General features: G+C 45.4%; 2 protein-coding genes across 2 annotated transcripts; both read left to right on the plus strand.

The window, feature by feature from the left end:
* The first annotated feature begins 35,770 nt into the window (after window positions 1–35,770).
* Window positions 35,771–203,075, plus strand: CACNG2 (calcium voltage-gated channel auxiliary subunit gamma 2). Its single transcript, XM_088456876.1, has 4 exons — window positions 35,771–36,046; window positions 188,241–188,324; window positions 200,997–201,137; window positions 202,437–203,075. Exons 1-4 carry the CDS (start codon window positions 35,836–35,838, stop codon window positions 202,964–202,966), a joined length of 966 nt encoding a protein of 321 aa, XP_088313002.1. The 5' UTR covers window positions 35,771–35,835; the 3' UTR covers window positions 202,967–203,075.
* A 57,241-nt stretch (window positions 203,076–260,316) lies between these two features.
* EIF3D (eukaryotic translation initiation factor 3 subunit D) lies at window positions 260,317–273,342 on the plus strand. Its single transcript, XM_088456905.1, has 16 exons — window positions 260,317–260,479; window positions 264,283–264,415; window positions 264,625–264,670; window positions 266,087–266,223; window positions 266,458–266,543; window positions 266,672–266,744; window positions 266,817–266,938; window positions 268,307–268,439; window positions 268,556–268,703; window positions 268,874–269,004; window positions 269,773–269,858; window positions 270,476–270,605; window positions 270,702–270,844; window positions 270,964–271,156; window positions 272,314–272,407; window positions 273,232–273,342. Exons 2-16 carry the CDS (start codon window positions 264,293–264,295, stop codon window positions 273,243–273,245), a joined length of 1,659 nt encoding a protein of 552 aa, XP_088313031.1. The 5' UTR covers window positions 260,317–260,479; window positions 264,283–264,292; the 3' UTR covers window positions 273,246–273,342.
* Window positions 273,343–288,358: the final 15,016 nt, after the last annotated feature.

Raw genomic sequence — 288,358 nt, forward strand, 5'->3', positions numbered from 1 at the left:
TGCTATAGGTGTAACCAGGAGGGCCATATAAGTAAGTTCTGTAAGGCTAAAAAATGGGAAACACCAAACCAGGGAACACCGACATATCCACAGAAGGGGCACCCACAGCAGTCAGGACAATTCCAGCCATCACCTGCTCACGTCACAGCAGTGAATGTTTTGCTGGAAGAAGATAGTCAGCTCTAGGGGTCAGGTCACACCTGTAGTCTACAGTCAGGCAGGTTAACTGGGGATGTTAGAGAAGAACCTGTAATGTTAATTGATGTAGCTGGTACTAAACATTCTTTTCTTGTAGACACAGGGGCGACCAGATCAGTGATAAAATCTCCATCTAATTTACAGGTGACCAGCAAAACAGTACCAGCAATGGGTACAACCATTATCCTTTAACCAAATCTGCAGAGGTTACTATCGGTCCATTGCATACCAGGCACGCCTTTCTCCTGGCAGCAGTGGCCCCTACTAACCTACTGGGAAGGGATTTGTTATGTAAAATGGGATGTGTCATTTATTGTACCCCTAATGGTATACCCAGAGAGAGTTGCACACGAGGTGAGGGATATGCTGGACACTCCTCAAAGGTTAATGTTTCACTTTACTGCTTCAGATAAAAATCCATCTCAAGTAGAACAAATGTTATCTCAGATACCAGGCTCCCTCTGGACCAAAGATGGACAGGACACTGGATTGATGGCAAACGTAGCTCCCATAATGGTAAATTTAAAAAGTGGTAGGCAAGCTCCAAAAATTCCCCAGTACTCGTTAAAACAGGAGGTAGAGATAGGGGTTTATCCCATAATTGAACAATTATTACAACAGGGAATTTTAGTCCGTACAGCGAGTGTAGCCAACAGTCCCATCTTTCCTGTGAAACAGAGTGGTGGGAGGGGTTATAGGCTGGTACAGGATCTTAGAGGGGTTAATAAGGTAGTAGAGAGCCAATTTCCCATAGTGCCGAATCCAGCTGTCATTCTCATGCAGATCCCACCAAATGAAACCCATTTTACTGTCATTGACCTCTGTTCTGCTTTCTTCTCTGTCCCTCTCCATCCTGACTGTCAGTACCTATTTGCCTTTACATATAGGGGGGTACAAAACACATGGACACGACTGCCCCAAGGCTTCATAGACAGCCCCAGTATCTTCTCCCAGGTCTTACACGACCGTTTACAATCTTTTCAACCTGCCAATGGATCTGTTCTAATACAATATGTGGATGATTTATTGTTGTGTTCTGATTCGTTTATGTCATGTTTAAATGATACTAAACTTTTATTGCTTCATTTCTCACAAACAGGATACAAGGTTGCTAAGGACAAACTACAGCTATGCCAGTCCAGGGTTAAATACCATGCGACATTGTGTAACACAGGGGTTACGATATCTGACCACTGACAGAACCCAAGCCATACAGACCATGACTCTGCCGTGGAACCAACAGCAAATCCATACCTTCTTGGGAATGTGTGGATACTGCAGAATGTGGATCCCAGGTTTTTCTATTTTGGCCTTGCCATTACAGGACTTAGGACCTCATTCAGAGTCGGTCGAAGCGGCCGCACGGTCATATGGGAAAAGGGGCTGGATATTGAAATGATTCCCTCGCAAGTTGCGTCCCTAAGTTCGGATCGGTAGCTGGCCGACCAAGGGGATGAAGCGGCCGGAATTCAAAAAAATACGCCCCCTTCTCGTACGCATTGCACGTCATGTCCGGGCATATAAGGATTAATCGAGACCATTGGAAACCATCAAAACTGGTCGTAGAGCTTAAGGTTGACCATACCCTCTCTTAAGCTCTACGATCATATCAGTGTAAAAACCTCCCATGTCACATGTGCCATGACGCTACTTTGTTAATTATGCACTCCCATAAACCTTATGCACTCCCATAAAATGCCGTTTGCATAATTAGGCACGCCTGCGTTCAGATCTCCACTCCCCCGTTTTCAAGCACCTTCCCCTGTTACCACCCACAAATGCCTCATTCTGTCACTCAAACTACCGACCTGGCTGTGTTCAAGGAGAGAGAAATTTCTGATCGTAGCGGCTAGTTTGCGCACGCGCATTGCGAACTTTACACATGCGCAGTATAGCGAACATCGGTGGTGTACGACCGTGCGGCCGCTTCGACCGACTCTGCATGAGGTCCTTAGTCTCTTCCTCAAAGCCCGATCATGTTGTACACACAGAGGAAACAGAGCAGGCTTTCCTTAACCTTAAGGATAGTCTGACAAGAGCACCTGCATTGGGAATACCTGATTATGAAAAACCTTTTGATTTGTACTGTACGGAAGCTAATGGTTGTGCAGCAGCTGTCCTCACACAAAACCATGGTGATGCCAGTAGGCCCGTAGCATACTACAGTGCACAATTGGACACTGTGGCAAGATCACTCCCAATGTGTTTAAGAAGTGTAGCAGCAACTGCTCTATTGGTCAGTAAGAGTGAGGATGTAGTATTAGGCCATGATATGATTGTCTATACTCCCCATGCTGTATCTGCCTTGCTTAATTGTGCCCAAACCAGACATGTCTCCTCAGCTAGGTTTACAAAATGGGAACTAGCCCTAATAGCACCTGCAAACATCACCATTAAGCGGTGCAGTACGTTAAACCCAGCAACGTATTTACCATATGTGCCACAGGATGCACAAAGGGTGGAGAGAGGTGAGTCGCTGGCGGAAGGTGAGTTCTACAGGTATATTGATGCACATGATTGTATGGAATATCTGAATCAGACCTTTACTGCAAGACCTGACATACGGGATACACCTTTAGAAAATGTAGATGTGACATTTTACACGGATGGGAGTTGTCTTAGACAGACTGACACTGGAGAGTTATGTACAGGTTATGCTGTGGTAAATGACAAAAACATCATAGAAGCCGAACCTCTTGGTCCACCTCACTCGGCCCAAGTGGTGGAGCTGGTGGCACTAAGAAGAGTGTGTGAATTAGCAGAAGGCAAATCTGCTAATATCTACACTGACTCTAGGTATGCCTTTGGGGTAGTACATGATTTTGGTGCTCTATGGCATCTGAGAAATTTTATGACAGCAGCAGGCACAGCAGTCGCACATTCCAGACATATAAAAGGACCACTGACAGCGATCCAATTGTCTAAGGCAGTGGCCGTAATTAAGTGTAAAGTCCATACATGTGAGGATGATCCGGTGTCACTGGGCAATAACAGGGCAGATGAAGCTGCCAAATGGGCAGCAGGGCAGATGAAGCTGCCAAATGGGCAGCAGGGTTAAAAGTGAAATGATGTTTCAAACGATTGATATGAAGAAATTGAGATGCAAAATTTGTGTTCCATTCAGGAAAACGCAGTCTGGAGGTCCAAGGGATGTGGGGAAGAGTCCTCTAGACTCTGGAGAGATGGATGAGGTAAGCCAGTAGCTCCCAAGGTGTACTACCAAAGCCTGGCTGAGGCAGCGCACGGTCTGAATCACTTGGGAAAGCAAGGTATGTGCAAATTGGTGAAAGCATACTGGTACACACCAGGTTTTTCTTCCCAAGCGGAAAAGAGAGCAATGTCCTGTTTGACCTGCTTGATGAAAAACATTGGGAAAACAATCCCTACCGAGCCATCTCACATTCCTCCAATCAATGGACCTATTCAGATAATACAAATTGATTTCATGATTTCATCCAATTACCACCCTGCAGGAATCTCAAGTATGTATTAGTGTGCACTGATGTGTTTTCTAATTGGGTTGAGGCATACCCAGCTGCCACTAATACTGCTGCGTTTACTGCTAAGAAAATAGTTCAGGAGTTTGTATGCAGATACGGTATCCCTAGAATTATTGAAAGTGATAGGGGTACTCATTTCACAGGTGATGTCTTCCAAAACATGTGTAAGTTGATGGGTATTAATAGTAGACTTCACACCCTCTACCGACCGCAAGCCAGTGCCAAGGTGGAGAGGATGAACGGTACTATTAAAACTAAATTAAGTAAGATCATGTCAGAAACTGGACTGGGTTGGCCAGAAGCACTACCACTTGTCCTTCAAAGTATCAGGACAACTCCTAGACCCCCTCTCAATCTTTCCCCCTTCAAAATACTGTTTGGTAGACAACCTCATTTGATTATAAATCCGCAGGAAGATTTGAAAAGTAACAACGAGGTTACTGTAAGGTATCTTATAACAATGAGTAAACAGTTAAAGCAGCAACAGCAGAAACTGAAATTGTTGTCACATGATATGCCTGAAACAAACTGTCATGATGTTGAACCTGGAGAATTTGTTATGATCAGAAATTTCTTGCGTTCAGGTTGTTTGCCAGATCAGTGGGAAAGCCCGTATCAGGTGTTGCTGGCAAGTATAACTTCCTTGAAAGTGGCAGAGAGAGATACATGGGTCCATTCTACTCACTGTAAGAAGGTCAACCAACTGGTGGAGATACAAGGTGGAATCGAGGCAGATAATGTAGACCTGTCAATTGCGAGTCTGTTTCGGGAGGGCTAAAGGTTACAGTGAGATACCTGAGCTAAAAGAAATTTGTAGATCATTGTTTTCAGCAATGGAGCGGCCTGCTGTGGTTTTCTTTGTGTTTTCTCCCAGAGTTCTCATTATCCTGGGTTGTTTTGGGATCTCTGGTCTCTGTGATGGAGGACAGATGACGGAGAGGGGAGCTGATGGTGATGTTGATGGAGTGGAGTTGGGAGGAGTGATAAACCAATCGGGGGAGTATCTGACCAAACCCAGTACAGTAATTGTTAAGAGATCTGTTATTCTGGAAACTCGGAGACAGTGTGAAGGTCTATCATCTGAGGATTATTGTATGTGTGAGTTTTGTGGGTCCGTAGTCAATAAGAGATGCATCCAACAGTGCCAGCCTAAGTATAACCAGTATTTGGGTGGGTATCCTTTAGAGGATTATCATACCATGGTGGGCAAAGTTTTAAACCAAACTGACTGTTGGGTGTGCTCTCATGTGCCTCAAGAACAGCATAATGTAGGGTTAGTGCCATTCCTATTGAATGTCTCTGAGGTCTTAGAATTGCAAAGAGGGGATGCACTGGATGGAACATTTCTTAAGTCCAAACCACCTCATTTTAAACTCCACCAGTACCAAGTAGATAAATCACTTTTATGTTTGAACATCACCAACTTCAATAAACCAGGAAGTTGGGAGGTGACGGGTAATAACCAGACAATGACCTTCTCACTGAGAGCTGATAGTGAACCTATAAATCTTGAACTTTTACGCACAATTAGACTAGGTGGAAGACACTTCCGGTATAATTATACACTAATTGCCTGATTCAGACCCACTCGCAAGCGGCTGTCCGCTCACAAGTGGGTCGATGGTGTGCACTGCGCATGCGCACGACGGCGGGAGCTCCGTCGTGCGCATGCGCCAGACGCGACGAGTGAAGGACTTTCCTTCGCTCGTTGTGTCTGATCAAAGGGGGCGTGCTGTCGATGTTGATTGACAGCATGCCCCCTTTGGTGGGCGTGCTGGGGGCGTGCCTCCCTGACGGGGGCGTTCCCAAGGGAACGCCTACCGTCAGAAGGCGGCCCACTGACATCACTAGTGATGTCAGTGGGAGTGATTTTGGCTCTGATAGAGCCAAAATCACTCCGGGCCTTGCGGTTGAGAAACTCAACCGCAGGCTCTGACTCGCAGTGGCGATGGTCACGATGGTCAAGACCATCGCGCCCATCAACCTGCATGCTCGTATAGGCTGTGGGTGGTGACCCACAGCTATACGAGCGTCCAGGAGGACACTCCATAATTATGGAGGACGGCCCTCATTCAGAGCGTGCGCTCTGCTCAGAGCGTATGGCTCTGAATGAGGGCCTAAGTTCTACCAAAGAAATGGTTGGTAGGGTACCAGAAGGGTATTGTGCCAAGGTATTACAACAAGAAACTTGTATGAGTCAAATGGGAGAACCTGAAATAGGATCACTTGCTAGGGAATTGTGTGTTACGATAATGAAGTTTACTATTCCTTATGTTCTCCCCGATGATGTATATTTTATATGTGGTAGAAAAGCGTATAAGTGTCTCTCTCCGAGTTCTAAAGGTTTGTGTTACCAGAGAAGAGTAGTTCCAGAAGTTATGACCCTTACACATGGTGAAATGCTTGGTATTCATAAAAACACACCATCACCATATCTTCACACACTGGGCCTGATTCAGACCCGCTCGCAAGCGGGTCGATGTTGCCCAAGTGCGCAAGCCGTCATTATGGGTCTCGCACCAAAGGGGGTGTGCTGTCGATGGTGATTGACAGCACGTCCCCTTTGGTGGGTGTGCCGGGGGCGTGGCTGCCCAGACGGAGGTGTTCCCTTGGGAACACCTACCGTCTGGGGCCGGCCCCACTGACATCACTAGTGATGTCAGTGGGAGTGCTTTTGGCACTGATAGAGCCAAAAGCACTCCAGGGCTTGCAGCAGCGAGACCCTACTGTAAGGGTCTCATCGCAATCCCGATGGTCATGATGGTCTTGACCATCGCGACCATCATTTTGGCCGCTCGCTATAGCTGTGGGTGGTCACCCACAGCTATGCGAGCGGCCAGGAGGCTGCTCCAAACAGCAAGAGGGATGGCCCTGATTCAGAGCGAGCGCTCTGTCAGAGCATCCGCCTCTGAATCAGGGCCACAGTACGAACACCGTGACAAGAGAAACATGATACCTGGTGATGTACATAAAGCCACACAATTGATTAGTGAAACAACTGGCTATCAAGTGTTAGTCACATTGAATCCCACCAGGATCGCTCGTGGTACACTAAATTTAAGATATATCCAAGATCTTGCTAAATTAATAGATAATATCACCAAGATGTATGTTGACACATTTAGGTACACAGGTAAGGAGTTACAGGCCTACAAGAAATAACTGGTGCAACACAGATTAGTATTAAATTATTTAACAGCTGCACTGGAGGGTACTGTGTGACCTTAGCCACCCAATTTGGTGTAAAGTTTTGCACATACATCACAAACGATACTAGTGACCCCAAGAAAGTGATAGACCGGAAGATGGATGAAATTCTGCAGTTAAAATGGGAATTTCGGAAGAACCATAATGCTTCAGTGGCTGAAGTAGAGGAGAAGGTAGAGGAATGGGTTTCTTGGTTGAACCCAGTGAAATGGTTCTCTGGTCAAGGAGAGTGGGTCCAGGAAATGGTTGCTAACATAGGTAAACTCCTGATCCTTTTATTGGTTGTCATCTTAGTAATTGGCTTATGTGTCAGGTGTGTTCCTACTGTGTTGAAATATGGAAAATGTAACGTAAATCGAAGGAATGAAATTATGATGGTGGTTAATAGTAACAATATGAATACTGAGGTAAATGTAGGACTGCATTATAACCCTGAACTAGAATGTACCATCAGATGATGTATAGATTTAGACATGCATGAAATGTATTATGGATTGTTATTTTAAACATCCTAAATATTGTAAGTCCCTATCCCCTCCAAGACTTCCTTTATAGGTTAGATGCATCCCCACATCTTTCCCATGATCTCCCAAGACCCGCGGTGTGCATATAAGGGTACTTTTATGTCCCTCCTAGAGACACATTAATGATGGTTTAAGAACCACCTTGTGCCATCCCATAATATAACATTAAATAATATGTGATAGTGTAAGTCTAAATTAATTGTAAAATCAGAGTGTGATAGCGTGTTGTTTGCTATCAAAGGGTGGACTGTTGAAGCCGGATAATTGGCTGAGACAGAATCTGTTAAAATTAAATTCTTCACAATGCCATTTTGCGAATGGCAACAAGACGCCATTTTGCGAATGGCCGCCTAACGCCATTTCAGCGAATCTCACAATATCAGTACATACGGTGATGCTATTATTTAGCGTCGTACGATTCCCACGCAATAGAACAATGTTAAAAGTCCTCATTATATAAATACATACGTTTACTAAAACATATAATATGAACAACCCTGCAAAACACGTACCACGGTGTACTTCACAAATATGTAGACGCACAACGCTAATTAGCATCTTTTCTTAATATCCTTATACTTACACATTGCACACTTACATAGAAAGGTTCTCCAGCATTAAGGTTAATATTCAAGGTTTTATTCATTATTAATTATGTAATAAAGCGACTGTATTTAAGATCTCAAGTTTAGTACATGATAAACAGATCGTGTGTGGTGCTATTCTAAACCACTGTTTATTTGCAAACTTCCGATTCCATCAGCGAGGAAATCACAACATGCATCTGCAAATTATGGATCATAAAGAGTTAGGCATTGAAATGTACTCTGTAATGTAGCCAGTTTAGACTTGTTCTTCAGCGGGAATACGGACACAAAGAACTGTTGGAGGCTGAACTATTACAATACAAATTGACCTATGAACTGTATCGTAACAGAAGAACCAGGAAGAAGAACCAATGGGATTATGCCAACTTGTTCTATTGTATTGCCTATCTCTGCAAGGGTTTAAATGCAAGCACCCTGGATCTGGTAGTTAGCCATCTTTTCTTTGCTGTTGACGGAGGTTTCATAGTTGATGCCGGGAATCTGGATTCAGAGCGCATGCGTATGTATTTGACTGTACTAGTATTTGTATAATTTGTTTGCGCTAATTGTATTTAGATCACATCGTGTAACTATCTGCTTTTGGGTGAATAATATCTTATTGTGCTTTGGAACCACAATCAAAGTCTGGAAAGCAATTATTTCTTGTGCGACCTATAATGCTAAATAGCGACATTTAGGGTGTATAGATCATTAGGAATTCAAAACAGAGATGGGAGTTCTTGCTGCGTAAACTATGTGGTTGATGCCTCTAACTGGATAGCAACTGAAATGCTAGTGTTTTATGTTTGCATAATTACCTAGTAAGTTTGAGCCAGATCCCGAGACCGGATCTGGCGATGTATCTTTAAGCCCCCTGGGTCCGCACTGTGCTACCCCATTGCCCAAAATACTTACAAGTGTCACAAATCAAATTAATCAGAACAGCCTGCTGATGTATCCTAGACACATGCGCACAGTCTGTGTATGTTCTAAGTTGCATCGCATTGCAACTTTGACACATTTGCGGCAAAAAAGACTCCCATCGCTAGCAGAGTCCCACAGGGCCTGACACGCTGAGAGGATCTTTTAGGCACAACTGCAGCACAGATATATAAGGACACATTTGTAAGACAGGATATTGTAGCACCAAAAAGGAATATAGCAATTTCAACACAATAGCTAGCAATACAGTAGTGAGTTGGCAATGGGCAATAACACTATTTAATAGTTAAACGGGCTTCTTTATCTTTGCTGCTGCAGCACCTCTTTGGATATAACTAGGAAAAGGACAATTTCTCGGTTGTCTCAACATACTATACTTTAAACACACATTAACCTTTACAAAGCACAGATATAAAGTAATAGAAACATGGATTATTACTCAGCATATTTAGCAAAAACCTCAAAACTGTTCAGTATTTTATTCTAAAGTGCACACAAAGTTCTGTCATGGTATTACTCTGTTGCTGGATGATCACTGACTTTAACATGCATGTATTTGTAATCCACAATTGATAATAGCAATAAGCTAATATCTAATGCTGTTCTTTTCTGATTCCAGAGAGCAAGAGCTTTGGCTTTCCAATGATAAGGCACAAACACAGGGCCTGATTCATAGGTGGATGCAGTTTAGATTTGGTCACAATTAGTCGATTTTTTGTAGTCTGCGCATGCACTTGAGCTGCAGTGCACATGTGTAGCAATGGTCATGCGATGCCGGTCTTTAGATGCAGCAGGGATTTTGGGGATTTTAGATGCAGCAGGGATTTTGGGGAGGTGAGTATAAAATGCAGGCATGTCATCAGTATTTTATGGGCATGTTGAAGCCACCCACTGCATCTTTCAATGCAGATTCACTGGCTTCCGCAGTTTACTTGTGGTGGACATTCTGAGCAACTATAGTGTTGCTCATATGCCCGATGGTCCAAGCAATAATCATGATGTGCATCCAATTCTGCTTCTTCAGACGCATGCAGCAGATCAGAGAAGCCACTGGTGGGCATCTCATTACAGAAGATGGCACCTGCAGAATTTGTATATATTCTCTGATCTGCTGTGACTGAAGACACAGCACCAACCAAGACCACAGTTCCACGCAATAAATCCCAATTATCTGTAGCACTACACAGTAGAAATAACGCAATCCTAAAGTGCTCTTTAACTCAGCTCAGAATTAATACAAAATAGCTGCCACTCTTTACACTGACAAACTCAGGCACAGTTTCTCTAGCAGTTCAAAGAAGATGAAGATCATACTGTTTACTCAAACTCAGTATCTTGCACTAGTCAGGATTGCATATTACTTGAAATTGGGATGGGTATGATGCGTCCGGCGGTTCGAATCCCAACGCTGGAACACCGGCAGTGAAGATCCCGACAGGTACGTATTTTCTCTATATACTAACCTAACCCCCCCACTAACCCTAACCCTCCCTTAGGGGTGCCTAACCCTAACCTCCCCCCAAGTGCCTAACCCTAACCCCCCTGTAAGTGCCTAAACCTAACCCCCCCTTGCCTGCAGCCTAAACCTAAATCTCCTGGGGGAGTGCCTAACCCTAACTTCCCCCCGAGGGTGCCTAACCCTAACCCCCCCTTCCCCTAGCCTAACTGTAACTCTCCCGGGGGGGTGCCTAACCCTAAGTCCCCCCCACAGGAGCCCCCGCAGGGGAAACTTGACAAAGGAGCAATTCATTATAGATCCAGCGCAGGGACAGCTGCTCCAAAAAGCAGCTGTCCCCATAGTTAGTATCGCAGCTACAGAAGTAGCTGTGTTATTTACCTCCTCCCCGTCATCCCAGCTACACATGTGCACAGCTGCCGGGAAGGTAGTGAGAAGGCGGCGGAGGGATCCGCTTGAATCCCTCTTTGCATCCCCAGAACTCCTTCCTATAGGAAGGAGCGGGGATTCGAGAACAAGTGCTATCTGAAGATGGTGCTTGTTCTCACAAGCAAACTCCGAAAACGTTCAGTTTTTGGAGTTTGCTGAATATCAGGTGGTTCATTTGGGACCCCTGATGATGAATGGTCCGGCAAATAATAAATGCGTAATCTAGTGTTTCTACATGGTTCCCAGGCCATTTAGTGTTGATGAATAGGCCCCTATGGATAGGCTACACGTGATTAATGGCGTAACTGTGGCGCCATTTTAAAATGAACAATGGGCGCTAGGTGCCATTTTTAAATGTGTTACCATCTCTTGGTTCTGGCTGTACTAAAATATATTTATATTGTCTGTGTTAACCCCTCGGTGCACGGCACCAGAGGGGGGGTGGCGGATGGTAAGGACCCCTTGAGTGCTCAATGGTGGGGATGCCCCAGCTACTCCTGGCACTCCAGGGCAGCAGGAACAATTGTCCCAGACTGGAGGGCTAAGCTCCGCATGCACGAGGGACTGGGCTAGTCAGCTCCCTGCATGGTGCTGGTTAGTCCCCGGTGCATGGCACAGGGGGGGCACTGTGTGCCGATGATGGGGGCCGGAAGCCTAGCTCCCGGCGCCCCAGCTCCACAGTGCAGCAAAGCCCGCAGTTAACCCTCAGTGCCCTGCAATAGTTGCACACAGGGGGTTGGGAGCTCCTACCCCAGAGAGGCCACACACTGGAAGACTGGAGAAGCTGGCTCCCAGTGCAGCGTGGCAGCGGGGATGTCCAGGGTAGATGGTACACAGGGGGACTGGGCTAGCCAGCTCCCTGTGCAGCACTAGATGGTGCACTGACGCTAGGGACTGGGGGCCTAGCTCCCGGTGCTCCACCCAGCAGCATGGCCATGTGGCTGCACGCTGGGGGACAGGGAGAGACAGCTCCCCGGACCCCCAGCACTGTGAGCAGGCACCAAGGGAGAGCCCCAGCAGTCCCAGAGTGCAGGGCTAGTGGAGCTGGTGGAGAGTCCCCAGTGGGCTGCTGGATCCCCCAGCCCCTTCCAGAGAAATAAAATGTTCTCCTATGCAGCCTCGTGCCTGGAAGTGGTATGACGAGGTGCATAGGAAGCTGGCTAATGTAGCCAGCTAATTGTGTTCACGGAGCTCCAAAAGAGTTTCCCTTCTGTGGCCAGGAAACCCTGCCCAGTGACTTTGCTTGTCCACCTCTCGAGCTCAGAATCAGGCAGAGATGGCTGGCTTGGTCCCTTAGCAGATTTCTGGAAGTCCATTTTGGAGGGAACACTTTTCTCTTGCAGACAGGACGGAGCCGAGGGTGTGCCAAGCTCTGTGGGTGGGCTCGGACACAGAGGAGTGACCACTCTCCACTGTCCATAGGGGACAATGTTAAACATGCATGTGGCCAGCACATGCACAGGACATGCACTTAAGGTGGTTGGTTGGAAACCACAGGGCTGACTTACCTCCTGTGGTAATGTGTATTGGAGTGGCATAAAAGAAGGCTGCAAGCCTGGTAAAATTGTGCATCTTTGTATATCCTTTGTGGAGAAGAACTGCTGTAACATCTTTTGTATGCTGATATTCCTCTTCAACCTGAAGGACGAGTCTTTTTAAGACTTTGAGCAATAAACACTTTGCCTGACTACTACTGCATTTGAATCCTGCGACCAGCAGAATTGCGTCAAACGCTATTCTGTTTTCCTACTATTCTGGGTTGAGCCAAGCATCTCCAAAGCTCAAGCCCTCTGCCAGCTACCGTGCAAAGCCTGGTCCATTGCGAGGGATCAGGCAGGAACAGCCGACACCAATCAGGAAGTGTGGCCGCAGCTAGTCGACGCATACTCAGCAGCAGCGGTTCCAGGTGCTGATGGTAGAGTTTGGTGGTGGCAGCGTCATTACACGCTCATGGCACAGTGGGCGGAGTCCGTGACAGGCGGTCATATGACGGTAAGCGGGAATTCCTGATACCCCAAGTTCCAGTGGGGAACAAAACCCCAATATGTGATCGGGAGTCGGGCTGAGGCCATCCGTTCACAGCCCCTATATCCCATTGACCTCTTATCTCACATTATTTGCTGATGGTGACATTTCAAGCGCTCCATCCCTATTGGGACCTTTTGGATCTTGCATGGCAGCCTCATGTCTGTAAAACCTTCAGAACTTAGAAAATTGCAATATCACTGTGTGTGAAGACAGGGGAGAAGGGGGTGGGGACAGCCAGCTCCTACCTGAGAGGTATACTTCCTAATGCAGGAAATTCAACTTTGAGTGGAGATCTTAATTTCAGGACACCTTCCCATCCTGAGACAGTACTATTATCCAAGCTCAAATCCCCACCCCCCGGCACAATTTCAAAAGGCTGTTATGAAAAAAAGCCTACTATCTGACAATGTCAGGCTCCCTGATTAGGCCAGGGAGGGTGAAACAGGAGCGCAGGACATGGAACATATCAGTGTGGTGCTTTATTGAGAAGAATAGACAGGGCCTGATTCAGCACAGGATGGAATTGCAAAGCTGCAGTTTAGCAATTCCATCTTTGCAAATATGGTAATCCATTACTTATCCAAGATGCGTCCAAGGGCACAACATCGGATAATCTGCGATAACATCGCCCGGCTAAGTGATCCATGGGGTCACGCAAACTGGGCGCCACAGATACAACAAAGAGTCTAGGATATCTCCATCAGCCGACAGAGATCCTGGCCTCTTCCCTCCCCCCCAACAGCAGCTACTGGACTGCATGCGAACACGCAGTACCCGTACTGCACATGCACAGATTCCCAACCATCAGGAATCTGCAGTCAGCACTGCTGAATAAGGCCCAGAGACCTCCATCTATATGAACACTGAAGGAGTCAGGTCTGGCGACAGGTGTTTACAAAGGGGACACTTCTCCCGGGTCATGAGATTCCGAGGGGCCCCAGTTACTCAGGAATCTTGGGAGCCCAGTTCATGTATCCAACTTGCCTCTGCCGCTGCTGTAAGGCGCTGGGGAATAAAGCTGAGAGACACAGGTGCTTGGGAATGACAATGAGAGACACAGGGGCTGGGGAATAATTCTGAGAGACACAGGGGCTGGTGAATGCAGTTGAGAGATACAGTGGCTGGGGAATTAATTTGAGAAATATAGGGGCTGGGGAATGAATCTGAGAGACAAAGGGGCTGTGGAATGAATTTGAGAGACATGGGCTGGGGAATGAATCTGAGAGACACAGGGTGGGGAATGAAGCTAAGAGACACAGTGAAGCAGATGAAGCTGAGAGACACAGGGCGGGATGATTAGGCTAATAGATGGGTGGTGGAATAATGATACTGGGAGACATGGGAGATGAGTGGATGGCTGGAGATGGAGAGACACAAGGGAATGAGGCTGGAGACAGGGTTGGTGCTGGAGCGACACAGGCTGGAGAAACGAGGGTTAAGGCTGGTGCAAAACAGTCGAGGATAAGTCTGAGAGATGCAGTTGGGGATGAGGCTAGAGAGGCACAGGGGATGAGCCAATGGCCAACCTGCATGTACCTACTCAAAGGGGATAGGGGGCCCCATAAACATGAGTGTGCCGGGCCCCAAGTTTTCTGCTGTTGGCCCTGGAAGGAGTCCCCATTTTCAGACTGGAATATGGGCTGGACCCAATGGCGTAGTGGGCAATTCCAGGAACTTGGAAGACAACTATGTGACTTGGGCTCAGGGTCCCCTAAACGTCTAGGCCAATAGCATCTGCACTCACTATAGCTATGTCCATGCTGTACACATTTATACACTGCAAATCTAAATTTCTGAGCACAATTTAAATCTGCCCCATCTGTAGTGCAGCATGGTTTGCCAAGGTGTAAAGTTACTCCTTTACTTGCTGTGCTCCCAACTCGGAACCAGTCCCAATGTGTTTACATGTGGAGTAGGGCTTTTTTTTTACACTAAGGTGCGGCATGTATGCATATGTGTTTTGTGTAATTAGGAGCTAGAGGTGAGGCTGCAGGCGCAACAAGAGGGCTGTGCAAGCATATGTTTGATTTGTGTGTTCTATCGGACCATGGGAATGTAGTTATGAGATCGGCGGCTGCGCTGCTGCCGGACTCAATACTGACAGGGAAATACCAACGCCTATATCTTAATCCAGACCCCGGAACACCAGCCCGAATGAGGTAAGTCCGAGATTCCCTTAGCATTAGCAGCGGGGGTGAGGGTTAGGTTTAGGGAGCGTAGCAGGGTTAGGGTTAGGTTTTGGGGGGGGAGGTTAGGGTTAGGCACCCCTAGGGGGAAGGGTTAGGGTTAGGCACCACTGGGGGTGGGTTAGGGTTAGGCACTAAGGGGGGAGGGTTAGGTTTAGGCACGAATGGGGGGGTTAGGTTTAGGCACTAACGGAGAGGGTTAGGGTGCAAGGTGGGGAGGGTTAGGGTTAGGCTACAAGGAGGGAGGGTTAGGGTTAGGCTACTAGGAGGGAGTGTTAGGGGGGAAGGGGGGAGGGTAAGTATACTTACATCGGGATGCCGCTGTTGGTATTCTGACAGGAGGCATCCCGACAGCCAACATTACATACCCATTCTGGACCATGCACCTGTGCACAAAAGACAACTCTGTGTGTGCAAATACCATATATCCTAACATACAAATGACCTACAAGCCAAGCACATTAAACAGTGTGCAAAACTTTGTTATTTTCTTGTTTAAATAGATATGCACCACAAAATGAAATCAGTATGTAATGTCGAAATCCCAACAGGGAAAGATAAAGGTAAATAACCTAACCCTCCTCTCTCCCCGGCCTAACCCTCCTTTAGGGGTGCCTAACCCTAACCTCTCCCCTTAGTGCCTAACCTCCCCCCTAGTGCCTAACCCTAACCCCCCCTTCCCCTAGCATAACCCTAACCTTCCCCAGGGGGGTGCCTAACCCTAAGTCCCTAAACCTAACCCCCCGATCCCTGGGCTTACTTACCCATCAGAGGACAATCGGGATGGCGTGGGTCGGTCTTCTGGCATTTGGATTAAGATAGGCATCGGCATTTCGACGCCTATCTTAAGTCCCTTGTCGGGCAGGACAAGTCGGGATTAAGACCGGTGGCATAGCATCCACCGGTCTAGTAACTACATCCCCCACAAAATGCCTATATGTTCTTCCCAGTACATTTCAAGGTACACACCTGTGGGTATATTTTCTAAAGTGCGGGTAGATTCTAGCTATAATGTTCTAGAAGGTGCTAGACTAATGTTAAGTAGAATCTGATTGGTTGCTATGGACATCTCGACTTCTAAAAACCCGCACTTTAGTAAATATACCCCATGCTCTCCGCCATCAGGCGACACTTGTGCACACCTAAAGTGAGCCTAGATGGCAGCATTTACTGTACAGGACACTATCATGCTGTAATGTGAGTATTTACTTTACTTACTATAATCCATTCTGTTACAAAGGTCACCTGGCATTAACTGGGTCACTTTTGCTAGTATGTGATCAGAATTAAATATGGACATAGCAGTATCAGAAATATTTAGGTTTTGTGGCTTTTATTTTTAGCTGTTCATTGTTTGTATTTATGATGCTGTCCCACCCACATGCCTTGTATTCAAAGGGTTTTATGATGAAATCTGTAGATGCTGAGATGATAAAATACAACTAACTATTAAGACCATCTTGCAAGCATTAGAAATATATGCATGCATAAAGCAAGAGCACCAGCCTGAATCCTCAAGTATGATCAGAATTGTGACACTTTTGTTGGGATAAACAAAGCACCCAGATTCAGTTACAGAGTTATGGCACCATGATATAAAACATTCCTTTACTGCATTTTTATCTCTTTATCAGCATACCTGAAAGTCACCTGGCAAGCACTGTAGGAACACAATCTGGACACTAGACAGTAAAGAAATGATTTGTACACACATACTCCTACCTGGATGAAACATTGCATCCCTTAACATTAAAATGATACTGTAACTCCAAACGATAAGCATAGTTGATGTAATTGCTACATCAGGGGCCATGATTCACCACAGATCGCAGCTGCGATTACGCACGCAGTCTCACTGCAATGATATGCTAAACCATTGCCATCGCTATGCTGTCGCAGCACTACATAGGGACGCCCACCTTACCTTACACACATCCGTGATTTTTAGCAAGAATGCAAAACCATCCATAACATAGAGTACCATCGGAGCCTCATGCACACTTGCACAAGCTCTTATCTTACTCAGAAATTGCTAACCTCATCGCACGCAGTGAGAGCCCAAGCTGCATATGGCTTCGCAGTGGATAATTCATGCACGCCCCTGCAATGGCGTTCAAATGCGCTGGCACGTCTGCGTTTTGCCAACCACCCCCCATCACCACCCCAAACGGTACTTCCTGTCAATCACTCTGCAATGGATCTACGTAGTCATTGCGATTGCAGTCTCAATCACAGTGGCTAGTTCGCACACGTGCACTGCAATGCATACACTAGTGCAGAATGCAACAATCGGCCAATTGCGTGCATAATCGCAGTTACGATCCTTGCTGAATCAGGCCCCAAGTACAGTATCTGGTAGGTTGGTCACAATTTTTAAATAAGTTTAATAATTTTTTTTGCGGTGTGAAAGAATTAATTGGAGGCGGTGGGAATGCAAAAATTATAACAATTTTTCACATTCCACTGTAATGCTCTCAAGTATGTGTGACCTGGAAAACATGGCATAAAAGGGCCTATTCATCAATACATAATTATCTCTAGTGATAATGATGTTTTAAACTCCCTACGAGTTTAAAATATCTTTTGTAGGCAAAAGTATCTCTTCCGAAAAGCTGCTCTTTTTGTATAATAAGAAATCACATGTACATAAGTATTCATAGCCTTTGCCATGAAGCTCAAAATTGAGCTCAGGTGCATCCTGTTTCCACTGATCATCCTTGAGATGTTGCTGCAGCTTAATTGGAGTCCACCTGTTGGTAAATTCAGTTTATTGGACATGATTTTGAAAGGCATACACCTGTCTATATAAGGTTCCACACTTGACAGTGCATGTCAGAGCACAAACCAAGCATGAAGTCCAAGGAATTGTCTGTAGACCTCCGAGACAGGATTGTCTCGAGGCACAAATCTGGGGAAGGGTACAGAAAAATACCTACTTTGAAGGTCCCAATGAACACAGTGGCCTCCATAATCCATAAATGGAAGAAGTTCGGACCACCAGGACTCTTCCTAGAGTTGGCCAGCCATCTAAACTGAGCGATCGGGGGAGAAGGGCCCTAGTCAGAGAGGTGACCAAGAGCCCGATGGTCACTCTGTCAGAGCTGCAGCATTCCTCTGTGGAGAGAGGAGAACCTTCCAGAAGGACAACCATCTCTGCAGCAATCCATCAATCAGGCCTGTATATTAGAGTGGCCAGACGGAAGCCACTCCTTAGTAAAAAGCACATGGCAGCCCACTTGGAGTTTGCCAAAATGCACCTGAAGGACTCTCTGGTCTGTTGAGACAAAGATTGAACTCTTTGGCGTGAATGCCAGGCATTATGTTTGGAGCAAACCAGGCACCGCTCATCACCAAGCCAATACCATTCCTACAGTGAAGCATGGTGGTGGCAGCATGATGCTGTGGAGATGTTTTTCAGCGGCAGGAACTGTGAGACTAGTCAGGATAGAGAGAAAGATGAATGCAGCAATGTACAGAGACATCTTGGATGAAAACCTGCTCCAGAGCGCTCTTGACCTCAGACTGGGGTGACGGTTCATCTTTCAGCAGGACAACAACCCTAAGCACCCAGCCAAAATACAGTGGCGTATGTATAATGGGTGCAGTGTGTGCGGGGCACACAGGCCCCCGGATCCAGGGGGGCCCCGCACCGCACACACTGCGCCCATATTATTTTAAACTTACCTGTCCGTGGTCCCGCGTCAGGTGTCAGCGCTGCTCAGAATACCGGAAAATTACCACAGCGGGCATTTTTCTGGTCTTCTGTGCATGCACAGTAGACTCTGGACACACTCTAGTGCCCGGAGTCTACAGCACATGCACAGAATGCCAGAAAATGGCCGCCGCGACCATTTTTCCGGCGTCCTGCGCATGCACAGTAGACTCCGAGCACACTCTAGTGCCCTTAGTCTACTAAGGCTCTGGTGGCTGGCTAGCTGCGTCAGTCGGCTGCTGGCCACCGGGGAGAGAGGAGGGGGCCCCACACGGGAAGCGCACACGGGCCCCCTCCTCTCTTAAGATGCCCCTGCCAAGATATCAAAGGAGTGGCTTCAGGACAACTCTGTGAATGTCCTTGAGTGGCCCAGCCAGAGCCCAGACTTGAATCCTATTTATCATCTCTGGAGAGATCTGAAAATGGCTGTGCACCGACGCTTCCCATCCAACCTGATGGAGCTTGAGAAGTGCTTCAAAGAGGAATGGGTGAAACTGCCCAAAGATAGGTGTGCCAAGCTTGTGGCATCATATTCAAAAAGACTTGAGGCTGTAATTGCTGCCAAAGGTGCATCAACAAAGTATTGAGCAAAGTTTGTGAATGCTTATGAACATATGATTTCTTAGCTTTTTTATTTAATTAAATTTGCAAAAAAAACTTTTTACACGTTGTAATTATGGGGTATTGTGTGTAGAATTTTGAGGACAAAAATTAATTTTTTCCATATTGGAATAAGGCTGTAACATAACAAAATGTGGAAAAAGTGAAGCGTTTTGAATACTTTCCGGATGCACTGTATATTGGTGCATCTGTTTGTGTGTACGGCGGCCCACCGACCTCCCGTACACATGATGCAGGGACCCGCTGAAACAATGACATTTCAACTGGCCTTGTAAATTTAAATGCCCTCCCAATTGTGATGTCAGCCCAGACATAGCGAGCGGCAGATTGGTCAGTGTGTATTGACTTATCGGCCCTTATATTATCCCTCGATCGGCCGACAAGTTGCCCAGGTGTGCACCCAGCCTAAGGCTAACCCTAATCCTTGTGTCAACATTTTCACTGTCGACAAGTCATATGTGCATGTCAACATTTTCCAGATGTTGATATGTTATATGTCAACATTATGTAGACATAGTGATCATCAACAAAGTGACTGCATACCAAAAAGCTGCATGCATGAGTTTGACAGTGAAAACTAAGATGTGACGGAATTGCATTCCTCATTCAATTCTAATTTATTGCATTCCTCATTCACTTCTAATTTATTGCACTCCTCATTTAATTCTAATTTATGCCAGTCTTTCTCAGAAAATCCTTATTTTTTATTATTACCAGTGGCGGCTCCAGAGATGGGGGCTGCAGCACAGTCCAAAATTCAAATAGGGGAGCCACAACAACTGCCACCCCAAACGCTGCCAAACATTGCCAGCCAGGACTTACTGACAGTTGGTGTGGCTCCTCTATCTGAAACTTGGATTGCATTGCAGCCCCACCTCTGTGCTGCCACAAATTATCTATATAGCACCACCATATTATGCATCTCTGCATACAGAATATTTGTCATTGACATCAGTCCCTGCCCTCTTGTGAAAATTAAATTCAGCGCAATGTGCCGGCATGATGTTCAGTTGAACACAACACCATACTGTTTATTACAGTAGCTAAGCATTATTAAATGCCCTATCTTTATAGGGTGAGAGGGAACATTTGTGATATTACCAGCCATCAGGGGCTGGCTGACAACTTTTAGCCTGGGGGGCAAATGCATGCAGGCGGCCCTGGCAGAGGAGTAGCGTGTAGCCAGGGTGCCCGAAAGAACGTGCGTGCTACGGCGCCCCCCTCCCTCAGGAGAGGACACCCTTATGCAGGCCTCGAGTAGTGCCCCCAGTAGTGATCCCCCCTATGCAGTGCCCCTTGTGCCCCCAGTAGTAGGCCCCTTATATAGTGCCCCCAGTAGTGGTAACCCTTATGCAGTGCCCCTTAAATAGTGGCCCCAGTTGTAGTCTTCCCCCTATGCAGTACCCCCACTATTGTCCTTTATATAGAGCCCCCAGCAGTGGTCCCTCGATGCAGTGCCCCCAGTGGTAATCCCCTCCCCCCTATGTAGTGCCCCTAGTAGTAGTCCCCTCCCCCCTATGCAATGCCCCTAGTAGTAGTCCCCTTGTAGTGCCCCTAGTAGTAGTCCCCCCCAGTAGTAGTACCCCCCTTGTAGTGCCCCCAGTAGTAGTAGTCCCCCGCTTGTAGTGCCCCCAGTTGTAGTAGTAGTCCCCCCCTTGTAGTGCCCCCCGTAGTAGTAGTCCCCCCCCTTGTAGTGCCCCCAGTAGTAGTAGTCCCCCCCCTTGTAGTGCCCCCAGTAGTAGTAGTCCCCCCCTTGTAGCACCCCCAGTAGTAGTAGCTCCCCCCTTTGTAGTGCCCCCAGTAGTGGTCTCCTCCTTATAGTGCCAGACCCCCCGCAGTAGACACACATAATATAAAAAAAAAAAAAACACTTACCTGACACCCGCTCGTGCTCCTGGTCCCACCGCCGAGATCAGCTCCTCCGTCCGCCGCTTTGCATTATGGGAGTGACGCGTCATGGGAGTGACGCGTCACTCCCATGACCCACTGCGGGAGCCAGAAGATGTCCGGCTCTGGCAGTGGGAGCAGCAGCCGATGAGAGTCTGTCAGACTCTCATTGACTGCTGATCACAACAAACACACAGCTGTCGGAGCCAGCGGCTGTGTGTTTGTCACTTGTGTAGCGCTGACCGAACTCCGTCCGCTCAGCGCTACACACGCGGTGCAGTCTGTGTCACAGTGACACAGACTGCCCGTGGCCTGTGGCCCGCATGACGCTGCGGCCCGGGGGGCACATGGCACCCTGCCCCCCGGCCCTGCCCGCCACTGCCGGCCATTCTGAAAGCATTTTGTGGCCATCACACAGAATTGCCCTAATACACGCACACTAGGGTCCATTTGGGTGAGCAGCTAATCAACTTACCGGGATCCGGTCACATTGTCGACATTGGTCAACATTATAATGTCGCCATTCTCATAATGTCATCATGTTCACAATGTCAACATCTAAAATGCCACCATGTGAAATGTCGACATTCTCAGAATGCTGACGGTTAGGGATAGGCACCGCCTTGAGTGTTAGGCTGCGGGGGGAAGGTTGGATGTAGTAGTAAGGTTTAGGGTTAGAGATAGGGACAGAGGGCCTCATTCAGAGGCGGTCGGAGGATGCAAGCGGTCGCTCAGAAACTGGGCGGCCACTTGCATCCTGACCGCCCGCCTCTGTTGCGGTCGTTAAGCTGTGGGTTAACAGAGACCATCGTGACCATCGGGGCTTACGACGAGACCCTAGGGTAGGTTCTCACTTGTCGTAAGCCCCGGAGAGCTTCTGGCTCTGTCTGAGCCGGAAGCTCTCCACTGACATCACTAGTGATGTCAGTGGGGCCGCCCCCAAACGGTAGGCGTTCCCATGGGAAAGCCTCCATTTAGGCTGCCAACCCCCCGGCCCGCCTTCCAAACGGGGCGAGCTGTTAATCAACATCGACAGCTCGCCCCCTTTGGATCGAGACCCGCTATGACCGGCGCCATCGTGCGCATGCTCTGTGGGGGGCCATCGACCCAGTCTGAGCGCATCAGCGCTAACGACCAGGTCTGAATGACCCCCAGAATACTTACTGGAATGCCACTCCTAAGTCGCCTGCCCTGGAACTAACTGCATGTCACATTGCAGCTGGGACCTGGAGGAAGACGTTGGAGCTGCTGCAGCTGTTGGAGCAAGGAGAGTGACCACTGGGCTGACAGGGATGTGAGGTTGACATTCTATCATGTCGACGTGTCATCCATGTAGACATGATGAATGTCAACATGCTAAGCATTTCCACATCATCTCGACCTTGTGCATGTCAATATGACCTAACATACCACACCCCAACATACCAGTATTTTGCTTTTATGCCTAGGAGGAAGCCGAAGCATCCAAAACAAACCATCACAAGCACAGGAATAACTCATGACCCCAGTTCTGAGAGGCAGCAATGTTAACCACTGTGCTACCCATAATAGGGCTATGGTTTCATGTTCATAGAATCACAAAATTCTAAAAAGCATGTGTGATCTTGAGCCTGTGGGTTATAAACAAGCTTAGAAGCTTAGTAATTATTTGTGCCTGTTTATCTACCTGGAGCATACACTGATACACACCCCATATTCTGCTTTTTGAAGAGCATCTCTGCAGAGTTTTGAGCAACAGCTGGTGGCATTGCAGGCTGTCCCATGAATACATATGCTGGCAAAAGCACAAACATAACTTCCAATTCTTACACATTATGGGCCTGATGCAGATCAGCAGGCAAATGCCATCGCAGCTGCGATATATCTCACGTAGGGGTGTGCACCGGCCACTTTTCGTGTTTTGTGTTTTGGTTTTGGATCTGGATCTTTCTTCGTGTTGTGGATCTGGATTGGTTTTGCCAAAACCACCCTTCCGTGTTTTGGGTTCTGGGTTTTGTGTTTTGGATCTGTATTTATTTGAAAAAAAGCATAAAAACAGCTAAAATCACAGAATTTGTGGGTTTTTCTGCTCCTATGCTATTATTAACCTCAATAACCTTAATTTCCACTCATTTCCAGTCTATTCTGAACACCTCACACCTCACACCTCACAATAGTATTTTTATGTCCAAAAGGTTGCACCGAGGTAGCTGGATGACTATGCTAAGAGATACGAGTGGGCGGCACAAACACGTGGTCCATCTAGGAGTGGCACTGCAGTGGCAGACAGGATGGCAGTTTGAAAAACTAGGCCCCAAACTATACATAATGCAAAGAAAAAAAAGAGGTGCAAGATGGAATTGTCCTTGGGCCCTCCCACCCACCCTTATGTTGTATAAACAGGACATGCACACTTTAACAAACCAAACATTTCAGCGCCAGGGTCTGCCACACGACTGTGGCTGAAATGATTGGTTCGTTTGGGCCCCCACAAAACAAGCTGGCAATTAATCTGTCCCTGCACAAACTGGCTCTACGGAGGCAAGATGTCGTCCTCATCCTCCTCATCCACCGATTCCTCACCCTCTTCAGTGTTGTGTACATCCTCATCCTCACAGAGTATTAATTCGTCCCCGCTGGAATCCACAACCACAGGTCCCTCTGTACGTTCTGGAGGCTGGTCTCCCTGGAAGAGTTGATAATTCATTTTATGAACATCATCTTCTCCACATTTTGTGGAAGCAACCTCCTATACCTTTCGCTGACAAGGTTCCCGGCTGCACTAAACAATCTTTCGGAGTACACACTGGAGTGGGGGCAACTCAGGTAAAATAGAGCCAGTTTGTACAGGGACCTCCAAATTGCTTCTTTTTCCTGCCAGTACAGGTACGGACTGTCTGACATACCTACTTGGATGCTGTCACCGATGTAATCCTTTAACAGACAGACGCACGCTTGTCGCTGCTGCTTTGAGGATGCAAGTGCGGCTACAGCCCACACAATTCACAAAGACAGAAAAAAAAAGAAGAATATTTTTATTGTTTGTGGAGCACACTTTGAGGGTTACACCACCCTTTAACAGACAGATGCACGCTTGTCGCTGCTGCTTTAAGGATGCAGGTGTGGCTACAGCCCACACATTTCACAAAGACAGAAAAAAAAAGAACAATATTTTTATTGTTTGTGTAGCACACTTTGAGGGTGTCACCACCCTTTAACAGACAGACGCACGCTTGTCGCTGCTGCTTTAAGGATGCAGGTGCGGCTACAGCCCACACATTTCACAAAGACAGAAAAAAAAAGAACAATATTTTTATTGTTTGTGTAGCACACTTTGAGGGTGTCACCACCCTTTAACAGACAGACGCACGCTTGTCGCTGCTGCTTTAAGGATGCAGGTGCGGCTACAGCCCACACATTTCACAAAGACAGAAAAAAAAAGAATATTTTTATTGTTTGTGGAGCGCACTTTGAGGGTTACACCACCCTTTAAAAGACAGACGCACGCTTGTCGCTGCTGCTTTGAGGATGCAGGTGGAATCTAGACGGGATTTGGAACCGGGGACACACTACCTCCATCAATTGTCTAAATCCCACTGCACTAATCCCACGGCGGATACCGGACGCACGTCTAACACCAACATAGCAGTCAAGGCCTCAGTTATACGTTTTGCTTCAGGATGACTGCTGTCGTACTTCATCCTCATCGCTAGGGACTGTTGGAGGGTCAATTGTTTAGTAAAAGTAGTGATGTTCCTACTTCCTCTCTGGGATGATGAACAACTCCCAGCAGCATCAACAGCACTAGGAGGAAGTGGTTCTTGATCTTTCCCTATTTTATTTTTATCGGAGAAAGTTTGGTCCTCCATTTATGTTATATTGATATATACGTGCGGCTAAAGCGCACACAAACACAGAAAATATTTTTTTATTTTTGCTGGAGAGTAGTGCACTTTGTGGGTTACACCACCCTTTAAGAAATGAGCCAGCCAGCTCTTTACTTATGGGACACAGGCGCACACTTGGCGCTGCTCCTTTGTTGATGCACGTGCAGCCACAGTGCACACAAGTCACAAACACAGAAAATATTTTTTTTTTTGGTTTGGACTGGAGTGTACTTTGGGGGTTACAGCACCCGTTAACGGTCAAGCCAGCCGGCCCTTTACTTATGACACAGGCGCACGCTTGGCACTACTTTGTTGATGCACGTGCGGCTACTGCGCACACAATTCACAAACACAGAAAATATTTTTTTGTTTGGTTTGGACTGGAGTGTACTTTGGGGGTTACAGCACCCTTTAACGGTCAAGCCAGCTGGCCCTTTACTTATGACACAGGCGCACGCTTGGCACTACTTTGTTGATGCACGTGCAGCTACTGCGCACACAATTTACAAACACACAAAAAATATTGTTTTTTTAGCACTTGGGGGGAGCAACCCTGATGGACAGAGCACCCCCTGGACAACACTACAGCACCCCTTTAGGACTGGGACACTGCACAGGACTTTGGAGTGGACACAGCCCCTATGGAGAACTGACTGCACAACACAGTCCAGCCAGCCCCTATGGACTTTGAAGTAGTGGACACAGCCCCTATTAACAACAGCAGCACAGCACAACACAGCCAGCCCCTATGGACTTTGAAGTAGTGGACAACAGCAGCGCAGCACAGCACAGCACAACACTACTCTGCACTACACTACACTACACTACACAGCCCAGCCAGCCCTAACTCCCATCCTCCCTCTTCACTGTCCACAGCCAAGTGAGAAAATGGCGCCGACGCGGGTACCTTATATAGGATCCAAAACCCGCGAGACTCGGAAGGCGGGATGATGACGTTTTGCCTCGATTTCAGATCCGAGTCAGGCGGGAAAAGTCGAGCCTGACTCGGATCTGCCTCGGATCGGGGGGGCTCGGGGGGGTTCGGATTTCAGAAATCCGAACCCGCTCACCCCTAATATGCACTAAATAGTGTCTGTTGTTAATGAAAGTCCAACCAAGTATTTCCCCAGTCCAGTATTCAACAAATGAAGTGAGGTCTGTTTGACAGTGCTAGCACGTGTTGGCTCAATCAGAGTACCCCAAGCACGGATATGAAGTGGACTGGTAAAGATGAATCCAGTGTCCAAATATAACCGGGGTCCAATTAGCTATGTAAGCACTATGCACAATGGAGGTCCCTTGGGCACAGGTCCAATGCTGGGCTGGCGTGGCGGTTCTCGCCTGGTATGGCGCTGCAGCAATGTGGAGAAAATGTTCCTTCGGATCAGGAAGAGCGTTATAAAGTGTTACAGCCAATCCCTCGCACTTCACACTCCGCTGACAGGTCTTAGGTTCAGCACCCGATCTCAAGTATTGTGTTAATCCTAGAGTATTCTCTGCCAATAGGTTATGGGGCCAGAGCGTTGTCACAGAGTACCCTGCTAATACTACTCCCAGTGTCCCTGTTTATATTAGAAGCCATCTTGGGGTAAATTACAGATGTAGCCACACTCATCGTTGCTGCGATGCATGCACACGGGCACACGAATTGTGGCACAGCACTCACCAGGCTGCGACTCGATGCAGCTGGTATTTACCCCATTGAAGTATATGGCATGCATGTGATGGCACACTAGTCGTGCCATCGGGAAGCAGTTGGGGAGCCGACGGACGAATTCCCGACCGCCGGATTCCCGATGTCTAATCCCGGTAAGTGTCTAATGACAGGCGTCGCAATCCCTATGCCTGTCATTAGACCTACGCTGGGAGCCCGACACCCAACTTACCGATCGAAGGTAAGCCGGACGCGGACGGCTGCGGGGGGGGTTAGGTTAGGGGGCTCCCGGGGGGGGACATAGGGTTAGGCACCCCCCCGGGAGGTTAGGGTTAAGCTAGGGGAAGGGGGGGTTAGAGTTAGGCACCCCCGGGGAGACTTAGGGTTAGGCTGCAGGGAAAGGGGGGTTAGGTTTAGGCACTTAGGGGGTGTTAGGCACTTGGGGGGGTTAGGCACCCCTAAGGGAGGGTTAGGAGGGGGGGTTAGGTTAGTTTATACCATACTTGCCGACATTCAGCTCCCTCCTTCCGGGAGGGAGCTGAATGCCTGCATTCTGTGGGGGGCGTGGCTGGGCTATGATGCCTTTTTGGGGCGGGGCCGGGGGCGTGACCGCCCTCTTTACAATGCCGGAAAAAAGGCATTGTGAAGCAGGGGGCGGAGCCACGATGACGCGATTCAACGCGAATCGCGTCATCGGGCCCCCGGCAGCGGGGGTTTTTACTAGTTGTCTGGGGGGGTAGGCGGCAGCCGGGAGGCTTGCCTGCCTTTCCGGGGGGTCGGGAGCGGCACCCGATATTCGTGAGGCTCCCGACCAAATCGGGAGGGTAGGCAAGCCTGGTTTATACTTACCTTAGTGCAGTCGGGATCTACACTCGTGTCGGGCTCCCGCTGTCTGGATTTGAATCGCCGGCAAATCATACTGATTCCGCGCCATCCATGTGTGGCTACGTCTGTACTAAGCATCGGTTTTAAAACTGACGGCTGTAGACTGCAAGTTTGCATCTTAAAAATGTGTATGTACCATACATGCCTAGCCTCCCGCTTTTAGCGGGAGCCTCCCGATTTTTACCTCAGGCTCCCGCTGTCCCGCAAACATTGCCACTACTCCCGGTTTTTCTACCGACCCCATTAAAATTAGCACTGCGCATGCGCAACGGGCGGAGCCTACAAATGGAGACATCAGTCACAACGTGTGACGTGAAGGCCAGCCACCGCGGGGTTATGGGTAGCGGTGGCTGTCTATTTACACAGTACCTCTCTGACTGAGGCTTCAGCAGGAGACGCGACAGTGGTGGCCCCTTCTACCCCCATGCAAGGTGGCGCTGGTCCTTTTAGGGTCCTTTTGGTCCTCTTCAGGGGCTGGCCCTTCTTCTGCCTGCGGCTGTCTCTCCAGTCTCCTCAAGCGGGGCCTTCCTCTTTATGGGTGTCAGCAGCAGCATGAAGTCCTCTGCGACGGTGGCTCCTTCACTCTGGTCCTGGCAGCAGGCTCCTTAGCAGTCTTCTTGTCCGCAGGCACTACTCTGGGCAGCCGGCAGCTGATGGGGTCTTCCTCCAGGTCCTTCTGCTCTCCCAGCAGTTCCCGGCAGCAGCAGCAGGTCAGTCCTACTCCCTATATCTACTAATGTAAATGTGTGTGTAGTGAGATCTGGTAATGTGTGTGTGTGTATGTAGTGATATCTCGTAAAGTGTGTGTGTATATGTAGTGAGATCTGGTAATGTGTGTGTGTGTAGTGAGATCTGGTAATGTGTGTGTGTGTGTGTGTGTGTGTGTGTGTGTGTATGTAGTGAGATCTGGTAATGTGTGTGTGTGTGTATGTGTAGTGAGATCTGGTAGTGTGTGTGTATGTAGTGAGATCTGGTAATGTGTGTGTGTGTAATGAGATCTGGTAGTGTGTGTGTGTGTGTGTGTGTGTGTGTGTGTGTGTGTAGTGAGATCTGGTCAATGTGTGTGTGTGTATGTAGTGAGATCTGGTAATGTGTGTGTGTATGTAGTGAGATCTGGTAATGTGTGTGTGTGTGTGTGTGGTGAGATCTGGTCAATGTGTGTGTGTGTATGTAGTGAGATCTGGTAATGTGTGTGTGTATGTAGTGAGATCTGGTAATGTGTGTGTGTGTGTGTGTGTGTGTGTGTGTGTGTGTGTGTGTGTGTGTGTGTGTGTGTGTGTGTGTGTGTGTGTGTGTGTGTGTGTGTGTAGTGAGATATGGTAATGTGTGTGTGTGTGTGGTGAGATCTGGTAATGTGTGTGTGACATATATAAATGTCAGTGGGGGAGCTAGGGTATCAGATTATTGCATTGTATACACCCATAGCTGGAGTTATACACGCCCTTTGGGTGGAGCAGACCACGCCCCTAAAACTGCGTAGCGCGTCGCTTTCTACAATCTCCCTCAAAGTGGTTTCCAAAAGTAGGCGAGTATGGTATGTACTATTCTTCGGTTTTCAGTGTCATTTGAAAACTGACAGCAATGACAGTAGGTTTTGTCGTCAGTTTTGACATTTCCAATGAAAACAGACGATCCAAAAAACCAACCAAAAATAGACAACAAATAGTCCAACACTTTCTGGTGGTTTGCTATAGAGCAGTGGTGCCAAACTCGGGCCCTTCAGCTGCAGTGGAACTACACATCCCAGCATGCACTGCCAGAGTTTTGCTATTAGGGCATGCTAAAACTGTGACAGGGCATGCTGGAATATGTAGTCCCACAGCAGCTGGAGGGCCCGAGTTTGACACCACTGCTATAGAGTAAAACATATTTTAACCTCACAAACCCTTCTATAACCCCGCCCCCACCAGAACAAGCTTTGCCGCATGGTGTAATTTGGTCGTTGGAAATAGTAGGTGAGAGGCGATTTGTTAGAGAAGTTTAGTGAGTGTTTAGCTGTATACACATATAAAGATTTTCTGTCCAAACATCCAACTAGTTGATTGGTTGGAATGAAAATCTAGTAACGTATGGGAGTAACAGATGATCAGCAATTTGCTCCTAAATGCCAGAAAACAGATGAAAATGGTCGTCAGACAAGTTTGTTAAATGTTTCATCTAAACAATTTGTTCAAACAACAGTTTTTGTCCATTTTCCGGCGTTTGGGAGCAAATTGCTGATCGTCAGTTACACTCATACGTTACCAGATTTTCATTCCAACCAATCAACTAGTTGGATGGTTGGACAGAAAATCTTTGTGTGTACCCAGCTTTACTGTGATTTCTGGAAGTAGTCTTGTCATTTTCTGTGTAATCTTCTGAGTTTAAAGTTTGTCTTATTTTTGTCTGGTGCCATTTTCTGTCCGTCTTGTCAGTGTTTATTTGTGTGTGCCTGTGGTGTGTTTGTGATGGGTGTAGCCTTATGGAATACGGAGCTTTCTTAAAAAGACCATTCACAGTTTGGGGTATATCTATTCACAAGCCATTTAGGAGACCTCCTATAAGGAGGGCACCAATTTGGACTCCAGCTTGCATGAACAATCCCCATGCTGGTAAAATGTATCAGATTTTATGTTTGGTCATGATTAATATGTCATTGTGAATGCTTGGTGTGGATATGTTAATCCAGTGGTTCTCAAACTCGGTCCTCAGGACCCCACACTGTGCACGTTTTCCAGGTCACTCAGCAGGAGCACTGGTTGAATCATTACTCACTGACACATTTTAAAAGATCCACAGGTGGAGCTAGTTATTTCACTTGTGATTCTGTGAGGAGACCTGGAAAACATGCGCTGTTTGGGGTCCTGAGGACCGAGTTTCAGAACCTGTGCGTTAATCTATATGATTCCTGCTATTTTATAGTACTGGGGCCCTCATTCAGACCCACTCGCGCCTATGTGCTCGCAAGCGGGTCGATGGTGGGGCACTGTGCACGCGCCGCATGTGGACGGCGCGTGCGCAAGACCCAGAGCGAGAGAGAAATTCTCTCACTCCGGGGCTCGCTACAAACGGGGTGGCTGTTGATGTTGATCGACAGCTCGCCTCATTTTGTAGGCAGGGAGGGGGTGGCTGGCCAAACGGAGGCGTTCCTGAAGGAACGCCTGCCATTTGTGGGAGGTACCACTGACATCACCAGTGATGTCAGTAGGGAGCTTCCTGCTCTGTTAGAGCAGGAAGCTACCTAGGGCTTGCTGTAGACGAGACCCTACCGCAAGGGTCTCGTCGCAAGCTCCGACCATCGTGACCATCACCTGGTCACCTGTGTTTTTATATACACTTTATGTAATATTACAATTATTACTTTTTGACTTTATCAATAGTCTTTATGGGCCTGAGGGTCTCATTCAAACCCGCTCGCGAGCGCTGTACGCTGGCAAGCGGGTCGATGGTGCCCAAGTGCTCCCTCCATCGTGCGCATGCGCGAGACCCGGCTAGCGACGGGGAAGCCGTCGCTCGGGGTCTCGCACCAAAGGGGGCATGCCGTCGATGGTTATTGACAGCACGCCCCCTTTGGTGGGCGTGCCGGGGGCGTGGCTGCCCATACGGAGGCGTTCCCATGGGAACGCCTTCCATCTGGGTCTGGCCACACTGACATCACTAGTGATGTCAGTGGGAGTGATTTTGGCTCTGATAGAGCCAAAATCACTCCAGGGCTTGCGGCAACGAGACCCTACCGCAAGTGTCTCGTCGGAAGCCCGATGGTCGCGATGGTCTTGACCATCGCGACCATCATCATGGACGCTCGCATAAGCTGTGGGTGGTAACCCACAGCTATTGCGAGCGTCCAAGAGGCTGCTCCAATTTTAGGTAGGCCAGCCCTGATTCAGAGCGAGTGCTCTGGTCAGAGCGTCCGGCTCTGAATCAGGCCCTGAGTCAGCAAGGAATGCTATTCTGCTTATACGCACTCAACTGCATTGCTAATATCTGCGGTGCTATTTAAATGTGTGCATTCACATTGCGTACATAAGGACGCCCACTTCCTCTTACTCACATCCGTATACTAGGGCAACATAGTGAAACAACATCGGACCCATACGCACAGTTAAGGAAGCCCAGACCTCACTCAGGATTTGCAAACTTCTGCGCATGATATGAGTCCTCAGGAGGCCTCAGGTAACGCAGTTGCTAATTTATGCATGCCTATGCAACGGCGCTGGAATGCACTGGCACGCCTGCGTTCGCCCGTCCACCGCGTGTCACCACCCACTAATGGCACTTCCCATCAATCACTCTGCCCTGGGTCTGCGTAGCCTCTGCAGACACAGTTAGCATCGCAATTGCTAGTTGGCGTACACTTACTGTGATGCATACGGATCACAAGTGCGAAAATATGCTAATGACTCACCCACTGTCCAGTGCTTAGAGACGCCCACTGAAAGCATCTGATATCCATCGCTCACACACAAAACTGAAATCATCGAAAACATTGAATGCAGATTCGGCGGCCATCAGCCTTCTGAGTAAGTCTAAGGTTCCGCAGACATTCAAAGACACAGGGGCTAATTTATGCACGCCCTGAATACAGTGTTTAAAGGCAGGGCTGAAACTAGGATTTTTGTCACCAGGGGCAAGATAGTAATTTGGCACCCCCCCCCCTGGTAATTCCCCCTGCAGAAGTGCCCCTATAGTAATGTCCCCTGAGGTAATGCCCCTGTAGTAGTGCCCATATAGCCATGGCCCTGTAGTAGTGCCCATATGATAATGCCCCCATAGTAATGCCCCATAGCAATGCCCCCATAGTAATGCCCATATGTTAATACCCCATAGTAATGCCCCTGTAGAGCCCATGCTCCCATATTAATGCCCTTGTGGTAATGCCATGCCTCCATTATAATGCCCCTGTGGTAATGCCCATGCCCCCATAATAATGCCCCTGTGGTAATGCCTCTGTAGTTCCCATGCCACAATAGTAATGCCCCTGTAGTGCTCATGTCCCTGTAGTGCCCATGCCCCCATAGTAATGCCCCTGTGGTAATGCCCATGCCCCCTTAGTAATGCCCCTGTGGTAATGCCCATGCCCCCATAGTAATGCCCCTGTGGTAATGCCCATGCCCCCATAGTAATGCCCCTGTGGTAATGCCCATGCCCCTGTAGTGCAGCTTATTAAAAAAAAATACTTACCTTGAACCCTGCTCCTGCATCCAGCGTCGCGTCCAGTCCGCCAGCTGCTCCTCGGAACTATGGGGGAGACGTCATGACGTAACCTTCCCCAAATGCTGACTACCTGTCACTCACTGTGTGACTGAATCCTCTGTTAGGATAATCGCAAAACAATTGCTGGGCATTCGCAGTGCGCAATGGCTAGCAAGTGCTCAAACTGCGGAAATATTGCCACTGCATGGGGATCTGAATCAGACCCTAGAACTCTAGGATGACCCCCTTAATTAGTTCTTTCTTTTATTCTTCGTAACATAAGATAAATGGAAGACACAGCATCCTGTATCCTTAAGTATGTCTTAATTACTTATTTATTCCATTTGTCACATTTGTACATTTTAATGTTTAATTACATGGCCTATAAATGTGTTTTGTCCTCTACTCAAAATAATAGCCCATGCTCCCTTTGCCAGATTCGAGGATGTGCAATATTAGGACGTTTTGCAGGAAAATAAGCAACGTGGATACCTCTAAATCAGTGGTTCTCAAACTCGGTCCTCAGGACCCCACACAGTTCATGTTTTCCAGGTCACCCAGCAGGAGCACAGGTGTATTCATTACTCACTGACACATTTTAAAAGATTCACAGGTGGAACTTATTATTCAACTCACATTCTGTGAGGAGACCTGGAAAACATGTACTGTTTGGGGTCCTGAGGACCGAGTTTGAGAACCAGTGCTCGAAATAAACCAGGATGCACAGTGTCCATAAATATGTTGTCTCCATATATTTACCTTTTTCCAGCATTTGGGGCAGAATTAGGCTGATTGCTGTGACCATACTACGATCAGCATAGAACCCACCGATCCACCCTGTTCTTCCAATAGGAAAGGAGAAATGCTGCTGCCCTGCAATAAGTTTTAGTTTGATGTACTTTAAAGAACTGAACAGCCAGACATCGGTGCTAGAGAATCCAGCTTTATGCAGGTAAAGTCCCTATGTACTGTGTGTTACTCCATCATTACATGTGTACCTCACATAATTTCCTCTACCTATGCTGATTCCCTTGATCCCTGAGTGAGGAAATTTACTTTTCATATAGTATTATTTTCTACAACAGCCTGTACATACATTAGTATAGTAGTAAGAAATAAAGTCAGTTATCTTGCTTGCTCCACCAACTAAGGGTTAATATTCCCATCCTTTCCTCACCCCTTCCACCTCTCCCCAAGCATTCAGCATGCTGGAACTGGGTTGTTAGCATACTAGGATGATTATCCCAATTAACTTGGAAATAATTAAGCGACAGGCTTGCGAGATACCGTAATATCTTTAACTACCAATGTAGGACAGCGATGAGAAAGTGCTCTTTTGAGATTGCAACTGAGAACGTTCCCTTGCATAACCCCACTGGTTCTAACAGGGGGTGCTGCTGCAGAAGCTACCAGCCAGCAGCACAGAGTTAAACAGATTTAAGCTACTCTGAGTATGTATATGAGTCAACCTGCACATCTCTCTAGAGTCTTTGGGGTTAAATGGTCTCTGCTTAAAGAGGCAACCTAAATGCAACCCATTGAGCTATATAGGGTTTTATTTCACAGCTGATTCTCATTAACTAAAACTGAGCAGAGAGAAAAGAAAGGGGCGGGATATCACTGCTCCCCTCCCCCTGTGTGTTAGAGACAGTTATGAAAGAATATTTTAAAGGTATGAGTTCACCGGATCATAGAATAAAAAAGCAGACGATGGGGGATATAGATGACAGCCTCGAGGGATAAAAATGCCTGACTGAAGTTTTTTCCTCCTGATTGTATTTATGAATGCAGTTTGGATGAATAGGTAAATGAATGAAGAAATAAAATCAGGGAAAGACAACCTGTGCAAAGATTGTAACTTGAGGTGCAGTTGCTCATAGGGAAGAGTTTGGGATACATTTTGGCTGAAGAACTTAGAAAGGGGGGTGAATAAGAGAAGGGGGGCTGCAGAAATTGACACCCGCTCCTAGAAGCTGAGCAGGGGTGGTGACTTAGGACAGCAGAGAGAGGAGGGACATGAAGGTCTACACCAGCTGGCTGTTCCAGTACAGGAGGTCCTACATGAAAGTGCTCTCCAGCAGCACTGGTGCCTAGGAGCTGTCCATTTCAGCACCACGTCCTCAGCTCAGCAGAGGCAAAGGCAATAGACAGTCTCCAGCTGTAGCATCACTTCCATGCAGCAGCCCACCCTACACAGCAAGCCTGCCTCCCTCCCAGGACATCTAAGTGGGGGCCTCAGAGTGATCTTCAGCTGTAGAACCATGGATTGCAAAACCCGCAGTCCGTCTCAAGCCAAACCTTACAGCATCCAGAGGAGACTTATGGTGTAATCAACAGCAGGGGAGGAATCCCACACTTTACCAGAGACACACACACGCCAGACACCAGAGGGAAGGAAGAATAGAAATATCTTTCAAGAGCAAGAGAAAAAAAAACAAGAAGAAAAAAAATATTTTTTTCGCTTTACATGGCGCAGGCTGCAGATGAAAATAAGGAAAGCAGACCCTGCATTCCTAACCCTATAATCTCCCCCTGCCTTGGTCCAGATGCTGAAGGTTGGTGATGAAAATACTGCATTTTTATTCCTGCAGAAAAGAGCTACACAATTAGCCATCACTTATGGAAACTGAAGATCAGAATTTTAGGAAAAGGGATTAGAGAGATTATACCATATCGGTGTGTTAGCACTGCTGGTTCCCTGTGTGCTTGTGTCTGTCTGCACTATTTATTTTCTTTTTTTTTTTTTTTTTCCTTTTTTTTTTTTTTTGCAAACCTGCATTTGGACATGATCTGATAGACAACGAGCTATCCATCAACAAGCCTTCCAGCTTTACTTTTGGTATATTTCTCTGTGGATACCTCATCTTTTTTGGGCAACATCCAGCATTATTGCTAGCTAAAAATCCCTCACCTTCCCTCATCTTTATCTCCTGTCACCCCCAAAACCAGAAGACTGTTGGATGTCTATAGAATGAAGAATTATGGGTCTGTTTGATAGAGGTGTTCAGATGCTCTTAACCACTGTGGGAGCATTTGCTGCATTCAGTTTAATGACAATTGCTGTGGGCACAGACTACTGGTTATACTCTAGAGGGGTCTGCAAGAGCAAATCTATAAGTGAAAACGAAACCAGCAAAAAGAATGAAGAAGTCATGACCCATTCTGGATTGTGGAGAACATGTTGCCTTGAAGGTATTTTGGTGACTGGATAAGACCCTTTTCCTATCTTACATTTTCACCCTCCTCTTCTGCTATCCTGCTCCCCTCCCTCTCTCCTGACTCAGAAAACTACATATTCCTCCATCTTAGCATTTCATTTTTTTAAACAAGGGGCGGCTAGACTGAGCTAATAAACTGGAGGGGGGAGGGAGGAGGGTGATTGGGGAGAGACTGATCCACTTCAGGCGTTCATTGTGATGATGTGAATGATAGGTTTTGTTAAGATGGAAGCAGTGGGGCACAGAGTGTAGTAAAAGGTGTGTAGAATACACTATTCTGGGTCCATTGTGTGTATTTCTGATCTGCACAAGATGTGAGAGGAGAGAGGCAGCATGCTTGGCTTTCCAGCAGGGTAATCAATGGCAGGCTCTGGAACCATACCTGTGCTGGCTAAACCTACATATGCAAAATGGATGTCAAATATTGCTGATCAAGATATTAGTAACAATAGGTTAACTGGAGGAAAGGCCTAAAATACACCTGTATATCATTGAAAGCCTCCTAATTGCAATGCTTCAGGCAGTGTATATAGCTGCAAATGGTGAATATTTTTTAGTGACATACTGTAAAGTGTGTGTTTTGTGGGTTTCATGGCACAGGTAGGGTTAATAAGTGGCTATGGTCTAAAGTATGGTGGAAATTTATATCTGTCTGCTGTTAACTAATTAGTTCATTTAAGTGACGTTATATTGTTGGTGTGGACCCATTGTGGTAATTATGTTAAAAGTTTTAAGCCTTCAAGAGGCCTTTGACTATTCCTATCCTTGCCTGACACTGTCCCCCTCTTTTACTGAATGTGTTGCTGGTGGCTGGGTCATCAATGGTAGACTGCAACTCAGTGCAGCCCCTCAGCTGCCCCTCCTTCAGACATGGGCCATGCCAGAAAGCCCTGCAATCCATGGCTGTGTGTGTGAAAGGGTTAAACGCATCCCTGTTGAAGGGGACGAGGATTGTGTGCCAGGCGGAGCGAGGTAACAGTATGATTAGTACAGTGGTATACAGACCACCCACCCCCTCCCCCACAACTCCCCTCTTCAATCACTGCAGGTCAGCAATCCAGCCTTACAACACACAGTATGCACATACATACACACACATATATATTCACACACAGACACTCTCTTTATCTCTCTCTCTGCCTGAAGCACGGCAGATGTGTGTGTACACTGTATCTATGTGTGTGAGAGAGGGAGAGACCGGATGTATTTATTCAACATATGGTAAATTCAGTATTGTACTACAATATCCAAAACTCAATAATCTTTATTCCCAAAACAATACATAAGATTTGAGCAGAATAAAAGCAATTGTATAAGTAGCCCCTGTAGATACTGTAGGTTCAGGCTATTTGTGTGTGATATTATATGTACAATTGTGCCTTTGTGTGTGTTTATTTGCTATTGCTGACTTTTTGGGGAACAGATTGCAACCACACATGTCCATGAGCATATACCGAGATACACACACTATATAGAGTATGCCAAGCACACACACATACACATACAAACACCACACACCATATGCAGGGTCCAGACCTTGCCTAGTTACATACGCAAAATTTAGTCACATATGTTCACAAATGCTTTGAAAACAACATAATGGTTATACCTCCCACACACATACTAATTTTCACACTGCACACATTTAAATATGGTCAGATAGATTTGACCAAATCTAAATAGCACTCAATAAGTCTGCTCATGCACAATTGCCAAGGGATTGGACATGATTTCACAACTGGCATATTATAGCAGAAACCCTCTATTATCTCATCAGATTTGTACAAAATAGAGTTAATCATACTGATGTGCTTATCTATACCCTATTAGACAAGATACACTTTTGATTCCTGTTGTAACTTACACAACATAGATGTGAGTTACATATATGCAGATAGTTGTGCAAATGTTCATAATACTTCCACACCACAACAACAGTTTTAAGAAAACCACTATCTGCACAAAAACATGCAACACATAAGTTGCACTGCATTACAAATATACCAAAATAGCAATGAAGTATGATGCTTTTGGTACTGGCATGAGGCACCATCACAGCACACAAATACATAATAAACACTAATATACAAAACATGCATTACACAACACTTGTGCAAGAAGATACAGATCTAACATTACACAAGCAGACCAACTGAAAGAAAAATTACATCCCTGAGCCACAACAACCTAATTCACTGCTCACTCAATATGTACATATAGTGCACATACAAGTAGTGCAGACTCAAGCTATACATGCATGAATGGTGCCTGCATAGGTCAAATAAACTCACCTACTTAGAATAAGATCTGCCTTTCACACATCACAGATTCATGCTTATCATCCAGTGCAAATGAAAAATAAAACACTACTACACTTGCAGCTTATTTTCTTGAAGTTAAACAAATAAACACATGGACGTTTACACATACAATATACACATATGTCAGTTCTCATTTACTTTATTGCCATATTGAAAGAACCACACAGTAGTATCTCAAAACAAAAACATACTGGAATGTACATAGAGGGATTATTATGCAAATATCTCATAATTACCAGCATGCACGTAAAAAAAAGTATATAATGGTTTACACTTTCAATCTATGTACAAGCAATATTTTGTCACAAAAAGGCAAACGAAAGTTAAATAAATTGTAATAATCCAGGCAATAATACATATAGGCTATGATTATGCATATATGTATGTAGTGTGTGTGTATATATATATATATATATATATATATGTATAATATATGTGTAATGTATGTAATGTTGCTCTTAGATATAGCATTAAGTTTATTTTATCACACACATATTCTTAGTGTAATGTCACCTACACAAGGCAGACACACACACACAGACTCCAGCCTAGGCTGTCAGCCTGTGGGACATTTTGGCCCTTCCTCCTCTGGAGCTAGGCTGTGATGGGACATGCTCTGAATTGCTAAGTGTCTCCATTGAGCGATGAGAACAGTTTGACGCATTAAACACGCATAGCGCATCCGCTGAGCCTCTCCTCAGCCAAGCCTGCCTCTTAACATAATCTGCAGAGGAACATTGCACTGAATAGAATATGCTGTCCCTCCCCAGCCAGAGGAAAATCAATAGCTATGAATTCACCCTGATAGATCTTAGCCCCCCTCCCTTTCCCTCACTCCACCGCCGCTACCATCCACAACACCTCATTCCCACCTCCCCTCCTTCCAGGAAACCTTTTCAATTGATGCTCGTATTTATTATGTGTCCCCAAAGTGGCTAGTGGTTACAATTAAACATTTATAAGATGCTTGTAGGAATGGTGTTTAGGCAGCCGGCCGTCCTTTTCATTAACCTTTCTATTGCCAGTGGTTGTGAGCACCTCTGGCATTGAAGGAGTTACACCTTTTTAGAAGGGTGGCAGAGCAGAGGAGACAGATGAAATGGTGGGGTATTGTTATAAGGTTACAGTTGTGAATTACATGAGCTAAGGGGATGCATATATGGATTTTGGGCAGCACATGGTTAATAGAGTGCAGGTGTCTAGATTTTAGGAGGAGATGGGTAGTGGAGGGGAGAGGAACCATGCGCAAAATTCAGTTTAACTGGCTGGTTAATAGGGGATTGTCTAATTTTCAAAGACTGCACAGGGTGTGTGGAAGAGAGAGGGAGGAAAGAGGAGGGTGAGGGAAAGAGGGGGGAGAAGTGGGAAGGAGGAAGGGTGGGTGTGAGACAGGGGGAGGAAAAGAAGAAGGAAGAGAGAAGTAGACCTTTAGAGAGTTGGAGGACCAAGAAAGAGGGAAGGAAGAGAGAGCAGTTCTGTATCCTTATAGTGAGACATGATCCTGGCTCACAAACTTTACTGTCAGGAAAGATCACTGGCCAAAGACCTTCATATTCTAATAAAGTCACTGCAATCAGCCTCTTGTACTGTGCTGTAGCCAGTGGATCTGCACTTACCCTACTCTTCTGTACTTGTGGGCAGTCAAGTGTGCTATTACCATTGACTGCAGATATTTGTTCTTTAGAAGACTGTCAGCCCTGTGACCTCACGTATGCCCTTTACCTATGACTAGCCCATTGGTTTGTAAGTCAAATCACCCAATATTTTATAAGAAGTGGTAATAGTTTTTCCTGGAGAATAATATATACTTGATTACAATGTCTGTGTTCATAATAAATAGACAACATTAGGTTAATCAGATCAGCAAATGATAAAAAAATATATGACAGATTATTTACAGCAATTTCGCTCTGAGAGTTACATAGTATTTAAAATTGGAAATGAGGTTTCTAATTCAATGTGGGTTGCAGCAGAAATATAGTGGCACAGACTGAATGAAAATAAGATGTGGTAATGAGATGCTCTGATCACTGACAAAGCATTAGCAATTATTTACAGATGAAGATTGGGATGTAAGGGGGTGAAGTTTCACTCAGGGCTTTGAAGGTCAGAGACATAGCGTTGCATCTTAGTCTTGAAGAGATAAAATGCCAGTGTGGGTATTTGCATCATTTCGGTAGCTGTTGTATAAATTAGCCTGCCAGTGTTTTAGATTAATTGCAATGGGGATAATCAATTGTAGGAGCAATCAAGGAAGGATATGATGAGTGAATGAAAACGTTGATTTTGCTTTGTATGAACAACAGGCAGATTGCCTCGTTCGAGGCATTAGGACTCTGAATAGTAAAAGTGAGCATTAAATATGGAAAGGTCACCTTTAGGCATCCGGCTGTACATGATGATAGCATAATGAGGTCTTATCATTAGATTTTCATTGTTTGAGGGTTTTATAGACATACACATGTCATAAAATAACCATCTTCAAAAGATGGGAAAGCACAATAGGCAATATCAGCCTTAATGTGTTCTGCATCAAGAGGATCTGTAGTGGCACTGCAAGTCCCTGGTACCAAGGACCCAGGCCCTGTCCTTAGAACAGAGCCAGGAGTCAGTTTATTATATCTGCCAGCTTTAACTGTTGTGTGACTCCTACACAGGCATACCATTGATTAACAGAAATGGCCTCTTTTATTTGTGTAAATATATATATATATATATTTATATATATATATTATAGTAGTTATGGTGAATGTGGCAAGCTTACTCTTCTTGGGTTCAGGCTTGACTCCGAGGGCTTTTGAAAAATTCTATGCATGGAGTTCAGACTAATGATGTTTAACCAGATCAGATCATTTAGCAGACATATTAATCCTCCTCGATGTATCTTCTGATGGATAGAAAATAATCAGAGTTGTTGTAGATAGTGCTGAAACTAGGAAGAACCATAACAGACAACTGCCTATTCAAACAATGGTGTAGGGTAGTTTTCGGAAAATACTAAAGGGATTGATCCAACAACATCAATTCATATGTATGAGTAAAAAGCCATTTGGTGATCCCTGTCCTTAAGAAATGTCTTGTGTTTTCCCACCTTGTTTTGCCTGTGTTGTGTGTAGTATAGACTGTAATAGATGAAGGGTGCAAAAACTAACGATTATGCATCCTGCATGCTGATGTTGCATTAGCCGAAACCTCTCAGCCATAGTTTTCATTGAATCGGTAGTCATCTTGTGCAGAAGAAATGGAAAAAAGAAAAACAAAAAGAAGAAAACCAATATCGTTTGTAAGGCGCTATTAGAATCAGTCTAGATATGTTTTAGTGAAAATAAATAAATAATTAAATTTTTTATACAAATTGATATATTATTCACACTCTAAAATTGCTGCCGTATACCAGAGTAGTCTCTCTGGGAGAAAATATGCATAAACAAAAAGTGAAGCGATAACGGCGCATGTGTGGCATCTATAAATTATATATATATATAGGAGAGTCATGTGGATATCTTCATAAATGCACAATTTATTATACACAATAAAACAACACTAATATATATATATATATATATATATATATATGTGATATAAATGCACAATAAAGAATAAAAATTGCTAATTAGCATATATGCAATATAGCATGATTGTTCTTTTTCAGAGGTACATCTCCCACAAATTGGTTTTAAGAATGTGATGATAACATGTAAAGTTCCATATAATTACCGGTTTTACCACTCTTGTAAATATAGATGAGATACGGGATGTGTCCAAGGTGGGTTACTAATATCCTGCAGCCTGTGCAGTCCCTTTTTCCTTAGTCTCCAAAAACACAGTTCATAACAGTGGGTTCCAGATGACTGGGTATTCAGCCCATGTGATCTCTGTGTCCCGCACTCCCAGATAGCACAAGATGTGCAAGTGTGGCTTCAGCGTGTATTCCGGTTTGAATAAGGATATTCCAAAAGTGAAGTTTAGTAGATTCCGTGTGGGGAGACCTCTCTGTTCTCAGCCTGACGCATTTCTCTGTACCAGACAGCTTTATCAAAGGCAATGAATTCATTGCCTTTGATAAAGCTGTCTGGTACAGAGAAACGCGTCAGTCTGAGAATAGAGAGGTCTCCCCACACGGAATCTACTAAACTTCACTTTTGGAATATCCTTATTCAAACCGGAATACACGCTGAAGCCACACTTGCACATCTTGTGCTATCTGGGAGCGCGGGACACAGAGATCACACGGGCTGAATACCCAGTCATCTGGAACCCACTGTTATGAACTGTGTTTTTGGAGACTAAGGAAAAAGGGACTGCACAGGCTGCAGGATATTAGTAACCCACCTTGGACACATCCCGTATCTCATCTATATTTACAAGAGTGGTAAAACCGGTAATTATATGGAACTTTACATGTTATCATCACATTCTTAAAACCAATTTGTGGGAGATGTACCTCTGAGAAAGAACAATCATGCTAATTGCATATATGCTAATTAGCAATTTTTATTCTTTATTGTGCATTTATATTACATATATATATATATATATATATATATATATATATAATATATATATTTTAGTGTTGTTTTATTGTGTATAATAAATTGTGCATTTATGAAGATATCCACACGACTCTCCTATATATATAATTTATAGATACCACACATGCGCCGTTATCGCTTCACTTTTTGTTTATGCATAAAAACAAAAATAAATATGCCAAGCTTTAAGAAATGTATGTTTACGTTAAAGTGCTATCTGAAGACTAGGCCTGCCTAAGCCTCACTACATGTCTGATATGTCAATGAAGTCATCCATTTCTTGTTAGGTTTTGCACCTTTTGCTTAATACTGGCCCCACACATTATGGTCCTGCCACTTGGACCGAGAACTGAACAACATGATCAGGATCTAGTGGGGCCATTTATGTTAGGACTGAAATGAACAATATCCGGCAGTGAAGCCAAGCACTAGAATGTCTTCCAGCATCACTGAGGATGACTCACTCACAGGTCAATAGAATAGTGGTAATGTAATGACTGAATTTCCATCAGATTATTATCAGTCATGGGAGCAGTTTTGGGAACACACATGATCTAATACTGAAAGAATTACCGATATCACTGCAGATGTTACACAGTGTGAAGCCAGGATTAGTGATGTCACTCATTTCTATTGAATTGATTAAATTAGTGCATTTTCGTGGCTTTTGGCTCCACCCATAATTATGGCTTCCCTGCCTATGTGTAGGTAACTGGTACTTTTTATATCATTAACTAGGAGTCCCAGTACCAATGCATCTACTGTACTAGTACTTATGTGCAATTCTTTTGGTTAAAAAAAAGTATGGGAATTTGCTTCAAATAAATATCTTGTGAGAAAAAGTCACATTATGTTCCACAAATTGTAAGAATAGAAGATGCACGTACAAATTAATTGGTTAGTATTTACATGCAAACAAGTAGAGAATAAGCTCATTATTACACACGCATTCATCGCTATGAACGTGAGATATCTAATCCATACTATGGCAGAATGGGGTTGGGAATGTTATGTCAGCATTTTGACAAATTTAACATTTCACCTGTCGGCATTCCCAGAATAACGACACGTTGCCTGTTGTCATTTTAACAATGTCACCATTATAACTGTCAACACTGTGGTGTCAACATTAGGAATGTCGGTATTGTCATTGTTGACCTTTAGACTACATCCCATAAGTCTTCCACATGGGCTCTATGGATATAGGGCCCTGATAATTAACATTCCAACTCGACGCGACAATGATAAATTGCTCCGGTGCGGAGACAGCTTATCCAAAGATCATCTGTCTCCCCGAGTCTTTTCACTGCTCTTTTCGGAGCAGTGAAACTAGGACCTGTAAGGCGCACAAAAGCCCTGGCGTCTGGCGGAAAGGCAAAAGGATCCCTCTTCACAACCCGGCGCTCCTTCCCATAGGGAAGAAGTGGGTTGAGGGAGCAAATGCCATCCTAAGATGGCGAATGCTCCCGCAGCCAAGCTCCAAAAATTCTGTCCCCATACTAGTGTATGGGGACAGCGGGCCATTCCGGGAGAGAATGATAAGCAGAAGATATCTGCGATATCTCCTGCATTACCTTTTTGATGAATGGCTGAAAACTTAATTTCTACAAAAGCAGGTGAAAATAAGCTTTTGTGATGATGAATAGACCCCATATCAATATAAATTAAAACATTACTTTAGAAGTCATTGGTGTTATAAAGATATAAAGATATAATGCACATAATGGGCAGAGGTAGCCTCACAGCCTGTGCTAATGGCAGCAGAATTGGATAGGTGGTCTTTTTTCTTTTCCCTGTCTGTTTTGTTTTTCTCTTACAAATGAAAATGAATTAATTGAATGTGAGTATTTAAATTGTATGGGGACAATTCAATTCACGCGATGCTGAACAGCCCCGGGCAGGATTTCCCGGAGCCATTCAATTGACCGAGCTGTTTAGTCCAACTAGAGGATTTCTGCTCGTACCCTCCTGAGGTGCAAGCAGAAATCCAACTTAAGTGATGACGGTGATGTTGTTTTCCGGCTTAGTGCGGCATTAATAGCTTCGCGACCGGCACTTTAGTCGGAAAATACCGACTAAACACCCAGTTTAAGATGCGGTAACTGGCATTCTCAGACTCAAGTGGTTCTAGTCGGACTTGTAACAGCGCGGTCAATTGAATAACTCAGGAAACTCCTTCCTGGGGAAATTCAGCATCATGCTGAATTGAATTGCCTACTAGGAGTTTATGGGGCCTATTCATCATCACTTAATTTTCACAAAAGCTGTTGAAAATACACATTTTCACCTGCAATTGTGAAATTTAAGTTATCGGGCCATTCATCAAGAAGGTAAAGCAGGAGTTATCACAGATATCTCCTACTTACCTTCCTCTCGCGGAATGGCCCGCTGTCCTATAATATTTTTGGAGCTTGACCGCAGGAGCATTCTCCATCTTCAGATGGTGAAGGCTCCTGCTCTGGCATCACAACCTGCTTCTTCCCTATGGGAAGAAGGTTCGGGTTGCGAAGAGGGATGCTTTCGGATCTCTCACCCATGTCCGTCTCCTTCCACCGGACGGCAGGGCTCTTGGGCGCATGCATGACCTGTAGTTCACGCATGCACACTCCCGTCACTGCTCCGAGAGCAGCAGGGAAAGGATTCACTGCTCTGAAAAGGAGCAGTGAAGCCACTCGCAGGGGCAGCTGATATCGCATCAGCTGTCACCGCGCCGGAGCAATGATGAATTGCTCCAGTAGCAGCTGCGAGCTATAATGTTAATTATCAGGGTCCGTTTGGACCCCGATAATTAATATGATGAATATGCCCCTATCTGAGATGGGGATTCTGTAGTGTCTCCACATTCTGCTTTGTTTCAGGACTATCCAACTGTAGAACGTAAAAGTGTGGTTTGTGTATGTGATATAGCTTAGAGTGGTGAGCATTGTGCATCCCTGGCCAGCAAGCTGGTTTACATTTAGATTAGAAAGTTGGTCTTCTAGATGAGTGTGCTGTTCAGTTATCCTTGGAAATGTACTGTATTTGTCATCAGTTAATAAAAGAAAAAGTCTAGTAAAAGTATCTTCTTTAACTCACTAAGGAGCAGATCTACCAATTCTGTGTGCGCTTTTCGGATACAAAGCTTCACAAATGCCTGTATAAGGTAATTAATATAATTAATATTATAACTTTGCAAAAGCGCTTTTTCATATGAAGTCTGGAGTAACAACACAATTTGAAGGAACACCTCCATAGCCCATACTAGTGATTTCTATATTTATTACAGGAAACATTAGTCAGTGCCAACATGTTTTACTTAAGGCCATCAGTAGTCAGAAAATATTGCCACATTATTCTGGCATAGTCACTAGCGATTGCAAAGAACTGCCCCATCTCATGCGAGTGTCATGTGCGTGTCATGCATGTGTAAGTCAGCTTCCATGCACAATCATAGCGTGATGACTGAGATGGCATGCCTGTTTTTTGTGGATCTTTTCCACCTAGCATGGGGTAGTAGGTGCATGTCCAGATTCTAATGGTGATGGCTGTGAGTAGGCGGGATAGGCATTCACATGCAGTGGTATGGATTTTCTACATACTCTAGCAGATTGTCACATTAGCATAAGGAAGTATACTAAGTTGGATACCGCAACTGAAAGGAAAAGTGGCCTCAGATGCGCCTGACTCACAATCAGACCTATAGTTTTCAATTAAAAGCACAGGTTTACTAAGCCTTGGAGAGAGATAAAGTGGATAGAGATAAAGTACCAACCAATCAGCTCCTAACTATCACATCCTGTAAAGTGACAGTTAGGAGCTGATTGGTTGGTAGTTTATCTCCGTCCACTTTATCTCTCTCCAAGGATTAGTACATAGATCCCACAATCCTATATTTTCTTCACTTATCAAGGCTATAACTTTGAGCTGTTCTGTGTAATTTAGGGGGAGATTTATCAAACCTTGGAGAGAGGTAAAACTCTAAGGGGTCTATTTGCTAAGCCTTGGAGATAGAGGAAGTGGATGGAGATACAGGGGGAGATGTATTAAGCATTGGGTATAGATAAAGTGGAGAGAGATAAAGTACCAACCAATCAGCTCCCAACTGTCACATGACAGGCTGTGTTTGAAAAAATAACAGGAGATGATTGGTTGGTACTTTATCTCCGTCCACTTTATCTCTTTCCAAGGCTTAGTACATCTACACCATAGTACCAACCAATCAGCTCCTAACTGTAATTTTTCAAACACTGCCTGTAAAGTGACAGTTAAGAGCTGATTGGTTGGTACTTTATCGCCATCCACTTTATCTCTCTCCAAGGCTTAGTACATAGAAACATAGAATTTGACAGCAGATAAGAACCATTTGGCCCATCTAGTCTTCCCCTTTTCAGTTAGATTATTAGGGTTAGGGTTGTTAGGGTGTAAAGGTTGTTTCAGTATTAGTGTTAGGGGTTAGTGTTAGGGTATTCGAGTTAGGGGTTATGGTATTATGGTGCATATACACGGTCAGATTTTTCTTCAGATCTGAATGATAACGATTTAAAAAATCGTTCAATCGTTCATATCTGAAGAAAAATCTGACATATCTGTCACATCTGTCAGATGAACGATTTGAACGATGCGCATTCCCGATAGTAAGATAACGATATCTGACATCTGATGTGTTTGCAGTCAGACTTGACGATTCCATTCATTTTAATGCAGTCAAAAAACGTTCAATCGTTCAAATCTTTGGTAAAATCGCTCAAATCGTTCAATCGTTCATCTGACAGATCTGACAAATCTGACCGTGTGTATGCTCCATAAGGGTTAGGGTTGGGTTAAGGGATTGGGCATACTTGCCAACTCTCCCTGATTGTCAGTAACAGTCTCCCTGACTCCCTGAAATAGTAGCAATCTCCCTGACTCCCTGAAATAGTAGCAATCTCCCTGACTCCCTGAAATAGTAGCAATCTCCCTGATATAGTAGCAATCTCCCTGACTCCCTGAAATAGTAGCAATCTCCCTGACTCCTTGAAGAGTCTAGCAATCTCCCTGATTACACCTTATCCCCATTATGTAGCCGTTATATACTTGGAAAAAAGGAAATCAGAGATATATACATTCAAATGGTATAATCAGTGCCATTTCCCTGCACAATGATCATGGCTACATACATTTTCAAATCGTGTGGCCACTTATTTGGAATCACTTATAAAACACAATACACGAGTAAGGGGCCTATTCATCATAACTAAAAAATTGTGGAGGGACCAGGGAGCGATGGAGGGAGTTGAGGAGGACCTGCTCACGCTGAAAGCAGGGTAGTATAACCCGATATGTACGCCACCATGAGAGTGGCGTATAGTAGTAACACCATCAAATTCCGAAAATACATAATTTTCGGAATTTGATGAATAGCTTAATTTCTACATGTGGAATAGAATGCCTACGGACTTAATCAGGAGATATCACTGATATCTCCTGATTAAGTGTGTTAATGAATACTAAAAGAACGGTAATTAAGGAAAATGTCCTTAAAACCGTTATTTTAGTGTTGATGAATAGGCCCCTAAGTCCTGAAATGTATCAGTGTGTTTTCATCAACAAGTAGATCTTACTAACTGCTTTGGGGCTTATTTACATTTGGATGTAAATCAATTTTGACATGCCTCTCAGATGTAAGAGTACACGTCTACTTTACTGCCGTGCTCATAGGTGGTGCTCTCATAATCTCCCTGAAATGCTTTTTCAAAAGTAGGCAAGGATGGGATTGGGTTAGAGGCTTGCTGAGGGGGGCCCATCTCATTGGGTAGTATATAGGGGCCCTTACAAACTTTTGTTATGTGATACCTAGTTAAACCCCTGCTTTTCAGCCCTGTTAGTATCCCACTACCTGTTTTAGCCTATGAGCTTAAGACTTCATATACAGTACATTGGTTTTCATTTTAACTATTTAACGAGCTGCCTTAGAACCTAATAAATGTGCTTTGACGGTGATAGTCCAACAACACAATGTAAGTGAGTGGACCTGTACACACATTTTCTGACAAGTATACACTTCACTTTGTATCAGTTGTGACATTGCCTGCAGCATCCACCATTAGCACACTGTAATTCTATAGGCACGCTCCTGAAATACATAGGACCTGATTCAGAGTTGTACGCTAATCCTGTCCCGGCTGCATCTTTTATCGCAGATACTATGAATTAATATGCATTTGGTGCAGCCGCTGGGATATGTATTGAGGCAAATAAAAAAGTCGCAGCATCTGCATTCTAAGATGCAGCATCGGTCACAGATCAGATGATCATCTGCGTTCTGAGTAACCCTATGGCTGCTCAGAATGGCACCAGTGAAACTGCGTACAAAGACGCATTTACTAGATCCAACACGCCTCTAAAATGGTTGGGACATCGGGACAACTACGTCGTGCGACTTACATGCACTCGCTGTAATAAACTGCGTAAATATCGCCATAGTGTGCGTCACTGAATCAGGCCTATAGTACACTATGCTGTAGTGAGACAGGTTAATTACAGCAATGTTAAAGAGATGAGCAAACGTTTTTAGTGCCTGTGTGTACCACCAACCCAAGAGTTGAAGCAGCAGTTAGTCAACTGAGGCAGGGCCCCATTTATCAACAATTCTAAATACCAGCAGTATATTCCGTTTAGTATCGCAGTGATACTAACAAATATATAACTGGTATTCATCATTACTTAACCCTCTAGCCAGGTCTGGCGAGGTCCAGCGACGATCTCCCTCCTCAGCAGCGGCTTCTCTTCTGTTGCTGGCACCCTATTGCTGCCATCGTCGGGTTTCTGTGTCATGCGCATATGTCTGGAAGGCTTTGCTGAAGCCAGAAAGGCTGCTGCCAGGGCCCCATTGCTGGCAATGAGGACTACATCGCTCTCGCCATCTAAAGATGGTGAGACCGATGCAGTGACAAATAGCGGTAATCTTACAATACCAATGTATGCTAATTATTGAAAGGATGACATAACCCCTCTAGCGAGTGTTAAAGGGGTTATGCATCGTTCATAAATGGGGCCCTGAGTTTTTAACACAAGGGGATGGTAATTTCTTTATAGCTGTCTCCAATTTTCTACTTGCACTTGCAGACCAGGATCTATTGAATTTTATGCAGTTATCTTAACTAAATTGGTCATAGCAATGGAGATAACATTGTACAGCATTTTTCCTCGTGTCCCAGGGGGACAATTATTCCTCCCTCCAGATGCCCAATCCATGGATCACAGCTCCTCTTTCATTATCACCTCCAATATGACTTAAAGGAATAGGCATTATTAATATGCATCACATTTAAAGTTAATTGCCAGGTGGGAAGACTGTAATCATTTGGGCACCCACTTATTTATACCTTCAGCGACAGTAAAGATGGCACTTTCAAAAGACCATACTTTGAGCAAAATTCTATATGTTACATGGAGCAGTTTGAATATAAATGTGTACAGTATAATGCCCCAATAAAGAAAACTATTACTACATACTGTACACGATGGAAGCTCCTTAGAATAGAACACACTATGCAGATAACTTTATATGTTCCTGGCTGGTGAGGATAGTCGGTGAATACGAATATAACCAATAGTTCTGTAGCAGGAATTTCTCAGAGAACACATCACAGGAATAGGAGAAGCCGGAGTCTCTGGCATTTTTCTCAACTGATCCTGTGGTCTAATGTACTAGACTTCAGCTTGGTTTCTCACATCTGTCAATGCATCATGGTGAGGCTACTAGTCATGTACACTTCTGAAATGCAACATTAGAGGTTTATCCCAAATGTTTAGGGACAGTCCCAGATTTTGAAGATTTTTCCTTGGAAATCTTTGTTTCTAAACATATTTCAAACTGCCAGAGCCTAAAATGTGGACCCATACTGTTTTTTTGTACAACTAGAGCATTCAAGATGCATGCCCAATTCCCGGTTCTTGGATATACCCATGGGAAATGAACCTTTTCCTAGCTTTGCAGGTTTGAAGATAAATCTACTTAATAAAGATTGCAAGTTCAAACTCCAACCTACCCCCCACTTCATTCATTAAGCTATTAAGTTTTTCACCTAAAGTAGTGCTAGGTTTAAATGTATTATGAAAGGTGAGGGACCATCAGTACTGTCATTATTACAGTACTTGTATGTTTGAATGTTCTTGCATTGGTCAAAGTGCACCTAGAAATATGTTTTTCTGCAGAAGTGTAACAGAAAATGCATCACATTATATAATTCAGAGGGGGCGGATAATCAAATCCTTCTGCAGGGAAACAAAAGCTTTGCGAAAAACTCTCTCCCATAAATGTACCCCATCCAATGGAATCTTGCTTTTACATCTTAGTGTCCACGTAAGACTGTATATGTACCTAATCTCTTGCTCTTCATATAGTATGAGTAAATCTCAGCACCCCCCGCAGGCACACCCATCCCCACCAGCAGTTTCATGCTATTACCCATAAAACCGCATTCGTACACAGTTGTGTGGCAGCACAATAGAGCATTTGTGCTGCAGGTGTGCATTCTTGTACATTGATAAAAAGCCTTATGGGCTTATTTATTTCAAATTAGCATTCATTATCGCTGCAATTTGTAACTATTTTTCTGAGCTATTTACCATGGAGAATTTGCTGGGACATGGGCTCCAAAAACAGCCTGTCCTTGTGAAGGCTAATGCCATAACTTTAGTTCCGGGTTCGGATCTGGCTTGCCTAAAGCGCATGTGCGGCCGAAGAAGGACTATTCAGGTCCCTCTCCGAAAAAAAGAAATATGTTACTGTAGCCAATAGGCTACAATTGCTAATAGGTGTTAGCTATTGTGCCAAAAACCAAAAAGCCAAGCTTTTGGAAGATTGTAAATGGGCATTAATGTAGTCCCCATAGACAGCTAGTTTCTGAAGGATTGACTGCAATTTTTAATTTGATAAGTTATAAATCTACCCCTTAGTATCTGTTCTTGTTCTGTATTTACAAAATAGAAAAACTTGTCTGTTGCAATCAACTTTTAATGCAAGGTAATTGTGTTGTAAAAATCTCCAGTACAGAACCCTTTAATAAAGGGGTATATATACCTATTACCAGGGCCGTTTCTAGGGGCGGGCGACCAGTGCAATCGCACGGGGCGCTCCGCCCTGACCCATAGGCGAAACTAAGGGGTGGTCCAGCGGTGCATCGGACCACCCATTAGCCAGTCTGCAGCACGTCCGGTAAGTAAGAGCCGGGAGGTCTAACACACTACTTATTAGAACCTCCCGAGCCACGCCTACCCCGGCCTCGCGCAACGTGATAACGTCACAGTGCGCGCTCAGTCTCGGCTCTGCGCAGAAGAGAGGACTGGCCTGGGACTGGGAGCTAGCAGGCGCGGCATTGCAGAAGGAGACGCCGTTGCAAAGAAACAAGCAGCAGCAGGAAGGAGGTAAGTGTGCGCTGCGCTGGGCTGGTGGCTGTGGATACATGATAAGAGAAACAGGAGGGGGTCTGGCTGATTGACAAATGGGGGGAGCGTCTGGCTTATTGACAAATGGAGGGGGAGGGTCTGGCTGATTGAAAAACGGGGAGGGTCTGGCTGAATGACGGGGGGGTCTGGCTGATTGACAAACAGGGAGGGGGTCTGGCTGATTGACAAACGGGGGGGAGGGTCTGGCTGATTGACAAATGGGGGGAGAGTCTGGCTGATTGACAAATGAGGGGAAGGTCTGGCTGAATGACACGGTGGGGGTCTGGCTGATTGATTGACACACTGGGGAGGCTGAGGGACACGAAGAGTTGAAGCTGAAAGACACGGGCAGGAGGCTGTAAAGGCAGGAGGCTGGAGTGACGGGGCAGGAGGCAGGAAGCTGGAGAGATGGGGCATGAGGCTGTAAAGAAAGGAGGTTGGAGAGACACAAGGGGCTGGTGGGGATACACGTGGCAGGAGTCTGGTTGAACCTCTGTTATATTATGATGACATTGGTTATATTTCTACACAAACATGCATCTTCTGGACCATGTGATCTACTACATGAATAGTGAATACCAACTAAAGAGACACCATATGCCCAGGGAGGATCAGTTTTTTCAGAGGTTCCACGTTGCAGAGAAACCACCATACAGGTAAGGTGTATTTGGAACGGAATGTAGTAATTCAACTCCAAACACACGGACATGTTTTACAGCAAATTGCATTTTTTTCCTCCCATGCTCATGATTATGGGAGAAGGTGGGGGAAAAATATATATATTTTTTAAGTTAGCAATGCTTGGACAAAGTACCGAACCTCTCATACACCTTTGACAACGAATAATCAGGCACTTGGAGGCATTTAAAGAGCACGGTACGGCCAATACTAACATGACAGTTTTCAAGTGTATTTGTCTAATATATTTAAAAAATTGGTTCAATTATGTGGGACAGGTACCTCCCAGTAAGTACCCCTCAGTTTCCCTTCCCTCTCCCTCCCTGTAACATCTACTCATTGTTCCTGCCTTCACCCTCCTTGTAACTCCACCTCGGTTTCCCTACCCTCAAAAGTGACAAATTGGGGACATGTCACAGGGACACGCCCTCTCCTGGTTTGCCATTCCCCCTTTCCAGGAGCGCGCGCGACTTCGCCGCGCACAGTAATGCCCTTTCCACACCTCAGTGACCTGCACTTAAAATATGATTGCATTATTAGTGATGTCACTGATTACATGGCTCAGAGAAGTAAATATTATAATGGGAGGGGGGGGGGGGCGCATTTTGAATTCTCGCACTGGGAGCCAGATTGGCTAGAAACTGCCCTGCCTATTACCAATCATGACATTGGGCCTATTACTTAGTTATGTAATTATGGATCCCAGTTTGGGTGAAGCCTTACAAATGCTTCTGTATCAGCCTCTGGATTCCTAGGAAAATAAGAGTCATTTTATGATAGTATATCACAGGCAAATGCAGGTGGGGTTTCCAGTTGCCTGGAAAACCCCTCTCCCCAGCCCACACAATGACCACAATAGAAATAGTAATATAATATATTTTACTAGTGCTGCATGTTTTTCTCAGTATCACAAATGAAATAATTAGCACCACCTGTGGATCTTTTAACATGAGTCAGTTAGTAATAAATACACCTGTGCTTCACCTAGGAAATCTGGAAAACATGCACTGTTAGGGGTGCACTGCTGTAGACCATCAGTAGGGTTAATTATTAATACTGTGTAATAATACACTATCCAGTGCATAAGGACAACGATATGAACATGTATGTCCAGGGCAGTGTTAGGTTCTTCTGCTGCTACTCCAGACTCCTGCTATTGCTCCAATGCTCTGGAATGGTGCCTACATCTGAGATAAAAAAACATTCAGACAGAATGGCCCTACTGCCGCATATAATGGTTTACTGTGATCGCTGGTCCTATATATGCTGAATCTATGATACATAATACACTTTGTATGATGCATATTAAAGCTTGTTAAGTGCTAATTGTGCCCTCTTCATGGACTGGCCACAGTCGCTTTGAAATCAAGCATTTGGAAGAAAAACCTCCCGAAATCCTGTGTTTGCCACTGGTATATGATATAACTCACAAATGTAAAACTTTAGTCTTAATGATGAGCCTTACACAGTCCTTACATTAGCCTATATGTCAGCCTACAGTCAGGGCCAGATTTAGTGCCACATGGGTCTGGGTATGAAAATGTTTAAGTGCTATAGTGAAGCGCGGAGTAGGTATGACCAGTCCTGTTAGGGTGTGGGCAGGACCAGGTCCAAGTCAGCCACAATTTTTCCCTAAATAAAAAAGTAGAAAAATATAATACGTTTGTGAGGAAAATAGAAATACAATGTTAATACTTATGATATATATTGTCAATTGTGTGCCCAGTTGGCCTGCTTGTCATCATGATGCTGTCATTATGATGGGCTTATTTTTATGTGGAGGCCTGGAGCTGTACACAAACTGTGCTGCTTCCTGTAGAAAACAATTAAAAACTTGAAGCTGTCCATCATGTTTTGCATGATAGGGAGCTATGGGGTCCACTAATATCGCCATACTTCTGGGTCTACTAATGTCTTATTCTCCAGTGATAATACCAGTTATGTGTAAAGGTTAGCTCACATGTACTGTATACTGTATATCTACTTCTCTGGGAATCAGCAAGAGGAAAAGCTCTAAAAAGAGATAATGTTATCTAAAAGCAGAGCTAGCAACATTTGAATAAATTTCCAAGTGGCACATGGTTGGGGTTACCACATCGCACCTGCCAACATGACCCATTTTAATCGGGAAACAGTGCTCTGGGCCTGTTTTTCACACTGGCCCAGATTTATCAACGAGTGACTAATCTTAAATAGTGCTCAAACCAATCAGCTCCTAACTGTCATTTTTCAAACACATGACAGTTAGGAGCTGATTGGTTGGAACATCATTTTAAATTAGTAACGACTAACGAGTGATAACAAGAATATCACTCGTTGATAAATCTGGGCCAAATTTCCTAATCTGATTTAACTAGAGGCCGGGATGTACTAAAGGAAAAATGTGTTAAAAACCCTGTTTTCTGTGTTTTTACCGCATTTTCATATGTACTAAGCCCCGGCCGCCCAATTGTTGATGCATAGAGTAAGCCAGGTTTTTCTGGCGTTACCCTATAGAAGCCTATGGGCTTCTTGCCGCATCATGATCCCTGCCGCTTCACCGCCCCACAGTCTCCCAGCCCCTCTCCCTGCCAGCCCCACTCATCTCAGCCTCCTCCTGATTCCCCGCCTCCTTCTCCTCCTATTCTTTTTCCGGGTGCAGGGAGGAGGAGGAACCCGGGACTTCCTGCAGAGGTCTCCAGCAGGAAGCTCCCGGGCTAGGAGGGGGAGGAGAATCGCGGAGACCCTCTCACCCGGCGGGGGTATCTTTGCAAAGGGCAGCTCTTATCGCAAGAGCTGTCCTTTGCGATACTAATCGCATATGTTAGTACTTATGCGATTAGTATTTTTGCGATGACTGTCGGAATGTACACCGCAAGGTTAGTACCTACTGGCCTTAAAGAATTGAATGAACATCTATTACTTAATAAGTTAATGCAAGTGGCAACTAAGGGGTCTATTTACCTAGATCCTGTGGTAACAATCATTATGTATCGCTGCATAATGCAGAAATCTACAACTGCAACTGACACTGCCCGGGCTCTACACTGGGGGTCTCAGTGAAAACCCTGTTTCCCAACATATGTTTTCTCCTAATTACAAAAGGCAGCCTAACTTCTTCTGGTGAACTGTTACAGTGATATGCTCATGTATATCTAATGACCATGCATGCACATAGTTATTGACCCAGAGGGGAACCAGAGAAGCTGAGAGGTTCGCCTCTTTGCTGGTCGCCATTGCCATCATGGTGTTAGCTGGCAGCACAACGCTATGCTTATCTCCACTTTTTAAATTGACTCAATCCGTAGTCCCTGTGTAGTTCTATCTGGACAGCAGCAAACGGTGGAAAGAGTGGTACCACAGGAGAAACTTGATTTTCCCGCAGTTCACCTCATGATAAAGATAAACTCTTTCTGCAGCAAAACACAGGAGAAATGTTTTGTCTCATCTTCATAAAGAGAATGAGAAAGCTGTGAGGAGGGCCGTCTGTCCTGGTGCACTTTCCAGGCAGCCTACAGCATGTGTAATTCATAAGCGTCCAAATTTACTATCTGATCTAGTAAACATTTGAGTTGCACACTAAACAATTCATTCATTGACTGCTGCCCAGCCCTTAACATCATCTTAACTTGATATGGACAGTAACATAACATTTTATTGTATGTACAAACCAATATACTCGTACAATAAACCCCTACTATATATTATACTGTAGCCTATACTTAACTTGATATGGACCGTAACATAACATTTTATTGTATGTACAAACCAATATACTCGTACAATAAACCCCTACTATATATTATACTGTAGCCTATATCTGTCAAAAAGGAAGAAAAAACTAAGAGGTCCTGTACATGTAATTTACAGGACAGAGGTAATGGTACAGAGTAGTTGGTTAATAGTCAAAATTTGATACAAAAACCGTGTTCCAGGGACACAGCAGACAACTATGTAATGGGAGAATGGGAGAAGATGTAGGACACTAGTTGTACAGTTATTGACTTATAGGAAATGTTATATTGAATGATCTTTATGAAGCAGCAGTTAAATTTATAAGCAATTGTTATGTGGAATTATAGGAAGTGATTAGAGGACAAAATATGACATAACTGAAACAGTTATATGATACATGGATCTATAAGATAGGACTATAAAGACAGGCAGAAATGAGATGGCTGAATTAGAGGGAAGTTATATGAAGCAAATGTTAGAGTTATTGGGCTATATTATTATGCCTGCTTACTGATCCTGTCTTACTTTGCCTGCTGATTTCAAATTCTGCATATTCACAATACGTGTCCATTCCTTGATGTCTCTTACTCACCTCATCTCTTTCTTCAACTATTTTCTTCTGCCTGTCCACCCCACCCCCTCTGCTTAGGCTTCAGTGCTCGCTCATCCTCCTCCTGTTCCCCGCCTCTCCCTGCCCTTGGTTTCAGACCTGAGATGAATTGAGCTGGGGACCAAGGGATGGATACTTTATTAAAAAAACAAATGCTCCCTGCTGTAACATATTAACAGAGTCTTTTACTAAACTCACCCCCTGTGTCCTTCACAGGCTCTTGATGTCTTACTTTTCCAAACCACCTGTCACACTCCCACTGACATAATGAAGACGGGCACTTGGGGGGTTGGGTTACCCTAGTTACACTAACCAAGGGTCTATACATTGATTCCTGCTAAATTCAGCTCATGTTATCTTAGTATGTAACCGTGAACTCAAAGCAATGGAGCCACAGCACATGTACAAATACAGGCTGTACCTATACTATATCCATAAGCATTAAGCTGCTTATTGCCAACATAAGTATAAATATCAATGAGCTGATGTATACCCGTTACTTTCTTCACACACCTAAATCTGGAAGAATAGGTCCACATATAACACCAAATCCTCATGCACCTATGTCCTTAACTATGTCTTTGTAATATTCTTCGTGCCTGGTGTGTAGACTCGTCCATTCTTCTCTAATGTGTCTTCCTGGATCCTCAAGATAAATCAATTGTATTCAACCCAGTGCTCTGCCTAACCATATTACGTCCTAAGACAGTAAAATAGTTCCCTTTGCTATCTATAGACAAATGAACAAAAAACTTTTAATCATTATTATTATTATTAGGCCATCATCATGATAGAAATACGCATTTAGATTTATTTGCAAAAATAAAATTTTTAGTTCTTAATTGGAATTCCCTAAATTTGGCCACTAGAAGCAAATATTTCCCAGTATGAATATAGACCGTGTAATCGGGGCCTCACAACCCTCCTGACCTTTTGGATTTTACGTAGGAGGTGTCATAGAACCTTACATAGGTAGACTGTGCCCTGTTCGTAGCCGTGTATCTGTCTTTGATGAGTGGTGACAAAAATAGTCTCCTTTGTGGCAATCCACACTGTTATTGATATTCTGGCCACCAAGGTCGAAATGGTAAGCTGGTTTATCTATTAACATGCTTGCTGCTTTAAAAATATGGGCATACTCGCATGTATTTCCCTCAGCGGTGTCAGGTCACAGGCTATTGCATTTAGCCCCATGTATTTTATTATAATAGCCATAACCAGTGGCGACTCCAGGGGTGGGGCTGCAGCGCAGTCCAAAATTCAAATAGGGGAGCCACACCAACTGCCAGTGAGTCCCAGCCATCTATGTATGGCAGCGTTTGAAATGGCAGTTGGTGTGACTCCCCTATTTGAATTTTGGACTTCCCTGCAGCCCCACCTCTGGAGCCGCCACTGGCCATAACTATAGTTTTGTGTGTGATCAAGCAGGATCTTTATCCTCCACGCTCAAATATGGGGCAGACTAATATCCAGATATAGGCCCTGATTCAAAAGTGCCCATAAGGTCGATGCCACACGCAAGCAGCCAATGTTTTCAGTCTGCGCATCCATCCTAATCGCACTGCGAATTGGTCCCGATGGTTACAGCTCTAAGACGCAGATCAAAATTGCACACAGAGAGATGCATTTTCTGAATAGATGGACGTTTCAGGGAAATAACAGGAGAGTAACTAGCCAGACGCATACGTGTTGTGGTTGGTTACACTGACACCGGCAGCGAAGATTGCACCTAACATTGGGCAGGTGCAATCTTCGATGTTGCGACCAATGGAGCAACGATGGTGTGTCTTAGTATGTGCGGCGATGGAATACCAACACTGCCAGTCACGGCAACTGCGTCCACCTCCTAATCAGGCCCATAGCGGCAGAGTATGATAATGTTATGAAAGCCCAATCTACATTATGGGTGAAAATCAGCTGCACTTTTACCTGGTGGGCATAATCCTGCATTGACATATAAATGGGGCTGCTCTCCTCCTGATGATTTATCAGGTGGCTGCGACTCCACCGTCAGTTACTCAACGTGTCTGCCGCGGTGTAACACGTGCATTGTTGTTGCTGTGGCAACGCGTTTCAAGCAAAGCTCTTTCTCAAGCCCATCACCTACTGTATAAGCAATTGTACAATACTAGCAATGTGTGGAGAATGAATTAGGAAGAACAGCTTTCACTGCACCCTTAACTCTTTAGGGGAGTATAATAAAAAATAGGAGGCATATAATAAATATAATTGAACAGAATTGAACATACATATAATATGAAATCAAAAAATATGCGTATATACCAATATAATTAAATAAAAATAATACTAAAGTGGAAATTATTTGAAATATTACATGCAATGCCAAAAGAGGTGTTTACTCACAATAAAAACAATCCAGTAAATAGCTTCTTATCTGACATATTATACCAACCGTTATGAATCCTAAAGCTGCATACACACACAACGATTTTGTTACCAATGATTTTATGAACGATTTTCTGTTAGATTTTCTGTTAGATTTTCTGTCAGATTTTTTAAAGTGTAATGAACGATTTTTTGAACTACAAACGACTTTTGTAACTTCCCTTAATGAAAATCGTTCAGTTGGTCAGTCAGAATAAACTACAAACGGGAACGCGCATGAACGATAATCGTTCATCATTATAACTCAGAAACTGAACAATTAAATAATAACGACGTTGTTATAGTTAAATCGTTACGTGTGTATGCACCTTAACTGGAGCCTCATTATGGACATTATATCCACTGTGGAACTGACCATGAGCAGTGGACTGTGGAGATGCAGCAGCAAATGAGAGATCTAGAGGGAGAGAGCAGTCCTGTTTTTTTACGCACTGTGGGGTGGATCTACTAAGCCTTGGAAAGAGATAAAGTGGAAACAAAGTACCAACCAATCAGCTCCTGTTATTTTTCAAACACAGCCTGTAACATGAAAGTTAGGAGCTGATTAATTGTTACTTTACCTCTCTCCACTTCTTTCTCCAAGGCTTAGTATATATCCCCTTATTTATGCTATACCATTGTCTACTTGTGATAACATTATCATGTGTCTAGATTTTAATGGGTTTTTAACCTGTAGCTAAAATCTTCGATTTATCACCATCAGGACACCAACAGTTGTTAGAATTTGCACACTGCCATAGGGCTCTATTTACTACAATCCGCATTTGTAATGCAGATTGTAGTGTGATATTACCGACTGAATTTGCATTGCGAATTCAGGCAATATCACAGGGATTTACTACAAATCCCTTGCAGGGACAGAGCTTGCGAGAAAGCTCTGTCCTGCGAATCCCCTCCGCACTCTAGTCACGATATTTTCGCAAAGAAATACAGTGACTAGTGGCTGTGCATGCGCCGACCGGCCACCGCTGCTACCCCCCCTGGTGCTAAACACTGCCCCTGACACTAAGTCCCGCCCCCGCTATCGCAGACCCCCCCCCGCGATCCCCGCTCCCTTAATAGCACTTACCTGCAGTCATCGGTGCTCCGATGATGACTTCCATGCTTCCGGTCAGCTGATATCCCATACTGCACTGGGACCCGATCACCTAATGACTGGGCTGCAGTGCAGCATGGGAGACCAGCTGACCGGAGCCCCGACCACCGGTCCCTGGAGTCAGGTAAGTGAATTTTTTTTTTTTACTATTTTTTTTTTTTTGTTGCAGTGTATCAGCGTGTGGTCTGTTTAGACCACACAGCTGATCACTGGGACCGGCTCCGGGCTCTGCTCTGCCTTGTAGAGCAGAGTAGGAGCCCGGTAGCCGGGGGAGACCCTGGATAACGCCACCTCCAGGTGGCGTTATTATCACAGGGCATTCCCCGGTCTTTTTTTACAATTTATTTTTGTAACTTTGTTCAGATCACATTTCCCATTACAATTATGGGAAATGCGATCTGCTTACTAAAAATAAGTGATACTTAGGGGTTGGAGTAGAATTTTACGAATTCTACTCCAATTGCCCTATATTAACTGTAGGTGAAACTAAAATAATGTGAAAAGGGTGTGAAAACACCCTTTCTCACTTTACTTTAACAAAAATAATGTTAACAAATAGAGGGCCTGATTCAGAGCCGGACGCTGTGACAGAGCGCTCACTCTGACTCAGGGCCGTCCTTCTTGTTTTTCAGATCGGCCTCCTGGCCGCTCGCATAGCTGTGGGTTACCACCCACAGCTATAGCGAGTGGCCAGGAAGATGGTCGCGATGGTCAAGACCATCGTGACCATTGAGCTTGCGACGAGACCCTTGTGGTAGGGTCTCGTTGCCGTAAGCCCTAGAGTGCTTTCGGCTCTACCAGAGCCGAAAGCACTCCCACTGACATCACTTGTGGTGTCAGTGGGGCCGGCCCCAGACGGTAGGCGTTCCCATGGTACGCCTCCGTCTGGACAGCCACTGCCCCGGCCCGCCCACCAAAGGGGGAGTGCTGTCACTCAACATCGAAAGCACGCCCCTTTTGGTACGAGACCCGGAGCGACAGTTTGCCCGTCACTATCCGGGTCTCGCGCATGTGCACGACGGAACTGGCTCCATCGTGCACATGCGCACTGGGCCAACATCGACCCGCTTGCGAGCGCATAGAGCTCGCGAGCGGGTCTGAATCAGGCCCTGAGCCCATAAGGCTCTATTTACTACAATCCGCATATTGAATGCAAATTGTAGTGTAATATTAACGACTGAATTCGCATTGCGAATTCAAGCAATATCACAGGGATTTACTAGAAATCCCTTGCAGGGACAGAGCTTGCGATAAAGCTCTGTCCCTGCGTATCCCCTTTGGAGCCTTATCACGGTATTATCGCAAAAAATACAGTGACTAAGTGCCCGCGCATGCGCCGACCGGTCGCCGCTGCTGCCCCCCCCGGTGCTAAGCTCCGCCTCTGATGCTAAGCCCTGCCCCCCCATGATTGCAGACCCCCCCTGCGACCCCCCTCTCCCTTAATTAAACTTATCTGCATGCTCCGGGCCTCCGGTGATGTTCTCCATTCCTCTGGTCAGGTGATCTCCCATACTGCACTGGGACCCGATCACCTGATGACCGGGCAGCAGTGCACTATGGGAGACCAGCTGACCGGAGGGGAGTCATCACCGGAGGCCCGATCACCGGTCCCTGGAGTCAGGTAAGTACATTTTTTTTTACTAATTTTTTTTCTTTTTTTTACAGTAATCAGCTTGCGGTCTGTTTAGACCACACAGCTGATTACTGGGACCGACTCCCGGCTCTGCTCTCCCCGTTAGAGCGGAGCAGGAGTCCGGTAACTGGGGGAGACCCTGGATAACGCCACCTCCAGGTGGCGTTATTATCACAGGGCTTCCCCCGACATTTTTTTACATTTTCTTTTTAGTAACTCTAGTCGGATCACATTTCCCATTACAGTTATTGGAAATGCGATCTGCTTTACTAAAAATAAGTGATACTTAGGGGTTGGAGTAGAATTTTACGAATTCTACTCCAATTGCCCTGTAATAACTATAGGTGATACTAAAATAATGTGAAAAGGGTGTGAAAACACCCTTTTTCACTTTATTTTAGTCAAAATAATGTTAATAAATAGAGCCCATAGTCTCAAAACAAATATTTAATACATACAATAGAGCTTGGGAGATCCAAGACCTGGAAACCACACCGTAGGAGAAGTCAACGTCCATTGACAACCCATTCTCTTTGTGAGCGCTCGCTCTGAATCTGGGCGGCCTGTTTTTTTTTTTTTGGCCGGCCTCCAGGCCGCTCACTAAGCTGTGGGTTACCACCCACAGTTTTTGCGAGCGGCCAGGTGATGGTCGCGACCATTGGGCTTGCGACGAGACCCTTGTGGTAGGGTCTCATTCCACAAGCCCCAGTGAGCTTCCTGCTCTAACAGACCAGGAAGTTCACTACTGACATCACGAGTGATGTCAGTAGGGCCGCCCACAAATGGCAGGCGTTCCTTCAGGAACGCCTCCATTTGACCAGCCACCCTCCCTCCCCTCCTACAAAACGGGGCGAGCTGTCGATGAACATCGACAGCCACCCCGTTTGTAGTGAGCCCCGGAGCGCAGTGCCCCACCATCGACCCGCTTGTGAGCGCATAGCGCTTGCGAGTGGGTGTGAATGAGGCCCAAAGTACACAATCTTTGAAAGTACTGCAAGAAACATAAGTTAAATATACAAGTTAAAAATAATCCATACCAGTGTAAAGATAACAATACAGACATTTTGGGCACTCTTCTAGAAGTTTGTCTGCTGTTCGCTAATGGCAGCCCCCATGTATTCTGCTTTTTATGCAGCTCATTGAAATGTATGATTTATAGTAGATCTGTAATGAGCCATGAAAGCTTACTTCGCAAACCTTGCAACACACCAGACACACTCACAATCACAATTTTCCAGACACTAGAGCCTAGTGAGTAAAGTATGTTGGTAGCCTCCGTCCTGGGGTCAAGATCGTTGTGTTGTCCCCTCTATTCTCATCACTGCAGAGTTCCGCGGCCCACTTTGTTCCACAGAGAAGTGCATTTCACACCCCAGTCTTCCAGCATGATGTTACAGGAACCTCACACATTGGGTACACATAGTACGATCTGCACAACCAACGATATTGCTGAACGATTTCCCTTGAACTTTCTGTATTGCAGGACAGATGATATTGGGTGTACACACTGAAAGATATCTATGATAAATATCTTTCAGTGAAGTCATCCTGCCACATCTCTGAACATGCAAATCGTGATGAAATTGCCCAAGTTGGCCTACATGTATGGACAACTCGGGAACGCGCATCGTTGGTCGTTTGCTGCATAAAAATGAACGATATGAAAGATTGATTGTTGAACGATAATGTTATCGTTCATATCATTCATAGATATCATACCGTGTGTACGCACGTTTTACACTATACTGTTGGGAGCCCTGCTCCTTCCATTGTCCTATCCTCTGTGGCCTCTTGCTTTCCACCATTGTCCTTCTCACATCATGACACCTCCTTGTCACACACTCACTCACTTATATAATCATACCAGCAGACAGGCCACTGCCTCAGACATTATCAGCACACTCATCTAATGCTGCTGTGAACTTTATTATTATCTAAACAGGGTTCAAATAGACGAGCAGGTGATGAAGATTTAATAGATTAAGGTGGCCAGGCCCCACTTTATGTTGGGCATACACTATACAATTATCTGTCAGATATCTGTCCAATCTGGCTGGTTGGAATGAAAATCTGGTAATGTATGGGAGCCAATGATAATCGACCATTTGCTCACAAACACTGAAAAACAGACAAAAATTGTCATCCAGACAAATTTGTTAAATCAAATGAATTTAACCAATTTGACCAATCATTTTTGCCCATTTTTCAGTGTTTAAGACCATGTGGTCGATTGTCATTGGCTCCCATACATTACCAGATTTTCATTCCAACCAGCCAGATTGGACAGATATCTGACAGATAATTGTAGAGTGTATGCCCAGCATAACCGTGCCCTCTTTAATAATCGTAACAGTGGAAAACTAGGCTCATGATATAAAAAAAAGAAGCTATAAATAGCGTTTGCATAGAACCAGCGTGTTTAAGTTTTGCAAATGACCCCTAATGTTGTATTTTCATATCCTAACATTAGGGGTTACCAAATGTCTATGGTAGCTTCTATAAAAGACCCGAATGACCAGGTACACCCATGGGAATGATGTATCTACAGACCACTTTTAAAAATCTTCCAATTAACAGTCTACTACAGGCTGGTGATATGTGAATTTTTCTATTTACCATTAACCCATACACTGCTGGCAAGACACAGACACGAATCCATGAGCTGACAGCACGTCTCTAGCGTTTTCGCAGGGAAGGTTTGATTAGGGGGAGAATAAGCTCAAAGCAAAAGAAACATTTAACAAGAGAAGATTCTCCTGAGTGGAAGTGAGCGGAGGTGTTGCAGTGTAGTGGTTAAGGTGTTAATGTTTATTACTCAAATGTGTAGGTTTAATTCCTGCGGGTATCATTCCTGGTGATCTTAGATAAACCTCACTCCTTCACGTTTTCCCAGTCCCCGGAGAGTATTTATCATGATGTAACTTCTGGTTTCTGTCCTAATAAGGAGAAAGGCTAGCAGGCGTGTCTGTATTCTGTGCACCGTTAGATGTACTAGCACATGGATTATCCATGGGTATACAATTACAAAGTATATCACTTTAGGATTTAGATGCATATTTATTTTCACTTTAAATTGCATAATATATAACATTATATATGTTGCTTTGCTTCCCATCATGTCTCTCATATGTGACGTATATCCTCCTCACCTAAAAAAGACAGCAAGAGAAATGAACATTGTTATTACCGATGCACCCTAGCTTTAGACAGCAGAGAAAACAGGACATGCATAAAACACATATGTGCAAGGAAGACAAAGTAGATGCAGACATGAAAACAAAGGATAGGGAGGGTCCTGCTCAGGAGAAAGCTTACAATCTAATTGGAATAGGACACAGCTGAAATAACTGGAGCGACCTCCATGATGCACCTGTAACACATATTTAAAAGAATTTAGTTACAGTTCCCTTTTGAAACACTATGGAGGCCATTTATGAAGCATACAGAATGGGCACAGAAACAGACACTTCTCAGTTAAATAATTCAGCGCAAGTATATATAATATATATAATATACAGTAAGTACTTGCACTCACGTAATGAGGTCCAATGACAAGGTGCTCCTTAATAGGTACCAAATGGCAATGCCAAGCTGGTCCCTTAACGTCCAGGGAAAAAAGATGGAGGGCACTCACCAGTTTCAACTTGTAGGTCGACGTTTTGGCTTGTGCAGTAGCCTTCTTCAGGACAGCAGTAGTTAGAGAACATCTCAATTCTCTCTCTCTCATATATATATATATATCTATATATATATATATATATATAAAAAACAAGAGCCGGCACTCCTTTGCTATAAATAAACAGCACACTGCGTCCGGTGCCTTCCTAAGTGACTCCCTAGCCAGGGAGACAGGTAAATAGACAAAGTACTAGGTGGCACTGAGGACGACTTGTACAAATGACACAGACACCGCAGTTGCTTCAAATCCTGATGAAAATGCATTAAGCATTGAAACGTCGATTTGAAGCAACTGCGGTGTCTGTGTCATTTGTACAAGTCTTCCTGAGTGCCTCCTAGTACTCTGTATATATGTGTGTGTGTGTATATATATATATATATATAATATATATATATATATATATATAGTCAGGTGCATAAATATTGGGACATTGACAGAATTTTCATATTTTGGCCTCTATTCACCACCACAATGGCTGTGAAATGAAACAAACAAGATCTGCTTTATCTGCAGACTTTCAGATTTCATTTGAGGGTAATTACATCCAAATCAGGTGAACTGTGTAGGTATTACAACGGTTTCTATATGTGCCTCCCACTTTTTAAGGGGCCAAAAGTAATGGGACAAACTAAACAATCCTAAATCTATCTTTCACTTTTTAATACTTTGTTGCAAATCCTTTGCAGGAAATTACAGCCTGAAGTCTGGAACGCATAGACATCACCAGACGCTGGGTTTCATCCCTGGTGATGCTCTGCCAGGCCTCTACTGCAAATGTCTTCAGTTCCTGCTTGTTCTTAGGGCATTTTCCCTTCAGTTTTGTCTTCATCAAGTGAAATGCATGCTCAATCGGATTCAGGTCAGGGGATTGACTTAGCCATTGCATAACATTCCACTTTTTAGCCTTAAAAAACTCTTTGGTTGTTTTTGCAGTATGCTTCGGGTCATTGAAACGTCGATTTGAAGCAACTGCGGTGTCTGTGTCATTTGTACAAGTCTTCCTGAGTGCCGAATAGTACTCTGTATATATGTCCGTGTGTGTGTGTATATATATATATATATATATATATATATATATATATAGTCAGGTGCATAAATATTGGGACATTGACAGTATTTTCATATTTTGGCCTCTATTCACCACCACAATGGCTTTGAAATGAAACAAACAAGATGTGCTTTAACTGCAGACTTTCAGATTTCATTTGAAGGTAATTACATCCAAAACGGTGTAGGAATTACAACGGTTTCTATATGTGCCTCCACTTTTTAAGGGGCCAAAAGTAATGGGACTATCAACTCAAAAGCTATTTCATGGACAGGTGTGGGCTATTCCCTCGTTATTTCATTATCAATTAAGCAGGTAAAAAGTCTGGAGTTGATTCTAGGTGTGACATTTGCATTTGGAATCAGTTACTGTCGACTCTCAATATGAGATCCAAAGAGCTGTCACTATCAGTGAAGCAAGCCATCATTAGGCTGAAAAATCAAAACAAACCCATCAGAGAGATAGCAAAAACATTAGGTGTGGTCAAATCAACTGTTTGGAACATTCTTAAAAAGAAAGAACGCACCGGAGAGCTCAGCAACACCAAAAGACCCGGAAGACCACGGAAAACACCTTGGTGGATGACAGAAGAATTATTTCTCTGGTGAAGAAAAACCCCTTCACAACAGTTGGCCAAATCAAGAACACTCTCCAGGAGGTAGGTGTATATGTGTCAAAGTCAACAATCAAGAGAAGACTTCACAAGAGTGAATATAGAGGGTTCACCACAAGATGTAAACCATTGGTGAGCCTCAAAAACAGGAAGACCAGATTAGAGTTTGCCAAACAACATCTAAAAAAGCCATTACAGTTCTGGAACAACATCCTATGGACAGATGAGACAAAGATCAACTTGTACCAGAGTGATGGGAAGAGAAGAGTATGGAGAAGGAAAGGAACTGCTCATGATCCAAAACATACCACCTCATCAGTGAAGCATGGTGGTGGTAGTGTCATGGCATGGGCATGTATGGCTGCCAATGGAACTGGTTCCCTTGTATTTATTGATGATGTGACTGCTGACAAAAGCAGCAGAATGAATTCTGAAGTGTTTCGAGCAATATTATATGCTCATATTCAGTCAAATGCTTCAGAACTTATTGGCCGGCGCTTCACAGTGCAGATGGACAATGACCCGAAGCATACTGCAAAAACAACCAAAGAGTTTTTTAAGGCTAAAAAGTGGAATGTTATGCAATGGCTAAGTCAATCCCCTGACCTGAATCCGATTGAGCATGCATTTCTCTTGATGAAGACAAAACTGAAGGGAAAATGCCCTAAGAACAAGCAGGAACTGAAGACATTTGCAGTAGAGGCCAGGCAGAGCATCACCAGGGATGAAACCCAGCGTCTGGTGATGTCTATGCGTTCCAGACTTCATGCTGTAATTGCCTTCAAAGGATTTGCAACAAAGTATTAAAAAGTGAAAGATAGATTTAGGATTGTTTAGTTTGTCCCATTACTTTTGGCCCCTTAAAAAGTGGGAGGCACATATAGAAACCGTTGTATTTCCTACACCGTTCACCTGATTTGGATGTAATTACCCTCAAATTAAATCTGAAAGTCTGCAGTTAAAGTACATCTTGTTTGTTTCATTTCAAAGCCATTGTGGTGGTGAATAGAGGCCAAAATATGAAAATTCTGTCAATGGGGGTCATTCAGACCCACTCGCAAGCGGCAGTACGCTCGCAAGTGGGTCGATGTTCCCCACTGCGCATGCGCACGACGGAGGGAGCTCCGTCGTGTGCATGCGCGAGACCCGGACTGCGACAGCCAAGCTGGCGCTCCGGGTCTCGCACCAAAGGGGGCGTGCTGTCGATGGTGACTGACAGCACTCCCCCTTTGGTGGGCGTGCCGGGGGCGTGCCTGCCAGACGGAGGCGTTCCCATGGGAACGCCTACCGTCTGGAGCCGGCCCCATTGACATCACTAGTGATGTCAGTGGGAGTGATTTTGGCTCTGATAGAGCCAAAATCACTCCAGGGCTTGTGGCTGGGAAACCCTACCGCAGGGTCTCCGTCGCAAGTCCGATGGTCCCGATGGTCAAGACCATCGCGACCATCTTTTTGGACGCTCGTATATGCTGTGGGTGGTGACCCGCAGCTATACGAGCGTCCAGGAGGATGCTCCATTTTCATGGAGGAGGGCCCTGATTCAGAGCGAGCGCTCTGGTCAGAGCGTCCGGCTCTGAATCATGCCCAATGTCCCAATATTTATGCACCTGACTTTATATATATATATATATATATATATATATATAATGTACTAACCATCATATAACAGAACATAACATGATTGGGAGAGAAATATATTGCGCCACTCTGAAGTGGCTGCGCACACACAAAAAGGGGAGTGATCATGCCACGTTGGGACTTTGGAGGCATTCAATGTCCCCATTGCTTCCAAAGCATTAAGACATTCGCAACTTGTCTCCTATAAATATACCCTCAAGTTGTCATATTGCATCAGAGCCACCTGCCACTGGCATGTGGCACTCATGGTAAGCCAGTACTTACCTCTATGGGTAGCATTAGAAGAAGTAGTTACATTTATGAGGGTTAGTGACTTTTATACATGTGAAAATTAAATGTGTCTTAAACATTACACATACGTGGAGCGCTGTTACACTGGTTATGTCAAGCCTTATTATAAATGCATACGGCTGTTTTAGTATTCTACCTCTAATTTACGTTTTCTCACTTGCATTTTCAAAGTGCTAACTTGTTATCTGTATAAAACTATGCCACATTTCTCTTGGTTTGTAATAGTCTCCTGTGTCCATTCCTGTTCCCTATTTGCACTCTGTAAGTGGACAGTACAGAAAGCAGCAATTTCTTCAGGTCCTTTTCAGAGAGACCCCATAGTAGCATTAAAAATGATTTGAGAATGATCTAAAAACCACAAAGGAGATCGGACCAAGAGAAATACATTACCCAAATGAAATGTCCTTTTTGACAAACTCTTTTTGTTTTTCTGGTTTTCTTTTTTTCCCTATATACTGTATTCTCAACCATGGACTTAAAATGTGCTTTCTTGAGTCAAAGTAACAGCACCTACCATGTGAATCTTTGTAAAGGTCTGATGTGTACTGTAGTTTCATTTGTATAATGCTTACTTTTCTGTTAGATTATATTCAGAGCTGATCTATATGTTGGTTTATTGAAATCTTATACAAATCTTATGCTTTCCTGAGACCTGGCACCATTCATGCTGATGGCTAAATTGTCCACTGTATGGGCACCTTTAGATTAACCTTTTCTATACTATACTTAAGCACTTCTAGATTATGATATGATGTATAATATATATTACATTTAAATTATTAAAGTGTTTTTGGTCATTTTTGTAAAAAAAAAAAAAAAAAATGCTGGTGTCAACCCTGCACGATTCTTCCCTGAAAATCACCCCTTCCTATTGCAGGGATCTTCTCCTAGTGTTTTTGGTGTGCTATCAATTAACATTTTAAAGTGCGTATGTTGCATTCACATGAATGCTAGTTTAGCATACAATATAACTGTATCCATTGTGTGTAAAGGTGCCCATACAAAACTGGCAGCCTTGCCTGCCAAACTACCCGATCTCTGAGGGTCGATTACAACCTGCAATAGTATAAAACCCACAGCATAAATGCTCTTTTGTGGAACACAGGACATGACTACTTGTGCATTTAGCAACATTTTGTATAGAGACGCATACAGATTTGTAGGACAAGATGGCGGCATCTGCGAGAAGCAAGCACGTGCCGAGATAGAAGTTGGACTCGCCAAGGGTATTTCTTAATAAATGCAGATTAGGCTATAAGCACACCAAGCTTTGCATTTAAATTTGTGTTATTGGCATTATTAAGGAGCTAAATAGATGCAGACAGAGGGCACATTTACTTTTAGGAAAGTAGGAAAATGAGTAGTATTGTAGGAAGAAAACTTAAAAGTTTAACTTAATAAAGGGGGAGATTGTACCCAGTTGGTATGAAAAAAACACCTATACTGCCACTTCCACAAACTATTGATAGTACCATACTATTCTGCCACCTACACTACCCAAACACAATACTGACACTTACACAATCCTACATTACTTTGTACCCCACTCCCCACCACAATACAAAGTAATCTACAGTCCTACCTTACATAAAACTGACATTTAAGCTACAAAATACTGCCTGTCCACACACAGTACAGACTCCTACACTCTGCTACCACCTACACTGCCATAATACATACACCCAAACTATGCTACAAGCTACAATATACTGCAACCACACACAGTACAGCCACCCACACTCTGCTACCACCTACACTGCCATAATACATACACCCAAACTATGCTATAAGCTACAATATACTGCTACCACACACAGTACAGGCACATACACTCTGCTACCATAATACCTACACTGCCATAATACAAACACCCAAACTATGCTACAAGCTACAATATACTGTTACCACACACAGTACAGACACCCACACTCTGCTACCACCTACACTGCCATAATATATACACCCAAACTATGCTACAAGCTACAATATACTGCTACCACACACAGTACAGGCACATAAACTCTGCTACCACCTACACTGCCATAATACATACATCCAAACTATGCTATAAGCTACAGTATACTGCTACCACACACAGTACAGGCACATACACTCTGCTACCACCTACACTGCCATAATATATACACCCAAACTATGCTACAAGCTACAATATACTGCTACCACACACAGTACAGACACCCACACTGTGCTACCACCTACACTGCCATAATACATACACCCAAATTATGCTACAAGCCACAATATACTGTTACCACACACAGTACAGACGCCCACACTGTGCTACCACCTACACTGCCATAATACATACACCAAAATGCATTCGGTATGATTTACCGCCGGCCGCAGAGGAGGAAATCCTGATCGTCCTAAGTGCCTAAACCTAACCCCCCCTTTCCCACTGCCTAAACTTAAGTCCCCTGGGGGAATGCCTAACTCTAAACTCCCCCCTGGGGGTGCCTAACCCTACCTCCCCCTTCCCCTAGCCTGACCCTAACCTCCCGGGAGCCCTAAACCTAACCCTTCTCCCCCCCCCCCCCGCGGCTGTCCACGCTCGGCACCCGGCATCCCTTCGATTGGGATGCCGGCCCCGGTCTCCCGGCGTCTGTAAAATGACAGGTATCTAGATTTAGACGCCTGTCATTTAACCCTCGCAGGGATTAAGCAGTCGGGAAGTCGGCGGTCGGCATTGCGTCCGCCGGCTTCGTGAATGTATACCCATCCAAACTATGCTGTAAGCTACAATATACTGCTACCACACACAGTACAGACACCCACACTCTGCTACCACCTACACTGCCATAATACATACACCCAAACTATGCTACAAGCTACAATATACTGCTACCACACACAGTACAGACACCCACACTCTGCTACCACCTACACTGCCATAATACATACACCCAAACTATGCTACAAGCTACAATATACTGCTACTACACATAGTACAGCATCCACAATGTGCTACCACCTACACTGCCACAATACATACACCCAAACTATGCTATAAGCTACAATGGGTTGTGTGTGGGAGAGCAGCAGTCGGGATGCCGGCTGTCAAAATACCGAGAGCAGCATCCAGATGCTCAGTATCCCGACAGCGGCTCCGTAAGCATGCTAACCCTCACTCCTTCCCCCCCTAACCCTCTGTTCCTGCATTCTAACCCTCCCCAACCCCCTAACCCTCCCTGTTAGTGCCTGCATTCTAACCCCTCTCCCCGCGTAGCTAATAGCTAACCTGCCCCGCTAAACTTATGTTTGGGATGCCGGCTGTCTGGATTCCGGCGTCTGCATCTCCTTTGGCGTCGGGATTTTGGCGCCGGTGTACTGTCCGCAGGTCGGGATTCCGGCTCTGGGATTTCAACAGCCAGCATCCTGTGTGGAGGTATAATAACTACACCCGACTCCAATATACTGCCACCACACACAGTAAAGGCACCCACAATGTGCCACCACCAACACTGCTATAATACATACACCCAAACTATGCTATAAGCTACATAAACTCTATTGTCAGATGATGGATGTAACCATACATTTTTTAAACCATATGTGCTAAAATAAAGACACAGACCAAGTTTATGCTGTTCAAATAATAGGTCAGCTTTATTTATTTTACAATGATGAGTATGGCGGCAGAAGAAAGAACGGCAAACCACCAGTGCCCACTTGACTTAGGCAAAAGATGTCCAAAACTTACCAGGGCCAACTATCCCAATTTAATGGTAAGTGAGATATAAAATACTTGCAAAGGCCAACTCTCCCTTTCTAAGCAAGTGTGGCGGTATCCAACACCCATGCCAATGCACCATTTTGGCCCACTCGGTTGAGAGGTGCTGCTGACCCCAGTAGGGTGAAATCATCCTAACCAGTGCATTGAAGGGGAGTGCACCTCTCCTATTGCAGCAATATGGACGCTTTACAGATTGCCGGTCTTTCCCTGCCATGAAATAAAGCCACAATAGGGAAGGGAGGGAGGGAGATTAGAATCAAAGAGGCAGAATATCCTTACAGACATTACCCATACTCCCAGTAACCACTCCCCCTTAACAACAACAACCTATCCCTGTAAATTTAACAACTGTCATTCCTAAATTACCCCTCCTTTATTAACCCCATCCATCCCTGTCTAGAGGTTTATATGCCCTCTGTTCTATGCAAACCTTGGTTATCTATATACTTCCACCACACACAGTACAGGCACCCACACTGTGCTACCATCTACACTGCCATAATACAAACACCCAAACTCATACTTGCCAACTCCCCTTCATTGTCAGGGAGAATCCCTGAAATAGTAGCAATCTCCCTGACTCCCTGAAAAGTCCAGCAATCTCTCTGATTGCACCTTACCCCCATTATGTAGCTATTACATACTTGAGAAAAACAAGAAATTAGAGATATATACATTCAAATAGAATCATCAATATCATCAATCAATATATATATATGGCACCCTGAGAGCCTGTACTAACAGACACGCATGTCCTATGTGACTGGTGTCCCTGTGACCACGCCTCATGTGCTATTCCTACCTGCTATGCTGCTCTGCCCGATCACTGCCTGGAGCCTTCTCTCCCTATTGGACACACATCTCACTGCCCCATCGAGCCTGATCATTCACAGGCAGCAGCATAGACCGAGCACAGCAGTGGCCCTATTAACCACTGTTACTGGTGATGCATCTGACGCTAGAATACCAGTGATCACACTGGGGAGCCCACCGTGCTGCTGTGGTACTTTCTAATGGGGGCTGGTCCTCAGAAAAATGGCCGCCGCTCCTCGTCTCTTGCACACAGACACAGCCAGTGGACACTTGCTGCTGCATTATGTCACCCTCTAGTGCCCAGATCTCTACCCCCTGATGCCTGCAGCAGCGTGACATGACTGACTGCTGGTTGCTATGGGGACAGAGGGCCTGATTCAGAAATCAGTTGCTCCGGGGCTCGCTACAAGACGGGGCGGCTGTCGATGTTGATCGACAGCTCACCCTGTTTTGTAGGCGGGTCGGGGGGGTGGCTGCACAAACAGAGGCGTTCTCTTAGGAACGCCTGCTGTTTGTGGGCGGCCCTACTGATATCACACGTGATTTCAGTAGTGAACTTCCTGCTCTATTAGAGCAGGAAGTTCACTGGGGCTTGCGTTGGATGAGACCCTACCACAAGGGTCTCGTCACAAGCCCGATGGTCGCGATAATCGCGACCATCGCCAGGCCACCCGCTAAAGCTGTGGGTCGTCACCCACAGCTTAGCGAGCGACCTGGAGGCTGAGGTTAAAAAAAAAGGCCCGCCCTGATTCATAGCAGGCGCTCGCAAATAGCAAGCGGCTCTGAATCAGGGCCAGAGAGCGATGTCCTGCAGCAACCGTCTCTGTGCTGCTCTGTCTGCTAGGGGGGGCGATCTCCTCAATCGACCCCCCCCCTGGATCCGCCAGTGCGCTCACAGGTGTTGCTTTCGCAATCTTCCTGAAATGCTTTTTCAAAAGTAGGCAAGTATGAAGTACACACAATGGGCCTGATTCAGAGCCGGACGCAATTAGCGCTCGCTCGTCCAGAAAATAGGGGTGGCTATTCAAATGAACCGTTCGCTCTTTGCGGTCTGTTCACGCCTCTAGGTCTGAACGAGCGAACAAAACTTGCGGTCGTTTTTTTGAAAAATACGCCCCCTGGCCGCTCGCATCATACGTCATGTCCGCTATTTATTAGATTAATCGAGTACATCGGACGGCGTATGAACTGCTCGCTATTCTTGTGGTTGGTTTTTGCTACCACAAATTTGCGAGCAGTTCTGGCTATAAAATAACCCAGTGACGTGGTCAGTGATGCTGCTGTATTAATTATGCACACCCATAAAACGCCCGTTTTGACCTTTAAGCACGCCTGCGTTCTGATCTCCACTCCCCGTTTTCAAGCACCTTCCCCTGTTACCACCCACATACGCCTCCTCATGTCATTCAAAATAGCAGGCATTCGCTATATAGCGAACAAATGATTTTCGGCCGCACTGACTGGTTCGCGCATGCGTATTAAAAACCGTACGCATGCGCAGATGGGCGAACATCGCTCGGAACGAGCGTACTGCTGCTTACGAGTGGCTCTGAATCAGGCCCAATGTGCTAACACCTACACTTCCATAATACCTACACCCAGACTACTACATGCTACTACAACCTACACTCCAGTGTAAGCATATAAGTGGTGGGTGCTTGTACCACAGTATGGTGCTTGTGCCACTTCTTCATAAGCTGCAAAGATACTAAAGGCATCAGGCATAAAGGATTGAACAAACTATTCTTTTGTAAATCTGTGTGATCAGTTTAACAAATTAGTAAAGAGAGTAATCTCACTTTCCTGTCACCATGGGCAAAAATTGTTTTTTTTTCTTCCTTAAAATAGACCTCTTTTCATGTTATCATTAAGAATGAGGGAATATTCTCTCCTTAGCTGCATCCATTTACAACAAGCTGATTGTGATTGGCGAATTATATTACCATTTTTTACTCTAGCTACTTTAGACTCAAGATCTAGGGGTAAATGTCATAGCTTGCGGACTGCAGGCATCGGTGAGTTCCATGGGAGAGTAGCTGTCATTAAGGCAAAATCAACCTGGTTTTCACTTTTTAATGACTGCTACTTTAAAACATCGGGCAGTCTCACACGGAAGTCGTCGATGGCTTCAATCTACAGGCTATTACATTCACCCTCTGGTGTTTTTAGCACTGCCTTCTTATAATGAAATTATAAACATGAAAAAATGAACCCCTTGTGTATAACTTAAAACCCTTCCGTTCTTTTGACTGTGGCATTATTTTATCAATTTTTGCTAAAAGATTACTTAAATCATCTCCCACCTTCATAACAAAATCTGTAGTATGCAACCAAATTTGAATACATTTCCAGGCTGGTTTTTAAATGTGCTAAATGAGAACAACGTAGAGGAGTGATTTGAAATGCCCCTTGAGAGGTACTTATGCCATTGTCAGTTATGGCAACATTGTTGAGGATGCAAATAAAAAATCTTCTTCACAACAATCTCTGGCCCTCATTCAGAGGCGGTCGCAAGAAGCGAGTGCTCTCTCTGAATGAGGGCGGCCGCTTCTTTTTTTTTAGTGCGGCCTCCTGGTCGCTAGCTAAGCTGTGGGTTACCACCCACAGCTTAGCGACCGACCAGGTTGATGTCTTGAGCATCGCGACCATTGGGGCTTGCGACGAGACCCTAAGGTTGGGTCTTGGCAACCGCAAGCCCCAGGGGGCTTCCTGCTCTGATCGATCAGGAAACTCCCCACTGACATCACCGCCTACAAAATGGGCCGAGCTGTCGATCAACATCAACAGCCGGCCCTTTTGTAGAGAGCTCCGTGGTGGGAGAGTTTCTCTCTCGCTCCGGGACTTGCGCACGCAGGACCAAAACATCGACTCGGTTGCGAGCGCTCAGCGCTTGGGACCGGGTCTGAATGAGGTCCTTTGTGTGGTGGAATAAGACGGATAAGCTCTATAGAAACCTCGTCCAGACCTATGCACCAGCTATGTGGATATTTGTGCTGCCGTTGTCACTAATCATGAATGCCACTTTTCAGTCATATGGGGAAAGGGAAAGGGAGTGACGTGAGCATCCAGAGTTTTTTTAAAAAGCTGGCTTCCTGATAGGCCGAAACCCTAACACCAGGGCTTTTTGTCTCGGGTAAATAGACCCCTACAAATTATTTGCATTTAAGACTGCTTAATTACAAAACATTAAAGAGATATTACCCCTAGCCCTACCGCTAACAGCCATAGTTGATCCTAGTTTGGAACTATCTGTGGCCCTTCTATACTCATCATTGTTACACATTGTTATTACCACCTTGTAAAGCATAAAACCCCACCCACAACTCCTCAATATTTCCCACCCAAACTTCCAGTGACTTGTACCCTGAGCATTAGTTTAATAGTCCGGGAATATCATTAAAGATATGACAGAGCAACATAGTAGCCACAAGTAGAAAGAACGTAGATTTCTTGGATGTCAAACCACCTGGGGAACAATAGCAGATACCACTGGCCACTACATGATCCAGCAATATATTTTATTTATGTATTCTTCTCTTGATTAGCCCTTGAATGCGGCCATGCATTAACAGCATCTGGTGCTGTGAAAAACCTTATATGCCGACCATCAGCAGTTCTAAGCTTCACAGGATACAGCATAACATACTTGATATTAATCTCTTTTTTTTCATCTCCAAGAAGATCTGCCTCTGTTTTTGTATGTCATGGGAAAACACGGAATATGTAGCTATTTTATGGCTGTCTTAAATGATTGCGCCTTTATCTCTAGTCATTGCAAATACTAGCTTGTGCTGATTTTTTAAATTCAGGAAGATAAATGGTCTGGGAATGGGCACTTGGTAGTTGTGACCTTGTGTGCACTTGATCTGCTTGGTCTGCTCTCCCTATAATAAAATATGAAGACAAAGCACCACTCCCCCAAAAAATAGTCACTTTGTTTCCAGGAATCCCTCCAGAGTTTGGTCTTCAGCATTTTCAGGAACGCCCATGTGGTCGATATTATTACTTCTCAGTCTATTCTATTGGTCGTTTTTTTTTTTCCTTGGGGGGGGGACAACAATGATTGTTGATGATACAGATGTTTCCGTATACATCTATCCTTTTTGCGCTACAAGTCACATTTCACATAACGCGAGTGACTTTTTCCCTTAAAATGTGAATAGGACGCACAAGCAGCTTATGCTGATTATCTTTGCAAATTAGATGCATTTTAAGGGAAAAAGTTGCACGAAAAGACGCTCAACACTACGGCATGGCGTGACTAGAAGGGCTGTTGTACACTCAAGGAGGCTAGATGTGTGTGGATATATCTGTAATTACCTGGCTCGCCGACATTGTGCAAATTGTTTCCACCAGAGCTGTAACTAGACTTTTTGGTGCCCTGTGCAGGAAAGAGCATTGGCGCCCCCCCCTCCTATTTTTCAACTAGGGACATAAGACACACACTCGAAAAAGGGCCATGGCCTCATGGGGAAATGCCATGGAAGAGATAGGGGAGGCCAGGAGCTGCTGGGGATAAAAGAAAAGGAAGCTACAAGTGAGAATGATAATAAACAGAAAATTGACAGGCCAGAACAGCACCCCCTGCCCTGTGGTGCCCTGTGCCATGGCACCAGCCGCACTACCCTAGCTACAGCCCTGGTTTCCACTGCTACTACCCCCTCTGGTTCACCACAAACATACCAGCAACGTGTTGTATGGAAGCATCATACTTCGTGACAGAAAATTTCTCTCTGATCTCCTCCATTTCCACCTGTTAAGACCTTTGGAAGTCTGCTGTTGCATCTTCTAGATCACAGGTTCTCAAGCTCGGTCTTTAGGACCCCAAACAGTGCATGTTTTCCAGGTCTCCTCACATAATCACAAGTGAAATAATTACCTCTACTTGTGTATTTTTTAAAAATGTGTTAGTGAGCAGTGGCGGGCTGGGCCGAGGGCAGGGTGCCATGTGCCCCCCGGGCCGCAGCGTCATGCGGGCAGTCTGTGTCACTGTGACACAGACTGCACCGTGTGTGTAGCCCTGACCGGACGGAGTTCGGTCAGCGCTACACAGCACAAACACACAGCTGCTGGAGCCGGCAGCTGTGTGTTTGCTTTAGCAGCTGATTAGAGTCAGACAGACTCTCATCGGCTGCTGCTCCCACTGCCAGAGCCGGACATCTTCCGGCTCCCACAGTGGGTAATGGGAGTGACGCGTCACTCCCATAATGCAAAGCGGCGGACGGAGGAGCTGATCTCGGCGGGACAAGGAGCAGGAGCGGGTGTCAGGTAAGTGTTTTTTTTTTTTTATATATATATATTATGTGTGTCTACTGCGGGGGGTCTGGCACTATAAGGAGGAGACCACTACTGGGGGCACTACAAAGGGGGGGACTACTACTACTGGGGGCACTACAAGGGGGCGACTACTACTACTGGGGGCACTACAAGGGGGGACTACTACTACTGGGGGGCACTACAAGGGGGGGGACTACTACTGGGGGCACTACAAGGGGGGTACTACTACTGGGGGGGACTACTAGTAGGGGCACTACAAGGGGACTACTACTAGGGGCATTGCATAGGGGGGAGGGGACTACTACTAGGGGCACTACATAGGGGGGAGGGGAATACCACTGGGGGCACTGCATCGAGGGACCACTGCTGGGGGCTCTATATAAAGGGCAATAGTGGGGGTACTGCATAGGGGGAAGACTACAACTGGGGCCACTATTTAAGGGGCACTGCATAAGGGTTACCACTACTGGGGGCACTATATAAGGGGCTTACTACTGGGGGCACAAGGGGCACTGCATAGGGGATCACTACTGGGGGCACTACTCGAGGCCTGCATAAGGGTGTCCTCTCCTGAGGGGGGGCGCGCCGTAGCACGCACGTTCTTTCGGGCACCCTGGCTACACGCTACTCTTCTGCCAGGGCGGCCTGCATGCATTTGCCCCCCAGGCTAAAAGTTGCCAGCCAGTCCCTGTTAGTGAGTAATGAATGCAACTGTGCAACTGCCAGGAGACCTGGAAAATGTGAACTGTGGGCCTTATTCAGCTTGGATCGCATGGCTGCATTCGCACGAGATGGTCGATGTTAGCGCGCTGCGCATGCGAATGCATCGTAGTGCATGAACCGGCTGCTGCGATAGTGAAGCGATCACAGTGAGCACTCAGCCCTATAGCATAGTGATTGACATGAAGTTACTGTTATGGGGTGGAGAGTGGGGGGGGTGGTCTGAGGAACACAGGCGAGCCTGTGCGTTTGAACGCCGTTACAGGGGAGTGCATAATTAAGCCCCTGCAATTGAATACGCTGGCAGAGGTCTAGATGAGACAGGAAGTTTAGCAGTTTGTGTGGTAGGGTCAGGTCAACCACAACTTTCGATGTTACTTGATGTTACCGATGTATTCGCTAACTTGTGAATGCAGGTCATGGGAAGTGGGCGACTTTATACAGTGATGGGCGTCTTGGTATAGTGCTGCGATTGCCGTGCGATTGCATTCATAAGCATATTTTCGCAGCTAGCGGGTGCGTGCGAACCTGAGGACCGAGTTTGAGAACTACTGTTCTAGACTCAAGATGGCCACGACATCTCCCTGACTAGACCTCACATATTGTGCAAACATTGCAGACTGTCCTGCCTGTGTTTAAAATGGGTCGAAAAGTACTGTGCCTGATAAAGAAGTGCATGTAATGTTGACGCTGCATGCAAGTGGCCGATGTTTTCAATCTGTGCACGTGTCACAGTCACATTGTGCATGCGTCCTGATGATTACCACGGGAGCCGTAGAAGGAATGTAGATGCAACAGCTGGGGATTTTCATTGGGCATTCCTGGGAGTTAACAGGGGGGTTGCTTGCCAGATTAAAGACGTAGTTGCACTGACACAGGCAGTCATGTTCTGTATGAATACCAACGGCTGTGGAATTAGCATAAAGACACAGTCGCATTGTGGCAAAACACGCAGTTGCGGCTGCAATAGTGTGCAGCTCTGAATCAGGCCCACTGTCTCTTATGGGGTAAGCTGACCCATTTTTTACTTGATTAACAAGCAGCAGTAAATCAGGATATCGTGCAGGATATCCACTTAGTTTAATTAAACTGGTAATCTTAATAAAGAAAATAAGCAACTCTCTAAGTAACAAGCAGCTGAAATTAAACAATGTTTATTAGGCCAGGTTTAATATTGCAGCTGGTACAATGTATTGGGTATAGCGGTAACTTAAAAAGAATGAGAGTCTGATAGAATTATAATTATTCTCATGTGACTCAGTAGCTGACCACCAGTCTTCAATTACAGTACTTTAGGTGGCAAACATTTTTTTAATTAAACCAAATGTATTTTTACTTTGACTATGAATTTCAGCACAATATATGGCTGCATGTTATTTACCTTTATTTCTGCTAACTTGCCTTATACTGGAAACTATTTTGTAGGCTGAGCCATAATTTATAATACAGCTAACCAGCAACCAGTTACATCAATATTATAAGAAGACCTTGGTTCGTGAATTGATAAGCTGCATATTTATGACTATAATTCCACGATAATGTCACTTGTTCCCAAGTGACAGACTGTACTGTCATGAATAACAATATATTAGTGCCACATCATGGTGAGCAAGAATAGAATGCCTGTATAGTATTACCATGCAATACCAGAGCAACAATATTTTACCCAAAATAAAAATATCTACAGTTATTTGAATTATTTTAGAAATAAGTAATATTTAATTTTACTGTTACTAAATAGAACCCAGAGTAGAAAACATACACCAATCAGCCATAACATTAAAACCACATGCCTACTACTGTGTAGGTTCCCCTCGTGCTGCCAAAACAGCTGTTACTCCGCAAGACCTCTGGCCCTGATTCAGAGCCGGACGCTCTGAAATAGCGCTCGCTCTGAATTAGGGCGTTTTTTAGTTTTTTTTGTGCGGCCTCCTGGCCACTCGCAGCTATAGCGAGCGGCCTTGATGATGGTCGCAATGGCAAGACCATCGCGACCATCGGGCTTGCGACGAGACCCTTGTGGTAGGGTCTCGTGGCTGCAAGCCCCAGAGAGATTTTGGCTCTAACAGAGCCGGACTCTCTCCACTGACATCACTCGTGTTGTCAGTGGGGCCGTCCCCAAATGGGAGGCGTTCTCATGGGAACGCCTCAGTTTGGGCAGCCACCCCCCCGGCCCGCCCACCAAAGGGGGCAAGCTGTCACTCAACATCGACAGCTCGCCCCCTTTGGGTCTCGTGCATGCACACGACGGAGCTGGCTCCGTCGTGTGCATGGACTCTGGGCTACCATCGACCCGGTTGCGAGCACTCAGCGCTTGCGACCGGGTCTGAATCAGGCCCTCTGTATGTGTCCTGTAGTAGGGGCACGCTGGGCCTGATTCAGACCCATTCACAAGGCTGCGTTCTCACGTAGCCTACCGATGTTTGCAATCTGCGCATGTGTACAAGTAGTCCATGCGATCAGGAAGCGTTTGCAGCCGGTACACAGACGCACCGCAAGCATGAGTGACAGGATCTGCCGTTTGTGGGTGGTGACAGGGGGTGGTCAATGGTAATGGGGGTGTGGTGGTGCGTATGCAGGTGTATCTGTGCGTTGGAACGCCATTTCAGGGTCGTGCATAATTAAGACGCATAGTCAGCGTACACGTCACATGGCTGAATTACACACAGCAGCACTCGCAGTGCTTGCGGTAGGGTATGGTCTGTGTATGGGTCCGATGTTACTGATTGTTTAGTACACTTCCTGGAAATGACGTATGTTATTAAGGGAATGTAGGCGTCTTGTGTCAGGCTGGTGGGCATCTAAATACACACCGCGATCGCACGGCAAGACATAGTGGGCTAGCGATCGCGGGATTTGCATACTATGACTGCTGACGGCTGCGTGCGAATGCAGCCTTGCGAACGGGTCTGAATCAGTACCTCTGACCGGTCTGTGGCTACGCAGCCCCATACGCAGCAAGCTGCAATGCACTATGTGTTCTGACACCGTCCTATAATAGCCAGCATTAAGCAATTTGTGCTACAGTAGACCTTTTGTGGGAATGGACCAGACGGGTCTAGCCTTCGCTATTCACATGCATCAATGAGGCTTGGGCACCCATGACCCTGTCGCCAGTTTACAGGTTGTCCTCCCTTGGACCACTTTTGGTAGGTACTTACCACTGCATGCCGGGAACACACCACATGACTTGCCGTTTTGGAGATGCTCTGATCCAGAAGTCTAGTCATCACAATTTTACCTTTGTCGAAGTCACTCAGAGCCTTACGTTTGCCCATTTTTCCAACTTCTAACATGTCAACTTCAAGATCTGACTGTTCACTTGCTGCTTAATATACCCCACCCCTTGTCAGGTGCCATTTTAACGAGACAATCAATGCTATTGACTTCACCTATCAGTGGTTTTAATGTTATGGCTGATCGGTGTATATATACAGTAGTTATGTTAAGAAAAAAAACACTCTCTTATGATCTTATCACATTATTAGGACAACTACCGAGCTCTCACAATGTACTAAAATTTGATAACTCTATTCTCATGTGACAACTAAAACATAAAATATTTTATTTTGTCATTATTTTCTCAATAAAAAGCAGTGTGTAAAATAGCAAGTACATCCCAGGAGTAGTGTATAGTATAAACATTACTAGCAACATCTTGAAGTAATCTTTTATATTCAGACTTTTCTACAATATTAAAGACAGTTTGGGGGGAATTCAATTGCAGGCGAAGGGTGCGAATTGCCGTTGCCACAGCGTTTAAACGCTGGCAACGGTAGCCCTTCTTGCACCCTTTGCACAGTCAGCCGAATGCCCGATTCGCTCAAAAGTGCTCGTTACCCTATGGGATAGCGAACACATTTGAGCGAGATCCCACTGCCGTAAAGTGCGGCAGCTGCCACACAGATTCGGCTGGGCAAATGTATTCTCTCCTAATTGAATTCCCTTCTTTGTCTCACTTCTCTTTCAACACTAACTCGGTGCATTCATTTCTGAGGGCATTTGTGTGTGCAAATGTGTCAAACCTTCTAAAGAGGATAGGGGGGGGAAGACATTTTATATGCATACCAGAAATGTAAACTACTAAACCATGGGGCAGATGTATCAAAGATTGGGGAGAGATAAAGAGGAGAAAGAAAAAGTACTAAACAATTAGATCTTGTAATTTTACAGGCTGTGTTTACAGTTATAAGCTGATTAGTTGGTACTTTATCTCTCTCTACTTTAGCTATGATAAATCTTCCCCTATGTCAGAATACATTTATGAGCAAGGGGTGTCCCCTTTTTATAGTGTGAATTGTGTACAGTTAAGGGGTGGAATTTTGATGCTGAGTTGTTGGTATATAATAGTGAACTCTGGATCTTTTGCCTCTTTGGAAGTTCCCAGTAAGAGCGGTGTTCGGATATCATGTTGTCTGGCAGTTGGCTCCCATCTAGGCCTTGAGTTGTTGGTCCCCATTGTAATTGCTGGTGATGGGCTGGCAGTTGGCCTCATATAATTGTTGGTTATGGGCTGGCAGTTGGCCTCATGTAATTGCTGGTGATGGGCTGGCAGTTGGCCTCATGTAATTGTTGGTGATGGGCTGACAGTTGGCCCCCCATGTAAATGTTGGTAATGGTTCACTTTTAGTTTACTAATATGTACAAATACATATGTTGAATGACTCGCCCCGTTGAAGAAGGATTTGATGTTATAGAACACTCAAAATGAATTATTTAAATATCTCCACTACTAACTAGCATACCTGTAGGGGGTCTCATACCAAGGGTGCTCACAGTTTGTGAGAACTGATCCCTACCGATCTGACCTATGTCAGTAACAGACCCAGGAGTCAATTTGTGAGTGATTTTGCCGGAGATATGGTTTCTCCTCATTTTGCATGATCCAATTTCATCCAAGATTTAGTTGACGGGGAGATGGTTTAACATTTTCTACTAGAATAATCTGATTTAAAGAGTAGTTTGTAATGGACTAAATGATTGTGAGGTATCCAGCCTTCCACCACTCTTCTTCACTGTGATTCTTGTAGTAACATGCTGTGTTGATTTCACCATAAGAAGACCAAAAAGTCTGCCTCATCTGTCCAGAGATGTATTCTGTTTTGTTCACAATATCTTTCACCGATATCATTACAGGTGTCCACGACTTGGTGGTGCAAATAAAAAACTTGAATGCTCGATATTGATTTGACAAAATTATACTTTTATTGCCAAAATTATATTAGTAGTATTTCATTATAAGGAAATAATGAATTCTGCAAGATTATCAGCACATGGCTTTAATTACCTTCTCAAAGCTACAGAAACAACAAGGGTAGCTTCTTTGTTTAGTCATTCATATGTCACATTTGTTAGTCATTTGTCCATTTGAAATCCATTGTTGTGTCAAATTTGGGGATGAGGACTAGATTTTTTTCCAGATGATTTATTTCAGTAACTACAGTTTGGATTTTCAAACATGTATGAAGACAATAAACATAAAATGCAGTAACGTATACAGTATGTACGTGTGTGTGTGTGTGTGTGTGTCAACTTTAAATGAAAAATACTTTAAATCTATAAATTGTTAACAGAATATATTTTAACTGTAAAACATTGAACATTTTGAATGGGGTGTGTTTGGAAGAGATTTTACAGATTATTCAATGTTTCTGTAATCCTCTGTTTCTGGCCTTCTGCTAATAACGGAGTCATTACTTTAGGAATGGGTATGTAATGCCGGCTGTCGAGATGCCTCCTGTCAGAATACCGACAGCAATATCTCGATGGTTGGTACACCGTCGGGTAAGTATACTTACCCTCCCCCTTCCCTCCCTAACCCTCTCTTTTTGTAGCCTAACCCTTACCCTCCCCACCCTGCACCCCAACCGTCCCCCTTTGTGCCTAACCCACCCCCGTAGTGACTAACCCTAACCCTCCCCCTCTAGGGGTGCCTAACCCTATTCTCCCCCCCCAAAACCTAACCATAGTTTTGCTACGCTCCCTAAACTTAACCCCCCCCCCCCCCCGCGCGGCTAGCGCTAAGGGTGCCCCGGACATACCTCGTTTGGGCTGGTGTAGTTCTTGTGGCTGTCGGCCTCATAACTACATCCCTTATTTTATACTCTATGGCCCGTATTCAATTAGCTGGACTTTTCGCCGTCATCGCTGGTTTGCCATGTGAAAAGGTATCACGCGCGTTACCGCTTATCCCCGTGTTCAATTGGAAAGCGGCGGCAACGGCACCCAGCGAATTTGGACCCCAGAGAAAAGTCCTGGCAAAAATAGGGAAAACAGTCTGTACCCCCCAAAAAGCTGCACTAACATAGGGGATCACTATAAGGGTGTTCTAATACCCCTAATAAAGCTAATTTTTTTTCTACAAAAGCTTGTTATTAGCTTCTTTGCATAAGTGGTGAAGAATGGCATTAAGCAATATTTTTTCATCCAATTTTATTCAGCAAATTTGGGGTACATGAAAATGGCTGCTAGTATATTTGGAAGTTGCTAATGTGAAGTTTTAAAAAACTTAAAAAATCCACCTTCCGCAAGCACCTGCAATCTTAAAAAAACACCTGGGGCATACTTGGGGACCCCCTGGAGTCTGTTTAGCTAGTTTTTAAGTTTGTCCCTCAATTTTTTTGCCCCCAAAATGAAAGTACTTTTTTGGGGTGATCTTAAGTTTTTTTTTTTTTTACTTTTTTTTGACACAGTTTACCTTTGGGGGCTGTCCCAAGGGTGCAGGGTGGTTCCCGCAAGTTTGCACCCCAAAACCCCAATTCTGCACTTTTTTTCGACAGCTTTCATAGGCGAATCTATTTCGCCTATTCCAATGCATTGACTTTCCGCACCGGCGAAAAGGCTTTGGAATTGAATACGGGGATAAGTTTTCGCCGGGCGAAATGACGTCACCGGCGAAGCATTTTCGCACCTAATTGAATATGCCCTTATTCTTCATTGTTATTTATGTGAGTTGTTAATGTACGGTTAAATTGTGTATTAGGAACTGTCTCCCAGTTGGTAGCCTGTTCCACGTCTATTTCCAAATTGTGGACCTGATTAGAAATGTATGCAATACCTACAGTATATTTATAAGCGATCATGCGATTGTTTGCCATTGCGCAAGCCACATTGTGCATGCACAGCGATTGTTTTGCAATTGCGCTTGCACAGAGGATTCATTTACAAAGTGAGTGACAAGTTGTCAGCGTTTTGGGGAGGTAACGGGGTGGCTAGGCAACGCAGGCGTGTCTCATCGTTTAAACCCCGTTTCATGGGCATGCATAAATTAGTCGTTGCGAGCTCCCTCGCAGCTAGAGAGCTCTCTGTGTGTCAGGAAAGCCGTAGTGTTTGAGGCAGGTCAGATTTGACTTACTGTACAAGCTGCGTGGCTGGTCAATCTGCATCAATGCTTACGCTGTTGTGCGTCGTCAGACGGAAATGAGAAGGCAGAAGTGAGCATCCCTATGCTCAGGTAAGCTTTGGACACATTAGTATGTTTTTGCAGCTGCGTTCTGTACTAAATCGCAGCAGCAATCACATTAGCTTATATCTCTGAATCAGACCCCGTGCGGCTAGAGGAACAGTGTTTTGTTTTTAATTAATAATGGTTAGCAGGTATCTTCTAATTGATCCTTCACAATTATATTTCTTACAAAAAACTCTTACTTGCGGTTTCATAGACAGGAAATTTGACTTTAAGACCACCTGTATTATAGTGATTAATCATCTTTACCATTTTATTTTCTTAAGCATAAGTTGTCATGTATACTGTATGTCCAGTGAAAAATGTTATAGTTATTCCGGCAACAGTACAGAACATGCCCTGTCAGCTTCTCCCCAGTCTTCATATGTTTTTCTTTTACATTAACATAATCATAAGTTACTACTATATTTTGGTAAATTTCTATCCTGATTACAGTTATTTTATATAACTTGGGTAATCATACAGTTTTCAGTCTTCATCTGCTCCTTCAGATGTCCCAAGTGTTGAGCTTGATTGGTTATCAGTTGTTCTATCCCTATCAGATCATCAGAATTCTGACAGCAGCATAGAAAGCAATAACTAATGCAATGTCCTCTGGTGTAACTGAGCTCAGGGTTACATGTGTTTGGATAGGTGTCCTAAAGTAAGGAGGGCAGTCATGTGAAGCCCGAAAACTCAATCTAAAAGTTAAGCTGTGTACACTACACACTATTTGATGTGTGTACCCAGCGATGGTGAAATGTGATGTAATGATACACACTGCACGCTTCCGGTGAACGACGGCGAGATGACATTACATGCTGTATGTAACACACCTAGTCGTTCACCACATTGTCCCACCTCGTGAATGAGCAATCGGGCGCACACTGTACAATATGTACGATATATCATTACGATTCGCGATGGAACTATATATCGGATGACAGATCGTATGGTGTTCACCCTGCTTTATATAGAGGAAGGAGCGCAGCCCCCATCTGCACAGATTATTAATATAAGACATCTGGCATCTTTAAGTTAAACAATATTTACACTCACAAATATTTACTTATTTAGTATGATATACTGTATGGCACTAGAGTTGTTGCTCTATGTTCGGCTTATTGTTGGTGTATTTTCATGTCTCGTTACCCCTTTTTCTTTCACTTTTATTTTACTAATATGTACAAATACATATGTTGAATGGCTCACCCCGTGGAAGAAATATTTAATGTTATAGAAGACTCAAAATTTATTATTTTCAATATCTCCACCCCAAACTAGCATAACTGTAGGGGTCTCATACAAAGGGTGATCACAGTTCGTGAGAACTGAGCCCTACAGATCTGACCAGTAGGCACCTATAAGAGATACCAGGGGGTGGGAGTCGCACTAGACTGGTATTAGAGACCTACACCTAGATCCCCTGGACCGAGGTAGGTACAAATTTTCTTAAACCAACTAAACTGATTTGATTAACACCCTGTGGGCCCAATTGTTGTGTGTTGGTGGTGCTCCGCAGAGTCAAAAAAAGACTTACTATAGACTAATAGAGAGAAAGAAGACTACTTTTTTGGGGGCACTACTTAATATGATTATTGAATAATTTAAAATATAACTTTTATTAAATTACTTCTAAAAAGGAAGACAGACTTTACATACAAACATACATAAAACACATATTTAACCCTTACAATTAAGGGAAAAAAATATATAGAAAACAATAACCTATATAAAATCAGTTGCATTGATTGGCATCATATTGTTTATAAAGTGATCTCTCTGTGCGATTTAATTGACCACAAGCATAATAGCAATAATGTGTCTGATGAATATAACACCACACAGAAAACAGCAAGGATAGAGCCAGAATTAGTAATAATCATCTGTCATGAACCAATTAATCAGCAAAGAATACATATAAATCAAGTGCATGAACCATATATGTCAGGGATTGTGGTCCATCTAAACATAGGACTGTAGCTATCTCAAATCAATCTTTTAAATATCGATTGAAAAATAGTCTCCTATATCATTGGTAATAATTTCCTGCCATTGATACATTAATGAGTAAAAAATACATATTAATTAACACATGTGTGTTGCACATATAAGAAGTCCCCCATTCAATCATAGGACACTATATGTCTCAAATATGTCCTTCAATAGCTGATTGGAGAAAGTACTCTCTTTATATAACCAAATATGCGATCGGTATATTACCAAAACAACACTTGTATTGTGATATTTATTAAATCATTGGTAGTAATCTCCTGCCATTGATACATTATTGAGCAAAAAATACATAGCAATTAACACATGTGTGTTGCACATACAAGAAGTCACCCATTTAATCATGGGACTCTAAATGTCTTAAATATGTCCTTAAATAGCTGATTGGAGAAAATACTCTCATTAATATATAACCCAATATATGATTGGTATATTACCTAAACAGCACTTGTGTTGTGATATTTATTAACAATCTGGGCAATAAGAGTGCCAACTCATAAACATACTGTTTTAGGTATAAATACACACACATCACCATAATAATATATCTGGGATATTATGCAGGAATATGGCTAATTCAAACATATATAAAGGCTGCTTCTCATCTGAGACCCAGCAGCAGCAATGTGCTAGAGGTAAAGAGAGGGCATACGTAGTTAGTGTATCCGATCAAAAGCATGACTTATCTTATGCTGAATCTATGAGGATATCCCATAGAGTGCTGCTGTTCCCTATGGGGAAATGTGGCTGTGTATACGATTGTATAAAGATTGATTTGAGATAGCTACAGTCCTATGTTTAGATGGACCACAATCCCTGACATATATGGTTCATGCACTTGATTTATATGTATTCTTTGCTGATTAATTGGTTCATGACAGATGATTATTACTAATTCTGGCTCTATCCTTGCTGTTTTCTGTGTGGTGTTATATTCATCAGACACATTATTGCTATTATGCTTGTGGTCAATTAAATCGCACAGAGAGATCACTTTATAAACAATATGATGCCAATCAATGCAACTGATTTTATATAGGTTATTGTTTTCTATATTCCCTTAATTGTAAGGGTTAAATATGTGTTTTATGTATGTTTGTATGTAAAGTCTGTCTTCCTTTTTAGAAGTAGTTTAATAAAAGTTATTTTTTAAATTATTCAATAATCATATTAAGTAGTGCCCCCAAAAAAGTAGTCTTCTTTCTTTCTATTAGTCTACAGTAGGCACCTATGTCAGAAACAGACCCAGGAGTCAATTTGTGAGGGAGTTATTTTGCCGGAGATATGGTCTCTTGGTTTCTCCCTATATAAGCAGGGCCGGTGCAAGGTTTCTTGGCACCCTAGGCATTTCTTCATCCTTACGCCCCGCCCCCTTGATTGCAACACAAGCCCTTATATCGTGCCCCCAGTAGTGCTCCCCCCCATGCAATGCCCCCAATATAGTGCCCTCAGTAGTGCCCCTTATACAGTGCCCCTAGTAGTGGCCCCCCTATGCAGCGCCACCAGTAGTAGTCCCCCACCTATGCAGTGCCCTTTTTTTAGTGCCCCCAGTAGTAACTCTACCTATGCAGTGCCCCCAGTAGTGGTCCCCCCGATGCAGTGCTCCCAGTAGTAGTCTCCCCCCCAGCATTGCCCCCAGTAGTAATCCCCACAGTATCAGCCCTCCCCCAGCAGTAATCCCTCCCTATGCAGTGCCCCCAGTAGTGGTCCCACCAGTGCAATGCCCCCAGTAGCAATCCCCCCAGAAGTGCCCTTAGTAGTAGCCCCCCCAGCAGTAATCCCCCCTTATGTAGTGCCCTCAGTAGTAGTCCTCCCAGCAGTACCCTAGTAGTACCCCCCCGCAGCAGTGCCCCCAGCAGTAATCCCCCCATGTAGTGCCCCAGTAGTAGTCCTCCCAGCAGTGCCCCCAGTAGCAGTCCCCACCAGCAGTACCCCCAGTAGCAGTTCTCCCCAGCAGTAGTCCTCCCAGCAGCACCCCTAGTAGTAATCCCCCTCTATGCAGTGTCCCCCAGTAGTGGTCCCACCAGTGTGCAGTACCTCCAGTAGTATCCCCAGCAGTGTCCCTAGTAGTACCCCCAGCAGTGCCCCTAGTAGTAATCCCCCTCTATGCAGTGTCCCCCAGTAGTGGTCCCACCAGTGTGCAGTGCCCCCAGTAGTAGTCCTCCCAGCAGTGCCCCTAGTAGTAATCCCCCTCTATGCAGTGTCCCCCAGTAGTGGTCCCACCAGTGTGCAGTGCCCCCAGTAGTAGTCCCCCCAGCAGTGCCCCCAGTAGTCCCCCCCAACCGGCCAGACACACACACATATACACACGAAAAAAAAAACCCTCCAATTACCTTAAGCTCCGGCATCTGCTCCTCCGCCCGGCGTCCTCCTGGGCCAGCCCCCTCTGCATGATGGGAGAGATGTCATGACGACTCTCCCATCACCCATTGCGGGAGCCGGAAGATGGAGCTCATGAGTGAGTTCCGTCCTGACTTCGGCAGTGGGCGCAGCAGCCGATGAGAGTGTGTCTGACTCTCATCGGCTGCTAAAACAAACACACAGCTGCCAGGGCCGGCGGCTGTGTGTTTGCTATACTAGTAGTGTAGTGCGGACTGCACTTATGTGCAGTCCACACTACCGTCCTGCAGTGGCCGGCGCTCTTAGGCAGCTGCCTAAGTTTGCCTAGTGGTAGGCCCAGTAAATAAGAAGCCCCCAGCCTCTGGCAATAGCGTTCTCGTGCACAGCATCGTGTTGCTATCGCCATCTCTGGTTGCCAGTAGTAGGGCCTAGTAGCTGAAAAAGATGCTTTATTTAATTACAGTGCAGTTTTTGTTTTCATTAACTAACTATATAGATCTTCACATATACTGCATGCAGTATGTGTATATATATATATATATATATATATATTACAGTAAGGTACTGAAACAGCGCTCAATCCCGTATGTTTCTGTGTAAATGCAGTTACTTTATATCAATATGAATATTATGATCCACTATAATCCCGTTTTTGCGGTGGCAGCTGTATGTTCTCCAGAAGAATCAGTTGTTGTATGATCCCGGAAAATTATGGAAAACAAAAGGTGAGAACAAGCGCCTATATAGTGTAGTATTAAGTGAAAAATGCAGCACACTCTCTCAGAAAATGGCATGCGTACCGTAATGACCCAGAACAACAGGCATTTGTTTATGAGTCCTTTTTCAGACTTCACCAGGTTGGTCCTCTTATATACCCAAAAGCAGCTGGTTATATACTCCAAATATAGGGTTTAAGAAGAGAGAGAACACTTCTCATAGTGTAGTATGTTTAAAAGAGGTTTAATCCAAAATACACACAACACACATAAAAATTAAGAATTACATTAATAAAAATTCAAACAAGCTTATCTGATGGTAGCTGGTCTCAGAGTTTAGGGATACACCCACAGTCCTCAACACGTTTCGTCCTTAATGCAGTTAGAGCTGGACTTCTTCAGGAGGATTCACATGGTAACCTTGAGCGCTGTCTTATATACCTTTAAAGGTAATTGCTAGTGTCCAAAAAAGGTGTTTCCGGTAATCGCCGCCATTTTGTTGAGTACCGCGCATGCGCGGTATTGAGTGACACCTTGCGAGTCTCCAGGAAGTATGGAACACCATGCGCGAGTCGCGGCGCCATCTTGTGTTTACCCGCGCATGCGCGGGATTAAGTGAAACCTCGCGAGTCTCCAGGAGGTATGGGACACCATGCGCGAGTCGCGGCGCCATCTTGTGTTTACCCGCGCATACGCAGTAAACACTGCGCCGGAGACATGGCGTTGTAGTGCAATAAACGGAGCTGTTTCATTAAACGGTGCTGTTAAGGGCTAAAATACTTATAGCATGTTTCTCCTTTAGAGGCTAGTTGTTTATGCATGTTTGACTAAAATACTTGTCACTTTTTCTAAAAGGCATTAGTGCTAATAAAGTGCTGTTCAAAAGATGTCCCACCTACAGTGGCCATTTTGTTGAAGTACCTCCATAAATATAATAGGGGCTGCCCTTTAGTACAGTATTTAGCAGAATTCATATACATATTTACTCAGGCATAATAGCAATAATAAATATATAGCAGCAAGACATTTTTTTTAAAACACTAGCAGCAAAATGGAATAAAATTAATAATATAGACTAAAATGAGGATGTATATGAAGGAGGGAGGATACATTAGGTATACAAAACAGATTATATGTAAAAAAAGGAATCAGTGCATTGATGTTAAAAAAATAATCATAAAAGGAGGGTTACAAATATAATATTACTAAAATCCAAGAAATGTACAAAAATGTAAAAAAATTTTTTTATAAAAAACCAGATTATAAAAATGGTGCAATCTCATATGTTTCATTGAGACCAAATGGGGCCATTGTATTTAGAGTGAAAACCCAATACATTTCACGTTGTGACAATTTCTTTTCCCTATCCCCGCCCCTGTCTCCCAGTGAGACATATTCTATGTCTTTATACTTCAAACCAGCGGGCTCTGCATTATGATATTTGCAGAAATGTTAAGGGACAGAGTGGTTATCAACCCTGTTTCTGATTCCTCGTATATGTTTTTGGATTCTCAGTTTTACATTTCTTTTTGTCTTGCCCACATATTTCAAGTGGCATGGGCATTCAATTACATATATAACCCAATTGCTCATGCAATTAATCAGACTCTTAATTTTAAAAGAAGATGTATTATCGTGATTGGAGAATTGGCTGTTGTTATTATTTACAAACTTACAGATGTTACAATTATTGCATTTAAAAAAATGTTTGGTTTGCCTAATCCATTATATGGATTTGGTTTCTAATGGTTTTAAATTGCTGGGAGCAAGGCAGTTTTTTAGGTTATTGACTTTCCTGAAAGCCAGTAGTGGTTTGTCAGGGAGTACTTTACCAAGAATTTGATCAGTCTTTGGTATATTCCAATGTTTATTGAAAATTCTTCGTATCTCTTTCTCTTTGCTGTTGTATTGAGTGACGAAGATTGGATTGCTATTGTTTGTAGTCCTAGGTTTGTAGACCAAAAGATCTTCTCGTTTAATGTTGGTCGCTCTTTCTGTGGCTTGACATATGATCTCTTCTGGGTATTCTCTTTCCCGAAACCTGTTAGAATAAATACCCATTTTTTCTTTGAAAGTATCCATGGATGTGCAATTTCTTCGTGGACGACAGAATTGGAAAAATGGTATATTTGTTTTCCAACTATTTTTGTGTCCACTTTTTAAATGTACATAACTATTTGTGTCCACCGGTTTGATATAGTTACGACTCTTAATTCCACAGTTATCACTACTTAAAATCAAATCCAGATACTCAATTTCATGTTCACTGAATTTATATGTGAAACATAGATTATATTAATTTAGTTTAAGATACTCCATAAAAGACATAAAATCGGCTTCTGTGCCATCCCAGATTATTAAAATGTCATCTATGTATCTGGCATACAGAATTACATGTTTCTAAAACAAATGATTTCCATAGATATATTTACGCTCCCAGCTTCCCATGTGGAGATTGGCGAAGCTGGGAGCAAAAACGGTACCCATTGCTGTACCTTCAATTTGAATATAAAATCTATCTAGAAATTTAAAATAATTATGAGTTAAAATAAATGTCATTAAAAGGCAGATGAAATATTTATGATTTTGACTAATTAAAACCTCTTCATCTAAGAATTCACGGCAGCTAGATATACCTTTACTATGTGGAATCGAGGTATACAGGGACTGTACATCCACCGTTGCCCATTTGAAGCCATAATATATATATATTTGCCTCCATGTAGGCGTGTAAGTGGAGGGGGATATTGACTAAAATGTAACTTTTGACTGCACATATCTTTTAAATTCATTGCACTTATTTTCATTTCTACGGTAAAAACCAACAAAGAGATGAACTAAAGAGGAACAACATATTTTATATCCTGTACTTATAATAGTTATGGTACAGGTTGAGTTTCGCATATCCAAATATTCCAAAATATGGAATATTCCGAATACTAATTTTTTATTGCATGACTGAGATAGTGACACCTTTGCTTTTTGATGGTTCAATGTACACAGACTTTGTTTAAGGCATAAAACTATTAAACATATTGTAAAAAATTACCTTCAGGCTCTGTGTATAAGGTGTATATGAAACAAATGCATTTCATGTATGTACACAAACTTTGTTTGAGACACAAAATTATTTAAAATATTGTATAAAATGACCTGCAGGCTGTGTGTATAAGGTATATATGAATCATAAATGTATTCTGTGTTTAGATTTGGGTCCCATTCCCAAGATATTTCATTATGGTATGCAAATATTCCAAACTACATAATAATCCGATATACAAAATACCCCTGGTCCCAAGCATTTTGGATATGGGAGACTCAACCTGTACCACATAAGAACGCTGACTGCTTGCGGTAATCGCCATGTTTTAACTCCATGCCATTAAGAGTATTTTCTGTCTAAATGGCACCACAAAACTTGAAGGGGTTATATAAATATTTTGGCCAAATAGCACATATTTTTCAGCACTGAAAAGATTGGTTAACTACAGCATTATTATTTCTTCTTACATTTACAAAAAGATGTTTGAAATATTATTAGCTCTCCATATATAAATTAAACAAAAGCAGCAGCGTTCCTCATTAACTCTGATATGCTGTAGACTAGGGATTCACCAAATCTATATTTTAGGATTTGGGTGGATAATAAATCCTTTTTATGAAAGACTCAGCTGAATCCTAAACAAAATCTGAACCATAATTTGCATGTCAAACTTAAACAGGAGAGGCCTAAAAATGAAGAATCTCATCTTTAATTTTAGTTGTGGTGTGTGATTACTTTGCGTGCTCACTAACACTGTAGAGTCACAGGGAACTCAGGATCTGCATTCGGTTGCCTGGTACCTAAGGTTTTTGTCAAAACCACCTCTCACTGAGGGGCATATTTATTAAACATGTTTGTAGGATATCCCCCCCGCCCCCCATAAAAAAAGAAAGCTATTTTTTTGGTGTACCTGCAAATATGAAGGATCCCCAGGATTCAAATGGAGGGACCTCAGCAGATATCTCCATTTACGACTGGCTATAATAGCCTATAGGCCATATTTGCCTACTCTCCTGGTCATGCTTCCGAAAATTTGGTGGCGCTCCCAGCCACCTGGAAAGGTGGGCTCGTTTCCTGGGGACTGGGGTGAGGAATTTGTGTTGAATCGCATCATCGTGGCTCTGCCCCCACTTAACAATGCCAGTAGTCATGCCCCCCAGACCCTCCCACCTTTAGCGACCCCCACCGCCTCCAGACCCGTCCACCTTTGCCAAGACCCGGCCTCGCTGTGCCGACCTTACTGCCCCCTCCCGGTATGCAATAGGCTCTTGCTGGATCATTCCTACATTGTTAAGCAGCTGCAACCTGCACAGCATACCATCTACATAAAATAATACAAATACAGATCACTTTAAATAAATCCAGGTCTTCTAAACATGGCCATACATAGTGTAATTGTGTTGACCTATGTTGGTATCGTAGACCAAATTAAGCCAACATCACAGAATCTGTTGCTCAAAATTTTCAGATCTTATTGATCGATATATGGGCTGACTTGATCAGGCAGACTGCACATGGTCACCCATGGCACTTCCTACAGCTTGGTCTTCCACTTGTGTTCCCAAATATTCACAGATCTGGTAAAGGGGGCATCACCACACCTGTAGCTATTTTAGGGCTAGGTATTATGTCCTTATTTATCAATGAGTTTTATCATTCACAATGAGTGATAACACTCATTGCATATGATAATGGTGCTCCAGCCAACTGTCACCTGTTTTAAAAATGACAGTTGGGAGCTGATTAGCTGTAACACCAGTTATCATATGCAACGAGTTAGATGCTGATTGGTTGCTATGGGCAACTTCTGCCTTGGTCCATTTCTCCCATCTTTTCACTGCTTGATACATCAACCCAATCATCTAATCCCAGTCAGAGCCGTTTCTCCCTAGAGGTGAGAAGAGAACCTTGTTTAAGCTGGTTCTCACGGTCCTTCTGGTCTTTAACTTGCTTCTTACCGTCCAATGAAATTCCAGTCATTGTCCTGTTTTAAGCAGTTAACTTATCAGCCTAGTCATTGGTGTGTAAGAAAAAAATTTATAAAATCCATAAATCAACAAAAACATTTTCTAAATTTAATGTTCAAATAAGCTATAGAAATTGTATGAATTTTTTTAACACAATTAAAAAATCTTACAATTTGAAACAAATCACTAATTTGCAGTAGAGTGGCTGCATTACAACACTTTACCACAAACTCACTGGTTTTATAATATAGGGATCCTCTCCTCTCAAGGCTTAGGGCTCTATTTACTACAATCCGCATTTTGAATGCAGATTGTAGTGTGATATTACCGACTGAATTCGCATTGCGAATTCAGCCAATATCACAGGGATTTACTAAAAATCCCTTGCAGGGACAGAGCTTGGGATAAAGCTCTGTCCCTGCGAATCCCCTCCGCACCCTTACCATGGTAATTTCGCAAAAAATACTGTGACAAGTGCCCGCGCATGTGCTGACCAGCCGCAGCTAAGCCCCTCCCACGTAATCATGACCCCCACCCCCCCGCGACTCTCGTCACGACCCCCCCCTCACTTAATGGCACTTACCTCCGGTGATCGGGCTTCGGTGATTTCCTTCATGGCTCCAGTCAGCTGACATCCCATCCTGCAATGGGACCCGGTCACCTGATGAAATGCGATCTGATTACTAAAACTAAGTGATAATTAGGGGTTGGAGTAGAATTTTACGAATACTACTTCAATTGCCCTTTAGTAACTTTAGTTGAAACTAAAATAATGTGAAAAGGGTGTGAAAACACCCCTTTTCACTTTATTTTAGTAAAAATAATGATAATAAATAGAGCCCTTAGAGCTTTACTACAACTATTTTTAAAATGTTATTAGCATGCTCCTCCCCTGAGGCACAAAGCTTCTTGTTTCTGATTGTTTCTCTCGCTCAGACACCCCCTTCACCGCAGTTTTAAAGTGGCAAACAGAATGGGCTTGCATTAACTGGTAAAGCAGCATGAATCATGTCCACAAGGAGCAAGAGGATCTGGTAAGGAAGAATGGCACATTAATGAAACTGTACATTAGGTTGTAGGGAGCTTTAAACTCAGAAATTGATATGCTATTTTATTATAGATGTCATTTGTGATGTAAACTAACATTGTATTTCTATTTCTGTTGGCAGATATATATTATATATTGCTGCAAGGCATGCCAGCTGCACATTGTAGAGCTGCAGAAAGGCTCTGCCCCCTCCCTCTCAGCTCTCACTGGCTGCCTGCTAAACACAGCCTAACTTCTACCCCAGCTTGCGATGTCAGCACCTGCCCTCCCACCTCACTCACAGCCCCCTACTCACAATCTTCCATCACCATCATCTGCGAAATCCCCCCAACCCCCCTCCACCAAGAGGAAAGTGGGAAAGATAGAAAGGGTATAGGATGACACAGTTAAAGAAATGGAAGAGAGAGAGGGGTAGAGATGAAATAGAGGGGGTCAGGGATGAAAGAGAGAGAGGGGTAGAGGGGGGACAGAGATAATTGAGAGGGAGGAGGAGGGCAGAGATGAAAGAGATGGGAAGCTGTGGAAAGACACCAATCAGGGTTTGGAGATGAGGGTGGCAGACCTATATAAATAAGTTAGCCACCGTGGCTTCAGGATTGGAGTCAAGCTGATGACACAATTACCAAGTAATGAGTAAATAGAAAACCTCTGTTGGGCCCTTACAAGTGTACTTCCTGTACCCCCTTATGGCAGCCCTGGCCACTGTATTCCAATCCAAATCGCATGGGGTAAAGCATGGGTAATTTTAAATTAGCTCACAAAAGATGTAAGATTGCAACCTCAATCTGAAAGCTGGGTTTACACTTACCCGACAGAGTGGCCAACTACCGTCACACAGACCGAGTGGTCGATTTGGTAAGCTATATACACTTACCAATCGACCGCTTGATATGTCTGGCCAGACATCACAATTGGGCCACCCAATTGTGATGTCATTGTCGGTGGTCCCTGCAGCCAGTGTACAGGCGGTTGGCGAGTCGCCTGTACACATAGACAGACATACCGATATATCTGCATCATATATATCAGCATCAGCAGCGCTGAAGCGCTGACTTAACAATATAATAATGGCTGTTGCTCAATTGAACAATATATCTAGTAGTGTGTACTAAGCATTAGGGCATATTAAAAAAACATTGCCACTTCCTCATCACTGTTAGTAGGAGCCAAAATGAAGACAGGAGAGTTAGAGGTGCACATTAATATTAATAGCCAAAAATTGATTTCTGACAGATGTTTTGACCTACTGATTACCTCCTGATCACAGAGGGTTACCAGGGACAAAATGGATAAACTGGTCTTGAAGCTAACATTGAGATTTGAGCTTTGGCAGATTTAAAGTACGGTATGTGGCTGGCTGATTTGTGCTTTGCCTTTGATAACTGGCTGCATGCACATGAAGCTTCATGAGCAATGGCCGATTTACAGAACTCCACTTTGATACATCCCAGACTTGGGGGCCTATTCATCAACACTAAAATAACGGTTTAAGGACATTTTCCTTAATTACCGTTATTTTAGAATTCATGAAGACACTTAACACAGGAGATATCACTGATATCTCCTAGTTAAGTCCACCTGCGTTAATTTCCACACTCCCCACACATTAGTATGGGGATATGGAAATTAGACTATTCATCAAACACACTTTCAGGTGGCGTATAGGGCGGTTATACTTACCTGCTGTCAGCTGGGCAGGTCCTCCGACGGCTCCCTCCATCACTGGTCGTTTCTCAATGTCCGGCAGCTGCTCTGGCACTGTGTTCTCCTGGCAGAACACAGTAAAGTTTAGAACAAATAAATACATTTTTGTGTTTTTTTCAACTTTACTGTGTTCTGCCGGGAGAACACAGTGTCAGAACAGCAGACGGAGCCTGAGGCGCTGCAGCGGCCAGGTAGGTGGGGGACAGGGGGGTGAGCGGAGGGGGAAGGTTGGGGGACAGAATTACTGCAGCTGTAGGCAGTGCTGCACATGCGCTGCTTTTACGGATGTAACAGCGCATGCGCAGCACTGATTACAGCTGCGGTAAGTTAGTGTAGAGAGGGACAACTATCTATTTCCCAAAAAGCTGTCATCGCAAAAATGACAGCTTTTCGGAATAGATAGTTGTGGAGAGGAGGAATGATGAATTCCTCCTGTAATTGGGTAGAACCCCATGTGGGTACTACAAGGGGGGTGGGGGACTACTACTACTGGGGACTACTACTACTGGGGACACTACAAGGGGGTGGGGGACTACTACTACTGGGGGCACTACAAGGGGGAGGGGACTACTACTACAGGGGACTACTACTACTGGGGGCACTATAAGGGGACTACTACTACTACTACTACTGGGGGCACTACAAGGGGGTGGGGGACTACTACTACTGGGGACTACTACTACTGGGAACTACTACTACTGGGGACACTACAAGGGGGGGACTACTACTACTGGGGACACTACAAGGGGGGACTACTACTGGGGACACTACAGGGGGGGACTACTACTACTGGGGGCACTACAAGGGGAGGACTACTACTAATGGGGGCACTACAAAGGGGGGGACTACTACTACTGGGGGCACTGCAAAGGGGGGGGACTACTACTACTGGGGGCACTACAGGGGTGGGACTACTACTACTGGGGGCACTACAAGGGGGGGACTACTAATGGGGGCACTACTGGAGGCCTGCATAAGGGTGTTCTCTCCTGTGGCACACGGGGGCACTGCATATGGGCACTACGACAGGGGGCTGCCCTAATCTTTATTTTTACCTTACATTAATCCCATATGGACCCACCTCCTCCCTGGAACACTTGAGGGGGGGAGCCGTAGCACGCATATTCTTCGGACACCCTGGCTACACGCTACTCCTCTGCCAGGGCCGCCTGCATGCATTTGCCCCCCAGGCTAAAAGTTGCCAGCCAGCCCCTGGGCCTGTATAAATAACCATGCCAGAGCACCTCCTAACGCTAAGGGGTAAATTTACTAAGATTTACTGGGGGCACTACAAGGGGGGGACTACTACTGGGGGCACTACTGGAGGCCTGCATAAGGGTGTTCTCTCCTGTGGCACACGGGGGCACTGCATATGGGCACTACGACAGGGGGCTGCCCTAATCTTTATTTTTACCTTACATTAATCCCATATGGACCCACCTCCTCCCTGGAACACTTGAGGGTGGAGGCGCCGTAGCATGCATATTCTTCGGACACCCTGGCTACACGCTACTCCTCTGCCAGGGCCGCCTGCATGCATTTGCCCCCAGGCTAAAAGTTGCCAGCCAGCCCCTGGGCCTGTATAAATACTATGTAATGTTTCCATAAGACTGCAGAGTATCAGGTTAGAAAAATCTGGCTTTATTTCTTGTTATTTGGGTAGAATTTCTATTCTCTCTAGAAACTGGTTAATAAATGAGCCAGAGGTTTCCCCCAAAGTACTCTGTCTTCCTGCACAACACTGTCCTCCAACAACTCACACTGCTATGTGTAGACCATCCCTGCTCTCCAGGGTGTAGGATTCCCATTGTCAGCAGATCTCATCTGGGAACAGTGTAGTGAATGTCCGACACACCATCCATCATTGTAAGGACCTCTGTCCTCTTCTCTTTATGGTCTCCTCTCCGCATTCTTTATATTATCATTCATCCTTTACATTATTATATGTTTTAAGTGCTTTTCTGTGTTTCCAGCTGTTTATAATAAGCTGTGCTATGTGATAATGTATATCAATAGTATTCTGAGACACATGTGGCTATGAACAAAAATAAGAACATTTTATTTGCAAAAAATACTCTTAATGGCAAACTGTACTAATTACTTTTAATATAATCTTCTTGTCTTAAGTCAACTATAACAATTTTCATCGCCACTTAATTGCAACAATACAGATTGCAGTTGTGCCTCAGTTAACCATGCCAGAGCACCTCCTAACGCTAAAGGGTAAATTTACTAAGATTCGAGATTGGTCAAGTTTTTTTTTTTTTATCTAGATTTGCATCGCCAAATCTCAGGTGATTTTCCCGTTTTTCATCTCGCAAAGTTACTAAGAAGTGAGTTTAGCTGAAAGTGAGTTTTCTGATGGTTATGCAGACTGAGATATCCCCCTCCAAGTTGCAAGTTTAGATGAGATTACTCACCTGAGATTGCAGTGTTATCTCTCTGCAAATCTCTCCCAAGCTAGCAGCCTGCACATATCAGTGAGATATGTGAAGGCTGCTTGTGTGTTGTACCTCTAAAATAAGGGTTCATTTTTATTAAATTGATGTAGGGTCCCCCCCCAAAAGCATACCCAGCCCCGAACTGGTCAGCCAGCCCTGGTTCCAAAGATTATGGGGAACAAAACGTATAGGGTTCCACCGTAATTTAGGAACCAGCACCTGGCTGCAGGGCCATGCTGGTTTTTAATATAGGGGGAAAAAAATTGCATAGGGGTCCCCCTATATTTAAAACCAGCATCGGACCCAAACCGACCGGGGTGTAATGTCACAACCAGGAGACCGTATTACCGGGTCTTCATGGCCAAAGCATTTTCACCCCAAGCTGGTCAAGCCAAGCCGGGGAACTCAGGGGAGGTGGGCACCCCCCAAAAAAGGAGTCCCCATCCTCCAAAAACTCCAGGCTTGGTCTGAAACCAGGGGCTCTTCCCCGCATCCTTGAAGTGGTGGGTACGGGGGGTAATAAAGTGTAAAATAGAAGAAAACTATTGGCTGGGACCCACGTGGAACCAGCCAATGAGCGCCCGCTACATGTAAAGCGGCCGCTGATTGGCTAGCGGCCTGTGAGAAATAACAGATGATTTTGGTCATCTGTCATTTCGCAAGGTATAAGTATATGTAAAAACATATACTTACACCTGCTTGACATGGTTCGCGTAAATCGTTTTTTGTTTTGCCAAGATCATGGATGCTACGGAGAGCAGCGCCATTAGCCAGTGCATGTGCGAGCATGGTGGGACACTGGGAAGGGATCCTGTTGGATCCTTCTCTGGGATTTATGCTGGAAGAAGCCCATAGGCTTCTGTAGGCAGCGCCATCTATAGAAGCTGTTAGTACATCCTGCCTTTGGGAAATTGAAAAAAGCGGTGATAATGACTTGCTAAAACACCAGAAAAAGTGGTTATCACTGCTTCATAAATAGATTCCTAAATCTTGTAATAGAGCCCCAACAACTACTTCCCATCTTTATCAAGTTCCATGCAGCAATAGGTCAACAGTAACATCAACAGGGTAGTAGCCATGTATCTTGTTAGCAGAGTATTGCTACAGTAGATGTATCCAGAGCCTATTAACTTGATACAGCTGGGCCAATTACCTATTAGCAGAACTGTGCAACAGTGCAGTGCGCAGCAATGGTGCTGGATGTAATAGTCCCCCAGACAATTTACACACCAGGAGGGAATACACTTGGCCAAAGTATATATGATGTAGATAGAGTGTGTTGCGCAGTTGTTTGGTGCTGGTGGTGGTTAGTCCATACGTGGTAGAGCTTAACCAGTTCTCCAGTTTATTGAACCAGGTAGATCAACAAATAGCATAAGACACAGGATTATGAGGTATAACTGTAACATATAGAAGCAGTCTGGAGCTTTAGGGTATTGGTGGGCATTGTAGTGCGTTGGGCGTCTGAACGGTAAATGCACTGGTGGATGTTTTATACCCATACACTATAGTGGTGGTGATATAGGGGGGTATTCATCATACGATAAATGGCCTGTTAATCATGCGGTTACCGGCCCATTCATCATCAAGGGACCGAATAGGACCATTCAGCAAACTACAAAAACAGTGAACCAAACATGCTAAACAGACAAGGGTTATATCTCTGAAACATTGCCTGTCCTCTTTTACTTACTTCAATGTAAAGAATTGTGATATAAATCCCATCGTGTGTGCGGTTGCTAGATTGCTGTTGTTGTCCCATTGGTCTCCAAGTACCGGTCTGCCATTTCCAGCACAAATATATTTCAGAAAATATATGTATTAGAGACCTCACTGCTACATTCTTGTATTATCATGCAACAACAACACATACCTGTAATAGATATATTAAGCTTCTTGCTGGTTGTCATTGACAACCAGCAAGCAGCTCTTCTCAGCGGAGCTACCTCCTCCCCCCACCCTGACACATCATCCCTGACATCAAGAGATTCAAACTGCTAGCACGAAGCCTATTCACACTGACAACTGAGCCGCCCCTTCTTCTGATGTGGTGGAATTCATACTGCCACGGCTAACAGAGATCCACGCTGACAGATCAGCTCCCTGCCAGTGTGTGATGCAGCACTCTTACAGTACATCGTTGGAGTATACAAGCATTGTAGCTGATTGCCTCTTACAACCAGACATAAAATAGTGTATGCTGTTATCGGTTATTGCTTCTAAATTAGTATGTAAATCATTTAGATGAGGGTGATTCTATCAGAAAAATATTTGCATGTAATCGTGCAATAACACGGTCCAACTTAAAAGAACGATATTAACGATATCGTTATCGTTTATATAGTTCTTTTTTTCAACCCCTATAACGACCAAACGATGGTCGATGCGCGGGCACGGATGGTCGATATCTACCATCGCCCGTGCATGCAGGCCAACCTGGTCGATATCGACCAGGTTAGCCTGTTTGTTCTAGGGACCCGCGATCGTTAAGTCGTTAGGGGGTTGGTGCATGTTGCTGGATGTTTGATATCGAACATCCGGCAAATGCAGACCAATCAGACAATGATATCTGATCGTTGTCTGATCAACCTGTGTGTACGGGCCATAACAGTGCTGTAACTGTGACACATTTATTTTTACTCATCATTGAATATATCATTCCCAAGGCCCGTAATAAATAAAGGGCATGACTGGGCATGTCAGGATGGTGTTCCAGTTTGGGAGGTAAGCACTGCATGCTGGATTTTGCCCTTCTACATTGTTGCGTTCTGCGAATGCCTATGCATCGCAGTGCGCGTGCGCAAACTATTGCGTTCGAGACTGCGATCACAGATGCTACGCAGACCCATCGCATAGCAGGGGGAGGGGTGGTCGGGGAAACGCAGGTGTGCCAGTGCGTTTGCATGCAGTTGCAGGGGCGTGCATAAATTATCCACTGCGATAACCTACACAGTGTGAGGTCTCATAGCGTGCGTAGTTGTTAGCAATTTCTGAGTAAGGTCAGGGTTTGTGCAACTGCGATGGTACTCGATTGTACCGATGGTTTCGCTATTCTGCTAAGTATTACAGATGTGTGCAATGCAAAGTGGGTGTCCTTATGTAGTGCTGAGTTTGCATTGCGATCGCAATGGATTAGCATAAAATCGCAGTTGAACTGCGTGCGTACGCAATATTGCGATCCATAGTGAATCAGGCCCTCAGCCTTCTCTTCTGTACAGGGAGACCGTAAGATGAACAATAAGTAGTTATTCCTGCCCTCACATGACTTTTTTAAATAGTGCATGCCCTCCTGCAATTATTACTAACTATCACTTCAAGAGGATGGTAAGTAAATGGGGGGAAGGGTAGGGGGTGAACTTGTGCAGGTAATAAAAAGGTTATTTTTACCTAAAATGAAAAGAGAATATTGGGAGGCTCACAAATGTCTGGGGAGCGTCTTCTGTGCTGTGTCGGCGTATTTTACATTTTTTTAATAAAATAAATATTTACTGAAGAGAAACAATTTTACTACTGCTACTGACCCCATGAAGTCCTACAGCTTCCTGCCCTATAAGAAAGATGATGATGATGAAGGGCGTTTGAAGTTAAAAAAGATAAATATATAAAACATAGCGATCCACTTGCCAAAAGTGTTAGCAGCAACATCCATACTTATATTGTGGACTTGTTACTCCTAATTGGGTGGACAAACAGTGTGGAAAAGACCCCAATATTGGGTGAGGCAGGCAGGCCCACGGACAGGAGGACAAATGCCCCTAAGCTGTTATAGCTAGAGGCTGTTTGGATTGGCTGAGCAGATACTTTTACCCCTCCCCAGTATCCGGGCCTGTCAGAGTTCTAGACGGCCATGTGTGTTCTCCCTTCTGTGTTTGTGATCATGAGTGTGTCTCTGTGTGACATGACATGTAGTCAGTGTCCTATCCCACACAAGCTGTACACTCATCTCCACACTCTGCTCTGCCTTACTTGTCATGTGCAGAGTGTGATCCCGCAAGTGAAGGCTTGCACATAATATGCGAAAGTCTGTTGGATACTTTACATTCATGTGATATATGTTAATACCGCAATGCGAACGTAGTCGAATTTGAAATGCAGATTTTGATATATAGGCCCCTATGTCATTTTGTGACACAGTGTGTGTGTGCAACCTTGTGTGTCTGTGTTATTGTCACTGTGTGCCTGTGTTTGTCTGTGTGTGCGTGTGTGTGTACTAGGGAGGTCAATATCGGGATCCCGGGATTCTGGCCCAAAATTGGTGGGATTTCAGGATTTGTGTTCAGTTTTTTTTTTCAGGCCAGGCAGCACTGAGCACCTGCAGCACTCACTCCGACGCTGCCTGGCTGCACCTGGCTGTGCGCCGTGTGATGTCAGAGGTCACGCTGCACAGCCCCACATCGGTACGCCCCTTCAACCGCACCCGCCCCATTGACCAACTCAATCCCGGGTACCCCTGGATTCAGCGTTTTTCAATCCCGAATCCCGGGATTGCAAAAACAATTGGCTTCCCTAGTGTGTACTATAGTAGAAACACCTTAATTATTTAGAAATGTAATAAAATCCACTGTTCCTATTTTTATTAAACTTCTAAATCCATAAGGATTTTTTTTACTTTTGACCTGTAGAAATCCAAAGGTAATCAAAGGGTTATAAAAAATATTAGGATGCAACAGGCCTAGTTAAAGCACACTGGAATGAAAGAAAATGGGCAAGTCTGAGCAAAGACAGTCAGAACAGTTTGCCTCTGGCTGTAGTATGGGCCAAAAACTTGTTGCTGGTAGGCCTCTTTTAATTAATTCAGATTCTTGTCAAATAGGCTTCTCCTTAATGATTTGAGTGTTTTTCTTTGGATTAATATAAATTCACTGTTCAATTGGACTTGTCAGGCATACGGCAAACCCAGCGGTTCTCTCACTGCTCATTCAATTCACTTAGAATGGTTGGCTTAAAAAGTTAAAGATTCATTTTGTCCCTACCAAACACATTCTGTATAGTGACCACTCTCCTCCAATGCATGAGCAATGCCTGTAATTCCTTCCATTTGGGGGAGAGTCACCCCCCCCCCCAACATGAACCCCATAACTGAGTCACCTGGCACCACTATTAAATAATCAGTGAGAGTCAATTAGTAAATTGCCCATTTGGGCCAATATTTATGCTGGGTATACATCATAAAATGGTGCTATCCAGCGACGGTGCGGAGCAATATAACGATATATCGCGCCATACACACTGCACGATGCACGACAGCGCAATGTATTCATTGCATCATCCAATCAGTGTGCATCACAGCAGATGTGATGAACGCTGTCGTGAACAATGGATCAGACATACACATTATACGATCCGCATCGGAAAGATACATTGTACAATGGATCATATAGTGGGCATGATTCAGAGACGGACGCAAAGCCGATTACGTGCGTAATTGAGCAATTGTTTGCCTTGCGAATGCATATATGCCACACTGCATGTACGCAGCGATCGCACTGCGATCATGGAAGCACATAGGAATCTACTGCAGAGTAAGTGACAGGTTGTCAGGGTTTGGGGGTGGTGACAGGGGGAGGTCAGAGAAACGTAGGCGTGTCTGTCCGTTTAAATGCAGTTACATGGTAGTGCATAAATTAGCCACTGCAAGTGCATATGCAGCTCTACATGGCTGAAGAGTTCCCAAACCTGCGGCACGTCAGTCCTTCCGCAAGGCTAAGATGTCCACCGATGTTACGGCGATGTTACCGGTATTTACGCAGGTATGCATCGTCGCACACAGGTAAGAAGGCAACAGTGGGTGTCCGTATGCTCTTGTGGTCTTTGTAGTCATTGGCATATTTTCGCTGCTGCATTGTGTGGAAAATCGCAGCTGCGATCGCATTAGGGTCCCTCTGGCCCACTGGGTACCCAGAGTTCCCTCTCTGTACTTCAGTTAACAATTCTTGTCTGACCCCTGGAAATCTCTGGACCAATTTTAATGACTGCAATAGTTTTCTTTTATGACTATTAGTAGAGAAGCACGAGATTAAACCAGAGGTAAGCCTGCAATTAATCTTTTGTGCTGTTTTATTCTCTTTTGAATAATGGCCCTCATTCAGAGCCGTACGCTATTTGCGGTCGTTCGTTTAAAAACAAGGGGTGGCTATTCAAATGATCCGTACGCACATTGCAGTCTGTTCACGCCTCTAAGTCTGAACGAGCGAGCAAAACATACGCTCGTTTATTTGTTAAAAACGCCCCCTGGCCGCACGCATCCTACGTCATGTCCGCTATTTATTAGATTAATCGAGTACATCGACCAGCGTATGAACTGCTCGCTATTCTTGTGGTTGGTGTTTGCTACCACAAATTTGCGTGCAGTTCGGGCTATAAAATAACCCAGTGACGTGGTCAATGACGCTGCTGTTTTAAATATACACACCCATAAAACGCCCGTTTTGACCTTTAAGCACGCCTGCGTTCGGATCTCCACTCCCCATTTTCAAGCACCTTCCCCTGTTACCACCCACATACGCCTCATTCTGTCACTCAAAATAGCCGGCACTCGCTATATAGCGTACAAAGGATTTTCGGCCGCACTGACTGGTTCGCGCATGCGTACTAAAAAGCGTACGCATGCGCAGATGTGCAAACATCGCTCGGAACGAGCGTACTGTTGTTAACGTGCGGCTCTGAATGAGGGCCTATGGCCCTCATTCAGAGCCGTACGCTATTTGCGGTCGTTCGTTTAAAAACAAGGGGTGGCTATTCAAATGATCCGTACGCACATTGCAGTCTGTTCACGCCTCTAAGTCTGAACGAGCGAGCAAAACATACGCTCGTTTATTTGTTAAAAACGCCCCCTGGCCGCACGCATCCTACGTCATGTCCGCTATTTATTAGATTAATCGAGTACATCGACCAGCGTATGAACTGCTCGCTATTCTTGTGGTTGGTGTTTGCTACCACAAATTTGCGTGCAGTTCGGGCTATAAAATAACCCAGTGACGTGGTCAATGACGCTGCTGTTTTAAATATACACACCCATAAAACGCCCGTTTTGACCTTTAAGCACGCCTGCGTTCGGATCTCCACTCCCCATTTTCAAGCACCTTCCCCTGTTACCACCCACATACGCCTCATTCTGTCACTCAAAATAGCCGGCACTCGCTATATAGCGTACAAAGGATTTTCGGCCGCACTGACTGGTTCGCGCATGCGTACTAAAAAGCGTACGCATGCGCAGATGTGCAAACATCGCTCGGAACGAGCGTACTGTTGTTAACGTGCGGCTCTGAATGAGGGCCTATGTCTGCAATGAGGCAGGCTATATAGAAAGATTCACAGTGACGGCTTAAAACTATGAGCTCTATGTATCAAGCAGTGAAAACCGTAGAAATGTGGACCAGTGGAGAAGTTGGCCAATCGGCTTTGAAGTAGCATTTATCAAGTACAGTCTATAAAATAATAGGTAGCAGCTGATTGGTTGCTATGGACAATTCCTCCAATGGTCCAATTCTCCACACTTTTCACTGCTTGATACATAGACCACAAAATGTTTCATACATGATTCAAACCTCCCAACATAGGGCCTGATTCAGACCCACTCGCGAGCGGCTTTCCGCTCGCAAGTGGGTCGATGGTGTGCACTGCGCATGCGCACGACGGAGGGAGCTCCGTCGTGCGCATGAGCGAGACGCGTCGAGCGAAGGACTTTCCTTCGCTCGTTGTGTCTGATCAAAGGGGGCGTGCTGTTGATGTTGATTGACAGCATGCCCCCTTTGGTGGGCGTGCCGGGGGCGTGCTGCCAAGGCGTGCTGCCAAGGGAACGCCTACCGTCAGAAGCCGGCCCCACTGACATCACTAGTGATGTCAGTGGGAGTGATTTTGGTTCTGATAGAGCCAAAATCACTCCTGGCCTTGTGGTTGAGAAACTCAACCGCAGGCTTCTGCTCGCACTGGCGATGATCGCGATGGTCAAGACCATCATCCTGCACGTTCGTATAGGCTGTGGGTGGTGACCCACAGCTATACGGGCGTCCAGGAGGACGCTCCATATTAATGGAGGTGGGCCCTGATTCAGAGGCAGCGCTCTGGTTAGAGCGTCCGGCTCTGAATCAGGGCCATAGTTTTGTAAGGAGGGACAGGGCGTGCGCTGTAGGTGTGCGTGGCCAAAAAGGGGGTGGGCTTGGTACAAAAATGGATGGAGCATCCCGAAAATGGGGTGAAGCCTCGTAGCACCCCCGCCTCCTTTTATATCACTGTGGGGGCTTGCCCAGCAGTCTCCGAGATGTGGGGCAGCCCCTAATTTCTCCCTACACTAGAGAACAGATGCTGTGCTTACCCGCTGCTCTGCATAGCATAGCATATGCTTCCCCCATCTTCCGCCCCACTGCGGGACACTGCGGTCCGTGAATGGGACAGTTCCAGAAAAACGGGACTGTCCCGCTAATGCAGGACAGTTGGGAAGCATGCAAGATTAACCCCAAAAATGATCAATAATTTACCTGACAGATATACTTGGTCAATGGGAAGGAGGGAAAGGACCTAATTGTGAGTCGCACGTAGAAGCATCTTGATGCTAATGCTAGAGACGATTTAATCAAAACTGAGATGCCCACTTGCAGTGTCTTGCGCCTGCAGAGATCCATATTGGTGCCTCTTTAGATTCACAATTGGACGTACCATCGAAACTTGCACCAACCCTATTGTAAGTACAGTTTCTCCTTAAATAACACACTCCCTGCGTCTCTGTACGATAAAATTCAGGGGCGTATGCACAGTGCGCCTAATATGCATGCACAGTATCGGCATAATGTATAACTCTGAATCAAGTCCAAAGTCTCTTTTGCTCTTATGGTGCCCACACACATAGCGATGTGTTCCCGATCAGCCGATGTACACGGTTTCCCCCTGAACTCTCCCCTGGAGCTCCCCGGCAGTCCTGCACACGATTTGGTATGAAAAAGCTGCCAATGTCACACACGATCTATCGTGCCTCCTAACTACTCCAGTGCATCCTGACTTGAGATTGTCAGATCTGCCCTACAGCACGGCAGATCTGAAGATGCGATGTGCGACCTGCGGGGACGCGCATCGCATCGTGAGTGGGGACTCACGATTATGGCTATATTTTACACGATCTGTTATTCCAATGCATCGGAATCGGCCAGATCGGGTAAAATATCGCTATGTGTGTGGGCAGCTGGAGTGGTAGTGTTGTTAATAGTGTGTTGTACTTTGCCTGTGCTGCCCTTTATTCTGATCTTAGGGATCATCAATGAAAGTGCGACCCTATGGGCCTGATTCAGCAAGGATCGCAAGTGCTAAGAAGCACGCACTCGGCCGATTTTCGTGATCCGCTTATGCGAATGAGATTGCAGTGTGTACGCAGACCCATCGCATAGTGATTGACAGGAAGTACTGTTTGTGGGTGGTGATGGGGGGGTGGTCGAGCGAACGCTGGCGTGTCAGTGCGTTTGAACGCCATTACAAGGGCGTGCATAATTAAGCCGCTACGACGGTATACGCAGCCTGACATCTAGATACCGACAGGAAGTTTAGCAATTTGTGAGTGAGGTCTGACCTGCCTTAATTGTGTGTGAGGCTCATTGGTACTTGATGGTACCGATATTTTCGCAGACTTGTAAGGTATTACGGATATGAGTAAAGGGAAGTGGGCGTCTTTGTTGTGCTGTGGCGGCATTGCAGTCACAGTCATTTGCATAATTTCTCAGCAGAACTGTGTACTCGCTTCCTGCCGCCATCGCATCAGCGATCGTTGCTGAATCAGGCCCATAGAATCCCATAATGAAAATGTATTTTTGTGACATCTCCTTATTTTTGCATAATGCACTGAGTTTTACAAGGTGGTGTACGGATTTTCAGGCCTAGATGTTGCTGGTATGCAGGGGTGCAAAAGTCTACACCACCCCTTGGTATGAGTTGTGCAGATCTGGAGTGTTCCTTCCTTCTTAGTACTGATCTGGACCATATGTGCCGCTGTTTTGTAACATAGCGAAATTAGATTTTGTTTGTGAGAGAGGATTATTTAAATAAAATAAATATGGTTGGAAGGGTGCAATTACAGAGCTGTTCGCTGTTATGTGTGAGGGTGTGAACAACCTTAAGTTACACTGAAAATGATTACATTTTGCAGGCACCTTCAGGGGCAAACGCAGGATTTTTACAGGTTGGTTTACTTACACACACACACACACACCCACACATACACACATACTGTGTAATTATATATATATTTACATACACACACACACACACACACACAGACTGTACATATATACACACATACCTTACACACACACATTTTATATATATATATATATATACACACACACATATGTTACATACCTTACACACACACCTACTGTATGTAACCCTGGTCAAGGGTTAAATAACATACTATATTACTAAGTACATATGAGGTAAATTATATATGTGCTGTAGTCACAGCTCATGAGGTAAAATGTATGTGTTTGTCATGTATTTATAATGGATTATTGTAGTTCATGATATATATGTAATTACATATAAATTTCTGTGGTACTTTTTTCCCTGTGGTGAGGATGTGCCCAGTGTATGGGATGCACATGCACAGGAGAAGAAGGGGGCGGAGTGATATGGCTGGGAGTGGTTGGGTTCCTGTCAGGACAAGAGGGGCAGGGACAGAGAGACATATAAAAGGAGCTGCCAGCAGAAAGCTGGCCACACACTAGACCAACTTACATCCAACCAGCCAACTTGTTGATTGGTTGGAATGAAAATCTGGTAAGGAATGAAAGCAAATGACAATCAGCAATTTGCTCACAAATGCTGGAAAATGGACAAAAACTATTGTTTGAACAAATTGTTTAGATCAATATTTAACAAACTTGTCTGACGACCATTTTCATCTGTTTTCTGGCATTTAGGAGCAAATTGTTTTACTCCCATACGTTACCAGATTTTCATTCCAACCAATCAACTAGTTGGCTGGTTGGATGCAAGTTGGTCTAGTGTGTGGCCAGCTTTAGTCTGCTGATCCCTCCCTCCAGTGCCTGCCCTCCTGTGATCCGGGCAGCCAGTGAGCGGCGATGGGCTGCCGGGTGCAGGCCCATCAGGAGCAGTAGAGGGAGCCCAGCCAGAGCTGACGAAGCAGTTGGGCAGCAGCACTCACCCTGCCCTTGCTGGTGTGGAGGTCGTGGTTGTGGAGCAGCGGCAGTGGTTCCGGCAGCGGAGCAGCGCAGAGGGCCCGGAGGTGAGCAAATATTGTAACTAACAGATAAATCTTATATGTCTGTGAATAAATAGTCCAAGGGTGACAATGAAAGGACTTCAACAGTTTGTTGTTAAACATTTGAAGTTATTTGGAAACCTACTTAAATATTATCTATGATTATTAAAACCCAGAATGCTGTGCAGCATTCATGTGTGTATAGTCAGGGGGAACGGTGTCCACTATATGTAGTGACTATTTAAGGTATAAGGAAAAAAAATGGTTATAGTTATAGCAAAACTTATAGGTACAGACTAATGTGTAAATTTATACCTATGTGTCGTTTAGACTGATAATATGTGTAAAGTACATGTATGCATTGTAAAGTAATGTGAATGTTACTAATTAAATGTTATTAATGTCATTTATTGAGAATAAGAAAACCCCGTGCACCCTCGTAAAATGGTGTGGCTAGTTATTTGAGAACATTTCAAGTTTCACTTAATAGCACACTACAGGTAATCTAATAAAAGAGTATGCAGTCGGGAAGCCGGTGGACATAATCCCGACAGCCAGCTTCCCGACTGCTTTATCCCGGTGAGGGTTAAATGACAGGCGTCTAAATCTAGACGCCTGTCATTTTACCAACTCCAGGAGACCGGCGCCCGGCATCCCGATCGAAGTAATGCCGGGCGCAGCTGCGGACAGCCGCAGGGGGGAGAGGGTTAGGTTTAGGGCTCCCAGGGGGGACTTAGGGTTAGGCACCCCCCAGGGGACTTAGGTTTAGACGGCGGGGAAGGTGGGGTTAGGTTTAGGCACTTAGAGGGGGGATTAGGGTTAGGCACTGGGAGGGAAGGTTAGGTTTAGGCACCCCTAAGGAGGGTTAGGGGGGGAGGTTAGGTTAGTTAATACTTACCTTGGGACGATCGGGATTTTCAGCCATGTCTGGCGGTAATTCATACCGATTCTAATAAAAGACCCTAACCTACTATGCTGTGTTTGGAAATGGCTAATTAAATATTATTGAAAGGAAACTAGGGGAGCATTGCTTCAAACAATATATTGTGAGGGTTTTCCCAAGTAGGCCCATATTTCTTACTAATACATGGGTGGAGGCACTGGATTAATTATAGAGGAAAGGTACACCACTTAGGGCTCTATTTACTACAATCCGCATTGGCAATGCAGATTGTAGTGTGATATTAAGGAGTGAATTCGCATTGCGAATTCAGGCAATATCACAGGGATTTGCTACAAATCCCTTGCAGGGACAGAGCTTGCGAGGAAGCTCTGTCCCTGCGAATCCCCTCCGTACACTAGACACAGTATTTTCTAAAAAAAATACCGTGACAAGTGCCCCGCGCATTCGCCGACCGGCACTAAGCCCCGCCCCATCACCAAGACTCACCCCCCGCTATCACAGACCCCCCGCAACCCCCCCTCTCTCTTAATTACACTTACCTGCATGATCCGGGCTCCGGTGATGTCCTCCATGTCCTCCGGTCAGCTGACATCCCATACTGCACTAGAACCCTGTCAGGTGATGACCGGGCCACAATGCAGCATGGGAGACCAGCTGACCGGAGAGAGGACATCACCGAAGCCCCGAACTCCGATCCCTGGAGTCAGGTAAGTTTGTTGGGTTTTTTTACTTTTTTTTTTACAGTGAATCAGCGTGTGGTCTGTCAGAGCGGAGCAGGAGTCCGGTAACCGGGGGGAGACCTTGGATAACGCCACCTCCAGGTGGCGTTATTATCACAGGGCTTTCCCTGGTATTTTTTCACAATTTATTTTTAGTAACTTTGGTCAGATCACATTTCCCATTACAATTATGGGAAATGCGATCTGCTTACTAAAAATAAGTGATACTTAGGTGTTGGAGTAGAATTGTACGAATTGCCCTATATGTGATATTACCGACTGAATTTGCATTGCGAATTCAGGCAATATCACAGGGATTTACTACAAATCCCTTGCAGGGACAGAACTTGAGAGAAAGCTCTATCCCTGGGAATCCCCTCCGCACTCTGGTCACGATATTTTCACAAAGAAATACCGTGACTAGTGCCCCGCGCATGCGCCGTCCGGCAACCGCTGCTACCCCTCAGCGCTAAGCCCCGCCCCCGACACTAAGCCATGCCCCCCGCAATCGCGGACCCCCCGCGACCACCCCTCCCTTAATAGCACTTACCTGCAGTCATCGGTGCTCTGGTGATGTCCTCCATGCCTCTGGTCAGCTGATCTCCCATCCTGCACCATGACCCGGGCCTCCGGTGATGTTCTCCATTCCTCTGGTCAGGTGATCTCCCATACTGCACTGGGGCCCGATCACCTGATGACCGGGCCACAGTGCAGCATGGGAGACCAGCTGACCGGAGGGGAGTCATCACCGAGCCCCAACCAACGGTCCCTGGAGTCAGGTAGGTGAATTTTTTCTTTGACTATTTTTTTTTTTGCAGTGATCAGCTTGCGGTCTGTTTAGACCACACAGCTGATCACTGGGACCGGCTCCCAGCTCTGCTCTGCCTTTTAGAGCAGAGTAGGAGCCCGGTAACCGGGGGAGACCCTGGATAACGCCACCTTCAGGTGGCGTTATTATCACAGGGCTTCCCCCGGTATTTTTTTACAATTTATTTTTGGTAACTTTGGTCGGATCACATTTCCCATTACAATTATGGGAAATGTGATCTGCTTACTAAAAATAAGTGATACTTAGGGGTTGGAGTAGAATTTTACGAATTCTACTCCAATTGCCCTATAGTAACTGTAGGTGAAACTTAAATAATGTGAAAAGGGTTTGAAAACACCCTTTTCATTTTATTTTAGTAAAAATAATGTTAATAAATAGAGCCCTTAGAGAGAGGTTAAGGGTGGGTACATTATACAACATGGGAGTTAGTAACCTAGTGTCCCCTTAGTGGAAAAAGGTGGGGTTACATGTATGTCACACATACCTTACACACACACCTACTGTATGTCACACATACACACACACTTACCTAGCAGCAGCTGTGGGTTGTAGACCTGTGATGAGGATGGGACCAAAATGCCACAATGCGCAGGTCAATCATTAGGGGGCCGAGCCACATGCTGCTATTCTAATGAAATCACATCATATTGGCTCCGCCTCCTCCCGATTTACCCACGATTCGTGGCATTGATCCACGAGGGAGTGGGGCTTAAGAAGACGGTGCATGCTCTCCAGTCTGTCAGGTGGGGTTTCTGGGTACTCAGGAACTCCCCTGTGTGTGCTAGTGACCTTTGAATAGCTGGAGGTCAGGTCTTTTTCTTAACTATAACATGCAGTTTGTAAAATGCAAAGTGAAGTGACACATTATAAACACAGCCCAGTGTCCCTGTATGATCCATTTAAGTGTTCCTAAAGAGTTAGAGGATTGATATTTGTAGTGATGCTTCTCATTCTCCACCATATGCATTTTTAGGACTAAGCGCAAACCGTGCAGATTTTGCTGGGGCCGTTCCACCGACCACAGAGTTTATTTACTGAAGGTCAGTTTTACAAACCACAGATTTTTTTGTGGTTTTGATGGAGGGTTTAAAGTGCCGTTTATTTTTCAGGGCAATACATGACATATATTGCAGTTAAATAAATTGATGCTGTAATCCTCAACACAGAATCAATAAATAAATAAACCAATATGATGTGGGCAAGTATCTTGCAATGTGCTGGGCAGACAAGTATTCATATACACTTGGGAGGACATAGAAGAGATTCAGGTTTTTATATTTTGTGGTCCATAAATCACATTTACTGTGTTCTTACATCTACCAATAAAAGTTATTTAAACATGATAATAGTAATCATGATGGCACAAAAATGTTATAAAGATGATAGTAAGGGTTATTATATTTGTCAGTATATGTATGTCCAACATCGAATAACTAAGGGCCTAATTCAACAAGGAACGCACACTAGCAGATGCACGCACCCATCCGCTGCGAGAATATGCTAATCTATGCATACGCACGGAAACCACCACACAAGATGCAGATGCCGCCCACCTCCCATTACTCACAGTCTGATCAGTACACAAGATAGCGTAAACATCGGTAACATCGGACTCATACGCACAATAGTGGTTGACCTGGCCTGCCGCCGGATGTTGTCCGCTTCCTGTGTTCAGCTTACAGTATGGCTGTGTATGCCGCCGCACTGCCTTAATTATGCACTCCCCTATAATGGCGTTATAATTCCTGCGTTCGTCTGACCACCCCCCCATCACCACCCACAAATGGCACTTTCTGTCAATCAATATCGGAAGGGTCTGCCTGCACACTGCAGGCAGACCCTTAACCCGATCGGCATACCATAACCCGATCGGACTGGCTAGTCCGTGCACACGCTGTGCGATGCATACGCATGCGCAGTGTGAGTTAATCAACCGATTGCATGCATTCTTTCCTTTGCCTTCCTTGCTGAATCAGGCCCTAAGTACGTTAACCTTGTACTGTATTATTTTTCATATACTGCAAAAAGTTAGACATTTTCACCCATCTGCTATTTGCAGCAGCAATTTTAATGAAGTTCACTGCCTTAAAACGTGGCTGCAAACTATACAGGTTTTGGCATCTCCTGTTCAGTTTTCAGAATTTTTTTGGACTTTAAGTCAGTTCTGTAATAATTACCTACAAGTGCACACACTAGATTAATACGTTTACTGCATCTTCTAAATATAGATGAAGTTTTAGTTATCCCAAAAGATAACCACATACCTTCAGTCATCTTATTGGGCTTGGTATATTACTGTATGTTAACATTCATCATGTCGAACTTCATAATATCAGCATGAGAATTTCGACATGATCGTAAGGTGGACATGCAGCACATTGACATGCTTAGCGTGTTGACATTGACCATGTTGACACTTATGAAATGTCGACATGATTACAATGTCGAAAAACAGTCCTTGTAGTCCAGTGGTGACTTACCTTTTACAGTTGGTCCAGCTGTGTCTTCCCTGTCAGGGGGTCAAGTGATTATGACTTCCAGAATCCAGCAGTGGGTAACATCCCTAACCCTCAACTCCCGCAACCTAACCCTCACCTCTCACAACCTAACTCTAACCCTACATCTCGCAACCTAACTCTAACACTCTCCTTAGTGTCTAACCCTAACCATCACCTCCCGCAACCTAACCCTCACCTCTCGCAACCTAACCCTCTCCTTAGTGTCTAACCCTAACCATCACCTCCCGCAACCTAACCCTCACCTCCCGCAACCTAACCCTCACCTCTCACAACCTAACCCTCTCCCTAGTGTCTAACCCTAACCCTCACCTCCCGCATCCGAACCCTAACCCTCACCTCTCGAAACCTAACCCTCTCCCTAGTGTCAAACCCTAACTCTCACCTCCAGCAACCGAACCCTCACCTCCCACAACCTAACCCTCACCTCCCGCAACCAAACCCTAACCCTCTCCCTAGTGACTAACCCTAACCCTCACCTACCGCAACCTAACAGTAACCCTCACGTCCCGCAACCTAACACTAACCCTCACATCCTGCAACCTAACCCTCCCCCTGGTGCCTAACCCCAAGCCCACCTCCTGCAACTTAACACTAACCTTCACCTCCTGCAACCTAACCCTAACCCTCCCCCTGGTGCCTAACCCTAGCCCTCCACTCCCGCAGCCTAACCCTAGTCCTCCGCTCCAGCAGCCTAACCCTAACCCTCCTCTCCTGCAGCCTAACTCTAATGTCGGCATTATGCAGAATGACAACATTTCACATAGCACTTCAGATGTCGACATTTTGAATATTTCGACATTCTGCAGATTTGGCATGTTCCATGTTGACATAATGCCGAAATCATAACTGTTAATATTGTGACTGCATCCTCCATCTTATTAACTAAGATAAGAGTCTAGCAAATGTTTCCAGAGAGAACGGTAAAGAATAGCTTTAATAAGTTAATAGTGGATAACTGGAATATCTGTACTTGAATTGAATAGAAATGTAATGTGGAATATGTGTAAAATGATGATATTTGTCAAATATTCTGGATTGTCCTGTTGGTTTTGCACCACTGCAAAAGGTAGCAAGCCCAGTTCTATTTGTCTGTCACATGCACAACCTATCTCACTTTGCTTGATGTGTATGTGTCTCTTTGTGTTTAATTAATGAACACAGCAGGGTTATTTTTAGGTTGGGGGTCTTCCATTGTTGTACACCAGCATCAATATACGAAAATGCTCTATAGGCTATTGAAAGTCAGGTCTTAATAATTATTAATGAGAAGACCCAGCACTTATCACATCAGAAATTCAACCCTGCAACATATTTTAATTGCAGAGTTTGCCCTAGATATGCAGTAAGTAAAAACTAATTTAACATGTTAATCCTTTGCACTGTTTATAAATGTACCTTTCATTCTTTCAATCTCTGGTCCTGATATTTAGTTTTGGATAGAAGATACACCATTTCAGTATAAACAAAATAAGTAAAAGCTCTCAATCAAACTGTGCTGGTGCAAGTAGTAATGAGCCAATGTGTCAAAGAGGTAAATAAATAAATAAGGTTTATTTTTATATAACTGTAATGGTGATGGTTACAATTGCAATCAGGAAACAGTAGCAGATAAACAGACATACTGTACATGAAACATTAGAAACAAAAAAAAACAATAAAATAATATTGACAGTGGGATAAGTGAAATGTAGAGAGGGTATCAGAAAAGTAATCAGGTCCCAGGTGCCTGTGTCAATGGGTATAGGATACAGAAGTACGGCCATTTCTAAACCAGTTATAAAAATGACTAGTAAAACTGAAAAGAGAGCCTTATAAATGATTGCTGCAGTACTTACCAGTCCCTGGATTCTGTCTGTTAGCTGTGTCTTGGGCTCCATCAGGAGCGAATCTATAAGGATGCAGGGTCCAAGGGTGCCCTGCACCTATTTATTAAATACATCTCCGGAGTCCCGCGTCGGCGGTAGCATCGCTGTACAAATCACCGGAAAAATGGCCTCCGTGGCCATTTTCCTGGCGTTTTGCACAGACGCAGTAGGGAAATCACCGGGAAAATGGCTGCCGCAACATTTCTCTGGTGACCTGCACATGTGCATTATACTCTGGAATAGCACTAGAGTCTACTCTATGCTCAAGAGTCTGTTGCGCTAAGTGTGCTGCTGGCCGCCGGGTAGAGAGGATGGAGCCCTGGAAAGAGACTGCACACAGGCCCCTTCCTCTATTAATATGCAGCTGGCTCCCATGAAGCTAAAGACATTACTTGCACCCAGACATTACTTGCACCCAAGGCCACCATCAGGGGGGGACCGCTGGGCCTCGAGTCCTGGGCCCGGAGAGAGAGGGAGCTCTGGTGGCAGCGGTGCTGCACCGGCAGCCAGGGAGAATTAATACAACACCAACTGCATTTCAAATACGTGCCGGCCACGAGTCAGCCAGAGCTCGCGGACCAGCAGCCAATAAGGAGTGGACACAGATTTGCTCCAGGTTGTTCAGGTTGGATGTTGCTTGTGAACTGCAATTTTCAAATAGAACATTAACCATTTTCTTGTTCAACCATGTCAGAGTTGCTTTGGCTTTTTGTTTGTGATCATTGTCCTACTGAAGGGTGAACTTTCTCCCAAGCTTTACTTTTCTAGCAGACTGAGGGCCTGATTCAGAGCCGGACCCTCTGACCAGAGCGCTCGCTCTGAATCAGTGCCCTCCTACCTAAACTTGGAGCGGCCTCTTGGACGCTCGCATAGCTGTGGGTTACCACCCACAGCTTATGCGAGCGTCCATAATGATGGTCGCGATGGTCAAGACCATCGCGACCATCAGGCTTGCGATGAGACCCTGTGGTAGGGTCTCGCTGCCGCTAGCCCTGGAGTGATTTTGGCTCTATCAGAGCCAAAATCACTCCCACTGACATCACTAGTGATGTCAGTGGGGCCAGACCCAGACGGTAGGCGTTCCCATGGGTACGCCTCCGTCTGGCAGCCACGCCCCCGGCACGCCCACCAAAGGGGGCGTGCTGTCAATCAACATCGACAGCACGTCCCCTTTGGTGCGAGACCTGGAGCGACGGCTTCCCCGTCGCTCCCCGGGTCTCGCGCATGTGCACGACGGAGCTCCCACTAGGGCACCATCGACCCGCTTGCGAGTGCTCAGCGCTCGCGAGCGGGTCTGAATCAGGCCCTGAGACAGGTTGTCTTCCAGTATCTCTCAGTATTTTGCACCATCCATCAGTCCTACAATGTTAACAAGATACCCAGTCCACACTGAGAACACAAAATGATGCTGTGTTCCCAATACTACCCTCTTGGTGTTTTCTGAGGAATGGACAGTGGGCCTGATTCAGCAAGGATCGCAGTTGCTTATACGCACACAATCGGCCGATTGCTGCGTACTGCGCATGTGTATGCATCGCAGTGCGCGTGCGCAAACTAGCTATTGCAATCGGGACTGTGATTGTAGAGGATCCGCAGACCCATAACAGAGTGATTGACAGGAAGTGCCGTTTGTGGGTGGTGATGGGGGGTGGTCGGGCGAACGCAGGCGTGCCAATGCATTGGGACGGCATTGCAGGGGCGTAGTTAAATTAGCCACTGAGATACCATACGCAGCCTGAGGGCTCATAGCGTGTGCAGAAGTCAGCAAGTCCTGCCTTAACTGTGCATATGGGTCCGATGTTACTCGATGTTAAGGATTATTTCACTATGTTGCCAAAGTATACGGATGTGAGTAAGGGGAAGTGGGCATCCTTATGTTAGGCTGCGATCGCAATGCGAACGCAAACATTTACATATCACCGCTGATATTAGAAACTGCGCTACGTGCGTATAAGCAGAATAGTGAGCCTTGCTGAATCAGGCCCAGTGTTAGGTTTGCACCACACATGACATTTTGAATTGTGGCCAAAGGACCTGATTCAGAGCCGTTCACTAAGGCGCGATCGCTCGCTGCCGGGGGATTGTTGCTCAGTGCGCATGCGTATAATTCGCATTGCGCGCGCAAGCCAGTCTCAGCGATGGGGAATCGTGCGCTCGTAGTACACAGACTGCCCGCTACTTTAAGTGAAAGATAGTGCCGTTTGTGTGTGGTAACGGGAAGGTGCTTGTAAACGGGGGAGTGGTGTTGCGGACGCAGGCGTGTCAGGCCGACAAAACGCTGTTTAAAGGAAGTGCATAATTAGCAAAGTAGCGTCATTGTACACATCACCTGCATGTATTTCAGCCAGCACTGATCGCAGGTGCTTGCAGCGTGGTAGGGGCTACCTCAAGCGCTGTGTGCAGCTCTGATGGCTCTTGATGTTACTGATTAATCATACACTTCCTGGAGATGACGTGTGTTGCGAATGGAAAGGGGGTGTCTTTATACACTAGCGAGCGCTCAGTGCAGTAGCTCGCGAAGACATAGAGGGCGTCCTTACGCCACGCAGTGCGAGTGTGGAATTTGAATATCTGGCCCCTTTTAGACAGCGAGCGGACGCATCTTGTGAGCAGGTCTGAATGAGCTCCAATAAATTCAAAATTGGTCGCATGTGTCACAAATGCTATTTGGTCTTCATTTTCATAGCTTTACTTCAGATTCACAGTATAACCAATCGTGTGCGGAATTAGGGGGTCTTTCATCCGTAAAAGCCGACCTTTTATAATAATTTCTAAGGATTCACAGGTAGAGGCTAATTGAAATGTAATTTTTAGGTCAATAACATTCATTAGTGTATACAGTACCTGGAGGGTCTACAGCATAGGGTTGAATATTTATGAAGGCAGCATTTTTTCAGTTTTAATAAAAAATATATATACAGACAAATAATGAATTATGAATTTAAGGAACACAATAAAAAATACTGTCTGGAACAAGTGTCACATGTAATACAGACAAATCTGAGGTTGTGATTGTATGTGCATGTAATATATATATAGGTACCTTAACCTACTCTCCCCCCCAGTGCTAAAACCTAACCTCCCCCTTCATGGACCTAACGCTAACATTCCCCTAAACCTTAAACTTACCTTCGGGATTCCGGCGGTCAGGATGCCAGCACAGGGATTCTGACAAGGGTTGGGATTCTGGCGCCGGCATGCTGAGCGCTGGAATCCCCGCGGTTGGGATTATGACCGCATACCATATATAGTACAGTATGGATACATAGTAGCTTGCAAAAGTATTTAACATAGCTGAAGTCACAATAGGTAGCAAAATGGTCAGGTCAAGGCAGAAAGCAACAACCAAGGTGCTCCACGTGCAGAGAGCTCCCCACAATATCACTAAACTTACAGTCATGTTACCGCGGGGCTATAACTGTATTGTGTGTCTCCAATATCTCCCTCAATATGTTCTGCCTTACCTGCATCCCTCCTGTTACTCTTAATCTTGCCCCCTTTCTCCCTACTTTCACAGTGGCCTTTGAACTTCACTTGGCATCTCAGCCCTAATCCATGGCTCTCCTTTTGTGCTGCTTTCTCACTCTGCTCAGCCACCTTCTTTCCATCATTTGCCTCTTTCAAGCCTCACACCATGCTGCCTAAGACCTTTCTTCCAACTTCTGTTGGTCAACACAGACTCCTTTCAGGCAGGATTTTTGTGGTGAATGAATAAATCATTACTTGGGAAGAGAGCGTTGTAAAGTCTGGAGAGAGTCTCTGTTTGCATGTTCTCCATGTGCTTGCGTGGGTTTCCTTTACCTCCTACAGTCCAAACACATACAGTACAGGTAATTGAATAAGTTTGTGTGTGTGTGTGTGTGTGTGTGTACTGTACATGTGGTAGGGAATATAGAGGGTAAGCTCCACTGTAGTTATACTTAATCATTACAGTATAAATTATATCGTATCACTTCGCTGTGATATATAGTGATGTAAAAATTCAAGTACACTTACCTTCTGGCGATGTGATGTGAAAAGGAGAGCCTCTGCGATCCTGGATTTAGCCGCGGTCCTTGTAGCGAGGGTAGTACAGAGTGTCGACAGCGGGTAGAGCGGGGAGGCAGTAGCAGCTTAAAGTGACCCGGCACAAGAGACAGTGCAAGGGGGGAACAGAGGACAGTGAAAGAGGGGAGCGGGGGGCAGTGTGAGTGGGGACCGTAGGCTAGTGTGAGAAGGGAGCTGGGGCAGCGGGCAGTAGAGATGAACGGTTCAGCTCATCTCTAGTTAAGAGGTGGTGACCCGGCATATGCATATGTCTGGTCACCTTACTGATGGCGGTGTGGAGTATGGTATGTTGATGCGATGCTTAAACAAAGCAGAGGCGCTGCAGGAGAAAGAATAACCTTCCCCACAGTAAGCCTCTTTGTGAATTTACGAAGGTAGTAAAATGCCCTGTTTTCAGCTAAACATGGCTTTTCACTGCTACATGAATAGACCCCTAAATACTCTCTGTAAGCACTGCCTGATCTTAAAGACCTGGGTGTATCCAAGTATCTGTGAACTTATAGCGGTCTATGGAAAAGGTGGCTTGCTATAGGTGAAGACCTCTATACATCTAGTTGTAGAGACTCATCTACTTTCCAGCAGTAGCTCCATAATCTTCCAAATTGGAGGCTGTTTGGTGTACATAATGAAATGGGGGCATGGCCGCATGGAAGCAGAGCAGAGGGGAGGAGTGGAAAGAGGACATGGGAGACAGCCTCTGATTGGTGGCTGGTCCCAAGGGATTGGCCAGCCTCCCTGAACTTGAAGCAGCCACAGCATTGCCAAGGCCGCACAACTCTCCTAGACCTGGGCCCCATGTCCCACACAGCTGTCCCTACAGCTGTAAAACTGGGGCTCCACGCAGAATGAGCGAGGGCCTCAGCAGTAAATGAGAAAAAATATGGGACCTGCCAATCGGGAGCACTGGTGTTGCTCGGCCCCCCATCAGCTAGATCCCCTTAAGGTTTACTGCCTGTACCCCCTGATGGTGGCCCTGTATATTAACACGCCACACGTATGTTCATTCATTCTTTTTCATACACTATTGCCATTTTCACGTTTCACACTTATGTTGTCTATTTTTCTATAGGTCCTTTAGAATTGTATACGATTAAACAGAAATAAATTGATTATGCTTTACTATACGACCCTTTCACATGCACTGCTAATTAAATATACATGGCTTCCATGGCTTATATCTCTAATTTTAGCTATTTATTATTTATTTTACCCTAAACTTGCTGTCTACACACAAAAATTAACATGTGTCACAGATACACCAACATTTTCTTCCATGTTCATTGAATGGGTCAAATCTACTGGTGCATATAAAAACATACATACGTTTTTCCCTTCTCTTTTCCACTTGCTCTATTTCTTTACCATTGCTTGATTTTTCTATTGCTTCCCCACCGTGACTTGGGAAGAGTCCCCAATCAGCCCTGCTGCTAAATTCTATGTATTACCAATCTTTCCTGCTGCTGACCCCAGTGGGATACTAAGGAACTGTGACTGAGACTCTGAACCACTGAGCAATTAATCACCACCCTCTGGAATTATTATAATAGCAGCTACATTTATTGTAATTATTGATTTGAAAGCACAGACTGCTATCTATTCATAAATGGGTCTTGGGATCAAACACACTAACTGGCCTTCTAGGATATGAGGAGAAGGGGGAGAAGGAGGTTATCCAACACCTGCATTGCAGCCTTTCATTAATAAAACCTCAATCATAAAATAGTCTCAGTAGTCTCAAAATTAACATGTATGGAGGAAAAGCAAATTAGGAATTAAAGGCATTTGCTTTATTTTTCCGTTGAGACAGTATAACACTGTATGGTACTGTGGACCTGATTCAGACCCGCTCGCAAGCGGGTCGATGGTGGCCCAGTGCGCATGCGCACGACGGAGTCGGCTCCGTCGTGCGCATGCGCGAGACCCGGATAGCGACGGGCAATCCGTCGCTCTGGGTCTCGCTCCAAAGGGGGCGTGCTGTCAATGTTGAGTGACAGCACGCCCCCTTTGGTGGGTGGGCCGGGGGCGTGGCTGCCCAGACGGAGGCGTTCCCATGGGAACACCTACCGTCTGGGGCCGGCCCCACTGACATCACAAGTGATGTCAGTGGGAGTGCTTTCGGCTCTGGTAGAGCCGAAAGCACTCTAGGGCTTGTGGCAACGAGACCCTACCACAAGGGTCTCATCGCAAGCCCGATGGTCGCGATGGTCTTGACCATCGCGACCATCTTCCTGGCCGCTCGCTATACCTGTGGGTGGTCACCCACAGCTATGCGAGCGGCCAGGAGGCTGCTCTAAAAAACAAAAAGGACGGGCCTGATTCAGAGCGAGCGCTCTGTCAGAGCGTCCGGCTCTGAATCAGGCCCTGTATTTCTTGTGGAGTACACATCTGAACGATTTGGCAAGTGTTCTACACAAACGATATATGCATACACACTTACCAATCGGCCGCCCGATGTGACTGGACGCAGGAACCAGTTGTGACGTCATAAGTCGCTGATTTCTGGGGCCAGCATATCGATGTACACGATATATCTCAGATTAATTTAATCTGCCATCCTGCACGGCCAACGCAATATACACACCGGCCGACTGACGGGAAGTTAGATCGCTCGTCAGCTGTACAAATGATATATCATCATTTATTTTTAATACAATGTATCTTTACATATTTAGTAAGGACGAAAAGAGACAGAGATCCATAAAGATCAAGGAGAAGGCAAAACAAACTTCCCCCATGCTACAGTTGCCGATTTAGAGGAATGACATTTCTATAATGACCACAAAAAATTTAATCAAATGAGCTCCCTAGCTCCATCTTCCTCATAAGGCTATATGTTCATTATAGCTACAGATACCATGCCTTGTAATGCTGGCAACACACTACTAAAAACATTGGACCTCATTCAGAGTCTCTGGCTAGCGCTGTGCACTCGCAAGCGGCCCGATGGTTTGCGTATGCGCACGTTTCGTTCTGCGCGTGCGCGAACTACTTGTGCAATCGCAGGCCGCTCGCTTGCCCAGCAAAGACAGGCCAGTGAAATGAGTGACAGGAGAGACCGTTTGTGGGTGGTAACAGAAGCAGGACACTAATAACGGGGGAGTGGAGGTGCGAATGCAGGCGTGCCTGAGTGTTTCAGCGCTGTTTTGAGGCGTGCATAATTAACATACAGCGTCATAGTACACGTCACATGCCTGTTTTTTACACTGAAGTCCTCACAGTGCTTGCAGTAGGGTAAGGCAACCACAAGCGCTGCGATCGTTTCCGATTGTCCTCGATGTACCAATGTTTTAATACACTTCCTGGAGATGACGTGTGCTGGTGGGCGGCTTTGCCTGTGCGATTGGGCGTACGCTGGCCGCTCGCTAAGACATGGTTGGTATGCTTATGCCTCGGCGAGCGATCGCTTCCCGTGGCGTCACTTTGACAAATTTGCAAACGCTGGGGGCAAGCGATCACATCTAGCGAGAGACTCTGAGGTCCATTGTTCGATCGAACAATATATCAGTAGCGGATAGGCAGGTGTGTACACCCAATATGTCTGTGAACATCGTCGTTTGCAGACATACTGTAACAAGTCGGCACTGCAGCACAGCAAATGCTTATATATCATGCAGATATATCAGTGCATATGCATGTGCGTGCAAGCAACCCCCCAGGTAAATTTACAAGAAAGAGTCCAGGGAGGGTTGGTTTCTACACTAAAGAAGTATAATGGCCCATTATAAATTATTAATGGGTATGGCTATGCATGTTACCATTCTGTTTTAATATATATTAACATACTTGATTCCATTATTGGTTTTTGTTTTTGGAACTTGTGCGTTTTGCCTTTTTTTTACATCTTGTATGGTTATTAATCCTGCCTTGATTTGAATTTAGATATTTATTTTATAATATCAACTAAGTAATGGAGGATACTGAAGTCCCTATTATTTATTTATTTTATTTTTTGGGGGGGGGACTATAGTTTATCCTGCTCCAGAAAGCTTGCATCTCTAACATGTTTGAAACTACCCTCCAAACCATGGCATAGTAAATGCAGTAATTTGGAGGTGGGTTGAAAATGGCACAAAGGCCCTGATTCAGAGCCGGACGCTCTGACAGAGCGCTCGCTCTGAATCAGGGCGTCTTTTTTTTTTATGGAGCGGCCTCCTGGCCGCTCGCATTGCTGTGGGTTTCCACCCACAGCTAATGCGAGCGGCCAGGATGATGGTCGCGATGGTCAAGACCATCGCGACCATCGGGCTTGCGACGAGACCCTTGTGGTAGGGTCTCGTGGCCGCAAGCCCCAGAGAGCTTTCGGCTCAAACAGAGCTGAAAGCTCTCCCACTGACATCACTTGTGATGTCAGTGGGGCCACCCCCAGACGGTAGGCACTCTCATGGGAACGCCTCCATCTGGGCAGCCACCCCCCCGGCCCGCCCACCAAAGGGGCGTGCTGTCACTCAACATCGACAGCACGCCCCCTTTGGTGTGAGACCCGGAGCAACAGATTGCCCGTCGCTATCCGGGTCTCGCGCTTGCGCACGATGCAGCCGGCTGCGTCGTGCGCATGCGCTCTGGGCCACCATCACTCAGTTGCGAGGGCTCAGCGCTTGCGACCGGGTCTGAATCAGGCCCAAAATCCGCTCTGTAGTAAATTTAGCCCTTAGGGGTATATTTACTAAAGTGTGGGTTTATGAAAGTGGAGATGTTGCAACTAATCAAATTCTACTTATCACTATCTAGCACCCTCTAGAAGATAATAGCTATAAACTTCTATAAACCCGTACATTAGTAACTATAACCCCTAGAGTCAATAAGTAAAAATTTGATTTTTTTTCAAAGATCTAATGTTGTACTGTGGACATGTGATCGACAAAGAGGGGCTACACAGATCAGATGACAAAATAAAGGCTGTATTTAAGGGACATTGGGCCTCATTCAGAGCCGCTCGTAAGCGGCCGCTTGTTCAGTCCGAGCGATGTTTGCCCAACTGCGCATGCGTACGGATCGTAGTACGCATGTGCAAACCAGTCAGTGCGGCTGAAAATCGTTTGTTCGCTAAATAGCGAATGCCTGCTAATATGAGTGACAGGAGGAGGCGTATGTGGGTGGTAACAGGGGAAGGTGCTTGAAAACGGGGAGTGGAGATCAGAACTCAGGCGTGCTTAAAGGTCAAAACGGGCATTTTATGGGTGTGCATAATTAATACAGCAGCATCACTGACCACGTCACTGGGTTATTTTATAGCCAGAACTGCTCACAAATTTGTGGTAGCAAAAACCAACCACAAGAATAGCGAGCAGTTCATACGCTGGTCGATGTACTCGATTAATCTAATAAATAGCGGACATGACGTAGGATGCGAGCGGCCAGGGGGCGTACTTTTCCAAAAAACGACCGCAAGTTTGGTTCGCTCGTTCAGACATAGAGGCGTGGACAGACCGCAAAGAGCGAACGGTTCATTTGAATAGCCACCCCTATTTTCTGGATGAGTGAGCGCTAATTGCGTCCGGCTCTGAATCAGGCCCCTTGTCCACAGTTGGGGACATAGCTTAGATTATGTTTAGTTTTAGTCAGTTACTACCAATTTCACCCACTGAATGCTCTCCTGTAAAAGAATGCAAACTGAAAATGGTCAAAAGACTGTGATAATGCCCAGAAAGTCTCGCATTTTGACCCTCAGGGCCTAATTCAGACCCACTCGCGAGCGCTGAGTGCTCGCAAGCGGGTCGATGTTGGCCCACTAAGCATGCGCACGACGGAGCCGGCTCCATCGTGCGCATGCGTGAGACCCGGATAGCGACTGGCAAGCCGTCGCTATGGGTCTCGCTACAAAGGGGGTGTGCTGTCGATGGTGAGTGACAGCACGCCCCCTTTGGTGGGCATGCCGGGGGTGTGGCTGCCCAGACGGAGGCGTTCCCATGGGAACGCCTACCGTCTGAGGCCGGCCCCGCTGACATCACAAGTGATGTCAGTGGGAGTGCTCTCGGCTCTGATAGAGCCGAAAGCACTCCAGGGCTTGCGGCAACGAGATCCTACCACAAGGGTCTCGTCGCAAGCCCGATGGTCGCGATGGTCTTGACCATCGCGACCATCTTCCTGGCCGCTCGCTATAGCTGTGGGTGGTCACCCACAGCTATATGAGCGGCCAGGAGGCCGCTCTAAAAATGAAGAAGGATGGCCCTTATTCAGAGCGAGCGGTATGTCAGAGCGTCTGGCTCTGAATCAGGGCCTCAGTTGCCTATCAGGTTTGCATGTGATAATTTGCCTGACAATATAGGTGCAGTCCTCTCTCACACTTCAGAGTGACCAATTGCATATGCAGCTCAGTCCTTTACAGCAGCAAAAAAATAATTATGCGCAAATTGATCGGTAGGCTCTAAGTTTGGTATGGGAGTCAAGAAATTCTACCAATTCTTATACAGCTAAAAATGAAACTTAAGCCGCACATCCATTAGACGACTGTGAAACGAGAGCAGGCTTACGACATTGTAATCGTGCAGTCATTTCACAGTCTGTGACGTGTCTACACTCAACGATAAGTCTTCAGTGTAAGCACATCAATCATCCCCGAACATGGTCAACCTGACGACGTCGTCAGGTTGACCAGCATGTTCGGGCGATGATAGATGTCCAAAACGACCAGCGGGCCCGCGCATCGCTGGTCGTGTTTTACTTTAAACTGCCCGATTTGCAGACGATTACTGAGCGATTGCACTATTACGATGTCGTAATCGTGCAATCTCTCAGTAATGTCGCGTAGTGGATATGCGGCATTAGTGACTGACTATCAGCCAACTGTCTCCATGTTGAACCCCAGGAAAAGGGTTGCTGCCCATGATGAACGCTAATGGTCCCTGATTTTAGGTGCCCATCAATACGACATTAAATTCAGAGGCGCCAAGTTACATAGTAATGCAGATCGCTATTCACATTTCCTTCCACAGTCCTAGGTGGACAAATGGGGATGACCTCCTGAAGGTCTATCATAATTTATTGACTTGTCAACTTTCACTGAACTATGTTTGCCAGATAAACAAGAATGATCCAGTCTTATCTACAGTTTTTCATCTCACCCTTAGAGTCTGGCCCAAACCAAGACCATGTTGTGCATATAGTAACAATTCAACCTACTTGTAGTAGTCCCCCTATGCAGTGCCCTCAGTAGTGCCCCTTATGCAGTGCCCCCAGTAGTGCCCCTTATGCAGTGCCTCCAGTAGTGCCCCTTATACAGTGCCCCCAGTAGTGCCCCATATACAGTGCCCCCAGTAGTGGTCCCCCTATGGAGTGCCCCCAGTAGTACCCCTTATACAGTGCCCTCAGTAGTGCCCCTTATACAGTGCCCCAGTAGTGTTCCCCCCTATGCAGTGCCCCTTATAAAATGCCTCCAGTAGTGGCCCCCCTAGGCAGTGCCCCTTATACAGTTCCCCAGTAGTGGTCCCGCTATGCAGTGCCCCTTATACAGTGTCCTCTATAGTGGTCCCCCTATGCAGTGCCCCTTATACAGTGGCCCCAGTAGTGGTCCGCCCTATGCAGTGCCCCTTACATATATAACACAAGACACACACAAAATACTGCTAGTCACTATGGGAGAGACGTCATGACGTCTCTCCCATCACCCACTGCAGGAGCCAAAAGGCGGAGCTCATGAGTGAGCTCCACCCTGGCTCCCTCCATGGATGCAGCAGCCAATGAGAGTCTGTCTGACTCACTACTGTCTTATGTGTTATGGGACTGTTGTGAGCATGTGGCATAACTGGTTGTAAACTCAGGGTCTGTTTCAGAGATGGACACAATTCACATCGCTGCTGCGTCTTTGGCAGGGCCAGATTTCCAGCTATGCATCCTAGGCACTCGTCTAGGACCTGGCAGGACCCAAGGGGTCCGTGGACAGGCCCCTTTCCCCAAAGAAATCAGCCCGATCACAGCGCTCCCAGAGCAGCACTGCGCGAGTACCGCGTGATGTCATGTGTCCCCACCTCTACTCCCAGAGAGACGCACGTCGCTGTCTGCACGGTGTTCTCTCGTGGTGTGTACATGCAGGCAGCAGATTATCAGTGTGCCGCGGCCGTCTGCGCATGAGGGAAGGGTGTGTGCACAAACTCACCATCACCACGTCCGCGGCCCGCTGCCCTGTCCCTCCCAGCTGATCCAACTAGCCCCGCCGTGGCCCACCCAAGCAGCCACTCTGCCAGCCTGCCAGGCCCGCCGCCGCCCACCAACAGCAAACTTAAGAGCAGCAGTGCTGCACCCAGCAAGGCCAGTTAGGTAGGGACCGGTATTACCCTGATGAGCTGCCTGCAATAAACTAATAACATCATATGTCACAGTAAGGTGGTGTCAATAGGGCAAGATACACATGCATATCATATACACACTATATATATATATATATTGTGACACAGTCGGGATAGGGGTCCCTCTCCAGGGGTAGATGGACTCCCTCTTTACACACACAGCAGCCGGAGAAACAGGACACAGTTCTGGGTTCTCGTGCAAGCTGGATGGAGCCAGTCTTTATTGTACCAGACATATAAACAAAATAAAACATAAACAAAATCCTAGCCCGTCTGGGCTCTAACTAGACAGTAGATTCCCTCACTATCAGAACACTAAACAAGTTCACATCCACAGTACTTACAGGTTTGTATCAAACAGTGTCTCAGAGCAAGCTAGCCTGCGGGCCTGCTCTCCCAGGTGTGAGACACTCAGCCACAACTAAACCCAGCTTATATCAGCCATTTCCAGGTGCAAGCCCTAATGAGCCTACTACCAAGCTGAAAGGCCCAACTCCTGGAGTGGCCTGTGGATGGAGCCCTCCCTCTTCTCACATTCACACCCCCAGGACCCATTCCGGCTTTTCACCAAAGCCGACATTTCTAGTCTGTTTTGTCAAACTGACTTCTCCTGGGGGTTTCAAAACACATATGACATGAATCTGGGACACACATAGAAGCCATTCCAAACTTTCTCAGAGCTTCTGTCACAATATACATATATACAGTCAGGTGCATAAATATTGGGACATTGACAGAATTTTCAGATTTTGGCCTCTATTCACCACCACAATGGCTTTGAAATGAAACAAACAAGATGTGCTTTAACTGCAGACTTTCAGATTTAATTTGAGGGTAATTACATCCAAATCAAGTGAACGGTTTCTATATGTGCCTCCCACTTTTTAAGGGTCCTCCCACTTTTTAAGGGGCCAAAAGTAATGGGACTATCAACTCAAAAGCTATTTCATGGACAGGTGTGGGCTATTCCCTTGTTATTTCATTATCAATTAAGCAGGTAAAAGGTCTGGAGTTCATTCTAGGTGTGACATTTGCATTTGGAATCAGTTGCTGTCGACTCTCAATATGAGATCCAAAGAGCTGTCACTATCAGTGAAGCAAGCCATCATTAGGCTGAAAAATCAAAACAAACCCATCAGAGAGATAGCAAAAACTTCCCCCATTGCTCTGTTCTGTTGTGTGTCTATATATGAATGTGTGTGTATGTATATATATATATATATATATATTCATCTAGTGACATTGTAAAAACTGTACATATCCAGTGGGTGTCACTAGGTCAAGACTTGACCTACTGTAGTTACACCTACTGGATATCTGCACAGTTTTTACAATGTCACTAGATGATTATCTATATATATATTATATAGTGTTTGAGGGAGGGGGGCCCCAAACTGATATCTTGACTAGGGCCCCATGAGGTCTAAATCCGGCTCTGGTCTTTGGGCATTCACTTCTCAGTTGTTCAATATTTTCTCCCCCAGCCTTTACAGAGAAAGTTTTCCACTGCAGCTCTGTTACTCCACCGCTTTGTTACTCCAACACTACTTGCTAGTTAATTGCACATGGAGTTAGCTGTATGAATAGTGACAGGTAGTAGATGAGAGGAATGTTGGTAGTAGGGGGTACCTAGTAACAGTAACAACTTAAGGTCGTCACACACTAGATGATGTGTAGTGAGTACCAACCTCGTTAGCGACAGGACCTGGTGGGGTGATGGCATCAGCAAGTGCGTACACACTTGCCGATGCCTGGAGCGACAGCCGGGGGCAATGCTGCATTCGGCAGCATGAGCCCCGCTTACTATATCGCCCGTCGGACCTGCATGCAGGTACATACAGTGGACGATGTGGACGATATGTCATCCGATCCACCGGATTGGGCGACATATCGTCTAGTGTGTACCCGGCTTTAGCAGTGACAATTGAATGATTGTGGCTATGGTGGAGTAAAAAATGTTGATTGTTTCAGCAGCATTATGTGGCCTACAATATTACTCTGCGCTATAGAAAATAGACATTTTGCCCTATCACGCCCATTATTACACCTGTAATGTGGGGTTCCTTACATATGAAAGAGGGGAGTCCCCTGGCCCCTTAAGAAGCTATTGTCTGCTGATCACCTGTAATCACCAGACAATATCGCACAGCGCTATGATCCTCACACACATGGAGACACCCTGTCTTGAAAGAGGGAAGTCTCCACTTTGAAATGATGTGCCCACTTAGTAGTGATTGTCTGGTGATCACCTGACAATAACTGACACAAGACACAAAAAATAAAAATGTCCACAGATGGGGGCATATAAAGCTCATATCTCCACAATCTTGTGTCAAATAAAAAGTGGTTCTTCATTTAATGCTGTAGCTTGTCTTGTTTATAAAATGCTAGCCCTTGTTGGTCTATTTTTTTGACCAATGCCTACACATAGAATCCTGCTGTTAACTATTTTGGAAAGATGGATTATTGGCAAAACAAGAACCGCAAAGTACTATTTGTTTGTGGTGCTTATAAAACAAAAAAACACATTTGCTTTTGGTTTTCTTTCTTGAAAAACACTTTTTTGTCCATTTGGGTTAACAAACATTTGACGTGCTAGAATGAGTAAAAAGACAAATTAAAAAAAAAAATTAAAATTCAAAGTATTCTGAAAAAATAAAAACAGGGCACTGTATTATTTGTGTGGGTATCGCATAAAAAACTAATTGATATTGATGTTGGAATGTGATGAACGATAATTTTCGGAAAATGTTCTCACCACAAGGTTAAGAAAACCCTAATCAACGATGGAAGAGGTCTAGTCATCATCCCTTAATTTCTACAAAAGTTGGTGAAAATTAAAATTTCCCCCTACTTTTGTAAAAAGTAGCCATTCATTAAGCACTGTAAACAGGGCCATTCATTAAGCACTGTAATAAGATCGGGGTAGGAGACTCCCTCTCCTGGGGTAGATAGACAACTCCTAACACACAGCAGCCAGGAAACAGCACACCAGTCCAGAGTTTTGTGCAAGCTAGCCGGAGCTAGTTTTTATTATGTAATATAAAAACGAAATAATAAAAATAAATCCTAGCCCATCTGGGCACTAACTAAACAACAGGTTCCATCTCTCAACAGGGTAGAGCCTACTGCCCTCGCCACAACATAGGCATATGCACAGTACTTACAAATGGTACATTACAGGGTCTCTTGAACAAGCCTGACTGCTTGATCTCCCCAGGTAATGAGACCCTGAGCCAAACCCTGACACAGTTTATAAGGACCTCTTCCAGGTGCAATCACTAATCAGCCTGCTCTCAGGCTGAAAGGCCCAAACACCTGAAACAGCCCTGTGGATGGAGCCCTCCCTTCTCTCTCACATCCACACCCCCAGGACCCGTTATCCAGCTTTTACTAGCCCAAAACTGCACCAAAGCAGATACAGACTTTTCCTGGGGGTTTAAAAGACATAGGTCAGAAACCTTCGACAAATGTAAACTCCATTTAGCACATCACCGGTGCTTCTATCACATATCCTCCCCTCTTTGTTTCAACCTGTGGGCGGAACAACTGGAGCCCCCAAACAAAACACAGAAGACAAAGCGTTTGCATTGGCCAGCTGGCTTCCTGGCCTGTGCTCTACTGTGAATTTAAAGTTTTGCAATGCCAAGAACCACCTTGTTGTTTTCCCATTGCTCTCTTTATTCTCTGACATCCATTTCAATGGGGCATGGTCAGTGATCGCTACCACAGAAGGCACCGCTACTAGGGAAAGGTAGGGCAAGTGTTCATGCATTGCTGCTCCTGAACCCATCTCATATGTCAGTTCCGGGGAACATCTAAATTACACAACAATTTTTCCGCAAAAAAAGCTATAAATATGTTGCATGATTTTACGTGTTGAATGATTTGTGCCTCAAACATTGCTGGTCTTGTATATAAGTTGTTTTAGCTGTATTTTTTTTACTGCAATTTTCCACCGTTTATTTAAAATACATTCGCTTATACATAACAAACACTGATTTAAACAATAATTACATACCACCACAAGCGCTTCTATCCAACACTAAATGGTCAGTGATCAACCTGAATTTACTTCTGATCAAATAGTACCTGGGAGTATCTAATGCCCACTTTATGGCCAACGCTTCTTTCTCAACCATAGCATAGTTTCTGTCATGTACATTATATTTTCTGCTTAAGTAAATAATGGGGTTTTCTTCACATTCTTTGCTCTGGGACAGGACTGCTTCTATGCCTACATCTGATTCATCAGTTTGCAAAACAAACTCCCTGTTAAAGTCAGGTGTCATCGGGTACACAATGCTACATTTCAGGGCCGTAACTAGGGTAGTGCAGCCTGTGCCATGGCACAGGGCACTGCAGGACAAGAGGCACTGTTCAGGTCTGTCAGTTTTCTGTTTATTATCATTCTCACTTGTAGCTTCCTCTTATTTCATCCCCAGCATCTCCTGGTCTCCCCTATCTCTTCCCTGGCCCTTCCCCATGAGGCCATTCCCCTTTTTTGGGTGTGTCATGTCCCTATTTAAAATATGGGGGGCGCCAATGCTCTTTCTGGCACAGGCATCAAAACATCTAGTTACAGCTCTGCTACATTTAACTCCTGAAAAGCCTTTTCTGCTTCAGGACTGCATTTAACCATAACTTTCTGTTTGCCTTTGGTAAGGTCTGTCAGTGGGACTGCAATGGTGGCAAAATTGGGTATAAATCTCCTATAATATCCCGTGATACCTAAGAATGCTCTCACCTGCTTTTTATTTAGGGGTCGAGGACAATTTTTTATTGCTTCACTTTTATTAAGTTGGGCCTTTATCAAATCTCTGCCAATGGTGTATTAAAGATACTTCTTCCATCCCTAGGCAACATTTTTTGGGTTGGCTGTATATCCTGCCTTATAGATTGAGTCCAACACTGCTTGTACTCTAGGTAAGTGAGACTTCCAATAGGGACTATAAATTATTACATCATCTAAATCAGCAGCAGCATACTATCATCATCCTTTGAAAGGTAGCAGGTGCCCCATCTAACCCAAATGGCAACATCTTGTATGGGAACAACCCTTCCGGTTGAAAAAGCTGTCTTTTCTTTGGCACTCTCAGTTAACAGCACTTGCCAATACCCTTTGGTTAAATCTAGAGTAGTTAAATACCTAGCTGTTCCTAATCTTTCAATTAGCTCATCCACCTTAGGCATTGGATAGGCATCGAACTTTGACACACTGTTCAATTTACGGAAATCATTGCAGAAGCGCAAACACCCGTCAGGCTTTGGAATAAGCACAATGGGACTTGACCACTCACTATGCGATCCTTTAATTAGACCCAATTCCAACATAGAAACATACAAAAAAATGTCATTTCTTTGGACACTGCTTCCCCTTGGGCTTCTGGTAATCTATAGGGCTTTAGGTGAATCTTAACCCCTGGGTCAATGATTATGTCATGTTTAATGGTAGTGGTTTTCCCCGGTATGTCTGAAAACAAAACGCTATTTCTGATAAGAAATTCTTTAACTTCCTGCTGTTGAACAGCCGACAGGGTTTTAGCTACTGTCACTTCGGGAACCAACGGACCTGGGTTTACCGGAGGGGCTGGGATGGCTGACAGAGCTGCTGTATCCTTCCAAGGTTTTATAAGATTTATATGGTTTATCTGTTCTGGCTTTCTTTTCCCAGGCTGGTAAACTTTATAATTAACCTCCCCCACTTTTTCTAGGATTTCAAAGGGTCCTTGCCACCTAGCCAGAAGTTTATTTTCTACTGTGAGAACCAACACCAGCACTCTGTCCCCAGGAGCAAAGATGTGTAACTAGACATTGCAGTTGTACATTCGCTGCTGTGCCTGTTGGGCCTCTTACAAGTGCTCTCTCACTATCGGCACCACTGCAGCAATTCTTTCTTGCATTTGGGAGACATGCTCAATAACAGTTTTGTACAGACTGGATTGTCCCCCCATGTCTCTTTGGCAATGTCAAGTAATCCTCTTGGGTGTCTCCCATACAACAAATCAAAAGGTGAAAATCCGGTGGAGGATTGGGGAAACTCTCTTATTGCCAACAAAAAATAAGGTAACACGTAATCCCAATCTCTTCCATCTTTGTCCACCATTTTCCTTAACATGTGTTTTAAAGTTTTGTTAAATCTCTCTACTAACCCATCGGTCTGGGGGTGATACACAGAGGTTCTTAACTGGGCAATTTTAAACAGGCGGCATAACTCTCATGATTTTTTACATAAATGGGTTACCTTGGTCAATCAGGATTTCCTTAGGTATTCCCAACCTGCTAAAGACATGGACTAATTCTCTAGCAATGGTTTTTGTTGATGTATTGCACAATGGTATCGCTTCCTGGTACCTGGTAGCATAATCCATTATCACCAGAATATATTGATGGCCTCGGGCAGATTTCATTAAAGGTCCAACCAAATCCATAGCTATTCTTCAAACGGAATTTCATTAATGGGTAATGGGACAAGTGGACTTTTAAAATGTGGTCTTGGAGCATGACACTGACATTCAGGGCAAGATGCACAATATTCAGGTACCTCTATATGGACCCCGGGCCAGCAAAACCTCTGTAAAATTCGCTCAGTCGTTTTCTCTACCCCTAGGTGACCTGAAGTTATGTGACCATGAGCCAGGTCTAATACTGTTCTTCTATAAGCCTTGGGAACTACCAATTATTCCACAATATCTTCCCCTTTCTTAGTCACTTGATACAAACAATCTTGGCGTGCTGCCTTGTGAGGATATGACAACCGACTATCAGGATCTATGGGTATTACCATCAATCACTTTTACATTCTCCCTAGCTTTTACCAGAGTAGGGTCGTTTAACTGCTCTATGGCAAAGATCTCTTTTCTGACTTCAAGATCAGGCAAATGATCAACTGGTTCAATAACATCTCCTGTTTCAGTGTAAGGTACATCATTCGGTGACCCACTACTGCTTTCAGTATTTTCTGGTTCACCAATCATGGCAGAAAAAGGGATCAAATTCAGACTCAGAAGACACACCCACTGCTACTGTATCAGTAACCTTGTCAAATGGGTCGGGGTTATTTACTTCTGTAGAAAATCGGCTTTCCCACAACTTCCAGAAGTGGAACCAAACCCACAGAGACTACAGCGGAACTAGAGTGCGTTTCTATGTTGACTTCTGCAGTAACATAATACTGAGTATCCCCATGTATGCAAGTCACACCAACAATTTTTCCCTTACAATTTAAGGGATTCACCAGTTCAGCTTTCATAAGGGTAACCAGGCTATCTAACAGAGCCTCTACCCAGTTGCCTTTTATAGTGACTATACACATTTGCTTATCTGTCTCAGCAGTACAGGCTGGTTGCACAAAGAAAGACACTCTGCAATTGACATAAGCAGTATCACATTGCATAGGTTCAGAGGTAAGTGAACAATTGGCAGCAATATGGCCCAAACCACCACATCGAAAACATTGTATCATATTGTTATCAAGTCTTTTACAGGGTAGGAACCTTCCTGGCCCAGCTGGCCTATTTCCAGGTTCCAAACCCCCAGTCTTAAGTTCATTCCAAAGCCCAGCACCCTTCTCCCCTGGAACAGTTATCAGTGATCATGGGAGATCACCATTGCGAAATTGGGGCTGGGTGGGCACACACAACAGTTCCTCAGCCACCACATACCTCTCCACCAGTTCAACCAATAGGTCTGCTGTTTTAGGGTCTGCATGGCTCACCCACTTGCGCAGAGTTGCAGGTATAGATCACAGGTATCGATCCATAATGACCCTTTCCACAATCTGTGGTCCTATTAGAGTCTCTGGCTTCAGCCATTTTGTGGTCAGATGGACGAGGTCATGCATTTGAGAGAATGGAGGCTATTCTGGTTGGAATTCCCAGCGGTGGACTCGTTGGGCGTGAACAAACACTGTGACTCCAAATCGAGTTAGGATTTCTTGTTTTAGTTTATCATAGTCTTTAGCATCAGTCATATACAAGTCAAAGTATGCTTTTTGCGATTCTGCAGACAGGAAGGGTGCCACAAGACTTGCCTACTGCTCTTATTTTTATAAAAGTTCATTTAGCAATAAAAAAGAAAAACATATACAGTAAAGAAATATACGACCAGTACCATGCAGCAATACATAGAAATCCGTACAATAGTAAATTAGCTGACATTTCAACAAGGAATAATATAATAATTCCACAGTGCATAATGTAAGACAGAGTGTAGAAAACAAATACAAACACTCAACATACACAATCTAAATTTTTGTAGAGGAATATAAACAAATATAAATATATAAATAGATTCAGTTGTATGTGAACAGCTGACGGAGACACACCAAACACAAGCACTAAGGAATCATAGGGCCTGATTCAGAGCCGTTCGCTATTTGCGGTCGTTCGTTCAAAAACAAGGGGTGGCTATTCAAATGATCCGTTCGCAAATTGTAGTCTGTTCACGCCTCTAAGTCTGAACGAGCGAGCAAAACATACGCTCGTTTATTTGTTAAAAACGCCCCCTGGCCGCTCGCATCCTACGTCATGTCCGCTATTTATTAGATTAATCGAGTACATTGACCAGCGTATGAACTGCTCGCTATTCTTGTGGTTGGTGTTTGCTACCACAAATTTGCGATCAGTTCTGGCTATAAAATAACCCAGTGACGTGGTCAATGACGCTGCTGAATTAATTATGCACACCCATAATACGCCCGTTTTGACCTTTAAGCACGCCTGCGTTTGGATCTCCACTCCCCATTTTCAAGCACCTTCCCCTGTTACCACCCACATACGCCTCATTCTGTCACTCAAAATAGCAGGCACTCGCTATATAGCGTACAAACGATTTTAGGCCGCACTGACTGGTTCGCGCATGCGTACTAAAAACCGTACGCATGCGCAGATGTGCAAACATCGCTCGGAACGAGCGTACTGCCGCTAACGAGCGGCTCTGAATGAGGGCCCTAGTCACTAGCGATCCGGGAGAGCATAGCGGTATTTCTGCCACAGGGACCAAACTTTATCAAATTTACTCTGACATTTACATTTCTGGTACAGATAACATTCATGAGATCTTGTCAAATTAACCAAGGCCACCCAGGATGCAAAGGACGGTGGATCAGAGGCCATCCACTTGCGGGCAATACACACCCTTGCTAGAGTTAAAAGATTACCTACATATAATCTAAGGGAAACAGAGAGGGAATCCTCCAAATCCAGGCCAAATAAACAAATATGCGGATTCAATAAAGGTGCATGGATACCCGTGCCATGTACTATATCCACCACACCAGTCCAAAATAAAGCAACGCAAGGACATGACCAGAGGAGATGACAGAAATCAGCAGAAGGAGCAGAGCATTTAGGGCAGGAGTCCACATTAGAATCACCAAACTCAAAAAGTCTAAGCGGGGTCCAGTAAATCCTATGCAAAATATACAATTTATCTGTTGAAATCTGTCATAAGCCGTAGCATCCCGAGGAGTCACCATAACAGCCTTCCAGTATTGATTGCTGGTACATACTTTACCCTCCAATCGCATTGGAGTCTCACAAAAGTCAGGAATTGCATCCTTCCACTGTGCACAGAGAGCATCCCGAAGCTGAAGGTATCTGTATCTGTAGAAAAAATGAGCTGGGAGACCAAATTTAGAAGACAAGTATGCAAAAGAGTGGAGAACCCCGTTTTGATATGAACTGACCAATAGCTACCACCCCATATGACCTCTTGCCCACTGCTCGGCTGTTCTTTCAAAGGCCATAAGATATGCTTCAACATCATCGCTCCGGGTCATCTTTTGCAGAAAGTGACTGGCCCGTATGGAGCATGTGTAAGTTGGAACATCAGTGGAAGCATCTCCAGACTGGGCTACTAGCTGCTGTACCACCTCTTTTAAGGCCTGACGGTTTTCCTCTATGGCCACTTGTTGTTGCCTCTGGCCTTAACAATGTTCTCCATGTTATCTTTGGGTGTAGGTTTGAAGCAGAAACTGGCTTCCCTGAGCATCTGCCGATGCCACCACCATGGATTTCACAGAATACGAGTTGATGTCCAAAACACCAAATTGGTGTCTGTCACTTTAAGTTTCAAAGGCAAATCTTTTCCTATTGCTGCAATTTTCAGAGTGTTGCCCGTATTCTCCACCAATTTTAATAAGATCAGGGTAGGAGGCTCCCTCTCATGGGGTAGATGGACACCTCTTAACACAGCAGCCAGGAAACAGCACACCAGTCAGGGGCATTTCAAGAGGGAAGGGGGCCCCCTCCTCTCAGTCCGGTGGCCGGCAGAGCACTGAGCGCAGCGCGCACTAGATTGTGCCCAGAGTCTATAGCGCATGCGCAGGTCACCGGGAAAATGGGCGCGGCAGCCATTTTCCAGATGTTTTTACAGCGCTGACACCGGCGCCAAACTGGGACTCTGGAGAGGTAAGTAAAATTTGGGTGCAAGGTGTGCATGCGGGCCCCCTCTGGACCCAGGGGTCCATGTTCACCACACACCCTGCAGCCATTATAAATACGCCCCTTACACGAGTCCAGAGTTTTTGTTCAAGCTAACCAGAGCCATTTTTTATTGTGCAATATAAAAATGAAATAATAAAAATAAATCCTAGCCCATCTGGGCACTAACTAAACAACAGGTTCCCTTTCTCAAAAGGGTAGGGCCTATTGCCCTTACCACAAACAGGCATATGCACAGTACTTACAAATGGTACATCACAGTTTCTCTTGAACAAGCCTGTCTGCTTGATCTCCCCAGGTAATGAGACCCTGAGCCAAACCCTGACACAGCTTATTTGAGCCTCTTCCAAGTGCAATCACTAATCAGCCTGCTCTTAGACTGAAAGGCCCAAATACCTAAAATGGCCATGTGGATGGAGCCCTCCCTTCTCTCACATCCACAACCCCAGGACCCATTATCCGGCTTTTACTTAAAGCCCAAAACTACAACAAAGCAGATACAGACTTTTCCTGGGGGTTTAAAAGACATAGGTCATAAACCTTGGACAAATGTACACTCCACTTAGCACTTCACCAGTGCTTCTATCACAGCATGTAATGCAGGAGATATCACTGATATTTCCTGATTACAGTTCTACCCCAATAATTTCCACAGACCCTATAGTTTAGTATGGGGACGTAGAAATTATGTAATTTATCAAGTTCAGAAAAGGCATTTTTTTCGGAACTTGTGAGTGTTACTGTATGCCATCCAAGATCCACCTCATCCACCTCAGCTGTAGGGGGAAATTATAACAATTCCGAAAAGCTGACTCCGTGAAATGAGCATCTCTTTGGAAATGATACTTTTGTTAATGAGGCATGATGAATGCCTCCAAAAGGTTTTTTAAACTGACGGCGAGTTCAAAGCATAATTATCACTAGTGATACATATGTAATGATGAATAGGCCCCTAGGGGTATAGACACTGCCTTTACGAAAAGTAAAAAATGCATTTGTAGTTTTGTACCAATGTGATAAAAACATTATTTCTCACATACTGCTTCTTCTTCTGAACTGTGATACATTAATGACCTTAAATAGCATTACTTTTTGCAATACACCAAATGAATAATACTTCAGCTCTCTGTGTTATCATTAGATTGACAGATGGAATACTGGCATTGTGCAAGTACACAAATTAGGATTCGTGTGTTTGGATCAGGATGGGATTAGGAGTGTTAGTCCAAAAGGGTTTTTATAACATGGCTTTGTAGTCTTTGGCATGATGCCCATACTGTATAGTAGGATGACTAAGTATTAAGCTGTAGTGAGAGTCCTGTGCAACAATGATTCATAAGTCTATTTATCAATTAACCAGCTTCTTGCAGTGATAACTTTCATCTTATATAGCTACTTACTGCCATAAGTTATTACTCAACTTTGTTGCCATGTGCCGTTCAGAATCTACTGGTAGCATAATGCTTCAGAGACAGGATTTAATGGCATCCATTTCCCATTACCATACAGTGCCTGCGTAGAGGTATCAACCAGAGCAGACACCCATGTACAGTAAATCATGAGTGTCAGCTGTCTCTTCCCAAATAACTGACCTTCTTTGAAGTCACCAGGAGCCTAAGTCTGACCCTTTGTCGGCCAGACAGGTGTCACGGTTTAATGCATAGATACTGCAACCTCATTTTATCAGTGGCTCTTGCTTAACAATGCATTTATTGGCTATTGTAATCATTTGGGATACAGGGGAAGGAGCTTCATTAACAACCTGCTTGGGAGGAAGCAGGAAGATAGGACACCTTTCATCTGCCACCACCCATGGTAAATACAAAAATGGGCTAGAGATCCCCTAACTCAGCGACACACACTAGCACTCAATTAGTCAGTCTCATCCATAAATAATAGTCCTAGCGTAACCTTATCGATCTAATAGCCTCTTCAAAGACTTAGGACCTAATTCAGACCCGCTCGCAAGCGCTATGCGCTCGCAAGCGGGTCGATGGCCGGGCAGTGCACACGCGCCGCATGCGCACTGCGCGTGCACGAGCCCCGGAGTGGGCGAGAAATCACTTGCTCCGGGGCTCGCAACAAAACGGGGCGGCTGTCGATGTTGATCGACAGCTCGCCCCATTTTGTAGGCGGGGAGGGGGGGTGGCTGGCCAAATGGAGGCGTTCCCGAACGAACGCCTGCCATTTGAGGGCGGCCCTACTGACATCACTCGTGATGTCAGTAGTTGAGCTTCCTGCTCTATTAGAGCAGGAAGCTCACTGGGACTTGCGGGAACGAGACCCTACCACAAGTGTCTCGTCGCAAGCCCGATGGTCGCGACCATCACCTGGCTGCTCGCAAAAGATGTGGGTAGTCACCCACAGCTTAGCGAGCGGCCTGGAGGCCAGCCCAAAAAAAAACCAGGCCACCCAGATTCAGAGCGAGCGTTCACAATGAGCATCCGGCTCTGAATCAGGCCCTTAGTTCTGGAGCATATATGAAAATAGACTTTTAAAGGAACACTTTATTTACAAAATTAAGCACAGTGCTTAAATACAAAAATTATATAAATAAAAAGTGTAACCGAATAAATAGACAAACGTGTTGCAATTTCAAAATAAAAAGTTGAAATGTACACAGAATTACAGTTGGCTGTTACAGGGCTGGGGGGCATGGCAGGAAAATGCAGGTCCAGGCTTCAATTCAGAATTGATCCTCCAAACCTGTCACAAAACATACTGCTCTCATATTTTTTATCATCTTATCCCCCACTGAGGTCGTGGGTTTGGATCCCACCAGGACCCTACCTGTGTGGAGTTTGTATATTCTCCCTGTGTGCTTTGGTGGGTTTCCTCCGGGTGCTCCAGTTTCCTCCAACACTCCAAAAACATATTGGTAGGTTAATTGGCTCCAAACAAATATTAACCCTAATGTGTTTTTATATGGATTGTAAGCTCCACTGGGGCAGGGACTGATGTGAATGGCCAAATAGTCTCTGTGAAGCGCTGCGGAGTATGTGTGCGCTATATAAATAACTGGTAATATGAATAATGTCAAGATGACTACAACAAGAGGGAATGAAATGTATATCTGGATTGGCGGCATACAGAAGAGTTTTAAGTGGCTGAGTGAAAGTTTTTAAGATTTGCCCGCTAGGACCAATTTGTAAGTTCCAGACTTAAATGTAGGCCTCAATATTTTATAATTAAAAAGCAATTTGTTTTTTTTACTCCGTTACAGAGCGCAAACAATACCAATAAGCTTAAACCCATTCGGTGCGTTGGTTTTCCTGATTGCCACTAACTCTTTCATCATATCTCTCTCATTACTTCCCCCACTTTATAGTTATCTGGTATGAAATATCATACATATTTTCTATTTACAAAAACATAAATAAATAAATTGTTATGGTCCCATTACTACTAATGCTGACCTCTAGTTTATGAGAAGGCAATTAGCAGTAGAGATGTGCGGTTCAGGTCTCCAGAAATCTGAATCCACCCCAAATTCGTGAATCCATATAGATCTGAGTCGCGGTTCTGATCTCCAGAGGAGATCTGGACAGATCCGAGTCGTGGTTCTGATCTTTCCGTGGTACAGAGGGCATGATTCAGAGCCGCTCGTAAGCGGCCGCTCGTTCGCTCCGAGCAATGTTCGCACATCTGCGCATGCGTATGGGTCGTAATGCGCATGCGCCAACCAGTCATTGCGGTCGGAAATCGAGCGCTCGCAAAATAGCGAGTGCCTGCTAATTTGAGTGACAGGAAGAGGCGTTTGTGGGTGGTAACGGGAAGGTGCTTGAAAACGGGGAGTGGTGATCCAAACGCAGGCGTGCCAAACGGTCAAAACGGGTGTTTTAAGGGTGTGCATAATTAACAAAGCAGCGTCATCGGCCACGTCACTTGGTTGTTTCTTAGCCTGAACTGTTCGCATGATTGCGGTAGGAAAATCCAACCACAAGCACTGCGAGCAGTTCAGACGCCTTTCGATGTACTCGATTAATCTAATAAATAGCGGAGATGATGTAGGATGCGAGCAGCCAGGGGGCGTCTTTACAAAATAGCGAGCGCATGTTTCATACGCTCGCTCAGACATAGAGGCGTCAACAGACCGCAAAGAGCGAGCGCTCAATTTAAATAGCCAGCCTCTTTTTCTGAACGAGCGAGCGCAAATAGCGTCCGGCTCTGAATCAGGCCCAGAATCCGGATCTTAAATCTGAATTTCGGGTTTTGGATTGCAAAAATTACATGATTTTAGCTGTTTTTAAAACTTTATATATATATATATTTGTATATTTGTTTATTTATTTTTTATTAACCCAGATCCAAAACCAAAACTCAAAGGTGAGTCCAAATCCAGAACCAAAACATGGGGTCAGCACACATCTCTAATTACAAGTATAGTATGATGACTGTGTATGTGGAGGAAATGAGGAGTATTTCCTGATGGCTCTTCATTAGGACGATTTTGTGTGTAAAGCTGCCAGTACGCTGTAGGGTCATCGTGTAAACCACCTAACGACTAGTTTGGACAATTATTGTTCAGTGAATGAACCTGAATGAAAATTATTCACAGCATGAAAAAGTCTGAAGAACAGTCAGGATTGTCTAGTTATCATGCCTGTCCAGTCCACCTGGCCGTCATTCAGCCAACTTCCATGTTGTGAATGTAGATCACCCCCATACATTGTGCAGTCTATGGAGGCGCTCCTATTATCCGGCTGTCGCTGGCCCCCTCCTCCATGTCAGCTGGGCAGCAGTACTATAACGCAGACTATGGCCATCTTACAATTGCAACTGATGTGGAGAATGTTTCCTAATAACTGTGTGATTGCTATATACTAACAAGTGGTGAGGAGTCTCTGTCTTCCGTAGTAGGATGATCATTAAGAAGATGGGACTTTTCTATAAGCAGAAAAGTATGCTACTTTATGGCATACTGATTTATAAGCCCTATGACGAGATCCATGGTAAGAGTGCAACCCAGTGTCAGTATATTAGGAGGAGCTATCAGGTGCTCGGAATCGGCCAGCGGTTCAAATCCCGACGCTAGAAGCCCGGCAGGGGTGAAGATCCCGACAGAGGTTTCTGGTAAGTACTACTAACCCTGCCCCCCCCTCTAATCCTCCCTTAGGGGTGCCTAAACCTAACCTCCCCGTCGCCGCAGCCTAAACCTAAGTCTCCGGGGGATGCCTAATCCTAACCTCCCCCCGGGGGTGCCTAACCCTAATTCCCCCTTCCCCTAGCCTAATCCTAAACCTCCCAAAGGGGTGCCTAACCCTAAATCCCCCCGGGAGCCCTGACACCTAAATCCCCCCCCCCCTCCGCGCAGCTGTCCGCGCCCGCCGCACGGCTTACCTTCGTTCGGTATGCCGGGCATAGGTCTAGGGACAGGCGTCGGGATTTTGACGCCTGTCATTAGTACCCTGCCGGGATTTAACAGTCGGGTAGCCGGCGGTCGGCATTTCGACCGTCGGCTTCCTGGCTGCATCCCCAGGTGCTCACTCAGTAGTCTATTAGTAGGAGCCTACTGCAGTAAATGATAATACACTGTACACTCAGTATGGCTCAGCTCACAGTGACAGTAAGCTGTGTTTGTGTTTGGAAAAGGTGATCGCTTTGTTTCACTTATAACATTTTATTAAGAAGTGTGAAAAATGTTGTTCTCCTGATACTAGTGTACTTTGAAAAGGTGAGAAATACATAACTGTGTCTGGTGAAAGGAGAGATGTGCAGATAATTTCTCTGTATTAGAAGTAATGAAAGGCAAGCCTCTGGATATTGTTATATAAAAGGACTGGACTGCCAGCGGCTTGCTAGCTGCTATGACACTATAAGTGAATGCATTATCTGACAACTGGGAGTCAGTAGAGGATACTGTGACTTGTTGTTCCACAGCAGTCGTTGTTCTAGATCGCCAAATGTCATATGTGAAATCGCTTTTGCCAAGATTTTTTTTATTTGAGGTGTTCTACTTGTATTGTTTTGCATAGCGGTGCTGTTGCGGGAGTGGCCTGCATGACCAGCAGTACTATACTATCCTATTCAAGTCCAAAGCACCTCTCCCCCACCCCTTACCGGCCGCACGCATGGGGCCACACCGATCTTTGTATTGATGATATCAATGCATTTTGGTTTTGTTATTGCTCAGCTTTAAGTAGATGGACGGAGATGAAACAAAGTGCAGGTTATTTCTAGGGAGTTTCCACTACAAAATGATGCCGTTTTCATGAAAATCAGTTCAGTAGTTTTTGCGCCAACTTGATGCAAACAGACACACTTACTATATTAGTATAGATGAACAGACAGAGGTTGCCTATCACTTCTGTGATCAGTGCATACTTGCCTACTTTTATTTTCTCCTTCCCAGGAGAAACCCGGGGAGGAGAAGCAGGTGGGTTATGACAGGGGCGGGGCCTGATGGGACCCACCATTAAGCCCCGCCCCTTCATGGGAAATTGCCGTGATTGGTGCAAATTTAAATAGGGGGAGGGTCTAAATGACGTGATTAATAAAGAAACACATTATTATGCCCCGCCCCTACACAAGGACCCGCGATCGCTGCAGAAATTCTCCCCATTATGCCCTCTTCAATTGGAAGTGGGCAGAATGCGGGAGAAGTACCTACCCTTCTGGGGGTGTGGGTGGTTACCTGAAGAATCGGCAGCCTCTTGCGAATTATGGGAGGGTAGGCATGTATGGGAGTCAGTGATATGTCTGATATTTGAATACAGTAGAACGGTATGCCCCAAGGTGTTGTTAAAAAAATAAACTAACAACAATTAGCTATGTGGAAAACCTCATTTACACTTTTTAAATTAGAAAGTTATCGTTTTTTTATTAATTACTTGTACTATGCAGCCCCTCAAAATCTACAGCCTCAGACATATGCCTGAGTTTTAGTCATTATAGGCACACCCTGAAGACAGAGATATAACAGAGCAGACACAGTGCCCTATGCAAAATAAATATCTATTGACAGTTGTCACTGAACCCCCGATTCTGTCATCCTGGACTAGTTTCCACTGTAAAATAATACAGTAGACCAGTGGTTGCCAAACTTTTTTGAATCACGGCGCCCTAGAGTATCATTGTTTTCATGGCACCCCAAAGCCAAAAGTTTGTTATTGAGAAACTGTAGTAAAGTGAAGTAAATTGCGCTTATCTCTCATCCTCAGGTTCAGTTATGTGGTGGTGGACAGGTTTGTGCTTCTTTTTGCCCACATATTTACATTACACTAACCATAAATAATTTGATTTGGTGCTGAACCACCAACCTGAGACACCCCAGCAAGTGTCCCGAGGCACCCCAGGGTGCCATGTCGCACAGTTTGGGAACCACTGCAGTAGACAATAATGAAAAGCAGGCGGGTCAGAGCAGGATTGGGGCTTCTGCAGGCAGGGAACAGTATATCCATATCATAGTAACCCACCGTTTCGAATTAGGTCTAGGGGGGGCAAATGCAGTGATGAAATCTCGCCTCCATGTTGTGATGGCACAATGCAGGAGAACTCCCTGATATTCCGGGAGAGTAAGCAGCTATGGTGCATATTAAGCATACAAGTACAGTATATACAGGTTGAGTCTCCCATATCCAAATATACCAAAATACGGAATATTCCGAAACACTGAATTTTTTTTTTAGCCCTACCGAGATAGTGACACCTTTACTTTCTGACGTTTCAATGTACACAAACTTTGTTTAATGCACGAAGTTATAAAAAATATTGTATAAAATTACCTTCAGGTTGTGTGTATAATGTTATATGAAACAAATGAATTTCGTGTATGTATACAAACTTTGTTTGATGCACAAAATGATTAAATATGTTGTATATAATTACCTTCAGGCTATGTATACTGTATAAGGTGTATATGAAACATAAATGCATTCTATGTTTAGATTTGAGTCCTATTCCCAAGATCTCTCAGTATGGAATGCAATATTCCAAAATATGAAAAATACGATAACCACAATACTTCTGGTCCCAAGCATTTTGGATATGGGAGGCTCAACCGTATTAATATCATTCCCAAAAAATGGTGCACTTTAGAAATGCCGACCACAGATTTTTTGGAGCCTGTATAGCATACAGGTCTTTTTCCGACTTGAAAGATGGATAATGTATATGGAAAGAGGAGCAAGATATATTGGGTTCAAAGGGACAGTTGAAGGTATGTATTCTCAGTAAGGTATTAGAATAAATAAGCAGCTAGTTTAGGGCTAGGGAAGATCATTGTACAGCAAGCACCATGAGGTCACATGCACATAACATACTGTACAGAAAATTCCAGCTTCTCTATAAAGAAGCTATATCAGCTCCTGATAAAAGTATAGTATACCCCATGTAGTGTAACACAACTCCTGTACACTACACAACAAGAACACACATACAAAGCTTTCTCTTGTTACTTCTTCACATCTCTGCTATTTTCTCGGGAAAGTTGCCCTACAAGAACAGGGTTGTACCGGCATGGGGGAACGCGTAAGGTTCCAGCTATCTCTAGTGATTACTGCAACCTGCTGTATCAGCCTGTCTGCTCCTGCTCACTCCCTTCTATATACCCAGTAGACTGGTATCAGGCTAGCTAAGTGTATTCTGAAGCTGGGTACACATTAAACAATATTTTGAATTATTTGGCCAATTCCGATGGAACGTTCGAATCGTCAAGTGCGTACGCACTATGCACACTCCTGCTAGTCGTCCATCGCATCTTCAGTTCGCCCCTACATGCTGCTCAATCTGAGGAACTCATCAACGATTTCCAGAAAATTGTGTAGTGTGTATGCTCTACCTAATGACCAGACGATATGTTAATATTATATAGTTAGCGATAAAACAACCAGGTGACGCACGATATATAATTTGTTCATTTGTTAGACTGCACAGTGTGTATGAACAATATAGTTTGTACACAACATTTACTTTAAATTGTATACTACATACACTGTAGTGACCCTAGTTTTACATCATACTTACCTACTGATTTTTCAGGTAGTCCCCCGGATTCCTGAAAGAGAGGGTGGATCTGGCGCATCCCGACCACTTCCTAGTAAAGTGCTCAGGATGGGGAGATAATACTGAGAATCGCGGGGCGTGGTCTCCCCCCAGAGTTGCCTACCTTTTCAGATCTCTTCCCGGGAGAAGCCCGGGTAAGAGAAGCAGGAGGGGGGTGATGGGGGCAGGGCCTGACGATTCGCGTCGTTAAGCCCCGCCCCCTCGCAGTAAAATTGCCGCGATAGGCTAGAATTTGCATAGGGGCGGGGCCAAATGATATGATTCATGAAGAATCATGTTTTAAGCCCCGCCCCCTACACGGAGACCCACGATCGCCGCGGGTATTCTCCTCATTCTGCCCACTTCACTAGGAAGTGGGCAGAATGCGGGAGAAATGCCTACCCTTCCGGATGTGCGGGGGGTTACCCGAAAAATCGGGAGCCTCCCGCGAAAACCGGGAGGGTAGGCATGTATGTCTCCCCCACGGGATTCCCGCAGACCCGCTATTCGCTGCATGTAAGCCAGGCCCATTTTAAAAACTATGCTACTTATCTGTTAAATGGAATTGTATTCAGAAAATTTGGCATGTAAAAGGACTTATAAATACCAATAGAGCAAAAACGTAGTCCATGAAAGGGAAGGTAAGTACATGTGATGCAAATATATAGATGGAAAACTTACGAGCAGGGCCCTCTTACCTCTTTGTCTGTTATTACACAGTCTTATATTATTATTGTTCTGTTACTGTTTTGTTCACAATTGTAAAGCGCAAAATAAGTAAATGTTAATAAATTAACTAGAGATGAGCAGGTTCGGATTTTCGAAATCCGAACCCCCTTGAACCCCCCCGATCCGAGCCGAGAACTGAGTCCGGCTCGGGTCTTCCCACCAGACTCGGTTCCCGGAACGAGGCAAAACGTCATCATCCTGGTGTCGGATTCTCGCGAGACCCGGACTTTGCACATTTCACGCCTCCCGCCCCGCCATCTTCACTTGGAGAGGGTAGTGAGAGGACGTGTCTCTCTAGTGTCTGTGGGAAAGTGGCGTGGCATAGTGACCTGCTCTGCTGTATCAGTCTGGGGGTACCTGCTCTGCTCTACCAGTCCAGTCCAGTGGTACTGTGCTGCTGTATCAGTCTGGGGGTGACCTGCTCTGCTGTATCAGTCCAGTCCAGTGGTGCTGTGCTGCTGTATCAGTCTGGGGGTGACCTGCTCTGCTGTATCAGTCCAGTCCAGTGGTGCTGTCCTGTGCTGTAAATTCAGTCCAAATAATTTTTACAGGGGCTGCCCTGTGTGGTGTAGGGCTACGGTGCATGGTGTTGTGTATTCACTCCATTCTACAAATAAAAAGGGGTTATTTAATTCATCCAAATAATTTTTACAGGGGCTGCCCTGTGTGGTGTAGGGGTACGCTGCCCTGTGCCCTGTGTATATTTACTCTAAATAAAAAGAGGTGATTTAATTCATCAAAATAATTTTTACAGGGGCTGCCCTGTGTGGTGTAGGGGTACGCTGCCCTGTGCCCTGTGTATATTCACTCCAAATAAAAAGGGGTTAATTAATTCATCCAAATAATTTTACAGGGGCTGCCCTGTGTGGTGAGCTGTGTATTCACTCCATTCTCCAAATAAAAAGGGGTGATTTAATTGTTCCAAATTATTTTTGCAGGGGTTATTTAATTCATCCAAATAATTTTTACAGGGGCTGCCCTGTGTGGTGTGCTGTGTATTCACTCCAGGCTCCAAATAAAATACACCCGGGCCTGTATACCCCCCAGTGCCGGCCAGGCTGTCCTGAATAATACACTCCCCTCCCTTGGGTGACAGAGGGGAGTCAGTCAGGTGCTGCATTGTGAGGGTGGGAAGTGAGAGGTGCTACAGAGTGAGGGGAGTCAGTGAGGTGCTACAGGGGGAGTGAGGTGCTACATAGTGAGGGGAGTTAGAGGTGCTATGAGGTGAGTGGTGTGCTACAGGGTAAGGGGAGACAGTGAGGTGCTACAGGGTGAGGGAAGAGATGTGCTACATGGTGAGGGGAGTCAGTGAGGTGCTACAGGGTGAAGGGAGTGAGAGGTGCTACAGGGTGAGGGGAGTCAGTGAGGTGCTACAGGGTGAGGGAAGAGAGGTGCTACAGGGTGAGGGGGTCAGTGAGGTGCTACAGGGGGAGTGAGGTGCTACAGGGTGAGGGGAGTGAGATGTGCTATGAGGTGAGTGGTGTGCTTCAGGGTAAGGGGAGTCAGTGAGGTGCTACGGGGTGAAGGGAGTGATGTGCTACAGGGTAAGGGGAGTCAGTGAGGTGCTACAGGGTGAGGGGAGTGAGGTGCTACAGGGTAAGGGGAGTCAGTGAGGTGCTACAGGGTGAGGGGAGAGATGTGCTACATGGTAAGGGGAGTCAGTGAGGTGCTACAGGGTGAGGGGAGTGAAGTGCTACAGGGTGAGGGGAGTAAGTGAGGTGCTATAGGGTGAGGGGAGTCAGTGAGGTGCTACAGGGTGAGGGGAGTCAAAAAGCTGCTACATGGTGAGAGGTGAGTGAGGTGCTACATGGTAAGGGGAGTCAGTGAGGTGCTACAGGGTGAGGGGAGTGAAGTGCTACAGGGTGAGGGGGGTCAGTGAGGTGCTACAGGGTGAGGGGACTGAGAGGTGCTACATGGTGAGGGGAGTCAGTGAGGTGCTACATGGTGAGGGGAGTGAGGTGCTACAGGGTGAGGGGAGTCAGTGAGGTGCTACAGTGTGAGGGGAGTGAAGTGCTACAGGGTGAGGGGAGTAAGTGAGATGCTATAGGGTGAGGGGAGTCAGTGAGGTGCTACAGGGTGAGGGGAGTGAGGTGCTACATGGTGAGGGGAGTCAGTGAGGTGCTACAGGGTGAAGGGAGTGAGAGGTGCTACAGGGTGAGGGGAGTCAGTGAGGTGCTACAGGGTGAGGGGAGTCAGTGAGGTGCTACAGGGTGAGGGGGTCAGTGAGGTGCTACAGCGGGAGTGAGGTGCTACATGGTGAGGGGAGTAAGAGGTGCTATGAGGTGAGTGGTGTGTTTCAGGTTAACGGGAGTCAGTGAGGTGCTACGGGGTGAGGGGAGTGATGTGCTACATGGTAAGGGGAGTCAGTGAGGTGCTACAGGGTGAGGGGAGTGAGGTGCTACAGGGTAAGGGGAGTCAGTGATGTGCTACAGGGTGAAGGGAGAGATGTGCTACATGGTAAGGGGAGTCAGTGAGGTGCTACAGGGTGAGGGGAGTGAATTGCTACAGGGTGAGGGGAGTAAGTGAGGTGCTATAGGGTGAGGGGAGTCAGTGAGGTGCTACAGGGTGAGGGGAGTAAGATTTGCTGTAGGGTGAGGGGAGTCAGTGAGGTGCTACATGGTGAGAGGTGAGTGAGGTGCTACAGGGTAAGGGGAGTCAGTGAGGTGCAACTGGGTGAGGGGAGTGATGTGCAACAGGGTGAGGGCAGTCAGTGAGGTGCTACAGGGTGAGGGGAGTGAGGTGCTACAGGGTGAGCGCAGTCAGTGAGGTGCTACAGGGTGAAGGGAGTGAGAGGTGCTATAGGGTGAGGGGAGTCAGTGAGGTGCTACAGGGTGAGGGGAGTGAAGTGCTACAGGGTGAGGGGGGTCAGTGAGGTGCTACATGGTGAGGGGAGTGAGAGGTGCTATGAGGTGAGTGGTGTGCTTCATGGTAAGGGGAGTCAGTGAGGAGCTACAGGGTGAGGGGAGTGAGGTGCTACAGGGTAAGGGGAGTCAGTGAGGTGCTACAGGGTGAGGGGAGAGATGTGCTACATGGTAAGGGGAGTCAGTGAGGTGCTACAGGGTGAGGGGAGTGAAGTGCTACAGGGTGAGGGGAGTCAGTGAGGTGCTATAGGGTGAGGGGAGTGAGAGTTGCTATAGGGTGAGAGAAGTCAGTGAGGTGCTACATGGGGACTGAGGTGCTACATGGTGAGGGGAGTGAGAGGTGCTATGAGGTGAGTGGTGTGCTTCATGGTAAGGGGAGTCAGTGAGGAGCTACAGGGTGAGGGGAGTGAGGTGCTACAGGGTAAGGGGAGTCAGTAAGGTGCTACAGGTTGAGGGGAGAGATGTGCTACATGGTAAGGGGAGTCAGTGAGGTGCTACAGGGTGAGGGGAGTGAAGTGCTACAGGGTGAGGGGAGTAAGTGAGGTGCTATAGGGTGAGGGGAGTCAGTGAGGTGCTACAGGGTGAGGGGAGTGAGATTTGCTATAGGGTGAGGGGAGTCAATGAGGTGCTACATGGTGAGAGGTGAGTGAGGTGCTACAGGGTAAGGGGAGTCAGTGAGGTACTACAGGGTGAGGGGAGTGATGAGCTACATGGTGAGGGGGGTCAGTGAGGTGCTACAGGGTGAGGGGAGTGAGGTGCTACAGGGTGAGGGCAGTCAGTGAGGTGCTACAGGGTGAAGGGAGTGAGAGGTGCTATAGGGTGAGGGGAGTCAGTGAGGTGTTACAGGGTGAGGGGAGTGAAGTACTACAGGGTGAGGGGGGTCAGTGAGGTGCTACAGGGTGAGGGGACTGAGAGGTGCTACAGGGTGAGGGGAGTCAGTGAGGTGCTACAGGGTGAGGGGAGTCAGTGAGGTGCTACAGGGTGAGGGGAGTCAGTGAGGTGCTACATGGTGAGAGGTGAGTGAGGTGCCACAGGGCAAGGGGAGTCAGTGAGGTGCTACAGGGTGAGGGGAGTGATGTGCTACATGGTGAGGGGAGTCAGTGAGGTGCTACAGGGTGAGGGGAGTGAGGTGCTACAGGGAGAGGGGAGTCAGTGAGGTGCTACAGGGTGAGGGGAGTGAAGTGCTACAGGGTGAGGGGAGTGAGGTGCTACAGGGAGAGGGGAGTCAGTGAGGTGCTACAGGGTGAGGGGAGTGAAGTGCTACAGGGTGAGGGGGGTCAGTGAGGTGCTACAGTGTGAGGGGAGTGAAGTGCTACAGGGTGAGGGGAGTAAGTGAGATGCTATAGGGTGAGGGGAGTCAGTGAGATGCTACAGGGTGAGGGGAGTCAGTGAGGTGCTACAGGGTGAGGGGAGTGAGAGGTGCTACAGGGTGAGGGGAGTCAGTGAGGTGCTACATGGTGAGAGGTGAGTGAGGTGCCACAGGGCAAGGGGAGTCAGTGAGGTGCTACAGGGTGAGGGGAGTGAAGTGCTACAGGGTGAGGGGGGTCAGTGAGGTGCTACCGGGTGAGGGGAGTGAGAGGTGCTACATGGTGAGGGTAGTCAGTGAGGTGCTACAGGGTGAGGGGAGTGAGAGGTGCTATAGGGTGAGGGGGTCAGTGAGGTGCTACAGGGTGAGGGGAGTGAGAGGTGCTACATGGTGAGGGAGTCAGTGAGGTGCTACAGGGTGAAGGGAGTGAGAGGTGCTACAGGGTGAGGGGGTCAGTGAGGTGCTACAGGGGGAGTGAGATGCTACATGGTGAGGGGAGTGAGAGGTGCTATGAGGTGAGTGGTGTGCTTCAGGGTAAGGGGAGTCAGTGAGGTGCTACAGGGTGAGGGGAGTCAGTGTTGCTACATGGTGAGGGGAGTAAGTGAGGTGCTATAGGGTCAGGGGAGTGAGAGTTGCTATAGGGTCAGGGGAGTCAGTGAGCTGCTACATGGGGAGTGAGGTGCTACATGGTGAGGGCAGTGAGAGGTGCTATGAGGTGAGTGGTGTGCTTCAGGGTAAGGGGAGTCAGTGAGGTGCTACAGGGTGAGGGGAGTGAAGTGCTACAGGGTGAGGGGAGTAAGTGAGGTGCTATAGGGTGAGGGGAGTCAGTGAGATGCTACAGGGTGAGGGGAGTGAGATTTGCTACAGGGTGAGGGGAGTCAATGAGGTGCTACATGGTGTGAGGTGAGTGAGGTACTACAGGGTAAGTACAGTCAGTGAGGTGCTACAGGGTGAGGGGAGTGATGTGCTACAAGGGGAGGGGGGTTAGTGAGGTGCTACAGGGTGAGGGGAGTGAAGTGCTACAGGGTGAGGGCAGTCAGTGAGGTGCTACAGGGTGAGGGGAGTCAGTGAGGTGCTACAGTGTGAGGGGAGTGAAGTGCTACAGAGTGAGGGGAGTAAGTGAGATGCTATAGGGTGAGGGGAGTCAGTGAGGTGCTACAGGGTGAGGGGGGTGAGGTGCTACATGGTAAGGGGAGTCAGTGAGGTGCTACAGGGTGAGGGGAGTGAAGCGCTACAGGGTGAGGGGAGTAAGTGAGATGCTATAGGGTGAGGGGAGTGAGAGTTGCTATAGGGTGAGGGGAGTCAGTGAGGTGCTACATGAGGAGTGAGGTGCTACATGGTGAGGGGAGTGAGAGTTGCTATGAGGTGAGTGGTGTGCTTCAGGGTAAGGGGAGTCAGTGAGGTGCTACAGGGTGAGGGAAGTAAGTGAGGTGCTTTAGGGTGAGGGGAGTCAGTGAGGTGCTACAGGGTGAGGGGATTGAGATTTGCTATAGGGTGAGGGGAGTCAATGAGGTGTTACATGGTGTGAGGTAAGTGAGGTGCTACAGGGTAAGGGGAGTCAGTGAGGTGCTACAGGGTGAGGGGGGTCAGTGAGGTGCTACAGGGTGAGGGGAGTGAGATGCTACAGGGTGAGGGCAGTCAGTGAGGTGCTACAGGGTGAAGGGAGTGAGAGGTGCTATAGGGTGAGGGGAGTCAGTGAGGTGCTACAGGGTGAGGGGAGGGGAGTCAGTGAGGTGCTACAGGGTGTGGGGGGTCAGTGAGGTACTACAGGGTGAGGGAAGTGAGGTGCTACAGGGTGAGGGGGTCAGTGAGGTGCTACAGGGGGAGTGAGGTGCTACATGGTGAGGGGAGTGAGAGGTGCTATGAGGTGAGTCGTGTGCTTCAGGGTAAGGGGAGTCAGTGAAGTGCTACAGTATGAGGGGAGTGAGGTGCTACATGGTAACGGGAGTCAGTGAGGTGCTACAGGGTGAGGGGAGTGAAGTGCTACAGGGTAAGGGGAGTAAGTGAGGTGAGGGGAGTGAGAGTTGCTATAAGGTGAGGGGAGTCAGTGAGGTGCTACATGGGGAGTGAGGTGCTACATCGTGAGGGGAGTGAGAGGTGCTATGAGGTGAGTGGTGTGCTTCAGGGTAAGGGGAGTTAGTGAGGTGCTACAGGGTGAGGGGATTGAAGAGCTACAGGGTGAGGGGAGTAAGTGAGGTGCTATAGGGTGAGGGAGTGAGAGGTGCTACTTGGTGAGGGGAGTCAGTGAGGTGATACAGGGTGAGGGGAGTGAGAGGTGCTATAGGGTGAGCGGAGTCAGTGAGGTGCTACAGGGTGAGGGGAGTGAGAGGTGCTACATGGTGAGGGAGTCAGAGAGGTGCTACAGGGTGAAGGGAGTGAGAGGTGTTACAGGGTGAGGTGCTACAGGGTGAGGGAAGTGAGGTGCTACAGGGTGAGGGGGTCAGTGAGGTGCTACAGGGGGAGTAAGGTGCTACATGGTGAGCGAAGTGAGAGGTGCTATGAGGTGAGTGGTGTGCTTCAGGGTAAGGGGAGTCAGTGAGGTGCTACAGGGTGAGGGGAGTAAGTGAGGTGCTATAGGGTGAGGGGAGTGAGAGTTGCTATAGGGTGAGGGGAGTCAGTGAGGTGCTACATGGGGAGTGAGGTGCTACATTGTGAGGGGAGTGAGAGGTGCTATGAGGTGAGTGGTGTGCTTCAGGGTAAGGGGAGTCAGTGAGGTGCTACAGGGTGAGGGGAGTGAGGTGCTACATGGTAAGGGGAGTCAGTGAGGTGCTACAGGGTGAGGGGAGTGAAGTGCTACAGGGTGAGGGGAGTAAGTGAGGTGCTATAGGGTGAGGGGAGTCAGTGAGGTGCTACAGGGTGAGGGGAGGGAGATTTGCTATAGGGTGAGGGGAGTCAATGAGGTGCTACATGGTGTGAGGTGAGTGAGGTGCTACAGGGTGAGGGGAGTCAGTGAGGTGCTACAGGGTGAGGGGAGTGATGTGCTACATGGTGAGGGGGGTCAGTGAGGTGCTACAGGGTGAGGGCAGTCAGTGAGGTGCTACAGGGTGAGGGGAGTGAGAGGTGCTATAGGGTGAGGGGAGTCAGTGAGGTGCTACAGGGTGAGGGGAGTGAAGTGCTACAGGGTGAGGGGGGTCAGTGAGGTGCTACAGGGTGAGGGAAGTGAGGTGCTACAGGGTGAGGGGGTCAGTGAGGTGCTACAGGTGGAGTGAGGTGCTACATGGTAAGGGGAGTCAGTGAGGTGCTACAGGGTGAGGGGAGTGAAGTGCTACAGGGTGAGGGGAGTCAGTGAGGTGCTATAGGGTGAGGGGAGTGAGAGTTGCTATAGGGTGAGAGAAGTCAGTGAGGTGCTACATGGGGACTGAGGTGCTACATGGTGAGGGGAGTGAGAGGTGCTATGAGGTGAGAGGTGTGCTTCAGGGTAAGGGGAGTCAGTAAGGTGCTACAGGTTGAGGGGAGAGATGTGCTACATGGTAAGGGGAGTCAGTGAGGTGCTACAGGGTGAGGGGAGTGAAGTGCTACAGGGTGAGGGGAGTAAGTGAGGTGCTATAGGGTGAGGGGAGTCAGTGAGGTGCTACAGGGTGAGGGGAGTGAGATTTGCTATAGGGTGAGGGGAGTCAATGAGGTGCTACATGGTGAGAGGTGAGTGAGGTGCTACAGGGTAAGGGGAGTCAGTGAGGTACTACAGGGTGAGGGGAGTGATGAGCTACATGGTGAGGGGGGTCAGTGAGGTGCTACAGGGTGAGGGGAGTGAGGTGCTACAGGGTGAGGGCAGTCAGTGAGGTGCTACAGGGTGAAGGGAGTGAGAGGTGCTATAGGGTGAGGGGAGTCAGTGAGGTGTTACAGGGTGAGGGGAGTGAAGTACTACAGGGTGAGGGGGGTCAGTGAGGTGCTACAGGGTGAGGGGACTGAGAGGTGCTACAGGGTGAGGGGAGTCAGTGAGGTGCTACAGGGTGAGGGGAGTCAGTGAGGTGCTACAGGGTGAGGGGAGTCAGTGAGGTGCTACATGGTGAGAGGTGAGTGAGGTGCCACAGGGCAAGGGGAGTCAGTGAGGTGCTACAGGGTGAGGGGAGTGATGTGCTACATGGTGAGGGGAGTCAGTGAGGTGCTACAGGGTGAGGGGAATGAGGTGCTACAGGGAGAGGGGAGTCAGTGAGGTGCTACAGGGTGAGGGGAGTGAGATTTGCTATAGGGTGAGGGGAGTCAATGAGGTGCTACATGGTGTGAGGTGAGTGAGGTACTACAGGGTAAGTACAGTCAGTGAGGTGCTACAGGGTGAGGGGAGTGATGTGCTACATGGGGAGGGGGGTTAGTGAGGTGCTACAGGGTGAGGGGAGTGAAGTGCTACAGAGTGAGGGGAGTAAGTGAGATGCTATAGGGTGAGGGGAGTCAGTGAGGTGCTACAGGGTGAGGGGGGTGAGGTGCTACTTGGTAAGGGGAGTCAGTGAGGTGCTACAGGGTGAGGGGAGTGAAGTTCTACAGGGTGAGGGGAGTAAGTGAGATGCTATAGGGTGAGGGGAGTGAGAGTTGCTATAGGGTGAGGGGAGTCAGTGAGGTGCTACATGAGGAGTGAGGTGCTACATGGTGAGGGGAGTGAGAGTTGCTATGAGGTGAGTGGTGTGCTTCAGGGTAAGGGGAGTCAGTGAGGTGCTACAGGGTGAGGGAAGTAAGTGAGGTGCTTTAGGGTGAGGGGAGTCAGTGAGGTGCTACAGGGTGAGGGGATTGAGATTTGCTATAGGGTGAGGGGAGTCAATGAGGTGTTACATGGTGTGAGGTAAGTGAGGTGCTACAGGGTAAGGGGAGTCAGTGAGGTGCTACAGGGTGAGGGGGGTCAGTGAGGTGCTACAGGGTGAGGGGAGTGAGCTGCTACAGGGTGAGGGCAGTCAGTGAGGTGCTACAGGGTGAAGGGAGTGAGAGGTGCTATAGGGTGAGGGGAGTCAGTGAGGTGCTACAGGGTGAGGGGAGTCAGTGAGGTGCTACAGGGTGTGGGGGGTCAGTGAGGTACTACAGGGTGAGGGAAGTGAGGTGCTACAGGGTGAGGGGGTCAGTGAGGTGCTACAGGGGGAGTGAGGTGCTACATGGTGAGGGGAGTGAGAGGTGCTATGAGGTGAGTCGTGTGCTTCAGGGTAAGGGGAGTCAGTGAAGTGCTACAGTATTAGGGGAGTGAGGTGCTACATGGTAACGGGAGTCAGTGAGGTGCTACAGGGTGAGGGGAGTGAAGTGCTACAGGGTAAGGGGAGTAAGTGAGGTGAGGGGAGTGAGAGTTGCTATAAGGTGAGGGGAGTCAGTGAGGTGCTACATGGTGAGTGAGGTGCTACATCGTGAGGGGATTGAAGAGCTACAGGGTGAGGGGAGTAAGTGCGGTGCTATAGGGTGAGGGAGTGAGAGGTGCTACTTGGTGAGGGGAGTCAGTGAGGTGCTACAGGGTGAGGGGAGTGAGAGGTGCTATAGGGTGAGCGGAGTCAGTGAGGTGCTACAGGGTGAGGGGAGTGAGAGGTGCTACATGGTGAGGGAGTCAGAGAGGTGCTACAGGGTGAAGGGAGTGAGAGGTGTTACAGGGTGAGGTGCTACAGGGTGAGGGAAGTGAGGTGCTACAGGGTGAGGGGGTCAGTGAGGTGCTACAGGGGGAGTAAGGTGCTACATGGTGAGCGAAGTGAGAGGTGCTATGAGGTGAGTGGTGTGCTTCAGGGTAAGGGGAGTCAGTGAGGTGCTACAGGGTGAGGGGAGTAAGTGAGGTGCTATAGGGTGAGGGGAGTGAGAGTTGCTATAGGGTGAGGGGAGTCAGTGAGGTGCTACATGGGGAGTGAGGTGCTACATTGTGAGGGGAGTGAGAGGTGCTATGAGGTGAGTGGTGTGCTTCAGGGTAAGGGGAGTCAGTGAGGTGCTACAGGGTGAGGGGAGTGAGGTGCTACATGGTAAGGGGAGTCAGTGAGGTGCTACAGGGTGAGGGGAGTGAAGTGCTACAGGGTGAGGGGAGTAAGTGAGGTGCTATAGGGTGAGGGGAGTCAGTGAGGTGCTACAGGGTGAGGGGAGTGAGATTTGCTATAGGGTGAGGGGAGTCAATGAGGTGCTACATGGTGTGAGGTGAGTGAGGTGCTACAGGGTGAGGGGAGTCAGTGAGGTGCTACAGGGTGAGGAGAGTGATGTGCTACATGGTGAGGGGGGTCAGTGAGGTGCTACAGGGTGAGGGCAGTCAGTGAGGTGCTACAGGGTGAAGGGAGTGAGAGGTGCTATAGGGTGAGGGGAGTCAGTGAGGTGCTACAGGGTGAGGGGAGTGAAGTGCTACAGGGTGAGGGGGGTCAGTGAGGTGCTACAGGGTGAGGGGGTCAGTGAGGTGCTACAGGTGGAGTGAGGTGCTACATGGTGAGTGGAGTGAGAGGTACTATGAGGTGAGTGGTGTGCTTCAGGGTAAGGGGAGTCAGTGAGGTGCTACAGGGTGAGGGGAGTAAGTGAGATGCTATAGGGTGAGGGGAGTCAGTGAGGTGCTACAGGGTGAGGGGAGTGAAGTACTACAGGGTGAGGGGGGTCAGTGAGGTGCTACAGGGTGAGGGAGTGAGAGGTGCTACATGGTGAGGGGAGTCAGTGAGGTGCTACAGGGTGAAGGGAGTGAGAGGTGCTACATGGTGAGGGAGTCAGTGAGGTGCTACAGGGTGACGGGAGTGAGAGGTGTTACAGGGTGAGGGGAGTCAGTGAGGTGCTACAGGATGAGGGAAGTGAGGTGCTACAGGGTGAGGGGGTCAGTGAGGTGCTACCGGGAGAGTGAGGTGCTACATGGTGAGGGGAGTGAGAGGTGCTATGAGGTGAGTGGTGTGCTTCTGGGTAAGGGGAGTCAGTGAGGTGCTACAGGGTGAGGGGAGTCAGTGAGGTGCTACAGGGTGAGAGGAGTAAGTGAGGTGCTATAGGGTGAGGGGAGTGAGAGTTGCTATAGGGTGCGGGGAGTCAGTGAGGTGCTACATGTGGAGTGAGGTGCTACATGGTGAGGGGAGTGAGAGGTGCTATGAGGTGAGTGGTGTGCTTCAGGGTAAGGGGACTCAGTAAGGTGCTACAGGGTGAGGGGAGTGAAGTGCTACAGGGTGAGGGGAGTAAGTGAGGTGCTATAGGGTGAGGGGAGTCAGTGAGATGCTACAGGGTGAGGGGAGTCAATGAGGTGTTACATGGTGTGAGGTAAGTGAGGTGCTACAGGGTAAGGGGAGTCAGTGAGGTGCTACAGGGTGAGGGGGGTCAGTGAGGTGCTACAGGGTGAGGGGAGTGAGATGCTACAGGGTGAGGGCAGTCAGTGAGGTGCTACAGGGTGAAGGGAGTGAGAGGTGCTATAGGGTGAGGGGAGTCAGTGAGGTGCTACAGGGTGAGGGGAGTCAGTGAGGTGCTACAGGGTGTGGGGGGTCAGTGAGGTACTACAGGGTGAGGGAAGTGAGGTGCTACAGGGTGAGGGGGTCAGTGAGGTGCTACAGGGGGAGTGAGGTGCTACATGGTGAGGGGAGTGAGAGGTGCTATGAGGTGAGTCGTGTGCTTCAGGGTAAGGGGAGTCAGTGAAGTGCTACAGTATGAGGGGAGTGAGGTGCTACATGGTAACGGGAGTCAGTGAGGTGCTACAGGGTGAGGGGAGTGAAGTGCTACAGGGTAAGAGGAGTAAGTGAGGTGAGGGGAGTGAGAGTTGCTATAAGGTGAGGGGAGTCAGTGAGGTGCTACATGGGGAGTGAGGTGCTACATCGTGAGGGGAGTGAGAGGTGCTATGAGGTGAGTGGTGTGCTTCAGGGTAAGGGGAGTTAGTGAGGTGCTACAGGGTGAGGGGATTGAAGAGCTACAGGGTGAGGGGAGTAAGTGAGGTGCTATAGGGTGAGGGAGTGAGAGGTGCTACTTGGTGAGGGGAGTCAGTGAGGTGCTACAGGGTGAGGGGAGTGAGAGGTGCTATAGGGTGAGCGGAGTCAGTGAGGTGCTACAGGGTGAGGGGAGTGAGAGGTGCTACATGGTGAGGGAGTCAGAGAGGTGCTACAGGGTGAAGGGAGTGAGAGGTGTTACAGGGTGAGGTGCTACAGGGTGAGGGAAGTGAGGTGCTACAGGGTGAGGGGGTCAGTGAGGTGCTACAGGGGGAGTAAGGTGCTACATGGTGAGCGAAGTGAGAGGTGCTATGAGGTGAGTGGTGTGCTTCAGGGTAAGGGGAGTCAGTGAGGTGCTACAGGGTGAGGGGAGTAAGTGAGGTGCTATAGGGTGAGGGGAGTGAGAGTTGCTATAGGGTGAGGGGAGTCAGTGAGTTGCTACATGGGGAGTGAGGTGCTACATTGTGAGGGGAGTGAGAGGTGCTATGAGGTGAGTGGTGTGCTTCAGGGTAAGGGGAGTCAGTGAGGTGCTACAGGGTGAGGGGAGTGAGGTGCTACATGGTAAGGGGAGTCAGTGAGGTGCTACAGGGTGAGGGGAGTGAAGTGCTACAGGGTGAGGGGAGTAAGTGAGGTGCTATAGGGTGAGGGAAGTCAGTGAGGTGCTACAGGGTGAGGGGAGTGAGATTTGCTATAGGGTGAGGGGAGTAAGTGAGGTGCTATAGGGTGAGGGAGTGAGAGGTGCTACATGGTGCGGGGAGTGAGGTGCTACACGGTAAGGGGAGTCAGTGAGGTGCTACAGGGTGAGGGGAGAGATGTGCTACATGGTAAGGGGAGTCAGTGAGGTGCTACAGGGTGAGGGGAGTGAAGTGCTACAGGGTGAGGGGAGTAAGTGAGGTGCTACAGGGTGAGGGGGTCAGTGAGGTGCTACAGGTGGAGTGAGGTGCTACATGGTGAGGGGAGTGAGAGGTACTTTGAGGTGAGTGGTGTGCTTCAGGGTAAGGGGAGTCATTGAGGTGCTACAGGGTGAGGGGAGTGAGGTGCTACATGGTAAAGGGAGTCAGTGAGGTGCTACAAGGTGAGGGGAGTGAAGTGCTACAGGGTGAGGGGAGTAAGTGAGGTGCTATAGGGTGAGGGGAGTGAGAGTTGCTATAGGGTGAGGGGAGTCAGTGAGGTGCTACATGGTCAGTGAGGTGCTACAGGTGGAGTGAGGTGCTACATGCTGAGAGGTGAGTGAGGTGCTACAGGGTAAGGGGAGTCAGTGAGGTGCTACATGGTGAGGGGGTCAGTGAGGTGCTACAGGGTGAGGAGAGTGAGATGCTAAAGGGTGAGGGGAGTCAGTGAGGTGTTACAGGGTGAGGGGAGTGAAGTGCTACAGGGTGAGGGGGGTCAGTGAGGTGCTACAGGGTGAGGGGAGTGAGAGGTGCTACAGGGTGAGGGGAGTCAGTGAGGTGCTACAGTGTGAGGGGAGTGAGGTGCTACAGGGTGAGGGGAGTCAATGAGGTGCTACAGAGTGAGGGGAGTAAGTGAGGTGCTATAGGGTGAGGGGAGTGAGAGTTGCTATAGGGTGAGGGGAGTCAGTGAGGTGCTACATGGGGAGTGAGGTGCTACATGGTGAGGGGAGTGAGAGGTGCTATGAGGTGAGTGGTGTGCTTCAGGGTTAGGGGAGTCAGTGAGGTGCTACAGGGTGAGGGGAGTCAGTGAGGTGCTACAGGGTGAGGGGAGTAAGTGAGGTGCTATAGGGTGAGGGGAGTCAGTGAGGTGCTACATGGGGAGTGAGGTACTGCATGGTGAGGGGAGTGAGAGGTGCTATGAGGTGAGTGGTGTGCTTCAGGGTAAGGGGACTCAGTGAGGTGCTACAGGGTGAGGGGAGTGAAGTGCTACAGGGTGAGGGGAGTAAGTGAGGTGCTATAGGGTGAGGGGAGTCAGTGAGATGCTACAGGGTGAGGGGAGTGAGATTTGCTATAGGGTGAGGGGAGTCAATGAGGTGCTACATGGTGTGAGGTGAGTGAGGTGCTACAGGGTAAGGGGAGTCAGTGAGGTGCTACAAGGTGAGGGGAGTGATGTGCTACATGGTGATGGGGGTCAGTGAGGTGCTACAGGGTGAGGGGAGTGAAGTGCTACAGGGTGAGGGCAGTCAGTGAGGTGCTACAGGGTGAGGGGAGTCAGTGAGGTGCTACAGTGTGAGGGGAGTGAAGTGCTACAGGGAGAGGGGAGTAAGTAAGGTGCTATAGGGTGAGGGGAGTCAGTGAGGTGCTACAGGAGGAGGGGAGTGAGGTGCTACATGGTAAGGGGAGTCAGTGAGGTGCTACAGGGTGAGGGGAGTGAAGTGCTACAGGGTGAGGGGAGTAAGTGGGATGCTATAGGGTGAGGGGAGTGAGAGTTGCTATAGGGTGAGGGGAGTCAGTGAGGTGCTACATGAGGAGTGAGGTGCTACATGGTGAGGGGAGTGAGTTGCTATGAGGTGAGTGGTGTGCTTCAGGGTAAGGGGAGTCAGTGAGGTGCTACAGGGTGAGGGGAGTGAGAGGTGCTATAGGGTGAGGGGAGTCAGTGAGGTGCTACAGGGTGAGGGGAGTGAGAGGTGCTATAGGGTGAGGGGAGTCAGTGAGTTGCTACAGGGTGAGAGGCACTGTGGTGGATACCTGACTTGGGGGGCCCTTACAATTTTTGCTATGGGGCCCACAAAGTTTTAGTTATGCCCCTGGCTTTGGGTAATCCAGTACAAAATGGATAGAAGGAAATCCAGGATTGTTGAAAGGTAACCTGTACAATTATCATGATCAACATCAGAGAATGTAGATAATGTTAAGCAATATTTGCGCGATTGTGGAAAAACTATCATTCTATCATATTGTAAGCTCATTGGGTACGTACAGGTGGTGGCAGTCAGATGCTTTATCCAAGCAGTTATAGTGACAGGTTCTTGGAAGCAGGTGATGGTACCAGCATGCTTGACATCAGATGATACATGCAGATATAAAGGGGATGAGGTCATAGCTGGGAAATAGCTGACACTGAATTGCAGACTTGAATTACAATATCATTTGAAAGATCAATACTTATTTTCTTGAAGCGTTTACCTTAAAATCAGAATATATATTATGATATAACCAGTAAACTGATACTTTCTGTGCAACAGATGCTGTGATGTGCCTGAAAAACACCTCTGTCATTCGCAGAGAAGGAAATGTTTATTTGTGTACATGCGTGATCTACAGGGACAGATTTTTTGTCATTATTTTATTACATCACCAAATCTCACAGACAAGTAGGCAGAAGGGATCATTGTTGTTGGGCATGCTGCAAGTATACTGGGGGAAAGTCTTTACAGCATTGGAGAGATTTCTGTGAACCTTGACCTATAATGGTGTCATTCCCAATCCGTTTCCTGCTTTGTGTGTGGCCTCCTCTCTCCTGACACATTTCTGCAGTAAATTAGGAGCTTACGGATGTCACCCAAGAATCACAAATTTCTTGAGTTGCATCATGAGCAATGGTTCAGTTACTATTAGTGAACTGTCCATCTTCCTGCCCCCCTTCCTGTGCCCGCTTCAACCAATCAGAGGCTACCCTTTTACTACATCTTGCAATTTCTGATACTACTTGCACATTACTTTACAAATTAATAAGTCATGAAGTTTTGTAATACAGAATAATAGAAATGGAAAGAGATGTTTAAGGAGTCTACTTACTAAGCCTTAGATTGAGATAAAGTGAACGGAGATAAAGTACCAGCCAATCAGCTCCTAACTGCCATGTCTCAGGCTGTGTTTGAAAAATGACAGGAGCTGGTTGGCTGGTACTTTATCTCCGTCCACTTTATCTCCATCCAAGGCCTAGTAAACAGACCCCATAGCTTGATAAGTTCCTCTTAATCCTACTCTGAATACACAGAATACCACTAAGTGTACCACAGGACTCCAGAATCTTACAATATTACATGGTGGCTATACAGTATAGTGGCTCTCAAAGGATAGCTCATTGTAACAACACGTAGCTTCATCATGACAGCCTTTCCTTATGTCCAGAGTACTACATGCATTCAAGTGTACAGTGCTTCTGCCAGTCTTAGGTGGTGATGTTATTATGCAATCTTAGTTCTGTGTTTAGTTTTAGAGCTATGGTTCCACTTTGTTAAGTGTAGTCCCTCCAATTGGTGCTCAATATAGTGCATATAATTCATCTGGCTGCTCACTAAATGAGTTCAGCTTTAGAGCTGGAACCAGTGTCTGTGCTATAGATGTTGCAGGAGGTAGGATGACTATGGAGCCCAGTGATGAGGGGTTGGCATGCTTTACCATCCACTACGCCGCTCCCCTCTGCTCTTCTGAAGTCTTTAAAGCCAAAATCAGAAGAGCTGATTAGAGGTCTATGGAGAAGTATTGCATGGCCCCCACAAAAAATGTTGCTATGGTGACTGGAATTGCAAGTTACTCTCCTTACTGCAGAGCCGCAATTTGGGGGGGAGGGCTGCGGGGGGCACATGCCCCGTGCGCCTGATTTGAGGCTGCGCCGAGACGGTCGGAGACACAAGGGGTGCGCAGGGGTCGAGTACCCCTGGGCGCCCCTCTCTCAGGGGGCCCCACGGCTCAAGCTCCCCAACCTATCTTTAGCTGTGACCCATCAAGAGGACTACAGCAGTCCAACCGCAGGTTCATACACATCGATGTATGAGCTTCACAATAACCAGCAAAGTATTGCCACGTCTACCTATGGAACAGAAAAACAGAGGCAGTCTCATTACTTTTCAATCAGCCCTCGTACTGTGGGCCTGATTCATGTTTGGGAATACAGTAAGAAAGAGCAAGTTACTGTGCATCTTGGTAAAACTATGCTGCACTGCTGATGGAGCAGATGTAACATGTGCAAGAAGATTTAGATTTGGAGGGGTCCAAACTGAAACCTAAATTGCAGTGAAAAAATAAAGCTGTCCAGCATTTGTGGGCTACATACAAAAGTAGCCAGTATTTACCCCACAGCCAAAAAAAATATATGTATTTGCACCTCTTGCATTGCAACATGGTTTGTCCAGGTACACAGGGCCTGATTCAGCAAGAAACGCACAGGAGAGAAGGCACGCACTCGGCCGATCTTTGTGCACTGCACAAGCGTATGCATCGCACTGCGCATGCGCGAACTAGTCAGTGCGATGGGGTTAGGGTAGGCAGACTACACGCAGTGTGTACACAGACCACTGATATTGATAGGTAGTGCCATTTGTGGGTGGTGACGGGGGGGTGGTCAGACGAACGCAGGCGTTATAATGCCGTTATAGGGGCGTGCATAATTAAGGCAGTGCAGCTGCATATGCAGCCATACCATAAGCTGTACACAGGAAGTGGCCAAAATCCTGCAGCAGGTCAGGTCAACCACTATTATGCTAATGGGTCCGATGGTTCTCGATGTTACTGATGTTTACGCTATCTTACGTGCTGATCAGGCTGTGAGTAAAGGCAGATGGGCGGTATAGTATGGAGCATTTATTAGCATATTCTCGCAGTGGACGGGTGCATGCGTCTGCATCCACGTGTTCCTTGCTGAATCAGGTCCACAGTTATTTGCTCTATCTTACTCTGGGCCTGATCAAGACCGGGTCGCAAGCGCTGAGCACTTGCAACTGGGTCGATGGTGGCCCACAGCGCATGCTCACAACGGAGCCGGCTCCGTTGTGCACATGCGCGAGACCCGGCTAGCGACGGACACTCCGTCGCTCCGGGTCTCGCACCAAAGGTGGCGAGCTGTCGATGTTGAGTGACAGCTCGCCCCCTTTGGTGGGCGGGCTGGGAGGGTGACTGCCCAAACAGAGGCGTTCCCATGAGAACACCTGCCATTTGGGGGCGGCCCCATTGACATCACAAGTGATGTCAGTGGAGAACTTCCGGCTCTGTTAGAGCCGAAAGCTCTCTGGGGCTTGCGATGAACGAGACCCTACCACAAGGGTCTCGTTGCAAGCCCGATGGTCGCGATGGTCTTGACCATCGCGACCATCATCATGGCCGCTCGCTATAGCTGTGGGTGGTCACCCACAGCTATGCGAGTAGCCAAGAGGCCGCACCAAAAAAAAAAAAAAGCCTGGCGCTGATTCAGAGCGAGCGGCTCTGAATCAGGCCCACTATTCCCACATCAGAATCAGGCCCAATGAGAGTGGTATTCCATAATAATGCAGTTGGTGGCAAACTGTGCTTTAAAATGTCCTTTAAAATGTGGTAATTGTTGTTTACCACTTTTGCCATTTTCTTAAAGTGGTGTAAGCAGAATAGTGGAATTACAAAGAAAGTAAACCCATGATTTGACATTAATGTATTTCAAAGCCTGCAGAGGTCATATACGAAGTACATGTGATTCACATCAAAAACGCCTTGAGTTTACATCTTGGTGTACCTACAGCCATGGCCAAAAGTTTTGAGAGTGACACAAGTATTGGTTTTCACAAAGTTTGCTGCTACAGTGTTTTTATACCTTTTTGTCAGATGTTACTTTGGTATACTGAAGTAAAATTACAAGCATTTCATAAGTGTCAAAGGCTTTTATTGACAACTACATTAAGTTTATGCAAAGAGTCAATATTTGCAGTGTTGACCCTTCTGTTTCAAGATCTCTGCAATTCGTCCTGGCATGCTGTCAATCAAATTCTGGGCCACCTACTGACTGATGGCCGCCCATTCTTGTGTAATTAATGCTTGGAGTTTGTCAGCATTTGTGGGTTTTTCTTTGTCCACCCGCCTATTGAGGATTGACCACAAGTTCTCAATGGGATTAAGGTCTATGGAGTTTCCTGGCCATGGACTCAAAATTTCGATGTTTTGTTCCCCGAGCCACTTAGTTATCACTTTTGCCTTATGGCAAGGTGCTCCATCATGCTGAAAAAGGCATTGTTCATCACCAAACTGTTCTTGGATGGTTGGGAGAAGCTCTTGGAGGATGTTTTGGTACCATTCTTTATTCATGGCTGTGTTCTTAGACAAAATTGTGAGTGATCCCACTCCCTTGGCAGAGAAGCAACCCCACACATGAATGGTCTCAGGATGCTCTACTGTTGGCATGACACAGGACGAAGACTTTTGGAGGATGGCCTGGTGTCAAAAAAGGCAGCAAAGAAGCCACCTCTCCAGGAAAAAACATCAGGGACAGACTGATATTGGACTGCTGAGGACTGGGGTAAAGTTATTTTCTCTGATGAATCCCCTATCAGATTGTTTGGGGCATCTGGAAAAACGCTTATCCGGAGAAGGAAAGGTGAGCGCTACTATCAGTCCTGTGTCATGCCAACAGTAAAGCATCCTGAGACCATTCATGTGTGGGGTTGCTTCTCAACCAAGGGAGTGGGATCACTGATGTCATTCTCTAAACTTTTGGCCTTGGCTGTAGGTTGTCATCCTAGCAAACTTCAAAGTGCCTGCCGTCTAAACTAATACACTTTTTACACCAAAATCCTTGGTCATACCTGGTTCTTGGAACAAGGTTCCCACCCAGAATAGACCCCATTCACATTGTAGCTCCAACCCGGGTTATTCTCGGGTCAGGCCATTTACGCTGCACACGGATGCAGTGTTAACATTTCATCCATCACCTCTAAACGCCGGCTCACCGGCGCTTGGAGCCGGCTTTCAATGAGACCCGGTTCACCCGTTTACACTGCCCCATAACCTAGGTCCAGCGCTGCTCGTTACCCAGGTTGGATTGCCAGGTCACTGGACCCAGGTTATTTTTTGGAGACCCTTTTATTCTGAGCGCCGACCCGGGTTGGCACAACAGTAACCTGGTTTTTTAGCCAGTGTAAAAGGGGTATTAGTAAAAATGCACCTTGTCCAACTTTGCAACAAAGTTGCATCAAAGTCCAACTTCTTTAGTACCACTTCATTCAATTAAACAAACATTATGCTCATTTGTGTTTTATACATATATGGCCTATGGAATGGGATTGAAATCTCGACAGCGTCAGCCCGATAGCAGGAAATCCCGACAGCGGCAGGTAAATCACCTAATCCTCCCCTCTCCCCCTCCGAACCCTATCCCTCCCTTAGGGGTGCCTAACCCTAAACTCCTGCGGTGGTACCTAACCCTAAGTCCCCCGCAGGGGTGCCTAAACTTAACCCCCCTCCCCCGCACCCTAAACTTAACCCTACCGGGGGTGCCTAAACCTAACCTCCCCCCAGTGGCGCCTAACCCCCCCTTCCCCTAGCCTAACTCTAACCCTCCATGGGGGGGTGCCTAAGTCCCCCAGGGGCTGCCTAAACCTAACCCAGCCTCCAGCAGCTAAGTGCTAGGGACGTCCGGACTCACCTCGATCGGTCCGGGGTCCTTTGGCACTCCTGCGTCAGGATGAAGATATGCGTCGGTATTTCGATGCCTATCTTCTGTCCCTTACCGGTCTTCTGGTGTCAGGATATGGACCGGCGGCATTTAGTCCGCCGGTCTATAAACTACATCCCATGGCCTACATATCATAATCATGAGATTGTGGAGACATTGGACATTATTACAGGTGGCGATTTTTGTGTTTATGCAGCGTTTTGTCATGAAGTATCCTATGCATAAAGTATCAAAATGAACAGTTAAAAAACAGTTGAACAAACAGTGAACAACATCATAAAGCAGGTAATTTCTAAATGCAAACAATAAGTATTTGTATTCTACGGATTTTCTCTTTTATTCTAAACCATGTACCAAACATAATTCATTCTTATTTCACTCCATGGCATGTTCTCTAAGGCTATTGCATCCTTTACTCTACCTGCAGCTCACCCCTCTGTACACATTGCAGCCTCAATAATCTACTCTCCTCTTATGAACACACATGAGCTATTTACTTATCTTTCTAAATTGACCATAACATCCACAACCTGTTGCCATAAAAAACTTTCATACAAAACACAGAGCTATATTTATATCTCTCTCCTTCTACTTCTCTTAGCTGGTGACATATCACCAAATCCAGGCCCTACACACATGCCCTACTCACGGAATATAAATCCAGCAAACCTCAGACACATCACATGCCTCCCATCACCCTCCAAAACACTGAAATGTGCCTTATGGAATGCACGCTCTGTCTGCAACAAACTAACATCCATCCATGACCTCTTTATTTCTAATAACCTCAATCTTCTGCCATTAACAGAAACATGGCTCACACAAACAGACACTGCCTCCCCTGCAGCACTCTCACATGGTGGTCTACACTTCACACATACCTCCAGGCCTGGTAATAGTAAAGGAGGTGGAGTAGGAATACTACTGTCCCAATCTTTTACATACACAGTTATTCCACAGGTACTATCCCTTACATTTACATCATTTGAACTACATTCTATTAGGACTTTCACTCCTTTCTCTCTGCGCATTGCTGCTATCTATCATCCACCTGGACCACCCAATCAATTTCTGGAACATTTTTCTGTCTGGCTCCCTCACTTCCTATCCTCTGACATATCCACCATTATTATGGGTGATTTCAATATTCCCATTGACAGTCCACAATCCCCTCATGCCTCCAAACTTCTCTCCTTAACATCCTCTCTTGGCCTCTCCCAATGGACTGACTCTTCTACTCATCAAGATGGCCACTGCCTTGATCTTGTATTTACCAGACTATGCTCAGTCTCTGATTTCACTAATTCTCCTTTCCCTCTCTCAGATCATAACCTTATCACCTGCACACTCTCCTCCATTACATCAGCCTCAATGCCAAGCAAATCAACTAAACCTCCTCAAACCCGCAGAGATATTAATGCTATTAATTTTGAACAACTATCCACCTCTCTGCAACAATCACTCTTACCTATTTCTACTTTCACTTCTCCTGAGACTGCTGTATCACACCTGAACCAGACCCTAGAACTAGCCCTTGATGAAGTAGCTCCAGCTACCCATCACATTCCGCGTAGACTTAGACGTCAACCGTGGCATTCCAAATTCACAAGACACCTACAAAAACTCTCACGTAAAGTAGAACGTCAGTGGCGAAAGTCTCATACTCCAAGTGACTTCCTCACATATAAGACGATCTACCACTCTTATCGTAATGCACTGGATAATTCCAAACAGACATATTTCCAATCTGTTATCTCTGCCCAAGCCTCTAACCCCAAGCGACTTTTTAATACATTTAAATCACTTACCCCTCCATCACCCAACCCACCTGCTACTATCAGTGCACAAGATCTTGCTTCCTATTTCAAAAACAAGATTGATAATATCCGAAATGAAATGTTATGCACTTCCTCAGCCAGGGTCTTGTTCAATTCCCTACCTGAACCCAGTGGCACGTTCTCATCATTTGACCCCACTAATGAAGATGAAGTAGCTACACTCTTCTCATCCTCCTACTCTACTACCTCTCCTCTTGATCCTATACCCTCACAAATCAGTAAAGCTCTGTCTCCTGTGCTCATTCCACACTTAACTAAAATCTGTAATCTCTCTTTCTCTACTGGTATCTTTCCATCACTGTTCAAGCGTGCAGTGATCACTCCCATTTTGAAATAACAAAATTCTGACCCTAACTCTCTCTGAAATTACCGTCCTATCTCCCAGCTACCTTGCCCCTCCAACTACTGGAGAGACTTGCCTACACTCGCCTCATACACTTTCTTAACACCCACAACTTATTGGATCCACTTCAGTCAGGCTTTCGTTCCCAACACTCCACTGAGACAGCACTTGCTAAGGTAGTAAATGATCTGGTCACTGCCAAGGCTAAAGGCCATTATTCACTTCTAATTTTTCTAGATCTCTCAGCTGCCTTTAACACTGTTGACCTCTCTCTTCTCATACAAACACTACAATCCATAGGTCTTCAAGACACAGCCCTTTCTTGGTTCTCATCTTACCTATCTAATCGCTCTTTCACTGTTCGCTTTTCTGATTCTACCTCCACTTCGCTACTCTATCAGTTGGAGTACCACCAGGTTCAGTATTAGGTCCTCTGCTTTTCTCAATATATACCACCTCTCTTGGCAAACTAATCAGCTCTTTTGGTTTTCAGTATCATCTGTATGCGGACGATACTCAAATTTACCTATCCTCCCCAGATTTGTCACCATCTGTGCTGGTCCGTGTCACTGAATGTCTCTCTGCCATTTCATCTTGGATGTCATCTCGCCACCTCAAACTTAATATATCCAAAATAGAATTAATTATATTTCCACCAGCCAATAGCAGTTACCAAGCTAATATCTCTATTACTGTTGACAACTCGACAATCTACATCACCCCACAAGCTCACTGCCTAGGTGTGATAATTGACTCTGAACTGTCTTTTGTTCCCCACATTCAATCTGTCTCTAAATCCTGTTACATACATCTAAGAAACATAGCCAAAATTAGACCATATCTTACGCAAAAACTCTTATACACGCACTCATAATTTCCCGCATTGACTATTGCAATAGTCTTCTTATTGGTCTTCCCAAAAACAGGCTCTCCCCACTACAATCCATTTTGAATGCAGCTGCGAGGTTGATCTTTCTCACCAAACGTTCAGTGTCTGCTGATCCACTCTGTCAGTCCCTCCATTGGCTGCCGGTCTTCTACCGTATTCAATTTAAAATACTTACACTCATACATAAAGCTATTAAACCAAACCACACCAACATACATCTCTTCACTTATCTCAAAATATCTTCCAACCCGACATCTCCGTTCTGCACAAGATCTGCGTCCATCATCCCTGCGCATTACTTGTTCCCATGCACGGTTACAGGACTTTTTTCGGGCTGCACCCACCCTGTGGAATGCCTTCCCACGCACAATAAGACTTTCCACTAGTTTCCAAACATTCAAGCGTTCTCTGAAAACTCACCTCTTTAGACAAGCTTCCAGGACCGCCCACCTAACCTTTTATAGCTCCCTATCTAACTCTCTTCTTATAATAAACACCTATCACATCTTCTCTTTCTTCAATTGAACATCCTCCTAACCCTAGGCCAACTTTCCAGTGTGATTGGATTATACAGCCCACCAAGAATATCTGCAATTGGGCTGGACCAATTTGCAATAGTACCTCTCCTTGTGTATCAACACCTATTTCCCTATAGATTGTAAGCTTGTGAGCAGGGTCCTCTTACCCTTATGTATGTCATGTATGTATGTCTTTTACCCAGTATAATGTTAATCTTGATTCAAATTGTAAAGCGCAACGGAATTTGCTGCGCTATATAAGAAACTGATAATAATAATAATAATAATAATAATAATAATTAATAATAAGTTACTTTGAGTGTACCTGGATGTGGGTGAATTGAGGTAGAGATTTGATGTATTGGAGCAGGGCTTATTTTGCATGATTTTACGCAGCACGTCTTCACATTTGCTTGCCTGTCTGCAAACTACTGTAAGTGTGCGTCATAGTGTGCGGAGAACAGGCAGTAGGAGTGAAACTTATCACATGCCACCAGATTAAAACCAAGGCATTTTGCAGTTCGTATTGAGTATGCTTCATAATTAAGGCGGAAATCCTCCGTAAAAACACTTTAATAAATATGCTCCTATGTAAGTGTAATAACTGTATCGACACATAGAATATATTTTATTTCACATAAGTTAGCAATAAACTACACTGGCTAATAGTAACTGAACAGACGTCACTACTTTATATGAAAGAGCAACTAGTAGAATGTGCTGCCTGATTCATGGGAAACAATGACACTTAATTTTGCTACACAAGTACAAAACAGTCCATTTGATATAGCCATTGAAGGAGTTTTATTCTCCCTTTGTGTTAAATGGCAATTGCTGCTTTTGACAATGGTCGGCCAGGGAGAAATTTGAAAGAGGGAGGTGACATCTAATTGGTTGTGAGCTGGAGAAGGCAGCTGAAACCAATTATATGCCGCTCTCTCTGAATGCATCAACCTTTTTCAAATTTCTCCAGGCTGATCACTGTCAAAAGCAACAGATAACTCCTTCAAAGTAGAACTGAAGCTAAAAGCTTGGTTGCATGAATTTTTTTTTATACAGAGGTGCCATTGACACCACAGTTTTTTCACAACGGGTTCCCGGGAGCCCTGCATCACTATTTTGTGTCCTCGGTGGGCCCCGTTACTTCCAATAACTAATTCTCAGTATCGGGTTTCCTGCTTAATGCTTGCCACTGCTCATGTCACATAAACTCCTACTTACGTCAACATAACCAAAAGAATGGATAGGCCACTTCTAGATCTGGGTACACGCTATGCGATGTATCGTACGATTAACGCGGAACAGAACGATATATGATACACATCGTATAGTGTTTATGCCCGATCTGTCATTCATGACGGTCCTTCATCACATCATCCAATTTGCTGTTCTGCACGAAAGAAGGGAGGATGCAATGAATGACACGGTGCTGTTACAGGCAGCATGTAATAATACATTGCACCGATGTACACCGGATCGTGTTGTGCATTGATACATTGCAGCGTAGCATCGCCGGGTTGCAAAGTTGTACGCTGTGTACTCAGCTTTTCTATGTGCTGCTGTGACTATTCCCATATCCTGATTGGCTAAAGGTTATTGCATCCATTTGCCATTCTTTGTTAGTACAACGCTGCATGGAATCGGTATGAATTACCGCCGGACGCATGGTTGAAAATCCCGATCGTCCCAAGGTAAGTATTAACTAACCTAACCTCCCCCCCTAACCCTAACCCTCCTTTAGGGTGCCTAACCCAAACCTTCCCCCCAGTGCTTAACCCTAATCCCCCCTCTAAGTGCCTAAACCTAACCCTCCTTCCCCGCCGTCTAAACCTAAGCCCCACGGGGGGGTGCCTAACCCTAAGTCCCCCCTGGGGGTGCCTAACCCAAATCCTCCCTTCCCCTAGCCCAGTGTTGGCTAACCTTGACACTCCAGCTGTTGTGGAACTATATATCCCAGCATGCCCTGCCACAGTTTTAGCATGCCCTAATAGCAAAACTGTAGCAGTGCATGCTGGGTTATGTAGTTCCATAACAGCTGGAGTGTCAAGGTTAGCCAACACTGCCCTAGCCTAACCCTAACCTCCCAGGGGGGTGCCTAACCCTAAGTCCTCCCTCGGGAGCACTAAACTTAACCCTCCCCCCCTCCCCCCTGCGGCTATCCGCACTCGGCGCCTGGCATCACTTCGATCGGGATGTCGTGCACTGGTCTCCTGGGGTCGGTAAAATGACAGGTGTCCAGATTTAGGCGCCTGTCATTTAACCCTCGCCGGGATAAAGCAGTCGGGAAGCCGGCTTTCGGGATTACGTCCGCCGGCTTCCCGACTGCATACTCGCTGCATACATTGGTAAACCATACCATATTTGTTGTCGCTTCCTGTGCTTGGCCTGGTGCCATATCATTGAGACAAGCCATCCATTCCAAGTTACTGCCTTGAGTATAGTATAAATGTGTAACCTCTTCGTTATGCTATGGCAGTTAGTTGTTACAATTTTGCATACCAATTTTATTTTACTGGAACATAACCCTTAGTTAATAAACAAAAAGTGGTGGTAGTTAAACTAGCTCTAGGTAAAGTGTTGGTATTTTTTTTATAGAATACGGTGCACAATTATCACCATTACAGGACAGTTTACCAATTTACATAAATTTTTATAAAGGTGTCCCATTAACGAAAATGAAAATCTGTGGGACCATATCTGTGACGACACAACTGCATGTGATTTTATATATACTTTACACATTAAAATGGTGGCATTTGTGGGGTGTTCTGATGGGATGAGCTGTACAGATGAAGGTCACTGATAACTAAGGCCCTCATTCAGAGCCGGATGCTCTGAGCAGAGCGCTCGCTCTGAATGAGGGCCGTCCTCCATAAAAATGGAGCGTCCTCCTGGACGCTCGTATAGCTGTGGGTCACCACCCACAGCCTATACGAGCGTGCAGGTTGATGGTCGCGATGGTCTTGACTATCGCGACCATCGCCACTGCGAGCCGGAGCCTGCGGTTGAGTTTTTCAACCGCAAGGCTCGGAGTGATTTTGGCTCTATCAGAGCCAAAATCACTCCCACTGACATCACTAGTGATGTCAGTGGGCCGGCTTCTGACGGTAGGCGTTCCCTTGGGAACGCCCCCGTCTGGGAGGCACGCCCCCGGCACGCCCACCAAAGGGGGCGTGCTGTCAATCAACATCGACAGCACGCCCCCTTTGATCAGACACAACGAGCGAAGGAAAGTCCTTCGCTCGTCGCGTCTGGCGCATGCGCACGACGGAGCTCCCTCCGTCGTGCGCATGCTCAGTGCACACCATCGACCCACTTGCGAGCGGACAGCCGCTCGCGAGTGGGTCTGAATCAGGCCCTAAGTATACACTAGATGTACATTTTGTAGATTTCTTACTCTAAAGGGACGTCCTCAGGGGTGAGGTAAGCCAGGCCTTGGCCTATCATGTGGCATCTGAACAATTTAGCAAAATTGTGACATATGTAATTAATGCAGTCCAGATGTCACGTCACTCTTGTGATTCAATTAATGCATCAATTAGGCTGCCGCTAAACTGAGCAGTATTTTCATAGAAAAACGTAAAGGTGAGCATGAAGAGCAGGGCTCCAAAGTGGTAGTAGGCTGTACACTTAAGCTCTTTATGCCACATACATTTCCAGTCGTACCCACAACTGATCAGACTGATTTTACTAGTTCCAAAATGTGGATGACTATGTACAAGACAGATAATAACGCACATTGGCACAATACGAATTCTCCGTTCATCCCTATATTTCAGGGTTGTATTTTAGCTATAATAATTCAGATTAAATCATTTTTATGGAATATATTTGTCGTCATTTATAAGAACACAGTACATCTCCCTTCACAGATATATGACCGTTTGGTGTCTATTGCATTTTTCAAGACATATATCAAAGCTGCCTATTTTGGAATCGTCCCCTCCGGTAGATCCGCAGGAGAGATTCAGTTGGTAGATGTAGGGAAGGGAGCTGTAAATCTTGTTGTTTGTGCATCGAAAAGTGGGAGGCCACAATGACGCAACTTGCTGCAAATCAAGCCCCCGGAGTGCCCACCTTACTGGGGAAGTGAGCGGGATCCACAGGGCTGGTCTACTCTCTTGGGAATGCAGGATAGATCACCAACATTGTGGAGTCTTCTGGATATTCTGGGAGATTAGGCAGGTATTCAACAAACACTTCTTCTTTATTAATGTGCTACAAGTATTTTAAGGGAAGGAGGGGGGAGCGGGTTAATGCCCTAGTAAAAATACCCAGTTGGTGAATCCCAACATTCAAAATCCTGACAATGTACTTGCACTCTGTATGGGCGGCAATTGTGCAACAAAACAAAAAATAAACTACAGATGTGTCCTAACTCATATATAGACTATAAGTGAAACACAACCATATGTACAAAATAGAACCAACCTGTGTTGTTAAGAAGCCAACAATTTACCATGTACAGAGTGAGACTGCTGGACGGGACTTCCTTCTGTGCCACATTTAGGGGCCTATTCATGATGTTAATTATCAGGGCCCGAATGGACCCCGATAATTAACATTCTAATTCGCCGTGGCCACCATAGCAATTCAGCATTGCTCCGGCGCGGTGGCAGTTGATGTGAAATCAGCTGCCCCCGCGAGCGGCTTCACTGCTCCTTTTCGGAGCAGTGAATCTTTTCACTGCTCCGGAGCAGTGACAGCGGTGCGTATGCATGACCTACAGGTCACGCATGCGCACAAGAGCCCTGACATCCGGCGGAAGGAGCCGGACAGGGGAGGAGAGATCCGAAAGGGTCGCTTCTCGCAACCCGGACCTACTTCCCATAGGGAAGGGCGAGTTGCCAACCCCAAGTGGGGGTATTCGCCATCTGAAGATGGCGAATGCCCCCATAGTCAAGCTCCGAAAATATAATATTTTCGGAGCTTGATGAATTCTGTCCCCACACTAGTGTATGGGGATAGCGGGCCATTCCGCAAACAGAAGGTAAGTAGGGTATATCTTTGATATCTCCTGCTTCACCTTCTTAATAAATGGCCCGAATACTTAATTGTCACAATTGCAGGTGAAAATGTGCTTTTTCACCTGCTTTTGTGACACTTAAGTGATGATGAATAGGCCCCTTAGTGCTCTCAGCAGCACATAGCAACGGCTTGTAGCACCTACATGGTTGTTTGTTACTGACCTGTTCAAGCAGCCCTTCAGTAGATCTCACCACCAGACTTTAGGAGAGTAGATGATTATAGTCATGCTTATTCTCAAGGCAGTTAGGTTTGCCAACATACTTCACATAGTCAATTCACTCAGTCTATCAGTGTGGCGCACGTCTGTGACATACAACCCATCACCAAGGGAACAGTAAACATCACTGCGGAGATATATATGAAAATAAAAATATGATACAAAATAACTAATACTACTAATTATACAGTTCATAATTATGTTACACACATATAATAAAGTAGAATGCCATAATAAAATTGCATATAATTAAGCAAGCAAGAGATATGAAGAGCATGTAAGATGACACTGTAAACATTAATCAAGTCAGACAGGTAAGGGGCAGGGCCTCGTTTAACCCTTTGGGAGAAATCACATCCAAATAATGGATCCAAAAGGCATTGCGTTTAAGTAATACCTTATTTCTGCCACCTGCTCTTTTAGGGGGTGGCACCTGATCAATCATACTGTACCGAAGGCTGGTATGGTTCTGTCCAGCCTCAGTAAAGTGGCGAGCCACTAGTTGATCAGTTGTTCTATTAATAACTGCTGTTCTTAATATGGAAGATCTGTGGACCTCCATCCTCTTTTTGAATTTTCTAGAGGTGATCCCATTGTAGGAAAGGCCGCATAGAATCCGGTAAATGACAAAAGATGTTTCACATGTCAGAGGGTATTTGATCTGTAGTTATTTACCCGAATGTGGGTGGCAGAACGTGTCCCCAATAAGCATGTGTCTACACGTCACACAAGTACACTTAAAGCAACCAAGCTTTTTGGTCAAAAAACTTTTAGGGGAACATTTACCTCTGCCTGATATGTCAGCCCTCACTAAAAGATCTCTAAGATTACTGGATCTAGAGTAACATGATTGAAATGTGTGGTCTGCTAACTGTAGATCTATATCTGTCTGTACAAGATTCCACAGTTTTTAAGTAATATTGTTAATTTTTGGAGATAAAGTGTGATATTGAGTGGCCCAAGTAAAATTCTTTGAGGTCTCTACACATAATTTCCTACAAAGTAGGTCCTTCTCCTCAAACAATAAGACTTTCTGTTTCAAACGTACAAGCTGTTTGCGATCATAACCTCTGACAACAAACAAATCAATCAAATCGTCGATTTGTTCCTCTGCCTTCTGTTTTATATTATTAATCCTTCTCAATCCTTGTACGGTTGAGAGGGATTAATAGTGCCGGACCATTGGATATACTATTGCTTGTTTTTGTGGAGGCACCGGACCAAGCTAAATCCATTATATGAGGGCCGGACCATTGTGGCTATTATATATATGTATATGTATGTATATATATATATATATATATATATATATAATAGCCACAATGGTCCGGCCCTCATATATATATATATATATATATATAATTTTATTTTTTTTTATTATTTTTTTTATTAATGGAGTCTGCAACTGTCACTGCTTGCTACTGCAGGCCAGTATCGCTCAAATGCTCTGGTAATTTATCTTGATAAATAGGGTGAAAAAATATTTTCTATCGTTTGATAAGCAGTGAAAGAGTATAGGTCTTTCTGCGCCTATTTGATAAATAGGTCCCTAAGACATAGTACCTCAGTAATCTCAAAGTACCTAGCTAATTTAATACTGCATCAAACATGTACATGTACTAAATTTCAACACAATTGAAGATGCTGTTTGCATGTAAAGTTTAATTATTGCAAAGTGTATTGTTATTGTATTGGGGAACAGCTCTATGTAACCAGAATCTCCTAAAATCATAGAATAGTACCGTGGGTGGTATAGCACCTATATGCAAATAGAATATTACAATCGCTATTTATTACGGAAATTGCACATTATAGGCCAGATTTTGAGTTGCACACAGGTCCAAATGTGGATGTATTGCATTATTAGGGTGCAGTGGATCCTATGGCAGAGATTCATGCATTTTAGAAGAAACACCCACTGCAAGAGTGCCAGTGCTGCTTCTACCTGCTAGGAGAAACACAACATGGTTTCTAGCACATGTGGTAAGTGGACAGAGCCACCACTACAGACAGTGTATGCTAGGGACTAATCTAGCTCTGCTTGCACATTCCCATACTATAAATGAGTGTGAAGCAGTGATTACTCTTATACCCTTCTGCTAGTCAGTGGGAGAGGAATATTAGATAGATGGATGGAATTATCCCTTGAGTACAGGGTTAATTGTGGTGGAGCAAAAAAAAAAAAGTTTATATATACATACATGTCTGCTGAGATTTTGTTCTGCTGAAAATTGTCTCACCACACTCACTTGTTCTTGTAATAATGAGATTATTAGAGATGTGACGTTTTTTATGCATGACATTCTGCTAGGAGGCATTTTTGTATGACCATTATTGGGGGTCAATCATAGGTTTTCCATCTGGTTTTAAACTAAACACTGATAAATAAAATCATCTGGAAAATATAGTGGTATAAACTGAAGTTTTTAGGGGAAAGTCTTTCTGCAAGGTTGTATTGATAACAGAAGACTCTCCCAAAATCTCTAGTGAATAATTCTCATCTACCATTTTTTTGTTTCTTTCAAGCAAGTCTGTTCAACCTGCGTAGAGAGTATGACTTTGAAATCTTTTATTTCTCACCACGATTTTCGATTGACTCTTCTCCTATTAGTGGTTTGATGCTCCGTATATTGGTACAAGTTGAGTCTCTCATATCTAAATATTCCAAAAATATTCCAAAATACGGAATATTCCGAAATACGGATTTTTTTTTGGCATGACTGAGATAATGAAACCATTTTTTTTTTTGATAGTTCAATGTACATAGTAGTAGTGTAGTAGTGCCCCCATAAAATGCCCCTGTAGTAGTGACACCATAGTTATGCCCCTGTAGTAGTGCCCCCATCTAATGCCCCTGTAGTAGTGCCCCCATATAGTGCCCATGTAGTAGTGCTCCCATATAGTGCCCATGTAGTAGTGCTTCCATATAGTGCCCCTGTAGTAGTTCCCCCATATAATGCCCCTGTAGAGCCGTTTGTACAAAAAACCCCAAAATAAAACACTTACCTTAATCCCCGCTCCTGCATCCACCGCTGTCCTATCCGCCTGGCTGCTCCTCGGAACTATGGGAGAGACGTCATGACGTCTCTCCCATAGTGTGCATGGAGAGAGGTGGAAGCTGGAGTTCAGAAGAGAACTCCAGCCTCCAGCTAACGTGGCGCTGCAGGGAAGGAGCCGGACGTCCACTGGTAATAACATCTCAGTGGGCGTCCGGCTTAGAGCCTCCATGCGGCACAGCCGGGCATGCATATGAATCATTCTATATTATAGGATGATTCATATGCATGCCCGACTGTCTGTCCATTACCCCCAGGAATTTCATTTTTACCCCATATGGGGTAATTTACCCCTGTTCCCTGACCTCTGATGTACATAAACTTTGTTTAGGGCACAAAATTATTAAAATATAGTATAAAATTACCTTCAGGCTTTGTGTATATGAAACACAAATGAATTTCATGTATGTACACAAACTTTGTTTGAGCCACAAAATGACTGAAAATATTGTATAAAATTACCTTCAGGCTGTGTGTATAAGTTGTATATAAAACATAAATGCATTCTTGGGTCCCATTCCCAAAGATATTTCATAATGGTATGCAAATATTTAAAAATACGGAATATTCCGATATCCAAAATACCCCTGGTCCCAAGCATTTTGGATATGGGAGACTCAGCCTGTATGACATATTATTATTGTGCTGTTTGCTTTAATTAGATTTAAACCTAGGTACTTGATCTTTAACCTACTTTGTATGTTTACTTTGTGCTAATTTTTCTAGTAGATTTGTCACAATGTATTTTATTTTATTATCATTATTAGTAGTATTATTACTTTTATTTTGATTTATTTATTACCAGTTATTTATATAGCGCACACATATTCCGCAGCGCTTTACAGAGAATATTTGGCCATTCACATCAGTCCCTGCCCCAGTGGAGCTTACAATCTATATTCCCTACCACATCTCACACACATACACACACACGCTCACACACATATACACTAGGGTTAATTTTGCTTAGAGCCAATTAACCTACCAGTATATATTTTTGGAGTGTGGGAGGAAACCGGAGTACCCGGAAAAAACCCACGCAAGCACAGGGAAAATATACAAACTCCACACAGTTAGGGCCGTGGTGGGAATTGAAACCACGACCTCAGTGCTGTGAGGCAGTAACGCTAACCATTACACCATCTGTGCTGCCCTATGTATTATGTGTATATTCCCCATTGGTGATGGGTGCACTTTGTAAATGTATATACGACTGCCACTTGCCAGTGTTGCTTTACCATGTGCCTTACCTGGGGATGCATGTTAACTGATATGCCATTGTTGCATTATTTGTATTGTGATTAATTGTGCCTTGATTTGGCACAACAATGGTCATGCTGGAACTATCACTCAATGTTTATGCTTTGTTTTTTTTTCACACATGTTGCCATATTTTTTGTAGTCTGTAACACTTCAAGGCCTGGGTTGCCATGACTATATGATGCTGGCAATCCATGTACAGGAAGTGATGTGGTGAACAAAGTAATAACTGGGAAGTGTGGTTACCATGGTGCTAGGAAAACACTCCCCACATGGCCAGCCGCGAGTAAAAGCAAACAGGAAGTGACACAGGAAGCACTTCCAATTGCGGGTCTCCGGCCGCTTTTCTAACAGCGGCAGGCGAGCACTGCAATGGTTATGTGACATATGTGCTTTATCCCTGTGTTCAGCAGCAAGCTGGGGTCCCTTTTACTGCTGGATGGGTTGCTGTGATTCTCGATGCATCAGAGTGGTTCGAATTGACCCACTATGATGTTATTTCCGGTTAAATCACCTGTGGGTGACTCTGGTGTATGGTTAGGGTATATATTAGTGGATTGTCACTGTGGTGGTTCCACAGTTATTTGGCTGGTTGTTTCACCTGAAGAAGGTCTTGTATAGACCGAAACGTCGTACTTTCCTGTGGATATGATGTGACTATTGGAATAAATCCCTCTCTTGATTTTTCTATAAAAGTTCTCTACAAATTTATTTACGTCGAGTCCCTGATTGGGGTGAACACTGAGAAGCACCCCAGTGGTTGGATTACAATTGTGTACGAGTGCAGATCTGAAAAAGTACTATATATACATACATATATACAGTATATATATCAGCTGAGATTTTGTTCTGCTGAAAATTTTCTCACCACACTTTCACTTGTTCTTGTAATAATGAGATTATTAGAGATGTGACGTTTATTATGGATGACATTCTACTAGGAGGCATTTTGGTATGACCATTATTGGGGGTCAATCATAGGTATAAATTTAAGTTTTTAGGGGAAAGTCATTGTGCAAGGTTGTATTGATAACAGAAGACTTCCCCAAAATCTCTTTAGGGAATAATTCTCATCTACTAATCAGCAACAAAATGTTTTTCCTTGACGGACAGTTAAAAGAGAAATCCAAGGTGGAAATCGATATTTAGTGAAAAACCTGTCTTGACCACTGACTGTCAGGTGAATGGGGACATATGAGAAAATGGGCCAAAGTAGAGACAGGAAATTCTGAAACATTCTTCAATTTCTCTCTCCAGGTAATTTTAAAGGCGTGTGCAAACAGATCGACCACTTCCCAGAGGATGCAGATTATGAAGCAGACACTGCTGAATATTTCCTTCGTAAGTCCGGTGCTTTTATTATCTCTTTTGTCCAATGACAATGCCATCTAATTTCGGATAGCAACATATTTTGTTTATGTCCGCACCATATTATTGTAAGCGACTGATATAATGTAGTGTGGAAAATGCTCATTTATTAAGTGTAATAGACGGGGAGAAAAGCTTCTCTTTGCACAGACTGTTCAGCATCAGCTTCTTCTACAATTCCCCAAATATTTTCCTTAGAGTGTCGCATTTGTAGGCACTCATCCAAGTAAGCCCATATTTTATGATTTCTGACAGACACAGTATTTTCTTTTAACTCAGCTACTTAAGTGACTACTATATCCTAATAATTTGATAGGAGCCATGCTAGAACATAATTCCCAAAAGTCCTGATTTTCAGGGATTAAAAAGGGTGTAGCCCTGTGGTAAATTGGTTTGGCATAATAGAAAAGTCTTAGCTTGAGCAGATCTGGGGCTTATTTGTCCTAATGTCAGGACAATGGTCCTAATTCAGAGTTGAACGCTATTCCGATGTTCACACAATTGAGCAATTATCGGTAGTTTGCACATGCGTCACAGCCGCATTGTGCATGCGCCGATAATTAATTGTGCTCGCTGTGAGGATTCACTTGCAATCGATTGACAGGAAGATAAACCATTTTGTGGGTGGTTACGGAGAATTCCAGACAAAATGCGGGGGCTTGGCGGGGCCGTTGCCTGGGCGTGTACTAGCCAGCGTCTGCGATTGCAGACGCAGAGAGCATTCTGAGTGACCATAGACTCATTTGAGGTGTCAGTGTTTTCAGGATCTGCGTTCAATGCTGCATTTGTGTATGCAGTTGCGGGAGTTGCAAGGGCTTCGGTGGGCATCTCAGTACAAGTTCTGCCGGCTGATGCATTAGCGTATTGTAGCAATTGCTAAGCGTCAAAATTCGCAAATGCGTTTGCATTAGCGTACATCTCTGAATCAGGCCTAATGTTGGCAAGCATGATTGTAAAACACAAGATATGATGATGCTGTGTTTGATGGGCTCACATATGTTACTCCAGGCATAGCAGTCAGATAAATTCTTTGGACAATAACCCGAGTTGTGGAATTCATAAATCACAACGGCTGATGTAATTTCCTCCACGAATGGTATCCAACCTATTTTTTAACCCAATTAATTTTATTACCAACGCCTATTCGAGAAAATCTTAGGGGTTTGCAAGCCCTTAGCATTTCTAGGTGGAGACTGGGAAGTGATCTAAAGTGATTGCAAAAAGGAGCCATTTCATGGGCATGTTAGGAGAGTGTCACAGGCTGAATGCTGCTGCGTTCTCAATTGTAAATACAATGCTTCAGAGTCCACGCTTAAGCCGCCCATACACGGTGCGATATGCACCTTGCGACGCAACCCAACATATCAGGTGGTCCCTGACACATGGGGCGATCCGCTGCCCGATCGCCCAATATGCGGCACCCCCCTCCCCCACTCGCATAGCGCTGCATGGGATCGTACATCGCATCCCCAGATAACTTAACATGCAGAAAGATCTGGAGGTGCGATGTACCACCCCACGGGAGCACGCACTGGCCGATATCATGTCCACACACGGTACGATATAGCAGCGATATCGTACCAATCCATCGGATCGGCTGCTATATCGCACCATGTATGGGCACCTTAAGTTGGATAAGAAGAATGTAGCTATAGTATACCGTAGGCTGCCGCAAATGTTGATGGTCGTTGTTGCTTCGATGTTGGTGTGTTTACACACTAAATGGCAAATGCACAGACCACACAGCCTGACAGTAGGCATCTCACTGCTCGTAGACTCCATCGCACTGTCCAGCACAAAGGGAAGGCTGAGATTAGCATTTGCATATTCCCTCACCCGCTATTGCGATAGCTGCTGCGAGTGCGGCTGCATTACCTACTATCTCTGAATCAGGCGCAGTGTCTGGAGTCTCTGCAGATGTCCTTTGATGCAGAGTATTGCAATTTTAAACAGTTCAGAAATCTGACAACGTCAGTGGCGTCATGTAAAAGTCACACCTGTCTTTCTTTAAAGCATAGATGTTTAGTTCAGGCAAGATAAGGATTATGGTAATCTCACCAATAAACCTAAACGTGTAAGTTCTCTAAAGGTGTTGAAACCTCAAGTATATAACCTCTATTTGTTAAACATTACAAAAATGGCAAGTAATATTTAACTACGGCAGCTCTGCATGTTTTAACTTTTTCTTCTATTGTACTGGGTTCATGGCAACTTTTTGAAACAATTATTCCAATACATTGTCTTTTGGAATCTGTAGCTATCTAAAAAATATACTATATACAAAAAAAGTGGTAAACTACTTTAGGAAAAATTCTGAAGGTTGTAAAAACGAAAAGTCCCAAAGGTCAAATAATTTACTTGTGCAGCCACCTGAAAAAAGAAGGACCACCTAATCCTCCAACTGAAAGAATACAAATAAAATCAGGTCTAGGGCTCAGCTTAGTTCCAAATAGGTATAATATTAACTAAATTACAGAGATGACAAAATGTCCATGCACGTGATGTACATGGAAATTCTGCCAATCCCGGAAGTCAAAGTAGTCATCCACGAACCCTTGAAACAGCCTGGATACTTATATTACTCTATGTTCTTTTTCTTATGAACACCACTCTATCCTTTTACATTGTCACTGTTTTATTACTTGAATAAAGACTTTTAGAAGATGAAAAATGATAGTTCTGTTTTAATGAAGGTGCATCAATCTATGGCAATTCTTTTTCTTCTTCTTCTTCTTGTAACTTTGCAACTTGCTAATTGTCAAATGATAGCACCCCCTTATTGCATATATCTGACAATCAACTCGTGAATTTTTGAGGGGCATCCCAATAACTATATATATATATATATATATATATATATATATTATATATTCCAACAAGAATAGGGACCAGTGCGGATTAGTGAGCTTTTATACGTGCAGCACACATTCACGACAGTCCCACCTCGCAGCCAATCAGTTAGGCACAGCAGGCCCTACATGCCCATCACCCATTCATGACTGGCCAAGACAGATGTGGGGAGGAGAGTGTCAGCAGAGGGCTCCATTGTAAGAGGCGCCATGGCGCTAGGCTGGGGAATACGGACCAGTTCACCATACAGTTCGTAGGACGGTGAGGGGAGAGACAAGCGACTTCTCGAACGATAGGTCTAATACTAGTATATATTAAAACTCTATTTGAGTTGTGTATACATATGTTAATATAAATTCCCTGTCTATAATTTTCTGAATTTTACCTTGCTGGATGGCAAATTCGGCAGGACTGTGATAGCATATTCCATAGTTATAGAATTTAAGCGGACTTTGGGCCTCATTCAGAGCTGGCTATAAAAGCAAGTTACAGCGTTACTTGCTCTTCACTAATTGTACATGCACGTCTTTCAGGCAAGCTTAACTTTTGACTCCTTTCATCAAGGGGGCTACAATGGGAAATGAACTGGGTATGTAGACGCAACCAAAGTACAGTAAGGGCAGGTCAATGCGAAATGCGCCTGAATTGCTGTCACCATAGCACAAATGTGTCTTCTTGGAGGGACAAGACTTCTGCATACTCAAATCTTATTGTCAGCCGCAGGCTGTGTCTAATTGGTCGAATGTGTCTAAGACACACCCAATAATGCAAATTAAGTAAAACTGTAGCAGCTCTGATTTAAAAGCAATACTATAATGTACTGAGTACTTGTTTTTAAAACAAATTGTGTTTGATACTCGTTTTGTGAAAGCGAATGGTACTCATGTTTATTAGTATGTACTTAAAAAAAGTTTTAATTTTATATTTGCATCTGGTTCATTTTGCTTATAACAGACTCTAAACTAGTTGAGTTCTTATTATTGCATTATCCGACCATTTACTGCAATGTGCATTAATTATGTACTGTGTTTTTTAGCAATACCTGTACTCATAGCCAAGCTACACCTCTTTTTGTATTCCTGGTGCATATGCTCTTGTAGCTTGCTTGGCGAAGGGAGGTGCTTTTGCTGTACATGCGGAGTTGGTCGCTTCTTGTGTTTGCAACCATCTCTGAATAGATCGCAAAATGCAATTATTAACCAGGCCGCATTTGCGTTTGCGTCCAACTCTGAATAAGGCCCTTATCGTGGGGCATTTATGATCACAAATCATAATAATAATGATCTCAAAGCCTCTTTTCTCTGTTGTGACTTCAGGTGGTGGTTTTGTTTTAAGTTTTAGGCTTGACAATATGACATGTTTGGCTTAGTGGTAGCAGTTTGCTGGATAGTTTGGAGTGTTCCCTATGTATAACAATCTAGTCTCAAGTAATTGAGGATTTCAGCACCAACATAACATATAGTGTACTAGTATTTTAGACCTGTCATTACCTCATAACCTGTGTCTTGGTGATACCAAAAATATTACAGTGAAAGTAATGGCTGGCACCTGGCACCTTCAGGGGGCGTATGGCTCTGTAGCCACTGGCTGAACCTGGAATGCACCCATCATTTATTTAGCTCTTGAAGCTCATTTATATATTGTGTCCAGGAATGACAAGTCTCACTTGGATCCAATATGAGGAGCAAGAGTACAGTACTACAGAAGATGATGGTGCTTTTCTCCTAGGAATAGGAGGAACCACTAAATTATCCAGCTTTTCCCATCAGTAGCAACATTTAGCATATTCATATTCTCTTGATACATTAAAGTACACAATTAGAAAACCGGCACGTGTCAAAAAAAATGCCTTTTGGGATGTAGGGTTGAAACTCTGCAGTTTACAAAGAAAACCCTTATAGGACGGAATTGGTATGATTTACCGCCGGACCCCTGGCCGGCGGTTCAAATCCCGATAGCGGCAGCCTGACAAGGATGAAAATCCCGATCATCCCCAGGTAAGTATTCACTAACCTATTCCCCCACCCTAACCCTCCTTTAGGGTGCCTAACCCTAACCTTCCCCCCCAGTGCCTAACCCTAATCCCCCCTTCCCCGCCACCTAAATCTAAGTCCCCTGGGGGGTGCCTAACCCTAAATCCCCCCCGGTGGTGCCTAACCCTCCCTCCCCCTAGCCTAACTCTAACCTCCCGGGGGGGTGCCTAACCCTAAATCCCCCCCGGGAGCCCTAACCCTCCCCCCTGCGCGGCTGTCCGCAGCAGCGCCCGGCATCACTTCGATCAGGATGCCGGGTGCCGGTCCGGCGTCGGTAAAATGACAGGCGTCTAGATGTAGACGCCGGTCATTTAACCCTCGCCGGGATTAAGCAGTTGGGAAGCCGGCTGTCGTGATTAGGTCCGCCGGCTTCCCGACTGCATACCTACAGAACCTGTTATGAATTACACCTTGATGTACAGTATACCGCAAAACACCTTGGTCTTGCACACATAATGCTTAGCCTATGCCTCCTCTCCACACCTGGGAGCCTTTACAAACTGATATTGCACCTCACTGTCCATAGAAGTTCTATAGAACTTGTTCTGTAATGTCACTTCATAGTCCAAACTCTTATCAATTGAATGAAACTTCCCTTTTTTTGTTCTATAATATTGTTTGGTTTACTCCAATTTATGCCTTAAATAAACCATAAGGGTGAGAGGACATGGAGTCTCCCTTTGTTTCAGGTTTGGTATATCTAGTCTCATTTTCATAATGTCATCATTCATCATGTCAACTCGATAATGTCGACATGGCCTTAATGTCGATATTGACCATGCATGTGTTGATATTATTGATGTCGACAGTTTGCTACCGACATTGTGATTGCTGACATTGTGACTGCATACCTTTATTACATGTATAACACTTGTGTGCGTTAAGCTTTTTATTACATTGCTTTGAGTACGTATGGAAATGCGCTTTCCTACCAAAGCGCTATAATTTGAATGGAGTCCGTTAAATCAAGAGACAATTTGCAGCTGCACTCACCACTTGTATAAAGACTGTCCCATGCGCAGCGCACTATGTAAACAAAATAAAGTTTTATCCAAAGCACAAATGCAATTTTTCTTTCTGTCCAGGTAGATGAGGACACATGCTACAGGTGATTTCAACAGAAGGAAGTTCCAGTGTCTAGTTATGAAACTAGTTTATCCCTGACCAGAATTTGAGTAGTGAGGGGCAAATCCAGACCATGTCAAAGAAAGTACCAGGTTCAATATCACAACAGGTACAACTGTCCCAATCTGTTAAAAAATGTTGAGAAGGATTCCTCTATGGTCGCACTCAAAATAAAGGAGACAACCTCCTTCCTAAACAGTACCCACGTAACTGGCTGGGGCCAATTTAGAGAAAGTAAAACTGAGTGTAGACCCAAACCAAGTGAAGAACTGTACAAATTTGTACACACACTGCCTAGCCTTACACGTATTGCGAGTTTTGCCACAACCCTTGAGCCACCATTACCAAAAATAGGAAAAAAAGTTCAACAAGAAACATTTTATGTTCATATTTTTTTACACCTGCCATAAAACCAGTTTGGTCTGGATAGACTATTTAAGAAAATACTGCATTAAGTCTTATTGCTAATAATTATTTTTAGGGTCATCACAATTTAATAATGACATTATGATTCACTCTTCTCAAGGCTTTTTCCCAGTTGTAAAAATAAACAGTACCATTACAGACTCAGTAGTGATTATGACAAATTATTTAGCCTCAATTACTGCTTTAAGCATTCAAAGGAGGTGAGTGATAAAATTACTATTGAGGAATAAAAATAACGACAGTAGTTTCAACATTCAACCTCTAACTCTGTAAAAGGGGCCTTCTCTACCTATAGTGTGCAATTTTGTGAGGATTGTTACTCACAAACAATCCAGATCCTCATCTAAATAGCCAGCTGTAGAAGAGCATAAACCATCCGTATCTAAGTAGCCAGCTCTAGAAGAGTGTAAACTATCCAGATTTAAATAGCCATCTAGAAAAGTGATAAAATAGACAGATATAAATAGCTGGCTCTAGAAGAGTATAAACCATATAGCTATAAATAGCCAGCTCTAGAAGACTATAAAACATAGAGATCTAAATAGCTCACAGTAGAAGATTAGAATCCATCTAAATAGCTGGCTCTATGAGAGCATAAACCCTCCAGATCTAAATAGCTGGTTCAAGAAGAGTATAAACCATTCAGATCTAAATAGCCAGCTCTAGAAGAGTATAAACCATTCATATATAAATAGCCAACTTTAGAAGTGGAAAAACCATTCATATTTAGCTGGTTCTAGAAAAGTATAAACCATCCAGATCTAAATAACTGTCTCCAGAAGAGTATAAACCATCCAGATCTAAATAGCCGGTTCTAGAAGACTATAAATCATACAAATATAAATAGCCTGCTCTAGAAGAGAATAAACCATCTAGATCTAAATATCTGGCTCTGGAAGAGTATGAACCATCCAGATCTAAATAGCTAAGTTTTGGAAGAGTAACTATAAGCCATCCAGATCTAAATAGCTGGATCTAGAAGATAATAAACAATCCAGATCAAAATATCTGACACTAGTGCCAGCTCTAGAAGAGTATATACCCTCCATGGCTGCAACATAGCTAAATTAAAAATGATCAACTGAAAGCTATATCCTAGAAATTCTGGTTAAGCGTCAAGAAAGCAAACCTATGTCCATTATTATGTTCTGGTCTATACATTCTTTGAGAAACATGTAACAACTTCTTCCTATATCTCTTGATGCATATTAAGATTGTGAATTATGAAATTTAAGCAGCTCTGGCCATAGCCTCAGTATCGTCAGCAACTTTATGCCTTCCCCAAACTGGACCTTTATTTCTCAATATATGAAAATTTATCCTTCCACCATAAAGTCATAAACTCTTGATGTATATTAAGATTGTGAATTATGAAATTTTAAGCAGCTCCAGACTTTATGATGGAAGAATAAATGGCTTATATAAGCCATTGGATATGGTTTTAAGTTTATACCTATCCCTACACACCGGGGATGATACATACTATCATTGCACTGGTCCAGCAATGTTGAGGTCAAAGACTGTAAAGTAAAGGTAGGGAGGGGATGGGGGAAGGAGATTTGGTAGTATTAGGCTTGATTTGGTAGTATTAAAATAGCAGAGATTTTCTACAGTACCAAACACCAGACTAAAAGTTTATATGGCGGAGTCCAGGCTAACAAATTCAGTGACTAAGGTGGAAATCTATTCAGGAAGGGACAAGCACATCATTAAAGTTGTCCATGTACAAAATTGGGGCTGTAGATAAGGTCACCAATTTGGAGGTCATAATGTTAAATAGTTGTATGCTAAATGGGTGAGGAACATATCTGTTAACAATTATGATGAGCAGGACCAGTAAAATCATGCAGCACTTTAAGTACTGTATATTAGGCAAAATGATCAGCGTGAACTAAAATCAGGTCAAAATCAACATTCTTTTTGACTCAGAGAGATGCCTCTCTAGAATGAGTAGAGTAAGTAGCATGAGATGCCCAGGACTCAGGCTCACCAGATGTCTTTAACAAGAGCAGCATGTGCGAGCTAAGCCTTTTAACATGCTGAAACATCAAGGCCCATTAAAAATTGAGCACCCTAATGTTCCATGAAGCTATATGTGTAGGAGACATAATCTGGTTAGAAAATAGGCAGGACATAAGGTACAGTAAACAGCACAGTGTGCTTTGCATAACAAAATAATTTGAGCAGTTAACATTTGCATGACATATCGAAATGTCATTAAACATTAAAACAAAACGCAATAACATATGCAGCAACAAACCTCATGTGACCCTTTTCTTCCCTGCTTATTAACCTAAACTCTGATGAGCCTATAGCAACTAAGGACCTAATTCTGAGATGGGAGTAAAGCAAAAAAGTTACTTTGCATCTGGAACAAACCATGTTGCACTGCAAGGGGTGCAAATACATTTATTAGTTTTGCATGCAGCCCACAAATGCTGCCAGCTTTATTTTTATCATGCATCTTAGATTTAAATTTGAACATCTCAAATCTACATCTCTCTGCATATTTTACATCTGCCCCACCTGCAGTGCAACATGGTTTGCCAAGGTGCAAAGTTACTGGCTTTACTCCCATCTCAGTATCAGGACCTCAATGTGGTAACACAAACTATGTAAAAAACAAGTCTAATGACGTATGAGATTTTTGGCAAGAGGATTCATCACCAAAACTAGTACATATAGCAGTACAGGAAAAAGCATTTTTTTTCACAGTCCAGGATCAGTGAGAAAGCTTTCATAGTGTGCAACCAGTATTGTGCCTCTTCCAGTGTAGAAATGACATTTTATGTTCACCAACTGAGACCATAGCATATGGGATTTTTCCTTTCTCAGGTCACATAGAGAAGTAAAGTAGCCCACTGCATCTGCAATACAACTGAATAATGGGGGTAAATGGAGATCCTATAATTGTCAGTCAAGACATCATTAAGCTTGGTGAGCTCTATCTAGTTGAGTCAGGATTGCTCTCTCTGAAATGTAGTAGCTTAGCAGTAGGGCCTTCAAGTAGTAGGGGTCTTACACAGTGGTGGCTCCAGAGGTGGGGCTGCAGCACAGTCCAAAATTCAAATAGGGGAGCCACACCAACTGCCGGTGAGTCCCGGCCGATGATGTTTGGCAGTGTTTGGGGTGACAGTTGGTGTGGGGCCCCTATTTGAATTTTGAACTGCACTGCAACCCCACCTCTGGAGCCGCAACTGGAAAACTGCACACGGCTTTGCCAAAACTGATTTTTCTAATATATCTGCTTTCCATTTTAGCAATTTTTTGGGACGCACAATAAGGGAGTGTTTATGCTTTCTAGTGCTCACACTGTACTACATTTCTACCAGCAGGGTGACAGCAATAGGATCAAATGCAGGATAATTTAAATCCCTTGGTAGCTCTATAGGTCTGTGTCCACATCTCTTGGTTTATCAAAACCCTCCAAAGTGGTATTTACCTTTGCACAAAAGGATCTCAGCCCCAAACAGTGGATCACATGGGGTATGCTCAGGTGAACTTCTAAACAGTCAGTGTTTCAGCACAATGAAATTGATGCATTTGCACAAAAAATGCGCACGGGCCTCTGCATGTTTTATAGCTTGTAAGTCCCACAATTGTTAACACGAGTATGTGAATACCCATTGATTCCAACCATAGGTAATTGTTTTATATTTTAGGTACAATCAACGAGAATTGATTTCTTAAACCATGCAATCTATTTTGCTACTTTACAATTATGTTTAAATAGGCTGAATTAAGTTGAAATACAAATTTCAAATTAATATTGAATTTTCAAGAACCAGATGGATGCAAACTATGATATGGTAATAAAGATTGTTGTTGTTGGTTTTTCTGTTAATTCTGTAATTAAATTGTCATATACCTTTAAAAGTGTGTTCACCTTCGTACCTTCAATAGTTTATCCATGCATAAAACTTGAAAGCCAGCTATTTTTTTTTTAATTGGTCCCTACACAACCTACTGTACAGTGAATTTAAACAGTTTTTATCCCCTTTGGCAGTGTTCACCATTTTTTTTTCTACAATATGGAATTATAATGGATCTATTTGTGAATTCTTGCCATTGATCAACAGAAAATAATAGGTGATATCAAATGAAGAAAATAAGGGGTCAATTCAATTGTTTGCGAAAGGGTGCGTTGTGCCATTGCCACAGAATTAAATGCTGGCAATGGCACTGCATCTCGCACCCCTCGCGGCCCGTTCCGAGCCCGAATTCGCATAATTTTGCTCGGAGCCCTATGCGGCTTTTGTCGTGATGACTTGCAAACACGGGATCATCGCAGACAATTGGATTGAGCACTAATGCCGCATACACGCTAGACGATATGCAAAGCATGTTTTTAAATAAATACTAATAAAAACAAACAACAATTGTTTACAAAAGTATTTAATATCTCCTGAGGTCACAAAATAATTGATCGGAGTCCATTTGTATACAGTATGTCAGTGTAAATTGCTCTAAAATAAATGCACCAGTCTGTAAGAGATCCTGTAGTTGGTTAGTACATTGTTAAACAAGAGTTTTATCATGAGGATCTAAAAACTTTCAAAGCAAATCAAATAAAAAGTTATTGAATACCACCAATCAGGGAAGTGAAGAAGACTGTTCAAAGACTTTTAATATATCCTGTAATACTGACAAGACTATCAGTAAAATGGGGGCTATTATGGCACAAATCAATTAGTCTATAACATATTACACCAAAATGGAGGAAAGAAAGGACACTAAAAGACCTATAGCAACTCTGACAGTGTTACAGTCTACTGTGGGAGACAATATCCATGGGACAACAATAGCCTAGACACTTCACAAAGCTGTGCTTTATGTGAGGGGGCAAAATTAAATCTATTGTTGGAAAAAACTCCCCTACATATTTCTGCATGACTGTGGGAGACCAAAAGTAAACTTTTTGGCCTTATCATGCTTGGGACAAGCCTAATAAACTATTCTACCTACTGTGAAGAAAAAATGGAGGGACAAAATGCTAATTTCCCCACTTCCGGGACAGGGAAAATTTACAAAAATAAATGTAGCAAGAAAATCTGCTGCACTCTGCACACAACTTAGGACTTGGGAGAAGATGTTTTTTCAATCAGGACAAAGCTTACTTTAATAGCCACTTTTAAATGACATAAATACCAAAAAAAAAGGATGCCCTGGAGTGGCCCAGTAAAAGCACAGACCTTAATCCCAGTGACAATCTGTGGAATGATTTTGAAATTGCAGTTCAGTAATGTTCCCCATGCAACCTGATGGAAGAAGAGCAAAACTACAAAGAAGAATGTGTAAACATTTGCAGTATACAGATGCACACAAATAGACTCACAGCTGTCACTGCAACTAAAGGCACTTTTACAAGTGTTAAATTAAATTAAGGAAGGTGGTTGTTGGAGAGAGTTTTTAAATTTGACATTACAAACTAATGCATGTTGATCAGTGGCAAGGATTCCAAAATTCACTAAGAACATAAAATGTGAAAAATGCCAGATAGTGTAAATATTTATATAGCTAATGTATATGACTACAAGCACATCTTAGTGCATTTTCCAATATTCAGCATACTGTATTTTTTATCCATTAAGTGGGCCTAAGTAGGACCAAATGGGTCTGTAGCCAAGATGCAAGTTTTGGCACCCCAGCTCCGCCCATAGTGCCCTAGCTTGAGACTATTCCATTATTCAATTGGCCACCATTTTGCACAGAAAGCACAACCCACTGCAATTTTGCAAGGACTCCATTTGCCAAAATGTTTTTAGAGGCCCATTTGCAGGCACCTCTGCAGTCCCTTTGTTGTAGTTCCCCCATTGCCACCAAAGGCGTTGAGAGGGGGTAGGGCGGATTCTAATAATCTGTGCCTGGGCTTTTTCAAACAGCCCTATGGGTGCCTGAGTCAGCTGCTTTTCGGAGTAGGAGTGGTTATACATCCCAGATTTGGCCAGGCCCACCATGGTCTCAATGTCCCTGATTGTTACCCACGTTCACAGTGCACATAGTCCTCCATAGCCAGTCACACAGCACAGAATCCGTGTTCAGACATATTTTGAAGATCTATTCTCATGAACAGCCTCCTCCTTCCCTATTGCCAGACGTTTGTGATAAACCCCTCACTGTCCAGCAGTAATATTGTGGTTTATTGTTGTGTGGATGTTCAAAGCTTAAACAGACATTTGCTCTTCGTGATCCTGTTACTCTCTCTCTACAGGAGCTGTGAGGGCTTCCAGTATATTCCCTATCCTCAGTGTGATCCTGCTCTTCATGGGAGGGCTTTGCATTGCAGCCAGCGAGTTCTACAAAACCCGACACAATATCATATTAAGCGCTGGCATCTTCTTTGTGTCTGCAGGTAACCAAAGTTAGTCCTTATCATGGAAAACAAGTAAGATATATACCTGAAATGACACTATGCTTAAAATGCCTGTTAAATAAGCTATTACATCCAACATGTGCTACAGTATAACATTAGTAAACTCTCTGAAATATTATGTATTTAGCGCTAAATTATGGTAGAGGAATAACGTTGGTAATCAGTGAAGCAGTGTACAAAATATACCACTATAAAATGGTGTCATATAATGTGACACTGATAACTGGGTCTTTTATTCAACACTGTACAGCAATCTGTCATGTCAAATAACCAAATTATGTGACAAGGTAATATATATATATATATAAAAAAAAAACATTTACTGCATGTTGGTAGTTTTTTTTTTTTTTCATATTTATATTTTTATTTCTTTGAAAACATTGGAAAATGTTTAACATTATTTGCAATTGTTCTTGCTGACAACTTAATTTCTTAACCCATGCTTCCCCTTAAAGTGTAACCATTGCCCAATGACACAGAATGCAGCCATTTTGTGTATTAAGCCAATATTCTAGAGAATGCAGCCTCTCATTTCACTAGTCATTTGAGTAAAGTATGAAGATACTATAATGAGTACACTCAGGGCCATATAATGTGTAAATACGCCAAGCAGAAATGCGTTAAACACACTGTAGTGGCTCCAGTTCACATTTTGCCACACATAAACCCCATTTCACATATGCCACAGTGCCTCGTAATGTAAACTCTATGTGGGGGCCCTCAAGTGTGCGTGGGCTCCAGTGTGACTGCTCTAGCCACCCTGTTGTTAAGCTGTCTCTGAGTACACTCCAATGCTCTGGTCACATGAGCAACACCAGTCACCCCTCTTCTATCTGCAATACATTTATCTGGAGACGGTGACTGGCAACGTTAGTGGACAATAGCAGGATAGGAGCAAGTTAGTCATTGTAGCCCAGTACCCTCATGGCAAGAAGCAGAGCAGCTGATTCAGGTCAGCTGGCATCCAAAGTGTCTAAACAGGGGGGGAAAAAATCGGATTTGCCAAGTGGGAAACTTTACGTTGCCGCCCCTAGGATGGTTCTCATTTAGACAAGGTTCTCGCCTTGCCTCCAACCCCATTTACAACACTAGTTACTAGTAATTTGATATGCTCAATAACGTTGACATATAAGCTATTTTATTGGTTTCCTACTCACATTTATGTATTTAAATAAATGCTATGCCCTTCATGTTTTACTCTCAATTCGATTATTTTAGTTTTGTATGTGGTTTGATCCCTTTTTCTCACTTTTTGTTTCCATTATATATGATCCACAGGCCTGAGCAACATCATTGGGATCATTGTCTACATATCAGCCAATGCAGGTGACCCTTCCAAAAGCGACTCAAAGAAGAACAGCTACTCATATGGCTGGTCCTTTTACTTTGGGGCCCTTTCCTTCATTATTGCCGAAATGGTGGGGGTGCTTGCTGTTCATATGTTCATTGACCGCCACAAACAGCTGAGGGCCACAGCACGGGCCACAGACTACCTCCAGTCCTCTGCAATCACTCGCATTCCAAGCTATCGCTACCGTTATCAGAGGCGCAGCCGGTCCAGCTCCCGGTCCACGGAGCCATCCCACTCCCGAGATGCCTCTCCTGTGGGCCTCAAGGGCTTCAACACCCTCCCCTCCACCGAGATCTCCATGTACACGCTGAGCCGCGACCCTCTCAAGTCGGCCGGTACTCCAACGGCCACTTATAACTCGGATAACAGCTTCCTCCAAGTTCATAACTGTATACCCAAAGATAATAAGGACTCTGCGCACACCAACACAGCCAATCGCAGGACCACCCCAGTATGAAACAGGATGGAGGAAGACAAGAAAGACAGAGGGATAGAACAAAGAGGGTCTGAAAGCTAAAGTAGTGTGGTCCAGAACAAGGGATCTGTGTATCAAGCTTTTGGCTGTAAAATAAACTTAAGAAATGACCCCTTTTGGTTCTAAACTAAGTTCCAAAACTGGTCCTTTTAGTTATGATTCAGACGCAAAAACTAAAAACAAAACATTTTAAATTATCTTTTGGTTTTAAAAATTAAAAAAAAACTCTTTTTAAAGTGGACCTAACTCAAGTTGAAACTGCAGCAGACTCTAGTACCCCAAACCCTCAGGATAACTTTGTTCACACATACAAGGCCCCACGCTCTCAGCACTGTGGGTTATAATTTTACATATATAGATATGGAGTACACATTTTCACAATCTAAATGGGTTTAAAACCAAGAACCAGAACTACTAAAGTGCATCAAGCTAACTCAAAACTTGAAGTCAGTGGAAAAACAAAACCAATGTGCTTCTTCCAGCTGAGCTGGATTAAAGTGAATTGTACAAGGCCATTAGACCGAGTCTGATACACAGATCCATATGTGTAAAAGACAGTGCTCATCCTTTTGAAAATATCCTTAAAATGTTTACAGGTGTTTCCACTTTGCAGTAGTACACAAATCCGCATCTTGACTAATGTTCCACATGGTCTTTATAGGGTCTGTCTGAAATCTGAAACAGACTGCTAAGAAATGACATTTATTAGAGTGTTTAGAATCAGATGGAATCACCTGAAATCTAGAAATATACTTACATAATATGTATTGTGAAACACCATTATGATTTGGGAACAAATTGAGGTTGTTCCAAACATCTGCCATTAATGCTAGTATATAACATTTTGAGGTCACATTTTACTGAGGATGCAGACTGTCTCAATAACAGCCTTGCTTGTATAGGGTGAGTAAAGTATTTTAGATTACACCCCGCCATGGGGAAAATATCCCCACATGCCCTCAATGTATTTTACTTTTCAATGATAGGGGGTATACTTGTTAAAAAATTATTGTTAAAAATACATTATATAATGCAGCATATTAAGTATTGAGAACATGATAAAGTGTAGTGATACATGGATATTTCATACAGTTTCTTATTTTCTGTGCAATGAAAAATATTTTGCCCTGTACAAGCAATCTGTACCATTTAACCCTTTCATTACACTCAACTTGTGACAGTGAAAGGGTTAAATAGGGAAGTGACGGTGGGGTGCAAAGGCAGAAAGGGCTAGAGACCCAAACTGAACAAGAACAAGCAAGTACAGAGAACAAAGTACTGAAACAAAGAAGCGATGGAAAAACAAACAAACAGATTTCTTAAAAAAAGACAAAAAAAAATCAAAACACATTAAAAAAATTCCCGAAAAAGGATAGAATGAACCAAACGAAAAAAAAATGCATGAATCCCTCTATGTACCCGTTCATTTTACCGATTCATTTAAATAACAAAAAAAATCGAAGCAAAAGGACGAGAATATTGGGGCTAAAAATGCGGGAGGGGGGTAAGAAAAAAAACATAAATGGGAAGAGATTTTCAGGAACAAAAAAAATGTTGGGTTTGCGGGGTGGGAAGAAGTGGGCGGGGAATAGGGTTTGTTTTTAAAAAAATCATTTTTATTTTTGTTTAAATTATTTTTATTTATCATTTTTTTTTGTTATTTTACACAGAATCAGTAGGGGCTGTATAGGAATGGATGCAGAAAATGCCAAGCCAGGTTTTTAAACCACTTCTACAAGTAATTGCACTGTGACGAGAATCAGTCCCACATTAGAGACTTGAATTAAAACCAGATAAAAATAAATGTTTTCATCATCAGAAAATATTGTATCAATCACTTGTTCTCCAACTATTCAACTGTCAGAGATGTAAACACATACATATAGATGTTTATACATATAAATATATAGGTATAGCTATATCTATATATTAATGTATATATTTATATTGATCTCTATATAAATATATGTATGTGTATATAGATTTTAAAATATATATATTTATTTTTCTATGCATCAGTCATATAGTGTTAAGTCAATATAATTAATAAAAAAATATATCTTTAGTGAGATTTTTTTTTTCTCTAATATAGGGAGCAATATTTTTTTTTATATAAATATAGATAACATTTTTTTTTTTCATCAACAAAAGAGTTACTGTATTGTTTAAGTGCAGTGCTCAGGAGATGTGTCAAAATAAGTAATATATATCTATATATAGATCAATTTATACCCATTAAATTTTTCTGTGTATATCTACACATTGTATTAAATTTATAAGGATGATATTCTGACACTGGAAAAAAATTAATAAAAAAAAGTTGCTTTATATTTAAAAATAATATTACCATAACAAATTTTAATAACAACTAAAAAAACTAGATCTTTAACAGCAGATCTCTATAATAGATATAATTAAAACAGCAGATCAGAGCAAATGAAATAGGATTGTGGGAAACCTGCATAAAGTATATTACCAGATGACTGATCTGAAAATATAAACATTTGAACATGATTAAGCAACTGTTTTTGAGCCAGATCTCTACAGTACAGTATATCAGCACTTTAATCTGTATTGTATATTTACAGGAACGACTTGCAAGGAATGATTATATGAAGATATTTTAATAATGAAGTGTGTTAAAGTAACCTAGTGATTTAAAAGTTTTTTTAGAGAAATTGAAATATAAAGAAGTAAATCCATTTTGAGGTTTAAGGAAAATGGCATATATAGCAACCAATCAGGAATAAGCTTTGATATTCCTAGTGCAAGATAAACTCATGAAAACACATTTCTGATACGTTACTACAAGTTACAGCTCTACAGTTTTACATCCCCTGCAAGGGCCTGATTCAGACCCACTCGCGAGCGGCTGTCCGCTCGCAAGTGGGTCGATGTTCTGGACTGAGCATGCGCACGACGGAGGGAGCTCCGTCGTGCGCATGCGCCAGACGCGACGAGCGAAGGAAAGTCCTTCGCTCGTTGTGTCTGATCAAAGGGGGCGTGCTGTCGATGTTGATTGACAGCACGCCCCCTTTGGTAGGCGTGCCGGGGGCGTGCCTCCCTGACGGGGGCGTTCCCACGGGAACGCCTCCCGTCAGAAGCCGGCCCACTGACATCACTAGTGATGTCAGTGGGAGTGATTTTGGCTCTGATAGAGCCAAAATCACTCCGGAGCTTGCGGTTGAAAACCTCAACCGCAGGCTCCGGCTCGCAGTTTCGATGGTCGCGATGGTCACGACCATCGCGGCCATCAAAATGCACGCTCGTATAGCCTGTGGGTGGTGACCCGCAGCTATACGAGCGTCCAGGAGGACGCTCCATTTTCATGGAGGCCGGCCCTCATTCAGAGCGTGCGCTCTGCTCAGAGCGTACGGCTCTGAATGAGGGCCCAAGTGTATAGTTGTACAGCTATAATACCATGGTATTAAAGACACACCAATGTCAATCTACGATGTTAAGACTTTAATACATGTATTTGAATATACTGCTATTGGACTGCATTGTTCAAAATGGCATCTTTGTTTTATAAGCTTTATATTTCCTTATTACAGTGTTAGGCTAAGTCAAATACAATGGATGGTCTCTGTCTGTAAACAGAACTCCTGGTGTTATCATTAAAACCTTTTAGCATGCAGAAACAGGTACAGCATATTTGAAATCAAAATAATTAGATATTTTTTTTACAATATTAATGGACCTGTAAAAGCAAGTCAGTGATGCCACAATCCTAAAGGCGGGTATCCACTACAAGATCTGAAAACGACTGCAGTCGTTTGTCAGTCATGTGATGAGCCTGCACTGAACGAGCAGTCGTTCAGTGCAGGGTCATCAATCATCTGGAAACATGCTGAACCTGACGATATCGTCAAGTTGACCAGCATGTTGGAAAGATGATAGATGTCTAAACGACCAGCGGGCACGCGCATCGCTGGTCATTTTAGACACTTTCGCAAACGATTTGCAAATGATTGAACGATCGTTATCGTTCACTCGTTCAACTAAATCGTCTAGTGGATACCCCCCTTAAGGATTCAGTAATTGGAGTGTTCATAATAGTTTGGAAGGTGTATTGTAGAATTCTGCTGTGGAAATTTAGCTGCAACACATACTAGAGGAACAATGTTACAAAATACAGGAAAGTTGAAAAATAAACATTTAGGAAACATTAAAACTTAAGTAAACACAGGCTTTGATTCACATAATTAACAAGATAAAATTACAGTTGGACCGAATTGTAAGACTGCACGAGTATGAGCAATATATACTTATACTAAAATCCATATACGTATGCAGTAACCTTAAGCAACGAATCAAACATTTGCTTTTATTGTCTGGATTTTTCAAATATAACTAACTGGTTGCTATTATTTACTAAAAGTATAATATTGTGAAGTGGATATGTTAAGTGACATTAAGGATTGTATCTAGACCAGTTGCACAGTATACAATACAGGTCTTATCCAATGCTCAACAAAAATACCTATACATCCTGCTGGTTGCGGGAGTAACGAGTGACAGAATCCTTATCCAAGTTGGTCACACTCACGAGGTCTGGCTGTGAGGTACATAGTCCAAGCAGTAGGAATTCATACACTGATTGTGGTCTTCTTATGGCCCGATTTCCGTGCATGCCTATTTATCAATCCAAATAGTTACAATTGGTCCATTTGGCATCATGCTCGTTTTGGTGTGACTCATATAATGCGGTATTGGGCCAATTGCCCAACATCATGGACAATTTTACCACTTGTGGCCAGCATTAGGGTTTACCATACTATGTGCCGTATTACTGTACATGGTGCACATATTGTACTAGGTCCCCTAACATTTTATTTACAGCCCAGATAATATCATTTTAACATTCACTGGCATGCTGTACTATGTAGCCTGGGCTGTAGTACTCAGTGCCTTTAAAATAACATAACCATAGCACATCTCACTATAAAATGTATATGCCAATTTAGTATTATCATATATAAATGCAGGCTACAAGGAATAATGCAATATTTAAAATTTAAGGGGGAACTGCACAGATCAATAGCTGAGATTTTTATAGCCTATAGTGATCAATGCAAGGGGTTAAATATAGCAGCATTACTATTTATTGTTTGCAATTACAGATATAGGTTATTAAGGAGCAGTTTATAGAGAAGTTAAAGGGAACAATTCTGCACAGTACTAAGAGGAATTATATGAGAGGATTATGTGGCATAATAAGAGGATTATATAGAGAAGTTTAAATTGAGTAATAAGAGTTATAAACAGTAGAATATGAAACAATAGGATGAATGATATAACAACACATGTGGGTTATAATTGGGAGAAACCAATTCTGTGTGTTTATGTGCAATTGTATTGTTTATATATTTAGTTTTTCATCTTATGATTTCCACCTGAACCTCCCTTATTAATATTGTGCCTCAAATATTTATTTTAACTTCTGGGGCCTCAGGGGGAATTTGAAGTAAAAGAAACAACAAAAACAATTTTAAACAATGCACATGAATATTGTTCACAATATTTTTTCTATTATTTATTTATTTTACTATTATTTATTTATTATGATTAATTCACGTGGTTCTAAAAGCCTGGCCTGGTAGTGTCTGTATTTGTGTATTGTTTGGTGAAACAAAGGATGTGGTTGCAAACCTCCATTGGAGGAAGAGGTTGGTGCAATAGACAACAGTCCCACAACAAATCCTGGGAAAGATAGGGATTTTCCGACTACATTTAATTTACAATAACAATTAAACAGTCTTTTTTTATTTTATTTTATTTTTGTTCTTTTTTTAATAAAAAAAAAAAACAACAAAAAACTCAGATATAAATAAATGTAAATATGTAACAGACGTCCTGAAGAGAAGATGGATATGGTGAATTATTTCATTATGGGATTTTGGGATATAACATGATTGTTATTTATTTATTTTTTGTCTCCGCTAAACACTGTGACATCCAAACAAGAGATGAGTTTAAAAGTTGTCCTTGCTGTACCTTTGATGTGTATACCTGTCATGGTGTAGCAATGTCTTTGAGAGAAAGTGTGAAAGAACTAGTGAGAGTGAGAAAGAGCGAGAGGAATAAAGGATGAGAGAGAGAGCGCGAGCGAAAGTCCAATACCTGTGTCGTGTATACAAGTTGTAATGTATTGGTGTGTTTAAAAGGATGTAATTTGTAATGTTGTCTGTTTTTGTAAATGTGCTATCTGTACCTTCTATTACCTTATTGTGTAAAAAAGGTTGTCATTATCTCATTGCTGCACATACCAACTCTGAAAAACAGGTAATTATGACATGGTGCAGAGAGAAAAAGGAACTGTAACAGACTGTACAGCAACTCAACCAATCAGATGTTTGCTTTGATTTGCTATCAGTTTGCGCTTGTGGTCTTCTTCTGACCAGAACATGCCTGATAGTGATCTGATTGATTAGCATCGGACTCGTTTCAGGTTCACAAGCATTTCGATATCAGCTCATCTGTCCAATATCACTGCCGATATCGCAGCGTATGTAACTAGCACTGCTAAAAGGTAAGACATTGAAGTGCCATGTGTTTTATTTATTTTTAAAGGAGGCTTGGACCAGAATTACCTTGATAAAATACCAAATTGCCTAGGAATTCTATGTTAATTTGGTCATCTATGGTACTTATTTTGGTAAGGTTGATGCTAGATCTGAGTGGACAGAAGGACCTTTGACATCACAACCATGTGATCAGCAACAGCCGGGGGAGGTGCAAGGCCGGTGAGTTACCAGTTTTACTATCCACGTGTGGACATAGAGTTGGAATAGAAACCTGTGGCGAGCGTACACTTCGGGTCCCAAATTATGAACCTTGCTTCACCCCCTGCCATCGCTGGTCACATGGTTGTGAAGCAGAGGTCCTTCAGCGTACTTCACTTTAGACTTAACCTTTTTGGTAAGGAAGTAGAGGCAGCCATATGTTGAGCTGAACCAATGATAAAGAGAATATAACTTATTCATTTGGAATTAGTAACATCACATCATGCCTTATATCTCAGTGATGTTCATAGTTTCTAGAGAACCGATAGGCTAAATATTGTCTCAGCCCATAAAATGGTAAAACGCTGCAGCGTATGCTGGTGCTATATAATGAAATGTTAATAATAATTGCTCTCTAGAACACAACAAAGCTTTTCTAAGTAAAATGAATAATTGAAGCGGCACATGTGACATTGATTATATTAACAATAGCCAAATTGCAGACATACACAGTGGCACATCAAAATGTGTGTGTGCTGAGTAAGCCGCATTCGGTGCATCGTGCCCTGTGATACTAACATGGTGTAGAAATCCTGAGCCTGATTCAGCAAATATCGCAGTTGCTAATAAGCACACAATCGGCTGCTTGTTGCATACTGTGCATGCATCGCAGTGCGCAAACTAGCCATTGCGATCTTAACTGCAATCGCAGCGGCTACGCAGATCCATCACAGAGTGATTGACAGGAAGTGCCGTTTGTGGGTGGTGACGAGGGGTGGTCGGGTGAACGCAGGCGTGCCAGTGCATTTCAACGCCATTGCACGGGCGTGCAAATATTAGCCACTTCAATGCCACACGCAGCCTGAGGTCCTGAGGTTAGCAATTCCTGAGGTCTGACCTGCCTTACCTGTGTGTATGGGTCCGTTGTTACTCAATGTTACCGATTATTTTGCTATGTTTCTAAACTATACAGATGTAAGGGGAAGTGGGCGTCCTTATGTTAGGCTGCGATCGCAATGCGAATGCAATCGTTTGCATATCACCGCAATTAGCAACTGCGTTGCATGCGTATTAGCAGAATAGCTATCCTTGCCGAATCAGGTCCCATGACAATACTCTTGTGCTTTGGAGTATGTACAATTCAAGGTATAATGAGTGTGAGGATCCAGGAGCTTGTGCTGAACCAATAAATTGATGAATGTTGTGGCATCCTGTGTATAGGCTAGCATTGCTGTGGTCTGCGTCTACCTGTTATGACTCATGATGTATATTTGTGTATGCTGTGCAGTCTGGGTAGTCATGGTGTTATAGCTTACCTGCGGAGATAAAGGGGGAGGCAGTCTTATTGCTGTCTAGAGCCTGGCATACAGCTATAGTGATGTGTATGTGAGGGGTGCTGCTCCTGCATTTGGCTGTTCAGTTGCTTTAAAGGGGACTCTGATCCTGCAGCTGTTTACACACATATGAAGTTGTGGCCTTTCTGTAACCGAGAAGACAAGCACCATGAAATTCCATACAAACTTACAGGGTTAGCATTCAGTTTATGAAAAGGTAAATCAAGTGTCAGAAGGCCCTATGTAGGTGTTCAATGATGACCCCTTTATTATGTCACTTAATGTGTGTATCACTTGTACCTATTAACCCTTTGTTATCCAAAAGGTGGAAGACAGTTGCACAAAATGTTGTATATAAGAGGTTAAACCCATTACTATATTTTATTGAAATATGTCTCATTCAATCATTGCCTATGTCCCCCTCCCCTGCTCCTTCAATCCCACCTCATCAGCACCCATGTCTACCACACCGTCTCTGTCCTTTCTCTCTCCTTTCTCTTCCTTCTGTTTCTATCCTTCCTTTCTCTCTCTACCACCCTCCCCTTCTGTCTCTTTCCCCCTCCTTCTCACTTTATCTCCCTCCTCCCTCTCCCCTTGTGCTCAGCCTCTCTCTCCCGCACTGCAGGCCTGTTTATCCCCTGCAGTCCACTATCACAGTGAGGAATGTTCTGCACCTAGCATCTCATGTCAGGCTGCAGCAGGAGCTGTGTGGGGGCAACTCTGCGTCCACCCACCTGCAGCATCCACTGCCATTAGGAATATGCGTACTGTAACAAACATTCACTGCTATCATATCTGTATTTACATACATAGGCAAGTCACAGATATCTTGTACCTACATACTACCTGCAAATGTAATATTTTCCATATGTGTGTGTATATATATTTATATTTATTTATACACACACGTGTAGAATCTTAAGTATATGAATATATATATATATATATATATATATATATAGTTTTTGCTGAATGCTATTTAGCATAGTTTTATATTTACACATGTGTCAAATCTTTTACATATGATCAAATATATATATATACATTAATTTTGCTGGAGGCGATTTAGCATACTTTCACACAATGCAGTGAATACTGGAGGTTTTTATCACATTAATAGGTACAAAGTATCTATACATTTATTTTTATTTATATACTATGAAGAAAATGGCCCCTGTAGATGGGTACTCAGAATCCCGACACTGGCACCCCGGCTGGGTTACAATGCTGACACTACCAGTAGGCTAACCCTAAACCTGAAGTAGGTTTAGGCTGCAGGGAGGGTTAAGTTCAGGCTAACCCCCTCCTGCAGCCTAAACCTACCCTCCCCGCAGCATAAACCTAACCATTTCCCCTTGCAGCCTAAACCTTACCCTCCCTCCTTGCAGCCTAACCCTCCCCCTTTCAGCCTAACCCCCCCTCGCAGCCTAAACCTAACCCTCCCCCCTTGCAGCCTAACCCTCCCCCCACAGCCTAAACCTAACCCTCCCCCCTTGCAGCCTAACCCCCCCGCAGCCTAAACCTAACCCTCCCCCCTTGCAGCCTAACCCTCTCCCCGCAGCCTAAACCTAACCCCCCTTGCAGCCTAAACCTAACCCTCCCCCCGCAGCCTAAACCTTACCCTCCCCCCTTGCAGCCTAACCCTCCCCCCTTGCAGCCTAACCCTCTCCCCACAGCCTAAACCTAACCCTCCCCCCTTGCAGCCTAAACCTAACCCTCCCCCCTTGCAGCCTAAACCTAACCCTCCCCACGCAGCCTAAACCTTACCCTCCCCCCTTGCAGCTTAACTCTCCCCCATTGCAGCCTAACCCTCTCCCCACAGCCTAAACCTAACCCTCCCCCCTTGCAGCCTAAACCTAACCCTCCCCCCTTGCAGCCTAACCATAACCCTCCCCCCGCAGCCTAAACCTAACCCTCCCCCCGCAGCCTAAACCTAACCCTCCCCCCTTGCAGCCTAAACCTAACCCTCCCCCCTTGCAGCCTAACCATAACCCTCCCCCCGCAGCCTAAACCTTACCCTCCCCCCTTGTAGCGTAACCCTTACCCTCCTCCTAGTACCTAACCTTAATACTCACTGTCGGGATACTGGCGCCAGCATCCTGATCGCTGCAGTCATAACTACATCCCCTGTTGATACATCAGAATATATAACAGACTGTCTTCAGGGCAAATAGATCACACATCAGTTTGCTCTATTTAATAAAAGATGCAGAGTGCTGATAAGGTAAAACCTTTATTTGCCGTTTTGCAAGATATTTACACAGAGAACACTTTATAAAATGAGGCCGCTAGCTGCACATGTTCTTTCATTGTTATGATTTAGTATTTGCCAGGAACTGAAGACACACAATGATCATAGATCATACTTACCGACTTTTGTATCCTCCAAGCCGCAAGATGCTGCTGACGTCTGATGGGGATGTGCCGGATTCTTCGCATTATTACGCCCTGGTTCTTATAGAATCATGCCAAATTGGCCCTGCCCCCTCTCCATAGCCCTGTTATTCCCGACGTTATACGTCCCGTCCTTCCCACTTCACTAGGGATATGGAAGGACCGCCCACTTCTCCAGATGACTCCCTGAGATTTCTGGGACCTCCTGCAGTAGGTAAGCATGTTGTAGATATTGACCCGATACAGAGATAGAAGTAAATCGGGCACAGATTGCTCAAAAGAAGCGGAGTATATGTGTCTGGTCTGCTACTAATAATCATCATTTACCTCTTGCGCGTGCCAAAACCCCACACGTGCCAAAGGGGGCATGTATGCAGTTTGGGCATATATGCTCAAGCTCTCCCAGTACAGTATGGATGACACACGCGTCATCCATAAATGCTGCAGCGCAGTTCGGTGACACCATCTGTGGTCATGACACCAAAATAACAGCAGCTCTGCTATGCTGGTGTCACCGTCTCGGATGGTGTCACCCGGCAGGACCCGCTTCTCCCTAGTGACGCCACTGGTTGGGAGCAAATGAAAAGAAGAACACTTGGCAACACCATGCTGCACTGCAGGTGGGGCAGATGTAAAATGTGCATAGAGAATTAGATATGAGAGGAGTGTTTCTAAACTCGAATCTAATTTGAAGTATAAAAATAAAGCTGTCCAGCATTTGTGGACTACGTGCAAACGCAGCCAGTATTTACTCTGCTTGCAAAAAAAAATGCAATATGGTTTGTCCAGGTACAAAGTGACTTGTTTTCTTTGCTTTGCCCCAACTTAATCACCCCTATAAAGTGCATATTGCAGAATGCTAAGGACTATTAATCCAATTTTATTGTATAGGTATATATAGCCTTCTGCTTATTAATATTCTCTTTTTCATTATTTATGTATATTCTCTGTTTCTTAAGTATTAACTATGGGCCTGGTTCATTACGGATTGCTATTGTGATCACAGCTGCGATTACGCACGCAGTTCTGCGAAAATATGCTAATGTTTGATACTGCTCAGCCAGCATAGAGACGCCCACTGCTGCTTTCTTACATCCGTAAGACCTCGCAATCCTGCCATGGGTAACATTGGACCCTCAGGCAGAATTACAGCAGCTCTGACCTGTCTCAGAAAGTGCAACTCTCGTTGCACGCAGTGAGTACTAAAGCTGCGTATGCCGTCGCAGTGGCTAATTTATGCACACCCAGGACACTGCGTTCAAATGGACAGGGACGTCAGGATTTCTCCGTCAACACCCCCAAACGCTGACAGTCTGTCACTCTGCGATAGCTTTGTATCTGCGTATGTGATCGCAGTGCGATCACAATATTGGCCTGCACACACGCGTTGCAGTGCGTATGCTTGCGCAGTACACACCATCGGCCGATCTACGTACACTGTTGTGATCCGTGATGAATCCGGCCCAATAATACTATATCCAATTCTGGCATATTGGCAAAAGTATCGTTATGGAAAAATATATTGGCTTATGCTGCAAATCTGGCATATTAAAAACATTTGCCCAGTATCCATTCAAATACACTCAAAGCTGCCAAACTGAATGGTGATGCCCACCACCAAATTATACCCATTCTACACTCTTCTTATAGCTTATGAAGGAGGAAGGGTAGCGGCTTATGTTATAGGCATGCACCTCATGCATACAGCCTCTTTTTCTTGCACGTTCTATGTATGTTATTCATTCACACACTAAGGGCCTGACTCAGAGGCACACGCTAAGTGCACGCAATGCGGACGGTCATGTAGTTGAGCGATTATTTGTTACTGCGCATGCACTAAATATCCTGAAAACCCCTACAATACATGCATTACCCTAAGTGTAAGCACAAATGCGCTGTTGCGTACGGGACCGATGGTATCAGAAATGGCGAGGGAAAACACGGGTGCTCCTGGGTCGTGACAGGGAGGTGGCCTAAAGTGAACGCAAAAAAAATCTGTTACGTGGGCGTGTTATGGGAGCGTTGCAGGGCTGTCAGTAAAAGCGGCTGCGTGCTCAGGTGCTGAGCCGCAGCCACAGAGGCCAAGTTCAGACAGAGACACTGCAACTGTAATAGGACTGTTGCAAGTGTCGATGGTGCACGTGATGGTGCACCATTGGTAAAGTGTTAAGAATCAATGGTGGTGTTACAGCGTCCAGGGAAGCTGAAAGTGGGAGTTTCAGTGCTTGCACATTCAGGTACACACTAGTATTCGAGAGTGAAGGCTGAAACTAGCATTTACATATTAATGCTGCCTCTACTCCGCAGACATACGCACCAGAGGCGGCAATTGCATACACCTCTGAATCTGGACTGTATTTGTGAAGAACTTCTTGGCGGGTTTTTATTTAAGCCGCACTATCATTAAGTGTAAAGCACTTTTAGGGCTGTATTTATTAACATTATTTTTAATAAAATAAAGTGAAAAAGAGTGTTTTCACACCCTTTTCACATTATTTTCGTATCACCTATAGTTATTAGAGGGCAAATGGATTAGAATTCGTAAAATTCTACTCCAAACCCTAAGTATCACTTATTTTTAGTAAGCAGATCGCATTTCCCATAATTGTAATGGGAAATGTGATCTGACCAAAGTTACTAAAAATAAATGATTAAAAAATATCTGGGAAAGCCCTGTGATAATAACGCCACCTGGAGGGTCTCCCCCGGTTACCGGACTCCTGCTCCGCTCTAATGGGGAGAGCAGAGCCAGGAGTCGGTCCCAGTAATCAGCTGTGTGATCTAAACAGACCTCAAGCTGATTACTGTAAAAAAAAAAAGAAAACAAATTGTCAAAAATTTTTTTTACTTACCTGACTCCAGTGACCGGTGATTGTGCCTCCGGCGATGTCTCCCCTCCGGTCAGCTGGTCTCCCATAGTGCACTGCGGCCCGGTCATCAGGTGATCGGGTCCCAGTGCAGTATGGGATATCACCTGACCGGACGCATGGAGGACATCACCGGAGGCCCGGTTCATGCAGGTAAGTGCTATTAAGGGAGGGGGGTCCGCGATTGCGGCAGCAGGGCTTAGCGCCGGGGATGGGGGTAGCAGCGGAGGCCAGTCGGCGCATGCTTGGGCACTTTGTCACGGTATTTTTTGCGAAAATACCGTGACTAGTGTGCAGAGGGGATTCGCAGGGACAGAGCTTTATCTCAAGCTCTGTCCCTGCAAGGGATTTGTAGTAAATCCCTGTGATATTGCCTGAATTCGCAATGCAAATTCAGTCGATAATATCACACTACAATCTGCATTCAATATGCGGATTGTAGTAAATAGAGCCCTTAGTGCTGCTTTAAGTTTTCTTTTGAAACCCGCAGAGAAGTGCTTCATAAATATAGCCCTAAAGGACTTTCTAAAACCCAGCCCTTACAAGAGATTCTGAAAAGAAAGTGTCCTGTGGTTTTACTTAGTTATACACACTATGCAAAGCTATACATTTTGCTGTTTTATCTGTAAGTGCTGTTTATTATATTCATCCTTTAAGTCTCTCACACATGCTGTCATACTACAGCCAATAAATAGCATAATCTAGCATCCTGGACCCCTCACTCTGCTCTCAGCCCCAAGCCACTCTAGCATCCTGGGCCCCTCACTCTGCTCTCAGCCCCAAGCCACTCTAGCATCCTGGACCCCTCACTCTGCTCTCAGCCCCAAGCCACTCTAGCATCCTGGGCCCCCCACTCTGCTCTCAAAAGAACAGAGAGGAAACATGTTCTGAGCATGTGCAGTGCAGACCAGTGCTACTCAGAAGACGCTTACATTTGTAGAAGGGGAAGAGCAGGGTCCTTGGAGGAGGGGGAATACCCAGCATTGCCCTGCCCCTTCACCTCTGGACCTTATATGGGCTGCACCCTTTACAGTCTTGCCACTGCCTTTCAACAGCTAACCTTTGACTCCTGTAATTCAAAGCATTTTGGGACTCCTGCATATTTACCTACTCTCCTGATTCATCTCCACTGACTCCTTTAAGAGCAGTTACCAGGAGGTGAGCAACATTGAGTCAGCAATATGGACCCCTGTAATTCAAGAGAAACTCGCTCCCTATAGTAAAATGATGTTTTACATCTTTGATTTTGCACACAAGCTCATGCTAACGGAGGTAGTTGATGCAGCTGACAGTAAAAGGGGTTGTTCACTTTATACAACCTCTTCTTAATCAATTCGGCCTACCTTAGATAGCAAAATTGAGTAGCCTGGACTAAATCTCTTTTGCCGGGTACACACTAGACAAAATGTCGTCCAATCCGGCGGATCGGACGACATATCGGGCACATTGGCCAGTGTGTACCCGCTATGTCGCTGACAATGCACGATCACACACCTCGTCAGCGACATCGCCCGAAGGACGATCATCAGCGGCATAGCCGGTACACACTGGCCGATGCGGACGACACATCTTCTAGTGTGTACCCGGCTTTAGCAGGGACGATTGAATGATTGTGACTACGGTGGAGTTAAAAAAAGATGACTAATATTGTCAGCGATAAATAGCGAAACAATATCGTCAGCGGATAAATTAGAAATGCAAATAAAATTCCATGAACATGATAACAATAACTGGCTGCACCTGGAACATATATTTTTATATATTTTATTTGCATTTCTAATTTATCCTTAATAACAGTGAAATAAATATTTACGTTATTACAGAATTGCAAATCTTATTTATATTGAGACTGTATTTTGCACCAATCAGGCACAAACCCCGGGCTATATACTGTATGTAAATTGGTAGGAATGGAGAGACCACCAGTGTCTGTGGCTGCATTTGAATTCCCCATATATATTATCTAGAGTACGGGTGGGCAATTGCGTGCTCCAGAGGAGCGCATTACACCACCCGCATACATATAACCGATATCGTCAGCGGTGGCAATGCTGCTGAATGCAGTATGGCGCCCGTTGTCGCTCCCGGCATCGGCAAGTGCATACACACTTGCCGATGCCGGGAGCGACAACGGGCGCCATACTGCATTCGGCACCCCGCCAGAAGCGACATCAGCGCCAAGTGTGCACCCAGCTTTAGTGCTAGGGGCGAGCAGGTAAAAAAAAAAAAAAAAAAGAGTCTGACTCTACAATTCAGGTAATAGTTGGTGTACCCCATTTATTATATGTTTGCGGACAAGACTGATAAAGAAGAGCTTGTCCAAAGGTATACAACCCCTTATCATGGAGATTAGTGGCTGTTATCTCATCAGTGCACAGAAGCCACATGCGGAGAATGAAGTCTTACTGGAGATTTTGCCAGTTAGAGGAGAGAAGGGTTTTCATGGACAACAAGACACAGCTTAGTGTACGATACACACTGGGTGGATGCTAAGCTCTTTTGGAGTATAACCTGCACTATTGAGAAGTAATGAAGGATTGTATCAATACAGACCTATACACCATACTCCAAAAAAGGAGAATTTGGAAGGAAGAAGAGCCAATACAGTATATATTTCCTCTGCTGGCCTCCATCACTGAAGTACTATTAGAATACCTCCCAACTGTCCCAATGTCAGTGGGACAGTCCAGATTTAAGGGACTGTCAGATGTCCACAAAGTTTGACCCGATTTTCAATGGGGAATGTTTCGAGGTAGTCCCATGTGCAAGTGGCTCGTTTTTTTGTTTAAATAAATGTGATCGTGGACCTGATCACGCCCCTATCCCTGTAATGGGTTCTGAACCCCCAAAAGCGGAGAGGAATGCTGTAACTACCTCTACTCCCCCCCCCCCAGACCAGATAATAGTTGTTTTTACAGACAACCCTAGGGCTTGGATGAGGAATAGTAGTTGGGGAGCAATCAGAGAAATAGAAACACAGAGCTCTACACAGGAGTACTGACGCTCATGTATGACAGCCTATGAGACCAACACACGCCAGTTACACTCATCCTGCCTCAGTGTTTTTGATTACTGTCTCAAGCACTCACTGGAGTGTACATATTACGCACCCGCAGTCTGTAACTCATCACATGCTCCATATTGTAGACAAAAGGATCAGTAGGACATACTTGCCTACTTTTGAAAAAGCATTTCAGGGAGATTGGAAAAGCAGCACCTATGAGTGAGCGTTAAAGTGGACGTGTACTGGTACATCTGAGAGGCGTGTCATAAAATGTACTTATATCCAACTGTAAATGAGCCCCAAAGCAGTTAGTAAGATCTTCTTGTTGATGAAAACACACTGATACTTTGCAGGGCTTGCTCATGAATTATGTTTTACAAGTGGTTCCATGTAAGTAGCCACGAGACACCTTATGAAAATCCATATATCCATAGGGATCATTGTGGCAATGCAGGGAAATTACACTGATGATCCCATCTGAATGTTTAGATCTCATACTTGCCGACTGCCTCATCGTAGGCTGGCATAGCAGGTGGGGGGGCGTGACACTAATTTTGGGGAGGGGCAGGGCATGACTGCATAATTGTGGCCATGCCCCCACCACACATTGCCGAGATTACCAGCGTTGTGCAGCCGGGGACGGGGCCATGATGTAGTGAATCAGCGTGAACTGTGTCATCTGCTCCCCCAGACCGCCTTTTTACAAGGGCGATGCGGATGCCGGAAATGGGGGGGAGCTGATGTCGGTGGGGGAGGAGAGAGCCAACCAGGAGACTTGCCAAATTTTACGAGGTGCAGGATGCATCACCCGATTTTTGGGAGGCTCCCAATCATCCCAGGAGAGTAGGCAAGTATGATATATCTCGGATTTCAGTTTTTTCCAAGTTTGTAATAGCAACATAATGGGGGAAAGGTGCAATCAGGGAGATTACTAGACTCTTCAGGGAGTCAGGGAGATTGTCAGGGAGACTCCCTGAAATAGTAGCAATCAGGGAGTGTTGGCAAGTATACATTAAGAAAACTAATAGAACTGCTCCATAGTTCTTCAATACTAAATTTAGCTATCTATAACAGGAACAAGTATAATAAAGCTTAGGGCCTGATTCAGAATTGGGAATAAAGAGAGAGATAGCACTTAACTGTGAACCTGGACAAACCATATTGCAATGCAGGGGTATAAATACATAATTTTTTTTTTTGCATGTGGGATAAATACTGGCTGCTTTTACATGTAGCCCACAAATACTGCACAGCTTTATTATTAATCTATAATTTAGATATCAGTTTGGACACATCACTCCCAAATCTAAATCTCTCTGCACATTTTAGATCTGCCCCACCTGCAGGGCTGGATTAAGGTCTGTGGGGGCCCCTGGGCAACAAACTTGTGGGGGCCCACAGGACAAATAAAATAAATGAAACTTTTAGGGCCCCCCACAGAAATAAACTACTTTTATGGCAGCCTCCAGCCAGCACCACACCACTCTAATGAAAAAAAAAACATTAACAAACTCACCCTCCAGGCAGTGCAGCACAGAGAACAGCCTTGTTCTGCTCCTCAATCCTTTTCCTTCAGTGGCGGTGACAGTCCAGCTAAGGAGGCAGTCCCAGCACTCCTTCTCGGGCTCCCCCAGTCCCCAGTCAATCTGCAGCCGCTGAGGGGAGCGGGCCGGCGTGGGGCTGCACAGCGTGCTGCGTGACCCCTGATGGCATGCCCGCTCAGCTACACACAGCCTGCCCACTGCACTGCATGCTCGCTGCTGAGGGCCGGGCAGCACGCTTTAAGCAATGTGCTTAACCGCGCTGCCCGGCCAAACTGCGCAATGCGCAGTTCAATCCCGGGACTGTAATCCCGAAGTATTTGGCCTAAAATCCCGGGATCACCTCGATCCCAGAATTGGCCTCCATAGTAGTGGGGGCGTTTGTCAGTGTGTGGGAGCCCTCTATGTGTGGGGGCCCCAGGATGACCGCCCCGTCTGCCCCGCCTATAATCCGGCCCTGCCCACCTGCAGTGCAGCATGGTTTCACCAAGATGATCAGTTGAGAGAGATATCTCACTCTATTCCCAAGTCTGAATCAGGCCCTTAGTCCCATATAAAACAGCACTTTGATTTCAATGTGGGAGCTAAGGCACAATGATGACTACAGTACTAAACACTAACAGATTCCCAGGTCCAAGGTAAGTTTAAGACCATGGAGTACATTCAGTAAGCCTGACAATTTTCAGTTTTGCCTGATTAAATTCAAAGGGCAATAATATTCAATGCAAAATCACGTGCGTTTTGAATTTATTATTATTGACGCTGTAAATCTTAGGGCAAACACTCTGAAAACCTGCAGCTTTGACAACCAGATGCTTAATAAATATTCTCAACAAATATCCTCCCTTAAATGTGAAATGAAGACCATGAAAACATGTGATCTGATGTATTCGGGGCATTATACACCCCATGCTTATTTATGGGTATATCATTTCCATAACTTTTTATTTCTTAAAAGTTATAGCAATTATATATTTGACCAGTGATATAATAGAAAACAGAGACTAGTCTAAACTCCATCACCACTGCTGTAAACAAAGTGTATACACTAGACTGTGTGTGTTTGTAATATATAGGTATATATGTTACATATATAGCTTTAAAAACACAAACAAGTATTGTATTTGGATAAACCCAAAATGTACATTGAATGTATGCTCATCCATTTACAAGCCAGACAATATTGGATGTGAAGGATCTACCAACAAGGGTGCCTTCTAGTGGTGATAGAGGAAAACTGCAAGACAGACAGCCACAATTCTGCCCAGCAGCCAGATCCCTTATCCTATTAGTCTGTTACAATTAGCTTCAATCCGTTACTGCCAATAAGACTTGCACAACACCACAGTGCAGTGACTGTAAAGCCCTCTGATTATAAAGTGCTTTATAGCACATTGGAAAGTGAAACATATGCTGTTTCACTGTTAAATAAAGTAGCCAATTCTTTAGTTACATGTACTCTTAAACTAGGCTTTTTTTAAATTTACATGCAAAAGGTGGAAGATTTTCCCAACTGGACTACAAACTATATAGGTATATGTAGATGTAAAGCCTGGTAACTAATATAGCCCCACAAATTAAAACTAGAATTTGTCAGTGGTTGCGGTTGGTTTTCAACTGTAAACAAGTAAAGGATTTCTTCACCTCCAACACCTAGAGCAGGGGTGGGGAACCTTTTTTCGTCCGAGGGCCATATTAATATAGATAACATAATTTGAGGGCCCTGTGCAGGCCACGCCCTCTCCATGTGATGTCACATGGGGCGGGACCACAATCATCAGTGATTACAGCAATGCCCAGAGCATCCTGAGGTTGCTCCGGGGAGCTGTAAGGGCAGCGGTGGGAATGTCTGAAGCACCTTAAAGACGCTCCAGACGGCAGTGTTGCATAGATTATGGCTGCAGGGTGCCAATCTAGGCACCCTGCTAGCCAGATGAGGCTAGCAGAAAAATGCTCAGAGGGCCACACCAAATGATTCCGGGGGCCTTATACGGTCCCTGGGCCTGAGGTTCCCCATCCCTGACCTAGAGGCTCTATAACACATACTCCTCAATGTTGTACATATTGATCTGATATAGGACAAAAAGCTCACAAGATTGGGCATAGGTGGTCAGTTTCCTAGTCATCACTGGCAATGCCCCTTTAAGCATCCACCAATCTGGACAGGGCATTTCTGTTACTTAGGATACCTGGAAGCTAAGCTCTGAACTTTTTTTCTATTGCACCACAGTGATCCAAAAGCTCAAGAAGCACCATTCTCCTAATCAGCGTCTTCTTTCTGTAAACCATAGAGTATGTAGGATGGATTTAGTCAAGAAAAACACATAAATATAGTTCAAGAATATTCCACAGATATTGATATATGTTAAAGAAATGCCCACTCGAGGGAGTGAAGGTTTTATATAATCCTCTTACTCCTCATATTTAAGTGGCACTCTCCAGAGCCGTAGCAAGACTTTTTGGTGCCCTCTGCCAGAAAGAGCATTGGCGCCCCCCTCATTTTTCAAAGGGACATGATGCACCCAAAAAAGGGGAATTGCCTCATGGGGAAGGGCCAGGGAAGAGATAGGGGAGGCCAGGAGATGCTGGGGATGAAATAAGAGGAAGTTATAAGTGAGAATGATAATAAACAGAAATTTGACAGGCCCAAACAGCGCCCCCTGACCTGTGGTGCCCTGTGCGATGGCACCGGCCGCACTACCATAGCTACGGCCCTGGCGCTCTCTCCCCAAGGAACACTCTGGACGGGCAGTTTGTGGAGCTGCATAGAGCATCCTCTGGGAAGTGCTCTACTTCCTAGAGCTGGCGGTCCCGCCCCCTAGGTGCGATGTCATGACATCACAGGTTTATGGGTTGGGCCAGCACAGGGCACACTGCCGCACTGTAACGGCGCTGCCCACACTGCTGCATTCCTCTCTAGCAAGGCCTCCTAGGCCCATGCAGCTACCTATAATAACAGGATTCACACGCATTCGATTCACAGAAAACAGTGCGTATTTCTTGGGCTGTAGCATGGCACTTCTGTGATCCGGGACAGCACCGCTGCCAGAGGAGGAATCTGAGCGCTGGACGCATCCTAAGTACATGTCAGCTAGTTCTCCTATGGTCTCTGCGCAGTGTGCGTGCACATGTATTCCATGCCACTCCAGGCATCCTGCAAGCCAACTACATGTGCCACCGTGGCATCAACGATATCGTACCCTTGGCCTTGTGCCATGGACGTGGGCACCAGTCGCACACCTTTTTATGGCTGTTGGTGTCACATGAAAAAGGGAGCTGCACTGATGTAATAGTCTGTTGAACAGTGCAGTCTGGCTGTAAAGAAAACCCTCAATCAAATAGTGGCTTTACTAAAGGTGCCCACACACATAGCGATCTGCACACGATCAGCCGATGTGTACGATTTGTGTACGATTTCCCTTGAAACTCTCCCCAGCAGCTCTGCACACGATAACCACACGATCTGCACACAATTTGGTGTCCAATCTTCATACGATCTCTCCTGCTGTCAGACTTTCACAGTGCATCGTGTCCTAGATTGTCAGGTCTGCCCTACTACACGGCAGATCTGACGATGCGGTGTGCGACCAGCAGGGATGCGCATTGCATTGTGATCGTGAGTGGGGACTCACAATTTGGCCATATTTTACACAATCTGTCGTTCCAATGTGTCGGAATCGGCCATATTGTGTAAAATATCGCTATGTGTGTGGGCACCTTACTGCTTTAATAGGAACAATTCTGCTGCCTTGGTGCTAAACATGGCTGCCATCCATGGACGTCGAAATGAGGAGGGGCAAGGGGGCGGCTCGCCCTACCCAAACATTTGAAAGGCGTGGTGGCCGCAGACGGTCAGGAGCTGTGCTTTATAGCAATAGGCTGCACGGTCCCTGTTCTGCATGACGTTTAAACACCACACATTCCACCTCCTCCTCCATGCGGTGCAGGGGCTGTGCAGCCTATTGCTATAAAGCACAGCCCGACCGTCAGCGGTCGACGCTACAGTCTCTGCGCGGTGTGCGTGCCCAGGTAAGAGGGAAGGGGAAGGGGTGGCGTGCTGGAATGATTTTATGTTGTCTCCTCGACATAAGATCGTTCCGACGCCCCTGATGCCATTTTCGTTAACACACAGGATTTCGGTAAATGTATTATGTTTTTGTTTTTTTTAAAAGCATTTTCAACAAGAACTAATGTGGCTATGAAATTGCAGTACAGTGATGAATGTATAGAAAGTAAAAACGCCCTAAAAAGTCATTTCTCTAGAAGGACATATTTCACAGGAACAGAATGAGATGAGATAGCAGGGTGTTGGGCTGTAACAAAAAAAGAGAAGATTTTTAGTTTAAATGAGACAGACCTGGAAAATTGATGGCAAGACAACAAAATGTTAGATTAATGACTATCTGCAAGCGCGTCTGCTGATGGCACAGATTGAGGAGAAGATGTAGCCGTGTTTGCGCTGTCATGGTGCTTCGGCCCTTCAAAGACTCCTCAATTAACTCCTTTACTCCAGACTCATCCTTTCCTGAGATACCAGAAACATTATTAATTATGGGTGATAAACTTCATAAGTAATTAACTATAAATCCTGACTTTAAAAGTTGGGCATTTACGTAAACTAGTGCCAGGTTGTCAGTCATGCAGGGCTTCCCCAAATTCTACTGTCTCACCTATAGGATTCACTGTCTTCACACTACAGGTTTCCTAACTGTGGGGCTGATTCAGAGAAGCATGCAAAGCCGATGTGCAGATCTTGTACTGCAAGATTGTTCGCAGTGCCCTATAAACCACAATATAATTGACATGCTGCGGCCGTTTGGGGGCAGGAAGAAGACGGTGATGAGGACCGTGTCCCAAAAAGGAGATGTCGCCACCAAATTGAGGGAGTGCCAAATCCAAGGCAGATTTACTGGCTTCGGCTACGGAGATGAGATGGCCATTCTGATTCTTATTCAGATGGGCGATGCCGTAACCGATGGTCGTGATGGTGATCCAATGCTGCGTCTTCAGACGCAGCTCTCGAATCTATGATGCCGGCAGTGGGTGTTTTTTGTCCTCCGACATCTCCTGCAAAATTAGCATATTTTATATATGCTAATGCTGCAGGAGGCGTCTTGTGTAAATCGATGCCTGCTGCCGGCTTCTGTGATTCGCTGCTGCGTTCCAAAGACGCATCATCGAATCATTTGCATGAACATCGGATATCTGAGAAACCGTCAGGTTTCTTAGGGTGTCTGGTGTAATTACGCTGCAGAGGTCAGGAAATCTGCATTGGAAGACGCAGACCCAGGCCTCTGCACGCCTCGAATTATGGTCCAAAATGCCCCTTTTTTCAATAACACAGCCTGCCGCTACCCCCAAACTACCACAGCATGTTAATCGGCTGCGGCTTGTGGGGCACTGTGGCAGTTGTTGCATCTTGCACATGCTCAGTACGGATCCTGCGCATGCACAGATTGCCAGACATCGGAGTTGTACGTAAACCATCAGGTTTGCATACAACTCTGAATCAGCTCTGAATCAGGCTCTTTGCACAATAAGGGGGTGATTCAGCTGCGGGCGAAGTTGCTATCGCAGCTGCTAATATGTTAGGAGCTGCAATAGCTGTAATATGGTAAGGCAGCAGGAGGCGTCACGGCTCCTGCATACACTACTGATCCGAGCTGTGTCCTTGGACACAGCATCTGCTCATCTGCGTATCCATCGGCCAGATAAGCGACCCATGGGGTCACGCAAGCTGGTCGTCGCAGATGCTCAAAAGCGGCCAGGGATCTCCTGGCCTCTCCACTCCTAATGGCGGCGTTGCGCCTCCACTTTGAGAAACGCCCCTCCCAGAAACGCCAGCAGACTGTCAATCACTAACAGCCTGCTGCCGGACTTTGTGTGGGATCACAGACCCATTCTGCACATGCGCAACATTGGGAATCTGTGATCAGCAGTGCATGTTGAATCAGGCCCTAAATACAGGAAGAGGATCTATATATCTGGAATGCTTGCGAAATTGCATATTCCAGATCAGTTGTTTGCTGTGAGTTTACACGATCTGCATAAAATATAGTAAATTCAAGCACAAACTACACCCATCGTTCCACACAGAGGCCCCCTATTCCTCTCCTCATTACATTGTAAGGGGTACTTAGGAGAAAGAACTTGATGTCTGTGGATGTGATATAATCGCAGGGCAATGCCACTTTATTTCTGATCATTGGAGAATTCTGCACAGCGGGATTACAGAAAAGACATCTCCAATGCCGGTATTTACAGTTTTACACTACAAAACAAAAATAAAGTCTATTTTTTATACCATATCCTGCATTCACTTTTATACTGCGAAGGGTATATACTTTTAGCAATATCACGTTTACATGTTTTCAAAACCTGGTAATATGCTATATTTTTTAAAATATAACCATACTAAATAATGCTTTTTGTGCAGCACAATAATTTAACACTTTAAGGAGTTGATACAGAGTTGAACAAAGGTGTCCTTTGTGTTTTTGCTCTGTGCATACTCTGTAATCCACTCTATGCAACTACAGACTATGCAGACTTTTCTTATGTTATACTTGCCGACTTTCTGGCTGAACCCTCCGAGAGGGGGCAGTCAGGTCGGCACAGCAGGAGCATGGCGCTGCAGAGGTGGGCTGTGAGGGGGCATACAATGCAGAGATTACCAGTATTCCAGATCGGGGCGGGGCAAGGCTACGATGACCGCAGTTAAGTGTGCATGACATCATTGGCTGCACGGACCGTCCACTTCCCTCGGGAAGTGGTCGGCAACAGGCGTACGCGGCCAAGCTCCGGGAGACTTACCCACTCTTCTGGGTGTCCAGAGTGCCAGACAATTTTCAGGAACGTCTTGGCCATTCCAGGAGAATAGGCAAGTATGACATATATGCAATTTAGTTGCATCTCTACTTGCGACTGAGCCGTAAACAGGGCTGATGCAAGTGAGGTCTGATGATGATGATATCAAACCAAGGGGCCCAGTGGAGCAGTTGCCCATAGCAACCAATCAGCTTTTTAATTAGCAGATCACCCAAATGTATTATTTTGAATTTAGATTGACTTTAAAAATGTAGTATACAATGAAAATACCCTAAAAAATATGAAATTCTAAAGAAAAAAAAAATTAACCCCAAATTACAAAAATTGCCTCTTCACATCACTACCCCATATTAGTCAAACTATAGTCTTTAGCCTATTATAACAGTAAACCTTTCTGATAAGGCATTAAATCCCCACAATACTTAAATAAAAAGTGTGTCATACTCGCCTACTCTACCACAATGCCTGGGAGTCTCCCAAATTTCAAGGAGTGCTCCTGCACCCCTGAAGGAGTCTGTGAACCGAGGGCTTGATAACACGATTCGCAATTAATCACATCATCGTGGTCTCGACACTCACTGACACAAATCCTGGCACTCCTCAGTGGGGGGAGGGGCTGCGATGATGTGATTCAAGTCACTGCGCCCCTTGCAACCTCCCACCCAAAACTCATCTCCAGACTTTCCCAGAGGTTATAATTTAAAATGAGGTGAATATATGTCTCATAAATCCACCCAGGAACAGAGGGCCTGATTCAGACCCGGTCGCAAGCGCTGAGCGCTCGCAACCGGGTCGATGGTGGCCCAAAGCGCATGTGCACGACGGAGGGGGGGTGGCTGCCCAGACGGAGGCGTTCCCTTGAGAACGCCTACCGTTTGGGGGCGGCCCCACTGACATCACTCTGGGGCTTGCGGCCACGAGACCCTACCACAAGGGTCTCGTCGCAAGCCCGATGGTCGCGATGGTCTTGACCATCGCGTCCATCATCCCGGCCGCTCACATTAGTTGTGGGTGGCAACCCAAAGCAATGCGAGCGGCCAGGAGGCCGCTCCATAAACAAAAAAAAGACACCCTGATTCAGAGCGAGCGCTCTGTCAGAGCGTCAGGCTCTGAATCAGGGCCTGAGTGTGAAAATCATAAACTATTTTCCAGCAGCACACTTAGAGCTAAATTTACTAAGATTCCTGTTTGACTTCTAAAGCAAATAGCTGGACATTGCTGGAAAATCACGGCATCATATAGATCCAATGGTGATACTCATCAGTTTCAGTTGGATTGCCCCATTTACAATAGACTCTGCTGACAAAGAGAATTATGAATCTGCTGACAGTGTTATGAAAGGGTTAATATAAAAAAAAATATTGTGCGGGGTCCCCCCCCCAAAAAAAACCATAACCAGCCACAGACCTCTGAGCCCGGACTGGTACTGGAAAATCGGGGGGAAAACCGGAGTGGGATCCCCGTGTGTTTCCAGTAAGCAGCATCGGGCTAAACTAGTTGGGGGACTTCCCATACCCTCCCCCCCCCCTCCTGCCACAATGTAAAACCAGCCCCAAACTATTCAGGCCTGAGCTGGAAGTCCTCGGAAGAGATCAGAGTTGCCGACATTTACCTCCCTCCTTCTGTGAGGGAGCTGTCGGGCTTCCACACAGGAGGGGGGGGGGTGACGCGGCAAAAAGTTGTCGTGGCCCGTCATATGATGCGTCATTGGGGGCGGGGCATGGGGTGTAACAGCCGAGTCATCGTGGCCCCACCCCCTCTTCACAATGCCGAGATTGTGAAGCAGGGGGCAGAAGGTCACGATAACGCAATTCAGCGCAAATCGCATCAGGACACCCCCTGCTGCTGGAGCTTATACAGACGGGTCGTCGGGGCCGGGAGGCTTGCCTGCCTTTCCGGGGGTCAGGAGCGGCACCCGATTTTCGGGAGGCTCCCGGCCGAATCGGGAGGGTAGGCAAGTATGGAAAAGGGTAACCCCCTTTCCAAGGATCACAGCGTTTTCATTGTTTTACCAAGAACTGTGGACTTCTACATGGACAAGGGGACCAAGCACATTTTTTAATAGGGGATTAATATACTGTAGTTTGGTGTGTGCATCCTGTAATTTTTTTATATTTTCTTTACAGTGGGACTACAGGTGCCAGCGGGCCCAGAATATCTAGGCATGCTGGAACTTGTGGTTTTACAAATGCCGGCAGGTTGGGGCAGGCTTACTGGGACCTGTAGTCCCACTGTAAAGAACAATATTATTTTCTAGATTTTACACCATTACTCCCACATCCAACGCCACCAGGGATGCGGAGAAGAACCCGGGGCTTTCAGCCCAGGACTGGCTGAACCTCGGGCATGGGGACCCCATTTTATTTTGGGGGTCCACACTTTCTGAGGATTAGCAGCCCTCGGCTGACCAGTTTGGGGCTACTTTTACATTATGACACTCTGTCTCCCTGCTAGAATGTAAGCCCCCCGACTGGTTCAGCTCGGTATGGTTACTGGAAATATGTGGAGACCCCACGCCAGTTTTCCAGTACCAGACCAAGCTCAGAGGTCCAGGGCTTATTATGTTTTTGGGAAGGGGGATGCAATTTTTTTTTATATATATATATATTTACCCTTTATTTGCACAATAACACACAAAAGCCTGATGATGATGACCTGCATCAAATAAAGGGGTTGATGTATCAAGCAGTGAAAAGAGTGGACCAGTGGAGACGTTGTTCATAGCAACCAATCAGCTTTGAGGTAGCATTTATCAAGTACATTCTATAAAATGATAGGCAGAAGCTGATTGGTCCAGTTTTCCACTCTTTACATTGCTAGATACATCAGTCCCCAAGTGCATGGATAGTGGTGGTCCAGACAAGGAGATGCATACAACTCTGCATATGGGGGAATATACACAGTGCTGTACAAAGCTTCGGTCAAATCCACTGCTCACAGGCAGGTTTATTTATTTCTTCTATTGTGCTGCGACTTTGGTGTGATTCTGATCATGTTTGACAACATGATTCTTAGTAAGTCTGGGATTTCTATTCTTCTCCATGAAAACCATACAATGTTTGGTCCGATAGTCTAATGAAGCAGGGCCGAGACTAGGATTTTTATCACCTGGGGCAAGGCCAAATTTGGCGTCCCCCAACAAAAAAAATACATCATAGAGGACGAAAAGGGTATGTGGTTTTGTGACACAGTAATGTCCCTTATAACACTTTTATACCACACATTAATGACCCTTATAACACATTATGCCACAGTAATGCCGCTTACAACAACACATTATGCCACACAGTTATGTCCCTTATAACACATTATGCCACAGTAATGTCCCTTACAACACATTATGCAACACAGTAATGCCCCTAACAACACATTCTGCCACAGTAATGCCCCTTATTCATTAAGCCACAGTAATGCCCCTTATACATTATGCCACAGTAATGCCCCTTATACATTTATGCCACAGTAATGTCCCATATACATTATGCCACAGTAATGCCTTTTACACAATATGTGACAGTAAGGCCCTTTTTACATTATGCCACAGTAAGGCCCCTTACACATTATGTCACAGTAAGGTCCCCTTTACATTATGCCACAGTAATGCCCCTTATTCATTAAGCCACAGTAATGCCCCTTATACATTATGCCACAGTAAGGCTCCTTACACATTATGCCACAGTAAGGACTCTTTTACATTAAGCCATAGTAAGGCCCCATCCCCCTTCTCTTACCTGCCAGGGCCGTACGGTGGGTAAGCTCGGGCTGGCGCGGGATGGGGCTGCCACACGCTGGGGAACTGTCAGTACTGCTGTCATTGTAATGTGGTGCCGCTAACGAACCAATTGGAGCTCACGGACCGGCAGCCTCTGCTGATTGGCTGCCGGTCCACAAGCGCTGATTGGCTTGCGACCGGCACCACATTACACTGACAGGTTCTCTGTGCCTCTCAAGGCCAAGATGCGGCTCCAAACCCACAAGAGCAGCAACCTAGCCTCCCGGCAGCCTCTCCCAGGCACCCCCTCTAGTCCGGCACCCAGGTCACGTGCCCCCTTAGCCCCCCTCCCTAGTTGCGGCCCTGTATGAAGTCTATTGCCTTCTAAAGTCAGTTTGACATGCGATTTTAATGCAAGTTTGCCTTAAGTAAGTCTCCAATTTGCCAAATTGAGCCTTAGTAAATTAACCCCTAACATTATCTATTAACTAATCCATGGTACAAATTGTCAATTTACAGAAATAAAATAACTGATTGATATTTATGTAATTGGTATTAGCAGTTTAGAAGACTAATGTGGCTTTTTGTTGTAGTTTGCAAACCTCTACATATAAGGTGTAGTTTTCTGATTTACTATGCAAATTGCATCGGATCTGTTGCCATTTACAAACCCCTAAACAACACTGTAAAGATGGATGACAAACATCTCCTTACACTGTCTACAAGACTCATACTACACAACATTGGGCCCTGCCCTATAGGTGTTGGTGCAAATAAACAATAGGGCCCCCGCACCTAGAGAGTACTGGCCTAATGCTGAGAAGCAGTGGGGCCCTCCTGGTACTCTTGGCCAATCAGTACTATGGAAAACAATGGAAAATATACTGCAAGCACTAATAATACCCCTTTCACATTGCCAAAATAACCCGGGCTACTCCCGGGTGGTTGCCGGGTCGACCTGGGTCGACATGATTTTAAAATGCACCAAAATGAATAACCCGGGCCGACCGACCCGGTATTTCAACCCGGGTTAAAAGAAGGGTTAAACACGGGTCGGACCCGGGTGATTTGGCTCTTAAATGGTACAGACCCGGTATATTCGACCCGGGTCTGAGAAAATAGTGCTGATTGGCTTTTTCCAGTCAGCTGACCAGCCTGCACACAGAGCACGTCTCTGTATTTACATTACTGTCTTGCACTGCACACTTTGGGCCTGATTCAGCAGAGCGCTCACAACCGGGTCAATGTTTGCCCACTGGGCATGCACAAGACGGAGCCGGCTCCGTCGAGCGCATGCGCGAGACCCGGCTAGCGACAGGCGCTCCGTCGCTCCGGGTCTCGCACCAAAGGGGGCGAGCTGTCGATAGTGATTGACAGCTCGCTCTGTTTGGTAGGCGGGCAGGGGGGGTGGCTGGCCAAACGGAGGCGTTCCCGAAGGAACGCCTGCCATTTGGGGGCGGCCCCACTGACATCACTAGTGATGTCAGTGGTGAGCTTCCGGCTCTATTTAGAGCCGGAAGGCTCACTGGGGCTTGCGGCCAACGAGACCCTACCGCAAGGGTCTCGTCGCAAGCCTGATGGTCGCAATGGTCTTGACCATCGCGACCATCAACCTGGCCGCTCGCAATAGTTCTGGGTAGTCACCCACAGCTACGCGAGCGGCCGTGAGGCCGAAAAAAAAAACAACGCCCAGATTGAGAGCGAGCGCTCGTTCAGAGCGTCCGTCTCTGAATCAGGCCCTTTGCACACTTTGCATCTGTGACATGTGCTCTGTCGGCCATGATTGCTGCACTGCAAGCATTCCCCAGCCCCTCCTTTTTCTTTACTGAAAACGTCATCATAATTGTGAGCCAATAAAATCCTTTAAAAATTACATCACACTGTTTTAACATGGGCAACCCGGGTTGAGTTAAAAGGCACCGAATATGCAAAAACCCGGGAATAACCCGGGTTATTATGGCGATGTGAAAGGCCCTTACCCGGGTCTGACCCGGGTTTGCGATGTGAAAGGGGTATTACAGTACAAGGGTAGCAGTGCATACCGTCACTTATAGTGATTCCCCAGATTCTAAATAAATATTGTCCCTGTTCATGAAAATATAAGTATTTATGCATCCATTATAGCAGTGGTCGAAGTGGGGCGGTATGACATACCGCCACTTCCCGGCCCCACTTCATTTTACATGCAGAGGAGAATGTACCAGCGCTGGGATCCAGTATGGGATCCCAGCGCTGGAACAGCGGCGGCAATGTATAGAGATGTGTCCCGCAGGGGACACATCTCGATCGGGGCAGCGGAGGCTCTGGCATGTAGCCAGGACAAATTACCGGGTCCCGGCTGCAGTAGAAGCACCATCACCATGAGGCTCGCGGCCGCCAGCCAATGAGGAGGCTCCCGGCCGCCAGCCAATGAGGAGGCTCCCGGCCGCCAGCCAATGAGGTGGCTCGCGGCCGCCAGCCAATGAGGAGGCTCGCGGCCGCCAGCCAATGAGGCGGCCGCCAACCAATGAGGAGGCTCCCGGCCGCCAGCCAATCAGGAGGCTCAATGGCAGCTTCTCCTTGGCACGCATCGGCGCCAGATTACTGTAATGAGGAAACGAGGTTCTCGGTGGCTCCATTCCAGCAGGTCAGAGGGAATTAGAGAAAGGGGAGGGTGTGAGAGAGGGGCAGACAGAGGGAGGCAGGCAGTTAGTATTGTAGGGGCTGAAAAAGAGGTAATCAGTAAGTGAGAAGGGCAGGGTGTGAGAGAGGGGAGCAGGCAGGGAGAAGTTTGTGTGGAGGGGGGGGGGGTGAGACGTACAATGGGGTGTTATGGAAGCAGGGGCCCAAAGGGGGGGGGATTCAATCTCCATACCCTCACCTCTAAATTCCCACTTCGAGCACTGCATTATAGTTTAACCATTTGTGCTATCAGAATTATTTATTTTGGCCATAAGTTTAAAAAATACATGTCACAAATAAACATGACATGTTCATCCTAGTTTAGTCCAATGTAAGACATATAGAAGTAATGTAATCCATATGCAAGAGAAAACAAACTCTATCAAAACAAAGGACAGCTGTTGACATGAAATGAGTAAATAAATTATTATTATTATTCATTACTAGTGGCCACCTCGGTAGGCACCTCTCCCCCCCCCTCTCCCCCTCGGTCTGGCACGTCCTCTCTGTGTGCAGCTCCAACCACACTCTGTCCTGCTTTGCCCACCCCCACTCTCACTCCGTTCTACCCCTCCACTCTGTCACCCACACTCTCGCTCTGCTCTGTCACCCCCTGATCCGTTCCACCCTCCGCTCTGTCATCACCAGCATACCCCCCCACACACACACTACATTCTGCCTCCATACTTACCTGTTCCTGGAAGCATGGCGGGTACTCCTCTTGCGCGGTGATAGGTTTGCAGTGAGAGCCATCGTACGGGAGGCGAATGCCACGGCTCCCACTGCGCATGCATGTTGCATGGAGTCCGTGAAAGATGACATTTCACCTTGTTCTGAGATCCGAACCTGGCAGGAAGATACTAGCTAAAACCAAACTGCTCATCTATGGTGTAATAGCATGGCTGTGCAACGATCTACAATTGGGCAATGCAGCAATTTAATAATTTTTTGTTCATTATTTCCTCCACAGCATGTAATGCTAAAAGTGATTAATCATTCATTTTAGCAGATCTTAGAGTTTGATTGCTATGACACGCTACCTTATATAGAAAAGGCAAAAAAAAACAATTTTTTCCATGAGATTAATTGCAGAAAATCACAGCTTTCAGATGCAATAAATCTCATGAAATGTATAATCCAAGAATTAGGGGTATATCTACTAAAGTGAGAGTTTTTAGAAATGGAGATGTTGCCCATAGCAACCAATCACATTCTACTTAACATTTAACTAGCACCTTCTAGAAGACAATAGCTAGAATCTGACTGGTTGCTATGGACAACATCTCCATTTCTAAAAACTCACTCTTTAGTAAATATACCCGAGAATTAACCATAAGGCCCAACCCATACATGCCTACCCTCCCGGTTTTCGCGGGAGGCTCCCGATTTTTCGGGTAACCCCCCGCACCCCCGGAAGGGTAGGCATTTCTCCCGCATTCTGCCCACTTCCTAGTGAAGTGGACAGAATTAGGAGAATACCCGCAGCAATCGCGGGTCTCCGTGAAGGGGGCGGGGCTTAAGCTGTGATTCTGCATGAATCACTGCATTTGGCCCCACCCCCTATGTAAATTGTGGCCAATCGCGGCAATTTTAACGTGAGGGGGCGGGGCTTAATGACACGAATCATCAAGCCCCGCCCCCGTCGGCCCCCTGCTGCATCTCTTACCCGGGCTTCTCCCGGGAAGAGAATGTTAAAGGTAGGCAACCCTGGCCCAACCTTAACATGGCATTACAATATACTTAAACCAGGCATACAGTAGCAGGTACAATGTAAGGATTGCCATCGCTGGAGTGTCCATCAGTGGCTACCATTGATGGGTCCATCGGTGGGGATCGGTATGAATGACCGCCGGACCTATGCCCGGCGGTTCAATTCCCGACAGCAAAAGACCGGCAGGCATCTAAATCCCGATCGGTAAGTACACTGGCTAACCCTGATCTTCTCCCCCCCTAACCCTCGCTTAGGGGTGCCTAACCCTAACCCCCCCCCCCAGTGCCTACCCCTAACCTCCACATAAGTGCCTAAACCTAACCCTCCTGTCCCCGCAGCCTAAATCTAAGTCTCTTGGGGGGGTGCCTAACCCTAACCTCCTCCTGGGGGTGCCTAACCCTAACCCCCCCTTCCCCTAGCCTACCCCTCACCCTCCCGGGGGGGGTGCCTAACCCTAAGTCCCCCCGGGAGCCCTGAAACCTAACCCTCCCTCCTGCGGCTGTCCTCGCCCGCCGCCTGGCTTACCTTCGTTCAGTATGCCGGCCGTCGTTAGTCCCCTGTCGGGATTAAACAGTCCTGACTGAATCCCCATCGGTGATTACCATCAATGGCACAAAAACAATCTATGGCGAACCATCGATGGCTTGCAACCCTCGATGGCCACCACTGCTGGGGCACAACAGGCTGCGGACCTTCAAATATGGGGGTGGGGCTTAGGGGACACGGGGTTAGGGCTAAGCGCTATTTAGTACAATAAAAAAACATCGTCTCCCACTTGTCCATCGATGGCGGAGAACTATTGGCTCTCTACTATCGATGGTAAATTATCGAACATCGAAAGGGAACGATCAATGATTGCTAACTATCGATGGTCAAAGGCCATTCCTAGTACCAGGAATCTTGGTGATAAAAGGTGAAAGGGTCAGTATAAGTACAACTTTTATTTATTATTAACAATAGCATGCTTGATCATAGTAAATGTACTGGACTGGCTCGATTTGCAATTGGGCTCTATTAGGGGTCCCTTTGGTCTGGACAAATACTGGTCTCTGGGTAGCTAAAAATGTTTTACCTGGCGACTGAAAAAACCTTCTCTTTTGTTTCACAGCCTCCTGCCAACCACCGCAACCTACCAGTATACAGCTCCTTCTCCATGCATCAGTCAGGGACCATTAGCATTGGTTCCTGACATTTACAGCTCCCGAAACAGTGGTAAAAGACAATCTGCTATTACCTCGGCCAGAGCTGCATTGTTAAGAGGAAATCCCAGTCAGGGCATAACCGGGCTTCCAGCAAACATGGGACTCAGACGCTAACTGCAGCAATAGCAGTGCTCTACATTATAGCACTGTGCCTTAGATATGAAATTGCAGGATACTGATGAACAATGATCCAATGAATCCCGATTGGGACACAAAGAGGAGAGAATAAGAATGGGCTGTCATACTGGGTTAGTGTGGTTGGTGTAGTGTGTGTGTATAGACAGAGCCATGGCTGGTCAGGGCCCTGTGTAGATCAGCCTGACAGAGGGCCTGATTCAGAGATGGTCGCTAATGCGATTGTAGCTGCATTTTCATTAAAAAATATGCTGTTTGCAAAGATCGCCTGAGCATAAAGACGCCCACTGCTGCCTTCCTAACTGTGCGACACATACCTGCGTGAAAATCAGTAACATCGACGCACAACGGCGGCCATCTTTGTCTGACCTACAGCAGACTCGGGAGCTCTCCTCTCAAGCAGAGAGCTCTCATGCTGCGTGTGCACTCGCAGTGGCTAATTTATGCACGCCCGTGTAACGACGTTTAAACAGACAGGCACGCCTGCGTTTTTCTGACCACTCCCCGTTACCACCTTCAAACGCTGACAGCCTGTCACTCACTTTGCGATGAGTTCCTTGGTGCGTCCGTAATGGCATTGCAATCGCTGCGCACACACAGTGCGACTTACAGACATGCGCAATGGCAAACAATCACTCGATTTGCGTGGAAATCACATTAGCGTCCATCTCTGAATCAGGCCCATAGTGTGCCTTTGTGAATTTTGGTGCAGATCTGTGTTGCAATCTAATAAATACAGCAGCAGTGCAGCATTTCAGTCATACATGTAACCTGTATAAAGCGGGTATGACTTATAGGGGCAAACACACTGGTTATTGGTGGTGCTGAAATATTTTCCAGATTGAATTGTGGTAATAGGACTGGTCCCTGACAGTGTGCACATTTCTATCTGATCATTGGAGTTACACTATTGAATGTTATATGCAGGGGCTTTTCTAGAGAGGAGGGGCCCCGTTTGCAGTCTCCGACACGGGCCCCCTCCTCTCTGTCCAGCGGCCGGCAATACACTGAGCTGTGCGCGGCCAGCACTGGAGTTATAGACTCTAGGCACTAGAGTGCGCCCAGAGACTATAGAGGATGCGCTGGTTTCCCTGTACTACGCATGCATAAATGATGGGAAATGGCCACAGCGACCATTTTCCAGTCGTTTTTACAGCGCCGGACCCCCGCTCCGACGTGGGACTCCGGAGAGGTAAGTAATACTATGGGTGCAGGGTGTGCGGTGCGGGGCCCCCCTGGACCCAGGGGCCCGTGTTCCCCGCACACATTATAGATACACCCCTGGTTATATGTTAGATGCTGCCAGGCCTCACGTAAACAGCCTTTAATGAATGCTCTGTGGTTCATCACAAACCTTTGTTTAGTTCGGTGAGTCTAGGGTACTTGAATAGTTAAAGGGTAGATAAGTGTTTTGTCTTATTTTGCTGGTGAACTACAGGTCCCAGAAAGCATTTGGGTATATGCATTTTACATAGCATGTGGTCCATACTTGCCTACACTCCCAGAAGTCGTGGAAGGCTGCCAATTTTTGTGTAGCCCCCAGAAGCATAGGCAGATTTCCCACATCCTGCCTACTATCTAGTGAAGTGGGTAGGATGGGGAGATTTAATGGGGGAATTCGCAGGTCCGGGAGGAAGGGGCGCCATGGAACAACAGGAGGTAAGATAGGGTTAGTATAGTAATCTCATCTCCACGCTATTGCAACCCTGATAATCTCATTCACATCTCTCCTATCAACTCTGTCACTCTATCCTGTGCCCTCTGGAATGCCAGATCAGTCTGTAACAAACTGGCCCCCACCCATGACCTTTTCATCTCCAACTCCCTGAATCTCCTTGCCATTACTGAAACCTGGATTTTACCCTCTGACACCACTTCTCCTGCAGCTCTCTTACGGGGGCCTCACCTTCTCCCACACCCCCAGGCCTGGGGGTCGCCATGCCGGTGGTGTTTGGGTCCTTCTATCCCCTGGTTACTCATACCAACATATACCATCAGAACCATCCCTTACATTCTCCACATTTGAAGTTCATGCTATACGCCTCTTCCAACCAGTACACCTCAGAGTAGCTGTCATCTACCGTCCCCCTGGCCCTCCCTCCAAGTTCCTTGAGAACTTTGCTTCCTGGCTCACTCACTTTCTCTCCTCAGACCTTCCCTCTATTATCCTTGGTGACTTCAATATTCCTTTTGATATCCCCACAGAATCTGCTGCCTCCAAATTACTCACCCTCACTTCCTCATTTGGACTCTCCCAATGGACCTCCTCACCCTCCATGCGAGTGGGCATTTGCTTGATCTGGTTTTCACTCACCATTGTGATATTTCTGCCTACTCCAATTCCTCATTCCCCCTCTCTGACCATCACCTCCTCTCTTTTAACCTATCCCTCTTTCCTTCCCCTCCACTACCTCCGAAAGCCACCATCACTAAGCGTAACATTGAAGCTATCGACACTGCTTTCTTTTCTTCCCTACTTGACTCACTTCTCTCCCCTATCCTCTTTCTCCTGCGCTGAACAAGCTGCTTCCCTACACAATGCCTCCCTTACTTCTGCTCTTGACTCTGTTGCTCTGGCGATCACTACTCACCCTCACAAATCCACACCTCAACCATGGCATTCAAAATGCACCAGATACCTGCAAAAATGTTCACGAACTGCCGAGCGACAGTGGAGAAGATCACGCTCTCAGGCAGATTTTCTCCATTTCAAATTCATGCTGTCATCCTACAGTGTTGCCCTTTCCCTCTCTAAACAGTCATATTTCAAGAATCTCATCTCCTCCCTGTCCTCAAATCCCCAGCGTCCAGTGCCAGATTAAGGTCCACATGGGCCTGGAGCTGAAATTGAGAAAGGGCCTATTGTGTGCCACCACGGGGGTTTGACTAGCATAGTGGGTGTGTAGCTAGTAATGTGGGCAGGGATGCCAAGAGCCGCCACAGGCCTGGGTACTGATTAGGGTGTGGCCTGATCGCCAAAGCTGTGGTCACGCCTCTGTAGCCATGGGGGGGGCACTGTGAGCCCCTCAGCCAGGCACAAGTCCAGAGTGGGTGGGGCGATCAGTGTGATCACTCCCCATCATGAGGAGAGGAGACTACTGCTGCTCAGCGGCAACAGTCTCCCTGCTCCCACTACCGGGCTGCTGGCAGATAAGAGGGGTGGGGGGGCGGCATCTGACCTGGGCGCCTAAAACAAGCCCAGAAAAATAGTACTTATCCAGCATGCCACAATCAAACAGTGGTACCAGGGAGATGCCATGTCAGTACGATCCATGTAACGGAAGTGACATCACTTAGTTTTTGGCCTATATATGAGAATTTTATACACCGTAAGTGATGTCAATTCCTGTTCACGGGCCGCAGCTGCTGCCTTTTTCCACATTGTACATTCTTAGGTACATTCTATAACTGGCTCTGTTTCCATACACATTTCTCATATAAAAGAAATAATCTGTCTGTGTCACACAGGCACAAGAGTTGTGTATGGTCTGCCCTATCTCTTCACTGTGGGGGCAGTGAAAGCCTGGAGTCGCACCCCATTGGCTACCACTGCAAGGGAGACGGGAATTGGAAGAGGATGACCAGCCGCTGGGAACAAGTAAGTATAGGTGCTGGAGGGAGGGGGGGTGGGTGGCAAGGAATTAGGAGGAGAGAAGCAGGACTGACCAAATGGTGAGGGGGTGGGACGGAGCAACTAAGGGGGGATGTCAGGATGAAGCAATGGGGGGTCAGAACAGCAGAGAGGGGATGGGGCCGGCCAGAGTGGGGGGCAGTACATAGAATTAGGTGTCCCAGCATATGTATATGTGTGTGTATGTATGTATATATATATATATATATATATAGAGAAGCACATAGAGGCGGCACTCAGAGACTTTCAATTGGCATGTGCAAAAAGCAATACTTTAATCCATCAACGTTTCGGGACCACACGTCCCTTCCTCAGGATGTACAGTACAAAATTACATCCTGAGGAAGGGACGTGTGGTCCCGAAACGTTGATGGATTAAAGTATTGCTTTTTGCACATGCCAATTGAAAGTCTCTGAGTGCCGCCTCTATGTGCTTCTATACATCGGGGGCTCTGACCCTCATAAGGAAGGCACCGTGAGCAGGTATAACTTATTTCGTCAACCAGGAGTGCCGGATCCGCTGTGTTTTTTTATATATATATATATATATATATATACATACACACACACACATTTATCACAATATATAAAAACTCACAGGGAGTAGCAGTGCATTCACGAGGAGCAGAGCACTGAGACTCAAGCTACAGACACCATGTACCTTATCAGGCTCAGCAGCAGCAGCCCATCCCCGATCAGCAGCCAGTCCCCGACCCCGATCAGCAGCCCATCCCCGATCAGCAGCAGCAGCCCATCCCCGATCAGCAGCAGCCAGTTCCCGTTTAGCAGCAGCAGCTCGTCCCCGATCAGCAGCAGCCAGTTCCCGTTTAGCAGCAGCAGCTTGTCACCATCACTTGGCTGCCTTCACGGAGCTGACTGAACTTAGTGTTGCTCAGCTGCTGTCGGAAGTGATCGTGCAGAGGCTCTTGTCACATGGCGCGGAGGGGAAGAGGAGCCGAGAAACTGTGTGTGCACAGTGCAGGGAGATCTTATGAAGCCTACCACTGCACCACTGTTATTATGCCCAGCGCCGGTATTTGATCCGCCGGTGGGGCGTGCAGGCAGGGAGTTCAGAGGGCGGTATTGAGCGGCTGTGGGCAGCCATGCTGTAATAACAAAATATTTTTCTATTGTCTCCAACAGCCCATCCTGTGGGCCTATTCCAATAGAGGGCCTGGAGCTGCAGCTCCATCCGCCCCATTGGTAATCCGGCCCTGCCAGCGTCTCTTTTCCACCTTCAACTCCCTCCTCTGCCCACCCCCTCCTCATCTCCCCTCTTTGCTCTCTGCCACTAACTTTGCTACCTATTTCACATCTAAAACTGATTCCATACGTCAGGGCATCATATCCAACCAGTCCCCCAGCTCTCCACCTCCTCCTTTCCCGGATCACCCCTCCCCATTCATTTTACAGACTCTGACATCCTTCTACCCTGACTGGAGAGGAAGTTAAGGCCCTTATCCAGTCGTCCCCCCCTTCCACCTCTCCCCTCGACCCTATCCCCTCCCACCTCCTCCGCTACCTCTCTCCTTCTGCCTGCTCCCATCTTGCCCACCTCCTTAATCTCTCCCTCTCTTCTGGCACTGTTCCTTCTGCATTCAAGCATGCCCGTGTCTCCCCCATTCTTAAAAAACCTAACCTTGATCCTAACATTATCTCTAACTACCGACCAATCTCTCTCCTCCCTTTTGCCTCCAAACTCCTTGAGCGTATTGTTTACAACCGCCTCACCACATTTCTTTACTCCCACTCCCTCCTTGATCCTTTTCAGTCTGGCTTCCGTTCCCTCCACTCCACTGAAACTGCCCTCACAAAAGTCAGCAACGACCTCCTTGCTGCCAAATCCAAGGGCCACTACTCCCTGCTCATTCTCCTTGACCTCTCTGCTGCTTTTGACACTGTGGACCACCCTCTTCTGCTGCATATCCTTCACTCCCTTGGTCTACGTGACACTGCTCTCTCCTGGCTGTCCTCCTACCTCTCTGACCGTTCCTTCTCTGTTTCCTCTCAAGGCGACTCCTCCCCCCCACAGCCTCTTACAGTAGGTGTTACCCAAGGTTCTGTTCTTGGACCTCTACTATTCGCTCTCTATACGTCTTCTCTAGGTAAACTCATAAGCTCTTTTGACCTCCATTATCATCTCTATGCTGATGATACTCAGATCTACCTTTCCTCACCTGATCTTTCCCCCTCTCTACTGACTCGTATCTCTAACTGTTTCTCTGCTATCTCTTCCTGGATGTCCCAGCGATTTCTCAAACGTATTATTCTAAGACTGAGCTGATAGTCTTAGCACCCTCCCACATAACATCATGTCCCACTATTTCTTGATTAATAGATGGCATTACTATCTCATCTAGTCCCAAAGTGCATTGTCTTGGAGTTATCCTGGACTCTTCCCTCTCCTTCAAACCACACATTCAGAACCTCTCGCAGTCCTGTTGTTTCCATCTCAAGAATATTTCCAAGATCAGACCCTTTCTCACCCAGGATGCTACCAAAACCCTTGTACATTCACTGGTCATGTCCAGATTGGACTACTGTAACCTTCTCCTAGCTGGCCTCTCCAAATCCCATCTCTCGCCTCTCCAGTCTGTGCTCAATGCTGCTGCTCGGCTCATCTTCCTCTCCAAACACTCTACATCTGCCTCCCCTCTTTAGCAAGCCCTCCACTGGCTCCCATTCCCTTTCAGAACCCAATTCAAGGCTCTCACACTCACTTACAAAGCCCTCACCCATTCCTCTCCCATTTACATCTCTGATCTCATCTCCCTGCACTCTTCTGTCTGCCCTCTTCGTTCACTTAATACACGCCACCTTTCATGCCAATTGATTACTTCCTCCCACTCCCACCTCCAAGATTTTGCCCGTGCTGCTCCTCACCTTTGGAACTCCCTCCCTCTCCCTAACAGACTCTGCACCTCTCTACAATCTTTCAAACGAGCTCTTAAGACCCACTACTTCATTAAAGCCTTCCAGCTCTCATCCTAACTTGCTGCTAGATCTTCCTTTCTCCCCGCCCACCCCATTCTGTGTCACTCCTGTTTGTCTTCCCCTCCATTAAAGAATGTAAGCTCTTTCGAGCAGGGCCCTCTACCCTCTTGTGCTTCTCCCTACTGTAATTTAATTTATCTCTTACTCCTCACTAGGGCAACTAACACTTGGCTGCTTATGTGGGCATTAAGGTCGCTAATATAGCAATGTTTATCTATGTCCTGTATTGTATTGTAAGTCAATGGTAACTTTTTTGTCTATGTACTTTGTAAGGCACTGCGGAACACTTGTAGCGCCATATAAATAAATGATAATAATAATAATAATATAGGGATATCAGTGGAAATACGGGACTGTTACATTTACTCCGCTATTCCATCCCTTCCCAAACTAGACTACCCATGCTTGTGATGACAGAATGGATGATGAAGCCAGCTGGGAACACCATGATCAAAGTGGTGCTAGCTGTGAGAAGAGCCAGGGCCAGGCCAATACTTGTTTCGGTGCTGCAGTGCATCCTGCAGGACCCGCAAACATTTTTAAACAGAGCACCTTCAATCATTAAATGGTGGTGGGTCTGCATTTGCATGACTACCGGATGCGATAATAATGCAATGCTGTGGAGTGGACGGATGGAGCATAGTTTCAATTCTAAACTAAACTTCACTTGTCACCGGTGGACCGGGGTCTTTGCAAATCCGGTTGCCTGGTGAAAATCTTAGTCGCCATGGTAACTGGGAGTTGACGAGCCAGTAATACCAAAAATCTGGACAATTTATTCACCACCACCAACCAACCTGGCACAAATTCCTTACCAAGGGATACCAACTAAGCTGCAAGTTGTCAATGTTTAATTTAAACATATTTTTTATGTGAGCTACCCAGTGTCTATAGGTTGGCTTTGCCTTTGAAAAAATCTAGTGGCTACCTGCAACTCACAGGCTATTGCATATACCCATAAGTGTGTTCATTTAACAACCAAATAAGGAGAAAACCCTGTTACCGTATGATGTGTCTACTTTCCAGAAAAATAAAAATGGTTTAAAGGTCAGGAATTTTAGCAACATATATTCCTCCATGTCCAAGTATTTTTATAACACTTTTCTGAGATCCCTGTCTAAGGTTTAAGAAGGTTGCACTAATAATCTGATACCTTGGAACACTGACGTAAATGCAGCACAGTCATCACACGCTTATGAACAGCTTAATAAAGCAAAAGGTGAACTCAATGTTATGCTGTGGAAAAGTCTGTAAGAGTCCTTTGATGGTTTAACCAGAGATTGTATGATAAACACAAAAAATCTAACAAACTACTACCCTAAAGACATAGAGCTCCTAAATTACTTATCAAGGCGGTGCGGCCGATGCCACCGCACAGTGCGCAGGATGCCCTGGGGGCGGAACTGCCCGCCACCGCAAACTCCATTTGCTGGGCGCCCGATGCACTCTTACTCATTTTGTCCAGATCCTTCCTCTTCTGTCCCTCTCCCCTCACAGCTCCCAAACTCCACCCCCCCATTCGCTGCACCCCCAGCCCCTCCCCCCACACAGGTTACCCTTTACTGCTCTCTCTCCCCTCATACAGGTTCAACCCCCCCTCTCAATTGCGGCACCCCAACCCTCCACACACCTGTTTGCCTCTCCTGCTCGCGCTCTCTCTCTTCATCCAGCTCCAAGCTCCCTCCCCCTCCCCCACACAGGTTCCCCTTTCTTGGTCTCTCTCCCCTGACAGCTCCAAACTACCACCTCTCCCCCTTCCCTGCTCTCCCTTCACTCACAGCTCTAAACTCCCCCTCCTATCAGCAGCATCCAATCCCATAGAGGCTAGAGTGCAAAGGAGCTGTTTAGCGGCATCTGGTTTTGCAGACAGGGAAGGCAGACGAGCAGGACCAGCAATCAGTAAATGATAGTTAAGGTCTGTACACACTGGGCGATTAAAGTGGACAACTGAACGATAACAATATCGTTATTGTTCAGTCGTCCACTTTATCGTCCATTTTTAACACCAAAATGATGAATGATAACAATGATGCGCGTTCCCGCGGGTCATTCGTCATTATCGTTCATCGGATAAACATGCAGCAACCTGACGATATCGTCAGGTTGCTGCATGTTGGGGAATAGGGGAGAGAGCCCTGCGCTGAACGATATCGTTAATGATATCGTTCAGCGGGTGTGCTCAATGTCACGAACGACATTGAGCACACCCTGCCGGGGACACACTAGACGATATAGCTCAGAGAGCATATCGTCTAGTGTGTAGACTCTATAAGAGAATCACGGCAAGGGGGAGTGCTGTCACTGTGACTCCCTCGGTGGAAGAGGGCTTTACTGTGTGGCATAATGTGTAAGGGGCTTTACTGTGTGGCATAATGTGTAAAGGGCATTACTGTATGGAATAATGTGTAAGGGGCATTACTGTGTAAAGGTCGACTGACAAAAGGTCAACAGGTATAAATGGTCAACACAAAAAAGGTCAGCACATGATTTTTGTTGGTTTTTTTTTTACATTTTTTTTAAGGCTAGGCTTCCGGAGGGGACGATTAGGTTTAGGCACTAGGGAGCGGGCTAGGTTTAGGGTATGGTTAGGTTTAACCACTTGGGAGAGAGTTAAGGTTACACACCAGGGTCAGGGATAGGTTTGGGCATTAGGGGGGAGGATTAGGATTAGGCTTAAAATACAATGCGTGTCGACCATATGTGTGTCGTCCATTTGTCCCTGCCGACCATCTGGTGTTGACCTATACAATGGAACCTTTTGTCTGTCGACCTTTTATGCAGGGGCGTCTTTAGAGAGGAGGGGGCCACTGTGCGTTCCCTGTCCGGGGCCCCCTCCTCTCTTCCCAGCGGCCGGCAGCCGACTGTCGCGGCTGTCCGCCACCGAAGCATTAGTAGACTATGGGCACTAGTGTGTGCCCGGAGTCTACCGCGCATGCTCATGGCCGTGGCGGCCATTTTTATGGCTTTTTGTACAGTGCTGACACCCTGTGTGGGACCTCTGAGAAATTTTAAATAATATGGGTGCAGGGTGTGCACCCATTATAGATATGCCCCTGCTTTTATGCCACACCCGCTTCACTGGCCCTGGTAGTGTGAAAACACCAGCCATCCTAAGTAACCAGAGGGTTAGTCAGATGGTCGATTTTCATGCAGATATGACGCTGCATCTTCGGATGCAGCAACGGATCAGAGAAGCCGGGTGGATATTAGTAACATTCTAATAGATAAATATATGCTGCATTCCATTTTATAGCTGCCCATAAAGAAGAATCAACAGGCTCATGAATTTATCCAAAAATAGCAATTGCCATGCTACAATAAAAGATACATTGGGCTAAATGTAATAGCCTCCGAGCCGGCGCCGCTGTGGAAATACATGCGGGTATGCCCGTATTTTTAAAGCAGCGAGCATGTTAAACGCTAAACCACCTTGGCTATTACATTTAGCCTACTGGATAGACAAAAGTACAGTGGGGAATAGTAAGGCTCATTACCAATTCCAAACACCTCTGCTCCAATTCCTGACAAAAGAAAGGAGCTATTTGTTACATTACCAGCAAAGTACTACAGTACCTGTCCCAATGTAATGTGTCGGCCTACATGCAGATTTATTTATTATTTATAAACAGTTATACCCCTTTCAGATATAAGACCCGGTAAATACACTGGTCTATCAAACCAGCAAATTCCCAGGTCTCAGTCTGACCCTGGTACAGAGCAGGTTCGTGGATCCGGAACTTCGATTCGGCTCGTTGCTGTTCACATATAGCAAATGTCGATGCGCGTTCACAGCAAAAAAAATAAACGTGTTTTTGCTGTATGTTTGAAAGGGGTGTTACTTATACCAGGGCTCGACAAATTTTTGTAAAATCTAGGAGCCATCAAAATATATGAAGGCTTGTATAGACTACCACACATGCCCTTTCAGTGCCCCTCAACCTCCCCACATGCCATCAAATCACCATACATGCCTCTTTAATGGACATCAGATTCTGCAACATGCCCATACCAGCCCCTGTAATAGTGCCCCCAAAAGTAATGCTTCCTGTATTAGTGCCCCCAGTAGTAGTGCCCCCAGCAGTAATGCTCCTGTAAAATTTCCCCCATTAGTAATGCCCCCTGTAAAATTGCCCCCAGTAGTAAGGCCCCTGTAATAGAGCCCCCAGTAGTAGTGCCCCTGTAAAATTGCCCCTTGTAAAAGTCCCTCCAGTAGTAAGCCCCCTGTAAAATTGCCCCCAGTAGTAAGCCTCCTGTAAAAGTGCCCCCAGTAGTAAGCCCCCTGTAAAATTGCCCCTTGTAAAAGTGCCCCTAATAGTAAGCGCCTTGTATATGTGCTCCCAGTAGCAAGCCCCCTGTAAAAGTACCCCCAGTAGTATGCCCCCTGTAAAATTGCCCCTTGTAAAAGTGCCCCCAGTAGTAAGCCCCTTGTAAAAGTGCCCCCAGTAGTAAACCCCCTGTAGTAGGCCCCTTGTAAAAGTGCCCCCAGTAGTAAGCCCCCTGTAATAGTGCCCCCAGTAGTAAGCCCCCTGTAATAGTGCCCCCAGAAATAAGCCCCTTGTAAAAGTGCCCCCAGTAGTAAGCCCCTTGTAAAAGTGCCCCCAGTAGTAAGCCCCCTGTAATAGTTCCCCCAGTAGTAAGCCCCTTGTAAAAGTGCTCCCAGTAGTAAGCCCCCTGTAATAGAGCCGTGCAAAATCACAAAAAAAACACAAAGCAAAACAGAATACTTACCTTAAGCCCCGATCCTGCGTCCGCTGCCGTCCGCTGCTCTTTGGAACTATGGGAGAGACGTCATGACGTCTCTTCCATAGTGCCCGTGGGGGGAACCGGACGCCGAAGCTCAGGAGTGAGCTCCGGCTGCTGCCGCTCCTCGTAGTTATGGGGGAGACGTCATGACGTCTCTCCCATAGTGCCCGTGGGGGGAGCCGGATTCCGGAGCTCAGGAGTAAAGAAAGACAAAATATGTACAGTTATGTGTGGACTGTATAGAGGAGATGCAATTGGGGAGGATAGCTTATGGAGGTTATGTGGGTGAATCTGTAATTTGATAAGCTTGCCATGAGGTGAGTTTTCAGGGAACGCTTGAAGGTTTGGAGACTAGAGGAAAATCTTATTGTGCGTATGAGGGCATTCCTCAGAGTGGGTGCAGTCAGAAAAATGTTCTGTAACCATGAATGGGAGCAGGTAAGTGTGGTTGAGAGTGCTTGAGAGACGCAGATCTTGTGCTGATCGGAGAAGTCAAGCTGGGAGATATTTTTCGATATTCAAAGAGATATATGTTGGTGTAGTTTGGTTAATAGCCTTATGTATAAGTAAATGTATTTTATATTGAATTCGGTAGAATACAGGTAACCAATGGAGGGACTGACAGAGCAGAGCAGCAGACGAGAAACGGTTAGCAAGGGTGATCGAGAAATGGTTAGCAAGGGTGATCAGCCTCCCAGCTGCATTCAAAATGGATTGTAGTGGTGAAAGTCTTTTTTGAGAAAGTGCAGTAATATGACTATTGCAATAATCAGTGCAGGAGATTACGTGCATAAATTAAGAATTTTTGCAGTGACTCGTGTAAGATATGAACGTATTCTGGATGTTTTTTAGATGTATGTAACAGGATTTGGAAACAGATTGAATGTGGGGAACAAAGGACAGTAGAGTCAAGGATTCCTGTGGGCTAGGGATGATTGTCGAGTTATCAACAGTGAGACATATCAGGTTGGTAAATACTATTAGTCAGTGGAAATATTATTAATTCTGTTTTGGAAAGACGTGTCGAGATGAAAATGGATGAAATGGTATAAAGACATTCAGTAACACAGACCGTTGTCAGGAAACTGGGCTTTGTTTGTGGGCACAGAAACTGGGACCACTGGGCTGTATTGAAGCTGAAATGAATGATATCTCTGAATATGTAGGGCTTAAACTGTAGTGGAGAACTAAAGGAGACAATTAGGAAAGTTCTTTAATAAGATAACCGGGCTGGAACCATGAGGTGACCGAACTGGAACTGGTGTTGAAGCCGGACTGGAACCAGAAGGTGACCGGACTGGTACCAATATTGGTGCTGGCCTGGAACTGGGATATGACCGGACTGGGATTGATATTGGAGCCAGACTAGAACAAAGAGGTGACCAGACTGGAATTGGTACTGAAGCCGAACTGGAACTGGGAGGTAACCTGACTGGGACTGGCTAGGCTGGATGCTGGGCTGGGACTGGCCAGGCAAGATGCCGGGGGAAGACAGACTAGGCTGGGTGTCAGGCTGGGACCAGCTGTACTGGATGCCGGATCGGGCCTGGCTAGGCTGGAACCAGCTAAGCTGGAAACAGTAGTGCTGCAGAACAGCCCAACGCTGGAACAGGATTAACCAGGCTGGGACTGGTATTGTGGGAGCAGAAGTGCTGCAGCGCAGGTCAAAGCTGGAAGCTGAATTAACCAGGCTGGAACTGGTGTTGCTGGGAGTAGTAGTACTGCAGAGCAGATCAGAGCTGGAAGCTAATTAAGCAAGCTGGATCTGGTATAAGACACACTGCAGGCCTAGGAGGCAGTAGACTGTAGCTCCATGGGGTTTGGATAAGCTGAAGCTCCACAGGTGGAAAGCTCAATTAGGAGTAAGGCCAGGTACAAATATAAACGACCGGCAATCGTGCCGATGGACAGGGTAATTACCCTTCACCCCGGGCCAGCGGAAATTGCCGGTACACTCTGAGCGATGTAATGAGCGATGGAACAATACCTCGTTCCAACCTTCATTACACTATACAGTGCCACATATGATATCATCTGCTTGGCCATGCTGGCCAACCAAAAGATATCGCATGCAAGCCACGCTAATATGCAGGCACAAGAACCAATCTGTGGAATGGAATCCAAACAAAGGAGACACTGGGTTTCACTGTAGGTTGGAGGGGCATGGAAACTGTGAGATGGGACAGTAGTTTGAGAGAGTAAGGGTCAGATTTCTGTTGTTTTCAGAATAGGAGTAATTACTGCATGCTTGAATAGTGATGAAAATATACAAGAAGAGACAGAAACATTACAGATTTTAGTTAAGATTGGTATGAGCTCAGGAAACAGAGGTCTACTGATTTGTGAGGTAGTAGATTAGGAAAATGGGAATAGTGTACTGTTGATACTTAATCAACATTTGTGGAATCAAATGAAGAGAGGGCGCCAGAGGGTTCAGGAAAGGAATTGAGCAGGTTGTTGGCTGAGGATGAGCATAACATCTAATTTTGGATCTTGTCCTTGAAATGGGAAGCAAGATCTTATGCACTGATAGTAGCTGGTGGGTTGGGTGTGGGAGGGATAAGCAGTGATTCCAATGTATTAAAAAGTCGCTTGAGGTTAGAAGCTTGAGCAGAGATGAGAGATTGGAAATATGTTTGTTTGGCACTGTCTAGAACCTTTTGATAGGAGTGGTAGATAATTTTATATGTGATGCCTGGTAGTAAGAACTAGCCATAACCATAGCTAGGATGACAGAAATTATTAGAATTAGGTCTACAAATTGTTAAATACTGTAATTGTCCCTATAAGGCTGGGTACACACCTTTTCGATCAGAGGCAGATCGCGTAGAACCGTGCAGTGTGCACCCAGCTTGATCCCCTATCAGGTGCCTGCGAGGCCCGTCCACACTGTGCAGACATAGCACAGTATGTACGGGCTTCTATGGGATCGAGAGTCGGGTCAACAAATATTAAACAGAACATAAGATGCGACCTCCTGATACCGACCGTTGTAGGGGAGTTAAAAGCCATTTATCGGATAACGCTCCTGCAACTGTACAGCATACACACCTATACAATCGTCAACCCGATCATCCAATATCGGGTGTTAAAGCCAAGGATTGTATAGGTGTGTACCCATCTCAAGAAAAAATGTCTACAATACAGAGCAGACATCACCACATTTCCCTTCACCTCATTATTACGTTGGAGAAAGTGTGGTTAGGAGGGCACATCTGATTATTGTGGACCTGCCCCGAAATCAAACACTACTGGCCAAAGATACTTATCTCAATCAAAGCTATAACATACATCAGAATAAAAAAATATACTGGTATGAAACTGAAAACTAAAATGTAACATAAGGAAAAGGTTAAATAGAGATTTCTAGCTTTAACTGATCAATTCACAAAGCTAATATTTGTCCAAGTAATGTGTTTTTTTCAACACAATTAGCAAACACACAAAAATAAAATGTGATAATAATAATAACACAAAGAGGTACTGAAGTGGGCTGTGAACGGGCTCACCACTGGTATCAGATTTTCTGTGTCTATGAAAGAAAGACAGTAAAGAGAAGATTAAATGATGAACATGACATTGAAGTGACGCTTGGGCTATGAGGCATCCACCATAGTTTATTACGTGCAAGACTATATAATGTTCCTAGCAAACATATACCCATCATCCTTAACATTAAAACCACCTGCTGCCTAATATGGTGTAGGTTCCCATCATGCAGATACACCTACACATAAAGTAGGTGTATCTGCTCCAACAATGCATGCATGCAAAAAAAATGCACATGTCCGGGTTGTACCCATTTTGTGTCGCACCCACCCCCTAAGTGTACCTTATGTATGATGCTAGTCATCAGAGAGTACCTGCAACAGCCTATGCTGGGTGCAAAAGATACGCCCAGGAACAGGTATATTTATGCCAAACTCTGAATGGTCCACAAGTTCCCTTGGCATGCCGACACTGATTTCTGCCTACATGAGATTGCCCCTTATACCCCTCCAGTCATAAGTAGATATGTGATTGAAAGGCACATCACCCTGGACTGGATCGTCGATGAAGGAAACCGGAGCACCTGGAGGAAACGCACGTACACATGGGGAGAACAGACAAACTCCACGCACTATTAGTCTTTTATATGTATTAAACATGCTGTTGCTGGTATTTTTTTGGTTTTGATTTTAACAAAATTACCATAGGAGATTATTAACAATGAAATGCCTAAAAACAAGCACTAAATAGAAACAAAATTATGGTTTCTAAACTTCCCAGTATCCACTATCACAGATTTGTTCAGTACACTGGCCAGTACCTTACAGTCTGTAGTTGTCTCCCTAGCGATTGCTTATGACAGTTTCAGAAAAACAATGGACATTCCATAAATAATAACTTACAAGGCAGCACCTACAGGTTTACCATCTGTATTACAGTATACAAGTTTACACATAAGCAAAAAAAAAAGTAATATCACACAGTAATGAACACGGCCTCACTTATTGAAGAGACACAAAAAACAAAATGATTGCCTCTGATGAAGCTGTCAGTAGACGGAGAAACGCTTTAGTCTTTTCACACAAGAGCTTCCCACTACATTGGACTTACCATCATTCTCCACTGGAGGACTTCATTTATCACGTCACAGACCAGAATATTCAAAAGGCCACTTTTCTCTGACTGCAAACTATTGTGGGATATTCTTACTAGAAAGAGACTGCACAGGCTGCAGAATATTCTATACCCTGTGACGTTTCTCCAGTGACGGAGCCTAGCAATTTAAAGCAATCTGTCTGGTGAACTGAACTATTCTACATACAAGTGGTTTTTAGCATACTTAATCCAGTTATGCAAAGCTATGTCTACATGTATTATTATACATTTTTGTTTTTAATATGTATTATATATATATATATATATATATATATATATATATATTTTATGTATGTATATGTCCAGGTGTAATTTTTCACCCTTTAGCAGGATTTGCTCCAGTTAAATGAAGTCCACCTACATCCAAGTAAATAAATGTGCTGCTATCCCTAGCTTTTGCGTGCTGTGTTTTCTAGGTTCTCCATGCTGTGGTCCCTATATGCTGTAGTCACTAGGTTCTCCATGCTGTGGTCCCTATATGCTGTAATCACTAGGTTCTCCATGCTGCGATCCCTGGCTCCTGCATGCTACAGTCACTAGGTTCTCCATGCTGCGGTCCCTATATGCTGTGTTTTCTAGGTTCTCCATGCTGCGGTCCCTATATGTTGTAGTCATTAGGTTCTCCATGCTGCGATCCCTGGCTCCTGCATACTACAGTCACTAGGTTCTCCATGCTGCAGTCCCTATATGCTGTAGTCACTAGGTTCTCCATGCTGTGATCCTTGGCTTCTGCAGTCACTAAGTTCTCTATGCTGTGATCCTTGGCTCCTGTATGCTGCAGTCACTAGGTTCTCTATGCTGTAATCGCTGGCCCCTGTATGCTGCAGTCACTAGGTTCTCCATGCTGTGATCCCTGGCTCCTGTATGCTGCAGTCAATAGATTCTCTATGCTGCAATTGCTGGCTCCTGCATGCTGCAGTCACTAGGTTCTCCATGATGCGATCCCTGTCTCCTGTATGCTGCAGTCAATAAGTTCTCTATGCTGTCATTGCTGGCTCCTGCATGCTGCAGTCACTAGGTTCTCCATGATACGATCCCTGGCTCCTGTATGCTGCAGTCAATAGGTTCTCTATGCTGTAATTGCTGGCTCCTGCATGCTGCAGTCACTAGGTTCTCTATGCTGTGATCCCTGACTCCTGCATGCTGCGGTCACCAGGTTCTGCATGTTATGATTCATTGCTCCTGCATGCTACGATCCCTGGTTTATACATGCTGTAATCCCTAGGTCCTCCATGTTGTGATAACTGGTTAATGCATGCAGTGGTTACTAGGTTCTCCATGCTGCTATCGCTGGCTCCTGCATGCTGCAGTCATTAGGTTCTCTGTGCTGCGATCCCTGGCTCATGCATGGTGCAGTCACTAGGTTCTCCATGCTGCAATTGCTGGCTCTTGCATGCTGCAGTCACTAGGTTCTCCATGCTGCAACCCCTGGCTCCTATATACTGCAGTCACTGCAATTGCTGGCCCCTGTATGCTGCAGTCACTAGGTTCTCCATGCTGCGATCTCTGGCTCCTGCATTCTATATAGCCTTACCATACTATCCATTTAAACCGGTACATTCATGAATTACACAGATTCTGTATGCTTTTAACTCTAGCTTCTCCATGCTGAGATCTCAAGATTCCCCATACTGCCTCCACCATGCTGTGATCTTTGGCCCTGATTGAGAGCCGGACGCTCTGACCAGAGCGCTCGCTCTGAATCAGGGCCCACCTCCCTAAATATGGAGCGTCCTCCTGGACGCTCGTATAGCTGTGGGTCACCACCCACAGCATATATGAGCGTGCAGGATGATGGTTGCGATGGTCTTGACCATCGCCACTGCGAGTAGAAGCCTGCGGTTGAGTTTCTCAACCGCAAGCCCTGGAGTGATTTTGGCTCTATCAGAGCCAAAATCACTCCCACTGACATCACTAGTGATGTCAGTGGGGCCGGCTTCTGATGGTAGGCGTTCCCTTGGGAACGCCTCCGTCTGGGAGGCACGCCCCATGCCCACCAAAGGGGGCGTGCTGTCAATCAACATCGACAGCACGCCCCCTTTGATCAGACACTACGAGCGAAGGAAAGTCCTTCGCTCGTCGCGTCTCGCGCATGCGCACGCCGGAGCTCCCTCCGTCGTGCGCATGCGCAGTGCAGACCATCGACCCACTTGCGAGCGGACAGCCGCTCGCGAGTGGGTCTGAATCAGGCCCTCAGTCTCTATATCGTCAGAATGTGCCTTTTTTTCTGACATTCTGCTCACATCCAGATTCTGCTCTCGGGACATATTTCCAATTTTAACGTTTGTGAATATTTGCCAGCACAAAGGACTATACTATGTTCCTATTCTAAGAACTATGGGCTCGATTCAGACTCGCTCGCTAGATGTGTTCGCACGCAGCGAAAGTATGCAAATCCGCGTTTGCACAGCGCGGCTGTGCGATCGCGGCGTGCATGCAGACGCCCACCAGCCTGTCTTAAGACGCCCACTTATGCACGTCATCTCCAGAATGTACCATCGGTAACATCGAGTACCATCGGAAGCGAACGCAGTATTGTGGTTGACCATACCCTACAGCAAGCACTGCGAGTGCTTCAGTGTGTAAAACAACCATGTCATGTGTACTATGACGCTGCATCTTAATTATGCACGCCTCTGAAAAGGCGTTAAGATGCTCAGGCACGCCTGCGTTCGCACCACCACTCCCCCGTTTCCAGTGACCAACCTGTCACCACCCACAAACAGTTCTCCTGTCACTCATTCGAGCGAGGTGGCTAGTCGCAGCGAGCGAGCGCTTTGCGATCGCATGGGCTGGTTCGCGCAAGCGCGCTGCGATGCATACGCATGCGCAGAATGCAAACATCGGCAGCCTGCGTCCGAACGCATCCTAGCAAGCGGGTCTGAATTGGGCCCTATGAGCAAACAGTGAAATTGCTACAATTAAATATATGCTTTTAGCCTATCGTATTAAGGCAGGGATGGGGAACCTCAGGCCCGGAGGCCGTATAAGGCCCGCGGAATCATTTTGTCTGGCCCTCAGAGCTTTTTTCTGCTAGCCTCATCTGGCTAGCAGGGTGCCTCCAATGACACCCTGCAGCCAGAATCTATGCAGCAGTGCCACCTTACAACTCCCAGGAACATCCTCAGGATGCTCTGGGCATTGCAGTAAACACCAGCAATTGTGGCCTCGCCCCCGTGTGACACCCCATCCGGAGGGGGCGTGGCTTGAACCGGGCCCGCAATTTTTTTTATATACTGTATATCAAAATGGCCCTCATCAAATAAAAGGTTCCCCACCCGTGTTAAGGGATCAAACATGCTGCATATATATATACTTTTTATACAGATATATATATCTATATATATTTATATATACAGTATATATATATATATATATATCTATATATATATATATATATATATATATAACATTATATGTCCTGATGAAAATGCAGCTGTTTTGGGCATGGAAACGTTGACTCGTTACAAAAGCTGTCTTATGATGTGCTATTTATGCTTGGAGTGACGCACATTAGGATGAGAGTGTGTGTGTGTGTGTGTGTGTGTGTGTGTGTGTGTGTGTGTGTGTGTGTGTGTGTGTGTGTGTGTGTGAATTTGTGATCTATGGATGATTCAATTTGGTTTAAACATTTCAATACTGCTTATATATATATTTTTTTATTGATGCGCAGCCACTCCTTGTTTTTGCTATATGTATGTGTCTATACGGATACTATCATACTTCAGTTATGGTAGCTGCTCAATTAACCCTGCGTCAAGTCCCACAAAGCTGTTCTCGCTCTCCACGCAGGCACCGCAAGGGGGCTGTCACGACCAGGGGTGACAGGCTGTTGAGATCGCGGCGCTTACCGCTCCGGGCGCTGTGGCATGGTGTTTCCAGCAGAGGTGCAGGTTCCTGGAGAATAGCGCTGGGTGCTGTGAGTCTCCGCAGACCAAGGGCTTCCATCTGGAGGCAGGTGAGAGGGGCTGAGACTGGCAGAGCTTCCATGCTGTGACCACTGGGCGCGGCCATCTTGGATTTGGGTCACATGTCTTTTCTGGCCAATCAGGTTCAGTCTGGGCTGGGGAGGCTAGCAACCAATCCTGCACTACCTGAGGGTACTAAAGGGCTGTCCAGAGGCTCTTTAGTTGCCAGTGCAACGTCTATCACAGCGTATGCTGTGAGCTAGTTCTCTGTGCTCCTTCGCTCATTTAAAGTGTCAGTACCAGTGTGTTTCTGCAGACTCCCCTCTCAGCCTTGGTGCAGTTTGCTCCTGTTACTACCTGTCTCCTGATCCCGTCTACCTGCTATACCCAGCCTACCCCGGGTCTCTAGGTTCTGCCAGTGTCTCGCAGCCTGGTTCTGATCCCGTCGCGTGCCACTGCTTCATGAGTCATACTCCCCTAAGGCCGGCTGCCTTCAAGTACCAGCAAACAAGTCCTCATTCCATATCCGACTCCACTCCGGGTCCAAGCGCACGCCAAGCCGTGACAGGGGCACAGGGGCCGGGCCCTCCTAGTACCTTCCTATCTCTAGGTGCTGTTGAAATCCCCCTAGTCAGTTTTCCCGTCGCCTGCGTGAAGTGCAGTAGTGACCTTCCTGGCCTCTCAGGCTCACTGCACCCGAACTCGTTCGATTTTTGAAGGTACGTATTTCTTTTTATTTTCTCACAATTTTGTGTATTTGCTCATTTTATGAATGAAAATTACAAAGGTTGTGGGTATTTTGCGGAAATATGTAGGTTTGTCCAGGGCGGCCTCTTAGGCACACTGCGCCTCTTCACATTTTGTATTTTTTGTTTTACTTGCTTTAAGGTTAATAAATGTGGTTTTGTGAATAAGATTTCCATATATTCTCTCTTTGTACATCCTAATGAAGGTCACTGATCACTTTAAGAACATTAGAATTGAGTTAATTAGGTGCTAATGACGATTTTATAACTGGCGCACTACGCCTGAACCCGGGAGTCCCAGAGGTGCGCCTGACGCAGGGTTAAATATATATGTCTTTAATTTAAGCACCAAAGGTTATTTCCTAAATTCTGCATGTATGCTGCCTGCATTAGGTTCCATATGCTGCCATCACTATATCCCCTGGGCCAGAGGTTTCCAGACTCCGCCATTAAAGTCCAGGATGCATGTGCAGAGTTGTCCGCAGCTGTAGGTAGTGATGCGCATGCGCTGGTTTTACAGATGTAATAGCGCATGCGCAGCACGGATTACAGCTGCGGTAAGTTAGTGTAGAGGGAAAACTATCTATTTCCCGAAAGCTGTCATCACAAAAATTACAGCTTTTCAGAATAGTTATGGAGAGGAGGAATGATGAATTCATGCGAGTTCTAAACCTAATTACCTCTATCAAATTTTTAGGTATGATGAATAGGCCCCTAGGTCAGCCATGCTCAAGCATGGACTGTAATGGCATCGTTTGTGAACCTCTGCCCTATGCTACTACCACTAAGGGGTCTAGTTACTAAGCAGTGTTAGGAGACAGAGTGAAAAGTGATAAGGTGCCAGCCAATCAGCTCCCAACTGTCATTTTTCAAACACAGCCTGTGAGATACGAGGCTGAAGTCAGCTTCTTATTCGAGCTCCAGCTTCTTATTCATTTTGTAGCTTCTTATTCAGAACATGTTATATTAAAACATTTTTATCAAATAGAATCAATAAGCTTACATGGAATAAACAAAATATGGTATCTATTACACAAATTTCAAGCCCAAAAGCTTGGCCCACAAAGCTTTTGGGCATGAAATAGGGTGGTAAAGTGGGCACAGGGACCAGATTTTCTATATTTGAATAAGTAGCTGTAGTTGTGCAAGGGTTAACTAGCCTTGGGCAACTAACTTGACACTTGGAATCCACACAGGAGGGTCACTTACATATAACCCATTTGCAATTGGCCTTGCCAAACAAGCTTTTGGGCATGACATTGGGTGGTATAATGGGCACCAGATTTTATTCAAATTTATTAATTGGTGCCTATGCCCACTTTAATGCCCTATTTCATGCCCCAAACCTTGTTGGGCAAGGCCAATTGCAAGTGGGTCATATGTAAGTGACCCCCCCTCTGTGGATTCCAAGTGTCAAATTTGTTGCCCAAGGCTAGTTAACCCTTGCACAACTACTTATTCAAATTTAGAAAATCTGGTCCCTGTGCCCACTTTACCACCCAATTTCATGGCCAAAAGCTTGTTTGGCAAGGCCAATTGCAAGTGGTTCATATGTAAGTGACCCCCATCTGTGGATTCCAAGTGTCAAATTTGTTGCCCAAGGCTCTTTAACCCTTGCACAACTACAGCTTATTCAAATATAGAAAATCTTGTCCTGTGCCGACTTTACCAGCCAATTTTATGCCCAAAAGCTTTGTGGGCCAAGCAAAATGCAATTTAAATTTTTGTAATACATACCATATTTTGTTTATTCAACGTAAACTTATTGATTCTATTTGATAAAAATGTTTTAATATAACATGTTCTGAATAAGAAGCTGGAAAATGAATAAAAAGCTGGAGCTCGAATAAAAAGTGAATAAGCTGGCCGAATAAGAAGCTAACTTCAGCCTCGTCTGTGAGATGACAGTTAGGAGCTGATTGGCTGGTACCTTATCACTTTTCACTATCTCCTAACACTGCTTAGTAAATAGACCCCTAAATCCCATATGAAGCCATCACTTGATCTTTCATTCATGCTGTCATCACTAGACCTAGCTCCTGCATCCATGCTGCCATCACTGGCTCTTATACGCTGTTACTACTAGATCTCTTGTATGCGGCATTCACTAGCTCTGTTGCAATCACCGGTCCCGAATCCGTAGGCCGCGGTTACTATAGAGTATTTTGCAGGTCACAAACACAATATAACAGGTCAGTCCTTTACGCTCTATATGGTTCTGGGGTTAATTAATGCGATTTTGAAGACACTCGACGCCGATAAATGATATATAGATAGTGGTAGTGTATAAATCCCTGCCATACATCAGTAAGCCCTGTTTGCGAGGTGTCAGCCACCACAGCCCACAGACTGGACGCTGCACTCTGTACGTCACATGCATTGCTCAGTCACACTCAGTACAGCGGAGAGGCTGCGGTCCTCCCATCACACAGACACGTATCCAAAACTCGATGGTAGTTGTGCTGCCTGCTCTCCCCGACTTCTATACGAACACAAACTTTATGGTAATGACATAACGTCGTGGCGTCCTCTCTACGACACTCCTGGCAAGTTCTCATACGGCTATTTTGCGACAGTACTGGCAGCTTGGCCTTGGTGACGTAAATCGGTCTTCCTTTGCTTTACCCAGCAAAAAGCCGGTACCAGCAGCGAGCAGGCTGGTGGTCGGCCTGGGAGGAATCCGTTGCCATCCGCTTAAAAGACCTGTGAGAACAGGTAAGAGGGTACCGGGCACGGTGGGAGGGGTCAGGCTGAGTGCATACGAGGGATATTGGTGTTAGGTCCCTGGAAATACGCATTAGGGACCATGGGCCCTGCTGTAAGTAAGCAGCTGAACGCCATGTCTGGAGCTCCCGGATATGTTATCGGGGACGTGTCCTGGTAACAGGCGCGTATTAACCCAGAGAGAGGCAACCAGGTGCAGCTCTGTAACCTGCACCGTGACTAAGAGAGAGTAAGGCAGATCTCAGAGCTCCTACAGAGGCTATACAGGCACTGTCCACAATGATTAATGCATGGGCCCCTATGTACACAGGCACTGTGCACACTGATAACAACATGGGCCCTTATGTACACAGGCCTTGTGCATGTTAATACATGGGCCCCTACACTGATAAATTCATGGGCCCTTATGTACACGGGCACTGTGCATGCTAATACATTGGCCCTTCTGTACACAGGCCTTGTGTATGCTAATACATGGGCCCCTACACTGATAAATTCATGGGCCCTTATGTACACGGGCACTGTGCATGCTAATACATTGGCCCTTCTGTACATAGGCACTGTGCACACTGATTATTACATGGGCCCCTATGTATGCAGGTGCTGTGCACACTGATTATTACATGGGCCCCTATGTACACAGGCACTGTGCACACTGATTATTACATGGGCCCCTATGTACACAGGCACTGTGCACACTGATTATTACATGGGCCCCTATGTACACAGGCACTGTGCATACTAATACATGGGCCCCTATGTACACAGGCACTGTGCACACTAATACATGGGCCCCTATGTACACAGGCACTGTGCACACTAATACATGGGCCCCTATGTACACAGGCACTGTGCACACTAATACATGGGCCCCTATGTACACAGGCACTGTGCACACTAATACATGGGCCCCTATGTACACAGGCACTGTGCACACTAATACATGGGCCCCTATGTACACAGGCACTGTGCACACTAATACATGGGCCCCTATGTACACAGGCACTGTGCACACTAATACATGGGCCCCTATGTACACAGGCACTGTGCACACTAATACATGGGCCCCTATGTACACAGGCACTGTGCACACTAATACATGGGCCCCTATGTACACAGGCACTGTGCACACTAATACATGGGCCCCTATGTACACAGGCACTGTGCACACTAATACATGGGCCCCTATGTACACAGGCACTGTGCACACTAATACATGGGCCCCTATGTACACAGGCACTGTGCACACTAATACATGGGCCCCTATGTACACAGGCACTGTGCACACTAATACATGGGCCCCTATGTACACAGGCACTGTGCACACTAATACATGGGCCCCTATGTACACAGGCACTGTGCACACTAATACATGGGCCCCTATGTACACAGGCACTGTGCACACTAATACATGGCCCCTATGTACACAGGCACTGTGCACACTAATACATGGCCCCTATGTACACAGGCACTGTGCACACTAATACATGGCCCCTATGTACACAGGCACTGTGCACACTAATACATGGCCCCTATGTACACAGGCACGGTGCCATTATGTACACGTATACACACTGATTAATACATGGGTTCCCATGTACACAGGAACTGTGCACACTTATACTTGGGCCCCTATGTACAGCCGTGGCCAAAAGTTTTGAGAATGACAGAAGTATTGGTTTTCACAAAGTTTGCTGCTTCAGTGTTGTTAGATCTGTTTGTCAGATGTTACTTTGGTATACTGAAGTAACATTACAAGCATTTCATAAGTGTCAAAGGCTTTTATTGACAATTACATTAAGTTTATGCAGAGTGTCGATATTTGCAGTGTTGACCCTTCTTTTTCAAGACCTCTGCAATTCTCCCTGGCATGCTGTCAATCAAATTCTGGGCCACATACTAACTGATGGCCGCCCATTCTTGCCTAATCAATGCTTGGAGTTTGTCAGCATTTGTGGGTGTTTGTTTGTCCATCCTCATCCTGGGGATTGACCACAAATTCTCAATGGGATTAAGGTCTGGGGAGTTTCCTGGCCATGGACCCATAATTTCTTTTTTTTTTTTTTTGTTCCCCGAGTCACTTAGTTATCACTTTTGCCATATGGCAAGGTGCTCCATCATGCTGGAAAAGGCATTGTACCTCACCAAACTGTTCTTGGATGGTTGGGAGAAGTTGCTCTTGGAGGATGCTTTGGAACCATTCTTTATTATCCCCGTTTTTTTTTACATTGACTTTTTGCACTGGCAAAAAGTCAATGTAATTGAATACGGGGATAATTGAAATAGGCGAAAATGACGTCATTGGCGATAAATTATCGCCGATAAAGACTTTTCGCCTCAAATTGAATACTGCCCTAAGTGGTAGAATCAGCAGTGCAGATATTTATAGATGGAGAGTGGCAGGGTGCTGTAGTGTCTTCCTAGTGGAGCAGTGATGTTGGGTGGATAAGAGTTGTTGAATGGCAAAGTTTAAAAGGCAGATGTAACAGTGGGGTGAGTGGAGATCAAAAAGATGATGGGCTTGGGACACCAAAAGGGTCTCAGGAGGGTTTTTGTGTGTGTCTGTGTGTGTGTGTGTGTGTGTTTAAGGTTAATCAGCAAAAAATATTCTTTGTGGAATATTCTGCTGCTGCTTCTAATCCTTTGTGTGGAACTTCCTTCAGCTGTGTGAATTTGTCCAATCTAGCTGTCCGTGTGAGCTGTCCCGGGGGTGCCTAACCCTCCCTTCCCCTAGCCTAAACCTGACCTCCCGGGGGTGCCTAACCCTAAGTCGTCCCCCCCTCGGGAATCCTAAATCGAATACCTTGACTCCAAAAGCCCCCCCACGCAGCTTTCCGCGCCTGGCTTACCATCGATCGGCAAGCAGGGTTTTTGGCACCCAGCGTAGGGAAAATGACAGGCGTCGGTTGACCCTTGCCGGGATTATACAGTCGGGAAGCCGACGGTCGGGATTCCGTCCATCGGCTTCCCCCATGTGGGTATCTGATGACCAGTGGTCAAGCAGAATGAATGGATTTCATACCTGTAGCTATCTTGGGTTATTCAAATAGTCACAAAACAAACTGATGGGGGATTATTATTAACAATTGCTTATATAGTGCCAGCAAATTCTGTGCACTATACTTTTGGGAACAAGAAGTAGTAAAACAAGACTGGATAATAACTGACAGACATAGGGGTAAGAGGGCCCTGCTCGCAAGCTTACAATCTATAGATTGACCAAACCTTTTTCTTTGATTGTGTGTTTAGTTATATAAATAATGTTGTACAACACACTTACAGTAATATATAACTTGTTACAGGTTGAGTCTCCCATATCCAAATATTCCGAAATACGGAATTTTTTTTGGCATGACTGAGATACCTTTTGGATTTTTGATGATTCAATGTACACAATCGTTGTCTAAGGCACAAATTATTCGACATATTGTATAAAATTACCTTCAGGCAGTGTGTATATGAAACATAAATGAATTTAATATCTGTTCACAAACTGTTTGAACCACAAAATTGAGTATATTGTATAAAATGACCTGCAGGCTGTGTGTATAAGGTGTATATAACACATAAATGCATTCTGTGTGTATATTTGGGTCCTATTCCCAAGATATTTCATTATGGTAGGAAATTATTCCAAAATACGGACTATTCCGTTATCCAAAATACCTCTGGTCCCAAGCATTTTGGATATGGGAGACTCAACCTGTAATGTAAGAGAATACATTACATATATTAGTAGTGGATAGTTTAGTGTAATAAGAACTTATTTTATTTTTATTTATTTTTTCCCTCAGGTCTCTCATAATGGCTAAATTTCAGGCTCCCGTGATAAATGACAACCCCCTGGGCTGGGGTCCATGTGCTGTACCTGATCAATTTAAGGACATGCCTTACCAACCCTTCAGCAAAGGAGATCGATTGGGAAAGGTGCCTTGTTTTCTACATGTATCACATAGTTTATATGAGTCTGACTGCATTTGTGCCCTTGTTTTAGGACATAGAAAAAGAAGTGAAAATATATTCCCCTGCTTTGCACAATAGCCTGTTATATCTACATGGGGTATGCGGTAACTTGCATTCTTCTACAGCTGTTAGCTGGAATAATAGGGTGTGTACTTCTTGTTTTTGTTGATAAGGTTGCAGACTGGACGGGCGCCACCTATCAGGACAAGCGATATACCAGTAAGTATAAGTTTTTCCATATTAGCCTCACACTTACGGAGAGTCAGCTCAGTGTGTCTCAGTACTGCAGTATACACAAATTCAGGGCTGGAAACATAATCATTGTATAAACTGTTATGGGAAGGAAACTGTTGTCTCTCATATATTCATTATAAAGCAATGTCTGTTTTATTCTGTACAAATTGGTTAATAAAAATAAATGGGATAGAGGTGGGGGATGGGGAGCGGGCTCCCATGCTGCTATTCTCACCAGGAGTCACTTTATTTAGTTTTATACCAATGACAAATATGGTAACACTGCACCAGGTAGTTTCTATGTAATTAGTTTGAGTAGTCGTAGGAAATATGCGTTTACTATTCGTTATAGATTTTTCTGATTATTAGGACATCCAATATGGAGCAGGAAAATCCTATTCTGGAATAGATGACTTGTGACCATTTTAATTATTAAGAGTTTCTTATATAGCGCAGCATATTCCATTGCGCTTTACAATTGTAAACATTGATAGAACAAAACTGGGTAATAACAGACAGATATATAGGTATGAAGGCCCTGCTCGCAAGCTTACATAACACACATACCTAGGGCTTAGTTTGTTGTAGTTTGTTGAAATAAGTCTGCAGTCCCCTAGATTAGGGAAATCAACATGTGGCTCTGCTGCGGGACTACACATCTAATGGCAAAACTGATAGGGCATGCTGGGATGTGTAGTTCCACAGCGATATGCAGTCGGGAAGCCGGTGGACCAAATCCCCAACAGCCGGCTTTCCGACTGTCTCATCCCGACAAGGGTCTAAAGACAGGCGCCTGTCATTAGACATACGCCGGGAGCCCGGCATCCCGATCAAAGGGACGCCGAGCGCGGATAGCTGCTGGGGGGTGGGGGGGTTAGGTTTAGGGTTCCCGAGGTGGACTTAGGGTTAGGCACAGGCCCCCCCCCGGGAGGTTAGGTTTAGGCTAGGGGAAGGGAGGGTTAGGGTTAGGCACCTCCCCGGGGGACTTAGGTTTAGGCGGCGGGGAAGAGGGGGGTTAGGTTTAGGCACCCCTAAGGGAGGGATAGGGGGTAGAAATAGGTTAGTATACACTTACCTTGGACGATTGGGATTTCCTCCTCTGCCGGGATGCCGCTGTTGGAATGCCAACAGCCGTGCATGGGTCCTGCGGTAAATCATACCAATTCCTCTACCGCAGCTACTGGGCCGAATGTTGTATACCCTTGCCCTAGACTGTAAGGTCTTTCACCCGCTTGGTTCTCACCCTGCACTCTCAATGTCTCTCATGTATAGTTTTGTTTTGTTTCTTTATATTGTATTGTTTGTTCATACCTTTATATTTGTTCCTGTACGATGCACTGGATATGTTAGTACCAAATAAATGAAAGATAAGAAGTAGTAATTAAATGATCATCTTTCCAGATAAGTACTCTTCCCAGTTTGGTGGCGGCAGTCAGTATGCATATTTCCATGAGGAGGATGAGACCAGCTTCCAGCTGGTGGACACCACCAAGATGCAAAAAACCGCTTACCAGAGGAATAGGCTACGCTTTGCCCAGGTAATATAACAGTAATGCAAGATGTTTTTGTGAGCTTTTATATTACCGGTAATAATGGGTAAAGATTGCGGGGTAGGCACTGAAGGAAACTCTTTTGCTGGTAGTGAAGAGAGAGTCTGGTGGTTTACGTTAAAGTTTTAAGTTTCATCACAATAGAGGATGATTTTAAATGGTTCTTTGTTGGACAATTATTTAAATTTTATGTTGATGTTTATTTTAATCTTTTACTTGCAGAGGAATCTGCGTCGCGATAAAGACAGAAGGAATATGCTCCAGTTCAACATGCAGACATTACCTAAGAGTGCCAAGCAAAAGGAGAGGTGAGTGGAGATTTGGGAGAACATGTGCAGGCGATTAAGTGGTTGTAGGCAGTGTATGCTTGGAATGGGTTAGTGTATGGTAGTTCTCCATTGCCACAAAATGACAAATCTATTCAACAATGTTACAGGGATCGTCTGAGACTCCAGAAAAAATTCCAAAAACAGTTTGGTGTACGTCAAAAGTGGGACCAAAAATCTCAGGTATGTGCTTATTCATTTTCTATTTTTGATGCATATTGGCGTTTTCGTGTTTTGACCCACTGTCTCCTATAGGCCCAGCTGAAACCGAGAGATTCCTCTGTAGAGGTGCGCAGTGACTGGGAGGTGAAAGAAGAAATGGATTTCCCCCGGCTGATGAAAATGCGATATCTCGAGGTGTCTGACCCAGTAGACATGTGAGTGACACTATAATGCTTCCCCATTCATACATTGTTGAACATCGAAAATAGTTGCATCAGGAACCTGAGTAGGGCAGGGTAATGTCTGACTTCATTACAACCAGTATTTATGTTGTGTGAGATGTGTAAATGTAATCAGAGGTATATATGTATTTCATAGTGATCACTCCTCCCCTTTGTGTTGTCGGATACAAGTTTGGTATAAGTATATATGTGTGGGATAGTATCCTATTGGCATTAGACGTACATAAAATGAACACTTCCATGTTTCAGGGACAAGGCGGGTGGGATTAATCTGTTTTGTATGTAAGCCCCCAATTTACAGGGAATATCTTCTTGTAAATAAAAACTTAGTCTACAGGTCGCTGAAAGTAAAATTTTCATGTATAAAGATAAGTAAAACGTGCACTGCCTTAGGCTGGGTATACAGTGTATCGTATGTTGTATAGTTCCGAAACGGAACGGAACAGTATATTGTACACATCGCATAGTGTGTATACCCAATCTGTCATTCCCGATGGTCCATCAAATGGGACAATGCAATGAGCAAAGTGGTGCAGTTACATGCAGCATGTAACGATACATTACACTATCGTATTTCGAATCGTGCAGTGTACGGTGCGCATGATTTATCTCTACATCGCATTGCACCATCGCTGGGTCGCACCATCATATGGAGTGTACCCAGCTATACACAGAGATCTATCAACAGCTGCTAAATAACGGATAATTATTACTTAAATCATATCATTGCATAGCCTATCTGGCATGCTTGTAGTGTCATTACTGGGCTGCATGCAACAATTATTTAAATTTTTTTAATGGACATAGCTTTGAAATTCGTGGTTCATTTCCTTTTTAAGCCGAACAGCCACATATCATATATAAAAGATAGTAAATGAACCTGTGTACAGGGTGCAAATTTTCTGTGGATTCCTCTGTGTTTTTTAAATTCTTACAACTGATGTATTTTTTTATAAATTTCATATAAGGCTAATTTTTATGAAAAATATTTATTTGCACTTTTGAAAACCTCACCTGATGCACTTATTGAGCCCCTCTCAAAGAAAGGGCATCATAGCAATAAGACTCAAATAGTCTGTTTATATACCAGTGTTGTCTTATTTAATAAATTATTATTTTATATCATATGTTTTATGTAGCACTTTACTACTACATTCACGCTTCCTACGTCAGTCGCTTAAAGACCTCGTGTGTGTGTGTGTGTGTATATATATATATATATATATATATATATATATATATATATATATATATATGCATATTGTAATATAATTGGCTGTTAATATTGCTTAGTTTTGGAATATTTATTTTATTTTTATTTTTTTTTTCTCCCAATGCCAGAGAGTGCTGCGGAAGCATAGAATATTATGACAAAGCTTTTGATCGAATCACCACAAGAAATGAAAGACCATTGAAAAGCATTAAGAGGATCTTCCACACTGTGACTACAACAGATGACCCAGTTATCCGAAAGGTGAGAACCGGCATTTTATATTTTTACCCTGACCATCTATTTCATTGTAATCCCTCCAGATCTGAATTATCCTTCTCTTATGTTTGACGTAATGTATTTATTTTGTCCGTCCACAGCTGGCTAAGACCCAGGGCAATGTTTTTGCCACTGATGCAATTCTTGCCACCCTCATGTGCTGCACCCGTTCAGTCAACTCTTGGGACATTGTAGTCCAAAGAGTGGGATCCAAGATTTTCTTTGACAAGAGAGACAACTCTGATTTTGGTGAGAATCATGATCTTTGTTTTATTGGTACCATATTTAACGGATATGGATAGGATATATTTAGAACTCCCTCTTTTTGTGGACTGAAATGTTAGCAGTCCTTAGCTGGCCAAACAATTGTATTTACTGTCGTATTAAGTCCTTCCTGTCACTTCCTTTTATGTCTGTAGATCTGCTGACAGTCAGTGAAACGGCCAATGAGCCCCCGCAGGATGAGGTCAACTCCTTAAACTCTCCCAGAAATCTGGCCATGGAGGCCACATACATCAACCACAACTTCTCCCAGCAGTGTCTACAAATGGTGGGTTTGATGGGAGTATAACCATTGTTTGAGGGCTAAAAATATGCTTTCTAGTGTTTATTTAATAACATGGCACAAAAGGCAATTGAAACCCAGCGCAGCCAGCCAACCTAGCAGCAGTGACCCAGTAAGATGTCCTCTTGCACCACAAAACGTGTTATGGCAAGTGGTTCTCCATGTCTTTGTCATATGATTGTATACTTCCAGCCAGTAAATATCTATCTCTAGAAGGTATTCTGTACATGGAGCCGAATGTCTGCTGGATTATGCCTGGTAATATTCCCGATCTCTAGTGGAATGTTATGCTTCTGGTGTCAAAGTTGTCATAAATATTTCAGATATTCCAAAACCTAGAGTAAAACGTCCCATCATAGCTAGTCATTTTATGTGTCTGTGTTTAGTCTCACAGCCCGGCTGAATATATTGGTGGGTTCAGGAGGACCAATTGGAATCTGCAGTCACTGGCACTAGGCCACACACCCCTGTTCTCCAGCCAGTGACCAGAAATGTAGTGCTTCTTCAAACGGACCACTAAATCCAAAATATAAAGTTGTCTGATGTGTTGGAACCACTAATAACGTTCACCAATGTGTATGTAAAGCTTCCCTTACACTGAGTATTTGAGATACTTGACGTGGTATTTACAGTCCAAGCTTCGTTAAATGTTTTCTGCAGAAAGTATCTGTCCTCATGGTCCTTGTCTCAGGAGCACCAAGTTTCAGACCTCGTTACTGAATCTTCTCTCTTAATGCTGATTTCCTTTCACAGGGCAAAGAAAAGTACAAATTTCCCAACCCAAACCCCTTTATAGAAGATGATGTGGACAAAAATGAGGTGGCCTCTGTCGCGTATAGGTAAGTTTCCACCACACTGCTGCAGCAAGCACGGTGCCTCATTTGAGAAGCACTATGTCCAGTCAGCTAAATTCACCTGTTATATATTGTATTTTAGATTTGGCGAATGCCAGGTTGAAGGGACTCTGCCATCTCCCTGCCCTTACACTTACCCTAGTCGCACCTTCCAGCAGTTCCTACTACCATCTCTTTTGTCTTTTGCAGTGGGAGGCGTGCTCCCATTATGCATGTCGTTCTCAGGAGCTGCCATAGCTGTTTATAAATACTGGATTCTGTTTGTAACCATTCCAGGCCTTACAGTTCTGTCAGATGAACGATGCGCGTTCCCGAAGGTCAGATAACGATATCTGACATCTGATGTGTTTGCAGTCAGACTTGGATGATTCCATTCATTTTAATGCAGTCAAAAATCGTTAAAATCGTTCATCTGACAAATCTGACCGTGTGTATGCTCCATTAAACCTGATTTTTATTATGGAATACTGGTGAAAAGATTTGGAATCTCAAATCACAATATTTAAAAATCTATTCTATGCACTGGCATTACTTCTGGAAGAATATATAAAGTTGCCTCTAAAGGGGATCGCCTGGCTTCATTCTCTCCGTACTATTTACAGGTACCGGCGGTGGAAACTTGGAGATGACATTGATTTGGTGGTGCGGTGTGAACACGATGGAGTGATGACTGGTGCAAACGCAGAGGTGTCCTTTATAAATATCAAGACCCTAAATGAGTGGGACTCCAGAGTAAGTGAAGCCGTTATTAGAATTCCTGCAATTTACTATGCAAATCACGATAGCATTGTGGGGTATTGCTGACACATTTCCATTCATCTGGTCCAGCACTGCAATGGGGTGGACTGGAGGCAGAAGCTGGACTCCCAGAGGGGAGCAGTGATTGCCACGGAGCTGAAGAATAACAGCTACAAATTGGCCAGATGGACTTGCTGTGCTTTGCTGGCTGGGTCAGAGTACCTTAAATTGGGGTGAGTTTCCCCAAAGATGTTCATCTACTAAGCACTCTTTAAATCTTTAATGCTGACCTATGGAAAATAAAACATTGTGGGTTTTAATTTTTTTTATTTATTTTTTCTATTTCTTTAAGGTATGTGTCCCGCTACCATGTAAAGGATTCATCTCGCCATGTAGTCCTTGGCACTCAGCAGTTCAAGCCCAATGAGTTTGCCAACCAAATTAACTTGAGCATGGAGAATGCCTGGGGAATCTTGCGCTGTGTGGTTGACATTTGCATGAAGCTGGACGAAGGCAAATACCTGATCTTGAAGGACCCCAATAAGGTGAGTGCAGACATTGCTGCAGTAACTGGTCTCTAGGTTCTGGGCAGGCTATATATATTTTAGTTAGGAGGGGGCTTTCGTGAACAGAGAATTATTATCCCCAGCAGGCCATGTTTTGAGGTTGTTCTAAATTAGGGGTGGGCAATAAGCAGCCCTCCAACTGATGTTGAACTACACATCCCAGCATCCCCCCCAGCAGTTTTATATGGGACGTGTAGTTTTACAGCAGCTGGTGGGCCCTTATTGCTCACCCTTGTTCTTAAAGATAATCTGTAGAGGGACTACTGGCCCATTCCATTACAATAAAGGGGCCTATCCAATACCCAACTTTGTGAACAATCCGACCAAAACCAGGAGATTTTGGTCACATAGTTCACAAAGTCGTGTAATGGATAGCTGGCAAGGACCAGCGATGCGCGTGCACGCTGGGTCCTTGCCCTCTCCGACTATCGAATGAACATGCCCGTCAACCTGACGAAACTCGTCAGGTTCGGCATGTTCAGGGATAGAAGGTCTAGCTCATTCACTGAATGACGTTCAGTGAACACCGTTCAGTGTGGGCACCACACCTCTGCGACCTGAAGGTCTGAACGCTGGACGTTCAGACTTTCATGTCGCGTAGTGGATACCCCCTTAACTGTGTATGGGTAACTACAACAAATGGCAGGTCTATATGAGGTTTTTGGTTTCTTTGTTTTACAGTCGCGTTGAAAACAGTCCCTTTTTCCACACCGGGGAAGGAGGGTTAGAGTATGGGTTGGGAAAATACCAACCGTTCTTATGGGTGTTGGGATTCTGGCTGTCGGGATGCCGCTGTTGGTATTCTGAACAGCGGCATCCCGACAACCGGGATTTCAAGCCCAACCTGTTAGCGGATATTGTATAAGCATTGGATCCTAGCTAGATAGGCTTTGAGAGCCACACCTCAGGTCCTTTCTCTGTGATTGTAAGAAAATCTATGGCGTGAAATGGCTCTTAACAAAACACAGATAAAAGATTGTTCTGACCCCTAATTATTCCTACATTAATGAGCCATTTCTCCTATCTCAGGATTGTAAAATGTACATTACTGTGCTCCTTGCACAGACCATTCTTATTGTGTTGCTCCATGTTAGCTATATTCATCTACAGTCTCTTGAACTGTTTCTCTCTAACAGCAAGTTATTCGGGTATACAGCCTGCCTGATGGCACATTTAGCTCAGATGAGGATGACGACGATGATGATGAGGAAGAGGAGGAGGAAGTGGAAGGTACAAACAGCAGCGCATTTACATTTTACCAATCACATTTTCTTCCTACAGCAAAAATCAATATATATGTGTACACACACACACACACACACACACACGCGCGCAAGGCTATAAAAGGGATGGATGCCGATTTAATCTTTTTATCATTTAGGATGGGCTTATAGATTTTTAAAAATACTATAGGACTGGAGTATTTACAGTTAGTACTGAGGGTCATTTATTAACATTGGATTCCATATCTTTACTAAAACCATAGCCATTAATAAAATGTAATTGTCTAACTGTACTAAGGGGATAAAAATTGCTTTTCGGTTGCTGCGATTTTAGTGCTTATTGATGAACGTTAATAAATGGCCATTTAAAGTGTTATAACATCCATTAATTACGCTCTGCAAATGGCTACAATTGATGGGTGTCACAAATTGACAGCATGAAAACTATTGCCTTCATAAGGAATCTTTGTAATGAGGGCTTTAGCAAAACAGTACCCTGTTCATCATGTTCTATATTCTGCCTCCAGTACAGTTAGCTACATCCTCCAGATTGTATGTGTCAGCTTCAAGACCTATCATTAATACTAGGGTGCATGCTCTGTTTCCTGATGGGGGAAGTACTATAGACTGTAAGAAACACTGATCCGTTTGATAGGCGATCATTAGCACCACAGCAGTTTATTCTTTAGTGTGTTTTTTTTTATTTTTTATTATTTAATTCTGCTAATGCTGTAATTGTAGTTATCACTTGTACCTGATGAGCAATAACACATAGCACACCAATATTATGTGCAGAATTAGTGTTCTAATTCCATGCTTTTCTACTTGCAGAGGAAGAGAGCTAAGAACATGGATGTATTTGAACAATCTCTACTCAATGTCATCTCGCACAGGCCTTGAACAAGATCTATAACCGACCAATAAAGATTATATACAGACTTAGCCTGCCTTGTGTTTAGCGTCATTTCAAAACTTGTGTTCTGCTGCCATTTTACTTTTGTTTTTTGTGAGTCCACTTAATATATTACACTTTTTTTCTAGGATCAGCAGTTGCATATTACCAGCAAGAGTGTTTTCTTACCATATGTTTTTATTAAATCACTGCTTGATGTATGCCCAAATTAAAAATGTTTTGGATACATCATCTAGCAGTGTATATCACAAAGTTTATCTTACTTTTAGAATTTTTCCTTTCATTAATGAAGCTCAATATGTACTCTTGCATATGCCAGGGACTAATTGCAGCCAACTCCCTAACCACATGGGAATTCAGATCCTCCGAGCAGACCGCTTTACTACGTAGTGTCAACATGTCTCTATGTATGCTCTTTCTATTGCTGATGATCACATCAGCGGGAATAGAGTACTCTACTATAAGAAGCACCCTTCTTGTTATCAGTGTATGTTTGTACTTGGCTAAGAGTATGCAAAGTTAAAGGGATGAAAATAAGAGTGGAACTTTTTTATATCATTTTTGTTGCTTGTAAATAAATGGGGCAACCAGTGACGACTAAGTTGCTATATATAGTTTGTAGAAACTAGTCCTAGTTATTTTCAGTGACTGGTGTAGATGTATGAAGCAGTGAAGAGAGTGGAGAAGTTGCCCATGGTAACCAATCAGCTTTGAGGTTGCATTTATCAAGTACATTCTATAAAATGATGGGTAGAACATACAGTACATAGCTTTCACTGTACATTGTATACAGTGCATGATTGCAGTGCACTGTCTGTAACCGATATCCAACTAACTAATATTTCTGTCTTGGTGTTCAAAGCTAACGGTCTTATTCACAAAGATTTCTGCTGGAGGTGAATTTACAAAATCTGCTTAATACTTTAATCAATATTTTATTAATGTTTGGAATTTTATTGCTTTTGAAGTAAGATTTCGACAGAGTTCAACAACAAACTCTGGGAGGTCCTTAAATGTCAAAAAAGGGACTGGGGATGTATGTAGTTTGAATGAAGAGTGTATTTCAAAGATCAGTAACTTTAATGGTGGAATTATGTTTTCTTAAACTCCTGAACCATGAGGCACGAAGAATGATAGACTTTCAACACCATTCACATTCTGGGCTGCCGAAACATCACATTGATTTGAATGTGTGTTTGTGTATGGTATATTTTTTCATCACTCCATAGGGGACACAGGCAGAGTCCATGGGTAGAGAGTGGAGAAGGAGGAGTCCGGGCACAAAAGTATTAGTATTGTGTTACCGCAGGACCTGTACCACTGTACTTTCTCCTCAGGTTTCAGGACCACGATGGACTCTGTCTGGTGTTTTGCAGTTTCGTAGCCAGAGGGTCAAGTCAGCCATGACTTTCATCTGGAACAGGCTTGGGCTACCGCTCTCACAGGTAAGGTTGCAGTTGGTTAACAGACTTTCAACCATAGGGCTACTAGTGTCCCTACAGGGGCCCAGCTGCCCCCAGTTGTACCGTCTCAGGGTACCTGCCTTAGGACTGCTATGGATCAGTTCTTCTTGCATTTAGTGCAGGTGTCTGCATCTTTCTAGCAGAGGCTGGACAGGGTCTGCCCTTCAGGTGCAGACCCTCCAGTCGAGCTAGTTCTGCACCCCTGTCCGGTTCTGATTCACTAGGACATTAGGTCTAATATTTCAGATGCTGAGACCATCGTCTATCCCGGTGGTCTCCCTACCACAGATGGATATAGCAGCCCTGTTTTAAGGTTGTGAGAGCTGTTCTCTGCATCAAAGATGCCGAGCAGGCCCCTAAGCCTAGCGTTCCGGTCTTCAAGCGCCAGTACAGCCATGGCCAAAAGTTTTGAGAATGACACAAGTATTGGTTTTTACAAAGTTTTGCTGCTTCAGTGTTGTTAGACCTGTTTGTCAGATTTTACTATGGTATATTGAAGTAACATTACAAGCATTTCAAAAGTGTCAAAGGCTTTTATTGACAATTACATTAAGTTTATGCAGAGTGTCAATATTTGCAGTGTTGACCCTCCTTTTTCAAGACCTCTGCAATTTGCCCTGGCATCCTGTCAATCAACATCTGGGCCAAATACTGACTGATGGCTGCCCATTCTTGCCTAATCAATGCTAGGAGTCTGTCAGAATTTGTGGGCTTTTGTTTGTCCACCTGCCTCTTGAGGATTGACCACAAATTCTCAATGGGATTAAGGTCTGGGGACTTTCCTGGCCATGGACCCAAAATTTCGATGTTTTGTTCCCCGAGCCACTTAATTATCACTTTTTGCCTTTATAGCATTGTTCGTCACCAAACTGTTCTTGGATGGTTGGAAGAAGTTTTTCTTTATTCATGGCTGTGTTCTTAGGCAAAATTGTGAGTGAGCCCACTCCCTTGGCTGAGAAGCAACCCTACACATGAATGGGCTCAGGATGCTTTACTGTTGGCATGACACAGGACTGAAGGTAGTGCTCTCTTTTCCTTCTCCGGACAAGCGATTTTTCAGATGCCCCAAATAATCTGAAAGGGGATTCATCAGAGAAAATAACTTTTACCCCAGTTCTCAGCAGTCCAATCCCTGTACCTTTTGTAGAATAACAGTCTGTCCCTGATGTTTGTTTTTCCTGGAGAGAAGTGGCTTCTTTGCTGCCCTTCTTGACACCAGGCCATCCTCCAAAAGTCTTCGCCTCACTGTGCTTGAAGATGCACTCACACCTGCCTGCTGCCATTCCTGAGCAAGCTCTGCACTGGTGGTGCCCTGTCCCACAGCTGAATCAACTTTTAGGAGACGGTCCTGGCGCTTGCTGGACGTTCTTGGGCGCCCTGAAGCCTTCTTCACAACTATTGAACCTCTTGTTCTTGATGATCCGATAAATGGTTGATTTAGGTGTAATCTTACTAGTGGCAATATCCCTGCCTGTGAAGCTCTTTTTGTGCAAAGCAATGATGACTACTTGTGTTTCCTTGCAGATAACCATAGTTAACAGAGGAAGAACAATGATTTTAAGCATGACAGAGTGATCTCCAGCCATGACCTTGTCAACACTCACCTGTGTTAACGAGAGAATCACTGACATGATGTCAGCTGGTCCTTTTGTGGCAGGGCTGAAATGCAATGGTAATGTTTTTGGGATTAAGTTCATTGTCATGGCAAAGACGGACTTTGCAATTAATTGCAATTCATCTGATCACTCTTCATGACACTGGAGTACATGCAAATTGTCATACAGACTGAAGCAGCAGACTTTGTGAAAACCAATACTTATGTCATTCTCAAAACTTTTGGCCATGGCTGTAGACTGTTTCTGCAGAATTCCCATCTTCTGCGGCAAACCGGGCATAAGCCTCCTCAGGTGGATGCCCACATGGCCCTCCTAGTCAAAAACTCTACCCTGCCTAGTCCAAATACGGCATCCCTTAAGAATCTGACGGACATCACATTGGAATTTCCCTCAAGGGACTTATATTCTGCAGGAGCTAGTACACTTCCAGCCCCGACTTCTGCTTAGTTAGCTAAGAATTCGGAGGTTGGACAGACAGTCTTCAGGAGAGCCTCAGCTTGGGTACCTATAGGAATGAGCTATTTGGCGTTAGAGGAGCACATCAGAGAGCAGCCTCTTATCTAGGAGAGGCAACAATAGATACTGGTGTCCTAGCCTTCAGGGTGGCAACATGCTCAGTGCTACTAGGCAAGCCATCTGGCTTTGTTTCTGGCGCGCTGGCTCAGACTTTAAGAAGGCCATAGGGACTCTTCTGCATTCAGGGGGCATTCTTTGTAGTCCTCATTTGGACAGGATTGTAGCCACGATGACTGCGTCCTGGACGGCCTTCCTCCCTTGTGTGGCCTAGGTTGCAAACTTCTAGTTTTCACTCCTTTTATTCGGAGGGAAAGTCCAAGGGACAACCTTTCTTGAGGTCTCCGGGTTAGTCTTCCAAGTGTTCCAGGCCCGAACTAAACAGTCCAGGTCTACTAGTTTTCCTACCTCCAGGCCTACTGACAAGCTTGACATGGCTAACCTCCACGTGGGGGGTCCCAGCGTGGGAGGCCGACTTCTGCTATTTACAAAACCTAAATGGTGGCCATGTTGGATGCCTTAGGGCGAGCTGTTGGCTCTAGTCACCAGAGTTTCCTCAGGCTTGCGGGCCCGGAGGAGCATTTTCAATTTTGGACTGCCATTTGGTCTTTCCATGGCCTCTCGACTTTTGATGAAAGTCATGGCAGTCCAGGGCAGCTCATTTATACCGCAGGGATATCCGGATTCTACCTTCTATAGACAACCACCTGATCCTTGCCCGGTCTCCAGATGTTCTCAGGGAACGCAAAAGTCTCAATAGGTCTCCAGTCCCACGGAGGACTCATCAATGGGATGAAATCCTCCTGGATTCCATCTGGGGCCTTGCTGGATTGATTCCAGGGTTCAGCGGGTCTTCCTCCCACCGGAAAAGCTTTGGGACCTACAGGCCAGGATTTGCAAGTTCTTCAGTCATCGGTGAGTGTCAATGTATTCAGATCTTGTCTCCACCTTCGACATGGTGGTGTATGCCCAGTTCACTCCTGGCCTATTCAGATGGAGGATGTGTCCCGGTGGAACAGGTTCAACCGACAGCTCACACCTCCTGGGAGGTTCTTCTCTTCCTCTTGTGGTTTAGGCATCCCACTTAGGGGCTGCCCCCCTTTTGGGATTCTCACCACCAATGTCAACCGTCCAGGGTCGGTGAACAACTTCTGAGAGCCGGCTACCGATCAACTTTTTGGATCTCTGAGCAATCTGCAGAGCTCTCTGCCTGGCTCACTGCTCCTACAGCATGGTTCGGTCCAGATACAATCTGACTGCTATCGTCTACATAAATCGTCAGGACAGCACTCTGTCGTGATGCCTTGAAGGAGGTGAGTCGCATTCTCATTTGGGCAGTGTCAGCTTTCAGGCTCTGTCTGTAGTCTTCATCCCCAGAGCCCAGAATTGGGAAGAGGTCTTTCTCGGCCGCCAGAACGATCACCCAGGCGAATGGTAGCTTCATCCAGGTGCTGGGGGTTGCCAGACATCTCATTGATGACATCTCGGCACAAACACAAGCTACCAAAGTACTACTCCCATGCCTGGGATCTGGGAGCCCTTTGTTGGATACCTTGGAGGTCTGGCGGGAGTTCAATCTGTTGTATGTCTTCCCTCTGATCTTGTGGATTCCATGGGTTCTCCGCAAGTTGCAGTGGGAGGGTGACATGGTAATCCTGGTTGCCCCCTATTGGCCATGGCAAGCTTGGTGCGCAGATCTTCCATCAATGCTCCGCTATATTTTCCTCTGCGGCCGACCTTCTGTCTCCGGGCCTGTGCTTCCATCCGGATCTGGCCCATCTCGTTGCTCTTGACATCTCAGTCTTAAGTGCTAAAGAGTTCTCCAGGTTGGTCATTCGTACTATGCTGTATGCCCGTAAGCCCTCCTCTGCAAGACTTTATCACAGCTTTGGCGGATTTCCTTTGCTTTCAGCAACAGATTGTTCTGACGTACAAACTTTCCTTCAGGGTGTTCTCGTATGGCGTTGTTCCTTCGGCTCCTAGGATCTAGTCAGGTGCTTCGAGCTCTTCATTCATCGCTCTTTTGACATTTGTTGGCTTATGTGGATGACTGTTTTCCTGCTGGCTATGCCGTCAGCTTGGCGGATCTCTCACTGTGGTGCGTTGTCCTGTCTCCACATTGCTGGTTTTTCGGTGGGAATGGGCCGTTCTTTGAACTTGCTTAGGCACCTGATTGTTCTACAGAGGAGGCCTCTTTGGACGTTGTGCGGGCCCACCGGATTTTTGTGCATAGGACCTGGGATCTCCGTAGGATGGATCCCCTTTTTGTCCTCTATGAATTTCATAGACCGGACTGGCCAGTTACCATATAGACTTTGCCAGTTGTCTCCGTTTGCTTATCCATCACGCTACAGTGGTGTTGGACCTCCCTGTTCTGTCCTTGCAGTCGGATCATTTCACCAGAATGGTGGGTACTTGGGCAGCTCGCGAGGGGTGCCTTGGCTGAGCAGCTTTGTAGAGCGGCCCTATGGTCCCCTGCCCATACTTCCCCCAGTTCTGTGCATTTTACACCTTCGCTACCGCTTTTTGGCCGAAGGGTTCTCAGCACAGCTTCGGCGCTTCCCTTCGTGTAATGGGATAGCCTTTTTGGCATCCCATGGTCTCTGCCTGTGCCCCCTATGGAGTGATGAAGACGAGGAGATTTGTCGGTCTTCGTTCTCCTCTTTCTCTCTCCTGCCTTGGGCTTGCTAAATAAACTGGCCTGCCTGGGGGGGGGGGGGAGCCAGGGTGGCTCGGTGTAGAAGCTTATCTCGTTGGTGCCTGGACGACTCCTGCTCCACCCTATACCCATGGGCTCTGGCTGTGTCCCCTATGGATCTCGAATGAAAAGGATTTAACCAGGTAAGAACACCACCTTTTTGTTGACATTCAGACTGTCGACATTGAACTTAAATTTGACGTATTCAGAATGTTGTCATTTAACATGTTGACATTAGGATTTTCAATGTAAACTTCACCCTAATCAAACCCTAACTGAAAAATATGGTGTTGACAATGTGACTGCGTATCGTGGTTATTTTATGTAGCGCATGCGTGGCTTTTATGTAAGCAAAAGAAAAAAAAAAAACAGATTTAAGCTGCGGTTTGTAGTGGAGGGTAGACCATGTAGTTATTATGCTGGCGCAGCAACTGTATAGGAGCTGTCCCAATATAATAGCAAAGAGTTATATTGGTGAAGTAATTTTCTACTTCAGGGTCCATAGGGTATCCACAGGATACCTTGGGGTATAGGTGTGACGTCAGTCATCGGGCACCATAGAGTTAAGCTTTCAGCCTCCCAGGATGCACTAGGTCCCCCTCCTATACCCCGCCCCCGGGCCAAGGCACCTCAGTTTAGTTTGGTGCCCGGCCGGCGTCGGGTGCACCTGTCGGAGTGGGGGCTAGAAGAGCCCCTGAAGCTTTCTTCAGTGCAGCTGTGGCTGCACATCTGGATGTACAGCATGGACAGTCAGTCCTGACGTCCATGCTGTCTTCCCTACACCCCCGCTGGTACCAGAACGCCGGTACCGATCCGGGGATGCTGGTGAGCATCTGGGGTCACAGCTAGCGGTGACCCCAGATGTTCCGGACCATGGCCGGATCCAAGGGGGACAAAGGTAAGCAGCGGGGTCCCGCGGTGGGTCCCCGCTGGTCACATGGTCCTAAGTCCCCAGGCAGGAGTCTCCCTGGGGACTGGCTGCAGCGTGGAGCCAGGTACTGAACCTGCGCTTTCCACTACCCCCTGGGACAGCGGACCGCAGCAGAGCGGTAGCGCTGCGGCGTCCCAGGGGTTAAATGCATGCCAGGGGAGCGCGCCTTCCCTGTCTCACAGCCGGCGCCTCCCCCGCTGCACACAGCCCTCTGCACTGTGCTGACTGGTCCTGTGTCAGCGCTCCTCCCCCAGGCCAGCTTCTCTCTGCTCCTCGGTGGCCATCTTCTCTGCAACGCATGGTGAACGCTGCTGGAAGTCTGGAAGGAAGCATCGTGGTCTGGGTCCCCCCGCATACCTCTCCTCCGCTGTGGCTCAGGTCTGTGTATGCAGCGCTGTGTCCTACCAGGCTCTGTGTCTGTGTAGTTGAGTGATCAGCGCTGTTAGTGCAGGAATTGTTATTTCTCTGCATTGTATGTGACTGTGCTAGCGCTGCCTGTAACTTTTCTTCTCTAAACTGTCAGCTTTATTACTGTCCCTGTTCTTTCTGCTAAAGCCCTTGCGGTGCGGTGCTGCAGGGTGGTCTCTCGCCTATTTAATACTTAATTGGTGAGAGAGGTCACATACGTGGTGCCATCATGTCTGAAAGTGATTTTCCCCTCCGGCTACAGTGTACCACGTGGAAAGTACCGTTAGCGGAGGGGGAGGGTAGCGCGGAGGGCCTTTGCTGGCAGTGTTTGTCCATGGCGCGGCCTATTACGGTTACAGCACCGGTACAGGAGCCGCCCTGGGCTTGTTTCGCTCAGGCGTTAACAGCTTTAGTGGGCCAGTTAGCTCCGCAGCCCGCGTTTACTCCGATGGGTTTGTCCCAGCAGTCTGTGGTGTCGTCACCCATGCAGGGGTTCCCACGACAATTGGTGGTACCCCACAGTCTCCCTATTTCCCCGCTCCCGGGTTATCAGGAGCCAGCGTGGGTTAACTCCCTAACGAGTTCTGTACAGCACTTGTCGGATGTGTTGCAAGGGGAGTCTGTGATGCGGCCTCATAAAAGGCCGGTGGCGTCTCTGTCCGCTCCTTATGAGGATGACGAAGGGACGTCTGATGATGGGGAGATTCTGGATCCTTACGATCAGGAACCTCTCCATACTAAGGACGCTGATGCTAAGTCCAAAGTATATATTCCTGGACTTATTCGGGCGGTCCGCACAGCCTTGGTGATTGAGGACGAAGTTCCCCCAGCGGCTAAATCTAAGTATGCCTTTTTCAAAGATGTGAAGGGTGATGCCACAGTCTTTCCTCTTTCGGGTCAGTTGGTGGACCATTTAGAGGAGGCGTGGAAACAACCTAGCAAAAGATACCAGCCGCAGAGACGCCTGGCGGTGGCTTATCCGTTCGCGGATAATTATTTTGCTAAGTGGGAATCCCCTCCACAGGTGGATTCTCACGTGACCCGTCTTGTCCGTAGTGCCACATTGCCGATGCCATCCATGTCCTCCCTTAAGGATGCTACGGACCGCAAGGTAGAAATCTGCCTGAAGTCCGCTTATTCCCTTGCAGGGGGGGCAGCACGGCCGGCTATGGCCATTTGCTGGGTTGCCAGAGCGATGGAGCGCTGGGCGGATTCATTAGAGGCTTCTTTTGAATCCGACTGTCCGGCCGAACAGGCGGAGTTGATTGGCAATCTCCGTGATTCGGCCACCTACATCAACGAGGCGGCTCTAGACATTAGTACTCTGGTGTCTAGAATTTCTTCAGCAGCGGTAGCTGCTCGTCGCACCTTGTGGCTGCGATCCTGGAAGGCGGACGCAGATTCCAAGAAAGGTCTGGAAGCGTTGCCGTTTACCGGAGAAGTTCTCTTCGGTCCGGATCTGGATAAGATTGTGGCCACGCTGGCGGCAGCCAAATCTGCTTGTCTCCCGTCGGCCGCTGCTCCTTCTGGTTCTGGACCATCGTCCTTTCGGTCATCTAGGGCCCAGGGCAGGCCCAAACCACAGTCGTTTCCTCGACAGGCTGGCCCTAAGAAATCGGTCAAGCCCCGGAAACAGGCATGGAGTACCAGACGTCCGGCCCCCAAGCCAGATGACAAGCCTGCGGCCTGACGGTCCGTGTCTCCCCTTGGGGGATCCCAGGGTGGGAGGCCGCCTGCTGCAGTTCTCCCGGTGTTGGTCGGTCACTACGACAGACACTTGGGTTCTGGAGGTGGTCTCCCACGGGTACGCCCTCTCCTTCCGGCACAGACCCCCGGCTCGATTCTTCACCACGGGTCTACCATCAGACCGGAACAAAGCTACGGAGCTGCGGAAGGTATTGCACACTATGCTCCAGGCTGGAGTTATAGTGCCTGTTCCATTCTCCCAGAGGGGCCAGGGTTTCTATTCAAATCTATTTTTGGTACAGAAACCCAATGGGTCATATCGTCCGATTCTCAACCTCAAAGCACTCAACAAGTCTTTGTGGGTCCCGAAGTTTCGGATGGAGACCCTACGGTCTATCATTCTGGCGCTGGAACCTGGGGACTACATGGTGTCATTGGACATACAGGACGCTTACCTGCATGTCCCTATTCTTTTGCTCCATCAAGAGTTCCTTCGGTTTGCAATCCGCAGCGACCACTTCCAGTTTCGGGCGTTACCTTTTGGCCTGGCGACAGCACCACGTGTTTTCACCAAGGTGATGGCGGTCATGGCGGCTTCTCTGCGGCTGCAAGGAGTCCGCATGTTGCCGTACTTGGACGACCTGTTATTGGTGGCAGGGTCTCCAGAGCTCCTGTTACACCACTTGGACCTGACCATTGCACTGCTGCAACGGCACGGCTGGCTAATCAACTGGCAGACGTCCACTCTAATCCCGTCTCGGAGGATTCTGCATCTTGGAGCCTTATTGGACTCGGGACAGCAAAGGATCTTCGTGACGGAGGACAAGATCTCTGCTTTACAGTCAAGGGTGCGCAGTTGTCTGCACAGCCGCCGGGTGTCCTTACACTCGGCGATGAGGTTACTGGGCTCCATGGTGTCGGTGTTCGACATGGTGGAATACGCCCAGTTTCACTCCAGACCTCTGCAGCACCTGATCCTGTCCAAGTGGAACGGGCTGCCTCAGTCTCTGAAGTTCCAGACGATTGTGCTCTCCCCGGAGGTTCGCCTGTCCCTTGCGTGGTGGTTAAAGACGACCCACCTCAACAAGGGACGTCCGTTCTGGGTTCCAAATTGGGTCCTGTTGACAACGGACGCCAGTCTTCGGGGCTGGGGAGCAGTTTCGGGTCCACACTTGTTCCAGGGCAGGTGGACGCCGACAGAAGCGGAGCTTCCAATAAATATCTTGGACTTCCGTGCGGTCTTCAATGCTCTCCTGCAGGCACAGCGGTTTCTCCAGGGTCACCCGGTGCAGGTCCTGTCGGACAACGCTACCACCGTGGCCTACATAAACAGGCAAGGAGGAACTCGCAGTCGGGTGGCTCTCGTAGAGGTCTCTCGGATCCTGGTTTGGGCGGAGCGCAATCTTCCGACCATATCAGCGGTCTTCATCCCGGGAGTGCTAAATTGGGAGGCGGACTTTCTAAGTCGCCAGGACGTTCATCCAGGGGAATGGTCCCTGCACCCGGACGTTTTTCAACTACTGGTGGACAGGTGGGGTCTTCCAGAAATCGACCTCATGGCGTCCCAGCACAACAACAAGTTGCCGGTGTACGGGTCTCGCACAAGAGACGAAGGGGCGTCTCTGGTGGATGCTCTGTCCGTCCGGTGGACGTTCCGGTTCGCATACCTGTTCCCTCCGGTCTCCCTTCTTCCACGGGTAATCCGGAAATTCAAACAGGAAGGAGGGACGCTCCTGTTGATAGCTCCCGCGTGGCCCAGACGGCACTGGTTCTCAGACCTTCAGGGTCTGTCCGTGGACAGTCCTCTGCGGTTGCCGCTACAACCGGACCTTCTGTCTCAGGGTCCTTGCCTTCACCCGGACCTGACTCGGCTGTCTTTGACGGCGTGGCTGTTGAGACGGCCATGCTGAGGTCCCGGGGGTTTTCCAGCTCTGTGGTGCGTACCATGTTACGAGCTCGGAAACCGTCTTCCGCGAGGATATACCATCGCGTGTGGTATACGTTCTTCCAGTGGTGTCGACCGAGAGGTTATGCACCGCGGGAGTTTCGTCTGTCTCGGATTCTCGCCTTCCTGCAAGCGGGACTAGATCATGGGCTTCGCCTTGCTTCTTTGAAGGTACAGGTTTTGGCCCTATCTGTCTGGTTTCACCGTAGGATTGCTACAATCCCGGATGTGCGCACCTTTATGCAAGGTGTTCTCCGTATTCAGCCGCCCTTTGTTCCACCTGTGGCACCTTGGGATTTGGCTGTGGTCCTGAGGGCTCTCCAAGGACCGCCGTTTGAACCACTGGGCTCAGTGGATAATAAATGGCTAACAGCTAAGACTGTTTTCCTTCTGGCCATTGCTTCGGCCAGACGTGTTTCTGAGTTAGGGGCTCTTTCTTGTAGACCCCCTTTCTTGGTTTTTCATGGGAACAGGGCAGTGCTCCGCACTCGACCCAAGTTTCTTCCCAAAGTTGTTTCCCAGTTTCATGTTAACGAGGAAATAGTTGTTCCGGCCTTTAACTCACCGGGTCTTTCCGTGGGTGAGGCCTCTTTGGATGTTGTGCGGGCCTTAAGGACTTATGTTGACCGCACTTCTTTGTTTAGGAAGTCGGACGCTTTGTTTGTCCTCTATGGCTTCCGTAAAAAGGGTTGGCCTGCTTCAAAGCAAACTTTGGCAGCCTGGATCCGTATGGCTATTTCTGAAGCTTATCTTCATGAAGGCCTACCGGTCCCTCCTTCTCTGAAGGCTCATTCCACTAGGTCTGTGGGTCCTTCGTGGGCAGCTCGACGTGGTGCCTCGGCAGTTCAGATCTGCAAGGCTGCTACGTGGTCTTCTGTCCATACCTTCGTGAGGTATTACAGGTTTGACACCTTCGCCTCTCAGGATGCTTCCTTCGGCCGGCGGATTCTCCTTTCTGCACAGGAGCGTCCCCACCCTTAAAGGATACTGCTTTGGGACATCCCCAAGGTATCCTGTGGATACCCTATGGACCCTAAAGTAGAAAATATGAGATATGGTAAGAACTTACCCTTGTTATCTCTATTTCTACGAAGTCCATAGGGTTCCACAGGACTCCTGCCCTGTCGCACCTGTGCTGCAGATGGGCTTTGCTCTGGTCACCGGTTTTCCGTCTCCCTCTGGTGATAATGTGATTCTTGTATGTGTCCAGATCTTTGTTCTCTCTCTTCCTTCTCCTGCTCCGGCCTATGGCTTGGTAACTAACTGAGGTGCCTTGGCCCGGGGGCGGGGTATAGGAGGGGGACCTAGTGCATCCTGGGAGGCTGAAAGCTTAACTCTTTGGTGCCCTGCGACTGACGTCACACCTATACCCCAAGGTATCCTGTGGAACCCTATGGACTTCGTAGAAATAGAGATAACAAGGGTAAGTTCTTACCATATCTCATATTATATCTAATTTTTTTTTTCAAATTGGGACAGAAGTTGTCTATCTACATTATTGCTCGGATGACTAAAGAACAACAAAATACCATGTCGCTGTTTATCCCTTTTTATTGGACATTTACGAAGCAAGGGAGACTTATTTACCCCCTGCCTGGATATTTAGGGGTATATTTACTAAATGTTGATATTGTGTTTCTGGTGTATTTGTAGTATATTTTGCAAATAGGTAATTTATTAAAGGTGCTTAAATTTAGGAGTGTATCTGCGCTATTTCCTCTGGTGCTAGGGACAAGGGGGGGAGGGAAATGGTGTAAAATAGGAAAGATTTGCTTCCTTTGAAAAAAAAAAAAAAAAAAAGGGGTGGGTTGCCACAGACCTCTGCTATCCCTTCATAGATCACTTAAATAATCAAAATGGTTATGGGGTTTGGTCTTAAAGGGTGCACTAGAGAAATGTTAATATAGTAGGTAAACAAGTGAATGATTAATATAACATAGTGCTAAGTATAATTTGTGTTTAATATGAAATAGTCGCTCAGATAAAATAAATATACATGAATTCATAATATATCACATTAATTCTGATGCATAAATAGAAACAAAATAAAAGTCTGGTATATACTAAAATACTGTACTGTTAATTAAAAACATATAGTCCAGAAGTGAGCGGAAATGTGCAGACTAAAATGATGGATATCAGTCCAAATAGTAAGTTATGGTTTTCAAATGAAGTTGGTATTCAATTGTATTAAAAAATTAGTCATGCACTCTGCAGGACTCCCCTTTCGTATAAGCAATTGTAGTCCAAGGATTCTGTATATCCTAATGATGCTTTGTTCCTATATATTAACTTAGGTGTTATGCCACACTGAAGACCGATTTAACCCTTCGGAAGGGGATGCTCTTATTAGCATAAACCCCACTGTATATCACGTATTTGTAAAGTCACTGGCTGTAGGCAGTTACCACAGAAGTAAGGGAAATGATCCTTGTGGTGCGCGCACCTCCTACCTTGATTCGTACTGTAGTATCAGGTTTAGCATGGCGGAGTCCTGTCAGGCATGGGGGTGTGGCCTCAACATTGATTTTCAGCTCTCCAATTTTCTGGACGGGGGCTCCTGAACGGCGAACGGGGATTCGGGCATGGGGTGGTCCCTGTGGGCCCACGATGGATGGAGTAATTATTAGTCATACCACCCTAGAAACGCCCAAAAAATACCATCTGAACTTGGAAGCTAAGAAGGGTTGGGCCTGTGTAGTACTGGGGGGGGGAGACCCCCCACGAAGTACAGGTACTGTAAGGAATAACATCTCTCCTACACCAGATTGGGCCTGCGCGAACTTGCCCCACTGTCCGTCCCCCCCCTTATTTGCCTGTCGGAATCCCAAGCTCAGATTCTGGAGAGTTCAAAAAAAGTGAGCTTATGACAACAGAGGGGAAAAGAAAAGGAGGAACAAAACCAATAAACAGTAATGGAAAATCCAGACTTTTAGTTTATTTCTATTTATGCATCAGAATTACTGTGATATATTGTTTATGAATTCATGTATATTTATTTTATCTGAGCGACTATTTAATATTAACACGAATTATACTTACCAGTATGTTATATTAATCATTCACTTGTTTACCTACTATATTAACATTTCTCTAGTGCGCCCTTTAAGATCCAACCCCATAACCATTTCAATTTATTGACTATAAAACCGAATCCCGACCAAACATTGATACTTTGACAAGACCACTACAGGATTCCTGGATTTACTAAGAGTAGTATTGAAAATCGTACAAAAATGTATCTCAAAACTGAATTTCAAAGCACCCAAACACTAGACCTGCCTGAGGCAGTTGTGTTTGGGAAAAGCATGCACCGATCACTATGGGCTTGTCAGGTCTGGAGTAGATTGTGTTCTTGGGCTGGTCTAGGACAGGAGCAGGTGATGATGTGCATGGAGGAAATAGTGGAGAGAAACCGGGCTAGAATAGGATAAATTCAGAAGTACTAGGATTTGGATAAGAGAGAGTAATACGCAGCACTAGGACCGGTAATGCTCAACACTGGAACTGGGCTGGTATCGGTAATGCTCAACACTGGATTTTGGGACTTTAGTAACTGGACTTTAACTGGTGATACTGGTGACCGGGTTGGGAACTAGTAAACAGCAGCCCAGTGGTGGAAGACAGAGCCGTAACTAGACTTTTTGTTGCCCTGTGAGAGAGCATTAGTGCCATGCCCCATTCCTAGTGCCACACACTCTAAACCAGTGATTCCCAACCTCGGTCCTCAAGGCACACTAACAGTCCTGGTTTTAGTTATATCCATGATTGTGCACAGATGGTTA

The sequence above is a fragment of the Taudactylus pleione genome, unplaced genomic scaffold (genome assembly GCF_031769625.1).
Source record: "Taudactylus pleione unplaced genomic scaffold, aTauple2 ptg000726l, whole genome shotgun sequence".
Classification (NCBI taxonomy): Eukaryota; Metazoa; Chordata; class Amphibia; order Anura; family Myobatrachidae; genus Taudactylus; species Taudactylus pleione.

Excerpts from the sequence above, each read along its gene's own strand:
- CACNG2 (XM_088456876.1), top strand. The coding sequence starts at position 35,836 with ATGGGTCTGTTTGATAGAGGTGTTCAGATGCTCTTAACCACTGTGGGA. Across the intron at positions 188,325-200,996 it reads CACTGCTGAATATTTCCTTC|GAGCTGTGAGGGCTTCCAGT; the intron begins GTAAGTCCGGTG and ends CTCTCTCTACAG. Across the intron at positions 201,138-202,436 it reads CATCTTCTTTGTGTCTGCAG|GCCTGAGCAACATCATTGGG; the intron begins GTAACCAAAGTT and ends TATGATCCACAG.
- EIF3D (XM_088456905.1), top strand. The coding sequence starts at position 264,293 with ATGGCTAAATTTCAGGCTCCCGTGATAAATGACAACCCCCTGGGCTGG. Across the intron at positions 264,416-264,624 it reads AAGGAGATCGATTGGGAAAG|GTTGCAGACTGGACGGGCGC; the intron begins GTGCCTTGTTTT and ends TTTGTTGATAAG. Across the intron at positions 266,544-266,671 it reads AGTGCCAAGCAAAAGGAGAG|GGATCGTCTGAGACTCCAGA; the intron begins GTGAGTGGAGAT and ends ACAATGTTACAG.